This window comes from Heterocephalus glaber, unplaced genomic scaffold (genome assembly GCF_053883595.1).
Source record: "Heterocephalus glaber isolate CG9 unplaced genomic scaffold, H.glaber_assembly_v1.0 deba00001460, whole genome shotgun sequence".
NCBI classification, from domain to species: domain Eukaryota; kingdom Metazoa; phylum Chordata; class Mammalia; order Rodentia; family Bathyergidae; genus Heterocephalus; species Heterocephalus glaber.
In genome coordinates, this window is record NW_028258307.1 from 4,979,674 (window position 1) to 5,268,031 (window position 288,358).

General features: G+C 44.4%; 1 protein-coding gene and 1 pseudogene across 1 annotated transcript; both read left to right on the top strand.

Annotated features, from left to right (window-relative positions):
- The first annotated feature begins 4,955 nt into the window (after nt 1-4,955).
- Nucleotides 4,956-7,723, top strand: LOC101707942 (phosphoinositide 3-kinase regulatory subunit 5 pseudogene; annotated as a pseudogene).
- A 31,892-nt stretch (nt 7,724-39,615) lies between these two features.
- Nucleotides 39,616-228,780, top strand: Ebf2 (EBF transcription factor 2). Its single transcript, XM_004848366.3, has 16 exons — nt 39,616-40,294; nt 42,470-42,626; nt 43,715-43,778; nt 43,957-44,012; nt 44,415-44,488; nt 50,689-50,757; nt 173,004-173,085; nt 187,410-187,527; nt 189,052-189,182; nt 189,858-189,984; nt 209,264-209,352; nt 210,738-210,803; nt 210,886-211,063; nt 213,236-213,421; nt 220,838-221,005; nt 226,335-228,780. The coding sequence occupies exons 1-16, from the start codon at nt 40,164-40,166 to the stop codon at nt 226,364-226,366; spliced, it is 1,728 nt and encodes a 575-aa protein (XP_004848423.1). The 5' UTR covers nt 39,616-40,163; the 3' UTR covers nt 226,367-228,780.
- The last annotated feature ends 59,578 nt before the right edge of the window (nt 228,781-288,358 follow it).

The following is a 288,358-nucleotide window of genomic DNA, read 5'->3' on the forward strand; positions in this document are numbered from 1 at the left end:
GATAGGTATTCTGTGTCTATTAAGACTCCCCACTCTCCCAAGCCTCTTTCTGTCTGGATTTCCTCCGCTGGTTATTTCATGTAAATGGACTCATTTGTCGTATAGGACCTGTGGTGTCTATTGTCTTTCACATAAAATAACGTCTCCAAGTTCCGTCCACGTAGCAGCCTGTGTGAGGGCATCATTCTTCTGGATGGTTGAATCATACTCCATTGTATGGGAACCCATGTTTTGTTGATTCATGCATCAGCTGGTGGACATTTGGGCTATTTCTGCTTTTCTGGCTATTATCAAGAAGGCTGATGTGAACAATGGTGTCAAATTATCGTTTGAATGCCTGGTTTCCATTCTTCTGGGAATGTACTCAGGAGAGGTATTACTGGGTTGTATGGGAACTCCACATTTTTGAGCCTCTTCTAAGTGCTTTTCTGCAGTGGCCTCATCATTTTACAGTCTCACAAGCAATGCTCCAGTTTCTCCATCCTTGTCAAGAGTTGTTGTTTTCCTATTATTATTATTTTAAATCATGGCATCCTAGTGGGTGTGAATTGGTATCTTATAGCTTTGTTGAGCATCGTTTCACCTGCTTGTTGATCAGCTGTGTATCTTCTTTGCAAAAATGTCTACTCAAGTCCTTTGTCCATTTTGTAATTGGGTGGTTTGTCTTGTGAGAGTTCTTCATATATTCTGGGTAGCAAACTTTATCAGATATATTATTTGCAAATATTTTCTCCCATTCTATAGATTGTCTTTTCACTTTCTTCATAATATCTTTTTTTGGGCCGGGGATTTAGCTCAGTGGTTCCGACATCTGCCTCACAAGCACAAGGTCCTGAGTTTGATCTCTGGTGCCAAAAAAACCCAAAACAAACAACACACATAATATCTTTTTTTTTGGTACCGGGAATTGAACTCGGGTCCTTATGCTTGTGAGGCAGGCGGCAGAACCACTGAGGTAAATCCCTGTACCCATAATATCTTTTGATGCACAAAAGTTCTTAATTCAATTTATATTTTTTCTTTTGTCAACAGTGCTTTTGTCCCTTATCTAAGAATCCTTTGCCAAGCCCAAGGTCATGATTATTTATCCATATATATATATATATATATATATATATATATATTTTGGTACTGGGGATTGAACTCGGGGCCTCGCGCTTGCGAGGCAGGCAGCAGAACCACTGAGCTAAATCCCCGCCCTATCCCTATATTTTTCAAAGACTTGTGTGTCTGTGTGTGTGTGTGTGTGTGTGTGTGTGTGTGTGTGTGTTACTAAGGATTGAGCCCAGGGCCTTCACTCTGAGCTACATCCCCAGCCATTTTTGTTTTTTATTTTCAGACAGGGTCTCACTAAGTCGCAAAGTTGCCCAGGCTGTCTCTGACTTTGATCTTCTTGCCTCAGTCTCCCAGAGTGCTGGCATTACAGGGATCTGCCATCATACCTGGCTTTTTCTAAGACTTACCATCTTGCTCTTACTTGTAGGTCTCTGATCCACTGTCCACTGTGAGCTAATTTCTGTATATGGCAAAAGTTAGGCATTGGGACTGTGAAACTTCTGCAGTGATTCTGGTGGCAGCAAGGGTTGGGAGTCTCTGCTTTAAACAGCTGAGGGAGAAGAGCCACAGGACACGTAGATGCAAGTTTGGAGAAGGTGTGATGAAAACGGGTACGGCTGAGGGCTGGCTGGCACTCTCTGAACTGGCCGGTTTGCTCTGGAGAGAATCAAGCTGGCTCATCGAGGTCTGAGAGAGATGCTCTATGAGGTCAGAGCATGTGCTGCTCTGCAGCTAGGCTCAGGGGACTCCTATGGTGAGGGTGACCAGAGTCCGGCTGGGAGGACACAGGAAGGACGTGGTGAATGAATTCAGCGGCTCCTGCTGTGGACGGAGAGACTTGAACCCACATGCTCTGACCTCCTGTCTCCCAATTGGCAGGTAGATATCAGGCCAGCAGCAAGACTCCCTGGGCCTGCTCCCCGGTGCACCAGCAGCCCTGGGGCTCTGTCTCTCTCACACAGGTTTACCCTCACCCAGCGTGGGAGGCATTGAGTTTTGTTGGCAAGCACGCTGACTGCAGAGATCTATGACAGGTGACTTGGGGCAACAGGCTCTCTAAGCATGAGCACACACTCGAATGCAAGTCCTTTCCTTCTTCTCTCATGATTTGGAAGGAACAGTGACATCTTACGATGCCCTGAACCATCTCTCCAAATCTATAAAGAAACCACATGCATTAAAATCACACAGTGGGATGAAAAATGTGTGCACTGACTTGTGCCCTAATCAGCTATGGCTTCAGAGGGAGGGTTTTTAGCATCTAAGGGAACTCTTCGGTCTCTTTTGATGTTTATTCTCCATTTCTCTCTCTCTCCCCCTTTCTGCTCTTCTCTTCTTTTCTCCCATTTGTGCCTTCCCTTCTTCACCATGTCATTATTGTTGCTGTCTTCCTCCTTTGCTTTCTTCTTCCTCTTCTTCCTGTCCTCTCTCCTCATCCTTCTTCTCCCCTCTCCACTCCTCTGTCATCCTCCCCTTAAAATTACTAGGCTCAGGTCAGGGATTTAGCTCAGTGGTTCCACCACCTGCCTTGGAAGCGCAAGGTCATGAGTTCAATCCCTGGTACCAAAAAATTACTAGGCTCATTGCAGTCAGGTTCCTTTTTTGGCACTTGCGGTCCACTCATTACTCACTCCTTCAGGACAGTGGATACTACAGGGATGTTGTCCTCTGATGGACATGTCCAGTTTCATTTCATGATGGTGTCTCCTTTTTTTTTTTTTTGGTACCAGGGATTGAACTCAGGACCTTGTGCTTGCGAGGTAGGCAGCAGATCCACTGAGCTACATCCCCGACCTGTGTCTCCTTCTAAAATTGCATTTTCTTGAACTTGGGGCCTATTCTTGACCCATCATTTACATATTTACCCACAAGGTAAAAATACCTCTATGTCATTTTCCTAGCACTTTGTTACGAGAGGGGTAGAGGGTTTCCACTCTTAGACTTGGACCCAACTCAGGAATTATTTCTACCTCTGTTCCTTCAGCATCCCGTCCATTCTGTGAAGAAGAAGCCGCTCTATTTCACGATCTCCTTTTTGTCCCAGTATCGACGTGATCCATGCTACTGGGATCCTGTCTTGGCTCATTTTCCAGAGTTTTCCTAACATCTCTGCCTGCTGCCTCAGACCACTGAAGAATCTAGGTTCTTCTATGAAGCAGACTTCCCTGGGACTTGTCCTGATTCCCTGTTTTGTTCTTTAGGTCCTGGCCCCAGGTAGGAAGACTAAGAAGAAGCTGGGTCGTCAGCCCTTCCTAGGGTCCTTACCCTGGGTCACCTGGTGCTTTTGAGCAGAGCCCACTGACGGTGGCCACTGCTCTTCTGGCATCTCCGATGCTCCCCCGGGAGCTCTTGTTGCATGTCCCACTCTCTGAAAATGCAAGCTTTTCTTAACCACATCTGAGCTCACCATGCTTTGGACCCTCCTGTCACACTGTTCAGTCCTTCTTTTCTGCAGTTGCTATTCTAGTTCATAAGCATCTTCTGCTCTCAGTCCATGCAAGGAGCCCTCTCTGTCCGTTCACCTTCCTGTGTTGCCTGAGTTGACAGTGGTCCCGCTGGGGTGAAGATTAGCCAGGGGCAGCTCTGGGTCTCGGGGAGAGGACAGGTCCAGCTTCAGCACGGCTACCTGCTCAGCAAGTCCTTCCCACGTGGCGGCCCTGGGTCCAGCCCACTGCCCAAAGCTCCTGCCCTTCACTAAGCCCCCTGGACACGGCTAGGGACGCGCTGGGAACCGCATGCAGTCGTCCGATGCCCTGCTCACCCACCCAGCTCTTGGCTGTCAGGGCCTCTGCTCCCCGGCCTGGATGGGAGATGCCCCACGCTGTCAAGCTCCACCCCTGCATCTGGCCAGAAGTGTTTCCCCAGGCAGACAGCCAGGGCAATTCCAGGGTTCGCCTTGCGTGGTTCCTTTTCTCCATGATTTTCTTCTCCTCTGTCCTTTGTCCAACACTGGGGAATAGTTGTTTCATCCAGTTTCTCCAGTTTTACAGCTGTTAATTTAGGAAGCCAATGCCAGCCACTCCATTTCTGTCTCTCTCTGGGTCAAGATTCCTGCTTTCAACCTCCTCATCCTTCCCCTTGCTGCTTTTTTGGGCTATTTATTTCTTTTTAAAAATTTTTCAACATGCTGAATACATCCATCATGAGAGTTGGTACATGGGCACGCTGCTTATTTGTGGAAGCAACTATATTATTTGCCAGATTCTTTTTCTGGCCTAGATTGCATGGTGTTGGGTGTTATTCTGTCAAACAGCATACAGTATCTGCTTACCTCTTCCTTTGTGATATTAGATACGGTTGAGTTTAATATCTACATCCATCGATTCATTAAGCGTGCATCCTTATTTACTTTGGGAAGTTGATATCATAAAATGGGTACAAGTTTGATACTCTTATTATTATTATTATTATTATTATTATTATTGTTATTATTTTGGTACCAGGGATCGAACTGGGACCTTGCTCTTTCAAGGCAGGCAGCAGAACCATTGAGCTAAATCCCTGGCCCAATACCCTAATTATTAAAACTGGCAATATAGAATAAGACTTCTTACTAGGCATTTTGGGATCTAAATTGGACAGAACCATTTAAGCATACTTAAAAATTTTTTTTGAGTAGGAGGAAGGAGATTGTTGAGAGGGAAAAGGAAGGCAAGATGAAAGCAGCAGGATGTGGTATAAAGTGAGTTAAGCCTCCGGTAGAGAGGAGGGGTGAGTTTAGGCAAAAGGAGAGTTAAAAGTAGGCCAAATCTGGCTCAAAGGACTTTTCTGGATTGCCAGGCTCTTCCTCCTACCCGGGTGCTGCTCTGTCTTCCCATCCATGCTTTCCCTCTTCCTGCACTCAGGACATCTGTTAAGGCCTTGGTTCCCAAAGCCACACTCTGAGATGGGTACAACTACTGCTGCATTTTATAGACCAGGAAACTGAGGGTCAAGGCCACTCGACCAGAAGGTGCCAGAGCTGGGTTCACTCTGGCTTCTGCTCTTGACCAGAGGCAATGACTCAGGATGCAGCCAGGGGCCACGACATGCACAGAGGACTGCATCCAGCATCCTCCGGAGTGCTGCTTGCATGGACTCACCCTGGGCCACATCTTGGTCAGCCGGGCTGCGTCTGAACTGCTGGAGCCTACAGGAGCTCATCAGCAGGGACCCAGGCCACTTCCTCATCCTCCTGGAGCAGATCCTGCAGAAAACCTAGGAAGTCCAAGAGAAGGGCACCTATGACCTCCTCACCCCACTACCTCTGCTCTTCTATTCCACTGTCCTCCGTACACCTCATTTCCCACCAGACTCAGATCTCCTTCTGAAGGCAGCCAGGACCTATCACCAGTTCCTGACCTGGCCTGTTCCTTACTGTAGCATCTGCCAGGAACTGCTCACCTTCCTCGATGCAGAACTCAAGGTCCCAGGAATCTCCTACCAGAGGCTGGTGAGAGCTGAGCAGGGGCTGCCCCTCAGGAGTCACTGAAGCTCCACTGTCTGGCCCTCTGTGTTCTCAGCACGGTGCTGGTGCTGAACCCAGTGGAGGTGGAGGCTGAATTCCTTGCCGTGGCCAATAAGCTGAGTGCACCTGGGCACTCACCCATAGTGCCTACACTACCTTGCTCCTGCATGCCTTCCAGGCCACCTTTCGGGCCCACTGTGACTTCCCAGGTCTGCACTGCAAGCTACAGTTGAAGAGCCTGGCAGAGCCTGAGAACATCTTCTCAGAGACGGCAGAAGCGCAGGAGTTGGCATCCAGCATCGGGGACGCAGCGGAGGCCCAGCAGTGGCTCAGGACAAAGCTGCAGGCGGTAGGAGAAAAGGCTGGCTTCCCTGGGGTCTTAGATACTGCAAACCCCGGGAAGCTCCACACCATCCCCATCCCTGTCCACAGGTGCTATACCTACAGCTGGACCCAGGACAGCTTTGACATCCTGCAGGAAATCCTACTGAAGGAACAGGACCTGCTGCAGCCAGCGATCCTGGGAGAGGATGAAGAGGAAGAGGAAGATGAGGAGGAGGAGAAAGAGGAGGAAGACTTGGAAACCCACGGGCATTGTGCTGAGAGAGACTCACTGCTCTCCACCATTTCTTTTCCATCTCAGGACTCCACCCTGTCCTTTGCCTCCTGCCAAGCCTCGGGACCGGGGCTCTCCCGTCACCTGCTGACCTCCTTTGTCTCGGGCCTCTCAGATGGCATGGACAGTGGCTATGTGGAGGATGGCGAGGAGGGTTCCCCCGAGTGGCCCAAAAGGTCCGACAGGGAGGAGTGCTGGGGCCACCGCAGGCCCAGACGGAAATCCAACGGGGTCTGTAAACTCTTTAAGAGCACCAGCCAGCTGGTACTGCGGAGGGACTCCCGGGGCCTGGAGGGCGGCTTGGACACAGCCCTGCCTCTGCGGCGGGCAGGGAGCCTCTGCAGCCCCCTGGACATTCCGGTGCAGCTCCACTCCCGGGCCCAGCGCTCACACTCCCTGCCCCAGCCCCAGCTCAGTGCCCAGCTGCCTAGCTGGCTGCTGGCCCCCCCTTCATGCCACCAGCGCCGCCGCCCCTTTTTGAGGGGGGATGAGGACTCCAAGGCTTCCACACTATAGGTTGTGGTCTTTGGCTCTGATCGGATTTCAGGAAAGGTGGCCCAGGCATGTAGTAACCTCTGGAGGCTGGAGAACACTCGCCCACTCCTCACTCGGTTCTTCAAGCTTCACTTCTTCTATGTGCCTGTGAAGGGAAGCCATAGTACTGGCTCTAGTACCTTCCCAGCCCCTCCAAGCAAGACATCTCCACTCCCCACAGACTCTGCGAGGGATCCCAGTCCTACAGAGCTGAGCATGGGCCCATGGGAGGACAGTACCAATGACATCTCCCACTACCTCGGCATGCTTGACCCCTGGTATGAGCACAACGTGCTGGGCCTCATGCCCCTGCCCCCTGAAGTCCTGTGCCATGCCAGCAGTCCCTGAAGGCTGAATCCAGGTCCCTGGAGGGCTCCCCTGCTCAGCTGCCCATCCTGGCCAACAGGCTGCTCTACTACTGCTGCTTTGCTGCCCGCCTGGTGCTACTGCAGGTCTATCAGACAGAGTTGACCTTCATCACTGGGAAGAAGACAACAGAGATCTTCATCCACTCCCTGGAGCTGGGTCACTCTGCTGCCACTCGAGCCATCAAGGCTTCAGGTCCTGGCAGCGAGCAGTTGGGCATCGATGGCGACCGGGAGGCCGTCCCTCTAACACTACAGATTATTTACAGCAAGGGAGCCATCGGTGGACAGAGCCGCTGGAGCAATGTGGAGAAAGTCTGTGCCTCTGTCAACCTCGACAAGGCCTGCCAGAAGCAGGAGGAGCTAGACTCCAGCACGGAGGCCCCGACGCTAACCCTGACAGAAGTGGTGAAAAGGCAGAGCCCCACGTCCAAGAAGGGCTTTAACCAGATTAGCATGTCACAAATCAAAGTGGACAAAGTGCAAATCATTGGCTTCAGTGGCTGCCCCTTGGCTGTGTGTCTGGCCCAGGATGAGAGGAAGATCCCGCAGAGTGTGATCAGGTGTGAAGTGTCACCTTGCTACAAGCCAGAGAAGAGCAGCCCACCACCCCAAAGACCTCCCGACCCGCTGGCCCAGGCTGCACCTGACCTCAGCTCCCTCCTCTGCCTGCCCATCATGACTTTCAGCGGAGCTCTGCCCTAGTTGGCCCTGGCACCAGTTTCCTCCAGACCCCTCTCTGGGTCAGTCACTTTCTGTGGAGGACCAAGTGGCCCTGTGCTGGGCCATGGTCCCTCTATAAGCCTTCAACAGGCCACGAGCATGGTGGCAGATCATTTCTGGAGCCTCAGACATCTGGGAACGAAGGAGGAGTTGGGAGAGAGTGGCCGACCACATAGCCTCCCCAGTTCCTCTTAGAGGAAGAAGGGAGAGTTGGCCTCCACAGGGTGCTCCGCCTATGGTCAGGCCTCTTCTCCTAGCCCTTGGCTGGGTCCAGCCTTACTTTGTCAAAGACTTGGCGTCTCTCTTTCTGAAGTGCAGTCCTCTGCACTCTGGGACACAGGGGGGAGAAATCTAGATGAATCTTTTTTTTCCTGACCTTCCATACCATCTTTTCCCCTCCCATATCACCTCCCACACACGCGCGCACACACTGTTTCTCTGTCTTCAGTTCCCTGCATCCTCTGACAAAACAGCCCTAACGTTTGTAACATTTGACCTATCTGCTATCAGGACCTGGTGAAGATTCTTTCTTGAACCTCTTTCTGGATGTGAGATTCTGGGAACACAGATCAGGCTTACATTCTGGAGCAGCTCGATTGCTTTCTAACTAAAGAGCCAGAGGAAGTTAATGAAATTCTTTGAACCTTCATTTCCTCAGCACTAAAATGGGAGGGAAGTAAGACTTCCTCACCATCCTAAGTTTTTTTTGTTTTGTTTTTTTTTGTACCGGGGATCGGACTCGGGTCCTTGCGCTTGCGCACCAGGCGGCGAAATCACTAAGCTAAATCCCCGGCAGTAAGACTTCCTTATAGTGCTGAAACTATCCACAAAGCTCCTCGCCCAGTGCCTCCCTCCTGGCAAGTGCTCAGCAAAGATTGGCATATTGCCCTCTCACTGCTGAACCCTCTGTCTCTGGTCTCAGGGATACTCACTGCTTCTTGGATGCTCCTCACTCCTTCCCAACTCACAGTGAGGCAGAACTCAGACTGAAGAGAGTGAGGAGTGATCCTTTGTACCTTCCAAAGAAGGAACTGTGTTTGCCAGGGGGAAGGGAGGGCCACCCAGGTGTTCTATTTCCACCCCTTCTCTGTCAGACAAGTCCCATTGCTCCCTCTTCCATTTCATCCCAAAGACTGGTGCACAATTTCAGTCCACACAAGTTCACTGGCACTATTCTGGTACTCGGGGAAGATTTTGATGGATAGAGGTGGAGGGACTGACTTCATGAGCTTGCTTAGTGGCTGACTGGGGACACATGGGGCTTGCGCATGGGAAATGATCAGCACATGACAGAACAGAAGAGTCTGAAATTTGAAGCTACCAGGTTGGATTTGTTTGAGGAGTTGACACAACGTTGGCTTGGGTTCCAGGGAGGAGGGCATGACCAGGGTTTGGGCTGGTACATGTGGGGAAAGTGATCATGGAAACAACCTTGATTTCTATGCTGGCTCCCTCCTTCCTGACCTTTTCCTAATTCATCCTGTTTGAAAGGTCCCAGGCTTATAGGACCCCATGAAATCCTAGCCCAAAGAATTCATGACTTGAGAGAAGCACACAGAGCCACTGTGTCACCACTCTCCCTGACCCAGCCTTCTGAATTCTCAACCATCCAGAAGAGTTGTCAGCTACGTAACTTCAATCCTTTTTATTGTGCAAAACAAGTTGATCTATTACATGATCAATAAATATACAAGAATTGATGTATAAAATTTAATATTATTGTCAAATGAACTTAAATTTTCTTGTAAAAAAAAAATTTTTTTTTTGTACCAGGGATCGAACTCAGGACCTTGCTGTTGGTTGCAATGCAGGAGCCAGGGCTACCTGAGCTAAATCCCAGGCATTTAAACATTGTTTTGATTGCAATAAAACAGAAGCTATGAGGCAGTGTTTATTTGTCTTATCTGCCACACCAGAGGTCCTAAACTGCTCGTCCCTTGTCAGAGGAAACCTGCATCTATTCACTGTCTCTGAGGCCCAGAATGGACCCGGAGCAGTGACTCTGTGCTGGGCAGAGAAGGAAGACTTTACCTCAAACCCTATTCTCTGTAAGCATGACAGGGTGACTGCTCTCCGGTGAGCACACATCTTGAAATTTAAAAAAGAAAACTCATTTTGTGACAAAAATTAAGGGCCTTTATATTAACCTGACCATAATTTTTCATCTCATTGAAACAGATGGCATAAATTTTCCTGTAATCTTCCTTATGATACAGTGTATATAACTTCGTAAATAATATAACATATGCATCTCCTATAATATTCATTCCATCTGTCTGTCTGTCTGTCTATCCGTCATGTCCATCCATCCACCCATCCATCATGTCGATCCATCTATCCATTATCTATCATGGCTATCCATTCATCTACCACCTCTCTGTCCGTTTGTCTATCATGTGTCTATCCATCTCTACCTTCCTACCTACCTATCAACTATCTGTCTATCTTGACATCCATCCATCTCTGTATCTATAAAGTTTTTTTTTTCTAGAAAGAGCTGTAGGTCTTGGCGTGTCTGATTCAAGAGTAGGGGTAACAACTTTGATTACTGGTTGGTTTCCCTCCCTTCTTTCTCCTCCAAGGGTTTGGGTTGCCAGATCTCAGCCTGAAAGCTTCTGAGAGCACGAATCAGGCCTTCTTATTGCTTCTCTCATCACATCAAGGACATAAATAGACTTCCCCTGTCATTGTTAACAAGGTGAATTGTTTCTTTTCTTCTTTTTTGGTACCAGGGATCGAACTCAGGTCCTTGCGCTTGCGCAGCAGGCGGTGAAACCACTGAGCTAAATCCCCAGCCCAGGTGAATTGTTTCTTAAAAATAAATACTTCTTGGCCTGGGGATTTAGCTCAGTGGTTCTGGCGCCTGCCTTGCAAGTGCATGGTCCCGAGTTCGAGCCTTGGTACCAAAAAGACAAAACAAAACAAAAATAGGTGTGCTGTTAACCGTAGGGTTTTTTCTTGGTGATCTTTGCCAAGCTGAAGAAATTTCCTTCTATTCCTATTTTTCCCCTCCCTCCCTCTTTCCTTCCGTTTCCCTCTTTCTTCTCTTTAATCCTCCAGGATTGATTTTTGTTTATGCTATGAAAGATTTTATAGGAATTTTTTCTTTTGTTAACCAAACATCTCAGTGACTTTCATTGAATAATTGAAATTCTCAAAAGATAAAGAGCTTTCCCAGAGGGCAGATACTGGGTTTCCAGTCTATAGCTCTTCACAACTGACTGCCTCAGGTTAAACACAGTGTTAGGGATTAGCTTCAACATTCCAGAAGACCTGCTAGAAAACTGTCTATTAGAAAAAAATTAACCCATGATAGGGGCCGGGGATTTAGCTCAGTGGTTCCAGCGCCTGCCTTGCAAGCTCAAGATCTTGAGTTCGATCCCTGGCACCAAAAAAAAAAAAATTAACCCATGATAAAACCTAAACTAGCAACTATTTTTTAACTTTGGATTAGAATTGTATCAATTCAGTATTATTATTATTGTTATTATTATTATTATTATTATTATTATTTTGTACCAGGGATCGAACTTGGGTCCTTGCGCTTGCGCAGCAGGAGGCGAAACCACTGAGCTAAATCCCCGGCCTAGGATTATTTTTAAACATTAAAAGTCTTAGAAAATTTTATAACTATTTCCCTCCCTTATTAAAAATCATTGTTCCAGGGCCGGGGATTTAGCTCAGTGGTTCTGCCACCTGCCTCGAAAGTGCACCCCGGCGCCGCGGATGCGGGGAGTGTCCACCAGATGGCGCCCCAACCCAGGCAAATCGTTCCAGTCTTGGCCGAGGCCGGTTTGGCGTTGATGCCAAATTAACACAAAGCCCATTGACTCTCCCCCAGATAGTCCAGATGCTACTGGAACAAGTTCCTGCTCCCTGGCCCCCATCCTTAGCTACTTTCCCCCTCAGAGGGCGCCAGTAGAGGAACAGCCGGGTTCCCATTTATGCGACACGGAGCTGAGCTCCTGGCCTGTGAGCTCACCGTTTGCGCGCGCAGCGGCTTCTGAGTCCTGGCCTGACCTGCAGCGAACCGCGCTCCTCGCTCCCGGGCCGAGAACAGCCCCGGCCAGGCGGGAGCTGCCGGAGTCGCCCTGGGAGCGGTGCAGGGAGGCGCCCACAAGCTTTCTGCTACTTTAAAGAGCAAGTGTGTTCATGCAGAGTATTGCTGTCCTTTCGGGCCTGCTACCTCTTAATCACAATAACTAGCTTTCATCCTTCGGAGTCGGGTGACTAACGCTATTTCCCACACTCAGTTCCACGAACATTTAGTAGTTATTGCACCTGCTCTGCTGTTCACACTAGGAAAGGCACACAGGCCGGGCGTGCTAGCGCACGCCTATGATCCCAACCCTCACGAAGCTGAGGCAGGAGGATTGCTCAGAGTTTCAGGCCAGCCTGGGCCACATAGTGAGTTCAAGGCCAGCCTGAACTATACGGTAAGACCTTGTTGGAAAAGAAAAGAAAAGGAAAGGCAAGGCACACAGATTAGCTCCCCTTTTCTCTGGTGTGGAGCTACAAATGGAACCCAAGGTGCTCTATCACTGAGCTGTATCCCCAGCCCTAAGTTTCTCAAGCTGATGGCAAACTCGGGATCCTTCTGCCTCAGCCTCCTCAGTGCTGGAATTACAGGCATGGGGCACCGCGCCCGGGGAGTAGTCTTTGAAATGACCTGTTGTGACTGTATTGCCACACTGGTGTGGCTTGAGGGGCACGGAAGACAGTGGCCACCCCCTCGAAGACTGTGAGACTTGTGGCGGTGACGACACGGGTGGCTCATTTGCGAGCAGTCTGCACATTGCGCACGGCGAGTGCTCTGTCGCTGCCACTTCCCTTCCCACCAGCGCTCAGCACCAAGCCGGGTCCGTGTGGAGGCAAAGAACGGGAGACTCTGGCATCTGGGTGGGAAGGGAAAGCAAAGCCAGGACGCAGAGCAGCTCCGGGGCCTGGGGAGGCCGTGCCTGTGTCCGGTCTGCAGCCGAGTCCCCAGCCATGCCACCCTAGGATGCAGGCGACAGAGAGGTTGGTGAGCGGGGTACCGGGGCGCACGCCTGTGATCCCAGCACTCTGGGGAGGCTGAGGCCGGAAGAGCTCAGGTTTGAGCCCAGCCTGGGCCCCTTAGTGACAGCAAGAACCTGTCTTGGAATAAAAGATAAGAAAAGGGCTGGGATGGAGCTCAGCGTGAAGGCTGAGGGTTCAGCCCTTCGTAAGGAGGGAAATAGAAAATGAGAGGTGATGGCGTTAGCTCCAGGTCCTAGCACGGCCCCACCCAGTCTGACCCGAGTCACTGTAAGAGGAGGAAAGCGGCAGCCTGAGGACGCCAGGGTGGCTACGCAGGGCACACTTAGCCGACACCGCGGAGGAGCTGGGCCGCAGGAGAAGCCGGCCCCGCCCACGCCTCGGGCTGGGACTTCCTGCCCCCAGGCCGTGGGAGGCGCGCGGGACCGTGGGCCGTCGGAGAGCCGAGGCTCAGGGCTGCGGGCGCCCCCTGCCGTCCCCCAGCTCCGCGCCCATCCGCGTCCTCCAGGGCTGGGCAAGGCCTCGGTGACCGGGCGGGTCCGGGACGCTGAGGACGGACGAAGGCCCCGCGGAGAAGCCGGGACCCCGCATCTCGGCTCCGGGCCCCCAGGGCTGGTAAGGGCAGTAGGATTTGGCAAACGTGCACGCCCGAAATTCACGCACTCGGCGGGCCCCTTTCCCGGGACGCCCGCCTCACACGCTGCCGCCTCGCTGCCACTTCCCCCCGGTGAGCCTCTCCGAGCTGAGGTTTGTGGCCTTCGGTTCTGCATTTTCCCTGGGCGAAGTGCCCAGCCCGGCCTTCTCTCCTTTCCTGTCCGGTAGTGGGTCGCGCCCGTTGTGTCCACCGCTGGCGACAGTGGAGAGGACCCTGCGGTGGGCGGTGCGCTGTCCCTAGCCCGGGGTGCTGGGTGCAGTGGGCCAGCTTGGGGACCTGTGCATTCTGGCACCAGCCAGGAAAACCAGGACAGTTTCTTCCCTCTCTGCCTGGAGGCCCTGGCTGATGACACCGGAGAGTCCCATGGCTATTGGCCCAGCTTGGCCTTGGACTCTCAGGGATCCTCCTGCCTCAGCCTCCCTGGTGCTGGCCTATTAGGACTGCACCACCATGCCTGGCCGGAAGTTCTTGATAAGCCACAACCTAGCTACTTTTGAGCCCTTGGATTCGCCACACCCAGGAGCTCCACCCACGTCCCCTAGCTTTGCCCTGCGGTCCTCTGGGAGCAGAAGGAAGGAGTGGGCCTCCCCGGGGCCCTGCCCCCCCCCCATAGTCCCCCTGGACGGCTGGAGCTCTTATCTCCGCTGGCCCCGCTGGGCGGCGCCCTCTCTGGGGAAGGCTTAACAGCGCTGACGGCGCAGGGTGGTGGAACCCGGCGGAAAAGTCTCTGTCCGCCAGGCCCCGGGGACAGGGCCCTCAGCATGGCAGCGCCCATGGGCAGCAGAGTAGCGAGGGGACACAGGCTCACAGCCCAGGTCCTCTGAGCAGGCGTCCGCCAGCAGCTGCTTGCAGGTCCGTGGAGGAAGCTGGCTTTGCCTGCGGAGCGGCCGACCGCGGGCCCTGGGGAGGGCGGGGCTGTGCCGCGATCGTGCGTGGCTTTGTGTGTGCACAGCGCACACGTGTGCCAGGCGATGCTGGATTGCTGGTGAGCACAGCTTCAGGTGAGGTTCGAGGTCCCTGCTTTTACCCAAATCGGATGCCTGTGTGTGGCTGATGCCTCCTTTTCACTGTCATCTATGCTGCGACTGCTAGCAATGCATGCCATAGTCCACCGAAACACTGGCTGTGAAAAAAACTGATTGGATTCAAGATCCCAGCATTATTAACAAAATTCCACACATGCATACCCATGTGTATAGCAGCACAATTCACAATAGCTAAATCTTGGAAGTAGCCTATATGTCCATCAACAGATGAATGGATAAAGAAAATGTAGTATTTGTACTTGACGGAGTACTGCTCTGCCATAAAGAAGGATAAACTTGAGTCATTTGTAGAAAAATGAATGCAGCTTGAAACCATGTTAAATGAAATAAACCAGATACCCGAGCTTCAGTATCAGAGTAAAAATAAAGAGAAAATAAAAGATAGATAATAGGAAACAGGGTTTTTTTTGCAAATGGAAAAGGGATCGAGGAGGGGCGGTGGAGAAAGGAGCTTAGGAATGCAGGTGTGTTATGTACATGGAAGAGCCCCCCATGATGAACATATTCATTACGTACCGAAAACATGCACAATAAAAAAGAAACAAAATTCAACATTACATTTGCCAATGAAGGAACTCATGGATTCTTTAAATAGATTTCTCTATAATTTCAACTCTTGTACAGCTCTGAGTAGTTGTAGAAACATGAGTTAGAAGCTTTGGTCACCCCAGTAGGAGATGGCAGCTATGTTTATGGTAGGTCTGTAGTGGGATGGAACAAGAACGTAATGAATCACATTTAAAAACTTTTGATCCGGGAATTGTGTGCAGCCACCTCAAGCACAAAAGTTAATGCTTAAAAGACAAGGTCAAGGAAACATTCTCAAGTTTCTTGTGAAAGCTTTGGAGGTTTTCTACAAAATCAGCGTTTACGATCTACCCTGTACCTCTGCATTTTATTTCTGCCTTAGTTACAGGGCTGAGGCTACGCTCCGCGGTGCCCCAGGGTCTTACCTGTGGTTTCGTCTTCCTTGAATTCCAGCACGTGCCAACTGTTGGGAGTCACCAAGCAACAGATGCCAGGAGCTGCCTCACAGAGCATGCAGTCCATAATATTAATTATGCCATTACTGTATTATTGTCATCAGTATTATGCGGATGTCATGGATACAGCTCTGAGCTCGCTGTCAGAAATTGTGAATTGGAGTCATGAGTCTGCCATAAACTACCTAACGGCTCCAAATGAGTCACTTTATCTTTTTTATGTCCGCTTCAGTTGCAGATAATATCTCCTGTCCATCCTGCCAACACGTGATGTTATGAGACTCGAATGAGAGAGTACGTCAATGAGAAACAGGCACTGTTTTGCTGGCTCTGTTTTCTTTTTTTGGTACCAGGGATTGAACTCAGGACCTTGCACTTTGGAGGCACGAATGGTGCCACTGAGCTAAATCCCTGGCCCCTACTGCTGGTTCTGTTATTTCTCTTCTAACTTGATGCTGTCCCACCGCATGTGGGTATTTAAATTTAAACCAATTACAATGCGATGCGACTGAAAATCCGGTCTCTCAGTGGGACCAGTCATCTTCCAGCACTCAGAGCCGAGGGCTGCCATATTGAAGAGCACAGGCTGGGATTTCCTTGTCTCTTAATGTGTGGTGGTCACCTTCACTCTCAGCTTCTTGTCCCTTTGTGACTCCCATAGGGAAGATTTAAGCTCTTTTGATAGTCTTTTCCCATCCTATGTGTAAAGTGTTAACAGTCCTGATCTTGCTTGCTGTGTGGGAAAAAGTCATTGCTAGTAGGGCACCTTGATGGCTTTGCCTTGCCTGCAGCCTCTTGCCTGGACCCTTGGGTATGTTTAGCTGGCCAGAAGGGCTGGATTTTTAAAAGCAATATTAGAGGAAAAGAAAGCAACCATAAACAGCAAAGAGGAAATCCAGGCTTGTGGTTTCGCGAGCAGGGTGTTCTTACCATCTTGACTGCTGTCTTGATCGCTATCATTACTAAATGTAATCGTCCAACTTTTAATTTAAATGCCTGCCATGGGCTTCTGTTGAAATAAACACTACTGAATGGCTGCCTGAGATGATTACTCATCCCCATCCCCACACAACCGGGTACCTGTTGCCCAAAGCATCGGGGAGAATGACTTGGCGAATGCAGTGTGGTCAGCTCCCGTGCGCTAGGATTTTTGCTGGAATCATCGCTGCTGCTACAAGCTGCTGCGGAGAAGAAATTCAGGATGAGTGTTGCAATGGTGGCTAAAATATACCTGGGCCATTTTCCTCATTTCACCTGGGACCAGGATTGTGGGCCAGGTTGCTTGGTTGCCTTGAGGGAATCTTCTTCCTGGTCCATTCTGGAACAAAATACTGTTTCTGTGGGCTGTTGGTTATTCTGTCAAATCAGCTGGGCAGTTTGGGGAGATCCTGGTGTTCTTCATTACCTCTGGAAAAGGCTTGAAATCAGTTGTTCCTCTGTGACCTCCAAATGACCACATTTTCTTTCTTTTCTTTTTTTTGATACCAGGGATCGAACTCAGTTACCAGGGCAGCACTGAAACAGTGCATTTAACTACACAACTAAAAGCTCTTGTTATTGCCCTTTAAATATGTTTGTGGTTTTTTTTGGGTTTTTTTTTTTTGTCTTTTTTGAGACAAGGTCTCACTATGTAGTCCAGGCTGGCCTTGAACTCACCGGTGATCCTCCTGCCTCAGCCTCCTGAGTGCTAGGATTACAGGCATGCACCACCATTCTTGGCAGCCCTTTAAATGTGGTTTTATCAATATTTGTTTAGACAAACATTTGGCACATAAAGCTCTTAAAAGCATATTAATATTTAGACATAAAACTGACTTGGGCATATATTTTTAACATCAAATTTACCTTTAGTAATAATGTTTTTTTTAAAAAAAATCACCAATTCTCTCTTATCTTTCTATGTGACATCTACTAGGTTGATGAAAAACACAAACATTTTAACATAAATTTCAGAAAAATCACTAGTTCATAAAACAAAACTTCTGACCTATTGCTGGTCTATATAATTACTGATTTTTTTAAAAAAGGTCCAACTTTTAAAGTCTAGTTGTACAGGCTTTAAGCCTTAAAAAACCCTTTAACTTTTTTATGTCCTAGTTTTTCATTTACATCATGGAAATAACGGGCCCTAAAGACCGGGCTCAGTGGGACATTCACTGAGCATGCGCGAGGCCCTGGGTTCAGGTGTCAGCAGGGGGATAAATGGAATAACGCTTCTCTCTGGAGCTTTCGTTGGTGTGGTGAGGCTGAGTGTGGAACCACAGATGGGGGAGTCCTGAGAGACTGGAACTCGCGACCCCAGGGAAGTTCGGGGTGTTGCTAAGGCTGCACGCTTTGCAGCAACGCCCTCTGTTCGCCTAGTGGAACAAACAGATATCCGAGAAGCGGTTCCTGCAGCGCATGCGCGGCCCTCTGGGGCCCACCGGGGCTGGCGCGCGGGCTGGCGGGAGACGGCCGGCCGGAGACGGGACGGCCTGCGGGGCTCCGGGGCCGAGAAGCCGAAGCCGGAGTGGGGCGGCCGTGCTGGTCCAGCCGCTGGCCGGGCCCCCACCGCTGAGCGCCTGCTCTGGAACTGACTGTCTCCGTGAGGGCCGGAGGGAAACAGCACTGGGGGGCCGGAGCTGAGGCTGAGACCCAGGCCCGGCTCCCCCGGATCCCGTGGGGGAGAACCTGCTCCTCTGCCTCCCCAGGTCCTGGCAGAGGTCCCTGGTCCCCAGGCTTGACAGGTGTCGCTGCGGTCTCTCCCTTCGCCCTCACGTGGCACTCTGTGTGTGTGTGTGCCAAGGTGTCCAGTTTCTTCCCCTTGCCCCAAGGATCTCAGGCGTCTTGGGTCTTCTGGGTCCCTCCCGATGACCTCCCATTGCGGGGGTTCTTGTTTGTTTGCTTGTTTTGCAGCGCTGGAGTTTGAACCCGGGCTTTGCTCACGCTCGCCACGCTTTCTGGCACTGAGCTACATCTTCACTCCTTGCATCCTCGCCTTACCCAAGGGCAGATGAGGCCCCATCGGAGACCCCAGAGCCTGGGCCGCCAACGTAGGGTGAGACAGGATTCAAGCCAGGGCCGCTGACTTCCAGCGAATGCTGTGTGTCGGGAGAGAGTAAGGAGAGAGGGTGACGGGCGAGGAAGGGGCCGGGGGTATTTGGGAGAGAGGTGCGGTGCGATGTTTTTCCTTTTTCCTTTCGCTGGGTAGTGAAGGCTGGCCTCGAACTCACTATGTAGCCCAGGCTGACTCACACTGTCAGCCGTTCTCCTGTGCTGGGATCGCAGGCGTGAGCCACCATGCCCAGCCTGCCAAGTGGACATGGAAAGGGACTTTTGGGGACAGGGTTACCGACACCAGCTACCGACACCTGGACACACTAATGGACCCCACGGCAAATCCCAAGGGTCGGGAAGTTGGCCTCACCGTTTGTTTGCAAGAAAGCTTGGGACCAGGTAGGGTGGGGCAGGTTTAAGAAACACGTTTTTGTTCTCATAATTCTGGAGGTTGGAGGTCCACAATCAGTAGCAGCGTGGTTGGTTTCTGGTGAGAGCTCTCTGGTTTATGGGCTTACCTTCTCTGGCTGACCTTCCTGCTGTGTCCTCACATGCGGTAGCTATGGGTAGGGCTTCCTCCCCCTCCTCCTCCTCCTGCTCCTCCTCCCCCCTCCCCCTCCCCCCCTCCCCCCTCCTCTTCCTCCTTCTCCCCCCACCCCCTTCCTCTTCCAAATGGTCACAGGCTGGTCTTGAACTCAGTATGTAGCCCTTGAACTCATGATCCTCCTGAGATGATAAGTGTGCAGCCACCATGCCCGGTTCCCTGTTTTCTTTTCTCTTTTTTTGTACCAGGGATTGAACTCGGGACCTTGTGCTTTTGAGGCAGGCGGCAGAACCACTGAGCTAAATCCCTGGCCCTTCTGGTTTCTTTTTATAAAGACCCTGACCCCATCCTGAAGCATGAGGCCCCCACCCTTATGACCTCCTCTAAACCCAATTGCCTCCCCAAAGCTCCACGTCCAACTGCTATCCCATTGGGAGTTGGGGCTCTGATGTGTGAACTGGGGTAGGGGAACACGGGTATTCAGTCCATACCAACCAGGGTGGTGTTGATTATACCAACTGCTGAAGTGTGTCACTGTTACTGAGGGCAATGATACCTTGGAGAAGACCACCAAAGGCTGAGCGAGACCTCCAGGCTGTGTGTGACATCCACAGGCCTGAGTGGAGGTGACAACACACCCACACCCTACAGGTCACAGACAGAAAGGGCTGAGGGTCAGCCTGGGACTGACTTGTACGAGTACCTCAGCTCCAGATGCCTGGGCTGATGAGGAAGGAACAAGATCCTGAGGGATGGGACTGTGCCATCTGCCCTTGAACGCCCCAAGTTCTAGAAGTTTCCTGGACATTCCAGGCCTGAAGGACTTTGGCCCTCTCCTCCCTTGTAGGCTGGTACTTTCCATGTGCTTGAACACCATGCACAGCTCCTAAGCCTTCAAGACCACACATGAGCCTCTCAGGAAGGAAGCTCAGCATCTGCCCTGGCCTTCAGGCCCATAACTAAAATGAGGTCCTGACACCACGGAGAGAGGAAAAGGACCAACTCTGAGGCTGCAGGGCCTCGCCTATGATACTGCAGGCCAGGTGAAGCCATTGGGTGACAGCTTCCACAACACAGGAAAAACAGGTCCCTTGCCAGAGGAGGCACTTGGCCCTCAGAGGCTGGGACACACGCAGGCCACAGGATGACAGCAAACCAAGATGGCAGCACACCGGCCTTCTGAGAGAGCACTAGAGAGTGAATATACCACCGTGATGGTATGTCAGTTGGTTGAGGTGAGCCCTGTACAAGGTATGATAAGAAACCACTGTTAGTGTTTAAATTTAAAAAATTTAAAATGATTGCAGTGAAAGATACACTGCCTGAATCTCCTCAAAGAACTCCCCCTTGCTTCCAACACGCTCATCCCATTATTCTTGCAACTTTGCAAAGTGGTTCTGGGAAACCTCTTTCATGTCTTTTCATGGCTTCTTTGATGTTGTGAATTGATTCAATATGTTTACAGCAATTTCTGTCAAATAAAAACATTACTGTGTGTCTTCATCCACCTTATTCACTGGATCTGGCACCTGGAGACTTCTGGCTCTTCCCCAAAGTCAAAATGACCATGAAAGGGAAAGGTTTTGAATTGATTCAGGGCACAGAGGCAACCACAACAGTAAAACTAAAGACACTCTTGAAAGAGGACTTCCAGAACTGCTTCAGAAAGCGGCAAGACCAAGGGGGCATAAGTGTCTTCAAAGCAAGGAGGGATATTTTGAGGGAAATTAATGGCAATGTGTTTTTTATTGTAATAAATTTTTAAAAGATAATTTTTAATTCATCATATTTTTTTTTATCACACAGCATACGTATATTGGCCATCTGCTGTGTATATCTTCACAGCAGGCTCCCATAGCTCAAAAACCCACTGTAGGCAAACTAGAAAATTTAAAGTACACAAGAGCTATAAATGTATCTCAAACTAGTAGATTGTTATCAATTTACACTCTGTTCGCATTGCATAGACTGCAAACATCTGCATCCAACATCTGCTAGTAAGACAACGTGGAAAAGACCCCAAGCTACTGCCACTCTTCAGAGCTCTCTGAGCCAGAGGCTCCTGGCCTTGTTGAGGGATAGCACCAAATACAGGTACTTCTCTCCTCACCCCACCCGCCAGGAGTTCTCCTGCCTTCTTGCCAGAGGGGCCCTTCTGTTTGGCCCCTCTGGATTCCTGAAGGATTGGCGTGAAGGATGGAAGGTCCGGTCTTTCAGGGGGCAATGCTGTCAAAGTGCCGTCCAAATCAAACTCCTTGAGTGCTACTGCCGCCTAGTGGCCATATCTTTTTTCTTGCTTTGCCCTGAAATCCCTAACTTGCTGCGGCCTCCCTAAGGGCAAGACAGACCAGCAGCCTGCAAAGGTATTGCTCAGCCTCGAAAGAGGTGATTGAAGGCAGGGCGAAGCTTTCTGGAGCAAAGCCACGATCGCTGAACCTACTGAGTGAAGTTGAAGAGGGTTCTCAGCTGAGCAGACTGTACAGCACTGTGTGTAATCAATGCCAAAGTCCTTCTCTGAAAGGATGTATCTATGGCCATTCACTTGAGAAATTATACTCTGGGGAATGGGGACAATTCAGGCACTGGGAACATGGTTGGACATAGGTTCCTGGGCACCCGAAGTGTCACCTGGCAGAGAGAGAGAGAGAGAGAGAGAGAGAGAGAGAGAGAGAGAGAGAGAGAGAGCGTGCAGATGGCCTGGTGACATCCAGAGTTCCATCCCTGGCTTGGCTCACCTGTCCACAGTGCCTGTCACCCATCTGGTGAGTACCACACTGTGGTGGTCGGAGGGGACCCCTTCCTCCCACTGACTCCTTGGCTTTTGGGTCAGCGGTATGGCAGTGGAGAACACCAAATGGTAGCCTCTGAAATCCCTCCTTTGCCTTGGCTAAGAGAACAAAGCAAAAACAATATCACCTCCTGGGGTCTGGAGGAGAATGAATAACATCCTTAAAGACTTAAAAGATAAAAAGTCCTTATGATAGCACGTCTAAATACACCAGAATGCTCCTGCAAAACCCAGACAGGCCTTTCCCAAGACCATGGACAATCAAACTGAAACAAATGGTCCTCTGATTACAGCTCCTGCACTAGATACAGTGGCATTGTAGAGTAACTGAAGATGGTCTCAGGCATGGAATGCTGCCATTAATCCGGCAGATGCTTTCCTTTCCATTGCCCATTAGAAAGGAGGATTGGAAGCAATTCATGTCCATATTCCACAGGCAGCGTATGTATCTATAGTAGCGCCCCAGGGCTACATTTAAATTCACACCCTGTCATAACAGGCAGAAGGGACAGGGGCATCTTGACATCTCTCCAAACATCACGTTGGTCCACTAGATCAAGGGCATCCTGTTAGCCAGAACAGGTGCACAGCGGGTGGCAAGACAGTTGAAGGTAAGATTCCCGTGCTACAGAGAGTTGGGAGAAAACCCAGGGAAGATTCAGGGGCTACCACAACAATAACTTTGTAAGGGCGGGGGGGTCCGAAGTGTAATGGGAAATCCCCTCCAAAGTAGAGACACATTTTGCATCCTGCGCCTTCCACCACTAAGAAGGATCACAGTACCCCAGGAATTCTGCTCTTCTACTGGCTGCCAGCCTGGGTGGTGGCCAGGGCAGGAAAGAGCTCCGCAGCGGGTCTGCACTGAGGTTGTGAACCTGAGGACTCAACAGACTCCGTGGGATTTGAGGTGTCAGAGGGATGGAACGGCGCCATGCACAGTTCATGGGAGCCCCGATAGGAGAATCACAGGTAGACCCCGAGGAATCTGGAGCAAGGCCAGTGCACAGAATTTTTTGCCTAAGAAGCAATGCTTAGAATACTTCTGAACCCTAGGGAGGTGGAGCAGCTGATCCCGTATCATCCAGTGAGCAGACAGCGAGCTTGGCCTCTTATGAGCTGAGTGAGCTCTGTCAGAGCCCCCATGCCACGAGGCTGGAAGTTCTTGCAGCCACAGGTTGTGAGGCTGAAGTGGTGCATCTGGGATTGGGCGTGAACACTGCCAGAAGGCATCAGAAAGCTGCACGTGTCTGTGGCCCAAACTGCTGAATCTCCACAGACCCCCCCCACCCCGTTGTTCTGCCCTCTGCCTCTCCCTGAGCTTCCACCGCAGCTGCGTGGGGCTGGGTGGTTCTTATGACCAGGGGTGGAGGAGGACAAAGGCCACATGTGGTTCACAGATTGGTCCACGTGGAGTACGATGCGGGTCACAAGTGGGGTGACCGCAGCCGCACTGGCTCAGGGGCAGCTGTGACTGACTGTGGCTGGGGAATTCGCTCACTGGGAAAATGCCTGGGTAAGTGCCTGGCACCTGTTTTTTGGGGACACAAAGGGAGGTCCTTAAAACAAGAATGCAGGAGCCCAGGGATTTAGGTCAGTGGCGCTGCTCCTGCCTCCCAAGTGCAAAGTCCTGAGTTCAATCCCGGTACCAGGAAAAAAATAATAATAAAAATAAGAATGCACATGGACTAGGGGACAGAGGGAATGCCTGTTTGCTAGAAGCTTGGAGGGAGAACGACTGGGAATGAAGAGGTCAGGTGAGCCAGGCACAGTTGTGCACACCTGTAACCCCAGCCTCGGGGAGGCTGAGGTGGGAAGGCTGCAAGTCCCAGCCTGAGCAACTTAGCAAGAGAGACCCAAGGGCTGGAGATGTAGGTCAGTGATGCCTGGGTTCAGTTCCCCATGACTGCAAAGGAAAAAGTAAAGAGAAAAGCAGCCAGGTGAGGAGCACATGGCTGGGTCCTCGGGCTGGGCGGGAAGACCTCTGTCAGCAACACCAGGGGGCATCTGCCAGGAGGAAGGAGGCAGGCACTGAACAGCCAAGCAGGTGCAGAACTCAGCTGGCACCTCAGTGCTGACACCCAGGCGTCAGACAGCAGCCCTGCAGCACGCGGGCCCACTCAGGGTGTCCACCTAGCTTCTGTCCTGTCAGAGGCGGAGCCTCAGCCCAGCAGCAGCTGTGAGTGGACAGACCTGGCCCTTGGAAGGAAAAGCCTCTGCTTGCTTACCACCAGTGAACTTCATTGCCAGCAATTCATCTGCCAGCACGGGGCCCTACTGAGTGTCACATCAGACCAGGGCCCCAGTTTTCATGCCAGGAGCACAGAGCCCACTGATGCTGTCACGATCCCCTGTGTCCGCCTGAGCAGGAGCTGCAGGTCTGAGGAGGTGGCCGAGTTGCCAGCTTCGTGGTGCTCTCTCGTGAGGTGGAGTGTCGCACACTCAGACTCAATACACTCCCCACCAGTGACCATTACAAGGCGCTGTGTTCCCAACAGACGGGATATGCAGGGCTGGGAAATGCAGCGTAGAAGAAATGGCCCCGTTTTCTTCATCCTCAGTGACCTGCAAGAGGAACTTGGGCTTCTTTTCTCTGCAACTCTAGGTGAGCCTACAGGTCCTGGTTTCTGAGGGGGATCCCTCCACCAGGGGACGCAGCAGGAGCCCGGTTAAGCTTTAAGTTACAGCTGGCGCTAGACCATTTTGGGCGCATTATGCAATGAAACCAGCACCCAAATAAGGAACTCAGCCTCCTTCACATTGGGAGCAAGTGGGGTCCAGGACAGGGCCAGGAGCAGTCAGGCAGCCAGCTGAACTCTTGGTGCCCTCCTACCCCATTGTGATGGCAAACGGGAAAGTTTGGCAGCCACAGCTGGTGAACAGGGCCAGCAGGGCCTCAGGCTTCTCCCGGAAGAGGTCTGTGTCACCCACCAGGCAAGTCACCCTGAGCAGCGGTGGTTTGGGAGTGGGGGATCTGGAACGAGCTGGAGAGGAGGGGGATGATAAGAATGAGTTGTGTCCTCAAGACCAGGCGGAGAGGCAGGGCTTGAGTTCGTCCCACTGACCTCTTGTAAGCTTCCCTAGAAAGCACTGCCATGCGGAATGCCGAAGGAGCCTTCCTGATAGGGGCAAACCTTGGCTCTCAATAAGGTGGCTGAGTGGCACGCAGATAGCTGCAGTGGGCAGCCCCCATCGTCCTTCAGCACCCAAGCATCAGCCATGGAGAGCCCTGGTTGTTGAAGGTCCACAGCTGCATCCCCCTGGGGACCCAACCTCCTAGAGCCTCCTAGAGCCGGTGACCAGCTGGGGGAGGGTACAGCGAGGGCCCAGGCTCCTGTCTTGGTTTGGGGTATTGCTGAAGGGTTACTGAGGCGCAGAACCTGCTGTGGCCCATCGTAGTTAACGTCTCCCTCTGCCCTCCCTTACCAAGAGCACCCCCAGTAAGCTTCCCACACTGCAATCTCTCCCTTGGAGTTGGTTTCCCGGCGAATGCAGAGGTTATTTCCTCTGACATTCCTGCACCTGGCCAGCTCTGCTCTCTCTTCCCCATCTCCCTATGCACAGGGCCATCATTTAGCCCGCTTTTCTTGCTTAGCCCTATTTCCCCCATCAATCTGGCCAGTATCCCCTTTCATTCTCAAAAGGGTCTTGATTTAGACTGTAAATTATGTGATCATCCTACTAATTCATCATTTCTCCATCCCATACACATTCTTTGTTCTTACTGCAGTTTTACTAGGTGCTGGGAATACAGAATTGAATAAGAGATTCCAATCTTCTGAGCCCATGCTCCAAATTCCTATTGAAATTGCCAAAAGAATATTATAATAAAAAACCATTATTACTGGAAACCAGAGAAAGGTGCCATTCTCACACAATAAACTTCAAGGGACTTCTCTGAGCCATAGTACAGGTGCAACTGGATCACGGGAAGGGTCTGCCCAGGCAGGTGTTTCCTGGGCAGTCATTTCAGTTTCTGCAGACGAAAAGCTACCTTGGGAGCAGTGGAAGTCACTCACGAGCACATCTAATTCAGAGTGGGGAAGATCTCAGTTCTGCTGGTGCTTCTGAGCCTTGCACTGGGTGAATAGGGTTCTCAGGAGGAAGGGGCTGCTCCAGTACTTGTAAGATGCAGCTCTTTGGGGATACATGCAACAAAGTATGAGCACTGCAGAAATTGGCCCTAAGGAGAAGAGAGGACCCCAAAATAAAAAGTCAGTCCTCTGGTCCACATGGGGTTGTCATGAGAAACATGAAAATAAATTCTCAGACAAGAAGAGGAAGCTCCTCAGAGTGCTGCCTCTGGCTGTGGCTGCCTTGCTAATCTTTGTGGAGAACCGGAGCTTAAATGTAGAAAGGCAAAATATACAATAACTGAGGTCAGGAAGATCTGAACAAAAATCCATAGAAGATTCCATCTTAACCCCTATGGTTGAAAAAAAGTAAAACTTGCTGAAATGAACCCTTATGCCATTGTACAGATGAAGAAAGTAAATTGTGGAGATGTTAAAAAGCTCAACCCAAGTACTCAAGTCGACTCCCTGCTCTAGGAAAAGCAAACACTGGATATGTAAAGTGCTCAGGCACAGAAAGAGGAGTGAAAGTCTAAAAGAAAGAGATCAATCCGATGAACTAGTGCAGAACAACTGGAAAAATAGCACTTTTAAACAACTGTCGCCTCAGTGAGAGTAGGGAAAACACTGGGAGCTAATAGGTAAACATTCTGCAAAAGGATTCTAAACATTTCCTGGGGATTAGAAGCCCACACAATGGTAAGGGGTGTAGCGATGTTCTTGTAAACAGTGCCACTGTCCGAATATCACTTCCAAACAGTCACCAAAGAGGTACTTTAGTCACCTGAGAGATGGATCTAAATGAAGAATGGAGAGCTACAGGGGCTGTCGTGAAAGCAGCTGTCCTGGAAGAAATAGTTACACAGAAAAAGAAAGGCGTGAATTAGGCATTGCAAAGACTTTTCTCCTGGAAGAGAATTTTATGGAAAAGGTACAATGAAGGGGTACATTTAAGAACTCTGGGTTCCTCTCCAGAGAACACCTTCTGAGTAAATGCTCCTAATCTCAGTGGAGTCTAGGAGTCTATCAAAAGTCACTCGAGAATGCTATTTCCTTGGAGGAACTGTCAATTACTTTACACAACCCAATCATTTCAGTCAATGGAAAAGAAACCCGGAAATACGATCCATTATTTTAGACCACAACTTAAGTCAATCTCCTGTACATAATAAGGTCGAGCCTATGAATATGAAAGGTAAAACTATAATAAAAGTGGCAGGGAAATTTCTTTGTAGTCTCCAGTAAAAAAATGACTTCTTAAACAAAATGCTAAATCACAAAAATGGATGGAATTGCCTTATATATAAATGAAGTATTTTTAATCAACAGAGGACAATGCTGATAGGGTTATGGAAACATGATAGTTTAAAAGATGACATTTGTAGCATCTAACGCTGGCAATAGATTAACAATGAGCCATACAAAGTACTCCTGCAGACTAATATCGACAGCAGCAGCTGTAGACACATTGGGGAAATCAGCAACTATGAATAAGTGGCTAACTGTAGGGGCACCCAAATGGCTAAAAAGTATCTACAGAGATGCTCAACTAGCAATCAAAGAAATGCACACTGTAACATCAGTGAGAACTGAATACCCATCAGACTACTAAAATCAGAAGTCATGTCATACCAAGTTTCTGGCACACCGTGGACTGGGAGGCAAACTGAAACATCTTGAGGGAGAAGAACAAAACAACACAAAATGCAAATGATTGCAAGCGGAAACAAGAAAATAAATCATTTCAGATACAGAATATATAGAACTAGAGAAAACAATCCAAAAATTCATTTGAAACCAGAAGAGACCTAGAATAGCAAAAGAAATTTTAGGCAACAAGAATGTGGCTGGGGATATCACAATCCCCAACTTGAAACTATACTACAAAGCTACTGTGATAAAAACAGCATGGTGCTGGCAAAGAAATAGACCTGAGAATCAGTGGAATAGATTAGAAGATGCAGAAACAACTACAGACATGTTCAGCCACTTCATCTTTGACAAAGGAGCCAACCACCCTCATTGGAGGAAAGATAGCCTATTTAATAAATGGTGTTGGAAAAACTGGATTTCAACCTGTCAAAGATTAAAACTAGACCCATACCTATCACCATGCACTAAACTAAGATCAAAGTGGATTAAAGATTTAAATATTAAGACAGAAACACTAAATTTGCTGGAAGATAAGTTAGGTAGAACTCTTGAAGACATTGGTATAGGAAAAGACTTTATGAACAAAACCTCAGTGGCATGGGAACTTGTACAAAGAATCAACAACTGGAATCTTATCTTATTAAAAAGCTTCTGCACTACAAGAGAAACCACCAACATAGCTAAGAGACAACCTACAATGTGGGAAAAAATTTTCAGCAACTGTACCTTAGACAAAGATCTACTATCTAGAATACATAAAGAACTGAAAAAAATCAGAATCCCCAGATTCAAAGACCCAATTCAAAAATGGGCATCTGAAATGAACAGACATTTCTCAGACAAAGAAGTAAAAGCAGCAAATAAATATAAGAAAAAAATGTTTAACATCACTGGTTATTTGAGAGATGCAGATGAAAACTACACTGAGATTCCACCTCACGCCACAAAGAATGGCTGCTATCAAGAAATCAACCAATAACAAATGCTGGTGGGGCTGTGGAGAGAAAGGAACCCTTCTCCATTGTTGGTAGGAGTGCAGACTGGTGCAACCACTATGGAAATCAGTATGGAGATACCTCAAAGAACTAGGGTTGGAGGTCCCATTTGACCCAGCTATTCCCCTGCTGGGTATTTCCCAAAAGAATTAAAAGAATCATACCACAGCAATATATGCACACCCATGTTTATAGTGGCACAGTTTGTAATAGTGAAAGCTTGGAAACAGCCCAAGTGCCCATCAACTGGAGACTGGATAAAGAAGATGTGGTTTGTTTTTTTTATAAAATGGAGTACTACTCAGCCATAAAGAATGAGAAACTAGAGTTATTTATAGTAAATGGATGCACATTGAGGCGATACTCTTAAGTGAAATAAATAGGACACATGTGTAAATACAGAATAGTTTCTCTAGTGTGAGAAACTTAAAGTGTAATTAAGGATACACATGGATGAAATGCCCTAATAACATATTTCTTGGATTGTGTTTCCATTGTGTGTCATATGACTGTATTGAAATTTAAATTAGGGAGAAGCTTGGCTTATGTGGAGACTGCTAGCTAACTGGAGTTTTTTTCCAGACCACTATTTGTTCAATGTTGGTTTAGGGGACCTTTCTGAAATAAATCACATCCTCTAGTGTCTTGTTGGTGCTTGAGATTTTTTAAAAGTTATATGGAAAAATGTTTAAGTGCTTTTCAGTTTTGTTTTGGCTGAGTTCTATTGTATTTGAATATTTTTGTAGTTTTTTCCCCTTGCATTGTTCTTCTTTGAATGGTTTTAATTTTTGTATGTGTATGTGTTTGATCATAAAGTTATTTTAAAAATTAAAAAAAATAAAATTAAAGTATACAGCAGAAAACAGCTGTATGATCATATATTTTAAAATATTGATAAGAGGAGATAATTTCTGAGAATAAAAAGGTATCCAAACATGTTTAACAAGAATAGAAAACCTGCATAGTCAGGGCTGGGGATTTAGCTTACTGGCGCCATGCCTGCCTCGAAGGCACAAGGTTCAGAGTTCGATCCCCAGTACTGCAAAAAAACCCCACAACCCCCCCCCCCACACACACACAAAAGGAAACTGGCAGAGTCAATAGCTGTACTATAAATGAGTCGATTTAGCAATGAACCTACTTTATGGAAAGGTTCTATTAATTTAAAGGAAAATATAGATCTTATGTTATTTGAAATTAAACCTAAGCATAATAAGACAGAAATTACTTTTACAGAACTTGTATAACCCTGATGCCAACCAGTTCGGGTTTGGTGAAAGAAATAGCAACTGTTCCAGGCATCATGAACAGAAAGGCAAAATCATTCGAAGAACTGGAGAGGCAAATTCCAAGCAAGGCCTTTAAGAATCACCCATAGAACATTAAAAAAATCAACTTCCAAGACAAGAAGAAGCATAAGAGGGGATGGGAACAAATTACAGGTGAGAATTGATCAATGACATTGCATACATACAAAGATGGGATTAATAAGAGAAAACTGTAGCTCAATCACCATTTCTCTCACTGGAATATAAACTCCACAGAGCATGGTCTTAACATTTACCATGGTTTATTATGGCAAGATGAATGTTTGATAAATTTGCAATGAATAAAAAAATGACAAAGTGATTGACCATGTTGGGTTTATTATAGAAATGCAAGGCTATCTGGGTATGGTGGTGCATGCCTGTGATTCCCAGCTACTTGGTTGACTGAGGCAAGAGGATCGCTAATTTGAGGCCAGCCTGAGCCACTTAGTGAAAGCTTGTGTCAAAATAAAAAATAAAAAGGAATAGGAATGTATTTCAGTGGTACAGCTCTTATCTAGCACACACACGTTAGCCTCTGAGTTCAATTCCCAGAATCAGAAGAAAAAAAAGGTTAGGTCAATGTCTGTTAATGTATTAATATAATTAATCATAATTAAAGAAGGGAAGAAAAGCTCTACAATTGCCCTAACATGTGCTAAGAGATATTTGATACAAATCAGCATCTATCCATGATAAAAACTTCTTTGTAACTTAAGAGAAATCCTTACTTAATAATATTTGACACCAATAGTCAACTTAATAGTGGGACATTATGAAAATATCTGTAATATTTAGGCATAAGATGAGATTTATTGCCAATGCTTCTGCTGTTGCCATTGTATTAGAGATCTTAGCCAATGCAATGAAACAAGAAAAATAAATCAAGTATATTTATTGGAAAGAAAAGGACCAAATTATCACTTAGTAGGTAATGTAATTATCTATTTGAAAAGGCTAACTGAATCAATTTTTAACAAACTACAACTATAAGAAGTAAGTAGGGCCCAGGATGGTGGTACTTGCCTAGAAACCCAGCTACTCAGGAGACTGAGGCAGAAGGATCAAAAGTTCAAGAACAGCCTGGGGCACTTAGTAAGCCCTTGTCTCAAAATAAAAAAATCAAAAGGTTGGGGATGTAGTTCCATGGTGGAGTGCCCCTGGGTTCAATCCCCAGCCTAGAAGGGGGAGCTAAGTTGGATGACTGTGTGATACAGAAACAACTTCTCCATATTACAGCCATAAGCATGAACTACAACAAAAATGTATTCACAAAGTATAATTTAAACAAAAATTTTCTGTAGGTAGGACATAAAAGAAAATGCATAAACTATAAAGTGAGAAATATGTGGTTTTTCTAGTTTTTAAGTGAATCATAATTTTCAAATTCTAACTCAAAAATCTCAATATTAGGGCCAGGGATTTAGCTCAGTGGCACTGTGCCTGCCTCACAAGCACAAGGTCCTGAGTTTGATCCCCAGAACTGGGAAAAAACCCCCTCTATATTTAAAAATTAAGTATACACATATATTTAAGAAATATATAGAAGGAAACATTTCACATTTTGGGAAGGAACTGCAGATTATTTAACAAATGTCATTGGTACAACTAAAAATTTAGTGACAGAAGTCTGATTTCCACCTGTTAACATAAACCAAAATAAATTCCAGATGGCATATGTTGGTGTACAAACAAACAGCAAGTACATTTAGAACAAAAGCATGAATTAATTAAATATTTCTCTGTACCTGTAAATAAATCTCTAATTAGCTTTCTAAAATTTGTAGCTTATTAAATCCCCCCCCCCCCCCACGGTCTTGCTATGCAGTTCAGGCAGAACTTGAAGTCACTGTAGTCCAGGCTGGCCTTGAACTTGCAGTAATCCTCTTGCCTCAGCCTCCTAAGTGCAGGGATTAAACGCATATGCCACCATGCCTGGCAAACTTTGTTGCTTATTGTTGGAAGAGAAGTAAACATTACAAGGAAAAAATCCACTTATCCACAGCAAAAGTTGTAATGTAAAAAGAAAGTTCAGACCTGTTGCAGGAGGAGGTCAGCCTGGTCAACTTAGGGAGCTGTGGTCTCAAAATAAAATCAAAAGGGGTGGGGATGTAGCTTGATGTGTCCTGGATTTGAACTCCAGCACAGCAAAAATAAGTAAATGAATGAACAGAGGTGGAGGGGGTTCCAGTTGATTAAGAGCTCGTAAGAGAACATGTATCAATACTTCATTTATCTCAGAATGGGGCGGGATTACTTGAGAATGAGACAAAGAAGAATACTATAAAGGAAAACATGGATGGATTTAACTACTCGTGTAGAATTTAAAGGCTTTGTGTATGGATTGGCTGCCTACCCCAACTGCCTTTCTCAACCCCTTCTGTCAGGCCTGTGTGACAAAGGATCCATCGGTGGGGACTTGTTTTCTCAGCTACTCCTCTGACTGGGGGTGACCCTGTGACTCAGCTGTAACAAAGGGGACTGCACTGTTTCTGGAAAAGTTTTTGCTGAGCTCTACAGAGGGTGGGAGCTGCTGGTGCCTCTGCTCCTTTCGCTTCCTGCCTGGAACCTATGCTATGATTGGCTCATCCACCAGTGAGACAAGGAAGGAGAGCCTGAAACAACAGGCAGACACTGCTGGGGGTGCTGGTGGCTTTGGTGTGTGCTACAGGGAGCCTGCTGCTAGCTTCCCCCGGGGTTCGTGATATGTGAGATAATTACCTTTTTTATTGAGACCATTGTTCCATACTTACTTTGTTACTTGTGGATGAAAACATTCTAAATAAATTTACATACATCAAAAAGTGCCACAAGTCACTATAAAGTTAGAGGGAAAGAAGATTGGGAAAATATCTGTAAACAAATATAAATTAATATTCAAAGTGCCTGAAGCATAAGAACTTGCAACTCCCCAGGTTTGTACCTTTGGCCAAAGAAGGTATGAAGAACAATTTGCCCTTACTGGAAATTCATCAAATGTACATGAAATTAAAATGAAAACACCAAGGACATTTCTGATCTATCAAATTGGCAAAGAACTTTGAAGGGTGGTCAGATTGGGGGTGAGAACCCAGTGTAAGCCCAGGTTCTGCTGGTGGGAGAGTAAATGTGGTGTCTCAAGAGCACAATTTGTCAGTCTGTGTCTTGGCTTGAAAACATGTGCAGCCTTTGATTTTACAATTTTGCTTCCCAGAGTTTATCTTCAGGAAAGAATCATAATTGTATGAAAATGAAATTGTATGAGAAGCTACAGTCACTAAGATGTTCATCACAGTGTTGTTTATAATGGTGAAAAATTGGAACAAATGCCCAAAGTTAGCAGAGTAAACAAAGTATGGCATGGATGAGGAAATACTACATTGATATTAGATGTTTGTGTAGGAAAATATTTCATGGCATGGGGAAATATGCTATTTTCAGAGCCAAAAAGTTACAGAGCAGCCTAAAATCTAGGCTCCCTCTTACAGTATATAGAAATATGCACACAAGAAAGGTAGGGAGAAAAATCCACCCAAAAGTCAGCAAAAGTTGTTTGTTTCGTGCGCTTATTCATTTCTTTTGTTGTTGTTGTTTGTAAACATTTTCAGCGATAAGCACGCACTGGCTTTCCATAAAAAGTGCAAACTTTAGGAAACTTTAGTCCCATGGAACGAGAAAGTTTGGAGCGTCTCTTCCGGAGCCTCTCTGCTCTTTTCTGCTATCTCTAGGCTTTCTCTGAGTTCTCGGCGCCTCTCATTTCCCTTCCCCTAGCTTCGTTTCCCGCTGATTTTGGATTTGGGAAGCGCTGCTGGGGAGAGCCACGTCTCCTCCGGAGGAGGCGCAGGGCCGAGAGAGGCCCCTCGCTCCCTGTGAAACCCTAACTGGTGTTTGTCACCACCATCGGGTCGGTCACAGCCAAAGGACCCGGCCAGAGCTCCTGGAGATTTTCTTCAATTCCCCGGCGAGTTAGTTGCGGTCGCGCAAGACTCGCGCTCCGGCTCCGGCTGTGCCCAGCGCCCGAGAGGCTGGGAGAGTCGCGGTCCCTCCCAGGGAGAGGCCGCCGCCTGGTGCCTTGCGTCCCCTCTGCCACCGGCGGGCACTGGACAGGTTCCAAAGCACTTTCTTAAGTACCATTCCATGTTTTAAAAAAATTACCCAGCCCCTATTATCCCTGTGTCCGGCCAAGAACCGTCAAACAAAGTCGGGATGCCCGCTTCTAGAGGGCACAGGCCTGAGGACAAGGCGTCCTCCCGGGAGACAGGTGGGGTCACGAGGACCCAAGGGCCGCGCGCCTCCTCCACATTGAATCACTGCCACCTGCGGGATAGTCCACCCTCAACTCCCCATCCCCAAGGCAGGTGAGCCTCGGGGAATAAACACCTTCCTGTGTACAGCTCGGAGTAAGGTCTAACGCCAGGTTCCAGCCTGGGTCTGCGGACACCCAGCCCGCAAGGGCGGCTCCTTCAGCCGGAACTCCGCACCTGTGCGCTGCGGGTAGGACGCGAGCGTTGTGTGGCTTTGGCCCCGTGCCCCGGGTAGCGGGTAGCACAGTGGGCGATGCCCTCGAGGCTGGGCTGAACGCTTCCGACCCCTAGGACCGTCCCGGTCGCTGTGACCCCAGCTCTGTGACCTGCGTGGGTTCCGCTTCGGGAGCTCAGGGGAAGTGGAAGTCGTGTAGCTTCTGCTGAGGGTAGGACCTGGCTGGGCCAGCGATGTCTGATTTCTCCGCGGATTCTGAGGTTTCCGAGGGTGGCCTGTCGACTGTGCCCTCAGCTACCCCCGGGGAGATGTGTGCGTGTGCGCGCGCGCGCGTGTGCGGGTCCATGAACCAGGCGTGGCGTCACTAGGCCTTGGGCAGCGTTTGAGGAGACCCCATTCTTAGAAGTCCAGTGGATAGTGTTGGAGACGACTTGAAGCCGTGTGTGCTACTCCAACGCCTTCTGATTCTCTTGTCACCCGAGCGAGGTGTGTGTGGTGGGTGGAGGTGGTGGTAATGTGTGCGTGTGTGCGTGTGTGTGCGTGAGTTAAGAGGCGAGCGCTCAGTGCCACATGGAATGCGATTCTAGCTGATGCCATATTTGTAGCGCCCCCCACTCCCGCGCCCCCCCTACCCTGGAGGGGGGCTTTGGGAAGACAAGTGCTTTGTGGGGAAGAGAGTTGATCTGGAAGCCAAGGGTGTGTTTCGGGTGCCGGTGGAGAAGCTGAGGGGAGCCTTTTGTCCCTCCTACCCGCCGAGGCCAGGGTCCCCCCGGAGGCGCTCTCGAGCGCGTGTGCATGTGTGCACGTGCGCGTATGTGTGAAATGTGGCGGCGCCGGCCGCGGCGGAGTGTGCGCTCGGCACAAATATGAATAATCAACACATCGCTCACACCTCCGCCGCGAGCGAGCCGGAGAGCGCTGGAAGTCCCGCGGGCCTTCCCTGCCGCCTGGCGCGGGGCGGGGGCCTCCCGGAAAAGAGGGGCGTCTCAGAGTAGCTCTGGGGTTATCTTTCCCCTCAACGCAGCCGGAGCCGAGAAACTGAAGAAGAGAGACACATTCAACTTTTTTTCTTTGAGGCCTCCTGCAAACCATCGTGGGTACTGGAAGCCTGCTAGGGGTTTCTGTCCCGTTTGTCAGCAGACATACCACTGGTCCTCTCCCACCCTCCTTTTGCTGATCTGCAAAATGGGGGCAAACAGGTCCCACTCGAGAAGGTGCTGTCAAGTTGAAGGGTGGAAAGCGTCGCCGGGGCTTTGTACCCGGAAGGTCTTGGGAAGCGTCGTTGTCGCCGTCCTCTCTCGGAGACCTGCTGCGAGTCTGTCTCCACATCTTTGTGCCTTAGGCACGCTGGTGAGGGAGATCCCACTGCCTCCAGCCCGAGTTCCTCAAGGAACAGAATTTGGTCTCTTGACCTTGCAGGTTTTCTGCCTCAGCTCGGCGCCCTCGTTTTCTGTGCCCCCAATGAGGGAATGGAAAGGGAGGATAATGGAGCAGGGGAGAGGGCAGAAAATGGAGAAGGAAGAGGAGGAGGAAGAGGAAGAGGAGGGGGAGAGACTTTCTAGAGTTGGCAAGTGTTAGGGTTAAGTTTGATCTGGGTTCTTCAACCCACTTTGGGTAAATTCAGTGCCTCATGTGTGTATAAAACTCTCCGCGCCTCTGTATTTCTGTAGCTGTTCCTGTTTAAATCTCTTTCACTGTATAAAAACAAAATAAGCATGGCCACTTCTCACTCAAAGTCCTAAAAGCGACTTTGAGTCGCTTTGGGTGTGGGTGGCGGATATTTGTCCTGCATTTATGAATAAAGTTCTTTCTCTCCACCCTTCTCACCGTCTCCGGGGAATTTGCATTTATGGAATGTACACATCTAGTTTCCGGTAGAAAAATGCCAAAGTTGCAATTTAGAGCGGAGGTTTCTGAATTTGAATACTTTCAAAACCATTTCACGGATTGTGGATTAAATCTTCAGGAGGACTCGGAAATAGCGAGCAAAGCCATTTGTTTCTAGTTGGACAAATAAAGAGCAACGATACTAGTTTTTTTTTTTTTTTTTTAAGTCCAAACTGAAAATTTTTCGTCCAGGGAGAGGCTACAAGGACCATCACTTATTTCATTTACACAAACCAGACTGGCAGTCCCGGTGGGTGGAACTCCTCCGCACCAGCCCAGCTCTGGGCTTGGCCTGAGGAGAGCAAGGCGTCACCAGACTGCGTCCGGCAGCGGCAGCGGGGGTGCCGGTCTGGACAGGGGCTCCTACACCTCGAAATTCACTGGGGGGGGGCAAGAACGCTTCCCAGAGAGTGATTTTAAAGAAACATTTCCAAGCCTCTGACTGGGAGCCGGGAGGAAGCGCCCAGGAAAACTGGGCCGAACCACAGTGCACAAATGGGCCTTGGTACCAATTAAGAGGCCGCGGAGCGCATCTCAGGGGCAGACGTAAAAAAGGCACTGGAAAACCTCGGAGTGCGTATTCGGGAAGGGTGAACAAAGGAAAGCGCCGGGTAAAGGACGGAATGCCAACGCTACCACCCTAGTTTTGTGTAAATAGATCCTCGTGAGGGATTCTAAGTGCTCATGTTGGATTCTGCCAGACCTGGCCAGGGGTGGAACGAAGCTCGCCAGCCGGAGGCCGAGGGAAGCACGCGGGCTCTGCACCCCCGCCGCGCCGGGCTTCCCGGGACGCAGCTGAGCCCTCCCGGCCCCGCACCGCTCCGGGAGGCGTCGGGGATGCAGGTCCCTAGCTGAGGGCGGTGGTTCCGGGGTAGCCGGAGGCAACAGAGCCGGGCGCAGTCTTCCAGGCGCAACCGCCGAGGCGCGCTCCAGCCGTAGCCCACGGTCCTTCGGCGCGCGTGGGCAACTCTGCAGCCACCTGGCCTCAAAACCTATGCACATATAATTAAGCCCAACTCGCTTGGCAGAAAAGCTCCCAGCTCGCGGAAGCTCTGTCCGCCGGGCCAAGCCGCCCTTCCTTCTCCGCACGCGCCCGGAACTGCATTCTGGCCAGAGGGAACCTCTGTGCTCCGGACGAGACGAGCCACCCAGGGGCGGCCCCGAGCTGCGCAGGGAGGGCTCCCCGAGCGCAGCGGGCCCCGGGCGGGGCGCCGCCCACCCCGTCCAAGATCCCCCGCCACAGCCGATCTCCCAGCCGGGCACTGCAGCCCCTGAACTTGTCGAGGGGGTGGGGGCGGGATGGGGGATCCCAGCGCGACGGTCTGGCTTGGGGGAGGACAACAGGAGCTGGGAGAAAGGAGCAATTCCTTCTTTTTCTGAGGGGCATAATTTGGGTGCCAGCTGGTGGGGAAAGCCGACGTCCCCGACCCTGGCTCTGCCCTTTAACCCGAGCCAACCCGAGCCGGGGGCAGGCGGCCCAACCCGGCCAGGCCCACTGCTGACCCGCAGCCCCTTAGGGTGCCCCGCGCACCTTTCAGGCATAGCCTGGAGGTGCAGTCGGTCAAAAGCTCTTTGCGGGGAAAATTACTGGGCCCATCGGTACATCTTGGAGGGCTCGTACACACCGGGGCCAGCCCTCTTCAGACAGGAGCGGGAGTGGGGTGAGTGGCCGTTTGGAGAGATACAAAAAGAGCAGGCCGGGTTAGGCGACCTGGCCAGTTGGCTTTTGCAAAAGCCGACATTATCCATAAAGCCTGCAGAGAACTGCCGAGCTGAAAAACAGGGCAGTCAATTTCCAACCTCCAACGCCCCCCCCCCGCCCCCGCCCCCGGAAACTCCTGGTCTGGTGTTTTACAACCCACTGGTTCTAACACCCACTTGGACTGCATGTCTCCCCTCACCCTTTCTGGTCCAACTAAAGCCAGAGCCCTGGGCTGGGGCACCACCGTGAGCACTCGCGTAGGAGGGGCCCCTGCACCCGGGTCTGGGCGGAGAGGGCTCACCCCACCCCCACCCATCCTCTCTCCAGTGGATCTTCAGTGAGACCAGCGCTTTCCGAGCGCCGTCGCAGTCTGGGGTGGCGCTTTGCCCCTTGGGGTGAGGCGCAGGCAGCGCACGGGTCCCGTCCTAGGAGAGCAGCAGTCTAGAAGCTTCTGGTCCGCTCAGGCGAGGGAGCTGCGGGGCGCTGTGTCCTCTAGCGGCAAACTCTCGAAGTTCATTTCTGAGCGCTCGCCTACACCTAAGGGATCTGGTCGGGCATCACTTGACGCGCAAATCTGAGTCCTAAGTAGGGGAAAGTCTCCTGCGTGTCATCCAGGCTCTCGACAATGCCCTGTGCGCAAGGAGAGTCGGGTGCAGGCGCTCGAACTGCCGAACAGCTGATCGTGTGCCCCGCGGCAGATGGTGTTTGAGCACAGATTTGCACGCATTGTCTTCAAATCTGTTTTCGCGCTGGTGTTCTAGATTTCAGCAGCAGATCTATGCACAGAGCAGAATACAAAAGGACAAGCAAGAAAATAACACCCAGCCAGGAGGATTTTTAATAGGCACCGCGAGCTGCCCGGCATAGTTACAAAGCGGTCTAGGGTTTCAGCTGTTTGGCGAAGCAGCCAGGCCTCCCGGTCACCAGCCCTCGGCCAGCATCGCTGCCACCGCGCGCGGGCGCGGGGGACGAAGTTCTCATGACCCCCCCCCCCCCGCTGTCCCCCGGGGCTCTGGGACCAGGGAGGGGGCTCCCCAGTCTGCGCCCCGCCCCCTTCGCACTCCGCTCGACACGATCTGTCAGCAACCTCTCCTCTGCGTCCCGCGCGAATCCCGATCGCGCCCGCCCGGGTGTTTTCCTTCCTGAGGGCCTCGATCGTTTCCCCGACATTATTTATTTGAACAGCACTTGGAGCCTCGCTCGTCCACACCCCGCTCCCGCCTTGTTTCATATATCCTCTTCTCTCAACAGCCTGCAAACAGCACAAAACATCTGAGGGTCACCAGGGAACTCCAGGCCTGAGAGGGCGGCCCGGGGAGGTGGGCGCCCCGGGGGACGTTTGCACGAGACCCAAGTGCGTGAGGACACTCCGCACTCCGCGAACACGCACACACCTCCAAACTCCGGGAGCGCACACGCCTCCCGGCAGGCTACCCAAACCGGCCTCTAGGGGCAAATCCACGGAGGCTTCCCGCTCCCGAGCCAGCGCGTCGCCAGCCCTACGTCGCGGCAGGGCAGGGTTTAGGGGCTCCTAGCCCCGCAAGCCACGCGCACGGGGTTCGGGCAGGACGCGGCGCCCGCAGCTTTCTGTCCCCTTTCACCTCCCGGACTCCCGGCAACGCACAGCGCGGTGCGCGCCGGAGGACGTCGGCCCAGCCTGTCGGGCGCAGGCCAATCCTGAGCGTGCATGCAAATGAGGCTCCTTATCGGGCCGCGGCTCCGCCTCCCGCGGCCAGGGCCGTAGTAACCCATTCATGGGGCCCACGCGCGGCTGTAGCCCGGCTCTGCGGCGCTCGCAGCCACCGCCTCCTCTCGGCTCCGGGTCTTCCCCTTCCTTTTACAACTGATCCTGCTGGGGATTTTTTTTTCTTCTAAATTGGATCAGAAGGGAGGACACGGAGGGGGGCACCAGGAGGAACGGGAGAGATTAGGCAGCCATCAGTCTCCGGTTTCTCCCAGAACAGGTGATGTTCTGAATCGTGGCCACTTTCCGGGAGCTGCTCCGCAGCTGGAAGGATGCGCGAGCCCTAGGGCGCAGGGCCTGAGCGGCGGACTGAGCGCGGGGGGCGCACCCCAACTTCCTCGCGCGCAGAGGACAGGACGGGCTATTATTAGTATTATATTATTTTGGCTTCCGAGAGGGACCCAAACTTCGGCGCTGGATCCCTCGTCTTGGATTGCTTGGGAGGCGACGGCCCGCTGGCAGCGTTGGGAACCGTCCGGACTGCGTTGTTGTTAACTCGGTTTTTTTTAAAGCGACAGCAGAGGATCAGACTTTTTAAATGTTTGGGATCCAAGATACTTTGGGAAGAGGACCAGCTCTGAAAGAGAAGTCTCTGGGCGCCGAGATGGATTCGGTCAGGTCCTGGGTCCGGAACGTCGGCGTGGTGGACGCCAATGTGGCAGCGCAGAGGTAACGAGCGGGCCGCGCTCTCGGCTCCGTCTGCCCCCCCCCCCCCAGTCCCCGCTCTCCCGGCCCCATCTGTCGCCCTCCTCGGCCAGGCCCCAGGCCGCCGCATCCCGCGGAACACTCACCGGGCAGCCAGGCTGGAGTTTCGGAACGGCCTGGGTCGTTTGTTCCCCCCGCTCCTCCCCCGCTTTTCACTCTTAGGGACAAAATACAAAGTAGCCTCCGACGCCTCGCAGCTCAGCCCCGGCTCCCGGGAGCGCGAGGACCCACGCTGGTGGCCCGGCCGGGGACGGGTGGTGGCTCCCGGGCCACTCCCTGGCTTCCCCTCCGCCCGCGAGAGCCTCCCGCGCGCATCTCGCCGGTGCTTCCCGCAGACCCGAGCCTGATGCCAGATGGCGGCGGCGGCGAGAGGAGCCCGGGGCTGGAGCGGTGGCCGGGAAAGGCGAAGCAGCCGGGAGCTGGGGAGGGGGGACAGGCAGAGGGTCCTGGCCGAGAGAGAGAGAGAGAGAGAGAGAGAGAGAGAGAGAGAGAGAGAGAGAGAGAGAGACAGACAGACAGACAGACCCAGACGCACGGAGGCTGCAGAGAAGACGTGAAAGGCCAGGAGAAACGGAGAGGGCAGAGACGGAAGGAGCCCTCCGCCGCCGGACGGGCCTGGAGCGCAGCCTCGAGGGTCCCGCGGGTCTCCCGGCCCCGAAGTGGACTTTGTTTCCGAGGGCCCGTGTGCTGGGATGGTTAAACCTTGTCCCAGGTGCCGCTCCACGAAGCCGTTCCAGTCCCTCCGACTCCCCCTGTGAGCTGGAATTTTGGCCTCCGCGTCCGGGTCCGAGAGAGCAGCCCTGAGCTCACGAGCTCCTTGCTGGACCCTCGCCTGTCCATTGGCCCCGGAGGCCTCAGAGAGGAGCCCTTCCCGGACGGACGCCGCGGCGCCAGGGGTCCCGGGTAGAGCGAACCGGCGTCGCCGAGGAGGAGAGGAAGCAGCGGTCGCAGCGCCTCGGCACCGGACCTCGGCACCCCGCCTCCCCAGCGGGTCGCGCCAGGGTCTCCGCGGCGGACCGCACGGCCGGGATTCGGCGCGGCTGCAGGCGGAGGGAGAAGGAGCAGCCGGCTCTGCGGCGCACTGGCTCTCCGGGGCTCCTTGGAGTCGCCAGCTTCTCCGTCCTCCCTGCCCACGACCAAATAGTTTGTTGAAGTTAAATGAAATGAGGCGGCCTGAGCGGGGGTTCTAGCCACAATGTCGCACCCTTGGAAAGAGAGAAAGCGCTCTGGAGAGAGGGCGGCGACCCCTCCCGCCGTCTGTGGGCCCCAGGCCTTCAGTTGAAGGTGACCCGTGGCCACGATGGCACTGGCCGCCGCAGGTAGGCGGGGAGGGGAGCAGACACTCAGGGGCTCCGGGGCGCCTCTTGGTCCCCGACTCGGTGTCGGGTCAGCCGCCTTGCCTGGCGCCGCAGGAAGCGCAGCTTGAGGGGCTGGGCGTCGCCTGGGTCTCTGGCGAGGACGCTGTCTGCCTCTGAACACACTGGCTTCTCCAAGCAGCCCTGCGGGCGAAGGTCCCCAAGATCGCATCCTCCGCAGTGGCCTGCGGGCTCCAGGGCTGGTCCTGGGGATCCCGCCGTCCCGCTGACCAGGGTGCAGCTTTTCGGAAGAGCGAGGGAAGGAGAGGGGCGAGGCCCGGGTTGCCCGGAGGGGGTGCTCTGAGCTTCGCTCCCCGCTCCAGGCCCTCGCCCGCGGCCTGCGGCGGGCAGCGTCCCCCAGACAGGTTGCCCGACAGAGACGCAGCCAATGCAGACGAGGCCCTCACACGAGCCCCGCTCCAGTTGCATCTTCTGACGCAGCTGCCCGGGCCGCCAGGAGAGCGCTGGGGCTGCCGCCGGGAAAGGGGGAGGAACCACTCTGGACCTCAGCTGGCCACGGGCTCCTGGGTTCCCCTAATGGCGCGTAGTGGGACCCTCGAAGGCGGGGAACTGGCCTCAGACTTTGGCCCTGCCGTTCGACCCCACAGCGCCTCCTCTGCGCACTCTGTGCTTCTTTATTGGAAGTGATAAAAGGCCCAGAAGGTCCAGACCCGGACCCGGTACTGACCCTTGCCCTTCTGCGGTGTGTTTGGGCACGTTAGTAACACCGTGTCTTTTCTCTCTTTCCCCGCACCGGGCGCCCCTCCTGTGTTTTGCTCCGCAGCGGGGTCGCCCTGTCCCGGGCCCACTTTGAGAAGCAGCCTCCTTCTAACTTGAGGAAATCCAACTTCTTTCATTTCGTCCTGGCGCTCTACGACAGGCAGGGGCAGCCGGTGGAGATCGAGCGCACGGCCTTCGTGGACTTCGTGGAGAACGACAAAGTGAGTAGCCCTGCCTCCCCACCCCCGCCCCCCCGTCACCCCTCCTTGCAAAGCGAGGAAGATTCCATCTGTCACTCGCGGCGACACTTCCCCTCTCTCATCATCAGGGATGATACATCGAGGCTCCTCACCCCAGCCTCTAAATCAGTCGATTTCCCCGCACCTCCTCCCGCGGCCCCAGGCCCGAACCCAGCGCTGCAGGAGCGCTTGGGGCTGTGCGCCCCAGCCTTGGGCTCCTCCGCAGCGCGGAGACAGTGAAGGCGGCCCGAAGGCTCTTCCGACCAGAGTTTAAAAGTTCACCCAAGGCTGCTGCTGCTCTTCTCTGGGTTGTTTTTATTATTTTTGCCAGCCAGCCGGGTCCGAGTGGGCTTTGACTCAGCCCTAGGGAGAATTTCTGCCCAGCCATGGCCCGCCTGCCCGCGGCGCCTTCTCTCTGGGGCTCATCTCCCTAAGGCTGCGCTTCCTTTGAACTCAAGCCCTGATTTGGGGTCTAGATTTGACCTCGCATGAAGGACAGCTATCCGAAACTATATGTGACCAGAGGAAAGTCTCGGCCCTCCCGTGGCCTCAGTGTCCCGGGCTACACTGTGAGTTTCACAGTGGCCACTTCCAAGCTCCCTCTTGAATCTGGGACTCGATTCCAGAGCTCTGGGCTTAGGCGCTCCAGCTGGTGGCTTGTTAGGGTCCAATGCTGCCTTTCCAAATGACAGGTCCCTTCACCCTTCTGTCAGGAGTCGTCTGGGGGCCTCCTGAAGATGGCAGAGCCAGATGGGTTGGGTAGGGCCTGCTCTAAGTCCGCGTTGGTGAGGTGTCTGGTTATCACACTGGGGGCTGTGCGCTTCTGGTGAGGTTTTTAAGGGACAGAGACAGAGGCTTGGAGGGGGTCAACTGGCTGTGAGTCACGGCGAATTCCCGAGGTGGCCAGAGGCGGATGGCCAGATGCTTCTGTCCTCCTGCCCATGGGCACAGGGGGTTGTTCCAGGCAATGGGAGGTGGCGTGGGAGACCAGCGCTGTTTCCAGTTTTCCTCATTTTTTGGCGGGGGTGGGGGGCTGAAAAGCAAGGGAACCCAATGCCTTCTCTTTCCAGGAACAAGGCAATGAGAAGACCAACAATGGCACCCACTACAAATTACAGCTTCTCTACAGCAATGGTGAGCCTGGAGGGGCACAGGCGTGCACTGCCCCGGAGCCCGGCTGTGGAAGTTGGGCTGGGGCTGGGGACCAGGAGGGTCTCTGCCACCTGGCAGCTCCACCTGGGCACCCCCACTGCCGGGCAAGGGCATGGGAGAGCCCCGAGTCCCTGACTCCTGCCTGTCCCTTCTCCCGCAGGCGTGCGCACGGAGCAGGACCTCTACGTCAGGCTGATTGACTCGGTCACCAAGCAGGTGAGCCTGGCTCTTCCGCGGTTCCCTCCCCCGCTCGCTTCCTAGGTCTGAACCGCACACCTCCCCCCGTCACCCCACTCTGTCCACTCTGGAGGGGAAATGCCCCTACTCCCCCAGTCTCCTGTCAGTGTGGCTCGGGGAGCCGCTGGGGGCAGAAGCACGCAGGCGAGGGATGAAGAGAAGATTCAGGCCCTCTCCCCCAAGCATTCCTGTTTTGCTCAGAACTCCAGGACAAATTCCCTATTACTGCTTCAGCCGAGTTAACCCGGCAGCCGCTCAGATTCAGTGCACGGGGACCCCAGCGAGGTAGAAGGTAGAAGGGGATGAAGACTTCTGCCCCTCTAAAGTCCTCTCTTTGTGTCCCACCCGTTTCGTATCTCCACCCCCCCACCCGATTCGCAGCCCATAGCTTACGAGGGACAGAATAAGAATCCAGAAATGTGCCGAGTTCTCCTGACGCACGAGGTGATGTGCAGGTAAGAGCCACCTTGTCCCCGGACCGGCCAGAAAGCCAGGCAGGTAGGTGCGTCTGCCCCGCTGGCTGGCTCGCTCGAGGTCCGGGATGGACTTGCAGGAGCTGAGGCGCCTGGGTGGATTCGCCCGGCAGATCCTCTAGAACCCTTCTTCTCCCTTCTAAGGACGGTTCCTTAGACCTAGTGGTTCAACCCAGAAGATCAAGGCCCGTGCCCCACCCCAAGCCCTCCCGGAGTGGCAGGAATTCTCAGGGCCAATGGGAGAGTGCCCACTGCCCACCAGCAGCTCGGGCAGCCCAAGGCTTTGGCCTCCACTTGGAGACCCGGGACTTGCCCTGAATGCATCTGCAGCAATGCTGGGTTTCCGCCCTAGGGTTCTGGCCACTTGTGGAGTTAGTTACTGAGTCCAAGCTTTGGAAACAGTGCAGTCCTGGGAGGGACCCCAACTGAACGGCCTATTTCCTGGGCAGCCCCTCCTCCTAGGCACCTGTCACGGACCCGGGGCATTTCTTTCCTTCTGCGGAAGCCACTTCTAAAATTTCAAGTCAGGGTGCCTCTTAGGTCAGAAGGAAGCCCCCTGTGGGAAGATCACCCCTGGTGCTGCCAGTGGATGGGTGGGTGAGGGATGCCCGCTTCCCCTGGTCCGGGTCTAAGGCAGCAGCTGGATTCCAGGGCTGCCCCTCTCCTGTCTGCCTTCAGACAGGGATCCATTCTGAGTCCCTGTGTTTCGCCCTTTTTCTTCTGCGTGAGTGGAAGAAAATAAATTAGGAGAAATTCATCCACACACGTATTCTTTGAACAAATTTTTTTTGAGTGTCTAGTATGTGAAGTATGTTGGGTGTTGAGGTCCTACCAAAAATGAGAAGAGATACAAAACAAACTCTGGACAGAGCATGGCTAATTCACTATAAAAATTTAAATGCCTATTCTATGAATGTATTTCTTTCACACACACACACACACACACACACACACACACACACACACACACCCGATTGCAAGGAAAACCTCAATTCTTTCTTACTCTGCTTTTGCTTCCATGTTTCCCAACCCCCAGAAGTTGCTAATTTTGGGCAGTTGCAGGCCATGACTTAGAAGGGACTATTTTATTTATGGTCAGATCCCTGAAGCCCTATCTCCCTCATCAGCCCAGTGAAGAAGAAATCACAACACCCAGACACGTTGGTTTTGGTTTTGGTTTTGACCAAGTATTAGCAAAGCAAACTTGCCAAATGCAAAGTAAAACTCTGCCAGTGGCTTTTGCTGGGGGAGGCTGTCTTTCTTGCCTAGAAGCTTGATGAGAGGTAGGGAGGTAAAGTAAGAAGATCTGGAGGTGGGGAGTAGACCTATTATTCCTGAACCCTTGATAGATTTGTTTAGGAAGGAAATACAATTCAAATACACACCTGTGTATAGTACCTAGACTAAACAGAATGCTTTTATTTGGTTCGGTCATCAAAGGGAGCTTTTTAATTCCTGTCTTCATTTTGAAGTCTTTGTTTGGAGAGATAGCTAAGTTAAGAAACTGAGAAGGAACTGAACCCCTAACTTTGCTCATTGTCTAATGATTACACCCATCACTTCAAATAATCCTCGAACGCCATCCAGCTATCGTAAGGCTGACATTTTTATTTTTAAGCCCAATCAAATCCTTCTCATTTATGCTGTTTAAGTAGCAGCATCAATTTTTAAAGCCTCTAGTTTAGTCTGCATTAGCAACACAATATAAAAATTTAATGTACTGTAACTTCTCTGCATTGGAGATCTAGGAAGATGCTCTGTTACTTTCTCCCAAACTAGAATTGAAAACAAATATTAAGTAGAGGTAAATAAATGATCCATTGGATGGGTAGTGTCTGCAGTGTGTGTGTGTGTGTGTGTGCGCGCGCGCGTGCGCTCGTGCACGAGACAGAAAGAGAGAGAGAGAGAGAGGAGAGAGAGAGAGAGAGAGAGAGAGAGAGAGATATGAGGCGGGTAGAGGTAGATATTGGCTGCATCTGAAAGGGAAGTTCTCATTCAATCTGTCAGAGCACATTGGTTCTCCAGGAAGGAAAAGTTCCTTCTCCCACAGTTGGAGAGCTGGTTACAGCAGTGGTGATGGGTGAGGCAGAGGTCCTGTCTCTCAAAGAGCCCTGCCCTCCCTCACTGTCCTTTGCGGTGTTATCCGGCTCACCTGGGCACTTCCTGGATTGGTTTTTTTGTCCTATCATCTTTGATCAAAGGCTCACAAATTGATGTTTAGCTTTGGGGGGGGCAAAGCAAAAGGACAAAATCAATCTCTTTAGGAATAACTTTCCTTTCTCTCTCAGTCGTCTCTGCCCTTCTCGTCCCGCTTTAGTTCATTTTGCCAATTATTAGCAAGGAGAAATCTAGTTGTTATGTTGCTGCCAGCCACCCCTGTGCCCTTAATGCTCAGAGGGTTAAAAGATATTATAATTTGAACAGAAGTCGTCTCAAGGCCTACAGCTGGCTAATAACAGAGTTGTATTGAGCTCGAGCAAACCCCACAGCTGTGACTTTCGCCACAAGGCGCAGGCTAGACAGGGCCCTAATCAGATGGGCCAGCCGGGCAGTGGGGCCAGCGTCTTTATCGGCCAGATGGTGTGAATTTAGACACTTTTGTTATGCAATCGCAGGGAGGAGTTGGGGAGAAGAAAACAAAACAAAAGCCACCATGCTGTGCGCTTATTTGAGTTTGAAATTAGAGACAGATTTTTGAAAGTTGAGGGCTGAATTTTAAAAACGATTTTGGAGGGGGAAAGGGACACATTAGCTTATCTTGAGCCAGAGTTCAGCTGACTGGACACCCTGTGTCTAAGGCTGGGACTTTTATTATTATTCGTTTCTTATTCCTCAGCCATTTTTTATCTCTCTCTTTTTGCTGTTCCTGAAAAATGCAGGTAGGGTGCAGGACTGTGATAACATCTCTCCTATTCCCCGACACCTGGCACCCCAACTTGTCTTATTCTTTCTCTTTCTCTTTTCAAAGACACCGTGTGGAGATAGGGAGGCTAAGAGGCCTGTGAGCAAACTGAGAGTGTTTCAAGTAGAAGGTTCTCCAAATAAGTCCTGGAGTAAAAGAAGCCAACCAAGCCAGCCAGAGACACACATTTTCATTCATTAGCAAAGAGGAGCACCGGACCCTCCAGGGTAGTTAGAACAGTCTCCCCCTATCTCCAAATTCAGTTTCCTTTTCTCTATTTATTTGTGTATTTATTTTTTCTTTTTCCCACTTTGCAGTGATTGCCAGCTTTAAAAAGAAACTTTGCTGGAACTTCAAACTTTGAGATTTGCCTGTTGGGAAAGAACTCTTTTAAGAGCCTTTGAACTAAAGTAGCTGAACTTGATGTTGGTCATACAGGCTTTGTGTTTAGAGCAAAGGGAAGGTGACATTGGGTTTGTCATCTGAGCAATTCAAGGCCCGGTCCCTTAGGGTCAACTGTCGACATTTTCTTGGGTCCTCTCCACTTTCCTCTGGTTGTGTTGTATACCTACAATGTACCAATAAAAGAAATTAATAAAAAAATAATAATGCTGCCATGAGGACCAAGCCTCATTTCAGATACAAAATAAAGAACAACCAGAACATATTAATGAGAATTTTTTTTAAAAAGCAAAGAAAGAATTTGCTTTGGCTAACTTAGAGATTCTGAAAACATTTAAGGACTCAACTAGGACAAATATAACTAAGTCCTATTATTTTTATACTTCTGCTTGTATAGTTCAATAGCCAAGTAAGTGTCTGTCTATCTTTTCTCTAATGGATATTAATATTAGAGATTATATTTGAATTTGTTACTGTTGGAAAAAAGAAGCTTGGGCCCTAAAGTTTCTCTGGATTTTCCTTTGCATATTGTTTCTTTCCCTGAGTTGATTCTCCACATTGTATTCCACTGGCAACAAGTATACATTTTTATCTGTTTTTCTTTTCCTCCAGAGGAAATCCCCATGGAAAGCAGCTGAATTCAGCTGAGCAATTTTGCAAACTTATTCGGCCTCCTCTGAAGCGCTGCTCCCTAAACCAAACAGACTGGCACATTCTGACAGTGTGTGCTCTCGTCAGGAAATGGTACCTGGCATTGCACACAGAGTTGGGTTTAGGTTGACCAGTTGGTGATGTCAAAGGAGAGTCTGGCTTCAAGGTCTTTAGGTCACTGGCATGTATGGCCCTTTTGAAATTGTGCTGCTAAGAAAAGTGGTTTGCCTGTACTGCTGAGGCATTGTGTTGACATAAAGCAATCCTCCAGAAATAGGAGAGGTGGGAACCGGAAATGGATGGGGGTAGGGAGTCAGGAGAGATGAGGGCTTTGGGAGGCCGGTGTGCAGCTGGCCAGCATTTTTATTGGTGTTAATCTTGGGATAGGTTGAAATTTTAAAAGTTAAGACCTAACATAATTTCAAAGGCCAAATATTATTTCAGAAAGTCCCAGTGGCAAACTCTGGTATTTAGGAAAGTCGAGACAATTTTTCTTTACTTTCTACTCTTTTGATTAAATTTCTTAGAACCTCATCGTGCCCATCTGATGAAAATGTTTTGGCATCCCTCAAGTGCATTTCACTTCCTGAGGATGGTAGAACTGTTCGCTGACTAATCCATAATCCCTGCCTGAGAGAGGTGGGATTTAAAAGTTTTACAATATTAATTTGTTCATATATTTTTAATTCCATGGACGATCAGAGAGGACCACAGAGAGCCACAGAGCAAATCTATAGCTGGGCCAGGGAAAGCTTTTGGGTTCCTGCTGCCCTATGGCTTCTCCCTTTTCCATCATTTTCAGTAGGTGCTTAAGGACTCCCATAGCCTCTTAAACTTAAACCAAGAAGGGTCTCTAGAGAACACTGATCCAGCACTTTCATTTTATGTATCAGCCAGGCAAAGCTCAGAGGGGTTAAAGAGATTTGACTAAACTCACGCAGCTGGTCAGTGACGAGTTGGATGCCAGAACCTCGACTCTCAGTTCAGCATTTTTTCCCTAAGGCATGGCCCCAATTCTGGCTGTAGAGAAACCATCCCAGGAAAGAGCTCTCAAGTACAGTTTGGTTACTGTGAATACCTACTAGACATCTTCACCTGGCAGCGATGAGCATGTTTTTCTCATAAGCTGTGTCAAGGACACATCCCGAATGAAAAGGTGATGGTGAACAATGTGTTTGAAGCAAGCAGGGAGGGATTCTGAAGTCTGTGGCCTGACAAGCAGCGTTTGGGTGACATGTTGTTGTTTGCGTGGGGAGATAATCCCCAAACTCTCTTTGCTTTTCTCACGTTTGTCCTCGTATTTTAAACAGACACCTTTGCTTTGGGGTGTTTTGCTCTCTCTCAGATCCTTTTGAGTGATTCTTTCTGTTGCATTTTGTCTGAAGGCTCCTCTGACCACTTCTCTCTGCCAGCCCCTCCAGTGCTGGCACCCAGCTGTCTGTCTGTCTGTCTGTCTATCAGGTAGCCAGCACTTTGGAGGCAGGGAGTCTTGGGAAGCAAAAATCTTTAGGATTGGGACTTTGGTGTAGTCAAGTCTCATTTCTGTTCTAAACTTGGTGAAAGTCATTGGCAGTGTCACTCACCAGCTCCCTGCCTCATTTTCTTCCTGTTTTAAAGTTCTGGTCTTCTTCCTTCATCTTTGGGAAATGATGGAAATGAGTGAGTGAATAAATGTTTATAAAGGACACCAAGTTCTCCAGAGAAAGATGTTAAGTAAATAAGGTTTATAACAATGCAGACAGCTACTTGTGGTCTACTTTATATACCTTCCTTCCTCTTCTCTTTTCAAATATTTACTGGGATGTGAAGACCTAAAATATACAATCATAAAATTGTTAAGCCCTGGCTTGGAAGTGACCTTGTAGATATTAAAGAGTATACAATCATAAAGTCATTGAACACCAGTCTGGAAGTGATCTTATAGCTCTTAAAATCCAATCACCCATGTTTTGGTTATGAGTATGGCTCTTGGGAAAGTTGTGATTTGTGGAAGATTAACCAGGTTGTAAGTTATAGAGTGAGAATTTGAATAAATGTATTTTGGCTTCAGGATCCTTTCTTAAAAATGAAATATGGTCACAAATTTTGCCCTCAAGAAGCTTATAGCTGGGAGGCTATCTTAGACTTATTTTTTTATTTTTGGTGAATATTCTTACACTGTATGCTCATTGTTTTATGTAACTTTTTAAAAAACTCTTTCCTCTTTCGATTCTCTCCCAATCTACAGTCGATGTTGTGAAAAGAAAAGCTGTGGAAACCGAAATGAGACGCCTTCGGACCCTGTTATCATTGACAGGTAGGGGAAGATGTGATTTTTAGATTAGTTTTGGTTTCTTTCCTTTGTGAGACTCACTGATGAGTCCTGGCCCTTGCGCTGCTTGGAAAGGTTGGTTTCATGCTTTCTCAAGGGGGTAAGGGTTCCAGCAGGGGCTTCCTTGTGCAGTTGGACACTCTTGGAAGAAGTCAGAATCTGCCTGTCAGAACCCGCCTCTGTGGGAAGGACAGGTTCTTTTCTAGGTGCACACTAACTTCAGCCTGATGAGGAGTGCGTGCAATAGAGCAGGGTGAAGACTGCTTGCTTTGTCTCCTGAATGCCAGGTACGGCTTCAGTCACCTCAAGAAGAGCAGTGACCCCAAGTTCGGTGTTCTTTCTACCATGCTCACTGATTGCAGTTGAGTTTGGAGCCCGTCAGTTTGGATTCCAGCACAGGGGCTTATAACAAGATCTCTCTTGCATTGAGGGAGATTTCTATCTACCACATATGTCTACCACATAACACATTCTGGGTTCCATGGTGCATTCAGAGTGGGAAAGATTCTTGGGGACAAGATGCTAATTCACTGAAATGTGATTTAGGCATCCTCAGCTATCTGTTTTTGTGATTGGAAACAGAACTTACAAACCAACCAAGAAATACCAAATTAACTTCCAGCAATCATGTAATTTTTAAGAAACCCCATAATCCCACCCCTAATTTTTTCTCTTTCGTTAAAAAACGGAATAATTCCCCATTGCTTCTTTCTTAGGGTTTTCATGTTTCTAGCCAGGTCCTGAAATGGATTGGAGAGACCACAGTCTCCAAAGTTGTTATTACAATATTCCAATGAATTCTCAGTTGGGAGAATGGAACCTCTGGCATTCTTCCCAGAAAGCCAGCTTGGTTTCCTCGTGGAAAGTATAGCATAGCTGTAGAAATCAAGGAGGCTGGAATTCTGATCCTGTCCCAGCTTCTGACCTTGGACAAAATGCTCAGCATCTCTGTTCTCCGGTGGTGTAGCCATGCATGGAGGAGGCCACCTTCTACTGGGACTTGGGCTACGGTAGTGGCCATAGCTGAATGTTCTCTGAGATGCCTGAGGAGGACAACAGGCAAGTGGAAAACACTTGCCAGCTGGGTATGATGCCTTTGCCATTTTATGGAGCTGTTTGGGATTTCTCTGGAATTTCTGAAAGTGCAGACCAGTACAGAGTTGTAAGGACTCTTTGGGGTCATTCATCTTCCTCATTTTATGGATGGCAGCACTGAACCCAGAGTGCTGACATGACTTTCAAGCTAGTAGGGCAGAGCTGGCACCAGAACACAGTTGCCTTTACTGCTAGGTGCACGCTCCTTTCTCGGCCACAGCGTCCTCCTTCTAGCATGCTCTCTGTCCTGTGAGCTGGGTCAGCTGACTGCATCACTTCCCTACATCCCAGGATGCCCTAGGAATCCACTAGGGAGCAGGAAAACAACACAGATGCAGGTCCAGTCCTTTCCAGGGCACAGGCTGAGCTCGCTGATGTTTATCTGGTCTTTTCCACTCACTTTTGCTCCTCTTTCGGGAAGGTTCCCTAACCTCATGACTGTTCCATCTTTTCTTGTAATAAATACCCCATAAATCAGCTTTAGAAGTGTTTGCAAACCTCTAAGTGCTAACCTATACACTACATGTTACAAGCAAAGTCCTGAGCAACAGTTTGTACTTTCTTTCTTTCTTTATTTTTGTACCGGGGATCGAACTCGGGTCCTTGCACTTGCTCAGCAGGCGGCGAAACCACTGAGCTAAATCCCTGGTCAGCAGTTCTTACTTTAAAGGACTACATGCAGTCTACATCCTCTGCTAAAGGCAAACATGCTTGTGTTCTCTCCTTGGCAACACACGTTACAGGCACCAATGAAAGTAGTCTCTTTGCATATATGGGGAGAAAAGATTTTCATATTCAGTGCCTTTATAGTTTGTGCTAGAATGCCTTAAATTCTTCTTAGAAGGTAGAAATTGTATCTTAACTACCTATAATGGGGTTTTATGTAAGCGTAGCATTTATTTTTACTGTCTTATGCTCACGAAAACAGCTCTGAGATATTTCTACATCACATGAAATATGTGTAACTTCTGAGACGGTACATGTGGAATGGAAACATACATGCCAAAGGGGACCTCGAATTGACGGGTGTCAGGTTTTAAAAGAATCTGTTTTACTATGTTCATTTTACGTGTTGTGGGGCTTATGGTTGAAGATACAGTTTTTTCACCCAAAACATGTTGTTTTGCTCCTGAATATCCCTTGGGCATACCTGAGCCTTCTTGCCTTCATTTTCAAAAGCAGGAGGGTGTGGAGTGTGGCTGCCATGTGTTGGAGGTGGGAGGCTGCCGTGTACCATTCCAGGGTGTGGTTGAGCTATGGGTCCACATCTGCCAGTTTGGAAATGCTGCGTTCCCTCACGGAGCACCGAATGGGCACAAAGTAGTCGATTTCAGATTTCCTCAGAGTACATACAGAACTCTTCTTTGTCCTTGTTCCTGTAGTGCTGAATAATTATCTCCTCCCCTTCTTCCCCAGCCTCACCAGGTGCAGTTAATTTACACCGTGTCTTGTTGACTGTCCTCACATAGCAGCCACGGTCCCCTCTGGCTCGAGGGAGCCTGCTTGTTCCCTTGGAATTGTGCACATTTGTGGAGGGGAGGGGAAGCTCAGGGTACCCTTTTCATTCTGGCCTGGTGAACTCAGGTCTTCCAAGACAGTGTGCCCTCCAAACTGCTCTGAATAAGTATTAATGCAGCACCAATTCTTTTTATGAATCAAAGATATATAACAACGGGAAGGGAAAGTTTTTATTTTTATCTCCTATGTGCCATCAACACCATGAATGGCCAACCAGAGCTTGTGATCAATGAGAGACAGCCAGTCTCGCCACTTACACATGAGACTTTCCACCCGAACAACTCGGCTTTTCGATGCGCCTGTGTGACCAGGTCTTGGCACCTGCTTGGTTTTCAATAGGTAGCTTGAAATATGAAAAGTAGCTTTTCCTACCTTGTGGCTAAAAGTCCCATGAGGGACTTTAGTTTTCAGTTTTCCAAAACAGCCCCCAACTGGGAGGTGTTCCCCTCTGACAAATTACTACCTGTCTTGATCTCTTTAGAAACTGGGATTTATTTTTTAATTTTTAGTAGTCTTTTCAGCACTATTTTGTGGATGCTTGGGCCTCTCCAAAAACTCAGGCCAACACACAATCTGGCAGGACTTGCTGCTGTATCTGAGGTCGCCAGGTCGCCAGCAGCAGAGCCTTCCCCTGTGTGTGAAAATCCAGTCTCCCCTTGGAAAAAATAACAAAGCATAACATAACAAAACAAAACAATGAAACATAATCCTTACTGTGGTCTGCACAGACTTATCTATGAAAATCTGAATGGTAAATAAAAATAAAAGGCACAAAGCGATTTGCAGTTATGGTTCAGAGGGAAGCTGTAGCTGAGCCTTACTTGTCCTAGACTGAAGTCTCTTCCGTGCTCTTCTTTGTCTGGTGGCTTCTTCTGTCATTGATTCTCTGGGGCTCAGGATAACCTGGTGGCCCCACAAAAGGGGACTTTAGGGACAGTCTCACTGGTGGGAGAAGGAAGAAGGGTCTGTATTGTTCCTGTCTTTGCAAAATCTCCATAAAAGTCAGCTGGATGCAGAGGGCAAGGTTTCCTTTTGAGTCATTGTGGGATGCCCTGGACAGGTGCATCCTGGGAAGGGAAGGTATTTATTATTATTATTATTATTATTATTATTAAAAGGGAAGGTCCAGTCTATTTCTCCTGTGCTAATCCAGTCTTTTGTCTTGGGACATTGGTCTCACATATTCCTTTTTTTTTTTTTTTTTTTTGTACCGGGGATCGAACTAGGGACCTTGCGCTTTCAAGGCAGGCACCGGAACCACTGAGCTAAACGCCAGGCCCGGTTGCACATATTTCTGAGCTCTTTTCCCAGGAGGACCATTTTAAGTGTTGATTTGTTTTTATTTTCCTTTTCAAGAAGTTTGATGATCAACAGAATGACCTTTATTCAAAAGACTCACTCAAACATATCGGTGGTTTAATTGCCCAGGAGGCATTTTGCTGACATTATCTCCTTTTTGAAACAAATTGTTTTTGAAATTGTGGTAAAATATGCATAACAGAGAGTTTACCCTCTTAACCACTGTAAAGTTTACAGTTCCATTGTGTTAAATACATTTGCGTTATTGTGTCGCCAACACTACCGCCCATTATAGAACTCTAGTGCAAAACTGAAAATTCTGTTCCCATCATTCAGCTCCCATTCCGTCCTCTCCCACTCCCAGTACCCACCCTTCTGTTTTCTGTCTCTGAGAACTGCCTGTATGTGGAGTTATGCACACTTGGTTCCCTGTGACTGGTTCATTTCACTTAGTGTAATATCCTTAAGCTGTCTGCATGGCATAATATTTGTCAGAATTTCCTTCCTTTTCTATTGAGTAACTTCATGCTACGCATAGAGCACATTTTGTTTATCCCTTCGTCTGGAAATGGACATTTTGCTTACTTTGACCTTTTGTCTATTGGAAATGATGCTGCTATGAACATGGGTGTAAAAATAACTGTTCAAGTCCCTACCTTCAATTATTTTTTTGGAGGGGTCTACCCAGAAGTAGAATTGTTGGACCATATGATAATTTGATTTTCAAGTTTTCAAGGAACCATCAGGCTACTTTCCATAGCATTTTACATTTCCATCAGCAGTGCACAAACAAGAGTTCCAGTTTTTCTACATCTTTGCCAACACTTGTAATTTTCTGTCATTAATTTATTTTTTGATAGTAGCCACCCTAATGAGTGTGATTCTTTTTTGTTTTTTTTTTTTCCCATGAAGCTGTCTCCAGCTGCCATCTTGGTGGGCCTCCTTCCTTATTCCTGTCAGCTGTGGTCTAGGATTCTCTTAGGCCCTTTCATACCTGCTTCTCTTCACCTCATGACTACCTTGTTCCTTCCAAGCACATATTTGGATCCTCTTTCCTCTGGCTCATTCTTGTTTTTCCTCTCTCTTGAGTGTACAGAATTACTTAACTCTAGTCAGATGCTGTTTGTGGCCTGAGAACTTTTAGAGAATAAATGTGAATGAGTAAAGCTTTTGCATTCCTGTCATGTGTGCTTGAGAATAGCACATCAACCCTGGACATTGGGAAATGTTTTGTTGTTGTATTGTTTTTGGTACTGGGAGTTTGAACTCAGAGTCTCACACACACTAGGCAAGTCCTCTACCGCTGAGCCACATTGACAGCCTAATACTTGGAGTTTTTCTTTCTGTTCATTTACATAATGAATTTCCTTCCCTTCCTTCCTTTTTTTTTTGGTACCAGGGATGGAACTTGGGACCTTGCGCTTGCAAGGCAGCCAGTGGAACCACTGAGCTAAATCCCTGGCCTTCTTCCTTCCTTTCTTTCTTTCCTTTCTCCTTTTCCTCTCTTCCTCCCTCCCCCCTCCTGCCTTTCTTTCCTCCTTTCTTTGCGGTGCTAGAGGTTATAGGGCTGAGCCACACCCCTGTCTTATTCACTTTTTCTTTTATTCATATATATTTTTTTGGTACCGGGGATCCAACTCGGGTCCTTGCACTTGTGCTTGCGCAGCAGGCAGCGAAACCACTGAGCTAAATCCCTGGTCCTTTTATTCATGTTTTGTGACAGGGTCTTGCTAGGTCGCTCAGTTGGCCCTGAGCTTATGATTCTCCTGCCTCAACCTCCTGAGTAGCTCAACCTCCTAAACAGCAGGCATGTGCCACCGTGCCTGGCATTATTAGGCTTTATTTGTGGTGTAGAGTCTGCTTTTAACCCACTGTCCCTTTTGTCACAGAAATGGTATTTGGGAGTAGCTGGAACTGAGCTCTAGGTGAGACTTCTGTCCCTGCAGTCTGGGCCTCTGAGGCTGGTTTCAAGCTGCAGCCTCATGTTCGCTTTTCCCAGACATGGTCAAGCCAGATAGATCAGTAGTGATGCCCCTCCAATAATGCGCACTTATCTAACATTTAATTGGTACTTATTGTGTGCTAGGCATTGTGCTAAGCCATTTGTGCTAATCACACAACCTTTTTAATCTTCAATAGTTGACAAAATCTCAGTTTTCTGGAAGGGAAACACATCAGTCTTTAGGAGTTAGGTAACTCTGCCAAGATCACATAGCCAGTTTCGTGCTGAAACTGGAACGTGGTCGATGGGTAGAAGATACAGAAAGGTTTTGGTATAGTAGAAGGAAAAGCTTTCTTTCCAGAATACAGAACATAAAGGTGGAAAGGCACAGTGAGCAGGAACTGTACGGAGCCCTGCTCCAGCCAGCAGAGAGGGATCTGTTCTCAGAAGTAGTGAGATGCTTTTAACTCCAAGATTCTATCAGTCAGGTGGTACTGAGTGACAGGCTTGGCAGAACCTCCGTCTGCAGTGTGACCGAGGGGTGGGTAGCAGAGTATAGAAAGACCCCTGACCACTCACTAACAAGCTGTCTGATGTTGTGGAAATCATGAGCCACCTTTCTGAGCCTCAGTTTCCCTATCTGTAAAATGAAGTGCCCTGGATTAATGGGGAACTTTACCTTCCAGCTCTAATGTCTCTGATCCTAGCTGCAGGCCAAGATTTGGGTGTCAGGCATGCTAATTCATCACACTGGCTCATCAATAATTTATACCTATTAATATCTGTGCTTTTTCTCTGCAGACCTCCCATCTCCAGGGTGTGGGAACCCAGTTTTGTGATGAGGCTAAAAAAGCCTGGCCCTGGGCTGGGTGTGTGTGTGTGTGTGTGTGTGTGTGTGTGTGACAATTCTATTCCCTCAGGGAGGGTTTAGATTTTCTTGCTAAAAACACATATTATTTATCCAATGCGAATGCTTTATTCTTTTGTGTCCTCCTTCTTTTGTTCAGTAGCAAAACCTTTGCTAATTTCTTGGCTATTTCAGAGAAATACAGGTGGCAGAAAGGACTGGTTCTCCCAGTCTAGAAAAAGATGTCCCTGTGTGTTGTAGAGTTTCACTGGATGGCAGCCTGGGCCAAAAGTTAAAACAAACAGGGCTGGGGATTTAGCTCAGTGGCTCTGCTGCCTGCCTCGAAAGGGCAAGGACCCAAGTTCAATCCCTGGTACCCCCCTCCCCCAAAAGAAAAAAGTTAAAACAAACAAACAAACAAAATTCCCTTCAACAAAATGACTTTCCTGTGCCCGATTTACTAGGTGGCATTGCAGTTATGATACTTACTTCTGTGGCCGGATTATTTTGGTTTTTGTCAATGCAGGGGTTCAAAGCCAGAGCCTCATACCTGCAAGTGCTCTACTACTGAACTACAACCTGGCCCTGGGTTAATTTTTAAGAATTATACTTTTTCCACTTGGTGACCAGTCTCGCTAGACTCGTGGAACCTTCGGGTTTAACATCAACTAGCTTAGTCGTCTATGAGTGGATTCATTCATTGAGTCGTTTATTCACTTTGTCATTCCTGTGTGTTCAGGTATTAAGCAAATGTTTGTGAATTCCTGGCAGTGAGAGGATCAGTAGGGAATACCACAGGCATGGTCTCTGCTGTCGTGGAGTATACAGCTTAAGTAATCACACAAGTAAACATACGCTTACTCTCTGAAAAGCACTTGGAAGGTAAGCGGGCGATAGGTCCCTAACTCTCTAGACCCATCACTTCTTTCTCCATGAATCCCCTGGTCCATCTTGAGTATTTCTTCTTTTTTCCCTTTATCTACATAATTTCTAGTGGAACATCCAACTCAAGCTCTCTGCCAATATAAATCTTATCCCTTGGGCTGGAGATGTAGCTCAGGGTTAGAGCATGTGCCTAGCAGGTTCGAGGCCCTTTGGTTTGATCCCCAGCACTGCAAACAGCAACAAAAACAAAATAACAAAAAAACTTACCCCTTTTTCTAGACATACTTCAGATTCTGCCTCTTCAAAGATATCAATTTGGAGCCACAGTCTTCTCACTTGATGTGAATCACATACGGCTGTGCTTGTTTGGATAGATGAATATCACTATCTTTTGTTCCTATTTGAATTTGCCTTACATACCAAGCTATAATTTTTAGATATCAGACACTGTACATCATCTAAGTCTAGACTGTAATAATTGAGCTACACGGTGGTGTTAATAAACTGCCTCTCCCCTTGAGTTATTATACTAAATATATTAATGTATGGAAGGTGTCCACATAGTTCACAGTAGAATAAATGTTTTTAAAACAGCTGTAGTAACTATTATTCTGTATCTCCTGCTATGTCCACGTAGTGGCTGGGATATTATAGACACTCAGTAAATTAGCTGTTAGATTAATCCCTGGCTGTGAAGCATTGATGAGTTTGGGCAACTAAGCCCTTTGCCAGTTCATATAGAAACCCGCCTGTAATGCATTTGACACCTGCTTAGCAGTCTCACCCTCGGTGACAGGCACAGAACGGAATGGCAAAAACAAATACCTAGGGTTGTAAAGGGAATGAGCTATGTATCGAGGGCCTATTAGGTCATGGATTTTCAAGGTGCTGTTAGGGATGATAAGACTGACCAGGTATAAAAGGTTCCTGTTAGGAGATTATACTTAAGGTGGAGAAACAGAGGATGTTCAGACATAGCATGATACATTACAGAATGTAGTGCACTCTGTAGTGCTCCAAAAGAGGCCAAGGTGACATTTCTAGATCTGAGGATGGAGTGGTGTCTACCTGAGCATGGGTGGGTAGGGTGAAGGTCATCACTTGGACATGCACAGTTGGGGCTGAAAGGCATGGTAGGAGGAAGGGGTACAGGAAAAGGCATTGACAAAAGAAAGAATCTGCTTGCATTTTAGAGGTACATGGATGCATGTGAAGGGAAACAGGAGGAGAGGAGAGAAGGATTATTTGGGACCAGATTTTGGGAGCCCACAAACGTAGCTTGGCATTATTTTCTTGATGACGGAAGACAGAAAGAATGTTGACTGATGCAATTTCATGCTCAGATGAACATTTTGAAGGGATAACCTTGAGGGTGGATTGGAAAGTGGGGAAAAGGGAGTAGGGGGAACTATTAGAGAGTCAGTTTTTCAGCTAGGTATGGTGGTACAAGCCTGTAATCCCACCTACCCAGCAGGCTGAGGCAGGAGGATCACAAGTTCAGGTCCAGCTTGGGCAACTCAGTGAGACCCTGTTTAAAAAAAAAATTAGAAAAGGCTGAGGGTATAGTTCAGCACTCCCCAGACTCAATCCCCAGCACTGGAAACAAAATGAGTTTCTCTGCCCAGGACTTCAGTATCAGCCACTGGAGGTGAAAACTCCATTCTCTTGCCTCTCCGTATCTCACCTCCCTTCCCCCAACACACCTACACCACTCCAAGGCCTTTGCTGATGTTGCCACTCGTCCCCATGAGTATGTGTCCCCTTTGTTCACTCAGAAGCTCAGATTCTCTGCAACGAGCTGCTGTTATACCATCTGGCAATCTGTGAATATTTTAGTAGCCTGGATGTTTTTTAGAAAGCAGAAACTCTCAGGCTAGCCTCCCAACAATTTGTAAGCAATTCTTTAGAAAAGAGGGAAAAGCCCAAAATGGATTCTCCCCCATGTGCTTGCCTAAGTTTCCCTGGGTTAATTTCCAGTGAAAATCAGAAGGCCCACTGGTTGTGTGGGGTCATTTAGAACAGAAAACGGCAGCTCTGATATTCAGCTCTTTCCTTATAAAATTATGTGATATGATCAAATAGCAGATTTGCCAAGATGTGGGTGAGGGTGAGTCGACATGAGTAGAAGGACAGTGCTCTTGGTGTATGCTGGGCTGCAGAGAAGAAAAGGTATTTGTTTCTAGGAAAGTGTCTCTTCCCGTGGTTGTCTAGCTGGCACTGGGGAAACAAAAGTCCTAGAGCCTGGGATAGATTAGGAAAAGACTATCTACTTACACAGAGATGGCCTCCTAGCACTCCTAGCTACTTTCATTTTGGGTAAACAGGGCTACTCGGGTTCTAGGCTAAGAAACTACCTGGCCAAATGGTTGGGAAATGAAACTCATATCCGAAGGAAATGAGAAGGAAGTTACCTACCCATGATTTGCAGATTTAGGGTTCTACCCACTGGGACGTGAAAGATTATTTGTTTGTTGATTAAAATCTTGCATAAGTCACCTTGTTTATATTAACCCACAATTGCAATAGAAGGACATGTAATCAGAGAGGAAAGTACTTAGGGTGAGAGATTTGAGGTCTGTGGACCAGCCTAAACTCAAATCTACCAGGACACACAATTTCACCAATCTGGATTGGGTAACTGAATGATTATTCTCCAGAAAGATTTTGTTCTAAACTCAAAATTCCTAATAAACACAAACTTTCCCTAACCCCTCAGGACAACTGGGCAGCCAGAACTGGTGGGAAATACTGTAGCGCTCCCATAGAACAAGAACTTTGAGAAGGAAACGAGGAAGACATTTCCAGTTCTACTGGTCTGTTGGTAGGAATGAAGCCATTAGATTTGGGGCAGCAATCAGGGGCTCATACCTCTGTTTTTTTAAGGCCTATGAGACACCAGGGCTTTCTTTGTTTAGTGTGTAATGTTTATACTCCTTGTGTGGAATTGGTACGTGTACATGACAAATCTTCATTCCTTTTTTCATTCATTTTCTCTCCCCTCCTTCCATCTCCTGAGCCCATTCCCATTCAAGAAACATCTATCTCCCTACTTTCTACTATCTGTCTTTTATTTTGCTCCTTCTTTATAATTGGGTTTCTCATATAAGTGAAACCATGTGATGTTTAAGTTTGTGTGTCGGATTTATTTCACTGAACATTATGGTCTCAAGGTGCATCTCTTTTTTTTTCCCTGCAGCCTCTCCAGCATTTTTTATTATTTGATTTCTTGACGTTGCTATTCTTTCTGGAGCAAGGTGGAATCCCAGTGTTGTTTTAATTTTCATTTCTCTAATGGCCAGCGATGTTGAGAATTTCTTCATTACTTATTGGCTATTTGTACTTCGTGAAGTGCCTATTCATTTCCTTTGTCCAATTTTTTGATTGAGTCTCTTATTTTGGGGGGATCTAATTTTTTGAGTTCTTTACATATTCTAGATATTAGTTCTCTGTTGGAGGAGTAGCTGGCAAAATTTTTTCTCATTGTGAACTTTGTCTTTTTATTCTGTTGGTTGTTTCTTTTGCTGTGCAGGAGCTTTTTAATTTGATATGATCCCATTTGCTGATTCCTGGTACTATTTCCTGTGCCTATGCCGAAGACTTCAAGAATTTTACCTATTTTATCCTCCGACAGGTTAAGTGTTTCTGTTTTAGTTTGGTGCAGTGGTGGCAAACCTATGGCGCGCATATTATTGTGTTTTTCTTTTAAGACAAAAGATGTTAATGTAGAGTTGTTTTTTCTAAACTAAAACCTCAGGATTCAGGTTTAACTGCAGTGTTGACACTTTGCGATAAATAAGTGGGTTTTGGGTTGCAGTTTGGGCTCTCGGTCTATAAAAGATTCACCATCACTGGGTTAGTGCACGGTGAAAGATATGGGTCTAGATTTCATCTAGGACTTTTTAGAAGGAGGACTTAGAAGATGGTGATGAGAGCATGTGTGCGGCCACGGAACTTCTGAATGGTGCTACTCATACCTAGTTCCCCAAAACAGACCCAACGTGGGTCTGTACAGGGACAAGTGGTGAGCTTTTTGTGCACACATGCACAGGACAGTTTTCTGCTTAATTTAAAGCTGTGCACATAACTCATTTTAGCTACGTAGTGGAATCCTCTCACATTTCAGAGGAGAAAAGCAGATTGGAGATCAACTATTTCATGAAGTATGTAGCAGGTCAAAGACTCCACTAGGGTTAGAGACAAGGTCTCTAGCTCTCAGGACAAAAGCTGAGGTGGTCAATGCAAGGAGAGGGACAGGGGAAACACTGAGGTTGTGGATGTGTCACTACTGCGTTACACAGCTTTCAGGCTCTGGAGGCCACATCACCTTTTGGTCACATGCCATGGACCAGGCTGATCACATTTTATGTCACTATAACTAGAAATTTTGCATGCTGTCAGTTTCTTCCCTGGAAAAGGCATTTTCTTACTTCCTAAGAAGTAAGAATACATAGGACACAGATTTATGACAGGCAGGCTGAGGACTTGAGGTGACTATTATTCTTCTAGTGTGATAAGGACCCAAATGAAACCTGGCATCAGATTGGATTTGGCTCCTCCTCTTCCATCCATCTATTCATTCACTTCCTCCCTCTCATTTAATCTGGAGTTGTCGGTCAGCAAGTAAAAATACAGCATATCCAGTTAAATTTAAATACCAGATAAACATGAATTATTTCTAGGATAGTGTATCCCAGTTAAATTGGAATTTCAGATGAACAATGAATAGTTTTTCCAGCAGATGCCTGTCCCAGGCAATATTTGGACAGATTTCCGCTGGAAAATGACTCATTATTTATTTGTAATTCAAAAGTAATTGGGAATCCCATCTTTTATCTGGTAACCTGAGTCCATTTCTTCTCTGCAGAACAGGACTGTAGTCTCTGGCTCCCCATTCCTCAGGGGGAGGGAGGTGACACACGACCCTCACTGACCCAGAGCCAACCAGCGCTTGCTCCTGCTCCTGTCTGTTAGGGGCTTCTCTACAGTTCTGTGCAGCTTGCCACTTTTCCTTTCTGGTGTCTGCAGGAGTTGGCTCATGCAGAGGAGTCCATTTCAAAGACAGATGAGCAGAAGGCAAGACCGGAAGTCTCAGGATCTCTCCCCTTCCCACCACCGACACACATTCTCTTTCTTCCCTCCTCTTTTGTCACCTCTCTATGCCCTAGTCTCATGCCCTGTCTAGACTCTGCTTTATGGACTTGTCACCTCCTCTGGATTGCTTTTGCTTAGTGGCCCCAGCCTATCCCTAACTCACTTGCATTTTGACTTCCCTGAAAGCCTTTGTTCAGCATTCCCGAGGACTCTTTCTCTAGGGCTTCCAACATGTGGGATTGTTTAGACTCAAGTGATAAATTGCACGGAGCTAAAGGTAAAGGAGAAGCTCCACTCTCCCTGCTTCATTGTGGCTGATGTTTGAACAAGAGCCAGACATGACTCCCATTTAAGGCCAGCCGTCACTTGAGGCTTGTGCAAGGGTGCATGCGTTTCATCATCCAGATGTTGAGTCAAACATACATCCAGATAATATGCCAACCTTTAAGGAAAAGCTTTGGCTGTTTGATTTGAAGATTCAACTCAGGTAGAAAAAGGGATGGGTGGGAGATTTGGAAATCCTCTCTGCTTCCTGGCTACCACCACCCTTGTCTCAAGCCCCCTCTTCTTTGTTCCCCTTTGCTCTTGCTTTTGCCATCTGTTTTTTGGGTCCCCTTGCTTTCTCCCCATTGCCCTGCCCTTGTGGTGAGGTGTCTAACTTTTAATTCCCATTCAGGTGGTCAGAAACATTTCCATTAGCAACTTGTGCTATAATCCTTTCTCCTAAGTTCTCCCTTTCTCCTTTCCATTCCCCAGTGAGGAATGAAATGCGAGCTTTGCTGGAGGTGCTGGGTTTGTAATTCCAGGTTGGTGGTTTTTCACTTCCAATGGCATCCATAGAGGTTGTAAATCGTGTTCGATCAGTAAGCCCATAATGAGACCTCCAAACCCAAACAGTAGAAGTCTGCTGGGACTTTATTGTTCATAAAGGTTCTTCCCTGGGGAGGGATAGAGCCATTAGGTGTGCATTGTGTTTAATATTTGGTCATGGCAGGAAGCAATAATTTTCTATTTTTATGGTGGCTTTGGAGTTTTTAAAGCAATTGTCTAATTCCCATCACTGAGACTGGAAGTAAATGAATAGACAGTGAGGAAAGCCTGCGTAGGGTTCTGTTTGAGGCCATCTTGCGTCACGTGTTTCTGCACCAAGGGCCTGAACCTCGCTCCCCCAGTGGTGGTCACCAGTCTGCACATGGATGCACCTGATCTCTGAGCCCTGAACTCTTCCTGTCAGGTCCTCTGTACAGAGGAAAGGAGCTGTTGCAAGTAAGGATCTGCTTGAGAAGCTGTGTCCTTGTCTTTAGAACATTCCCTTCCTTCAGTGAGAATGATGCTCAAATTTTTCGCAATTGGCACCTCCTTCAAAGCAGCTGCCTACACATTTCTTAACCCCTGTTAAAGCAGGTTTTGAGTGTGAGTCTTTTTTTTTTTTGGTACCGGGGATTGAACTCGGGTCCTTGAGCTTGCACAGCAGGCGGCGAAACCACTGAGCTAAATCCCTGGCCCCCTGAGTGTGAGTCTTATCTGAAGATTTCCAATTTACTCCAGCATAAAACAATAAGCCCAAGTCAAATATATGGTTTCTTTGGCTCATGGGGATGGAGACAGCTTTGGCCTAGACACTTTTGAAACAGGGCTGGGTGCTGTGTAAGCCCACATACCTGGAGAGCACGGGAGAAGCTGTGGGTGAGTCTGCATGGTCATTTCTGTTGCAGGAGACTGAATTTCTGAGAGTGAGCTCAGCTGCTCCCCACTGTATCTGCATAGGCTATAGGTCACATGGCCAATGGCCCATGACTGCTGGATGCCAGCGAGACTCATAGCAGGACGTGTAGTTCTGTGGAACCAAGATTCTCTGATGTAATTTGGAGGACAACCAGGGATAAGCTGTTTTGGTTGAGACTCATTCTGTCTGTGGAATATATTGGTCTCTTCAGAATTTTTTTTTTTTTTTTGCTTCAGAGGAAACTAAAAAAGAGGCTTTAGAGACACACTTCTTTGGGATGTCACACTCTACTGGTTTTTTGTTTGTTTGTTTTCAGTTTTATAGGCTCAGGGAGAACCAGCTGAGCAGAATTATCACGCTGGGTCTGTCCTGCAAAGCTGTGGAACTCTCAGCTGTTAATCAAGGCAATAACCTAGAGGATTTCCTGAAAGATGCCTGGTATTTAGTGCCTAAACTCGTTGCACATTGGAGAGCCCCTGGGAAAGCTGGCCTAGAGGTAGAACCCTGAACTCAGGGCGTCCTCGGAGGGATCTCCTTCCAGATTGAAAGCCATGCCTTTGCATCCTTGGAAGAGGGTGTGCCCTGTGAAGTGGGAGGGGGCTGCATACCTGCCCAGGGCTTTGGAGTCTTTCGCTTTGTTTTACCACCGAAGCATTGATGGATCAGTGGATCCATAACACTGTGGTGATTTGCTTACAGTTAGAATGAAAGGAAATACTACGCTGTCATAGGAGTCAGGGAAAATAAGACGTAATGTTGACTCATTCAAGTTCGAGGCCCTCTTCACCCTCCAAACGCACAGGAAGTGCTGCTAGTGACACATCCAGCCCTCTTCCTCCTCCTCCATCGCGCCACTACCTTTTCTTACCTTCCTGGCCTCTTCCTTTCTCTCTGCTCTCTTCTATTTTCCTATCTCCTCTTCTTCTTTGCCTCTCATTGTATATGGCTCGTTTTTTTGTCCGTCCTCCCTCCTGCTGCCCGTCTTCCCCTGCTAAGCTATAGAGAACTTGACCATGTGCTTGTGGGTAACTTAGACTTCACCATTCTGTTCCTCTCCATGCCTGTGTTGCTCCTGTGAAGGAAAAAAAAAAAACCAAAAAAACAAAAAAACTTTCCAACCTACGAGTTTCGTTGCCTCCCTAGGGATTCCTGTTTGAATCTTTGCTGTAAGAGTTTTTTTTTCCCCTGTGAAGTACCAAAGAAATAATTGCCTTATCGTTAACAAACAGAACCTGGCTCTTATCACCCAGCACCCCCGGGCCTTGGTGCAAAAGTTGGGCCGTGCCAACTGCATGCATTAACCTGATACGCGAAACCCCTTTTCAGAGCCGGTCCTTGGAGGACGCTCATTGAGGGTGTTTTTGTCACAGGGAAACCACTTCTTACAGCACTTGGTGCCAAAAGAGATTGGCTGGCGTTTACACCCCTGTTACAACAAAAAGGAGTGTATTTGTCTGGGAGGAACATTTTCAGATTGTTCGAATTGTCACTGGCAGCAAGCGATCCTTGGAACTTGAGTCTTCCTGTAGCCTCACTGGAGGTTTCAAGCATCCCCTGGCACGGGAGGGCTTTTCTGGTTCTGTGGGTGAGCTGTAGCCTGTGAAAGCAAATGGATCATAGAAAGGATGGAGCCTGGCTGTCCACTTGGCCCCTGAAAGGGTGTGACATGGCCTGGTACCCGGGCCAGCCGTCGCTGTGGATTTAGAATTTGTTTTCGGAGCCACAGAGCTCCTCCCATGAGAGCTAGTTTGCATCGGGTAACAGCCCCTGGGCTCCGGCCTGCTCATGTTCTGCTTTATAAAGAGTGGCAGTCCTCCCCCGGGACCCGTAGAGACCGCAGTGTCTTCTCCTCGCTTGCATCGATGGTGTCATTGTCAGGAAAGCAGAGTTCGAGGAGAGGTTCTTTCTGTTCCCATCCAGTATCGGAGCAGTGGAAATTCTGTGCTTTTTGGATCTTTAGACAAGGCGGATGCGAAGGGACCTAGGGGAAATGTGTACTTTGGGGTCAGCTTGAATTGCCTTCTTTTTGAAAAAGTTTTCCCTGTTGTGTCTTCTTTGTTAATATAAAATAAATAAATAAATAAGGAAGGAAGGAACTCCACAGCAAAACACAAAAAAGATATGCAGTGTCGCATCGCCATGAGATACTGACAGTCTCAGAAGACCCTTGGGGAAGCTTTTGTCTTTCTCTTAAGCATTTCCCAGCATTCCTTCCAGACATCTGGTTCTCTCATTTTCTCTCTGACTTCTGTGTCTTTTTTTTTTTTTAAATAACTCCACGACTGTCATTATTTTTTATTATTTTTAACCATTTAGCTAAATGTGCTGAATGGTGATACCACATGACAGCTTGTCTAAAACTCGTTTGACCTTCAGAAGTGATGACCTTAACCAATTTTTACTAGCACGTGTCTTGACTTTATTACTCAGGAGTCAGTTTATTTTTGTTCCTTAAAGAGAGAGTGGGAAAGAGAGAGTGAGCTTTTCTTCAGATCAAAGAAAAGGAAGGAGCAAGGAGGGTCTACCCACCCATTTCTATGCTGGAGTGGAAATGTTCTCCTTGCCATCTTGTTCTATTATTATTCTCAGCATCCTTATAAAAGCACAAATAAACAAGGTGAAATCTCAGCTACCCCTCCTGTAGCCACACTTCCCTTTAAAGTGTTTGAGCACTTCTCCATTTGCACCTTGAAATTGGATTGCTGAGTTGGAGCATTGTCTAATGTAGCCCTTATATTATTTTCTTCTTCTCAGTATATGTGGACACTAAAGTGGTTGGGGGGGGGAGAGAAAGAAAGAAAGGCAAGCAGACAGGCAAACTAGGCTGATTGGCTCTGTGCTCTAACTTTAGTAGACACTGGCTTGAGTTAGAAGAATTAACTTTGCTCTATCTGTCCCAGATCACCCTAGTACCACTGAAGCCAAATAAGTAGGCTCAGTGGTGTACAGTTGTAGATACCAGGAAAAAAAACTCCCAAGTGGAATGAGCAGAGTAAATGAATTGTTGATCTGCTCTGGTACAGGGTGGAGGGAGAAAATCTCCAGAATAGTGCAAGGCTGGGCTGCTTCCCTCTCCTTGCACTAAAGATCTGGTTTAGGTTTCTGGCATTGTAAATGTCAAATCCTGCAAACCACTGGGTGAAAAGAAAGAGCATGGAAGTGCAGCATCCTACCGGAAGTAGAATAATTCCTTTCCTTGCTAGGTTATTTGAGGTGATGTGTTGGGAAAACAATTAGAGCATCAACATAGAGCACTGCTTCCAGGGTGGCAGTCAGCAGGGCTGGAGAACTTGGGTGCCTTATGTGGCAGAAGTCGAGGCGGGGGGTTGTGGTGAGGGGAAGGAGTTATGAGGTCAGACTGGGGAGCTGCTGTTTGCCATGGCCCAGGGTCCTCCTACAGCTGCTGCCCTCTCTTGAGAATGTTGGATCCATGTCTGGAAATTTAATGACAGTGGCCATAGGCTTGACTAAGTCACCAGGAGTTTGTAAAGAAGCATTCTTCCCTGGCCCACCAGGCTATGGAGAAGATCTCCTTTCTATTTGTAATTGAAATGTGACACTGCTAAAGCACCCCTAGGTACCACTTGCAATAGGAATGCCTGGCTTGTAGCAGTGAAGCCTTCACAGCCCGATGCCATTGCTGCAGTATTATGCCAAGTTATTGAAAGCAACTAATGTTGTTGTTTTTAGTGAATCAACTACTTGATTAACTCACAAATGTGTGGTGGGCACTTGGCAACACTCAGCACTATGATGGTCTATGGGGCAGGGGTCATGGAACCTTCTAGTCAAGGCTTTCTAGCTGGAAGAGGTGATCACTTATGTACTCTTGATTCTATCCAGGCATATCCATATTTTAAACAACTTTTCAGATTCATCCCATGTCTCTGAGGCTCAAATTTAGAGATCAGTTGTGGGGGTTGCGTTGATACTGTTGCTAGATTGTTTTATCTTCTGTGGTCACTATTATTTTCTTGGCCCACCCATCACCAAACAGAGGTGACAGCGCCATGACCTTTGCCTGGTGGAATGAGCGGCTGAAGGCGTCACATGGCCAAGTTTGTATCGGGGTCCACATTTGTTTCCTCCTCTCTTTTAATCAGAATGCTCATTTAATTCTATTCCAGCACCTGTTCAGCAATTAACACCCTACGATTTGCATCTTACCCTGACATTTGCTATCTTTCCAATTAGTTTTTATATCAGTATAATTAGGTAGGGTTATTACAGTGCATCAAGCAGGGTCATGGTTATTCCCAAGCCTTTAAGCGCTTTCCCAGATTTGTTTAGGGAAGCCACTAAGGGCAAATGGTTGATTAGGATCACTGTTTTTCTTCTTCATTCAGATCAGGGGGAAACTGTTTCCCCATGTGGCTCGTGAAAGATCAGGGAAATATGTCAACCTAAAAGAATTAGTATTATGTAGTTCATGACTTCTGGGTGAATTTACAGAGGATTATAAATAAGGTGCAGAAGGTGGATGTACTGCAAGCATTTTCCACGCCGGGGCTGAGGCAAGGTCCTCACTTCACTCACTTCGGGTTATCTCACTTCGTGGCAAGGACAGAGGGAAAATGTTAAGGGGAATTGAAACCTTTGAAATCAACTCTTCTGTGTATATGTCTGTGTGAGAGAGGGGAGAAGGGAGGGGGTAGGCGCTTTCATCCTAATCATGTGATATATTTAAGCTTAAGTTTGATTTTGTAATTTGGAGGATTATTGAAGAAATTCAAACCAAAAATCTGTACCCGAAAAGAAAGTTCAGTCAGAGGGCAGGGACTTTGCTGGACCCATAGGTGTGTCTGTTTATCATACCCCGGGCACTTGGAACATGCCTGGTGCTTGTTCTATATGTGACCTGTACCGGGGGTTGGAGGGAACTGCTGCCTGTCATTAAGTGGAGTGTCCAGAGTGGGAGCAAATTTTTGATAAGTTATATGCCATTTAATAATATATTATCCTATTATGTATTGTAATGTATATATAGTTTCCTCATACTGTTTTATTTTGAGTTTATAATATCCAGATCATACGTAAATGAATAGGTCAAATTGCATTTTATTCAATATTCAAATCCTGAAAGTTTGAAAGTTGATTATTATTGGAAACAATTGAAGCTTTGAAGTCTTTCAGAAGGGTTTCGATTTTGGTGAGGTTGCTAAAATTTGTAATGTCTCTGACTTCTCTGATTTTAAGGAAAGGGCCTGCTAAATTAGTAGGATGACAGAGCAATATCCGAATGCTGCATCTGATACAGTTGTTGGAGAAACAATGCCATGATTGATGGGGGATGTAATAATGCCAGATTCCTCGGGGAGAGAATTTTACACTGTCTGATTTCATATCGACAAGGTTTTCTTTTACCTGTGATACAAGATTGCATGGAGTCATCCTGTTGGGAGCTTGCCTTGACTTTTTAAATAGTGAGTGGAAAGGTGATTTTAGAAGGTATGGATCAAAAAACCAGGGGACCAGGATTGTCCCAACTGGAGTGCATCTGCTCATGGTCTGTGTATGGATTTATGGGCATCTGAAGCGAAGGACCTGAGTACTGACAGGGAGGCTCTGCAGGTTTCTGCCCTGGGGAGGGGAGAGTGAGGAGCTGGTTGGAAGGAGAAGAAACACCAATAGAGCCACATCGAGTATTGGGTCTGCCTCCTCACCAGCTCATGTTTCTTCTTCCATGTGCTCGACACAGGGTAGACACGCAGCAAATATTACTTGAAGGAAGGTTGGAACGTGTGCGATTCACCAGTGTAAAATGAGTGCAAGAACCAGGGTATGACCAAGTGTGCTCTGGTCTTGAAGAAAAACTGGGGGAATATAGCTGTTTTATGATTGGCTATGGTCGGAGTGATAAAACCAACTGGAGGCCATTCTCACCAGTTAGTTCACATTTACTTTGTAACTGGGACATTGGTGGCCAAATGTTCTTTGGGTCTTTGCTTAAGTGCCACCTCAGTGACTCATCCTCCCCCAATCCAGCATTTCCTAACCCCCTTCCTAAATTAGTTCTCCTCTTAACAGTTTTCACCAATGAGGATGCTATATATTTCAATCATGTATCTGTTGATTATCTATGGTCCCCTCCCTGACTCCCCCTACTAAGTTACAGGAGGGCAGAGCTTTTTGTCTTTCTGTTCACTGGTTTATCCTCCACATCTAGAATAATGCCTAATACACAGTGTAGGCAGCAATGGGTATTTGTATAGTGAATGAATAACAGAAGGCCACACTATGGAAGACTTTGTTTAATGCTTTCCAGGAAAGGTCAGAGGCATGGGGGATGCTTGGAGTACACACAGCATACCCTGTGAGCAAGGAGATGGGATAACGTTTTCTTTCATCTGTGTGGCTCGCTAGTACCACCAGTTTGAAATCTGGCAAACACCCCCAATATGGGAAATGTCTCAAAGATCATACACATGTTATGTCCAGAATAAAAATGGTGACTGTGCCCATCAGTGGAAACATTAACAGCCTTATCTTCCCAGCTTGGCTCATGTTCTCCACGAACATGATGTAGATTTCACCTGGGAATGCAAACACATTTAGCCTGAATGAACAGACCTGCTCCATGTAGGAGACACCCATGCTAGGATGGGACCGTGAGGGAGAGCAACAAGCTTTGTGAGCACCAGGTATCATGGAGGTGATTTTTAATTTACAGTTAAGGCAGAGTTCTCCATCTATTTCAAGTTAGTTATCTTTGATCGCCTTTTGCTTTGTATAGTATTCCTATAAACCTTTATTTTTATATACATTAAAATGCATGTATCCTAATATTTCCTATACTGATGGACATGCTATGCATTTTGGTATGCATATTTATATCCACCAAGCGGAGCCAGCCTTCTGTGCTCACTCTCTGGTACAGCCTACCTGTGGCTTCCGCTCTCCCCACCCCGACTCCTGCACACCTTTTAACTTCAAGGACAAAAATAAAATCTCATTTCTTTAAGCAGAATATGGGACTCAAGACCTCTTGGAAAATAATACAAGGGCAGGGATATGGATGCTATGGAACAATAAACTCGACCCGAGTTTTTTTCTCCTGTCTTGGAATAGGAGGACACAGATTTGGCTTGCTAAGGTGGTGAAGTTTCTGTCCACACCTCCATTTTCCTCAGCTCGTCACACTCCCTTTGTGAAGTTCCACAGGGAGGTGGCACAGGGATCACCCCTGCAGAAGGACAGCTCTGAGAAGAGTGCTCGTCCAGGTGCCTGTTTATTATTGATGTCATGATGTTTCTGGCCATGCACATGGCCCAGAAATACAGTAACGCATTGCTTTATAAAAAGTTCAAATAAATGTGATTTTCCTTTAAGACTGCCAGCAGGCTGGGAATCCCACTGGGGAGGGCAGCCCAGAGCAGTGACAATAGATATGGCCTGGCTCTGGCCAGGGTCCTTGTAAAGGATGGTACCTCTATGTGTACTTGTGTGTTCATGTATCATAGGTCTACGGGGGAGGCAGCATCATTTTAGCAGAGTGTCTGCCTTTAATATTGCTGCCTGGTGGTGGTTAAGGCTGAGGATGATCTGGTGGTTAGTATTTGCTATTGGCAAGCTGTAAGAGTTGAGGTCAGGAGAAATGATCCGAAGAAATGTATTTATTGGTAACACAATAGGTGAGGACAGCAAATAAGGCCATTTGAAGTGGAATTTAAAACAAGGGGGTGAAGCCTGTTCACAGAAGGAAAAAATACGAAAGGAAACTGGTTCTCCTCCTCTTCCTCCTCCCGCTCTTCCTTCACAACAGCGAGTTGGTGGTTTCATACACAAACTGCATAGCAAGTGTGAGTGAAATTAACAACACAATCAATATCAACAATATTCTGAGCTGTGTGCAGTTTCCGTGGGAACAACCCCAAGTTACCAGACTGTAATTTCAATTGCTCTGATAAGGGTACTTCGCCTTTCTCCACAGAGAGCGGAGCTGATCAACTGTTGCATGCTCGCCTGGAGTCCAGGGCAGCAGAGGGAATGATTAACTTTTGCTTCAAACGGGAAGGTGACGCTGCTTTGGAGACATACCTGTACACGTGTATACATGTGTGTACGTACATATAGACATATGTAACACAGGCGAGGAGGGCAGAGCTTATGCGCTAATGAGATGTTCAGGGATTTTCTTTGAGTGGGCAGGTGAAGGGTTACACATCAGTGCCACTTTGGTTCCTGCTGGGTGTTGAAGGACAGAAAGAGCCACGATCTGTGTCTGATGTCCCCGCTGCAGGCAACGGGGCTTTTCTATGTGGGGCTGTGCCCTCCGATCCAGGAAAGGCATTCCAAGATGTCATAAATAAACAAATAACATTTGCCGTTGTTTATAAATCAATTCATTTGTAAGTTGAAAGGTCATGCAAAATATTTAGAGCTTTCGGAGGAGGCAGCTTGAGCTGCAGCTCGGCGGCCCGGCAGCTGTCAGAATCATCCTGCTCCCTCTCAGGCGGGCGCTCAGCTGCACGTCGCTGGGTATTTTCTGCCGGGAACGGGTGACCGCTTGATTAGTCGCTACTGGGTTTTGTTCAAGGGAGAGCTCTGCATGGTTGCATTTTAACACCTTCTCCACGAAGCAGGAGGCCGGCACAGGGTGCTAAATTCCTGTCTGTGGCTGTCTGTGAAATAAATCTGTGTGTTGCGCCGTTCCAAGCTGTCAGCAGCGGTTCGCCCTGATGGGCCCCTGAAAGGAGTTTCCTTTCGGTCTGTGGAACAGTGAGCAGCCACTAGGGAGCTGTCTTTAGCTCAGATTTCAGAGTTAGCTCATTAGACCAATAACAGCAGGTACTCTCTTCAACATATTCACAAAGTTATATGGGGAGAAGGGGAAAAAAACGCACGCCAGACAATGGTAATATTTGGTTTCCCCTCCCCTTCTGCACCAGCCTCTGTGGGAGACAGGAGGGTCCCAGGCCTCAGGCTCCTTTTCCTTGTGGGTTCCCCTACTTTTCTTTCTGATGTGTGGCCTATCTCGGAGACAAGTTTATTTATAAAAGGAAAGCTCCTTTTAATCGGAGTCGCAGCCAGAGGTATCTGGAATGCGATGAGTATTCCATGTTCTGGCTTCTCTCTTTGTCCTTTAAATGCATGTTTTTCCTCTTGGCCTAGGATGTCGGCAAGCTCCTCAGATATTTCTGTGAGATTTGTGAAATGAAGCCAGTAACTGAATTTCTGAGTGGGGTGTTCCCTGCAGAACAGTTTTGTCCTCAACTCTCTACTTAACTTGTCCACTTCCTCTACTTTTAAACATTCCAGCATTTCCACATCTCTGCCTTGCTCTTATTGGCGCACAATTGCTAGGCTACTCGAGATACCACATGGATGCCATTTGTGGAGAATCTAGGAAATCTTTAATTTGGGGGCAGAATTTCTTAGAGAATCACAATTATAGTGAGCCAAACCTAGCTAATACCCAAGTAGCCAGTACTTGGCAGTGTGTGTAGGTCATTCAGTGATGCCTACCTTTTTAGAGGCTTCTTTCTGTGTTCAGTGCTTTCAAATAATGTAAAAGATCTATATATTTTGGCTGATGGATACTAAGCATGTGCTTGCTTTGGTGTACTTGCAGTTATTTATCATTATGATGTGTGATCTGATTTGCGTTTGGTAATGCTAGTTTTACGGTTATGAATACATGGACCTTAAGAATTCCCTGGTGTTCCCTTGTATAGAGCATGCTGAATAAGTTTGTGCTTGGTGTCAAGACAAAGGTGTTTCTCATCTCTCTGGAAAAAAACCCAACAAAACCTGGGCAAAGTATGTTCAGCCATTGGGGAGTAACTCAAGGAAAAGGCAAGAAAGAGCAAAATAACTTTTCTTCTTTTATGATGAACTCAAACTCAGAGAGAGAGAGAGAGAGAGAGAGAGAGAGAGAGAGAGAGAGATTTCTCCTTCCCTTTCACTCATGGATAACTTTAAAATGTCTCAACTTGAAGTTTTCCATGTGTCCAGTAAAGCTCCTGGGATTTCCAAGGATATGTAGGCAGGAAACATTTCAGAATATATAAGCAATGAAAATTTTGTTTTCAGTTTGTGAGTATGCTGCATAAGAGATCACACACTTTTTGCTTAACTATCTTGGCCTACAATTTTATCCACAAATTATTTTTGTTATTGTTTTAAAAATTTTTTTGTGTTTCTTTTTTGAGAGTTTGATAAATCACGCCAAGAGCAGTTTGCTTATCCCTGGGATAGACAGTAAACTATTTCTTTCTATATAGAGTAACGTCCCCCTTCCCTTCTGTTTAGTTTCTAAGGCAACAAATGCCTGGGGTATGAAAAACAAAGATGATAAAATGCTATTAATTTAATAATGATGTTAATATTTCAGGCAGAAAGAAAAAATAAAATGGGAAGCTTTGATTCTAATCTTAAATTGCGCTTATTTTTTTCAATAGGGTTTTTTCCCCTAATAATTTGTCATCTCAGTGAATAGTATTTTGGTGCTTGACCAAGTAGGCCAATGGGCTGAATGCCCGGCTGGGTCTTCAGAAGTCTCTGGTATGTCTCTCCGTGGCACCAGCCTACTGGCTTCTTGCTGGTGAACAGTAGCTTAAGCAATCATTTAACGGCATGGAGCATGATCTCTGCAGATCCCTCTCAGCTGGGGCTTTTCACCGCAATCGAGGCAGAACACGCAGAATGATTGCTCAAACGCAGAGAGAGTGTGAAGGAGAAAAATGTGTAGATGCAGACATTATGCATGTCGTGATTTCCCACAGACTTCTCCAGGACCAGCCTGGTGCTGATAGCCAAGGAGAGGCAGGTGTGCTGTAAACAGTGCTTGGGAAAAATGGGCCCACACCTGGGTGTCACTTCAGTCCATCTTGTACATTATTGGTGAAGATGCATATTGACCTCAAAGATCTCCCAGGCCCTGCTGGTCATAATGATTGCTTTGGAATTGGGGACAGAGTCTCCCAAGGGGGTTCAAATATCAGCCTCTGTGAATAGCCCAAAAGTAGGACATTTAAAACGATTTCACTTGGAAAGTATGCAGTGATGTCTTCTTATTCAGGGAAAGCTGTTGAAATATCTAGTAAACTTATTTTTTAGGAAAATCTGTAATACTGCGCTTTTGAAATTACAGCAGGCTGGGCTTAGTTGTGTAATTGGGAGCTCCTTTCTCCAATCGTGTGTGGTTGTGTGTATGTGTGTGTGTTATGTGGTAGATGTTCTAAAAAGTTGCGAGTGTGTAGGAAAGTGATGATTCTTCAGAGGTTCAGATCTGAGGCTGACTCGGAACCCAGAACCACCCCAGGATTGCAGCAGGTGCCCACACCGTGCCCTTTGGGCTGCGTGTGACTCTGTGTGGAAGTCTTCCTGCCTTTTACACCCACTACTCCATCACCTCAGGGTGACCCTCCCCAGGCAGCCTGGACTTGTGCTTCTTTCTCTTTTGTTTTAGCTGCTGCTCATTTTTTACACACTTGCTTTTGGTTTCTTTTCTTTTCTTTTTTTTTTTACAAATGGACCCTGGATGAGATGATTTTCAGAAAACAACTCAGATGAACTAGAGAACAAACAGCACAGGACAGTAACCAACACAGGGTGAACCTACTTGCATCTTCAGATCTCCAAAGGGAACTGATACCCAGGTGGTTCACTTTTTCTGAATGGAGACTGCCAGAGGCCACAGGGAGCACTCTGGACCTCCTCGGTCAAGGTGGTGGATGAGTCAATGCAGGAGGAAGGACTCAAAGCCTGGCATCCTATCAGCTCACCAAGGGCCAGGCTCTCTCCCTGTGGACCCATCATTTAGAACATCTCGGGTAGGAAATGATGAGATCACACAGAAGGCCTTTGGAGACACAGGCTCCAAAGAGCTGAGGGGCCCCCGATTTCTGTTACTGTAATTATATTTATTTAGATTTATTTTTTCTGATGAGGGAGCCTGTGCTGTCCTCCCACATCTAGTTGAATACAAAGAGACCAGGCCTGTGCTCTGTGGTGCTGGTGACATCAGATTGTGCACAGAAGAGTGTGTGCCACGTGGATCCTGCTGTGTTCTTTCTGAGGACCTCTAAAGAGAAAGGAAATTGTGCTGATTCTGCAGAGACACAACACAGGAGTTAAAATCCTACCTCTAATCGCTTAGAAAAGGGAAAGGGAGATGAGGCCTTGGTAGTGTGATATCCCCTGATCCACTCCAGCCAACACGAACCTCACTAGTGGGCTTCCAATTTTTGCTTGAAAGAATTCCTGCCAGGCACTGTAAAGCAGATGGTATCTCAGGAAAATGCTTAACTGGAATGCAGTGTTCCCACCAGCAAGTCAATAGGAAGTTGTTTAAATATAGGATCACAGGAAGCAATGAAACAGGAAACAAAAACCCAAAAAGCTACACCCATGAAGATGTTCATTCCATTATTAATTAACTAGAATAGTGAAGACCTGAGCAGCCTATTTCACAAGAGGAGAATGACTAAGCAAATGTCAGCGCTGCCCCTGAACGCACTGTCATGTAGCCACTGAAAAGAATTGTGGACGCTATCTAGTACTGTGGGAAAATACTTGGTGAAAAAAGAGGATATGAGATGTGATTGAAAAATATGGTGTGTGCACAAATAAAAAAAAACTACTACAGTAAAAAATATGTCTCCATGAATCCCCCTCATAATACTTTCCCTTGATTGGAACACATTTACCCCAATGTTCTTGCCATTCTCTGAAGCAGATCTGGAGTCTTCTTTTTTGTGAATGCCTTTAGTTGTGTTGTCATGGCTGTCTTAATGTCCTAAATCCATTCCAAATGTTTACCTTTCAAAGTCATTTCAACTTTGGGGAAGAGGCAGAAGTCATTCAGTTCCAGATCTGGTGAAAAAGGCAGATGAGGACACGCTGAATTTCTATGAGCTGCCTTTCTGTTTGCTGACACTCAGCAGCGACATTCACTGTATTTTGATCACAAAAAGACACTCACAAGAGAGGACTTCTAGAATGGCTTCAGAAAGGGGAAAGAATGAAGGAATAAGTGTGTTCAAGAGGAAGTACTTAAGGAAGATTAATGGCAGGGTGTCTTTTGCTGTAACATGTTTTTAAAGTTTTTTAGATCATCCTTTGTATATATATTGTCAATTACTACAGCCTCAATGCCCTTTGTTATCAAAATGCTTGGGACCAGAAATGTTTCAGATTTCAGAGTTCTTGTGATCTTGGAATATTTGTATAGACATTACTTAGTGGTATGTTCCTAATCTGAAAATTCAAAAATCTGACATATTCCAAAATCTGAAACTTTGAGTGATGTCAAGTCAGTGCTCAAAAATTTTCCATTTTGGAGCATTTCAAATTTTGGATTTTGGGATTAGGGATGTGCAACCTGTGTATTTTGTTAAAAAAAAAAAAAAAAAATATATATATATATATATGCAAGAAGGCTGGGGATTTAGCTCAGTGGTTCCACCACCAGCCTTGCAAGTGCAAGGACCCGAGTTCGATCCCCCATACCAAAAAAAAAGAAAGAAAAAGAAATGCATTAAAAAATATATATATGCAAGAAGTGAAAAGAATAAAATAGTGTGTGTTTAGGGTGCTGTGATTCTGGCTTTCGGTCCGTGTGTGTTTTCTACTTTATTTTCTGCCTCTGCTGTAATTGCAACCAATGTTTCAAAGAAGAATCACCTGGCGCAGCTACTTGATGACCTGCTTTACAGTATGTTTTAACTTTTTATTCACACTCTGGATTTGTCTATATCCAAAGAATGCTTAGCTCTTTGTGAAAATGAGTCTTTATTTGACAGAAAGGAAATTTTTTCTTGCACGAGGGAAACATCAGAATGTTGATGGGTGACATGCTAGCCATGCAGAGAGCCTGGCCGCTTTAAACGGGTAAATTCAATCGTGGCTTCTTTGGGAAAGAATTATGCTTGGGAACAGGGACTTGAAAGCATAGGCCTTCCTGGTATCATTTAAAACTCTTTCTATTAAAAAACCCCACAAAAAACAACACAACCAACCTGCTGCCTCTCCTAATAGAGTTGTTGCTGTGGACATCAATATAGAAAACACCACTAATAAAAAAAATGGCCCAGCTGTTGTCTGACATCCAGGGAACCTCATCCCAGCATTCTGTGGGCTTTCCCATAATGTGGTTGGAAACACAGAAAAAGGAAAGAAGATCATGCATTTTAATTTTATTTTTGCCACTGAACTTGTGTTTCTGGGCAGGGTTCTGCTTTCTGTACCTCAATTATATTCATGTCTCTTGCCTGCCTCTGAGGAATACTGACAGCCTCATGGGGCTGGTGTATACGGCTCCCATTATTCTAGATAAACGAAGAACTCGCAGATAATTGTGTTTTATTGTTTTGAATAGTCTGTATATTACAGGATGAAGTGGGACTCATTTGAACCGGGACACCCATCTTTCAGTCCTAGTTATGACTTCTAGGCATTGAGACCATAGTAACAACAAAGTACATGTGGGTTTTACTGTTTAGTTATTGTATTTATACAACAAAGTACATGTGGGTTTGAGTAGTTTTACTCCTTTAAAAAATACGTCAATATTGTTCAAAGGCCTTTGGATGTGGGAAAAACACTAATTCAGCAAGTAAATGACACCTAGAAGTGAAAGTTCTTGGCATAGGGGGAAGAAAGCACCTCCCCTAATGTGATGCAAAACACAGATGAGGGAGTTTCAGGGACAAAGAGCTTTGGTACCAACTGCTGCTGCTCCCTGGAGTCCCAGCTCTTGCCGGCAAGAGAGAGAGAGCACTCCGGTTACTCCCTGGTGGCTCTCTTGGTGCTTCTCAGAGAGATGGGATTTCAGGAGAAGGTGCAGTGCATCAGATCAGAGGGTGTGAGCCTCAGTGACAGAGAAGTCAGTGACATTTGCCCTGCCAGGATGGCGCTGGGGTGGCCCTGAGCCTCTCGCCCTGGCTCTCACACCTGGATGGAGGCAGCTGAAGTCACAGTGACAGTCTTAGGCACTGGGACCTGCTTCATGGGGACCTTGGAGGCTCAGCTCCATTCTTCTGAAGCTGGTCTCACCTCAAAGTTCCAGTGCAGGAGACTCATTTACCGGCTGCCCAATCATGGAGAAGTCACTGTAAACAACCTTTACCCTCTTCCTCTGGGGAGAGGGAGGGAGGGACAAGCGAAGATGAAACAGGCAGGATGTTCTGCAGATTCTTGCTCTCAGAAAATGATTTAGGAGCAGTGATGGTATAGGGGAGGGGAAGGAAAAGTGGACTGGCATGTCCAGTTCCTTTCTGAGAGGGCCTAGAAGCTTCTGGTCACTTGGGGCAGGTTTGCCTGCAGGCTCAGTGCCCGAGGGTAAACCACACCACTGTGTATCTCCTGCCTGCTCACTCAAGGCCGCCCAGCTCCAACTGACCCGCAGTTCCCAGAGCCTTGGGTTTATGGGGGCATCGAAGGCGCTCTGAATCAGCTCTTGCAGTACAGGCTGGGACCCTGCCCCTTTGCCCAGGGCCAGCCAGGGGCACTGTGTGTTCCCTGCAGATTGAGGCAGGACGTGCTCTTCTGTGGTAAGAACTGTCTGGGCACCGTCCGGGCCACCTGCTGCCTGACCGAGGCTGGTTACCCCGTTGGCTGGAGATCGAATCAGTCACCACCAGCAGCCACACTCCGACGGCGGGAGATGCTTCTCACCCAAGGGGAGAGACGCAGCCGGGACGAATCGGGCCCATTATTACCCTCATTATTTATTTCTCACCCAGCACTGCAAAGCCTGCAAGGGAAAGAAGTCTAATTCCCTCTGCATTTCAGGCCTGCAATATTTACTCTGAGCCAGAGCCTCTGACTGTTAATGTTCTCTCCGAGGAGCTTGGCTGGCTTTGAGGCGAGGGCCGTGGGGAGGCAGAACACAAAGAGCCAAGGAGGCAGAGCAGCGCTCAGACCCGGGCCTTCCGGGATCGGGATCAGGGCTGTCACGGTGCGCACACCTCACCTAATGCGCAGCACATGTCTGGGTTACAAAAGGCGCTGGGTGGATCAGTGCTGTCTGCTTCGCACTGGGCCTGCTGTGCGCGTGTCAGCGACGCTCTTAACGATGACAAAGTAGTTCATCAATAATTTCCCCTCCACCCTTCCCCAAGAATGGAGCAACAAACCCCCAGCTCCCATGCAGCCCACCCCTCTGCACCTCGCTGCCCACCCGCAGGCTTCTTCACGTGGCCTTGGGCACAGAGGGCACAGGCTGAGCCCAGATCCGGGCTCTGGGCGTGGCCGGCCTCCCCCTGCGTTTCTAGGGAGGAGGTGCAGGGTCCCTCTTTCCGATCCCTTCATTCTTCCCTGCCAGAGGCGGGTGGGACTGAGGTCGCTCCTGCTATTGTGCTTTCGAAGTGGAAGTCGCCACTTTTTGGTACTGATCTCAGGGAACTCAGTGCCCTCCAGCTCCCTTTGTTCATCCCTTCCCATTCCTGGTGCCCCTAGGTGAAAAGCATCTTCAGGGTCCAGAGGTTGCCTGGGGAGAGGACAGGTACAAAGGAAATCAGTAGAGCAATTCTTTTTCTTAAAAAAAAAGTAAATAATCGGGGCACAGTGATGCATACCTAAAATCTCAGCACTCTGGGAGGCTGAGGCAGAAAGACTGCAAGTTCAAGCCCAGTTGGACAACTTAGCGAAACTCTGTCTCAAAATAAAATATAAAAAGGGCCAGAGATGTAGCTTGGTGTCAAGGCTCTGAGTTCAATCCCTAGTACAGAATAAAAGGTAAACTTTCTTTCACACATGTTCCATGTTTGGTGGAGAAAGAGTATTCCACATCATAGCTATTATAAGAGAAAAGCTCACTCACTAGTGCTGGCCACTAATAATATTTGTAAACATGTAGAGATCCCTTTAGTTAAATCCTAATAGATGAATCTTCCCATCGGCTTCTTTTCCTTGCCCCTCCTCCCCTTCCTCCCTCCTCCGCTTTCCTTTCCTTTCCTCTCAATCTGTGTACTCCTTTTGGAAAGGGTGGGGCCAGCCTTGCAGACACAGACCCATGCTTCCTTCTTCCAGTCTTGCATGAACAGCACAATTTGGCCCTTTGGAGGCCAGTGAGCCATTGCTAAGCTCAGGGGCTGCAGGGCACATGTGCTTGGTAAGCCTTAGTTAGGTGTCACATGCCTTTTTAGGTTCCCCATTTGCCGTATGCTTGCTTCTCATGCCAGAAGTCGCATGCTACAGACAGTGTTATCTGAAGTTGCTGTTAGCAGCTATGGCCCCTTAATGAGACGGCTCTGATTTTTACTCCAGCCTCTTCCTCTGTTTGAATTCGCCCCTTACCTTGGCAGCCTTGCCATTGGCCTAGCCACATCACCTAGATTTTTCTTTAGTTATTGGATTAGCCCCTAGGCTGGCATTTTTACAGTTGTGTCTTGCCTGTTGATTGTTGTTGGCTGAAGAACAAACGCCTGGCTAATGTCCGTAGGGAAGAACAATTTGCGGATTTATTTTATCCTGTTGTTGATATTTCAGTTCCAAAGGCTCAGGTTAGTTTGCTTAACTAATGCTTCATCCCTCGATCCCCGGGTGTCTGCATGTGGTGGTGTCATCTGGGCTTGGCTCTCTGTGTGACATCAGGACCGCTAAGTGTGCACATGTTTAGGAGACACAGTTCCATTTACTGGGGCGTATAGAACCAAGGTACAGCCAGATGATGAAAGGGAGAAATGAATAGTTTGGTTATTTATGTGCCAACAGAGGCTACCTATTGGATTTGTCTTATTTTATTCATGCCGTATGGCCTCACACAGGTGAAGACGGCGGCTGTGATGGCTTCCTGGCTGTAGGGGCTGAGGTGAGAGGCCGTGTTGCTCTGTCCTGCCGAGACTTAACTGCCACACTGAAATATGTTTGTGCTTCCTCAGTGCCTCTTGAAAACAGGGCAGATGACGGTGCTGCTGGTGTTTACATCACTTTGTCAACTGGGCCAACAAGAATGATGCCACCTAGTGGCAAGCCATATGTACCAGCCCATTCTCCCCTCGATGACAGAAAGCCGCACAGAAGGCTGGGCCTGTTCCAAGTCCCCACCGTAGTGCAATTTCCAGTCCCAAAATGCCACACTCTGATTTGACTCTAATTTAGAAGGTTCTAGGACCTGTTGCTCTGGGACAACGACCTTATGATTTCTCCAGTTGTGCGGGCCCACACATGTGAATTTGTGGCTGCTCTGAGTTTACTACCATGGTGGATGGAGCCATTAGTTTTAACTTGCTAGAGGTGCCACAGTTAGTTCTGAGTCACGTGAACTGAGAGAGCTTCTGGGTCAAAGATTTTGTTTAGATGGCTTGGTCCAGGTGGAGAAGGGTCTTGAGTCATGCAACGGTGACTGAAGGAGGTTATTGGGAAGTGGACAGCCAAGAAAAAGGTGAGGAGATAGAGAATTGCTGAAAAATGGATGATGAGCTGACTGAAAAGAAATGGGCGGGAGACTGATTGACAACAGGAAGAGGAGCGTGAGGATGTGGTGGAAGGCTTGGGAAGATAGGAGGCAAAGAAAGAAAGACAAAGGAAAGACGAGGCCAAGAATGAGAAGAGAAAATAAGGCAGATGTGTGGGTAAGTGAACAAGGAGATTAAAAATCTGGGTGTAAGACTGAAGAGAGAAGAACAGGAAAGTTATGGAAAACAAATCTAGGGAAAGAAAACAAAGAAAATTCTCTTTGTGGGAGATAAATAGGGCCTTAGTTAGATGAGGATTTCATAAGATATGGTACATTTGTTAGCTGACTCCAGAAAGAGAGGCTGGAAAATGCAAACATCTTTATCTGATGAGTTTTAACCAATATTTTAAAATATTTTTATTGGCACCCAAATCCATGAAATGCAGACCAAATCATCAAGAAAAGGTGTCTTGAGGAGAAGAAAATAGACAAAAATGGCTGTTGCAATAGATTGGTTTTCATTTTCCATTTCAGAGACAATTTAATAACAATTTGGCTTTGATGCCTGTATTTTGCTTCCTCTTTTCCCGGGCCTGTTGGATGGGGGTCTGTTTGCCTGCCCGTTAACATCATCTGTTTACAGCTAAGTGGGAACCCAATCTTTTCCTTGAGCAATGTCAACCTAATTTTCTCTTGGATACTGAGTTCTTCTCTCTCTTCTCCAGCTCTTCCATGGGAAACTGGCTGCATGTCAATCTTCCCTTTTCTTGAAAAGTTTTTCTGCCCCTACGAGTTAGCCAGTGGCTCTGACATCGAGCTGCGCGCTATTTGTTTATTCAGAGAGCGAGATGGCAGTGATGAGTGTATTTCCTGTATTGTGAAATCTGAACTCATCTGCACTCTTGTAAGGAGATATCAATCTTTTGTGTAATGCCAGGTACGTTGCTTAATTGCCCTCTTGTAATGTGTTATCCCTGAGACGATAATTTGAGTTATTTCTTTGTTAACCTTTACACAGCCAATAACAAATTAAACATCATTATCTGAGTTTAAAATAGGCTGTAAATCTCTAAGCCCTGGTAATACTCAGACACTTACAACCAGGGAGTCATAAAATGACATTAAATGACACTCTGAAACGCAACCTAGAAAGTGCTACAAATACATGGGAAGAGGGCAGAACATCTACACCAGGAGCTGACATGGAACAATCCTGAATTATGACCCCAAGATCATTCAGTTACGGTGGTTTTGCTCTGATATTGCCCTGGAAAGTGCACTTTCAGAATCTTTTTCCCGCCGCCCGTGCCGTCTTCCAGACTGAGCATGCTCCCCTTTCCACGTATGGCTGGAAATAGCACCGCAAGCTCCAGCTCTGCTTCTGCTGTGGACTCTGTCTTGTTTTCTTCCTCACCCACTGCCTGAGCCCCTTGTTTGTCCCTCCCTTCTCTCCTTTTTCTCCCTCTGCCTGACCCTGTAACTCGTCCCTGCCCAATGGCGTTGTGGACCTTTGCCGGGTGGAATTGTGTCTCCTGCTTATTGCACATCGTGGGTGTCCCCTGTGCTACGGTGACAATGGGGATGGTGGTGAGGAGGGGGAGCGGGTAGGAGGTGTAAATCTGTATGCAGAGGACTTTGCTTTTGTTACCAGTGTTGCTATTCATTTTTTTTTTTTTTTTGGTACCGGGGATCAAACTCGGGTCCTTGCGCTTGCTCAGCAGGCAGCGAAACCACTGAGCTAAATCCCCGGGCCTTTGCTATTCATTTTTAATGGCCTCACAGTATATTTAATCCCAGCCTTACATGTACGTTGAGGGGCCGGAAAGGAAAACTGTCTTCCCCCAGAGAGTATTAAAACCATATTTAGTGGTAGAACAGGACTAGAACTCAGGCTTCCAGACGCCGGTGTTCCTGCTGCTACACCTGATGTCCGACGGAGGTGGTTGGAATTGATTTGTTTGATTAGATTTGTTCGATTACATCGACAATGGTGACAATCTAAGCATACAGCTGTGAACCTACCATCTTTAGCACCGGGAGCCCCAGCCCAGGCCGGGGCGGGGGGCGAGGTGTCTATTCCTCACATCCTCTAAGTTCCACCCCACCTGTGCATTTTCAGGCCTTCGTGGGACCCATCTCCTGGGCTAACCTGCTCACAACATTCAATCTTTGCGCATGGAATGCCACACGAAGCAGTTTCAGTTTTATGGTTATCGGTCTGTTTACAGTTTCTGCTTCTCGAAAAAGTTTTATTGTAATATTTAGCATTTTCTAAGAAATGATGGACTCAGTCAACATTTGGGCACAGATTAGCAGGGAGTGTTCTTCCACGGTTTTAAAACTCTGTGGCTGTGGCCGGAGGCCTCGCACTCCTCAGCTCTGGGAGGCTGGAGCATTTGTCTTTTCCCTCTCCTATGCTTTTGCCTTTGCCTCCTCTTGTCTCTGGCAGAAGCGTTTCTAGTTTATATTTAAGTTATTTGTTTGAATCTGTTCGTCAGTTCTACTTAATTATGGTCTGGACAACGATTGCCTTTCATCTTTGTTAATCCCATCTCTCCTGCTTCCTGTGGATTTATTTTACTTTCATATTTCCTTCATTGAATTCTTAGTTTATTTTCTTGTGAGTCTTTTTTAAGTCAAAGAAATCACCTTGGGCTATAGATTTTCCTCTGCATGCAGTTTTGGCCCAGACGTCTCATGACTTTTAATATATTTTCCTTTCTGTCATTAACTTGTAAGACTCATACCGCAGTTTCAATTTCTGAGTGATGGATTTGTTAATTTAATTGTTAAAATGAAAGAGAAAAGTCATTGCATTTGATTAGAAAATGTGCTTTGGACAATTTCTGCTTTGGGGGACCCTAAAAAAGAATCTCTATATCTGTATCTATACATATATATGGAAAAAAAATACATGGAAAAAAATATGGAAAAAAAAAATGGCCTTTAAAAAAAAGCAAGCTCAGCACTTTTGGCCTTTTCATTTTTTTGTTTTGTTTTGTTTTTGTTTTTGTTTTTTGGTACTGGGGATCGAACTCGGGTCCTTGCGCTTTAGGTGGCAAAACCACTGAGCTAAATCCCCAGCCCCAAGCCTTTTCATTTTATATCTGCCATTAGTTTTGTGACTTTCACTTAATTTTGGTTTACATTTGTCTCCTCATCATATGCATATCTCTTTATTTCTTTTTTTGTGGTACCAGGGATCGAACTTGGGTCCTTCTGCTTTCGGGGCAGGCTGTGGAACCACTGAGCTAAATCCCCAGCCCTCTTTATTTCTAATCTTTGGTTTGACTATTCTTTTTTTTTTTTTTTTGGTACCGGGGATTAAACTCAGGTCCTTGTGCTTGCGAGGCAGGCAGTGGCACCACTGAGCTAAATCCCCAGCTGGCTTGACTATTCTTGTTTAAATAAGTGTTTTGAGTTATAGTTTACGAACCATAAAATCCATCCCTTTCCAGGGTGTTTTTTTTTTGGTATCAGAGATTGAACCTTGGGTCCTTGCTCTTGCAAGGCAGGTGGCGGCACCACTGAGCTAAATCCCTGTCCCCTTCGGGGTGTTTTTAATAAACTCAGAGGGTTGTAGAATATCTGAGTACTCTTCTTTTAAATAGCACACAGTTGGATATGTTTTTGATCCAATGTGAATTATTCACTCAGTACCTTTAATAGGCGAGTTTAACATATTTCCACTTTGTTTTAGCTGATAGTTTTGGTTGTGTGTCTGATATGTTGTTCCATTTTCATTGGTTTATATATCCTTTTCCTGCTCCTTTCTTGTTATATAGACATTATTTATTTTTGCTTTTGATCTCAAATTTTGCAATATTATGTATGTTCTTTTAATTTTACTACTGGCCAACTTTAAACAGCTATTTCTTAGTTTATATGTCTATTATTGGTGGTTATGAATGAAGTGACATCTCTCTGTCTACTTGAATCAAATATTTGTATACAATTTTGCCTTCTCATCATCCTTTTTCTTTCTTTTGATGCCATTTCTTAATTGTTTTAAATAATACATTTGGCTTTTCTGTCTGGATTAATATGATGTATCCGTTTTTCATCATATGTCTGCAACTTCAGTCATTATTTTAAATATTCAAGTTTTATAGTCACATTTCCATTGACTTCTATTTCAGTTGGTTTCAGTATCCCTTCAAGTTATGATATCTGCACTTTTGAGCCTTTCATTTCATTTCATTTTCCCCGAGTTGGATTTCTTCCTCAATAATCTTATCTATAAAAGGGTCCAGAGGTGATGTATATTCTGAAACTTTGAAAATCGAACAGTCTTTTTCTAAATTCTCCACTTATAAAGTATTGAGCATAAAACTCTTGAGTCCTACCCTTTTCTACTTAAAACTATTTAGAGATCACCCAATACAGTATACTCCAGCATTTAATCCTGGGATGGGAAAGTCTTGTAATACTTTGATTTTCATTGATTATTCCTGGAACATGATGAGCTTTTAACATCTGCATATGTTTCATCAACTCAGAAAAATATTTCCTTTGACATTTCTCATGCGTCTTTCCTTGCATCTCTTGGCCCTTCCCCTCTGGGTTGGAGGGTCCTGGAGTGTCTGCAGCTTTCTCTCGGCTGCTGTGTAGATGACACCTGGAAGGGAGCTTGGGACAGGGCGTAGCAGAAACACAACTGTGAGATCAGTGAAGGCAATTTGTACAGAGATGGAAAAAATAAATCAGCAGCACTCTGACCAGGCAGTGGGAGTATAGTTAGAAAGAAGTGAATAAAATGGAGGTGCATTTTAGGAGTCATTTTCAGTGGGGTGGTGAGCTTCCGTCTTTGCAGTTGTCTCTCTGGGTCTTGTAGTAAGAAGGTGGGAGAAGTGGCTCGGGGCTGCTAACTAGAGGTCATTTTGAACCAGAAGTCTGCTAACAGATGTGGCAAATTTGTGGGAAAGAGGAGTCCTCATAGCTGGGCATTTGCAAGGCGCTTAAAAATGTATGCAGTAATGGCTCGTTTGGGCCTTGTATGCCAGGGTGCTTGGCAGAGTAGAGAGAGCTAAGAGAAGCAATGACTTGGTGAAAGTCACCAGTTAGTGGCAGACTTCTGACCGCCTCTTCTGTGTTCCAGTGTAGTGGACTTTCCCCTTTGCCTGCATGCTCAGAGCCTCAGGTGTCTGTAGGGATGCTGGAGACGACTCAGCACCCAGGGCTGGACCCCCGCGTCCGCTACACTGGTTGCCATGGCTTCCTTTTTGCCTATGGTGGGTTTTTAATTTTTTGGTCATTTATAAATATACAATTTCTGTGTAAGGAATTCTGTTGCTCAACAATAAAGCTTGACCACCATTTCAGGATAGCAAGTGGCCTCTGGGGTTCATGCTTGATGGGTTGGTGACTTTAATGCAAAAGGCACTGGATTCGTCTTCATTCTTCATCTTCATCTGAATTCTGACTGAGCGCACCACCAAATGGAAGTGGCCTGACAGCCAAGACATGGCTGTGTGCTTTGTGGTTCAGCTCCACTGAGCTGGGGGTTTGGAAAAGACTCTGAGGTTGCGTCTCCCTCCACCCTGCCTCTCTCTTCTGCTGTCTTTCGCCTCTCACCTGCCCTTGGCTCGGTCCTTTCCTATTGCACATATTGTCCTCTTTCCTTCTTTGCTTTCTTTATATTTTACTCCCATGATTTCTGTTCATATTTTCTGGCATCTTCCAATTCAATTTTCTTCCACTTCTAATTTCCTAGACTTCTGTTCATGACTTTTCTTTTCTATCCTTCTGCTTTCTTATTCTTTCCTTTCCTTTATTTTCCTTTCTATTCTTTCTTCCCTCATCCTTCTGCTGGTCTCCAACATTTTATTATGCAAATATTGAAATACACAATGTTGCAAGGGTTTCACAGTGACACTTATGTACTTCACACCTGGATTCCATTATTAATGTTTTACTAAACTCATTTTATCACATATCTATTTATCTCTCTAAACACACATCATTTTTTAATGCTCTCAAAGTAAGTTTTAGATATCTGTCATCAGGACAGTCCCCTAGCTACTTTAGCATGCATGCCACTAACTTGAACTCAATACTTGTTGAGTCTCTATTTTTCTTTTAAAATAAAATTTACAAAGAACTGCATAAAATCTTAAGGATCTGACAAGTTTTGAAAAATTCATTAATTTTGAAAAATGGCTACTCCTGTAGTAAGAGGGGGAGTGTCCTAGGCACCTGAGAAAGCTTCCTGTGTCTTCTCAACTAAACCTGGCTTCTGCTCACCCTTCTAGAAATAACCACTTCTGTGTGTTATTACGATGGACTAGTTGACCTGTTATTTTACCTTTTCTGTGGAATCAAGCTGAATTGTACTCTTTTCTAGAAGGGTTCTCTCACTCAGCAAATGGTTTTAAAATTTATCCAAATTGATACTTGCATCCATACTGGTTCTTTTTTCTTCGCCAAGTACTAGTCCATTGAAAAACTCTGCCAGGATTGGTTTGATGATTCTCCTATCAAAGGTCTGTGGTAGTCATTAGGAACTAAACTGCTATAAATTCTCTCTTTTACTTTTTCTGTCCTCTATTTTCTGTCCGTATTTCTTTGTAGTACAGGGGCCTTTGCATCGAGCTACATCCTCAACCCTTTTTAATTTTAATTTTGAGACAGTCTTGCTAAGTTGTCTAAGGCTGGCCTTGAACTTGTGACCCTGTTGCCTTAGCCTTTAACATAGCTAGGATTACAGGCATGCACCACCACACCCAGCCTCTCCCCTTTTTGTCTCCAGGGCACAGTCAGGGCACATGAATAAAATCCAGAGTGCAGTTCCTACCTCAGGGGCTTGTGGTAGGGAGACACTGAGGTAGTTATAACAGGATCCTGGTGCAGCCCCTGGCATGCAGTAGGCACTCAATTAGTGGTAGTTAGGCAGAAAGGCTTTTGGGTGCAGGATCTTTCCTGATTGGATTTCTGCATTGTTTTCTAGCTCTGTGGTTTTTGCCAAGTTATGTCACATTTTTATGCGTCCATTTAATCCTCTAAAATCTTTCCCACTCCTCCTGAGTTATATAAGGATAAAAACATAAACTTTCCCCATGTTATTGGAAGGGAATTAAGAAGAAAAGTGATGGCAAAAAAGTTTGCAAAAAGAATAGCATCTACTTTTATTTTTTTCACATGACTCGAGTTTTGCAAGAAATTGCTTCGAGTCCCTTGGATGAGAAAACCGTACTCAAACGCCAAGAGCTACACTTTATGGGATAGCCTTTCCCAGCCCCATTAGCCGCCATTCAGCGAGGATTTAGCAGTTTTCACTGGGGCATAAAGAAGTTTATTTTACCATTTTAATTTGGTGCTGCTTTATTTACCCTGTTTGTGCTAACCCAAATTTGGCACCCACTCTGTACTCCAAGTGCTAATTTAAGTGACATATTTCCGTTCTGCCTGGGAAGAATACACAGAAGAGCTGAAAGACGTGTGTTTATAATTATAAGGTACTGAATTGGCTCAAGCACCATCTCGAAGCATATGGGAACTATGTGGGCTAGTTAGCAAAAGTTTATGCTGAAGCCTGATGCTGTTTGGCTGAGTTTTGTAAACTCAGAGTTGTTAAGCTGTGTCTAATAAAACACGGGCTGAGTCAATTTAATATTTCCAGGCCAGCCTGTTGTGGTGGGGAGGGGAGCCCTGCTCTCTCGTCTTGGCCTGGGTACGCAGAGGATTTGGGTTCCATTCTGGAGGTGGTGGGTTTTGCTGGGATCAGAGGACGAGCTGTTTTCTTACAGCATAGTTTTAAAGGATCTGGATGTAAGGCTCAACACACTCTGGCTATTTATTTTTCATTCTATATTGACATCAAGGAGGGTTCTCAGTATCTATCCGACATTGTGCATTTCAAGCTTTCTGTTTAAAACAATATTACAAATGATCTGATAAATGTCCTCCCTATAGATCTTTTCTATTATTCAATGTAACAGTGCATGTATAAGCAAAGTATTTTAAACTCAAAAGAAAGATGTGCTCTTGAAGAAATGGGTCTTTTAATTGTGTAGGTGTGCCTGGGTACTGTTTTATGAATATGCCTTTCTCTCAGGACACTTATTTATGCCAGATCATTGATTGTGTAAAACTGTGGTTTCAGTAAGATGTTTTTGTTCACTTACTGTGTGCAGGTGAATAGAGGTCTGGCTTCCTTTCTGTCTGCAACCTTGGGGAGAGGAGGTGGCAGGAGAGAGTCACCAGGCCCCGTGTTCCCATATTAACTCTAACGGGGCTTTGAGGTAGCAGTTGACATGTAGGCAGCCATGAGCCTTCTGTGAGGTGTCCTGGTGATCTGCCCTGCTGCGTAGCACAGCTATTTGCTGGTGAGCCCAGGCAAGGGCACCTGCTGGCCCTTTATCCAGAAAGCCAAGCTTGGACAGGGAGCCACTTCATCCTGGTATTTACACGGAACATGCACTGTTTCTCTGCTGCAGCCATGCTGGACACACAGACGGGGCCTGACATTTAAACTACTAGGAAATGTGGGAACAGTTCTCTCTGAGCCATCCCAGTGTCACATGTCTGAATCAGTTGGATTCCCAAGTGCATCGTGCATAGGAGGCCAAACAGTGTCATGTTAGTCATCTCTGCATCTCCTAACATAGGGGGGAGTCTGTTTGAAGACTTGGGTTGCATATGCCAAGGAATATGCTTTGCAAATCCTGTCTTTTTTTTTCCATTTTAGAGAGCATTACTTGAGGTCTTGGCTTTTCCATAAGTTTTCTATGACATGGATCTCCATTGCCTACAACTGAATGTAACGAAAGCCAAAACCTTGCCCTGGTTGTCACATGGGGACAGTGGACCAGCTCTAACGTGACACTGTCCTGTGCTGTGATCTTCCATCTGACCCACACCCAACAAGTCACATTCAATTGGTTCAGTTATCCATTTTTTGTCTGCAGAGCACATGGTTTCCTTTATGCCTCCCGATGACCTCCTTGCAGAGCTGCCATTACCCCGATTTTACAAAAAACTGAGGCTGAAGAGGCTAAAGCATTTGTGTGCAGTCGGCTCTTTCAGCTATTTCAGCTGTGAGGCTCAGAGCCTGGGCCCTTGCTTGGAGGCCAGCGTGCTGTCCTTGTTTCACAGTGCACCTTCATTGTTGGATGCCACACAACTGCTTCAAGACATTGGACGATGTGATGCCACAAATTTAGTTTTCTCGTATTCGTCTTGAGTTGCACAACCGATGCAATCTCTTGGATTTAGAGTCTGTAAAACCAGGTTGGGGTTCTTGCTCTCCCACTGGTCATGTGGCTTTGGACAAATCAGTTCCGAGCCTCAGTTCCCTTAGCTGCAGGACAGTTGTAGCAGGAGCTGTCTTGTGAATGCTGGGCTTGGTGTTTGAGAAAGCAACTGTGAAACAGAAAATATGATGCAAATATAAAAGGTTACTATTAGAATTCTTTTTCCTATTAGACTGTATATCCTTTCTTTTCTTTTTCCTTCTTTTCTTTTGCCCCCCATTACTGAGGATTGAGCCCAGTGCCTTTGCACTGAGCTACATCCATCCCCAGCCCTATTTGTTTGTTTATTTTTGTACCAGGGATTGGACTCAGGAGTTTGCGCTTGTGAGGCAGGTGGTGGCACCACTGAGCTAAATCCCCGGCTCAGCCCTTTTATTTTGAAACAAGTCACCAAATTGCCCAGGCTGGGCTTGAATTTGCAATCTCCCTGCCTCAGCCTCCTAGAGTGAATGTCACTTTACTTTTCTGTTTCTATAACTTAGCACAATGCCAGCTTCATAAAAGCCACTCAGTAAAATGAGCTGGTGATCTATTGGTTGATTAAAAGGTAAGGTTGTGTCTCCCTCCCATTTTCCTCGTTTCATTTTTTTCCAACTCAAAATGTCTCCATGCATGCGATGACACCCAGAAATAAATTTTGACAGGTTTGAAAGTACTCCTCCACGTGGACATCACATTCACATGTGTGGACATGGACTTATAAAACTGATTTAATGTGCCCTTGTGTGATCATGTAGGGTCCTGGACATCACCAAGCTGGCCTTGGAATGTACCTGTGTCACAAAGTAATTAAAAGAATTAGAAATTTCCTATAAATGAAAAAAACCCCAACGAAAACCCTAGAAAATTGTAGATGTCAAGAGATTATTATTCTCACACAGCTACTCTCTGGAGCATAGGACAATGCTTGGAGACTTCTGGGGGATACAGCAGAAGCTTTCTGAGGGGCTTTAGAATGAGGGTGGGATTCTTGAGAAGTTTGTCTTGGAGCGGAGTAGTGTGATATGGAAGCCTTGAACTCAGGAATCATGGATCTGGCTTTTGGTTTGACTGTGTTATTTTGGGTTAGCGTTTCATCTCTGTGTGCCCCTGTTTCCCCAGCTGAACAACTGAGGCAGTAATCCCACATGTGATTGTTGAAAGGCTTAGATGTGATACCATGCATAAGAGTTCTTGGAGAGCTCTACAGCACTGAGCAAATAAGAGGTAATATGATGGTTGTTTTTTGCGGTGCTGGGGTCAGTCCCAGGCCTCGCATATGCATCTGGCAGCAAGTGTGTGTCTGGCTTGCTTATTTGGGCCAAGTTGACTCTGGAGACCCCTCTCACCCCCAGACCACTTATTCTCCCTTGCTGTCTGGGGACCTCCTACCCGGGGTTACTGATGGAGCTTGCCAAAACTTTGTGCATGCATTACAGGGGGAGAAATTGGCTCTGCACTGTGTATTTTATATGCAGCCACTAGGTGTTTCAGCGGAGGAAGCAGTGACTACATTCCAAGGTGATTCGAAGAATATTTCTTCCCTAGTATGGCCGGAGGAGTGAGGGGTGGCCTGGCTCCTTGGAGCCCTGGGGGACTTCTGGCACTTGCAGATGTGGACGCCCAAGGCAGCTGTGAACTTCCAGCATGGCAGCCCCTGATGGCTGCAGCCCCACTTGCTTCCTTCTGTTTTGTCACTTTTCAATTCTAAATAATCCTTTACCTTCTCTCAGAGCACAGTTTACTATCCTTGGGATCTTCTGGAGGCAGAAGAAAGATACCCCGATTCTTCTAGAACTATGATTTTTTTTTTTTGGCAGAAGCTGAGGGTGTTTTTTTTGGGAAAGTTTCTCAATTTCAAGGAGTGGGTGGATAAAAATATTTGAGAACACCCAGGAAGGGTAGCTGCACATCTGAGCTCATTCTGCAAATCTCATTCTGCAAAACTCCGAAGGCATCTATTGGAAGACCCCCGAACTGTTCCCAGAATACAGACAACAGGAACATCGGGCAAATTTCAGTGCCTGGAAACTGGGGCTTTGTGAGGCATCAGGATAGTGAGTCTCGTTGGTTTTTCCCAGCCTTGAAGTCTTGTTTGCTGTAAGTGTGGGCACACTTGGATTTTGGGGTGTGTTTACATACACTCAGGCAGTTATGTGGTTAATGTAACTGCGTTGATCTGAGTGTCAGCCAGGACTATCCCAGAGGGCAGCCCTTTGCTCTGCACTGTGAAAGGCTCAGGTTCTCATGATCCTCTTGGATTTCATATTCCAGAAATGATTTATTTGGATTCCGGTTTACACCCACATACCCATGTAAACACTCAGAGGTGCAGCCTTCTTGTGCTCTTGGAGGCCAAGGCAAGAATGCATGCTTCACTGAGGAAATGTTAGAAATATTTGATTGATTGATTGATTGATTGCACACTGCGCTATATCCTCAGCCCTATTTTATTTTCCACTTTTATTTTGGGACAGGGTCTCACTAAATCTCTAAGTTGCCTGGTCTGGGTTTGAACTTGTAGTCCTCCTGCCTCAGTCTCCCAGAGTCCTGTGATTTCCATGCACCACCATGCCCATCTGGATTTAATTTTTGGAAGCAATCACTGAACAGTTATCTTGGGGTGTCTGGTTCATTGCGCCCTCTGATGGGGAAGAACAAAGTTTGGGGTTTGAATGGATGTGGATACTGGGGGATACCTTTGCTCTGGGCCCAGTGCTGGTTCTAGCTGATGTGGAAGCAGCACCATGCATATCCCATGAGTTCTTGGAAGTCATAAGCCTGGAGGCCGCTGGTGAGCCCAGCATCATGCCTGGGAAGCTGGGGCTGGCTGGGGCAATGCTGGAGACTGGGATAAGGGAGTCCTGGCTTTATCTGGAATTCCAGCTTCCTGGGCAGTCTCGGGCCCCAGAACACTGCTGCAGAGGGGGACAGACAGGAAAAGCATCTTCTCATTGGAGGAGACAGTGAGCTTGGAGGGAGCGGACTTGTGTTTAAAGTTTTCTTCTAAAAACTATATGAGAAAATGGCAATACAAAAGTCTAGGAAAAGGAAGGAAAAATCCCCATGGCTCTCAGTCTGGTCACCACAGCTATGTTTGCTTTCTCGTGTCCTCGTTCAGTCTTACGTGGGTTAGAGCACACATCATTTTGTTTCCTGTTGTTTTTAACTTTTCTACTGAACTGCACACATCTTCCATCCTCTCGTGTCTTCTTTACCCTTTTAAAAAAATGAGAAAATACCATTGAATGAGGGGGTGTGATGTAATTTACTTAACCATCTCAACATGATTTTTGATATAAAGAAGTCCTCTTCTTTCTTTTAACCTTTAAACATGCTATGTGAAGATGCTCTCATGCACTCGGAGGACTGCCTGGTACATACTAGCAGAATCTGATAGGGTGGTTTGCAAAAAGCCATCGAACTGCTTTTAGTCTCATTCTTTTCTACCGTAGAATAAAAAATATACTTATCTTCCTGAGAAATATAAGCCTTATAAATGGAAATATCTAAATATAACAATAATGTATAAAGATAATATATTATGTCTACTGTGCTAGAGTATAAACACAAAACGTTTTTCAGCTACGTCACCCTGTGTGCTGCTAGTCAACTGAATAACAAACTTTGTAACTTGAAAACTAAAATAATTTAAATCAAACTTAACTTTGGAAACAGAGTAGAAGTCTCCCTGCTCCCGAGGTATAGGGGAGGAAGGTTCTGCAAAATCGTCCATCACAAGGGTGTCACCACTCCCCAAATGTTAAAGGCCATCCAGGGCCTTCCTGATCTTGGCCGGCGGTGTAAACACAGATCAATGGACTCCGAACACAACCCCAGCCCCCTTCCAGACAGTAGCGTCAGTGTCCTCCCCAACGGAGCCTTGGCTTCAAACTGTCCCCTGAGGATGGTCTGAGTCTCACCTTTCACTTCCCAGCCCCACTTTTCGGGGAGGTCAGAGGCAGTGAGCAAGAGGCCAGGAGCCAGGAGGGAAGGAAGCGAGCGCAGCCACCCCCAGTGACTTGTGGGAGCCCTCGGCCCGCTAAGCCGGCCCCACCCAGTGGGCCCTGGGAACAGGGAGAGCAGCTCCGTGTGGGTGTTCCAGGCGATTTTCTCACCACTTGCCATTTAGCACATGTCTGAGGGAATAGCTCACAGAATTGGCAGGAGTGTTCACAAAGCTGGAGTATGGGAAAGGAGAATTTCAGCTGTGCTTGAAGCATAAATGAGAACATAAGCCCAGGTGTCTAGGAGCGGGGAGCTAAAAATGCCCATTGACATCCAAACTCTAATTGGGTCAACTTTATATATAATGTGAGGGGCTGGAGCTGTGGAGACCTCCCTTGAGGACAAAGGCAGCCAAGTGCTTTTTAAAAATCTTGGTCCATGAGCTGTATCTGATTCTCTCTAAAAGTGTTTAGTCCATAGAAAATTGCATTCTGTTTTATTTTGTATTTATTTTTTTCTGGTACCAGGGAATTGAACTTAGGACCTTGCACTTGTGAGGCAGGCGGCGGAACCACTGGGCTAAATCCCTGGCCCATATATTCTATTTTATTAACCAAATGTGAGACCCTTCCTTTGAATTTAGCTGTGAAAGTATTTTGATGTAAGGAAAGGAGTACTGGGTAGCTATTCTGCCCCCTGTTTGCTGAATGAATGACAGAGCACATTTGCAATGAGGAAACTGCAGATATATACTGTCTGGCTGCATTTGTTCATGTTTCCCCCATTTTCACTGCCATGCGTGTTTTATGTTGGAAGCCACCTTCTTTATCTTGTGCTGCAGAGATCAGTGTGGGTCACAGAACTGCCACTTGGGACCTATGGGTAGCACTGGGGAGAGGTGGGGGGGTGGTCAGGGAGTGGGACAGGGTGCAGCCATCCCTGCGGGTGAGAGGGTGGAAGGAGGAGGAAGACAAATAATGCACAAGCCAAGAAGGCGCTGAGGCTGCTCCGTGGGGCCGAGCAAAGGCAGAGGTGGCCGGAAGCCAGGGTCACCAGTGAGGGCGAGGAAGAAGGCTTTGGGGCAGAGCAGGGGGAGGGGAGGGCTCTGCATGGGCAGGACTTTGGGGAGGAACAGACAGACGTGTTCTTCGAGCTTGAGGCAGAAGACAAGCCATTTCTGGATCTGCGAACCAGAAATCTGCTGTGGTCGAAGCTGTGTACTGATGACTTCTGGCCACTGAGTTGCTCAGAGCTTCCCGAGGACCAGTGGCAGCTGTGCGGGGCACAGGCCCCCTGCCGAAGTGCTGCTCTTGTGGTTTGCCTGTGGCCCCCAACTATGCTCCTCCCCCACTTCTCTCCTCCAAGGCATTTGGCATCTTTTTTTTTTTTCCTGGTGGCCTCCCAGGGTCATTAAGCGAGTCAAAGGTCATGGATCTAGAAATTGACACACTTGACCCATTTCCTTTCTGGGCTGGACCTTGAGTCTGGAGCTGGCTCCCCCAGGGACCGGGAGAGGGCTGGAAGCTGAGGGGCTCAGGGCTTTCTTCCCAGGAGGTGTATAATGCGATATTTATTGCCTCTCTCCCCAACAAGGTCTATGGTGCCACTGGGATCCATTCGGTAAAGAATGCTGATCCCCTTTATGAATTTTTGATAGTGGAGGAGGAGCGTCTGAGGCCACTGGGGGACCTTGCAAAATGGAAATGGTTTTTCTTTTTGTCCTTCCTTCCTTCCTTCCTTCCTTCCTTCCTTCCTTCCTTCCCTCCTTCCTTTCTTCTTCTTTCTCACACACTTGGTGCAATGCGTGGGCTTCGCTGAGTGCAAGTGTATCTATCATATCTTTGCAAGAGAGCAGGTTTGCATCCTTTTCAAACAGCACCACCCCCTGACATACGTTATCACAACATTGGAAACTTCACTCAGGAAAAGGGATGTTAGGGGCAAAAAACAAAATTAAAACCAAAACAAGCCACAAACAAGATGCACTCTGGCAAAGGCCTGGGTAAGTGCTGGCCCTGCGCTGCCCGCCATTCCCTCTTGGTGGTCAGAGGTCCGGGACGCCAGGGACCCAGGCAGTCGGGGTCTGTATTTCATGGCTAAGTATTTGACAGCTACAGTGCAAAGCAATACAGTCCTGCTTTTTATTAGCCTGTGTGAGTCCAGCACAGAACTGAGTTTTTTTTTCCTTTTTGTCTTTTCATTTTTCAGAGGTAGAAGTTTTTGCCAAACTATGAGATGATTTAACCACAATTTCCTTCCTGGATGTTTTTCCCCCAAAGTGGGGAGGGAAGGGCTGGGTGGGTGTTACTGTGTAATAACATTTAAACCGAGTCCCTATTTTGTGGCCGGCAGAGCTTTTCATGCTTTTATCTGTACTGGGATTTCAGCTGGGTTTTTATTTTAGTGACATATGGCCCATCGTATAATAAAAAGGGACGAACCATTCAGATTTAATTTGAGCAGCTAAGGACGTCAGAAGGGCTGCAAGGGGACACTGTACCTGAGCTTTCATTTGTTTAAAAAAAAAAATGTGCGGAGAAGTTGAGAAGGTGACTTTCGGAATTAGTTTGGTTTGGAGGCCTTAAGTCCCAGATCAAGGGAGAAGGTCAGTTCGAAAGTGTGGGATAGATGCCAGCTCTGCTCGCTCTTTTATTGGAGAATTGCCTGTGGGGCCTTTCAGAGTGCGTGCCCTTCAGGGGTCCTGCTTTGCACCTGCTTCTCCCATGAGCAGGGAAGTGGGCTTTTAAAAATATTACGCAGCACGCCACAGCCGTGCCCCGATCCCAGCGCCATGCGGCATGACACAATGTGACTCGGGCCGGGGGCAGCGCTCGGGTCTGCAGCTGGCACCCGAGCCTGTCCAGTGCGGGGTCAGCCTCTTCGCCCCAGCGCGTGCTTCCCTCCGAGGACACAGCCCACCTGGCCTCTCACACGCCTGGCAGCGTTCCCAAACCATTTACTCTCTTCTCGCCCCAGGAGGAAGGGCTTTCTGCATCTGTGGGTCCGACAGCAACTTGCCAGTCCAGTCATGGTTTTGTGGGCTCTGGGTTTGACAGCGACAGAGATCTGTGCAGCCACACAGGGAGCTCACCTCCGCTTTCTGTGTGGCTCTGTGTTCATACACGCGCGGGCAGGTACCCGGCTGTGGAGACCGCTCCAAAGTCTGAGCAGCCTGTTTTCCAGCCGGAAGCCAGTGTCGAGTGAAACCTCCCCTGTCAGACCTGTTGTTCCCCCTCAGCGTCTCACGTGCATCTTCAGAGTTGTCTTTTCCAGGGCTGCGTTATGGCATGAACTGTGGCTACCGTGCATGGAATCACCCCATTGTGTTGCTTCTAATTAGCTGTAATGACAGCATGTGTATCACTCAGTGTGCTGCCAGAAGGTGCTTTAGCTATGTTTCCCTGGGCAAGGCCTGTGCTATGGGTGGGGAGTTCCATCCTGTGGTCCTCTGCTTCTGAACCTCCAGCAGGAGGGCTAAGGGCACCTTTCCTCTTTCACCGTTTGGGTGCTGGGGGACCCACTGTCTTGTTTTCTTGATAAAGCTTGGCTGGACCATTGTCGTGGTGCCCCTCACTGCCATCATGGAATGACCGGAAGACTGTCCAGGCCACTCCAAGACAGCTGTCAATAGCATTCTTGATTTATTTCTGGTAACTTAGAGATCCGCTGCTAACATCCATCTTGATGGGAAACTGCACTGTAATTGCTTGGGGAGAAAAGCAGGCATTTAGCAGTCGTAAAAGAAAATCTGCCCACCACCAAACCGAAGGCTGCTGCTCTCCTTCCATGTGGCTGGCTGTGCACCCCCACTCCAGCCCCCTCAGGTGGGTCTGGGGCTCCCCTTCCTTCTGAATCCTCTCTATTTCAAATCTGGGGTTTGAGTGATTCTCTTCCGTTCCCTTGGGGGAGATGGAACACATGGGGAGGGCCTGAAGTGCTCAGTGTGTGATTCTGGGCCTGCAGTATGACCAGCTTGGTGACAGGAGCTTCTGACGGACTCTGGGGCTGCCCAGCAGCCTGTGACCACTGTTGATCAGCTGAGGGTTCACAGTGTCATCTCCCTCGTCAAAGTGACAACGGGGTAAGGAAAAAGAATTACAGGAAAGTCCAAAGCAAACCAAGAAGCTTGGCTGGAGGGGAAAATAATAAACCGATAATGATCCTGACTCTGTCCCTCTGTGGGCATCACAAAGATAGCATTGTCCTGTATGTGCTCCATTGTTCTTGGCCCCCAACTCATTCCACACTTTGTAGGTAGAGAATGTGTCTTTGACACGTGTCATGGAAGAAACTGTCAGCCAATAGCATCTGCACTTCTGCGCTCAGGGTAAGGAAGTCAAACCTGACTTGGGGTGAACGCAGCTCACGGCAGAGGCCTGAAAGGACTGTCCTTGCTTTTGCATGGGAATAGAGGCAAAAGATTTGTGGCTGAACAGAATGCTTTTGCCATGCCACTCTGCTCCTTCCAGGTTCTTTCTCTTCTCCCCATGGCCCTTCTTCTGGCCTCTTCCGTGGTGTTGGAAGATAACTTCTGGCGAGAGAGGGAATTAAGGGCTTGTGGACCTGGGCAATCATTCATTACTCATCACTCATACTCATTTCTGTAGCACCCCTCTACATGGGGTGCTATGTAGACAATGCACAGAGTCACAAGCCCTGTCCCTTAAGCTGGGGGAGAAGCTTGTATTAGGACTCTGGAGTTGGGTAGGCTGAGCCGTTCAGGGCTCCATCCAGGATTAAGTGAGATAGCCCATGTGCTAGTGCTTGGCACAGTCCCCGACCCTTGCTCAGGGTGAGACGTGTACGAAAAGGGAGCTCTGAGTCCCTGCCTTCCCCTTGCCTGGACCTCCTGGCTGCTGCTCTGTTGCACAGAGGGGCCTGATCGTCAGGGGTCTGGTCCTGGAACGAGGGCAGGCTCTGGGTTGGAAAATGCCTGTTTGCTGTATTCCCTAATCAGATCTCAGTCAGATAACAGCTCAGACCTGGGAACATGAGATTTTAATGTGAAATGAATAAGTACCCTGAGACTGAAGCTTGTCACTGCGGCGCATCTGGAATCACTTACAGCTGGGTAAATTCACTGGGAGCCACAACTCCAGTGAACACGGGCTTTAAAAGGAGGCGCACAGCGCGATCCTTTTAATGTCTAAACAATCTGATGTTGACAAGCCTTTCACATTAACCCCAGAGTGGCAAAGTTTAAACCCTTTATTTTCCGATTTGGTTTGGCAAATCATTTAGAGGCTTAAGAATCCATATTCACAGGGAAAAGGCCAATCTCTCTCTTTCTTCCTTTCCTCCAACACAAGTGCTACTAATTAATGTATGCACATTTATATTTACTTAGAAGGCTTAAAAGACCTTCAGTGTTGAGACTCAGGCTAGTGAAAGTAAGTTGATTTTATTTTACTTTTCAAGAAACACTTAATCTCTTTAGAATATAAAAGGCATGGTTTCCAAGCTCTGGGAGTGATACCAGATTAACAAATAACTACAGAAGAAATACAGGAAATGGTTTCCAAGTATTATTAGTCTTCATTGGAAATATATTGTCTCTTGGCACCTAACCCCAGCTCTGTGCTATTTTCCTAAGGTTTTGCCCAGAACATTATGCATAATTCTGAAGGTGGTGAAAGGTAGTTTGGGTCCTATAGGGGACTACAAAATATTATGGAAGTTAGAAAGCTTAACAGTCAAGCCACGCTCAATAACCATCTCTTGGGGCTAGGGATTTAGCTCAGTGGTTCTGGCGCCTGCCTTGCAAGCACAGGGTCTCGAGTTTGATCTCTGGTACCAAAACCCCCCCAAAATCCCCCAAAAAACCCCATCTCTTGGACCTGTTGCCAAATTTGCAAAATTTTAAGTATCTCCATTATGGCATGTGGAGGAATATGGAAAAAGGCTGCAAGTGTTTTTTGAGACCTAGATTCAATAATAATTTAAGAATTGTTATCACGTCCTTTAAAAGCAATGGAGACGTTTTAATTCATCTTCATAAAAAGCAAGATCCAAAAGCTAAATTTTAATTTTCATTAGAGGAGAGTTTCAATGTAATTGAATTTATAGTTATTTTTATATTCAAGAAGACCAAAAGCTAAGAACATGGTAACTCTTATACATTCTGTAGAAGGGATTTCTTTGGACATTTTTGGCATTAGTTTGAATCCTATGGAAGAAACTCATAAAGATGGACAAAGTAACATAATTTTGACTACAGCTGTTCGTCCCTTCGGTGTGATTTTTAACTTTCCTTTGGCAGGTGTGCACATTCAGAGCTGAGATCACCACTCCAGCTTTGCTTATAGAGAATTTCAGACTCTGTCTTGCTTTCTGCTTATTGATCATCCCCAGGAATTGTGCGCACAGTTCCAGTTTTTATATCTCAGGATACTGTTGAGTCTCTATAGAAATACAAAAAAAAATTTTTGATTTAAAAAATTTAAAAATTTAAAAACTACTCACTTAACATAATCTTTCAGTTTGATGTTAGACCAAAAAAAAAAAAAGATGAAACCATCTTAGAATTTTATTTATACAAGAAATATTTTCTATAGCACAATTTTTAAAGCTGGAAGTAAAACTAAGACTGCACATTTCACCTATTTCATTTAATAAAGTCAGTGTGTAGGGTCCGCACCTTATCACCTGGGAAGCATATTACTCAACGTAGAAGTGCTTGGGTATCTTTTTAACCCTGTCGCATTATTTAATTAGGAAACATTTGCATCTGAATTCTGTCATAAAGAAGTGGTGGGGAAAGTGTCTGATGTTCCCCGCATTACACTATGTGCCTGTTTTCCTGCAACCGCTGATTTCTGCAACCGCTGATTTCTGTACCCACTAAACTTCCTCCAGAATGAAACCTCCAAGGCCCTTTCAGTTTTGCATGATGTAAACTGCTGTAAAATTTGAAACATGTATCATTTCTTTCATTTTTCCCTGTAGTCCCTGCTCGCAGCCTTGAGCAGAGGATGTGATTTTCAGTGCAGCAATTCCTGTGTTAATAGAAGCTTCTGAGACCAGAATGTAAAGTTTCATTTTATTTTATTTTATTTTTAAACTGAGGTATAGAGTGTTTAAAGAGTGGGATTTAGAGCTGAATCTGGGACTGCTTAACTTTGTGGTCTCTCTGATGTGTGTTTTTGCTTTGTATTTCTGGTGGAAAACAACAGCAAAGGTGACTGCTTATTTGAGAAATTGATGTCAGCTTAATAACAAGAGGGGTGGAGCGGCTGGTAGCTCGATTGTTCTGGATGAACTATCAGGGATCTTCAGGGAATACTGCCGAGCCTTGATCCCGATGGCCCTCGAAGTGCTGAGTGTGGAAAATGGGAAGTCTCCCCGGACCTCACAACACACAAATGTCAGAAAAGCAGCACAGTTCTTGAAAAACTATATTTTTGGCAAGAGTGTGTGTGGACGAGGTTTGGGGAGGTTGGCCAGAAAGGAGAGCAGGGGTTCATATTATTTTACCATCCAAGTCTTTGTTTCTCTGTTGTTATTATAGTTCTATGTTGTCAGAAATATTTTTTAAAAATATATTAATTAAAATGTGCATTTAAAGTCACATAGCTGAGTAGCAAAATTCTAATTCAGTTGTGTCTTTGGTCCCTGCCAACCATATAACTTCAAACTAAGAATTTACCCAGTTTCTGATTCTGGCCACTTGTCTGATATTCAGATCGGATTTTCCCAAGTGAGTGTGTGGGTGGAGGTCCTTCTCTCTGCTAACAGGATGCATCTCCAGTGAGTCTCCGCCTCCATGGGCACAGAGGGGCCCTGGACTTGCATCAGTCTCTCTCTGGATCTGACTGCTGGTGCCAATCAGGCCTGCTGGCTGCTGCAGACACCAGTGGGGTGACAGAAGGTCAGTGCCAGGCGCTGGCAGGAGCCCTGGGGGCAGAGCCCGGGCCTCCTGGCCTGGCTTTTGCCCTCTGTCTGTGACCTGTGCCACTGCACCTCGGTGGGCAGTGCCTCATCAGGTAAAATCAGAGTTTGACTACATGATGTCTCCTGCTTCTTCCCACTCAAAAATTCTTCTTTCGATGTAAGAATTTAAAAATCTCTGGGATAGTTTCAATCTAGAACTCCCAGGGCTAGAGATCTGGGGCTCAGATCTTACTTTCTTTGCAAAGGAGCAGAAAGCCCTCCCGTAGATTTCCTCAGAAGAGGGAAAAATGGAGACCCCTCCCCGGGGTAAAACAACCTCCCAGAGCTGACAGATAGGGGATGGGAATGTGACTGAGAGTTGCTCTTTGTCTGTGTTTTTTGGTACCGGGGATCGAACTTGGGTCCTTGCGCTTGCACAGCAGGTGGCGAAACCACTGAGCTAAATCCCTGTCCCTGTCTGGTTTTTTGAAAAAACAATTTTCATTGGAAGGTGGCTCATGTTTCTGAAAAAGTTGAACTAGTTTTATCAATGATTTTACAAACCTCTGGAAATACAACCTTCTCCTAAGGTGGTTTTCAAAAGAAGTCAAAATATTGCTTAAGCATGCACTCAAGCCTGCCCAGGAATGGGAAGAAAAGTTCTGCCCTGCAGATGCTGCCTGCGTTAGTTGAAGGTGCTGAAATGGTGTGAATAATACTTCGGTTAGGGCGCTAAGGCCTGGCAGGGGAGAGAAAGGCACTTAGCTAAAAGGATGGAATCTCCATTTAGAAATCCCTAAATACATGTCTTACTGTTTACCTTTTATTTATTTTTCTAAAAATCTGCCCAAGTTCATATTTACCTAAGAGACCAATTGACACCAAAGGCCAGTCTGGGTCTCTCAGGTAAACAGCAAACGCTTTGCAGATGCCTAATTGTGCTCCAGACCTGGAAACGGTGGGCCTCGAGGGGAAACTCGGCGCTTTGGAAACTGCAGAAGGAGCAGGCCTGTGAGTTCTGGGTGGGGGCAGGGCAGAGACAGTGAGGAGAGGAGGAGGAGCAGCCCCCACCCTCAGAAGGGACAGGGTGGCGGGGGGCTGGGGCGAGGACCTCCTCTGGAGATATAAGGCAGGTTCACATGAGTTGGAAAAGAGGTGACTGAGAAACCACCGTCTACCCTGCTTGGACCTGCTTGGTTTTATGTGAAATATCATCCCCTTCACTGAGGTTCACAAGCCCACTTGTGCTGCCTGTGATTTTGCACATCTTTGGCACACTTCGGCACACTCACCCAGAGGGTCCATTGGCTGCGGGCTGCACAGCTGGCTGGGGGGAACAGGCCCTGTGAACCTGGAATAGGGTCCCCCGGAGGGGTCTCTGACCCTCCCAAACCACGGCCCTGGGAACGTAGCGTTGCTTGGAGGGAGGCAGAGGTGGCCCTGCCCATCCATCAGACCCAGGGAAGGGGCTGCGCCTGCCTCCCTCCCTCCCTGATCCGGGCTGCACCCGGCTAGGCTCAGTGCAGGTGCGATGTGGTCCTCGACTGCTGTCACTCAGGGAGACCCTTCTGCTGTGTAGCCCGGATCCCGTCTCAGGGTCAGAGCGCTGGTCTGTTTGCTTCTGCAGCCAGGGCCTTGCCTTCTTCTCCTTGCGGCCCGGCGCTGCAGGCACACACTCGCCGCTGGGCTTCCTCAGCCCTTGTCAGCTGGAGCCAGGCCCCACCCCCTTGCAGAGCCCTAACCTTTTGATTTAACTTTATTTGCCACAGCAGGACCATCACCAGAGAGGGAACAATACACCCTTGCCATCTGGCCCCACAGCCCGAGGCACCCGGCCCAGCCATGTGCACAGCCCAGGGTCCTCCGAGGGGCGGCTGGGAGCTGCAGGGCTGGCCAGTCCCACCAGCCTCCCTAGACCGGTGCCTTGTTTTTGTTTTTTTGCAAATCAACCTTTTAAAATCCAGATGCAGGCTATAGTTGGTGACTCAGAAAACCATAAATAATACAGCAGGCTTTGCTTGAGGAAAAATAGAAAACACAGAAAGGTATATCTATCACTATACTTAGTGGGTAACAAGCCAGAGACACCCCCCCCCCCACTGCAACGTGACCCTTAAGTAAGTGTGACAGGCATTAACCCATCAATATTAGTGAGTGATTTAAAATACCAACCAACATTTGCCTGCAATAATTTCTGTTGTAAACGGCTCCTTTTGGGCCCTCCTACCAATAATTCAGTGCTCATAAATCAGAACCCAGAGCGTGTTGCTTTGCTCTTGCCCTGGGCTATTCTTGAGATCCTTTTTTTTTCTGGGAAAGGAGGTCTGGAATCCATTCACATTGTCACATTTCCCGTTTGCTCCTGCTGCCACCCTCTCCGGGGCATTAAAAGAGGACACATGTCTGCCAAAGGAGCCAGGGCTCTGCCACCTCCCGTGCCTCTCCCTGCAGCTGTGTGCTGGTGACAGGGGACATCAGCTTCCTTTTTCATCAGTCCTTTTGCCAAGGAGTTAGGTTGGATTTTGGTGGAGGGAGTTCTGTCTGGATCCTTCCACATTACCCACAGCACTGGAAGGTCCAAGAAGAGAATTTTGCCTTGAGATGAGATGATAGGAAGCAGAAGTTGCAAGCCCAAGGACAGCAGGGCAGAGCATCGTGGGGTTGGTGCCCTGGGACAAGGCATTAGGCCCTCGGGAGCAACGGGCGGTGCAAAGTTCTGCACAGGAAGGAGTACAAGTACCAGCCTGGCCAGAACCGAGTGGGGGCCTCATTTTTGTTACCTGCATCCTTTTGTGCCATGTTACAGGCCACAGAGGCCGCTCGGGTGCAGTCATACAACCAAATAATATCCCACCTCGAGAAAGGTAATTTCTTTAGGGTTCAAAGATTTATTAGGGGAGCCTGCAGAGTGGGGAGGGGGTCCTGGGGAGGGACTGAGACCCATCTGGTTTGTTGTGGGTCTTTTTTTATTAGAAGAGAAAAAAAATCGCCTTGTGGGTTCATATGTCTAAGGAGGGCTCAATTAAAGTTATTTGCTGGAGCTTAAAATATGCCCGCACCTGCTTCCGCGCCAAGCTCAGAGACCAACAGGCTCTCCCAGAAGGCAGAGCAGATGAAGGCTCGTGTCTAGGCGAATGCAAGAGCAGGGGACAGACGTTTGTGTCCGCCTTGTTACCGTCCCAGGGTGGGAAACTCAGCAGCCCGCCCAGAGGCGGCTTCCTGGTTTACCCAGAAACCAGAGCCTGCAGGCAGCCTCGCCTAGCAAGCTGTACTCTCTACTAGGGCCTCGGTGGCCAGAAGGTCTCCTCCTCCTTCAAGGACCAGAAAGATTAGAGCCCTCTAGTGCAAGGATATGGACCCAGCTGTGTCGTAGTCACCAAGTCACTCACCTCTTTGTGTGGCCACTTCTTTCTTGGTACTAGGAGGGACATCAAATCTGTCCCAAGGTCTGCTGTCAGGACGACAAATGCCAACATTTGCTGTGTATTAAGCACTGAAATAAGCCCGCTTTACACATCATCCCACTGACGCGAACCACAACCCTAAGAAATAGGAAATGTTGTCGTCCACATTTTAAAGATGAGAAAATTGGTGCCAGAAGAGATTTATTCTTTGCTGTGGTTCTCAGCAAGCCAGATCCATCTGACCCCCTGAACTGAGCTTTCAACTACCCTGCCTCAGAAGAGACCCAGGGGCGAGAGAACTTTCCAGAGAGTAGCAGAGCAGCAGTAGTTTGCTAGGCCCTGAGACACGCCCTGGCTAAGCAGGCACATTCTTGCTGAGCATGTTCTTTGCCCGGCTGCAGGCCAAGTTCAGAAAATGCTCCTCCAGAATGGGTGCTCGCTCTGTACTGGTCCTGCACTCACTGCCATCTGTGAGAGTCCAGGCTTGGTGGAGCTCAGAGCCCAAGGAGACCGGTGGAGACAAGAGTCTCCATTGTCTCTGTTTTCTCAAGGAGGTGATTGATTTCGGAGCCTCCCTTCTAGCTCCCAGAGCCTGATGAACTCCTTTATCCCACTGCCCAGGCTGTGTACCACAAACAGAGCCAGTTGTACACACCTGGGAGGAAATTCACACACAGGATGGAGAGGAATTAGCCAACCTTCCACGATGGATGTTGTTGTGAGCCACACTCAAGTCTAAATCCTTCTTAGACAATCCTTTATTCTCCAGGGTTTGACTTTGGGATGTTTTGAGGGAAGAAGTCTTTCATCGAGGGTGACTGGGACCATCAATCTCCACTTGAAGGGGAGCTTTTTGATTGTGTGATCTGCTGAGGTTTATTTAATTTTTAATTTTACTTCTTGACATTTTAAGTTTTTTTAAAAAAATTTAATCATAGTGAAATGCACATACCATAGACTCTACCATCTTCACCATCTTGTAATGATGTGTACAGTTCAGTAATGAGTATATTCACATTGTTGTACATCGGTCACCACTGTGTATCTCCAGAACTTTTCTATCTTATAAAAGTGAAACTCTGTATCCATCAAACAATAACTTTCATTTTCCCTTCTCGGTAGTCTCTATGGTGACCATTCTTTCTGTCTCTAGGAATTTGACTTCTCTAGGTACTTCATGTAAGTGGAATCATCCAATAAATTTCCTTTGAAGTCGGCATTTGCTCTTAGCATAATGTCCTCGAGGTTCACCCATGTTGGAACATGTCAGATCTCCTTTCTTTGTAAGGCTCAATACTATTCCCCTGTCTGGTTATACATTTCCTTTGCCTTTTCATCCATCAGTGGGCACTTGAGTTGCTTCCATTGCTCGGCTGTTGTGAATAATGCTGCTATGAGCATGAGTATGCTAATAGCCAGCTTCAGTTCATTTGGGGAGACCCTCAGAGGTAAAATGGCTGGACCACAATCCACTATGTTCTTAAGTAGCCACTAAGTGTCCGAGCTGTCACTTAGTAGCCCACCAGCATAGAGAAAAAGCACCAACTGCAGCCTATGTTTTGGTGCCTTTTGAAAGTTTTTCTCCCATTTCTTTCAGTGAGGCTTCCCACTGTAAGTACACACTGTGTGTTTGTAGAACTGAGTACCCGCTGTTTGCTGCCTGCCATGGGTATTGGGCACTGCATTAAGTGCTTTCCCTGGCTGCTGGCTGCCCCATTTAATCTTTGCAAGGACATGCCTGTGTGGCGGGTTCTAGTCTTGCTGTTATTTTATGTATGAAAAATACTGAGGGTGAGAGGGATTAAGAAATGTGCCCGTGTTAACAAGTGGAAGGATGGGGACTCGAACCCAGGCATTCTGACTTCAAAGCTGCAGTCTAAATCGTCACTCTTTGCTGTGTCTCATAGAGACTGCTTAAGGGATTTAGTCATTAAATAAATACACCCTTCTCTTCCCCAGCATGCATGTGCCTGCACACGTACACACACACACACACACACACACACACACACACACACCCCAGTTCTCTACCCAAAAATTAACTCTTTTTTGGTGTGTCTTCTAAAGAATAGCTGCAGATTTCCAAATTCTATCCTCTATTGTTGGCGGTGATATAATAACCATATATTATCTTTCCCTTTTCAGTCTCCACCCAATGTCAGCTCGCCCTTAGCAACGTGCTGTGTGCACCATTAATTGGAGATTTGATTTCCCAAATACACAGTCCCAACTGCATTTTCTTGCATCACTATGGAAGACGAATTTATTTATTAACCTCTTTCTCCTCATCTATTGTAGCTACATGCACGGCAATTTATCCAAGTTTGCGTCTCTCCTCCCTTATTGATATTAGTGCTAGGAATTCAGGGACGGTGTCTGGGGGAAGGCCACCTAGTGACTGTCCACAGAGAAAGTTCACAGGCCCACCGGGCGGCAGGAAGGTGCCAAGGCTTGCTGAAGAGCAGCTTCACTGTCTCAGTCTGGATAATTCCTCCACTCTGGGAAGCTAACTGCATTTGGAGAGGAAGGTGAAAGGAGTCTTGCTGCCTGGCTGCATTATTGTCCAAATGGTGAGAAGGCTGAAGCAACCAAAGGGAGCAGAAGAGAGTCAGTTTTTTCTCAGAACTCAAAGAAGATGGCCAAGGCAGCGTCTCGTTAGGACTGGGAGAAAGAACTCAGGTTTGTCCATAATGACAGTTCAGAAACCTCTGTCTCCTAGTGCCTATCGTGAACCAAGGCACTTGGCGTTAACACCCACCTATCAGGTTCAATTTACCTTCTTGCAACCCTTGCCCACGATGGTGGTGTTTTTTGGTTTTTGTTTGGTTCTGGGGCTCAAACTCAAGAGCTTGCACTTGTGAGGCAGGCATGGTCCCACAGAGCTAAATCCCCGGCCCACAGTGGTGGTGTTTTTGTGAAGGAGCAGATCAGGGCAGTGTCCAGCAAGCACTCTCTTGCGGGTCTCAGGGGCTCCAAGGAACAGGCTCAGCATGGCATGTCGGCAGCTTCCCTTTCCTTTCTCCCCCTCCTGGAGGCCAGGAGAAGCTATGAGCAGCTCACATCACGTATCTGTGTTCTTAGAAGCCCATGGAGCCCCCCTGGCTTGGAAAAGCATTGCGGTCCCTGAGGCTCAGGCCTTGGGAAAAAGCCACCTTTCCCTGTGAGACGGAGCCTGGCCGGCCTGGAGAGAAGGGAGGTGTGCACCTAAGGCTGGGTGGCTGGAAGCTGCCTGTCCTTATTTCTCCTCCGCCTCTCCACCTCACGCTCCCCACTGATCAGGCAGGGGGTGGCACCCCTTCTGCGCATCTGCTCATTCCAAGTGAGATACTCGAGTCCCCAGAGCACATGAGCCTCTGTGACCAGACCGAAGGAAGGAAACACCCTGCTAATGCTCTGTCACGGACAGTCATGGCCTTGCTGTCCTTGGTCAGGGACAGAGCCCTGGGTTTCTCTCCACTTCACTTGACCTGGCAGTGTCTTTCCTGCCTTCATCGTGGGGGCACTGAGATGGCCGGCTTAGGGGCAACTCAGTCCCCCAGTGGGCGTGTAGGTGAAGAAGGTCTCCTTCAGCAGGGACTCTGGCGTCCTCTGGGGGCTCTTAGCACAGGTGCCTGTTCTGGCTTTTCAGTTGGAGGGCAGGGGTCAAACTACCAACTGTCATTTTGGGCTGCTGTCATCTCTCATGTCTGTTGTCTCCGGACAAAAATTGGCAAAGTACGATTTCTTTGTGGGTGCCTGCTTCAGTTTGTTGCTTTCACTTTGCTCTCTGTATATTATTTTTGGCAACTGAGGAAATAAATAGAACCCTCAGTCTCCAAACTTATCAGCATTTCCATGCACACTGGAGCTAGGCTCCGCGTTGCCCTTGTTAGTGAGCTAGAGATCAAAAGTACCCGGAATCTGCATATAAGCAAAGCAGTGTATGACAAGTTCTGTCAGCGAGCACTTTCCATGTTACTTCACAAAATATGTTACACTGAATCTTTATAGACTGCATAAGGACTGGAAGTTCCAACAAAGTAAACCAAAGTAAACATCGCTCTTAGGGGAAATAAAATTCCATGTGGTTACGAGCAGGGCTGTGATTAATTCAGTGGCAATGAAAAGACCATGAAAATATAGTAAATATAGTAAGGTTATTGACTGTCTGAGAAACAATTTAATATCTGCCATGTATATATTACATATACATATATATAAAATGTAAAATGATTGGCGGTGGGAAAGGGACTGATGTTTCTCATCTTTAATTATAAATTAATGTGCTGATCAATTATTCATAGGGACCTCACTATATAGAAATCAGTAAGGAAAGCAGAGTGAGAAGCGGCAGTATTGTAGTATTGCAGGGAGGAAGAGGGAATTTCTATGACAGTCCCTGTGTGTGTGTGTGTGTGTGTGTGTGTGTGTGTGTGTGTACACTCATATAGACAACTCAGTTTACCTTTACAACTGTTATCTATCAGACTGGAGGTTTTTCAGAGCTCCCTGAACTACAGCCTTGTCCAAAGTGCATGCTTTCCTAATATGCATTTTAACGTTAAATGATTTTTAATATTCTACATATGGTTTCATGGTTTTAAGTCTCCTCTCTGGAAGTGAACAGGGCTGTGGTATTGTGATGAATAGTGGATTGTGTCCAGGACACCCACTTACTTCCCTACATATCAAACATGTGGCACTCCCATTAAACAGGGAATGGTCTCTAGAGATTGCAGTTGTCCTATCTAATCCAGTCCTGTTTTGGTCCCTCGGCCTGAATTGAGAAGGATACATTGTTCTCATACATTCTTCTTTTAATTAAATGCAGTTGATATGTCACATCCGTGAAATATTCCAGGTCTGTTTGCACATCTGTGGTCATTTGCTCCTCGACTTCCATTTGGTTTCTTGGAAAGAAAACCAACCTTAAATGTATACTTGGATTAATTGATTAGTTGTGTGCAATTTGCCTGGACAGTTTAGATATGATCTTTATTCTTTGTTTCTAATTGTAACAAAATGTTCTCGTCACTGCTCACTGTAGACATTCACCAAAGCCCTGGTCATCCATTTCCAGTGAATGGTTTGAGTACAACACCCTTATTCAAGTTGGCTCATATAAGTTCACCTGTGCTTCCACTCCGGCTGAGGGTTCCAGAGAACTTTCAGGTGTGGGGACATGCCTGTGTGCTTTAAGCTTTAATTGCTGGGATGATTTGCTAATTGATCCTTTCTCTACAAAGTACTGTCAGGAGCCTTCTCTGTAGACAGCACTTTATCAGAAGCAAGGAAACCCGATATCTCGTAAAATTCTCCATTCAATTATAATTTAAAAATACTGGAGTAAACTCCTAGCAATTCACAAGAGGCTAAACTAGAGCCCCATTAGAAGGGTACTACAAGTAAACATTATTAATTATAAAAAATTGCCTAAATTAGATTTTTTTCACACCTGCTTCTTGCTTAATTAGCTAGCAATCCTCATATTCCATTCAGTTGAACTCTTACTATTTATTCAAGCATACTTGACATTAACATACTGTTTGATGTTTGATATCCTCAGTTTTAATTTAACCACATGACAACAAATGGTGTTTATGAAATACCAGTGAGCTGGAAAAATATCATGTGTTAGAGTCGCACATGGGAGTGAATAGAGAATTTTTCTTTAGGAAGAGCTTAAAGGCAATAAAAAAATGAGAACTTCATTTTAAAAAAATTCTCCTATGAAGATCTTACAAAGACAACACTGAGGCTATGATGCAAAATATCCTGGATGGAAAAGGCACTTTCCCCACGTTGACTCTTGGGAAGGATTTTGCAGAACTGTAGACCTATTAGAGGTACCATGTCTGTTCTTTAGGAAATAAAGAAGGCAAGTACATGAGGAGCTTTCAGATAGATGGGTCATCTAGTATTAGAGGAGAAAAATGATGACACAGAGTCCAAAGCCAACACGTGTTGGCCTTCATCAGTGAGACATTTTCCCTACTTTTGACCCTTGAGGTAGACCTGGAACTGAGGATCTCGATGGTGTGTTACTTTTACACTTGCAAATCCAAAGCCATGTTCTTAAAAGAGGTATAAACAGCAGGAACAGGCAATACAAGTTCAAAACAAACCTGCCCACAGAGCCTTGGACTTGTTATTCTGAGCCTCCCATGTCTAATTGGATTTGTTCCTTAAACTTTCCCTCCTGCCCCTCTGACAGAGCCACGAGAGGGAGTCGAGGTTGTGATTCCTGTCGGCTACTTTGAAATGTGAGTAACTTGCAATCTAGTGATGAAACTCAACGCAGAAAATTTCCTGGGCCAAGAGACAAAGGAGTAAATTGCCTCCATAATGTACCGATTCCTACTAATGACATAACTTGTTGTAGGGAATTCGGATTGATAGCCGTTGGCTTGTCTCCAGTAAGACACCAAGTTACATCTGACTCTGATCAAACTGTCTGTAAATCATTTTTCACTTGGGTCCTGCAGATTTTGTGTTCACACCACGGAACTGTGGCTGGGGTTTGACATCATTATTCTTCTTTGGGCTGTCTTTGTTTAAGAGGCACTTAAAATATTTGGCTGCTGGTGAATAGAGAAGCTTGTTAGCTGAAGAAAACATGTTGATGTCACACACTTGCAAGATTTTGTGTTGTTGTTGTTTAAATTTTGGTCAGGCTGTGTGGATCCAAGAAAGTATGTGGTATTGTATGTAATGGATGATTTTAGGTTCAGAGTCTAGATCCAGATAGGTCTGGAGAATAGTTGGAAGTTGATCCAAAGGGGTTGCCGCCTCTAGGGACTCAGCATATTTACGTTGGGGCTGATGCTTCTTGCTTCTGGAGGCCTTAGTATTGTGGGACTAACTTGTTATCCCAGACAGCCCTGTGGCAACTGGGTCCACAGAAAACCAGGTGCATCAGAGAATCACCATCACCAATGCCCTGTGCTCCTATTGCTTCCAGTGCTTGAGGAAATGGGTCTTGGGTGGGATTTGGAATCAAGATTTGGAACCTTCCTTGTTTGTTTTACCTTTCATGCATAGGAACACATTAGCCCACAGTACACGTTTGAGTGAGAAGTAACAAGTGGGATTTGCATTTGGCTTTCAGAGAGCACATACATACTCCCGTTCTTATTTGCACTTACATTTGGCTACTCCAGTGAGTTGGTTTTCCTTCTGCGCAAATCAGTTGGGTAGTGGGTGGGAGAATATACTAGAATTGCAGAAAACATGATTTGCCAGGCACATTTTCTAAGAACAGTTTGGAAAAGCTGTAATCTCCAGAAAGATAATTTTTTAAAAATAAGGCTTTAACTTGATAAGATTAATGGCAAATGCATTTTACATCTGAGGGAAAGAATACATCAACTTTCGGTTCATCTTTTACCCATTTCCAACTGTGTGCATGGCCCTTTTCCAAAAGGTCTCATTATGCTTTCTGTTGAAAAGTTTTTTGGAGCAGTTTAGGAAAATGAGTACAAAGAAGTGTCATTTTGGGGCCAGGGATTTAGCTCAGTGGTTTCGCTGCCTGCTGCGCAAGCACAAGGACCCAAGTTCGATCCCGGGTATGGAAAAAAAAAAAAAAGAAGTGTCATTTCCATGTTGTTGATTATTTGAAATGGCCCATAGACCATAAATTGTGAAATTAGTTTTAATTATGATGAGAAAATTGAATTCCTATCTTTTAAGTTTGGATTTTAAACTTTCTGTTATGGAAAATGTCAAAAACACATAAAAATCAAGCAAATAATACAATGAATTCATCTTCATTGTACTACTCAAACTTGTTCTGCACATACTAGGACTGTTGTTTGAATTTTAATTATAATTTTCTGCTGTTTTTCTTTTTCATATGTACTATGCAATATAGTACGCCTCTAGAGCCATGTTTCACTTCACTAGGGGGAAACTGAGGAATGTGTAGTTAGGCAGTTTTGCCATTGTGTGAACATCACAAAATGCATTTACACAAACTGAGAGGGCTATGATGTTGGGAGGCAATATACTCTTAAGGGACCACCATCGTATATCAATCAGATCTGTCACCAGCCAGAGCATTGGTATGTGATACACAATGTACACTTCTCTTTGCCACATGTGCTGTATATATGAGGAAATCAGAGTTTTGGGATGAGTTTTCCTGTGGATCAATAGAGGTATTTATGAATTTACATATGAATTTATATATTTAGCACTTCTGTATATATATATTCATATATATATGTATATATATTTATAGATTTAGTTATTTATATGTCTAACAGTAGCATTGTCCTCACACATAGTTTTAAGAGTCTTCAAGGGGAAGGGGAAGTGGGAGGGCTAGAGGAAAGGAAAGAATGGAATGGAATTAATATGAGAAAATGAAAAAATGGAAACAAAGTCTTTGTAAATAGGGAGGGATGGAGGGGTTGAAGGGAGGGCAGGGGAAGGGGGAAAAATCAGAACCAAGAGAGACTGTGTAAAGGTGCAAATTTCCAATGATGAATGTCATTATATTGTATACCTAAATTGTACCAATAGAATTAATTTTTTAAAAAAGAGTCTAAAACAGGACATTGAAAGAGATGGAGAAGGTACCTGTGAGTGAACGGGACCAGTTTCATACTATGCTTTGGCTTTCTGAGCTATTGACCCGTGATCCTTCTGGAAAGAATCAAAACCCCCTAACAACTTCACCTGCCAGGGACCTTCCAGTGACGCTTAGAGAACAGGAGGGTCAGTGAGTAAAGGGTCTTGACATGCAGAACGTTTCCAGGGGACCTTTCTTCTTTTATTAAAGAGAAATGTCCCCAGGTTTCTTACAGCAGAGCAGAAAATTCACAGTAAAGCGAGTCTTTCCGGGGATGTGAAAATGCTGCTACCACGATTTTAACCTCTCCGTCGTCGACTTTACTGGGGGAGCTGACACAGCCCACCCTGGCCGTCCAGTTGAGCATTTGCACATGAAGCTTGTTTTCCAAAGAGGTGGCTTTGGTTGCCTCGCCTTCCAGTTGTGGCAGAGCGGGCAGCCTGCTGTTTGCTAAGCTGGCTGCAGGGCTCCTTGCTAGGGCTGTGACAACAGCCACAGCTGGCCCAGGAGGCAGGAGCGGTTCTTCCAGCTGGAACCCTACTTCTTTACAGACCACTGGCCTGCCTGATGGTGGACTCCCCTTCCCTCAGGAACTCGAATGAGGCTGAGTGTGCCTGCCTGGCCCTGGAGGAAAGGCGAAGGTGGGTGCTAGAGTCTGTGTGTCTTGTGAAGTTTCTCCTCCTCTCCTCTGACCCTTGGCGATCATTGCTTCCTAGAGTAGATGAGTTCAGGGGTAGCCCTAGCACAGACCAAGAGAGACAAGTGTGCTGGGATCTGGTTATTTGGGCCATTTGAGATACTTAGTGCATAATGTCCCTTGTGCTCTGTGTCCCTGGACTGTTACTTGTGGAGGAGAGCAATGCCGCTTAACTCTGACTGCTATTCTTGAGGTGAATGGACACACACACACACACACACACACACACACACACACAGACACGCACTCACTCGGATATTATAAAACTCTGACTCTGAGACACGCTTTCAGGTCTTCGGCATTGCACGGGAGTGAATTACACTCCTGGGGATATGGTTGGTCTACCTTGAGTTAAGAGGATAACTGAACCCTGCTCTATTGCAAGAATGACTTTGCTTTTAAAATCTGAATAAAGTAAGCAAATGAAAAGTCACATTTTTGACTTGACTCAAAGGAGGAAATGACTTTCCTTTGCTTGCCTGTGATGTCATGGGGCTGAGCAAGCTGGGAAGGGAGATGCGTTGAGCACATGTCTTGCTTGTGGAATGGTTCTTTCCTTGTAGATGTGGTGATTTTCTTTTCTTGCCCCTTAATGCTGTTTGCTGTGGAGGCATCCTCACTCCTGGCTCTCAGCCCTTCCCTTCCAGATGGGACTACAGTACCGCCATGCAGTGGTAGGTGGTGAAATCCAGAGGGACAGAAGGAGGGACAGGACTGGGGGTCACAGGTGTCACTGACATTAACAAGGGTGTGATGTCAAAGACGGAGCTGGCAGCTGAGCAATGGATTTAGGATAAAACACAGTAAAAACCCAGACCTTCCAAAACAACAGACTAGAGCCAGTCCTGCTATGGGAAGAAAAATGGTGGCTACCTTTTGATACCCCAGTTCATTTGCTCATAACAGGCTGTTCTGCACATATCCTGGGTTCCCTTAATTATCTTGGTCCACCATGCCCCTCTTGCAGCCAGAAAAGCAACCCCAGCTTGCTCTTGATTTTGCAGAACCATCTGACACATGGAAGATGTCCTTGAGTCCAAGAAATATTGAGTGTCTCCTCCTCTTCCTCTACTCAAAATCCATCATCAGCTTGTCCTCCCCCAGGGCCTTTCCACAATCCTTTGCTGGGCCTCGGTGGGTGAGGCTCCCAAGGACCAGGTAGGTCCTGACGGCAGATTATCATGGGCCAAGGCTGATTGTGCCATGGGGAGTAGGGCAAACCCGGCCTCCAGATTCGATTTTATTTTTGATCTTGAAACAGAAATGGAAAGAGGCTACTTCAGAGTGTACTGCAGTAATAATAAAACTAGACCCAGTGGGTCACCATATGTGGGCACAAGTCCTCTTGGGCCTTAGTGTACACACTCAGGGAGGGAAACAAAGGGAGGGAAGAAGCAGGCCCATTGGCAACTGTGGCTCGGCAGCATAAACAATGGCCGTCACTGGCATGGAGCAGGGGCTCAGGTTCCAACAGCTCTCAATGGGGAGCCTTCCTTAAAAAATTACAAGGAGCTGAGCTGGAGCTGGTCCATGCTGGGAATGGCAGAAGAAGCAAAAACAAGAGTAAATGAATGGAAATTAAGCAGCAGGAAATGGGGATTTGGCACAACGTTGGAATTTGAAACTGCAGAGAGGTGTCAGTGATAAGGTTGTATAGGGTTTCTGGCCAAAAAAAGAGAGAGAAGGAATGCAGATGTGTTCATTGAATAAAGTGCAGATGCAGAAGGGGGCAGGAAGAAAAAAATGCCGGGAAATCATAATGAGTGGAGGTGCGTTTGTGTTTAAGCAAGACTTGAAATATTATTCTCCTGTGTGTCTGGATGAAATTACAGGTTGGTTCAGATTGTTCCAATCTACTGGAGAGATTAAGGCAGCGTTTATTTACTTTTACCTTTTCCTGCTCTGGGCAGACTGGGCTGTGTGTGACAGGAGGCTCTGAACAGTGCTGGGCATCTGGATTCAGGTGTGAGCTTAGGTTTGGAGTCTGCTCAGGAACTACGTGCCCCAGCTCCTCTTTAGCTAGAGACACCTAGGGCATCTCTAGAGAGTCGGAATCATTGTGTGGGCTTCCTAACTTCCGGGGGCTCATGAGAAGACAGGAAGCGAAGGAGCCTGATTCTGTACAAACCTACCGCTCCCATTGGTTGTGAAGGAAGCCTGCTGTGTGGAGTCCGCTGGTCTCACCCCTGAGTGGCAATGATGGGCCTGACCTCTCTTTGGCAGAAGACAGCTCCACACCTCAAAGGATGACCTTCTGGTTTAAGGGCTGTCTTGTTTGGCTTAACTACCAGGCAGGCTGGGGTGGGCCTCAGCTGTTGTAGGGATCCCCAGGGTCCTGCCTGTTTCTTGTCCTGCTTGGGTGTAGTTAAATGAGGCGAGGGGCCCAGTCAGGTCCAGGGTAGTAGGTGACAGGGAGGGCATGGAGGGCTCTCCAGCTGGAAGCAGGAGCGCCACCCCGTGCACTGTCACTTTATGGTCCTTTGATGCCAGTTTCTCACTTCCCAGATGGACTAACTGGATGTGTGTGAGAGCCTTTGTTGTTTTTTGGTGAGACTCTGGCAAGGAAGTGTGTGTGAAAACACTCTGCACATACCCTATACCATCTTTGCAAATTGCCATCATCTCTCTCATCTAGGGGCAGGTGGATTTGCTCTTGGAGAGGAAATTGCAGTTGGATCAAAGGGGCGAGGTGTCGAGGGGCAGGAAAGCAGGTGGACACCAAAGTCTCACCACTTTTGTGTGTGTGTGGTACTGAAGACTGAACCCAGGACCCACTCAGTGAGCTACACCCTTTTTTTCCCCCTTAAATTCTTTTATTGGTGTATTTTAGGTATACAATACATTTACATTTATCACTGGATGCTCGTACCTGTACATGATGCATCTTGGTTTTCATTTTTTTTCCCCATTACCTGTGCGCCCCTCACCCCTTCCACCTTTCCCTATTTACATACTTCGTTTACATTTTTTTCTTTTCTCATAATTTTTCCTTTTCCTTCTTTCCTTTCCCCATCCCCTCCCACCACCCCTACCCCTTTGGACCTTTTCCTATTTCAAAGTATCAATTATTCATTATTAATCCTTTTAATCCTTATTTACACTTTCAGTTTCTCACACTAGAGAAACTGTTCGGTATTTACATGTGTGTCCTATTTCTTTCACTTAAGAGTATGGCCTCAATGTGCATCCATTTAGCTATAAATGTCTCTAGTTTCTCATTCTTTATGGCTGAGTAGTACTCCATTTTATAAAAAAACCACATCTTCTTTATCCAGTTTCTAGTTGATGGGCACTTGGGCTTTTTCCAAGCTTTAGCTATTACAAACTGTGCTGCTATAAACATGGATGCACATATATCGTTGTGGTATGATTCTTTTAATTCTTTGGGGAAGATACCCAGCAGGGGAATAGCTGGGTCAAATGAGACCTCTAGTACTAGTTCTTTCAGGTATCTCCATACTGATTTCCACAGTGGTTGCGCCAGTCTGCACTCCCACCAACAATGGAGAAGGGTTCCTTTCTCTCCACACCCCTGCCAGCATTTGTTATTGGTTGATTTCTTGATAGCAGCCACTCTTTCTGGGGTCATTGAGCTACATCCTAAGACCTCTTTCTTATTTTTAACTTTGAGACAGTGTCTTGCTGAGTCACTAAATTGCCCAGGCTTGGCTCAAACTTGCCATTTCCTGCCTCAGCCTCTCAGAGAAGGCTAACAGCATGCACACACACCCCCCCCCCCCAGCTGCTGCCACTTTTCCTACAGAGTCACAGTGAATGCTTTTGATGTGTCCTTCTGACCACTCTGTCCTGCATTTTGAAAGCAGCATAAGCACAGTAGTAAGTGTGGCCCAGCGAAGTATTTCCAGTCGAGCAGTACGACGTCAAGGAGGCGCGCAGCGGTGGTAACATGTCAGCCCAGCTTCCCCCTCTTGATAAGCAGCATTTCCTCGAGGACATACACGGATGTCACGTTTCTACTTCACTGCTGTTGACATCATCGTCTGGATCACATTCCAGTTTGATGTGTGTCATTTGGGAGAGGATATTATTAAGTGTTAGCGTGGAAGATGGAAATTCAGTGACAATTGGAAAGTGTGTGACTGTTATAATGTCCCTGTCACAAATTTCCACTTGCCCTGTAGAGCTCTATCCTTTCCTGCTTTCTGTGAGACCCCAGATTAGAAATAACGACTCTCTCTGTGCGTGGGCACACTGATTTGCACAACCCGAGGATTCGGGGCTATGCTTGCTTGGAGTGAGGGAGAAAAGGTACATTAATACCTTGATTCATTACCTGCAACCACCAAACACAGAAAGTAACATTTAAATGAAGTTAGGGGAGCTCTTAAAGGATGCCATGCCGAGTGTGTTGACGCATGTTTATCATCCCAGCTCTGCTGGAGGCTGAGGCAGGAGGATGGCAAATTTAAGACCAGCTTGGGCAACTGAGTGACTTAGCAAGACCCTGTCTCAAAAATAAAAAAAGGAAGGGGGGAGGCTGGGGATCAGCTCAGTGGGAAGACCCACTGAGGTTCAATCCTCAGTACCACAAAATAAAATAAAATAAAATAAAATAAAATAAGCAACATATAATAAAATAAGAACAAAAATCTCCAACTTAGACACAACCATGCATGGAAACACCCTTGAATTTGTAGCTCAAGTTATTGCAAGTCTAAGCACTCGACTCTCCCTTCTCCCTTCCTTCATATATTTTACTTCTGTTAAAAACATCAACAGACTATTTAAAAATATAGAAATATATAAAACTTTTAAAGCTTTTCATTGTTTTCATTTTATATGTTCCTGGACAGGTGAGCATATATATTGGTATTTATTAAATCTCTCTTAGGTTCTTAGTTTCTTAGGCCCCTGAACCAAATGTTTAAGTGCCTCAGAATGCACAGTGCTACCCCCAGAGTGTCTCGAGGACGTTTTCCTCCCCTCTCAATCCAAGGCTCTCATTCCCGTGCAGGCCCCTCTCTCCCTGGGAGGAACATGTGGCCTCCCAGCCGGTCTGGTGCCCACAGTTAACTTCCAGGAGCACGAACCAGACCCTCTGCCTGCAGCCCCGGCAGCCGCTCCATGCCCAGCACGGGCAGGGCCCTGGTCTCTGTCCAGCCAGGCGTGTGTACAGCTCCGAGAGCTCTGCTGGTGACCGTCCTGGGTGCCAGTGTCCCTCAGCCCATGCTGCCCACCCTGACCCTCCCCACACCGCTCAGCTCTGGGGCACCACATTTGCTGCTGCCTCCCTGGTTGGCAAGAGTCTGAGTCCTCATGGCAGAGACTCCATGCTTAGCCGGCTGCAGCCACCGCGGAGGGCAGTGACGCCCAACTCCTGCCCTCTCGGAGGCAGCAGGCTGTTTGGGAGAACAGTTGTCTGCGTGCGATTGAAAGAGCAGGGAACAATGTTGAGTTCCTAAAATGAGGGGAGAAGTGTTCCTTTTTTTTTCTGCTTTAAATGTTTGATATAATTTATCAGTTAAAATGTATACGAGCATGTTGTTGTCATATAGGTAGGTTTTCAAGCTAGGAATATACTTTCTTTTTTTTTTTTTTTTTTGGTACCGGGGATCGAACTCTGGTCCTTGCACTTGTGCAGCAGGTGGTGAAACTACTGAGCTAAATCCCCGGCCCTATACTTTCTTTACTAGGTGCTATTCAAATTTTATATTTCTTCCAGAGTTAGTTTCATTAATTTGTCTTCCAAGGCCCTTCTTAGAAGTTGTCAAATTTATTTCAAAACAGATTTTTGTAATATGCTTTCTATATCCTTTTAAATTCTGTAAAATCTGTGGTAATGTCTCCTAGGTCTTGATATTTTAAATTTAAAAATGTGTAATTGATATTGTGTAACAGGAGGTAAAGGTCTAGGGGGGTGGGGGAGGTGGGGGGAGGGGAAAGAGGGGAAAAAATATGAGAAAGGGCAAAAAATGGAAACGGGATCTTTGCAAGTGGGGAAGGGTGGAGGGGGTGAAGGGAGGGGAGGGAAGGGGGAAAAATAAGAACCAAGAGACTCATGTAATGGTACAAGATCCCAATGACGAATGTCACTGTACTGTATACCTAAAATGGACCAATAAACTTAATGGGAAAAAAGGAAAGAAAGTGCAGGGAAGCTGGGTGTGGTGGTGCGCACCCGTATTCCCAGTCCTCTGGGAGGCTACGGCAGGAGGACAGCAAGTTGCAATGCAGCCTTGGCAGCTGAACAACTTAGACTCTGTCTCAAAACAAACAAGCAAACAAATAAACACTTACAAAGGGCTGGGATGTAGCTTAGTGGGAGGGCTCTAGGTTTAATTCCCAGTACTGCAAAGGGGACCTTCCTTCGCAGAGGGAAAGGTGTGGACGGGAGGCCTGGGAGGTCCCAGGGGAGGAGCTGGGCAGCCCTGGAGATTCGTGACAGGGTGCTGTCCCTGAGAAGGGCCTTGAGTGGTGAGGACAGTGTCGATGAGAGAGGGAAATGGCAGAGGGAAGCAGCCTTTCCTTCCATGGGGACTTCTTCCCCGGAGACCTTGAGCCCCGTGGATCTATTTCTCCTTCAGTGACCCACAGCCCGAGCCTTTTGTGAGAGCCAGGACCCGTTGCCCAAGGCTGCAGGGAGGGGTCTTTCTCCCCCTGCAAGGTCCCCGAAATTCTCTGCCCTGGGCTCAGCAGGAGTGTCCTGTCTTCCCTCCTGTCCTCTGGCCTGGCATGCCCAGGAGCAAGCTGCCCAGGGTTCTCCAGGCCCAACAGTGCTCTGAGAGGCTGCGGGCTCCAGAGTGGGGTTCTCAAGCCCAGCTGGAGTTCAGGAGCACAGTGTGGGTTCCCATGTAGGCCTCTATCATTTTCCATCCACCACAGCTATCTCGAGACAGTGCTGCCATGCTCTCTCCCACACATACCCTTAATGTAACTGGAATATAGCTGGTTGGAGCTAACATATGTTCTTATAATTAGGTTGCTAGCATGATAGATTATTTATTCTACTCACATTTTTTTAAGTTCCAGCTTTGCACCAAGACCAAGGAGCTTGTTTAAATGAAGAGATACTAGCACACCTTGACAGCAGCCTGTAAAAAAACAGAATGCAAAAGGGAAGTTCTCAGCCTCCAAAAGGTCTCAAATCCGCATGCCATCTGTCTGATATGCACCCTGTATGCATGCAGGAGCCTCACTTCCTCAGCAGCTGGAGGGAGCGCAGGGGCTCTGTCTGCTAACTGACCGTCCCTGACTGGGGCCAGCAGGGCCCTGGAGTGGCCAGCTCCTGTAGTGTCACTCTGCCCATGGACTCTCACTCGTGTTTGGGTGGTGCCCAGTGAGAGGGTAGCGAGCAACAGAGCCCTTGCAGTCTTCTGCTCTAATTCCTCGTGGAGGAATGAAGCCCTGAGCAGTCTTGCCTTTGGTGGCACAGAAACTGTAAAGAGTCAGATCTCAAATCACGTGCCCTGATTTTGAGCCCAGTGCCCTGGTGCGACATACAGGGCAAGGTCACTGGAAATGACTTCCACCAGGCAGTCTGGGAGGCAAAGCAAACCTGGGAGTCAGCTGCCCCTGTGTGCTTACTATGACTAGTCTAGAGGTGAGCACATTCCTTTTCTTTCTCTCTAAACCTTAAAAATATAGTAAGTACCCATGTTATTATTTTAAGGAAAACCATGTTATTGTGCATTCCTGCAATTATTCATTTAACTAACATTTACGGAGCATCTTTGTTGTGATGGCCATTGGGGATGGGATGATCAACCCAACCGAGTTCCTGTACTCCAGGACTTTTCAATATAGCGGTGAATCCCCAAGTAAACGAGTTGTTATGGTCCAGTCATTGTGCTTGTTGCACGGTGAGGGATATGAGTCTCCTGGAGCCATGGGGCAGGGGACAGGGTTATGGGGCTTGTGGAAGCATCTTTTCTTTTTTAGATCAGATTTAGGTAGTCTCTGGGAAGTCTGTTTTCCTCCTCTTACATACCGAATAAGTGTAGGGTTGACCTAGAGTGGATGCAAGAGAAACAGACAGATCTCAGCTTTCCAAGGATCTGAAAGTACAACTGAGAAAAGAACCTCGTGCTTACAGAGTGAGTAGGAGGAATTCCAAAGCATTCTGCAGGTCAGATCTGCATCGTATGTGACACATACAATAAAAGCAACCTCAGAAGGAGAGAGAGGAGAATGAGTCAGAGTGGGCATGGGGAGCTGTGTGGCATTCCTTTGGGTTTTAAATAAAGCACAGAACTCGCACAAAGGAAGGGAAGGTGGGGAGGATAATCTGGGCACAGAGGGTGGAGTGGGTCAGCAAAGGCTGCAGAAAGGAGTGGCCATGGTGGGCCGGGAGAGCCAAAGGCGGGCATGGTCTGTAGTAGTCCTCAACCTAAGGGCTGCTCAGTCCCTTGGCAGATCCACCCTTCCCCCAGCAGGGTGGCTGCTCATCCGATTTGCCCTGGGTTTACACACCTGCTGTCCTGCTGTAACTGGTGACACAGTCCCCTCATCCACCCCCCGGGTGTTCCTGTTAACTATTAAAGGAAGATTTCATTTCCCATGATCCCTGAACGTTGACATTGACCCTGACATTGTCATTTAGGGTGTACAGTTGAAGCCACCACTTGCCCGCTATAAAATGGGCAAATAGAACTTCCGTTTCTTCCTAGGAACCATCTGGAGCTACAAGGGATCTTCAGTCTCACTCTTCCCTTGCTGGAACATAACCGGATATTCTTAGAAGCTGAGGAGAAGTAAAAACTCCCTTGTCTTTTCTCTAGTACAGTGTGTGTGTCCTCTCCCTTCTGAAGTGAATTGCCAGGTTATCAGAGACCCATCTTTGTCTAAATGGTCTGGAGACTTGAGTTGGATGACTTGGAAAGCATTTAAGAATTTTTTGGACAGCGGCATCATAGAAATACCAGGTGGCCACTGGGAAGTGAGGGGGTGGATTCCAACTCGTGGTGGCGCCATTTATCATGTTCCACAGGGTGGGCCAACCAGAGCTCTGCAGCAGAGAATAAAGGAGTAGGTGGAGAGGCTTGATTTTGCTATTCCAGCTGGACAAACCTGGGCTCCAGCAACCCTTTCTCAGGCTCTCACTCGGCCAGCAGGGAAGATGCTAGTCGCTGGTACTGTCAATCCAACACCTTTTTAGGGGTACTAAACTTGCAAAAATAATAAATGAAAATGAGGTTGTGTGTCATTTCAGCATGTGTTCTATATTAATGAAATAAGATGGTGATATCAAATTACTGACTAATTTAATTGCCTGGAAAAATTAATTTCTAAAAATGCCAAATAATTTCCAAATCAGAAGGAATGGGGGGGGGAAGCATCTATTTTTGATTTTCATTTGGGGAGAAAGCTATACAGAGATTTTGTTTTATTTTTTTTCTTTTAAATCCATAAATACCACTTTGTCTTGGGCTGGGGAATCAGTGCAGGTTAAAGAAAAAAAAAAGATGAAGCAGAAAATAACTCTTTTATGTTCACAGTCTTTCTCTGAGTTTTTCTTACTTTGGGTTAAAATTGTGAAAGATAGGCCTTTTTGTTAGCAGCACTACTGGGCACCAGTGCAGGAGGTTGATCAAAACCCTAATATTGGGGGCCTATCCCTGAGGCTGGTGATGAACAGTCAGGCCACATTTTTGACTCTGGCTCAAGGGTTTAACAGATTTTAACCCATTCCTTTTTGTTGAGACGCAAAGTGTTTAGTTTTCTTTTAGCCGCAAATCTCTCTCCTGTGCACAATACTCAGATGCAGTCATAGATAAGGTACTATTGATGATTACTTTTCTCCCCCTTTGATCTAACAGCATGACATGTCCCAGGCAGTGGCCAATGGTGGCGTGGCTTCCTGTCACAGCAGCTTGGAACTTTCTGGAGCACTGGGAGCAGTTAGTTTCTGAGGCCCTGTGGGTTGCAGACATATCTTTTAGGCAGCCTCTTCTAGTGCTTTCTGGCTTCTTATTGCAGATTTCTGTTATTCTTTTAAATAAAAATGTGCAAATCTGATATGCGTGGGCATCGTTGATGGCAGCCATCTTGTTTAAGCAAAGTATGGAATTGGAGAGGTCATTGCATGAGCTTAAAGAGAGGCCTCTGCCACGTAATGAAACCTAGTAAATGTTCCATTATTTATCAGTTGGTGGTAATATAGGAGAAAACCACCAGCTCCATGGGGTGGCTCATTTCAGAAGCTCTGATTAAGGGGCTCCCCTTTATCAAAGTTGGTCTTCTGATTCTGTTCATTAATATGCTTCTAGACTGACAAGTTATGTTGTGTTGTCTTCTTGAAGTAAAACCCCAGATCTGCTTGGCCTCCTGCTTATTGGTACAGTTTTTATTTCAAAAGGTGATGAGGTTAATATTTCTAGAAATAATGATTTTGCTCTCAGCTGATTTTAAGCTGATTTCACCAAAAATGCTATCCTGTATGGTACTGATGAATGCCCCCAGGCCAGCTCTAGGCAAAACTGTGAAGTAGGCCAACTTTATTTCCACATTTCCTGACTATCTCTCAATGTGGTCATATCCTTTTTGGGGCCACCTGCCTCTTCTTTTCTCTTGATCCCTTTACGCCTTTCCTCTATTTCTAATAATATCCTTCTTTGTTTGCTTGTTTTTATTTTTATTTTATTTTTTGGTACCGGGGATTGAACTCAGGACCTTGTGGTTACGAGGCAGGCGGTGGTGCCATTGAGCTAAATCCCTGGCCCCGTGTTTGCTTGTTTTTAAGACAATGAAGGAATGATATGGAAGCCTCACTGTGCCAAAAAAACTAGTGACCTCCTCTATTCCCCATTTTGGGGGTACTTGCATTCTAAAAAGGCCTCATGAAGAGGGCCACCATGAAATCTACTGTTTCACTCTAATGGTCAACTTCCAGGCATGTCTTGTGCAGCCTTTTTTTCCCCCCCATTAACTTTATTGGTACATTTTAGGTATAAAATACAGTTACATTCATCATTGGGATCTTGTACCATTACATGAGTATCTTGGTTCTTATTTTTTTCCCCTCCCCTTGCCCTCCCTTCACCCCCTCCACCCTTCCCTATTTGCAAAGACCTTGTTTCCATTTTTTTTCCTCTTCTCATATTTTTTCCTTTCCCTTTTTCCCCTTCCCTTACCCCTCCTAATTCCCCTGCTCTTTTAGACTTTTTCTTCCTGTTACACATTATCAGTTATACATTTTTTAAATTACAATATTAAGATCTAGGAGACATTACCACAGATTTTACAGAATTTAAAAGGATACAGAAAGCATATTACAAAAATCTTTTTTGAAATAAATTTGACAACTTCTAAGAAGTAACTTGGAAGACAAATTAATGAAACTAACTCTGCAGGAAATATCAAATTTGTATAGCACCTATTAAAGTATATTCCTAGCTTGAAAACCTACCTATATGACAACAGCAGGCTCATAAACATTTTAACTGATAAATTATATCAAACAATTAAAGCAGAAAAAAGAAGGAACACTTCTCCCCTCATTTTAGGAACTCAGCATTGTGCTAATCCTAAAACTGGATAAAGATAATAGAAGAAAAAAGTATGAACATAGATAGAAATTTGTTTAACAAAACAAACTATTGGAAGTCAGATCTGGCAGTATGTAGAAAGTGGTTTTGTTATAGGGATGCCAGTGTTGGTTCAACATTGGAAGATCCACCCCCAAAAGTCATCATTTAAACAGAGGAAAGGCAAAAGCCATATGATCCTGTCAGTAGTTGGAGAAAAAGTATTGGACTAAATTCTACAGCTGTTCATGGTAAAAGCTATCAGGAGACTAGAAGTAGAACAGAAACTTCTCAACAGATTAAAGACATGTACTCCATACTTCCAGCGAGAATGCCTTATATAAATGGAGAAGATACAATGCTTTCTCCTTAAGGTGGGGAACAAGGGCAGATATGCTTACTCTTTATCTGTCCATTAAACTTTGAAACCTAGGCCCCACCAAAATAGTATGGCAATAAAATGACACAACTAGGATAGGATTGGCCTGGCAGAAGCAAAATCTTTATATGTAGATGAAATGATCATCTACAGAGAAACTGCTAAGAAATCTCTAGGAACCCATATAACTTGTACTTGAGTTTAGCAGGATTAGAAAACACAAGGTATATATAAAAATTCAGGTCTGTGTATACTTGCTATAAATGAAGAATTGGATATTGAAATTTAAAAGTTATGTAGGAGTACAAAGGACCTAGAAAAGTTAAAAAAAAAACAAAAACAGAAACAGTGTTGGAAGACGTTTAGTACCTAATTTTAAGACTTCTTCTAAAGCTACAGTTATCAAGGCAGTGTTGGTGTAAGGAAAGACAGTTAGATTATTTGAATAAAACAGAGAATCTAGAAATAGAACCACATATATATGGCCGACTGAGTTTTGAAAGACTATTTAACATTAGCATTTTATAGAATATAAACTCAATTCAAGAGCCGAGGAAGAGATAGTGTTTTCAGCAAATGGCACTAGAACACCTGGTATCTGTATATAAAAAATTAACCTCAACCCTTTTTTTCCATACATGAAAATAACTTGAAGGGATCTATGAACCTAAATAAGAAAGCCTAAAAGTATAAAACTTTAAGAAGAAATTATAAGGGAAAATATTTATGAATTCAGGATAGGCAAGAACTACCTAGGATACAAAAACCATGATGTATAAAAGAAAAAAATTGATAAATGAGATTCCATCAAAATTTAGAACTTTAAATGACATCAATTAAAATGAAAAGTAGTCCTTAAACAGACCATATTTACAATGCATATAACCTATGAGCAGAATATATAAAGAATTCTTAGAGCTCATTAATAGACAACCCAATTAAAATGTAGACATAAGAAATGATAAATAGCCAGTATAGCACAAGGAAAGGTGTGCAACTCTAGAATCAGAAAAATATTAATCAGTACAATAACAAGATTGAATTATACACTCATTAGGGAGATGAAGTTAAAAGTTTTAAAAGCCTTGTCATGACTTTTTCTTTTTGTTGGATTCTCCCCCTTTGCATTTAATTTGTCACTCCCAATGGATTCATTCTGCTGGGTTTCCTGGGGTTGTGATCCTCATTGTCTTTTCCTAGGGTAGTGTCTAAAATTTTTTGGAGTGCCGATTTGATATTCATGAAGTTCCTGAGGTGCTCTTTATCATCAAAGTATCTTATTTCTCCATCAATCTTGAAAGATAGTTTTGCAGGGTACATCAATCTGGGTTGGAGGCTGTTTTCCTTTAGGGCTTGAAATACATCACTCCAAGCTCTTCTTGCCTTGAGGGTTTGCATTGAGAAGTCTCCTGTGATTCTGATGGGCTTTCCTTTGTGTGTGATTTGTTTCTTTTCTCTCACTGCTTATAGAATTTTGTGCTTCTGTTGGATTTCTGGAATCCTAACTATTTTATGCCTATGTGTAGATTTTTTTTTTATTAAGGCTAGCTGGAGTCCTATATGCCTCACTTATCTGTATGTCAAGTTCTTTTCCCCTCCTTGGGAAGTTTTCTGTCATCACTTCTGTGAACAGATTTTTTATGTCATCTGCACTCTCTCCTCTTTCTTCATTGACTCCAATCAGTCTTATGTTATTCTTCTTTGCATCATCTAGCAGCTGCTGGATTGATTTCTCGTGTTCCCTTACAATTTTAAAGCAATTTTTCTTTTCTTGGTCACTAATTGCAATCTTATCTTCTATATGTGAAATTCTACCCTCACACTGGTTCATTCTGCTGTGCAGACTTTCGATGGAGTTTTTAATCTCTTGGAAATCTGTTTGTATCTGTTTTATGGATTCCATTTGTTTCCTATGTTGGGATTCCATCATGTTCCTCAGATCCTCTATTTTTTTATCTGTGTCCTCTCTAGATTTATTAATCATGTCTTGCACCCTGAGCAAAACCTTTGCTGTTATCTGAGAAATTATTTCTGATTTCATTTTTCCCAGATCCTCTTTTGTTGCCAGTTCAGAGAGTCCAGGTGGTTGAGTATCAGATTGTTCCATCTCGTTTCCCTTTGGGGTTGCTGTAGGTGATCTGGAACTCTGTTTTTGAGGCTTGTTTATGTGTTTTCTCATTTCCACGGGGCGGGGGGTGCTTCTGGCGCCCACGCAGATCACCTTCTCTGCCCTAGGAGCTTGGGATGGTGGTGGGGGAGCTTCCTTCTGAGTGCTGGGACCGGCTCACCTTCTCTTGTGCAGCCTTTTTTATTTGGCCCTATTAGTGGTTACTCTCTAAATGACTTTGGTTTTTCCCAAATCAAAAGAGGATCTCCTTTAAAGATTTTATATATAAAATTAGATTATGAGGATTCTTTTAATAACTGTTAGTTGAGAAGTAGAAGGAGGCAGCCTGGTGTGATGTAGTGATTACAACACTCACTTTCGATTCCTACATGATTTGCAGTAAAGCCAGAGTACCCATCTTGAACTGCAGCTACACTTTTTTTCTGACTGTGTGAGCCTGGGCAGCCTTCTTGAGCCCTCTGTGACTCAGTTTTCTCATTCATAAAACAGGAACAGTAGTGGTAATGCTTCTCGTCTAGGGGAGGCAGGGAGAAATTAGCTAATGTGCAGATAGTATTTGGAACACATGTGGCAGGTGGTAAGCATTCAGTAAATGGTGTCAGTGATGCTGATGACGGTGTCTGCAAACACCTGCGAAATGCAAGTGTCTATCTACACAAGACCTGTTCTTATTCTGTCAGCGCACGCTTCTGGGTGTGTATTTGGATTCCTGGATGACTTGCAGCAAACCCTAGCCACACAGGGGTCTGCAACCACAGGGGACTTTAGGCTCAGGCCACACCCTCGTCAGCTTCATTTTGCAGACACAAGGCTGAGATATCATTGGTGCCAATGTCGGATTAGACTTCAGAACTCCCAGAGTTCCAAAACCTGGGGATTCTGAGAGATACATTCATCTTTCAGTTAAGGCTCCGTTTATTTCCCTTGTGTTCAAGGGCTAAGGAGGGAACCACTTTTTCCTTTCCTTTATGAGTCATAGTCCTGTTCTGTCATTTTGGGAAGGGCCTCAGGCCCTCAGCAGTGTTATTCCTGTCCAATTATCTTGAGTGAAGGCACACAGCACCGAGCACTTCCTCTTCAACGTAGTTATAAGTGTCTCGTCAGTGGGAGATTTAGGAATGCGAGCAGGAATTCCATTTCCTAGTCAAACAGGGTATAATTAGAGTGGGACTCTGGGCCCATCCTTCCCAAGGCGTCAAAACTGGGGAAGATGAAGCCAGGCACTGGTTTTCTTCCTCCAGATTGGAGGGTGTTTGGGAAAGGACAGTCATCTTTGAAGATGCTCTATATGTTTGGTTGTGCAAAGCCATTGAACTAGTTTGCATCCCCAGAGTGACAATATCTGCTCTCTTGAGAAATAACAAGTTGGGGTTTTCATTCATCCACAGAGCCCTTGTGGGGGCTGGCAAACATAGCAGGAGAGACATGGCACACTGTTATTTATGGTTTCTTCCAGTCAGGTCAAGGGGAAACCAAGCCATGTAGAAAACTCCTTCCCTTAGGATCAGCTTTGATGAGAGACTCTATGTCCAACATAGAGGAGGCTTGTAGAACGATTCTACAAACAAGGGAATGTTTGGCCAGCTAAGCCCTTTGGAAGAACTTTCCAGCATTATTTATGCCCTGAAGAAGTGTTTACTACACACCTGTCATTTTACGGACTCTCGTATCCCAGTCCCTTCCTCTGTAATGGAGGATGCACATGAGGAAACCAACAGTGGCTGAAGACAGGAAATGTTTTACCAGAGGCCTGTGCCAAAGCAACGGGCAGGGTATCTCACGCTGCCTGGGGAAATACTCAAATCACCGATCATTTCCCAGTGTAGGGGATACCCAGTCTGGGTGAGGAATGAAGAGGGGTCACCTGGCAGCTAAGGAGGGGACAGGACCTCAGGTGGCAGGGACAGCAGCATCTGCAAAAGAGAAGGGAGCTATACCACACTGCCAGTCTCCCAGTGGGGCTCACACAGGTGTGGAGGGCACCAAGGTGGGAGGGAGGAGGGGACCAGGTTGTCAGGGGACTCAGAGGCCAAGTGAAGGAGTTGCCTGTGCTCTGGTGGAAGCACAGTGGTGTCAGACATGGATAGGTGGGAAGGGAAACTTTCTGGTGAGCATGTGAGCTGACTGAATTTGCCTTCCACTAGGGCTGGAGTGTGGAGCATGGGTTGGGTGTGGAGGAGAGAATCTGCAAGCAGAGGAGGTAGTGACTAGGGACCACTGGCAATAATCCAGGCCAGGAGGGAAGTGCTCCAATGAAGGCAGCAGCTGTAGGCTGAGGAGAGGATGAGCCTGAAGGATGCTCCGAGTAGAATTGCCAGAGTTTCATGGAATGTGAAAGTGAGGCAGAGGATAAACTCTGGGCTGTGTTCTGGGTCCTCTCTTGGAGGACATGGTGGAGGCAGAGTTGGATGAGTCTCTTTTTCAGTACTATAACAGAATACCTATGGCTGTGTGACCTTATAAGGAAAAGAGATTTATGTTGGCTCATGCTCTAGTTCAAGGGCATGGGCTGGCAGAGGGCTGAGGTGGCACAGGGCATCACATGTGGGAGAAACAGGGGCTCTCTCTCTCACTTCTTATAAAGCCACCCATCTTCAACCATGGGGATCCTATCCTGATGAGCTTATTATTTAATCCTAATCACCTCCCAAGGGCCCCACCTCTAGACACCATAGTTGGATAAAGTTTTTAACCTCTGAACACCTCACAATTGGGATTAAATTTCAACACCTGAACCCCATGAGGACATACTCAGACCATGTCCAAACCAGAGCAGGGTGGTATCATTTCGTGGAGCTGTTCAGGAGCAGGAGCTGGTGTGGGTGGTGGAGATGGGGTGGCTGGGAGGGGAGAGGAAGCTGGAAATGATGCTATCATGATAGAGTCCAGGAGACTAAATCTTTTCTCGTAATAGCAGTTGTCCTTCACCTACCATCCCAGATGACTCTTGGGGAAATTGAAGTGTCTTGGTACTTTCCACTTTCCTGCAGTCACTTCTCCCTCAGCAGGTGCATTGGGATAAGGTGTAAGAGACCGTGCTAAGCTTCGTGCTCATGATAAGGTACAGTCTTGTCCTCCAGGTGTTTACAAACTGGGCTCTTTCATACGCATATTCCTTGGGTGACCCTGTCTTTGCTCACATCCCTGTGTCCCACTTGCAAAGGGGTTTCCTCCTTAGTTATTGCATCCTTTCAAACACAGGAGTTTTGGCTGTTCTAAGCAGGTGCAGTTAACTGGAGAATCTGGGAGTTGAAGAACTCTTTCTATCAGCAATGATGAAGATCTGATGTGGCATTTCCCCATCATACCAGACAATGAGAGAGATGGTTTGGGTTGCATGAGGACTTGCTTGTGCTTTGATAGGCAGACCACTGCTGCTCTGCCACCCTGGGCAGTCCTACTAGTTGTAGCCCCTTCCTTATTCTGATACCAGTCTCCAGCATTCTTTATTAGTGGGGAAAAAGCTCTGCCACCTTTGGGATGAACCAAGGACCATTTTAGTAGGTTTTGGGGTCCTAAATCCTTATCTAGCTCAAGGAAGATGGATTCCTCCCCAACCCCAATCAAATTGGCTGCCCTCCAGCTGGACTGAACCGTTAACAGAGCTGTGATCCAAACACCCTCCCCTCCAGTTTTACTCTTTTTCCTTCACAATTCCAGTATCAGAAACAAATGTTGCAAACTCTCACTGTACCCTGAAACCAAACACAGCTCCAGCTGGAAGGCCAGGAAGAAGAAGAGACTCTTTCTGTTTTTCTAATCAGATGTGATGCAAGAAGCTTCACTCCGCCCAAAAGGCAAAGAAGAAGATGTAGGAAAACCACAGAAGAGGGGGACATCTCTGCTAGATTCCATTAGCCCAGCTGCCCTGGAAGTCAGCAACCTGGAGACCTGTAGAGGAAAAGGCAGGTTAGAAGTTCCATGGTCTGCACAGCCACATAGATTCAGAATAGGGAGGGAAACCATAAGAGAAGCTCACGAGAAGCAAGCTGTAGGTATTGGGCTCAGCTTTGGGGCCACGCACGGGGCCTGTGTCAAAAGAGAGCAATTAAAATTATGCAGGAAACCAGGTGACAGGAACCACAGTTCAGGTCACAGGACCTGGAGGACCTTGGAGCAGAGGAGTCTGGGGAGGGAGGGGGCAGCATAACAGCCTCCACATCCTTGAAAAATGATCACATAGCTAATTGAGGACTGGTGTCACATTCATTGGCCTTAAAATCCAGTCCATTGCTTCATTTTACTTTTGAAAAACTGAATTCCAAAGGATTCAATAGCTTTCCAAGAAGTAGGCCCGAGTGCTGTGTCCCGTGGTACCAGACAGAGGCTGCAGTAAACCCCTATCACTCCTCGGCTGGACTCGCCCTTGCACTGGGCAACTGAGTCACAGGATGCTTCTTTGAAGGCCAACTGTGTACAAAGCCCTGTGCTAGATGGCAAGGGGGACTCAAGCTGTACACTTTGAGCTCTTCTGTAAAACCCTCTGGTCTTAAGGGAAAGGAAACCAAGACTCATGAGCAGTGATCTATGAAGTGTGATCAAAAAATATGGTGTGTGTTTAAATAAAACAAATTACTATAGTAAAAGACACATTACCCTTAATCCCAGATACTCTCTCTAACTCTCCAAACACACTTATCCCACATTCTCACCACTCTCTGAAGCAGCTCCGGAAGTCCTCTTTTGTGTGTCTGATTGCACTGCTATGACTGCTTCAATGGCCTGAATCAATTCAAAACATTTACCTTTCCTAGTCATTTTGAGTTTGGGGAAGATCCAGAAGCTGATCAGTGGCAGATCCGGTGAGTAAGATGGGTGAAGATACACCAGGGTGTTTTTATGAGCCTGCATTTTTGTTAGATGATATTTAGCAGCAGCATTCACTGTATTTTTGATCACACTTCATAAAGGCACTCATGAAAGAGGACTTCCAGAACTGCTTCAGAAAGTGTGAAGAACAATAGGGTAAGTGTGGTTGAAGTGAGGGAGATTAAGACAATGTATCTTTTACTATAATAATACATTTTTAAAATTTAAACCTTTGTTGTAAAAAAACTACATCTTCTTTATCCAGTCTCCAGCTGAGCTAAGTGGATGCACATTGAGGCCATACTCTTAAGTGAAGTAAATAGGACACACTTGTGTAAATATCGAATAGTTTCTCTGGTGTGAAAAACTAAAAGTGTAAAATAAGGATCAAAATGTATAATTGATATTGTGAAATAGGAAGAAAAGGTCTAAAGGAGTAGGGGAAGTGGGAGGGGTAGGAGAAAGGAAAGAAGGGAAAGGAAAAAATATGAGAAAAGGAAAAAAAATGGAAACAAAGTCTTTGCAAATAGGGAAGGGTGGAGGGGGTGAAGGGAGGGCAGGGGAATGGGGAAAAACTAACCAAGATATGTGGCTGGGGATTTAGCTGAGTGGTTCTGACACCTGCCTCACAAGCACAAGGTCCAGAATTCGATCCCCTGTACCTACCCCCCCCAAAAAAAATTTCTGTGAAAACATTACACCTAGAAAAAAAAAAAAGAATGAAGATACATCATGTAAAGGTACAAGATCCCAATAATGAATGTAGCTGTATTGTATACCTAAGATGTACCAATAAACTTAATGAAAAAAAAAACATTTGTTGTATTATTTTTCAGCCACCCTTTGTAGCTGCAACAGGTGGTCAAATGGAGGCCTAAACAGAGTTGTATGTAGTGGAAGCTCTTAGGAGTCTAGAGATGAGAAAGATCACTTGCTGAATGCTAGGCCGTAAAGCTGCTCATTAGCTCTATACATTTATTTCTAACTCTCTGTTATTTACCTGTTGTCCTTATGTTAGCTTACAGCTCCACCACAAGCTGGGACCCAGTTTTGTGCTTCTCTTTGTCTCAGTGGCGTAGTAATGAGCCAAACACTTAACAAAGGCATTGCATAACTCAAGTGGAAAAGTATAAAGAGATAGATTTTTTTAATGGAGAGAGAGTTCCTCTTTTCTAAGCTCATCTATTCAGACATTCTTTTTTCTAAGGGCGACAAGAGCTGCTTTCAGGATCTGGTGGGCGGTCATGAGTCAGGAGCACATTGGGACCCCATTTTCTTCCCAGGTTTTTATCATCTGGCTGAAAGCTGATATGGTCATTTGTGAGCCCTAAGATATCGGGGTGGCTATGAGAACCTTCTGGTATCTTATTCTGCTCTATTTAATCCTGACAAGAAACAGGAAAGAGGAGAAGAATATTATAGATCAAAATAAGACCCCTTCGTTGTGTGCTGTTTCAGTTGGCCATAATACTGGGATGAATTGCATTTTTGTGGAGTTGTGCGGTTCCCCAGCTAAACCCTGCACGTCTTGTTTTAAAGGATGAGGCATTGCCATCTGGGGAGAGGCTCTGAACCTAACCTGGTCACTAGAGAATTTTTGAAGTACAGGTAGATGGTCCTGTGCCGGCACCATAGAAGAGAAACACAGAACTGAGGGTAGGAAAACCTCCATTGTATAGGAAATGTTTCAACAGATGGCCTCGGAAGTCTTTTCTAGTGTAACAGTTTTATTCCACAGAAGACACAAATCTTTGGCCATTTGTTCCATTCAGACCTAACTGAGCTGAGTCAGGGTGCTCAGGCCCAGAGAGCCAAGGCCTGTGCATTTGCTCATGGTGGCGCACTCTGGTTTCCACATAGGTTTCCCAGAGAAAGTTCCTTGGCTCAAGGAAGTCACCACTTCACCGAGGCAGCTCACACACCACAGCACATCCCCACCAGCTCCGTGTCCTCCAACCCTTTGCACGTGACAGTCAGTGATGCTTCCTGAGAACAGCAGGAAAGTAGTCATTATGCTCCACGACACTGGAGCAGAAGTAGGCCAGGCCGGGAGGGGTTGGAGTGGGCAGGGCCAAGGGCTGTCCCAGCTTCCACAGTTGTCCCCAAAGCCCCACTTAATTACCCAGGGAAGGCGATACATGTCAAATCTCCAATTTAGGCTTTGGCTGAGGCAGAAAAGCCTCCCCGCCTCCATTTCCAAAGCGACTTTGCCATATATGTAGCTCTGGGGCCGACTGAGGAGGAGGCCAGGGATGGACCAGGCCCTGTGGAGCTGAGACAGCAGTTAATCTCCATGGAGCCTCTCTAAAAGGGGGATGGGCCCCATGGGGACCTTGTGTCCATTTGCTAATGACTGTAAAAGGCTGCACAAAACCCCGAGTTCTGGAGGAATGCTGCTCCCAGCAAAGGGGAGAGGAGGGGAAGCTGTAGGGTTTCAGGACATGCAGAATGGGGACTGAGGAGCCGCAATTTGCCGCTTTCCTTCATCACAAACCACACGGCGTGGGCTGGGGTTCAGACCATTTTAGCACCCACAAACCTCCAGGTAACAGGGCTCAGCCCTGAAAGAGGAAGAAGAGCTCAGGCTGGGACTTGGGGAGGCTTTGAGAATACAAGGAAGAAGGCAAGGGGAGGATATAGATTTAAAATCCTCTCACCGTGTCTGAGCTGCTGTCCAAATCCAAGGCCCTGAGAAAGGAAAAAGAATTGGCACAATTCATTAATATACTGGTAAATTTATTAAACCTACAAACATTTGTGCAATGTAATATATATTCTGTATATCCTGTACCATACATTATATATGATATAGACATTATGTGTGTGTGTGTGTGTGTGTGTATATATATATATATATATATATATATATGTGTGTGTGTGTGTGTGGTACTAGGCCACAGTAAATGCTTAGAAGAACCCTTCAGCATTCCCAGGACCAACACACGTGCAAATTGACAGGCAGGAAAGGTAAGCTGTAGTGTCACAATTGCTTGCTGTCTGTGTGGCCAAGTGCCCCAGATGACAGCCGATAGTGAGCAGAAAGATCTACATTGTTCTGCCCCCCTGGGACCACCTCCTGGGAACCTGTACAATCCATTTTAGTGACCAGTTTTCCAAATTGAAAAAGATTTTTCTGTTACCAGTTTTGAAAATAGCAAGCTGTGAATGTGTTCAAGCATATGTTGTGAACCAACCATACACAAATACCTGAAAACGCCTGCAGATCCATTGTTGAACATGGCAGTGTGGTTTCTGCCCAGTTCTGTGTTTCTCTGGAAAACTTCCCTTCTCCTAAGCTTCCTTGTTCCACAAACGAGGGGCTATGTGGTCAAGCCATGTACTGAAGGTTCATCAAAAAAAGGCTCCCGGCAGCTTACCCTCTAACTAGCCTCTTAGACACACATCAGATTCAACTAGGAGAAGGCTGCTGTGGACTAGAGCTCATGGAGGGAACCTGGCCCTGGGCTTTGCTGCCTCTTTCCTGTCCACCCAGGCTCGCCTCTGTCTTGGTTCTGAGTCCATCACCTCACAGTCTTCTCTCCAGGGTTCATGTTCTCCACGTCCAGTGACTTCTGTGAGGACAGCATTGTATCTTTCTATTTCCAGCCTCTGGCACAGTGCTTGGCAAATATTCAGTACCCAGGAAATGAGTGTTGAAGAACCTAGTGGTTCACAGTTTAGCCACAGAGTGGACTGAAATGGACTAGTGCCTTGGGCCATCTTCAGAATGGAAAGGGCTCACTTTGGACACCCACACTGTATTTTAACAGGTGCTTCATGGTGCCATTATTGTCCTATTTACCCAAAAACATCAAGTGGGAAAGGTGAGCAGAACGGAGAGGGAGCAGCAGAGCTTTGGGGACACCCATGGCTACCCAGCTTGGTAGCAGTGGCAGTGTGGGAGAGGGGAAGCTCTTCTCCTTGGCCTCCTGCCATCCCTGCCCTCCACTCTTCACATGCAAGAGGTTTGGTGTCAGACCCCTTCAACTAACCCATGAAATAGTGCATGGAAAATGTCCTAGACACAGAGTGCCGTATCAATATAAAGTATCCTTATAATGGGTATTAAACCTTGTCGGAGTGAAATATTTCCTTTAGGATGAAGTTGTTTGGCACATGGGAAGAATAACCCCTGCTGTCTGCCTTGCAAATAGCTAGCAAACCTTTACTAGTCTGCCGTGTGTTGGAGGAAGGGGGTGCCAGTGGCTGGAGTCTCCCTCGCTCTATGCGTATTCCACATGCCTTCCCTCTCGAGGCACATGGAAAATGCAATGAATGAAACCACTCCTGCACCCACCTGGTTTAAATCACCCCTTGCCTGGTTGTGTGGGCGCATTGCCTATTTTAAGGTCTTTGAGGAGTCAAGCAGCAATCAAGGCTTTCATTTGGAATGGCCGGCTAAAAGTACGACTTCTCCCAGCCTCGGTTTCCTTTTTTGTAAATGGTTGCAGAGGTTCCTTTCTTCCTCTGGGGATGAATGAACCTTTAGGTTCATTTAGGGCCTCCAAGACTATGTGCCCCTGGGAAGGCGCAGGGAGTCATGTGACGAAGGGAGAGCTGTTCAGAGACCCTCGGAAAGAAGGAGGCAGAGGGGCAAGTCAGCGGCTCTGGGGGGAGCCTGCCCTCCCTTCCCCACTGGCCTTGCTGCCCTCCACTTCCACACTAGCAAAACGTGCTGCGGAAAAGTCGCTGTGAATCTCAAAGGAGGGATATGAAAAAGTGTCTTGTGAGATACCTGCAAACATAAGTCATTGCTAACCCTGGCTCTGCCACCAGCTTCGGGGAAATGTAGGGACTGCCCAGATTTTTTACTCTGCAATCTCTTCCAATCCTAATAGTCTGTTCTTCCATGTTGGTATTTCCAAGTATTGGTGAAATGCCCTGTTGGTGAGCTACATGTCTTATAGTCACGATATACATCATATGATAATAGCTGTCACTATAGACATGTTTCTGTATGTTCATGTATGTGTCTACATATAAATGTATATTTATGCATGACATATCTATCATGTACATTAATTGTATGTGATGTATTTTTAGTATACTTGATTATTACATATATTTAATGTATTTTATTCTTACCTTATTAGGACATCATATTATTGTCATCTAGTTTGACCTTCTCAGTCATGTAGAAGTCCTCTAGTTGTCATGGTGAGGGATCATGCCCAGTGAGGCAGCTGACTCTAGCTTTAAGCGCCATAGGACTTCTGCTGGTTTTCTTCATGGTGAATACTCCCCACCGAGGGTTGTTTCTCACCTTCTGAACCCCAACTATTTTTCCATCATCTATCTACCTCAAACTCCTTTCTCTGCTACGTTTGTAACCTTCCCCCCTGCTTCACAGATAAGGAGAAAGAACAAAAGCTAAGGGCCTGGGCCCTGGGCCCTGTGCCCAGTCATGGGACCAATGAAGTGTTGAAGCCACAGGATGATGTCACATAGCAGTGTTGCTCACTGGACAGAGGGAAACCCCTGCTTCATTTTGCCAACAAACCGCAACCCACAGCTTTGCTTTGTAGCCCTTTGTTTAGTGAAATGCTTTCATTACATTAATTTAAAAAGGTTTTTCGGGCTGACCCAGACTAACACCTTACCACGTTAGTGGGTCCACACATACATGTGCACAACTCCCACACAAGGGCCCAACGTGTAACGAAAGGGATGCATCAGGAAACTCTGGGGAAAGCTGCATGTGTTAATATTTTTACATTAAAATTGAAGCACTTTCAAGAAAATAGGCAGGACACAGAGAAGAAATGTCTCTGAGTTTTAAACTAATGTTCTCAGTCTGAATGAATCCAGTGTTGTCGAAGAAAGGAGCTAGGAAAAAAAAAGATCATAGAACAGAAAAGATAGCAAATTTGAGCTTTGCTGTTTAGAATATAGAATAACGTGCTTGGTCGCTGATTTTTTTTTTTAAAAACTTTTTTTTTGGTACCGGGGATCAAACTCGGGACCTTGTGCTTTCAAGGCAGGTAGCAGAACCACTGAATCCCTGGCCCTGATTTTTAAAATTTTTATATTTCTGTTTTAAGAGTGAGGTCACTGCACCCAAAAATGCACAGCAGTTGCACTGGTGTGGAGCAGTACAGAACAGGGGAGACTGAACGTGGGGACGCTGCCCCTCTTCCTGGGAATGTGTGGGCTCCCAAGTCCCGAGACCCTCCAAAGTAAGGGAAAGAGCAGCAGCCACTGGTGCGAGCGGTGAGCGGTGAGTCACTGCGAAGTTTCTGTAGCATCCTAACAGCAGTGGAGGTGAGGAGCTCCGAGCATTCCCATCCTCTTCCTTCTTTCCAGCCCTGATCGTATTTTACAGGTAAGGAAATCAGGCTCAGAGATCTGTGGTGACTTTCATACCACTTCCAGGCTAGCCACACAGAGCCAGGGCTAGAGCTCTGTCCCATGGATCCCTGACCAGGGTAGATGACTTAATCACACTGTCAGAAAGACAGCCACCCTCCCATCCTTCTGAGGTGTTTCACCACTCATTCAGCCACAAAGGAAATCTCAGCACCCCCACTGGTGACCATAGCTCAAAGTCACAATTGTCCCTGCTGTATTTCTCATATTTAGATAGCGTACGAGATGGAGTATTTGTCTTCTGTATTTGCTGTAAATGAAGGAAGAATTTTAACAGCTGTGCAAGTAGAGCAAAAAAAAAAAAAAAAAAAAAGAAAGAAAGAAAAAAAACCTAGCTTTTATTTTTTCAAAGTAAGAAAGGAAAAATAACATGAACACAAAGGAACACTAACTATGAGTAGGTGGAGAAAAGCATCGGAAAAATAATACCTCAAGATGCATTGAAACATTTTAGGGAATTAGGGAATTCTGATCTCTTGAAAAAAAAGAAAATTAATATTAAAGACAAGCTGTGAGTTTCCATCTGGCCTTGCCGCTTTCGACTAACGCTTCCATGACGGAATTCATCTGTCCATCAACTGTCAAAAATTCTCCTGTCAGTAAATCCCACGATACCCCAGCGAGCCCATCCTGCTCAAGATATTCCATGCCGCAAACTATTCCGAATTCTGAATTCTTTTTTTTTTTTTCAGATCTCTGTACTGTACGACATAAAAGTTGTAGCTTTTCTCCTCCTCTGCCTTTTCTTTTTCTTCTCCCACAATCTCTCATGCGGGGATATAAGGGAACTTGCATGGGAAATCTGGGGGTCCCTCAGTCATTTTGAGATTACATTCCCATCAAGATCCTTCGAAGCTTTTTCACTGGTGTCTGACAACAGACAGCCCACATCTGTTTTAAAACACTGAGTGGTTGTGAAGTGTGAACTCCCACTGTTTAATGTAACTACATGACTATTTAATGTACACAGTGGTAGAGCCGTTCAGAATGCCAAACTGTTGTGACATGCCTGAAGGACATATATAAACACAATATACCATGGTTTATTGTGACAAAGAACATCTATGCCACAAATGGAAAGATCTGTTTGCTCACCGAAGGAGTTAAATGAGGAAGGAAAAATGTTTGTGGTACTTTCTCCCCCGACCTGTCACCCATTTCAGTAGTGAAATTGACATGGGAGGGATGAATCGATATTTGCAGAGTGGGTATTTTTAAATGCTCTACTTTAATAATTTCAAATCCAGAATTTGGAAATGTGTTATTCCTTCAATTAATCTGAATATATAATGCAGAGGGAATAAGAAGGCGACAGAAAGAAAGGAACAGGTCCACTGGAGGCTTTCGTCTCTTGTAGAGACTTTTGTGTGAGGGGAAATTTTCAATGGCAGAAACTTGAGTCATATTCTGGTGCTGCAATTGGTAGATTGAAGGGGGATGTTGTTTTTTTGGTACATCTTTATCAATAGAAAAGCATTTGGAGTTTCAGCCTGTGTTAATAAACTATGTAAGAGGGAAAACTCCATGGCTTTGCAAACCATTTCATTTTTAATACATTTCTCCCAAAGGTGAATTCTTATACCTTCTGACATCTCATTAATCAATTGACCAGAATCTGTTATTTTACATCTCATCGCTACAATTCTAATTAACCTTTGCTAGTTAAATACTTACCCCAAAATCGGCTCCAACTATAGCCCCTTTTCTCTAATCTAAGAATTTCAATAAAAGCTTTTCTTTTTTATCAGTCTTTAATTAGGTATTAAGTGGAAAAGAACCATAATGTGTAGTACCTATGCTCTTTAAGGGCTTTTTAAATCCTAGGATGAAATCTTTAGGGACAAAATATAAATGAAGATTATACTTTTAGCAAGCCTCCGGAGTGTAGACCAGGCTATTCCTATACATACATTTAGGAAAGTGTGCTGATTTCAAATTCAAAGTTGTTCTTTCTCAGAAAATAACTATTTCCATGGAAAGCAAGACAAAATATCTTGAAACAACAACAGAAATCCTCCTTTAAATGATACTAAGCAAGAGAAGGGGAAAATAAACTTTAAACTGCTATTGGTGGTGGTGTGTAAGTTACACCATTTCAGTACAGACCAGGCTCCAACTTCATCCATTACTTCTGGATTGGAAATACTGGTGGGAAGGCTCCGTCCGTCATAGGAGAAACGTATTCCTGGTCCATGTCACGCTTTTTGGGGTTCCCATAATTTGTACACTACTGTGTCCTGTGGTTTGCAGAATTTTTCCTAATAACTTAGCAGTCACCAGGGGAACAAATCAGAAGGGCTTTGAAAAAAGTGGCCAGTGCTGCCCTTTCTACTTTAGAAGTGTCGCCTCTCTTATCCAAGGCTCTCAGGACTTTTCTTGTGTGTATTTTAAAACAGCAGGTTGAGGAGCTAAAGACAAGAAATGTAGCAACACAGCGAGGAGGAGGAGCAGGAAAAAAAACCACTCCATTTGCAGATTTGGAGAAATAGAGAGAGTTTGGGCATGAAGTTTCTTAGAAGTGGATTGCCACTTACAAAAATGCAGAGAATTAGCTGTTTTTGCTTTGTGTGATTTCATATCATTTTCTTCGGCCCTCATCTGCTGCATTTCATCACAGCGGGGGTTCTTGTTACCCCAATGTGCAGAAGTTTCTGTTTTCCTCCACTGCTGGGGCTGTCTAACGTTACTGCCCTTCCCCAGATGAACGGACTTGAACAGGGCTTTTATTTTAATTTCCTTTCTCCCGCTGGTTGCGAGTTTGGAAGGGAATACCAGCGTCGGCGCACAAACAGGGTTAGTGCCTCTTTAAGGAATATTTAAATTGCATTTCCTACTGTCAGTTAAGTCTCATCAATCATGTTTTTAATTAAAAAGAAGGACATCTACATCCCACTTTCGACTCAAAGTGCATAATGAAATTGTAGATTGGGGCAGGGCTGGAGAATTTCAGCTCTGCTCCATGCATTCAGCAGAGATGTGGGTGAGGTCACAAACATGGGTGCAAATGCAAGTGGCAAACAAATAACACTCCTGATAGGGCCGGGTGACATGTGTCAACCCTTGTCATCGAGAAACAAGAAAGGCAATGTTCCCAGACAAAGGGTAGGGTGGAATCTCTACACACTGGCAGAACCTGACCCACGCGCAAGGGCTTTGTGTAGCAGATGCCGTCTCTCATTGTTGTGTGCCTCCCTCCCCAGTACCCCTGACAACAGCCACTGCCGCTGGCATTCCACCCTGACATCTGTTCAGCTTTATTGATGCGGCCCTGGAGGAATTCCCAGTGTAAACAGGGAATTCTCTAAGGGAACCCCATGTTGTAAAGGGATGAGCTGCATAATGCAAAGATTTAACCACTATTTAAAGGTGTGACACTTGATTGAAAGTGACTTGATTTCCCCCCTTTCCAATCCCACCTCCCTCTCCACCCTTAACTGTATTTGGCACAAATGGCTGCAGCAATACCCCACCTCCCTCCTCCTTGGTGCTTTGTTTTCCTGCTGCAAAACTCTTAGAAGGCATGGAAAAGGACTGAGGACCTGGGCACCACAGTCCAAAAAAGAAAAGCCACTTAAAAAAAAATTCTGGGTTACAGTCAATTGAGTCTAGTTGTTGCACTGGGACCCTGCCCGTTGCCCACCCACACTCCTGGCAAGAAACAGCTTGAAAGTCACTTAGTCCTGTGGCTGAGGCTCGTGGGGTGGGCTTTGTCTTCCGTGTGAGGAGCAACTGTGCCAGTTTGCAGTCCCCGCACACAGCTTGGTCGCTCTCCTTCTGGCCGTGCTAGTACTCTGGGGAGTTGCCTTTGGAATTTTATGTTTTGGGCAATAGAACCATAGGATATTAATAAGGATTAAAAAAAAAAAAAGCAGACCTGGTGGGACACGCAGTGTATCCATCGTTGCTGTGGCAAACACATGTGCACGGTAAAGCCAGCTCTGACATGTTGCAGCCTCTCTCCACTTCTTGGCTCCTACGCAAGTCCAGGAGCATCCCGGGGGCTCCGGCCACTAACGTTGCTCTGGTTAAATATGCAGCGCTCTGCACACAGGGCCCTGCACAGCCTGACCGAATCCAGTTAGCAGGAGACTCGGTGAGAGCAGTCTATGATGGGAGGCCATGGGCTGGGTTTGGATTCTTATGCTTCCAGCCTCTGCTGCCCTCGGGTTGACGGGTGGGTAGACAGCACTTGACGAAGCCCCTCTGCAGGGGTGCAGGATGAATGAGGCTCTGTGGCATCAGGATAAAGGCAAAAGAGGGTGGCAAGTTTATCCGAGCAAGGAGTCCAGAGTCTTAAAAGGAAATCTGTCTAGCCAAGGGCTTGAAGCGTTGCTGACCTATGGTTTCAGAGGACAGTTATCAAAAAGAAGGTCGTGTGTGTGTGTGTGTGTGTGTGTGTGTGTGTAAATTAATCCTAATCTGCAAGCTGGATTTTTACCTGGAGTTGAAGATTTGCTCTCACCGAGTCATTTTCCTCCCCTTTGATGGAGGCTGAACCTGCATCTTAGCCGGCAGCAGAGCCTGAGGTCCAAGAAGCCAACCCGCCATTTAGGAATCCTGCTGTTTCTATTGCCACAGCCTGGTTTTAAAAAATTTTTGCTTAAAACAACAAAAAATCATCTATAGATTATTTTACTTCTTTTTTTTTTTTTTTTTGGTACTGGGGATCGAACTTGGGTCCTTGCGCTTGCACAGCAGGCGGAGAAACCACTGAGCTAAATCCCCAGCCCTAGATTGTTTTACTTCTAAAAATAATTTACACATATATTTTTCTGATTAAAGCAATGAGTGGTGATTTTGGAAAATTTAGGAAATGTGAGAAAACAAAATTAATAAAAATGAAAATGACTCTTTCACCCATTGCTCAGAAATAACTATTGATCCATCCCTGTAGTACCTCTCATTTAGTCTTCTCTCCGTATTTAAAAAAGGAGTGGCTACCCTACATTTACTGTTTTGTATTCTGGGTTTTTAAAAAGCACACGAAATTATATTTCAATATCATTAGATATTATCCACAACATGATTTAAATAATTATATGGTATGCCTTTGTATATCCAAAATTACCCATTTCAGGACAAGTAAAATTTCCACTACTTTATTTATTATAAACAATGCTGCAAGGAACATCTTTTGTAGGTGAAGCTTTAGGCATATCTATGGCTTTTTCTTTGGCTCAAACCTTTGAAACAGAATTGTGGAGTCAATGGCCAGGAGCATTTTTAAGACTTTTGATCTCCATTGCCACACAGCTAGAAGACTGTCCCAGTTTCTGTTCCTCCCCACAATGGATCAGTGTCCTGAGTTAGAAGTCTTCCGGATGCATTCAGGGATGTCCCCATGAGGTGGCAGTGCGTGGGAGGGTACGACCTTCTCTACAGACGCATGGCAGCATTTCTAATTAATGCGTTCCATCCCATCTGTATTTCTTTGCCTGCAGGGGTGGAGGAGTGGTCAGTATGAGTGGCTCAGTTCTGATAAAAGGCTCAGGTTCCTCCTGTCTACCTCAAAATAAAATACAAGTTAACTTTGACATTTTTGCCATTTCATCATGGTTCTAGAACAAGTTAGAAATAGAAGCCCGGCCCAGTCCTAAAAAGAACACACTGACTCCAGCATGCCGACCAGGATTGTTGGAAGGTGGAGACAACACAGCCCCACCCTTTCAAGCCTGAGCACTTCCAAGAGTTTGACTATTATTGACAGCTACCCCTTTAAACTCAGTTTGCCTTCCTGTGTTGGAATATACCTTTTGGGATTCAAAATAATTTTGCAACAGTGGATACAGACCTTCTTTATGTGTTATTGGTCTGGGAACAGCAACAGATTAAAAAAAATATTACCAGGTCAAATAACAGCTGTTATTATTAAGTTCAGCTTTTATTATCAATTTGCCAGTAGATTCCGGCAGTAAAAAAAAAAGTCTGCATCTGAGCTTTTTCCTAATCAGTACTCTCATTTTGCTAATATTCTAACGACTGTCAATTTACTTCAGTGCTGCCATTTGCAGAATTTTCCAATTAGCAGCAAACCTGTTCCACCTTCTCCTGTAATTACGGGGGACTCAGTTCAGATCAGCTGTGGCCAGACAGCACATGATGTACTTGCCAAAATCAGTGCGATGTTGTTTTTAACCTTTGCGTGCGCTGGCACCGTTTTAACATCTCTGTTTGTAGGCAGGAGGCTCCCACAGAAGTGGCATGTGTCAAAATATCAAAATTCTTTTTAATAAACACACAACCAGGATGAAAACACAAATACGGGTGTATTTGGTTTTTGGATCAGTTTGGCGTCAGCTCCAGATTCAGTAGCATTCTCCTGCTCTATTCCCTCCCCCCTCCCCTTACAAAACAGTCAAGTCTTGAGAAGGAACAATTGCGACTCGCTGGATTGCATCTGTTTCTGTTTCCTTTGCAAGTAAAATGAAAATTATTAAAGAATCCTAAAATTTGGAATGGAAATGTCCTCCATGGTCACATGGGATAACGCTTTTATTTTTACAAATGAGGACACAAAGGCCCAGGATGGAGGAGGGACTTACCTCAGGTCACACAGCTAGCTCTGTGCAGAGCTGGTCTAGAACCTGGGTCTTCTGCCTCCAGTCCGAGGTTTGTTCCACTACAGCACACATTCCCCCCCCTCTCGTGGTGGCTTCTAAACATGGCAGAAGGCAGACAGAGGAGCCTCACTCAGAGCCCTCGTGTCATAGAATGCCTCGCTGCAAGATCAAAGCCAATCAAACTCTCTGAAAGCCGCCTAAACAGCTGACACTGCAGTAATAACAATAGCGCAGCAATAACTATTATTGCTACATGAAAAAAATATATTTAATAATAAGCTCATTGATTTTTAACAGCATCTCTGTGTTGCCTAATTGATGGGAAGTTGTATGTTTGTGTAGCCGATGGGGGTTATGAATTAAATATGGCCGTCTTACCTTGAGGGATGCATGTCAATGCAAGAAAGACGGGAGATCTACATTTCCCCCAAGCAAAATAGTCCCCTTGTAACAGAAGCAAGGAAGACTGAAATGCACACAAAAATAAAAACCATCCATCACTGTTTATTAAGTGCTGCTACTTGAAGGTAAAAGGGATATTGAACTGTTTTTAAATTGGAAAGAATGTAGCTGGACAAAATATTGATGGTAATATTAGCTGGGTGACAAATTTTATTCTTTTGTCCACATTCATCAAAGGAGCAATTTAGAGTGAATTATTCTCTCTATGCCCATAAACCAATTTTTCTTCCCTTTTTATTTTTTAACCACACATGTTTATTAAGGATGGTGGGACAGAAGGGATGATACCTTCAGGTTCAAGTTGTCCAAATCTCTCTGTCTGAGTCAAAGGCTCCACAGTTGCTTTAGACCTGGCCATGGATTGGTCTCTGAGATGCCTATATAAAATTTAATATGGGCTTAAAAATTGAGGCAGATTGAGTCTGTTCCCACAATTTAAAAGAAAAGGGGTGGGTCAGATTTGATTTCATTTTTAGCTGTGGTTTTCAAGTGGAAGTTCTGAAGCATTTATTTATTTTTCCAAATTTATAGTGTGCCACTTCAGGCCACTGGCTGCTGTTCAATGAAAACATCCAAGTTTCTATGGCAAAATGGGCCGAGGCAGGGAAATGAAAATTGAAAACGTCGGCTGACAATGGGGAGAATTTCAATAAAAATTTAGTTTGAAGTTTTGTTCGCTTCAACTCTATTTGACTTCAAGTCATTTTTGTTCTTACGAGGCCACGTAAGCTGTGGAATGCTTTCTGAAAACCTTACCTGGCAGCCTAGGGCACTGGGCAGTAGAGGGGGACTGGTGGGTTTCGGACTCAGCCCAGTGCCCATGTCTTTAGAAATCCCCACGCTGGAGTGCCAGCATCCCAGACTGCTTCACTTCAACTTTTGGAATTCAGGATCTTCCGTCTACAGACACACACTTAGCCAACATGACACTATCATTTCTTTGGACAGATCCCATGATCCCAACCAATGTCAAATGGGTTGAGCAACAGAAAGAGTTTTGGTTTTTTTTGGTACCAGGGATTGAACTCAGGACCTTTCGCTGAGCTAAATCCCCAGCTCCAGAAAGTTTGGAAGCAAATTACAATTTTAAAAATCCCTCAGACTAGGCTGTTAGAATGCTGGGTAGATTTTCTTGGATGCCACTTGACTTACCTTGCTATCCCTTTTTTAACCAAATGAGTGAAATTTACAGAAGCTGGCTAGAGTGAATCAGTCAATCAACAGAGTTTTAATGAGTCCCTGCCAGGTATTAAGCAGTGGTAACCTTTGTGCAGTACTTCATGGTCCCTGACACACTTCCATGTGTTGTCTTAAGTGCTTCTCACAGGCAGATCGTATTAGTGAGGCTCAGAAAGGTTCAGTACTTTCCTAAAGTCACACAGCCACTAAGCAATGGGCTACAGTTCCGCTTTCACCGAACTATTGATTCTATACTACTCGAGTCAATGCAGGTCTCTGTAGGATTAAGTTCCAAGTCAGGAAGGATGCACAGTCGTGGGTGACCCTTGGAGAGGTAATCTGAATAAGCGCACAGTCCACATGTCCCCACCTCACACCCAAACATTTCAGTGGTCAAAAGTAATTCTAGTGTTTTTAAATGCAACTTTCAAAGAACATTAATCTGTCTCTCCCAGCTCAGCCACCATGAAGTTTATACACCCTGTATGAGTCCATTTTTTTTTCTATTGCTGTAACAAAATACCTGAGGCTGGGACTTTATTTAAAAAGAGCTTTATCAAGAGCATGCTGATGATGTTTGCTTGGCTCTGGGTAGGTCCCTCTGGCTGCATCACATTACAGCAGACACCATCGTGCAGGAGTACATGTGAGGAGAGATCACGTGGTGTGACAGGAAGCCAGAGAATGTTGGGGCAGGGGCCAGGCCTGCTCTTTTATGACAAACCTCTCTCAAGAGAACTAACCAGGGACCCAGCGAACAGCCTCAATCCCCGCCAAGGCTACGCCCCCTACAGACCTAAGCACCACCCACAAAGCCCCACCTCTTAAAGATCCCACCACTCCTTAACATCACACTAGACCAAGCTCACCACAACGGGACATTTGGGGGATATACTTAAACCATAGCACCCCTATTTTCATTCTCAATTGTTCTTTCTCTTTGTCCTCTTCTTCATCTTCCTTTTTCCCTTTCCTTTCTCATGAGGCTTTCTGCCAGGATCCCGTCATTGTCCCGCTGGTTGTTTAGATGTGAAGGAGGCCTGGGAGCCCAGCGGTGGGGCAGGGTGTGTGTGGAGAGTGCACGTGAAGTTTCACCCAAGGTCAGCGTCGTCCTCCTTGCAAGTGTGTGTGGGTGCCCTAGGAAGGAAGCCACTGGGGACCAAAGGATCAAATCTTACAAAGCACATGGTGTTGTGTGTACTCTGCAAGATGGCTAGAACTTACAAGACTTCCAAAGCAGAAAGGAAAAGAGTACCCAAAGGGAGGAATTCAAGGCACAAAGTGAATAAATGTAAAAAAAGACAAACCACATCTTATAAGCAGTAGGTCCTCAATAAAAAGTTATTTTGAATATCTGCTCTCAGGAAGTACTGAACAGAGCACTCTGTATCACCATAGACCCTGGCAAAATGCTCTGGGAAGAAAAAATTGCACTTATTCCTTCTCCCTCCGACAGGAGTTGGATGAATGTAGTAGTGAATCAAGCAAACTGGAGCAGAATTCCTTGTGCGTATCCCATCTCCGGCTGTGTGATGGTGTACACTGTCCTTAACTTCTTTATCTTTGTTTTCCCCTCAACATAGAATTGAAATATGAATGCTGGTTGTCTAATAATTTGTTGTGAGCATTTAAAAGAATTTATGCAACCAGATTTCTGGGCAGCTCTCAGTAAGCGTTAGTGGTATGACTTTCAGTTGGGACTCTGTGTGGGCTCTTTTTTTTAACTGATCATAATAATATAATACCAACAGCTGCCATGTATTAAATGTTGAAGGAGCAGCACCTCACTAAATTGGTGCTTAGTACAAGAGATTTTATTTAATCCACACAAACAACCTGCACTGTAAGGGGCCTCCTATGTAGCAGGTGCATCTTAAAAAGGAGCGGATATTTCTGGTCCATTTGCCCCTGACTGGGGCTGGTTGCCTTCCTGGTGGAGAGGAATGTCCTGTGCTTCCTTCTCCTGTGTCTCCCTGGCAGATGGGAGCCAGTGAAAGGGCCACAGCGGGTTATCTCGCCCCCTTTTCCACTAACTCAGATAAGACTTAAGGTAGGAAGACCAGGCCTCTGAGGATCTTCTCTTTTAGTATCATCCGGAAGTCCAGTATGGACAGCTTAGAGGCCCAAGAGGCAAAGAAAGCAAGGTGAATGTTTCAGGAATCTGGGGTAACTGTGCTTCACCTACCAGATTCTAGCCAATTTCTTTTTTGTTCATTGGGGGAATCCCATTTCTGACAAATTGTATAAGTTTGGCCACAGGTGTGTGCATGAAAGGAGGGGAGCTGAGCCTTGTTCCTTGTAAGGCAGGCACAGGCCCCCATGTGTCTATTTTCTTTCTTTTTTTTTTTTTTGGTACCGGGGATCGAACTTGGGTCCTTGCTTTTGCACAGCAGGCAATGAAACCACTGAGCTAAATCCCCAGCCCCCATGTGTCTCTTTTCATCCAGTGGGTAAATGCCTTCTGGGATTCTCCGCTGGCAATGGAGCCCAGGTTCTATTGCTCATTCGTTGTTTCTTTTTTGGTACCGGGGATTGAACTCAGGACTTTGTGCTTGCGAGGCAGGCAGCGGAACCACTGAACTAAATCCCTGGCCCAGCCCAGGTTCTATTCCTGACAAGATTTTCCTGTTAGAGTTATATATCCCTTCTAGAAAAACAAAGGATTTCTCAGAGGAGAAGAAGGAGGAGGAGAAATAGGAGGAAGGAAAGAAGGAGGAAGGAAGAGGAAGAGGAAGAGGAGGAGGAACATGAGGAGCAGAAATGACTTGACAGGCTAGCTGGGATAAAAGAACGACAACGTTATGCAGACTCACTCTGTTTAGGACGTAAATCTCAGAAGTGTGCATTTCAGTCTGATATGGAAGAATAAATGTCCTAAGGCCACCGTGGCATAAAGCACAGGGACACTCCCCCATCCTTCTCCCTGACCTGGCCCACCAGTGGAAGGAAAGTCCTGTAAGAATCTTCTGTGGAAGTTGTCCATCTTGGCAGAAAGGCACCAACTCTTTGGTACCTTTAGGTCCTTTTTGTCTTCAAGTTTCTACCGAGATGGAAGAGTAGCAACTTTTTCAATTGGTCCTTGTATTAGCCAAGGGGCTCCATAAAAGCAGAACCAATGGGAAATTGTATATACTTACATGATAAGGAGTTGCTTCACCGTGCTGACTGGCAAGTCTGTTATCTGTCAGACAGGTCAGCATCTGGAGACTCAGCCAGGAGCTATGACAGTCTCGAGACAGAATTTCTTCTTCTCCGGGAAACTTCAGTTTTTGCTCATAAGGCCTTCAACTGACCAGATGAGGCCCATCCATATTATCAAGGACAATTTCTGGCCTTAAAGACAACTGACTGGTGATGTTCACTACATCTGCAAGACCTTTAGAGCCACATCTAGATCAGTGTTGGACTAAGAGCAGCTGGGTCCTATGGCCTGGCCAGGTTGATACATCAGATTGATCATCACAGTCTTAAAACTCTCTTTCCAGGTCCTGGATCCCAGAACTTCTAAATCCTCTCACTTCCCCCAAAGATCACTAGACCACCTTCTCAGGGAGAGACTCTGATCTTTGGAGATCCCCACTCAGATCTTCCAGATGTTCAGTGAATTCTGATTGCTTCAAAAGTGAAGAAGGACTTTCTAATATGCTTCTCAAATCCTGCTGAAAAGGAATTAACAATGTTGGGGCTGAAGAGTGGTAAAATCTCTTAGAAAATGGTCTGGAAATGTGGAGAGAACACATGTTGTTCTGATTTGGATGTTGGTTTTTATGCCAGAAGGTGGGCAAAGTGGAACATGTGGAGGACTGAGAGACAGCCATGGAGAGAGGACTGGTGCAGGCCTGCAGGCTAAAAGCAAACCACCAGACCACGCATTGTGGGGTGGAGGAAGCCATGCATGGAGACAGGGACGTGTCCACCTGTCCGCATTGAGGGGGAAACACTGACGCCCAGCTCAGAGACATGGTGTCTGTCTTTCAGCCCTGTATCCTTACAGCCTTTATCACCAGCCAATTCAAGCAACAGTTTATGTCTCAGCAGACTTGGGAAGAATATAAAGCAAGGGCCAGTGTGGGTGGAGATGTGGGGCAAGATGTGAAGTTTCCTAAATAGCTTCCTTTTGCAAAAGCATCTACTGTGGGTAAAGCAGCCTGTCTTCTGTTCAGGCCCAGAGAATACCCAGGAGCCTGGACTTGTCACCCAGGACACCCCATGGGGAGGGTGAAGAAGTCTTTTCCACACAGTGCTTTATGGCCCCTGGTAGCTGGGGACAGGGACCCTCATGTGGTGGTCCTGCCACACAGTAGAAGGACTGACAGCTCTCTTTGTGCTGACCACATGTTCAAAGAAACTCCTTAGAGCACTTGGTTCGTGGTGTTGAAGTTTGCAGTTACCTAAGTTGAGAAAGTAGAAGAGCCATTACAACAAGCCTCTGTCTCTGTCTCTCTGTCTCTCTTTCTGACACACACACACACACACACACACACACACACACACAGCAAAGGTGAGTAGATCCTGCAAAGAAATAGATAAGGGATTGGCTGATACCTGCCTATATCAGTGTTTGAATTTCCAAACCCAACAGACATGACCTTTAAAAGGCTTACTACCCATGGGGTGCAAAAGCTTTGCCCAAAATCTTCTTTTCTGTTATGGAAATGAGAAGCAGAGAACTTTTGCTTTCCTCCAGATTAAGTTATGAGGGGACTTGGGGGCACCAAATCAATCGTGGCCCAGAAGCAGCTGCTTTGACTCAAGGCTCTCCCAGACCCCCAAAGACACTGTCCCCAGGCTCGGCCGCCAGGCCTTAGCCTGGGAGGAGCTGTTCTTTGTTTCTAGCGGTTGCTGCACACACATGCACACACACGCACGTGCACACACGCGCGCGCGCACACGTAAAAGGCAGCTGATGAAGTGTGCTCACCAGAGCTGGATGAGGTGAGGTAATGGCGTGCTGGGGTCAGGAGTGGACTTGGGAAGCAGAGACTCCCAGGCTGACAAATGAGAATGTCTCGGGGACCCTTGCAAGGTTCCAAGAGCTCTGTCAAGGCTTTGTTGCATCTGCCCCACCAGCTGTGAAATGGCTCAGGTTCCTGGTAGACCCCGGGACCCCGACAGCCCCCCAGCTTGCGCCCCAGAAGTCACTCTCATGACCTCCCTCAGCTCATTTTGTGCAGCCTCGGTTTTCTGAAAAATCCACTCTTTCTTAGTTATGAGAGCTGGAGAGAAATTCTGAAATTCACAGGGCTCTCTGGGAATAAAATTCCTCCTAAGGGTAACTTTAAAGTGGCAAAAGTTGGAAGGAGAGGAGAGATATCAGAATTTCCTAAAAGAGGGGACTGTTCTTAGGAGCAGAGGGGAAAATACCACCAACCCCTAAGTTGCAGTGCCCTCTTCGGTCTTGTAACAGGGAGAGTGACAAGGACGCAGAGCTGCAGCGGAGCTGGAAGAACAGGCCCAGGGCTGGAAACCACTGTTCTGATTGTCCCCCGAGGGCCCAACAGGTGTTTCCAAAGCATCCTAAGAACAGGTCTGGGAAATCTTCACCCCTGCAAGCAGAGTGGGCCCCTTATTTTCCGTGAGTCTGGTGTATTTGGGAGCCTCAGCGGCGCCGTTGTAGTGAATACAAACTCTTTAAGTGGCAGTGAGCTGTTCTGGTAGCCTGCACGTTAAAGGCAGGGAATTGCTGGACTTACAATGTTTTGTGCCAAATCATATCGCAAGAGTCAAAATTCAGGCTTAGACATCTGAGTACAGAGCCGTAGAACTTTGGGATTAGTCGTGCTAATGAAGCCATTTGGCCCTATTTTCTTTACGGACAAAGCTATCTGCATTGGCGCATTTAATCTAGCATAGATCTGGATATTAAATTGATATTAAATTGATTCTGTGTTTTGAGTGATGATTCAGACACCAAACACAAAACTCTCGGTTTATTTTCCAGCGGACTGTGGAAAGTGGATTCCTTCTTGATGTAATCAGCTGTGCATTTAACCCTGAAAGTGTAAGCATTGATCCCCCTGAACTCGGCGACTTAATTACCATCCACCTCGCTTTCCTTCTGTGTAATTTATTTTCTAGAAATAAACAGAACCCTTCGGGTGGAAGGTCACTAGCCTCAGCTCAAGAGAGAGGATCACTTTTACTGTATAAAAAGAAGGATTTGCTAAGTGTGTCCTGGTTATTTACCAGCAGGCTAATTCTACGGTAAGAACATTAACAATAGCTGCTCTTTCTCAGAAAGTTCTTAAAGTTGTTTCCCAAACCACCTGAGTAATTCTCCTTGCATCTCTCAACGGTATTACCCAATGTTACAGGGAAGGTATGTGTGGGGACCCATAGGAGGGGTGAAAATAGGCAAGGTAGAGGGAGGTGAAAATACTGTCGGGAATGTAGACAGCAGTTAAACATAATCTCCTTCCTCTTAGTTTTATCCTGTAGGTCACACTGCCTCCTACATCACGTTATCAGTATTAACATAAGCATGGGAGATTAATTTTATAGATCACATGAAAACTGGATGACATTTATCTTCCTTTTTCAATGAGTCATCTCATTAGGAGCAGCATAAACATTACGCCCAGGTGAAAGCAACAAAGTTAAGAATAAAATTAATCTACTCACTGGTTTAGCATTTAAAAAAAATTTATAATATAATTAAAGTCAATATGGCTAGCTTTGTTTACAAAAAAAAGACTTTGTTTTGATAGTCTTGGCCAGCCTGAAGTTAGGATGTACTCCTAGCAGAAGGGTAAACTTAAAGATAAGGACAAATAGCCAAAGATCATGACCTGGACCCCACTGGGCTTTTCAGTTGAATTACATCAAACTGGAAAAGCGACTCCCCCCACCCTATCCAAGATGGTGACTAACAAAGTAAACAGAAAGGAAACACCTTTGGTGAATTTAGAACAGTGGTGGTGGACCTATGGCATGGGTGTTATTTGTTTTGCTTTTAAGACAAAAGATGATAATGTAGAGTCGTTTTTTCTGAACTGTAGTAAAATGAGTGTAAAACCACAGTACAGTATTCAGGTTGAATTGGAGTGTTGGTACTTTGGGATAAATAAGTGGGTTTTGGGGTTGCAGTTTGGGCACTCATCTCTAAAAGGTTTGCCATCCCTGGTTTGGAACATGCATTTAAAAAAACTGATGTCAGTATACCACTGAGAGTAGGAAGATCTTCCTCCCTCCCTCCCTCCCTCCCTCCCTGGCCTTTCCCTTCCTTTCTCTTCTCTTCCCTTCCCTTCCCCTCCTTCTTTCCTTTTTTCTTTTGACTTGGAATAGCTGCCCAGCTGTTTGTTCAGCGTAGGTTCCTTGTGATCATCTTGGCAAGTTGAGGGCTGAGGGATCGTTTAAAAAAAGGGGAAAAAGCCCCTGGGCTTCAGGCTGTCTCATCAAGGTGGGATTCTTCAGGAGGAATTGGAGTTTGCATTCAGGTCTTTTGGGCAGCCAATAAACTCTGACTCCGGCGTGAGACAAAATGACTTCTGGGATGAGTTGTCCTGGCCATTTCGGGGAGGGGTTTGCAGGGACAGCTTGATGTCAGGTCCCTGGTGTCCAAGTCAGCGAGGCAGAGCCAACTCTTTGCACGTCTTCCCGAGGGAGCTGAGGCCTGGCTTTCCCAGGCTTTCTAGACTGGTCCAGCCACTCCCTGAGAAACCAGAGCAGGCTCTGTGGCCTCCGAGTGAAGGGCCGCGATGTTTTACTTCCAGGTCAGCTGCTGACTCCCCAAGGGAAGTAAGTTTTTTCTTCAGTGGTCAGAGTCCATCATCTACTGCATGGAGACAAATCACTAACCCTACTGGAAACTCCAGAGCCAGGCTAAAATTACATATCTGGGTTTTACAGATTATTGGATATTGGGTGTGTTGATTATTCAGTCCCCCAAGCTTCACCCAACACAGTGATGTTAATTAAAACTTTAGTCATTTATTTATGTCTCTGCCTTATACCAAAAAAATTGGATGGTTCCTTTGGTTCCTCCAAAGCAGTCTGAGGGTAAGAACACCAAATGGGATTAGAAGTCTCAATTGCATTTTGGGGACTAGATGCAACTTTATATATTTTTGTTGCTGTTTTTTATGATATATGTTTGTGTATGTGTACGTTGACTCAATAACAACATCCATTTTGGCAAAGGAATTGGGGAGCGGAACTGTTTTAAAGTTTAGAGTCTGTGGAGCTGTCTAATGCCCCACCATCTGCCTCTCATCCAGGTTGTTTTTTCCAGAGTTGTCATGATATTATGGTCTCAAGTGAGCATTCTATACAGAGACTTTCAATTGTACCCAGGCTTTAAGAATAGAGCTCATTTTAAGAAGGGTAGGAATAAGTACTTAAAACTAACTTTAATCTTTAGAAGTGGTCTGAACTTATAAAATATTGCATAACAAAAAACCAGGTTTAAAAAAAGACACACGCACACACATACACACACACACACACACACATCCTGAAACACCCCTGGTCTGTTGGGAATGCACCTGGAAAGCTGGAGCTTGAGCTAGGCTCATCTGAGGAACTTGGAAACCGTAGCATAAACCCAGCTTCTTGTTTTAAGCAAATAGAGGCTGATTTATGGGCATCTCATGATTTTGCCCCATTCATATTTCGCTTTCTTTCGAACCTGGGGTGAGAAGTCTCAGTAACTCAGGTGGGATGGGAGGTTTTATGGCTGGCCTCAGTTTTGAAATAAGATAGCTCAGTGTCCCCTTGTTCTGGTGATTCTGCATGTGTCTCAGCAACAAGATAATGTAGTACGGGAGGAAAGATTAGAAACAGGGTGACCCGAAGAAGCACTGGAGACTGATCTGCTCCCGGGCTCATGCTCAGGTCTGCCCTGGGCTCTGGTTCTCTCATGGGACTTTTAAAAAAAAATCTGAGCCTCAGTTTATTAAAGAGAAAATGAGAGAAGTGATTGTGGAATCCACTTACAGGAGATGTGAAATTTGAGTTATTGCTGCCTCTTCAAGATGACCAGTGTTAGTAAAAAGCTCAATGATATTATAGGTGATGAAGCCACGTAGCACAGATAAAATCCTACTGTGGCATTTCAAAGACAGTTTTCATTTTTGGTACTAAGATTTGGAAATCTCCAAGAAGGAGGCTATTCCTATGGAGTTAATAGAGGCTTTAGAATCAATAAAGTTTGAACCAAAACAACAACAACTACAACAAAAACAACAAAAAAGGAAATAAATGACTGATTCCTGAGTCCTCATGTAATCCTAGAAGCTGAGTTGAGATTAAACTAATGTGATCATCATCTACTAAACTGCCAACACTCTAGAATATTATTAGCCTTATCTAAATGCCTTTTGTATCAAATTCTTGACCTGATTTTTGTCCCAGTTTCTCTTTTATATCATCTAGGTTTAGTTCTTCTTTAAGGAAAAAAAAAAACGTTAAAAAAATTCTAATGAAAGCCAGCTAACTCTATTATGAGTTATAGAAGGAAATCTGCTTTGCAAAGGGAGCGACAGAATATTGAAATACCCGGTTTTATATTTTTATGTGGGTTTGGCAAATGCAGTCTGAAGGTGGCTAATATGATACCTGACCTGGTGTTAATAGCCAATGATAACGCCATATGTACCACCTGCTACCTGTCAGGGCGCACATTCTTTCCTTTTTTTTCTTTTTGGCACCGAGGTTACGTTAACTGTGGATATGGGACTTTATGACAAAGGTGGGGGCGAGCCGTCATGTATTTGTCAGATGAAATCGAGGTCACCTGTAATTATCACCTTGGTTTCTCTTCTTTGGTTCCCTGCTTTTCCCAACTCACCTCCCCCGCCAACTTTTAGGTAGCACTTAAAAAGCCTAACACACCATCCTGAATTTGGGAACCTGGGAGAGACAGAGGGAAAGAGAGAAAGGAGAGAGAATGAATCACAGGAATGATCTAAAATGTGGTGTTTGTGGAGGAAAATAATCCTGCGCGCCCCGCCCCCGCCCAAGAAATCAGGGAAATTTCCCAGAGTGTGTACATCGGGGGAAAAATTCATTAGCCAAAGTGGCTTTGTTTGCTAGCTACTTTACACCTGAGCATTTAAATGTCACACGGTTTCTCTTTCTCCCTATTAACTTATCAGGAGTGACTCGAAAACTAACTCCACACAGTCACACTTGCTTCTTCTTGAGTCTTTGCTACAAGGATGAAACGTGAACCTGGCTGGGCAAAGATGAAACAAAACAAAGCAAAACAAAACTGCTTCTCTGCCGATAGATGGGACTTGGTCAGCACACCTGTCTGGCTCCTTTCAACCCAAAGCGCTGGCTCACCAAGGCCCGGAAGTGGGGACCCTTGAGCGCATCCTGTGAGTTCCAGCATGAAGCACCTTTTGCTTTATGAAAACAGACCAGCTCATGGCCCTGACTACAGAGAAATTAGATTTCTCACTATAACCATACAAAATGAGATATGAGAAATCCGAAAGACAGCACAACCCTGTCAAATGATCTTTCCTGGAAAGTGAAGATGTTGTTAACAATGTCCATGGCTATCCTCATGTTTTTTTCAAGGAAAATAATTTTTGCTTTTTGTCGGTATTGTTACCCCAGCTACTATCCTCACTTGTGGGAAGTCACTAAGGCACGGAGAGCCGTTTTATTTTTTATAGAACTGGGGATTGAACCCAGGGCCTTCACACTGCACTGTATCTCCAGCCCGATTTTTAATTTTTAATTTTGATAGGGTCTCCTTAATTTGCTAAGTTACCCAGGTTAGGCTTGAACTTTTGATCCTCCTTCACAGTCTCCCAGAATGCTGGGATTATAGGTGTGGGCCACCACACCTGGCTGAGAGCACCGTTCTTTTAGACTATAAAAAAATCCCTTCACATCGAATCCTTTCAGATGAGCACTGTCCAAGTATCTTCTGTTTCCAAATTATCCAAGTAATAATGTGGCTTAGTCCAGAAAAGCCATTACAGCCTTCTCCAAGTGCTTCCAGAATACCTTTTGCACTCCAGTGAGCATTGCAGGGGCCCTAGCAGGTAGCCGTCCTGGATCCTCCAGATAAAGAGAAAAGGGCTCTAAGCAAATAGCTCCTTAGCAAGACAGAAACCTTTCCTCCCATTGCTCCCTGGCATCATCTCTCAGTCCTGGCCAAGGACCTGGGCCAGGGTGTGTACTTCTTAACTTTTTGTCAGGTCCCAGGCTAGTTTATAGTTTATGACAACCACAACCACTGCAACAGTGGAAAAGCTGTCAGCTGCCTGGTTGTAAGAAAATGTACTTGGTATAGGAACCTAGGAAAATTATTTCTTATCTTTTAGAAGAAATTTTCACTTATAGCCTCACTATAAAATAATTCAATTTTTTTGGTAGTAGAAAACCAGGTAGAGGTGCCATAAATTTGGCTTAAGAATCTTTCGGTCACTGCTCTTCGTGGAAGGGTCAGAGAGTTCTGTGTTTTCTCTGTGAAGTTATATTTCTCCTTCCCCTGAAGGTTTATTAACTTCTTTCCAGCACTTGCATTTCCAACATGGCCTCTCTAGGGTGTTTCTCAGCTTGCCTGACTCCTGGACGAGCTCATGCTGCCCTTCCACATTCCCTGTGCTGCATCGAATTTTCTACGAAGTCATCCACCTGTACTTTGAGCTCTCCTGATCTCAGTTTATTTTTCAGGTCACAATTAAGCTTCCTGCTTGGTTGTAAAACTCAACAGTTTCGCATTTTCAAGTGCACAGATGTGTTTTTTTTCTTTGAGACTCTACTCTCCAGCATTAAAGAGGGACCCTTCATGGTAATCATTACAGAATGGATACAATACTAATGGAACATAATTGTTTCCACTAGATGGATCTCGGGTGTTTTTGGCAGCCAAAATGAGAATGATTCCAAATACCATCAAAGGGGCTTATAAGCACCCAGCATGCACAGAGTGTTTTGATATACAGTGGAGTGTTAATATCATTATCTCTCCTAATACAACATACGGTTACTTTAATCCTTTCCCGCCTCTGTGATCTTGGAAGATCCAACGGATTGAAGGCAAAGAATAAAACACTATATACAAGGAGACAAAGGGAGAATTAGTCCCCATCCTCTGGATGTGATTTTTTGATTGTTTGAATGTTGGCTTCAAATATGTACCTTTATCAATACTGACTTCTGTATCTTCCACGCTAGTTTGAGTTTGTATGCGACATCAAACATACCTTTTCACACATGTTCTTTCCAGATTTTTTTTAACACTTACTTAGCAGTTTATAGAAGGAAGTGAATGATCTCCTCAAGCTGCTTACAAATTAAAAAAAAATCTGTGCTTATTAATTATGCAGGATTAGTCTAATTATAATTCAGCAAATTAATTAGCGACAGAAGGTGTTCTGAAACATTGGAGTACATTTGCATGTTAAATGGAGAGGCTAGTCTGTAATATATGTAAATTTATGCATGGCTTCATAGTTTAATTTAAAAATTTGCAGCTGCATATGGTATGGGAGCAGGTGAAAAGTCAGTTTTAGTTTAATGATGCTAACAAACATTGGATGGTGTCCTGTCTTAGGAAGAGAATGCACCCATATCTGCTAATCTCTGAATCTGTCATAAGAATATAATGTTACATAGATGCCGAAGCTCAAGGTCATTAGGGACTGAACTCATAGGTGCAATAGGTATGAACTGCAAAATGCAGACAGAAAGCAGTACTAGGGGAAGCCAAACTCTGAACTCCATCCCTCACTTTCTCCAATATTGCACATTTAGTTATCTGGTCTTGGTTCTGGGAAAGTAACATTCCAGTGTGTGGGAACAAGAGGTTCGTTCTTTCTCTTCTTTCTTTCTTTCTTTCTTTCTTTCTTTCTTTCTTTCTTTCTTTCTTTCTTTCTTTCTTCCTTTCCTTCCTTCCTTCCTTCCTTCCTCCCCCCCCTCTTTCTTTCTCTCTTTCTCTTTTGTCTCACTGGTATCTAGTCTCGCAGGTGTAAAATACTTGTCCAACCTTGATTCCCTTTCCAAATATTCACATTTGCACTTCATTTCAATTTCCTGGAGTCGTGGGAAAGTTATTGCCGAGTTATGAATTAATGGTAGGGTAGAGAGTTTTACACATTGGCCTCAACCATCTGGCAAAACAGTAAAACCAGCGGACCAGGCAGCAGCAAAGGGCTCTTGGTGTAATTGGTGTTCACTGCTCAGCCTAGCATAGATGAGCTTCGCTGGGAGGGAGGGCGGGGGACGGGCAGGGCACTCAGGAAACAGGGTGGTGAGGACCCATTAAGCTGATGGCTGATGAATAACTTCATTTCTCTCCTTCACCCAAGGAGTCATTGCAGTAGGAAGGGAAATAGATTTGCATTTTCATTCTGAAGTCTCAGTGAAAGATTTTTTTTTTCCTGAAAGAAGTCTATAATGTGATTCAGTTTTGCTCAGTTCTTTTTCCTTTTCTGGATGAGAAAGGAGAGGAAGGGATAGGGCAAAGAAGAGGACAAAAAGGCGGGGGGGGGGGGGAAGGATTGTGTTCTATTCTGATTCAAGCCCGGAAAGTTCAATTATTATTTTCATTAATAGCGTCAGGTTCGCATCTGAATGCAAAAACAAGGACTTTTCCTAAGAGACTTTTTTCTCCTATGAGCCTCATGGTGCCAAGTAATGAAATTCAGAAGACTGAAGATGTGTCTGAATATAGAAAGGAAAAAAATCCCCACATAGACGCCCAGGTCCTCAGAAACTGGTGTGTGTTATGGGTGAGAATGAAGCGGAGAATCCAAGAGGCCTCCAGCCTTCTCGGCTCAGCGGTTGTTTGCGTCACTCGCTTGCCACGGGAGCTATGGGAGACGCTCACTTCCAAAGAAATCAGGAAATGGCTTTGAAGTGAAGTCTATCGATACAGAGTCAGATTTACCCCATAGGGAAGTCGCTTCCTCCTGGTGCCTAAATGAATACAGCAGATCCTGCTCAGGAGGCAGCGTGCGTAGGGATGAAGGATCTATTGCCAGACTGGAATGCCACTTCCAGGAGCTTGTCATCAGCGTGAACATCGGATAGAGAGTGATTCAGCCGGCTCTCTTGCCAGTTAGGAGCTGGAATGTTGTGCGTGTGTGGCTCTGAATTCTTTTGCTGGCCAGAGTTTACCACAAATGGTGCCAAAAACTTCAACCCACCATCTTTTTATTGTTTCCCCCTGCAATACTGGAGTGGATTAATTACACGTGTGGGGTTTTGTTTTCTCTCTTTTAACACTGCTCCCTAACAATTGAGGGAAGTTCTTTGAGTGGAGTGCATATTGATACTGGAGAGATGACCAATGCAGAGAAGACCACCTTTGCATTTGTGGCAACTCCCTCCCCAAGAGTTTTGTTTGGAAAGTGGGTTATTTTAAAATGTAGTAGAAGAGAAAGGTGTGATACAGAGGAAGCAGCATACGTGTGTCTGGCAAAGGGTAAAGATGCTACACAGGACCAGGCACTTACCCAAACACTTTGCATACATACTAGTCCTCACTACTGGTCTTGAGCGATCCCTGATTTTTAAATGGTAAATATTAAAGTCATCATGTTGAATGAAAGAAGCTGAGTGAAAGGGTCAGAAAAACATGTATCAGATGTTCTTCTTGATATGTGGATTCTAAAAAAAGAGGACAAGAAAGTAGGAGGAAGACTATTATTAGTCAAGAGGAAGGAAAGAAGGGGAGGAAGAAGGGGGAATAAGAGTGGGCAGTAGTGGGCATAAATATGATCAAAATACATTATACACATTGAGACGCCCCCAAACATGTGAAACTCGGTGTTGGGGTGGGGTAAGGGAGGTGAGGAGGGATGATTAAAATGCAGTGGACCCTTGACTTATGAACTCAATTTGTTCATGAGGGCTGGTTGTAAGTCCAGTTGATCAACTGAAGCTTCAGGCTCCTCTACGCAGCCTTCAAAGTCTTTCTCCTGCACACAGGCGGATCTCAATGTCCTTAGAGAGACACTGGCCCAGGACTTCTCAATGAACCCCACACAGGAAAGGATGTGGTAATGTTCCTTCCAGAATTCTTTAAAGGTTAAATCTGTACCTGAGACCATCTGGAAGCACAAGTGGCTGGCATTCAAGTCGTAACTCAAGACTTGGGTTGTAAGTTAAAACTAAAATTCTGGTTGTAACCCAAATTGTTCATATGTCAGGCAGAGGGTTCACTGTATGTCAGATGCATGTGCAAACCTACTAAAATGAAACCTATTAATCTGTATAAACAATATGCACTAACACAAATATGAAAAATTATAATAATAATTGCAGGAGCCTTCAATTCATATGGAAATGGCTGGGTAGGGACACCCTGTTTCATTGGCATGTGTAAGACTGAAATTCTTTGCATCTAAAGGAATTAGCTTTCTGATGTATTTAAAAATTTCCACCACAGGAGATTCTCCTCTCTCCCTTGAGTAATGCTTTCAGAATTCAGCTTTGGTGACTTCATTCTCAAAAAATATTTTCCAGGATTTAATTCAACTTCTTAGGTTACGCGATTGATTTCTGGCTATTTTCTCCTTTTGGTGTTGATGGACGAATGGCCCTGAACCCTCCTCCTCCTCAGCGGCTTTGTGCACTGTGCTGACTTTGGCCCATGGGATCTTGAGAAATCTTGCCCTCTGAACATCTGGTAGACCTACTGGTTTTCATCTGCATGCTCCAAAGTAGCCACCAAATTTCTAGTTTGCCATGATAGTCCCTTATAGGTTTGTTTGCTTGCTTGCTTGTTTTGCAACATGAAAGAGTATGCACACACATTTCCAGAGGAATAGGAAGAAAGTGACTTGATCTGTATGGAGATGTATGAGGCATTTGTCCCCTGAAACAGATTCTTGACAGTGTGTTCCACCTTTTTGTTCAAAAGAAGCCTGGCCAAGCTCCTGCCAGTGAGATTTTGCTAGGTATCAGACAAACCTGAGCTCTCCTAGGGCCTCCACTTACTTGCAATGGGCAAGTAATCCAACCTCAGAGTGTTGCTTGTCTCCTCTATGAAATGGGGATGTTAAGGCACCTACCCCCAGATCTGGGAGGTTTTCATGAAATCATGCATGCATGTAATATGAGACCAAGGAACACGGGCTATTATTATAATTGTCATCATAGTTTGTTTTTAGCCTTGAGATGTTAGGAAGGTCGAATGTAGTCAGAACATTTGGTGCTTAACATTTTTTTTTTTTGTAAACTTGGGCTTTCACTGAAATAATCTAGTTTCAGTGGTTGAGTGAAACTTTCTTAGGAATGTCTGAGATTCAAGTTTCTATACCTCTCTGTTCATGCATTTATATTTACAGTTAAGGGATTGTTTAAATAAATGGAGTAGCTAGAATACTGGCTTACAATAATGAGTACAGTTATCCTTCAGTATGCTTGGGGGATTAGTTCCAGGACCCCCATAGGTACCCAGATTGCCACATCCTCAAGTCCTTTTGTATTCGATTTAAGCTTGAAGGAACCAGGAGTCAAAACTTTTCAATCATCCCCTCTACCCACGGAGCTTGAGCTTTTATACCATTCACTGCCATCTTGCCAAGCAGATCTGAGATACCAATATCTCAGCCACTTCTTTCCCACATTCATTGCCAAGTTGCAAAATAGCAAGAGCCCACTGGGCACCTGCCCTCCCAGAGTCTCTTCTTTCTGGTTGATTCTAGCTCGAGTCTTCACCAGGTCCTTAATCTTTCAGGGTCCCTTCTAGTCTCAGTGATCAGTAGATACTCTGAGGTGCTTCTTCTTCCATCCAAGCTTGGGGCCACCACTGTTCTTCCCTGGACTTGATACTGCCCGGGTTTGGGTTCTGGGGAAAGATCTTGACATGAGAAAGAATGTCCTTTCTTTTGATGGAAGGTTTGAAGAGGACACTACAGTGAAGACCTAGAATGAAGCTAGAACTCTGTGGTTGTGTTTTCACTGGTCACGAGTGGGAGCCAATCATGGGGTTCTCTTGCCAGAGAAAGCGAGGTGAGCTGCCCCAGGCCCGTTGTCAGAGGCAGACAATGGGCCAGGGCTATGTGGCCAGGAAAGCTCATCGCTTGGGTGTCAGAGCTGGAATGAGCTAATTCACCACAAAATGGGGATTTACCGAGAGATCCTGGGAGAAGAGGGGCAAATATCTGGGACTTTCAAATATCGTTCTGTGATCCAGGCTGTCCCTACCTTTGGTAGCTGAAATGGACAAAAGTGTTTTAAGGGAAAGAACTATCTTCTTTTTAGAAGCATGCACAAACAGTGAACACCAATTGTATTTTAATCTATTGGACTCTTAAAAAGAAGGTTTAGCAGCTAATCCACATAAAAGGTGTTTTCCTCAAAAATCAATGGGCAAAGACCTTTAAGTACCTATGCAGTCTGTGAGGCGACATCAACTGGATATCGGGCTAAGCCTTTAGAGATTTGCTTCTGTGACCACCATGGCAGATGAAGAGGGCCAGAGTCGGCAGCCTTGCTCTTGGCTCTCGGAGAGTGTGATGTTCTTGTCCCTGTGATGTATAAAATGTGGCCATGTCATAGCAGAAGTTGTTTTCAGGGCAGGAAAAAATATATTTAAAAAAAAAAAGAAAATAAGGAACTAAGTTTCAAAGTGAAAGGTATTTTACACATTATTTTACATAGAGTAAAGCTGCGTGCTATGGTGACTATTTTCAGTGCCAAGTCCACATTTCTTTGCTATGCATACCTGTCTAATCTTTCTCTCGAAAGGAACATTGGTACCTTCCACAGTGCTTACCTGGAGATTGTTTTTCTATATTAAAAGTTTTAAGAAGGGATTAGATCTTGGATTTCAAACCTGAGGCAAATCAAATGGTTTCTTCCATAAATCCTGAGAAATATCGTGCTAGGTTTTAGGAGAGAGAGACCATTGGTTATAATTCCAGAGTCTGACAAGAATGTTAAGTAGTTGCCCTTCCTGTGATTTTGGAGGTCCTCCTACCTCCACTACTGGACCCTTAATTTTCACCAAATTGTACCATTAATTTGAGCTTAGTTTTTATTTGAGATGGGCACAGGGCATGTCTAAGTCACCTAAGAGTTTCCATGTGTTCCTCAACAGTGCAGACCATTCTCGTATTCCAGAGACTGGGAAAAGGGAGGGAGAGAATTCTTTGGTCTTAGGCAGTCTGTTGGGACCTTACTCGGACCCATAGCCAAGGGTCTCTAGACTCATCTCAGACTCTGTAGAAACAGAGTTTGCTTGTGGCTTTGTTTGCAGCTGTGTCTGAACCTTTGTGGCATCCAGGACAGACTTAATATGTATTGATCAAATGAGTGAATAAATGAACTTAGCAGAGGTTTTCAATATCAAGCAAGTGTTCCTTTATGATATCTTTATGTCTTCCTTTTGAGGCCTCTTGCTCTCCAAGAAGTCAGAGCCATTCAGTTTCCTTTTTCTTCCTGATTTATTTTTTTATTTTCTTCCCCCTCCTCCCCCTTTTAGGCTATTTTTTTGGAAAAAAATTAGCAGTTTCCTTGAGATATAATTTACATATCATAAAGCTCACCCATTGAGAGAGTACATTTCAATGGATTTAGGAGTTGTGCAGCCATTATCCCAGTGTCATTGGCATTGGTTGGAAACACAGAATAGCAAAACGAGCTGGCTGCCAGGAGGACCCAGGTTCCAGTATTGTGCCCGCCACTTGCCAGCTACCTGATTGCTGGGCAAACTTCTTGAATTCTTGAGGCCTTGTTTTTTCTCAGCTGTGAAATGATGTAAGAATTAAAGAGGCCTTGCCTACTAAGCACAGGGGACAATGACCCCCCTCAACCATTGCTTCACTTTCTGAGGACTCAGTTACCTGTAGTCAACTACAGTTTGAAAATATTAAATGGAAAATTCCAGAAAACAATTCATGTTTTGAATCATTATGATTATAGCATATTGTTATCATTGTTCAATGTTATTAGCCGTTATTGTTGCTCATCCCTTACTCTACCTAATTTATGCATTAAACTTTATCACAGGTATGTATGCAGAGGAGAAAACAGTCTGCCTAGGGTTAGATACTGTCTGTGGTTTCAGGCATCTGCCCAGGTACTTGGGATCTATCCCCTGTGCATGCCGGTGGGGCGGGTGTTTTTGCTCTAGATACTGGGGCCATGTGTGGGATGGAGCAGGGATGGGGCTGGCTGTGACCCTTGTTCTTCCACAGGTACCTTCCACTGCCTCACAAGTGTAGAAAAGCATCCTGGTGCAGTAGTGCAGCTCACCCGTTCACCTGCCCACCCACTCAGACATTACCGACTCTGGCTGAGGCATCACCAAAACGCCCCGTTTCCCATCAGGCAGCCCTCCCCCCTATTTTTCTCACATCCTCATCTCCGTGAGTTTGACCTGTGTCTCAGAAATTGCCTCTGCCTCACACCCACCCACCTGGAGTTCAGCCAGCTGTGGTCGTCTTGTTGTCAGTGGGTTCTTTCCCCAAAGTACCTTCGCTGCCTATTTTTGTTTGCAATCATGGCATGCTGAGGTTGGAAGGAAGCCTAGAGGTAATCTGGTTAAACCCTTCTTTTCATGGTTGAAGACACTGAGGCCTAGAGAAGTGAGGTGACTTGGTTTCATCATTAGTTGGTAGCAAGTCAGGCCCAGCACAATCTCATACATATTTGTGCGATGTGGTGAAGGAATCCCTTTTGGTACATGACACTGCCCCAGTGACCTAGGAAGAAGGACAAACCTGCCACTGTTAGGGCTCACTCTGCAGGACTGCAGTCAGAAACAGCTTGCAAACTGTAGCGTGCTGAGTGGTTGTAGTATTTATGTTGTCACTGTTGTTTGGAGAAAGTGGAAAGAACTCCCATCCTAGTGAGAATCTGCACATTTGGTCTGAATCTTGTGATTCATTTTGGTTTCCCATTTCTGAGTGGAGAACACTGACATTTTCCAGGCAGCTCCGGCTTTGGAGCAATCTAGACCCAAGGGATTCAGAGAGAATTTGGTCTTTGCCAGTTTCCCTGTGTCTGATAGACGGTAGGGACAGGAAGGAGTTTTGTACTGAGACCCTGAGCACCATGCTTGGTGAGGTTGAGGGAGAGCATGAAAGGCATCGGCAAAAGGCCGAGAGAAAATCAGAGATATCAGTAAGCAAAGCTTCTGAATTTCTTTCTGTTAATTTTTAGCTCCACATATTAAAAAATCCAGTGGATAACTTTTGGTGCTAACCATGTAGAAGTAGCAGTTCCATGTTATTATAGAACCTAGGAGGTCTCAAGCCCCCACACCTCCCCTTTGTGAAACAATGCTAAATCCTTAGAGTTCAGGGGTCTGTGTAGGTTGCAAACTCAGCCCACAGACAAGTGAATGAGTCAAAGGTGGGGGATTTCCATCCGAAAAACTGTTAAGGGTCCTAATTTAAAATAAATCAAGCCTTTCACCGAGCTCCATGTTTCCCTAAATCAGTTTGATTTTATGTAAACATTTATCTCTTTTGCACTTTTCCACCTACCACGCCATTCACACAATAATGCCTTCGTGAACACTAATGTTTTCCCCAGATATGTTTGGGAGAAGAGGTGGGGAGGTAAGGGGAAGTAGGCACACACAGCATGCATTATAAGGAGTCCAGTTGTCGCAAAACTTTCCCCAAATCAAGGAATAAATGAGAACAAGCGCGCGATTTGGTTCCGTAGGGAAAAAATGTAAATTGTTGCTGGGGTTATTGGAGGGCAAATATTGTTTGAGGTGGGGGCTATTGTTTGAAAAGAGACTCTTGCCAGAAGAGGTCAGTTTTCAGGCTATCCTTAGAGCGCCTGAGAGCAGTATAAGTGGCTGTCGCTGACTCCGGTATGAGTGTGCAGACACAGGAGCGTTTCCCCTCCCAGAGCGAAAATGTTGAATTCTGCTCAGTCTTTACTTAAATCAAAGCAGTTCCCCCTTCTAACCACCCTATGCACTGCAGGCAGACATTTCGCTGCACTTTCAGAGGATGTGGCAGGTTGCGCATTTACATACTGCAAAAAGCAACACTAACCATTTCCTCCACCTTGTCCTTCTGGGGGTATCTCTAGTAGAGACCCCAACACCTTCATGGCACAGGAACCCATACCTGACCTCCCACCCACCCCATAACAGGTCGCAAGAGGGAAGTGGAAAGGAGATGTTGTAATATAATGGAAAAATATTTAGCTGTTACTTCCAAATTCACACCCAACCTCATTCATACATCGCATCGGGTCAGGAACATGTTGCTGAACATTTTCTGAAAATTGAGAGTAAAGAGTCTCAGGTACAGAATAGAGTCTGAAGAGTCAACTCCCCTTCTCTGTCCTTTCTCATTTACTGTTTATCTTCTTGTCTATTTTTTTTTCAGTGACACAGGCATTTAATTGGAGCTCTCTTTAATTCTTTTGTGTGGTTGTTAGAAAATAAAAATAAACAGAAGTTCACGATGAGAGCATTTCACCAACCGATGCTTCAAAATAGAATTTTCAGAAGCATTGTTGAGTTGTACTTATTTTGTTGGTAAATCCTGGGGAAAATGTATATCTTTTCCTTTAAAGTTCTAATTCAAGGCATGGATGTGAGAGTTCTGAAGGGACTTAGGGACTGCGGTAAAATTTCGTTGTCATAGTAACAGAAAGGGAAATAGGCCTAGCTCACCTGGGACTTTAACACTGCAAAAGCTGGATTTTTTTTTTTTTTTCTTTTTAAGGGAAAGGACTCTGCAAGGAAAATAAATGAAAAACTTATTGTATTTTGAAACAAAATTTCAAACTGGAGCTAGGTGAATTGCTGCAAAGGCCACTTTTGCCATTTTTTTCTTGGTTGATGTTGTGTGATTCAAGATACCCTGTTTTAAAATTAAACGGACCATTTAAGAGAATATGGACTTCAAGATAAATACATGCCTTACAAATGATAAGCTCCAACTGCAGTTCGGGCCTCTATTTTTCTGGACAACCTGTAGATGGTCTGGAAAGAAACTCCCACTTGTTATTAATCATTAGCCCCGGTGTGTACCTGCCCAGCTGGCTTGGTCTTGGATGGTAACATACACCATTTTCAGATGAAGCTGCCAGGTGACCTTCAGGTCTGAGCCCAGGGGTGTGTGTGGCCAGTGGAGAGCCACATACTCCAGGAACCCAGGGATGCTGGACCATGCCCTGCCGCTTTTCCCCCAGAGCAAGACTTTCTGTACAGCAGGGGTCACTGGTGTGTTTGAAGCCTGTTTCTGCAGACTGCGTGCTGTACAAAGTCCAGGCCAGTGTACAAACCAGAGCCCAGCTTGTGAACCGCTTAACAATCCCCCACAGTGATGGAGCAGGGGGCGCTGGGCTTTCAACTGAAAACACTCAAATTTGCAAATTGCGGAGGGTCAGCTATGTTCCTTCTCAGGCAGGGCTGGTTGAAATTCCCCAGACCTGAAATATGATCGCTTTTCAAATCAAATCTAATAGAACGCAGATATGGTCTCCCTTAAAAAATGTTTACTGAAAAATGTAACACATTGCTTTCTCTTTACAGATTCTTTTTAAAATTCTTCCTCAAGTGCAATCAGAATTGTTTGAAAACAGCAGGAAACCCAAGAGACATGAGACGGTTTCAGGTAAGGAACCCTGCAGATCTTGCCTGTTAAGTAAGTCATCTTGTTTTCTCTCCTCCGTTCACTCTTCCTTTTCACCCCTTAAAACCACTGCTCACGGATACAGCTAGCAATGCAAAAGATAACTGCGCGTGGTCACCCTCCTCTTCCAGGATTGAGGGGTTCTTCGTTTTGTAGTGTTTAGGTTTTCTGCCTCCGTTGCCAAGGCCCCACGGGGCAAGGCAACAATCCGTGCTGAGGATTTGATTTTAAGCCCTCTGGCTACCCCTTGCACACACAGCTGCCCACAGCAGGAACTGTGTTCTTGATATTCGGCCACCTTGGGAGTTTTCAAAGCTGCTTCTCTGTGTTTTCTGCAAGCAACAGCCACTGTCTTCCTTTTCCACGATTAACTATTCAGTGGTCTCTCCCCGAGCCTGTTGGAGAGCAGCAGCCCAAGCAGCGTGGTCACTTTAAGACCACAGCATGGCAACAAGACCCTCGGGATGCTGACCCAGCTGCCTGGCAGTTAAATCTGCCACCGGTTTCATCACCCTTGCCACTGATGTACAGAGGAGACGAGCTAATAAAAACAGACCAAGCAGAGGGTGTCGGGGTGGAGCTGGAGCAAGTGCAGCCCCACTCAGCCCCCTTCCCGATGTCCTGAAGGACCCACATGTAAGTCACCAAATGCCTCTCCCTCCATGCATCCCACACTGAGCACATGGCACCTCCTTCATAGAAAAATGGGAAACTGCTAAACAATGGCATCGAGCTTGAGACTCAGAAAAAAATTCTTGCAGCAAGGCAAGAGATGGGGATGCTTAGCCTCATGCTTCAGGGTGGGGAGTGAGGTTCTGGAAGGTTCGATATCTTGTTCTCCATCCCAGAAAGAAAGTGGTGTTGCTGGGAGATTTGTCATCAAATTCTCTCCCCAGAACATGGGTGTGCGACACGTTGTAGCTGCTGGGTTTATGCTTTGCTCTTGACTTCTTGAAATTCTTAATTTTTCAACAAGGAGTTTTTGCACTGGACACCACAAATAATATGTCTGGTCTCACCTGCTCCTTAGCGAACTTCTGCATTGTGGCCACAGGCAGAGAGGCATTTAGAAACCCCGCCATTAACAAGCTCGGTGGTTCAGCACTTGCAAGGCTCTGGGTTCTGTCCCCAGCACTGCAAAAAGAAACAGAGTTAACAGGGGAGATGGGCATCCATGAAGCCAGTGAGAGTTGTTCTGAAAAAAAGTCTTTTATTTATTTATTTTTTTACCACATCATGATTATCCAACAATCTTGCTGTGTGCAGGATATTTTTTGTTATAGTTATATTATATTTCACTCTATTAACAGGATACCTTAAAAAAAAGTCGAGTCCCTTCCTCCTCTTTACCAGGCAGATTCTTTATCTCACCCTGTTGTGTGATGTAAAGACAAATAAAAACACAAACAGTCTTCCCAAGAGTCAGGCAGGAACATTGTATGCAATGGAAATTCACTGTGCTCAGAATCTCAGAAACAAAATTAAACAATTTTAGTCCAAAGAAGAGTGAAACTTTAAGGACTCCCAAAGTGCCATAAGAAGTAAAACTTTGCTTCATTTCTGGAAGCAGCGTAGACAGTGAAAAGAAGTACGCAGTGTGGATTCCTTATTTCACCCTCATACTACCACTTGCAGGCTTTTAAAGTTGAAATACTCTTTTTTTTTTTTTTGGTACAGGGGATCAAACTCAGGACCTTGCACTTGCAAGGCAGGTGGTGGAACCACTGAGCTAAATCCGCGGCCCTTAAAGGTGAAATACTCTTACACATGTGCAGGGCCTTTAATACAATGCCTTATTATTTTATTTCTCCCAAATTTTAGAAATATGTTCCCCAAACTTGTGCATACTAACATTGCCTCTACTACTTCTGTTCTTTACTGGGTTTTTCCTTGTGTCTGAGTTTTTAACTGGCTTAGAATAAATATTGTAGATATCAAAATGATGAAGAATTTTCATCTTATGTGAACATATTTGACTTGTGCAAAGACAAGGGGAAATGATAAAAAGGTTTGTGGATTCTGTGATTGTGTTATCTCTGGGATAAGGCTAAATCAATTGGAAATTTTGTTCTGCATTTTTTATTGCGGTTGAGGTAAAAGTCATGCAACATTACAATTCACCACTTTAACCCTGTGGCGGCATACAAGTGAGTGGCTCTTAGAACATTTGCAGTGTTGTAGAACCATCACCACTATCTGACTCCAGGACATTTTCATCACTCCAAAAAGGCACCTCATGCCTTCTAATTCTTAATTTCAGCTGCCAGCAACCATTAGTCTACTTTCTCTCTTTATGAGTTTGTCTACTCTGAAGATTCCATGTAAATAGAATCCTACAATATGTACCTTTTGTTGTTTGACTTCTTTCACTTAGCACAGTGCTTTCAAGATTCATCAGTGTTGTAGCATGTATCAATACTGCATTACTTTTTATGACCGAGTAATATTCCCATGTATATATTGCATTTTATGTATCCATTATTTAGTTAACAGACACTTTGGCTGTTTCCAGTTTTTGGCAGTTATAAATAATACTTTTCTGCATATTTACACACAAGTTGTTTTTGTGAACGCATATTTTTAATTCTTTTGGGAATATAACTACAAGTAGAATTTCTGGATCATATGGTAACTCTATCTTTAACTTTTTGAGGAACTGCCAAACTGTTTTTCACAGTGGCTGCAGCATTTTATGTTCTCACCAGTCGTGTGTGAAGGTATCAACTTTTCTAATTCCTTGCGAACACTTGTGATTTTCTCTTTCAAAAAACGAAAATCTAATCATTTAATGGGGGTAAAGCAGTATCTAATTGTGGTATTGATTTGCTTATTCTTAATGACTAATGATGCTAAACATATTTTCATGTACTTATTGCTTATTTATATATTCTTTGGAGAAATATCCTTTTGAATCCTTTGCTTTTTTTTTGAGACAGGCCCTCACTACATAGTTCAGGCTGGCCTTGAACTCTCTATGTAATGCAGGCAGGCCTTGAACTCACAGTGATCCTCCTGGCTCTGCCTCCCAAGGGCTGGGACTAGAGGCATGCTTATTTTTAAGTTGTGTTATTTATCTTTTTTTTGTTCAGTTGCAGAAATTCTTTGTATATTCAAGATACTGGGCCTTTAGTAGATATGTGACTTGCAAATATTTTCTTCCATTCCACAGGTTATCTTTCATTTCTTGATGGTGCTTTTTGATGTATGAAAGAAATTGGCAATTTTCATATCGTGCTCCAATTCCATTAAAAAGCTCTTTCTCATGGAGAAAGCTATGATGTAAAAGGATTGACTATTTGCTATAATGATAGATTAAGAAACTTAGATCCAATTTCAGTATGAACCAAACAGTAGGTCCTCATGGTGGTGAAGAGAGGGATCTAAGGGATAGTAGCTTTTAGGAATTCCTGGAATATATATCTCATTCAGAACCACAAGCACAGCAGTCCCTGTTAGCCATGTAGACCATTACTTCACTTCACTACTTTTATTATGTGACCAGATATATATTGAATATGAAGAATTATTTTGTGAGGATTTGATTTGAGTAGAATGGAAATAGAAATGTTTCTCACAAAATCATGAACCCAGCCACATGAATCCTCTTCTATCACCCCTTATTTTTTCCCCATTCCATAAACACTGGGGAAACCTGAACTCTTTTTCCTAAAATGATCAAATAAGACCAAAGTAATTATATAAATCTTATTTTGAAGCCTGAACAGATCCTTAATTCAATTGAAATTCTAAGTATCATAGGAGATTACATATATGTGTGTGTCATGAGTCGTAACTTTTTATTTATTTATTTACTTATTTATTGGGCCAAATTCCTTTGAGAATCTGCTAAAAGCTGTAGTCTCTGTTCCAACAAGAAACCATACTTAAAGTTTTGCTTAACATTTAAGAGGTTCCCCAGACCTTTGAGAACATCTTTTAGGACTCCATGGGCCCCAGTCTAAAGAAATGAAATGCATACAACACCAAATGGACACCCTCAACATAAGTTACCCCTTCGTGATGGGAATCTGCACACTCCCCACTTTGCCAGATCTCTCACCAGCTCTCTCGGCTTCCAATGCCATCTGTTCCCAGGTGATTCCCGGATCCATATCCTCAGACTTCTAGAAATGCAAACATACAGCTCTGCCTCCCTCGGGCATCTGTCTTTGGATGACTAATGAGCATGTATTCAAAACGGAACTCAATATTTACTCCCTGATTCATTTCCTCTTCTTTCATTGTTAAAGTGTCTCTTCTTCCTCCTAAGTATCTGTTAAATCTATCTCTCCCTGCTGAAAAATTACGATGGGCCCTTCTGCTCCTTCCATGTCTAATCCATTCTCAGCTAATGCCACATTATCTTTTAAAAGATGTCACGAATGTACCTACGGGCTTGGGACACAGAGCTCAGATTTAAAAGACACAGTTGAGAAGACCTTTCAGTATCTTCATACCAGGCAGTTCTCCCGCCGGGCCATCCCTCGAAGCTCCCATAGGTCTCTACTGATTTCTGCTCCACCGTGGGGCCTTCCTCATGTTCACCCCTCTGCTTGAGGGCCCTTCATCCTCTTTAACTTCCGATTCCTTGGGCTTCAAAACCACACCTGCCTGTCCCCTCCCTGGGGAGGCATTTTCTGACTCTCCTTTGTTTGTGCCTGCATGTCACTCTCCAGGGTCTCTGCCCACCACTTGTCACATTGCCTGGTAGTCGTTGTTTGTCTCTTCAAGAAACCATGTGCTGCCTGAGGATAATGGGCATTTTATTTATTTTTGTATTATCTCCAATGCCTAACCATGACAGGCACTCTACAGGGCACAATGAATTGTTATTAATGAATATTTAAGAAAGAAAAAGAAAAAAGGAAGGAAAAGTTAAGATTCCCAGGATCTCCAAACTATCTAAATCCATGATCACCCATGTAGAAAAATCACTTTTCCTTTTCTTGAAATGGAACATCGGGAGGAAACACTTAGATTAACTGCTCCATGAAGGAAAGGAAAAGACATTTACGTACAAGGTAAGCTGAGCAGCCTGTTAAGTCAGCATGAACCCCATTCTTTATTGCTCTGCAGTAGGGGAAGAGAGTAGACAGTTATAAAATCTGGATGAAAATTAAGCCAGGAAAAGGAAGTCAGGCACATTCAAATGCTAAGGAACAGTAAGAGTTGACAGTAGTTGAGGGCTCATGGTTGCTCACTCAGTGCCATGGGTAAGGGGCTGGGTCTGCTCCAGTCTTGAGGAAAACAGCGGTGCTATCACTCCGCCGTCCATGCACCCAACAGTGCTCCTGAGGCTGTTCCTTGGGTGGAAGAAGTGGAGGCAAAGGAAACAATAAGTGAGTGACTTGCATAGCATAGGCCTGCTTCTCTGCAGTCTCCATAGACCCGCATGGGGAGGGCAGGACCCCATGTAGGGCCCTTGAGGTCCCTGTTGGAACCCAGTGGTGCGATCAAGTGTGGATGGTGTGCAGTGAAGTGATGATACACCTGTTACAGCAATAGTGGCTGTGGCTACTCTTCCAAGTAGTCTTCAGTGGCTTCCCGAACGTCCTGTACAATGTCAGCAGATCTCTCACTTCAGCTTGGGGTGCAGGGTCCTCAGTACCAGCGTTTTACCTGCTGCCTGAAGGGGACTGATTGAAGAAGACATGATCACTGCAGAGCGCTGGGGTGTTTCTGTCCCATGGGCAGCTCCAGCTCATATGTTAGGTCACCTGTCATTGGCAACCTTTAACACATGCCTAGTCCCCCTCATCACCATGGTGGACCCCTTCATTCCATTGTGGAGCTTGTTTGAAATTAGGATAAAAATTCTTACCCCATTTACTGAGCTTTTCTGAGACTCTGGGGGTCTCAAATTCACCCTTTAAATGACTTCCTATTTCACTTGGGTCTACCAAAATCATAATTTTTAATTTGCGCAGAAAGGGGGCGGGGAGGGAGGTGCTGTCATCCTCAGCCTCAAGAGAGAAGACGGCAGTAGGAGTGCAAGGACCTAGAGGTTTGAGTGTGTGGGGAGTCATTTCTGGGCCAGGTGGAGAGTGACATTGGTACCTGGTCAGTTACAGGCTGCACACACCCCCAGGATGGGCCCCTGGGGGCATCTTGAGGGACGCAAGGCAGCCGAGAGGAAGCGATGGTGCTTGGTGAGAGCAGGCCTGCAGGCCTGTCAGAGCTCTGAGGAAGGGAGAGGACTCGAAGGGTGGCACATAAGGGAACCAAGGACACAGATCTGCCCGGGTGGGGACAGACTGACTGACATCCAGGGGCAGCTGGACCACATGACAGGCCCAGTGCCCGTTACTGCAGTGTGCCGTGCCACAGCTGCACAAGAGCGATGGGGAAATGGATGTCTATGACAAAGATACCTCATCCCCACAGCTGGGCGTTCGCCACGAGCCTGTTTTACTAAGCGATGCAGGAGCAAAGGGCAAGGCTACTCATGCCTTGGAACGGGGCCAAGATCCATCCAGCAACCCCTTATGATTTTTTTAAACCCCCAGCTCTTATAAAAAACTTTTTAATGGCACCACCGTCTATTTTCCTTAAATAAAAAATGTTGAATGTTTCTCTCACACCCATTGAAGAGGGAAACGAGAGTTTAAATTAACTCCAAATGGTAAAAATTTAATACAGCACCAGCTGCCTGCAGGTTTCTTCAGTTCAGATCTCTTGGTTTGAGAGCCGCCCCAGCTGCTGTGTGATCTCACCCACCACTGGAAAGTTGCTCTGCTACCGAGCAGCACACTTAAAGAACATAATGAAAATTACTTGACTTACAGCCTCTCTGATCAACAGGTGAGCCCATTATCTGGTGGTGAAACAAACCGGATAGTCCAAGTTAAGAAACAATAATTATCTTCTTGGAGTCAGAAAAAACCCTCTGAGGGTATGAGGTCCAAGGGTTGGCTGTGGGTTTCTTCAAGCTTTTCTCTGACGATTCAACCTTCTGCTTTTCCAGCCCGGACTTCTGAGGTCTCAAATAGGGACAAGAGTCAGAGTGATACAAATTATGACTGACTCACATGGAAAATGTGCTTTGAGTTCTTTGTGAGAGCAAAAGGAGAGACAGGAAAACAGGTAGTTGCCTAAATAACTTCTAGGGGAGGATTTACAAACTTCAGTTAGGCAGAAGCAAAGCGTCAAGGCTCAAATATTTGTAGGGGCCTTAAATTTGTCACTAGACTTCTACTCTTGAAGCCCCTGGAGTGCAGTCAGATGCAGAACTTTCTGGAATGCAGAACTCCCTTCATTCTGCAAAAAGAATGCTGCTCATTCATCTATTTGCTTCTGATTTCTGACAGGGGACAGGTGATTCCTAAGGTCCCTGTGTCAGAGTTCGGTGGAAGAACATGCAGGAGCCAGGGAATGGCATCCAGTGTTTTGCTGGTGAAATACTACCCTTGCCTGTAGCATCCCTTTTGGCATACAGCGTAGGTGGGAAAAGCAGTGGACCCAGTGGAAGGAAGTGAGGTAGGGAGGGAGAGGCCAGTGTCTCTGGCCTCTGAAATGAAGGGAGATTCAGAGTTGTGAAGCAGATGAATGAACTTCAGGTTCCCCCAGTGACATGAAAAGCTGGTTTAAAAAACATCACCGTATACTCAGCTGGATTTTCAAAAGCAAGTTCTAAAAGGTTCAGCCTAAAGCCAAATTTGCCAAAATATGCTGGCAGAAAGTTCTTAGGCATATGATTCAAGGTTATGTGGATTGTAATTTCTTTTAAAATGTGGCAGAATAACCTTCTCTGTCACTTCAAGTTACATAACTCAAAGCTTTCCATTCTTCAAGGCCTATGTCAACTCTGGCTTTCTTGATGAAAATGACTATTGCTGGTTTCGGTTCTGGTTGACTCTCCTCATCTTTGGGCCCCTGGAGTATTCAGTGGTCACACAGCTTAGTCCTCAATGTTCTAGTACTGAACAGAAATATTTTCTGATTATGCCTGGTATTTTGTTCTGCTTCATCAGGTGCATGGCAAGCTGCCCCAGGCAGTAACGGTGTTTTCTGTAAGCCTCCAGTGAGTATAGCACTGTGCCCGGGAGACTCCATAAATATCCAGTGATGAGGGAGAGAGGTGGCACATGGCTCTAATTCCAGCACCCCGGGAAGCTGAGGCAGGAGGATCACAAGTTCTAGCCCAGCCTGAACAACATAGTGACTAGCAAGACTCTGTTTGAAACAAAACAAGATTTCTGAAAGGGGCAGGGGACGTAGCTCAGTGCCAAGGGCCCATGTTCAATCCCCAATACAACAGCGGGGAAGAATATTCAGTGACTCATTAAAACATAACCTTATGTAGTTACTTAAGAAAGTATCTTCTCAGAAGTTGTACAATTCATGCCACGCCCCCTCCCTTAGTGTGACCAATCCCAGAAAGCCCTGCATCTGTCTCTATGACGACCAACTTTGTGTTCTCCTGTTTGGCACTTGACACTTCACTGAACAGAAAGTTTAGCCTCACAGAATGTAAAACAACCACTATTGCTAAGAATTCTGGGGATTCCTCTTTTTTTTTCTTTAAGTGACAAAATCCATGCTTGTGGGGTAGGTGTTTAAAGGTATTTTGAAGACTCTGAAGTCCAGTAACAAAAAAGAATCTGGGCTTTAAATCTGGTTTGAAACTCTGATGCATGCCAAGAATAAAGTGGCAGGGAGAAACAAATGGCAGTAGCCAATTTGTTTGTTGTTAACCTGTGTTGAATTAATGAAGATTTAGCCATCATTGTTTCATTAGATTCCCCTCAGTTATGAGAATTATCCAGTGCACACGAAAACCAACTTGTATGTCTTCTCACTAGGTTGCCCACCATGGCCAGAAGTCTGTCTTGATTTTTCTCTGTCATTTTAATGGTCTCAATGTCTCTTTCCTCCTTTCACAGGTGGAAAATAAAATCCCACATAACAGTTATGCTTTGAGAAAGCTGAAATAACATATATAGCAACTGAATAGTTATAAGGGAAAAGCACATCATGAATTTAATTCCATTTCCAGATGTAAAATGTCATAAAGACTTTTTTCCATACTTGGCAAAATAACAGGAATTTTGGAGACCATTTTATTTAGCTGAGTGTGTGCATGTTCATAAGTATGGTATCAGAGAGGGTCTTCAACATTGAGTGTGCTATAAATGCTGTGTGTGTAGCTTTACTGAGGCCCCACGTAGAGCTTGGAGGTGTATGACCCTCACTGGAATGGCAGGAATCGGAGCTTGACTAATGGGAGAATTTGGTGTGATTTCAGAGCAAGAACTCTGATCTGTACAGCGAGGTTTCTAACCAACGTGATTATTCTCTGCTGGCCCCAGACAATGGGACTGTCGTCTGTTTCAAGGAGAAGATCATTTAGCATTGAGTCAGGCCCCACATTTTTCATGCTGACTTCTGTCACCTTGCATGTGTGAGACTTGGGGTCTTTGTAGGGACACCTGGGTAGGAGCTGATGAAGGCTAACAGGAAGTAGGATACGAGCTGACTATTCCTCTGGCTGTGTAACTCAACTAAATCATACAGTTAGAACTCTGAGAAGGATAAATAAAACCAACCACACAAGTGTGGTGCTTCAAAAAGCCAAAGATGTCTCAGCATTAGATGTAAACCTTACCCAGGGGTGGGTGTAAGTCAGTTTAGCAGGAGTCCCCTACCACATTCCCTCATTGTGTTACCAAAGAAACCACCCCACTATTGGAAAGCTAAGTGTACGAGCAGATTAACGCATGTGTCCACCTTAGAGTCCCTCCCACAGTGGCCTTTTATGAGCAGGAAAGAGCTCTTTACAACTCAGCTCCTGCTTTGTATAAATTATTAGGCTGAGAGATGTGGGAGAACTTTTGGGTAATGAAGAACAGAATTTGAGAAAGCCAATCCACTTTTCCTGAATACCTTTAGCAGACCACTAACATACTTAGAGATTGTGTTTTCCAAAACTTTCTTGTACTTTTCAAGTAGAGATACAGATGTTTTATATGGGTTTTTCTTTCTGCAAACACTGCCTTATAGTGAAAGGCAAAACAAAACCTATCCCGGTCGCTCCCCAGTCAGTCTGTATTTATTGAGCTGGCTTCATAAAAACTGAGAGACCACAATCAAAACAAAGTAAGAACTGGCAAAAACCACTTTCACTTTTAAAAACGCAGGCAACTTCGATTGATCTCAGCGCCCCTTTCTTGGAAACTTGGCTTAAAGGTATGTCATTGGGAATGAATTGCTCATCACTTTTGTGTGGAATCAAAACGTATCTGTTGAGGCGAGCTGTCGCCTACAATGACTTAGTACTGAGATCTGCAGGGTTTGTTGTTGGGGCTTTGAGCTGCAATACAGATATATCAACTATGAGAAATAAATGGAAGTTGTCACTAGTGGCAGCAGTGAAACCCAGGGTCCATCCCTCCCAAATTATGGACATCTGTATTCCTAATTGGCATTCTTTCGGGCTGCCAGCAGAATGGCAGTGCCAAGAGTGTCTGACAGCTTTAGAAAAGACGAGGTATCAGGTTTAGGTGACAGGAGACATTGATGAGGCATAGAAGTTCTTTTGTAGGGAATCCTCTCCATATGTTTGTTACACCACTAGAGACTTTTAGTTGCAGGTACCTCCAAATAGCACCTTTAATCCATACTAAATTTGCTACTTTTCAAGCAGGTCAGTTTATGATCTTAGGAGAACAAGTGGTATTGATGGCTACACGACCAGAGGACTGTTGGTAAAGATACATACAAATAGTTAACAAGGTAATGGTAAGAAATGTTGACCTTGATTTGTTTAGCTAAGATGTAAAGATTTTTGAAGGTCAAAGGTCTCCTTGTGTAGTGTTTTGGAGTCTAACTGTGCCTGACCCTCTAACATTAAGCTGCTGTGGCCTGCAGTTTTGAAGAGTGAAGCAAACCAGGGGGAAAGCGAGAAGGGGGAGAGAACAGGAAATGGAGTGAGGTGTTTCAGGAAGTTGTCAGGGGTTGACTGATTGATTCCAGATGGAAAGGGTCAGCCTTCATGACCCAGGAAATACTCACTAGGGGAAAGAAGTTGGCTTGTGGAAGGGGAAGGCCTGGGAGTGAGATGATGTTGGAATGCACATTCCACTTCCTTTAGTCTTGAAACATTCAGTGATTTTAATTTCTCTGAATAGAATAATATCAGCATTGTCATCATTCATCAGAAAACAGTAAAGGAAGTTAAATTCGAAGCTTTGACTGAACTAAATGTATCTTCACCTCCATAGTGTAGTTGAGTCTTCCAGAAGTGGAGGGAATGAATCTAAAAGTCTAAGCAAGCATTGCCATGTACCGGAACAACAGCCCAACAGTCTGATTTCATGTGGTGGAGTTTGTGAATTAAATCCATTACATTTTGCAAATTCAGTTTAGTTGGCAGGCTCTTGTAGGTACCTCGCAGCCTCAGATATTTGGAATATGAAAAACTAGAACCTGAACTAAAACTTATACATGTGTGTATAGACACACATGTGCTGCACATACATTTGGACATAATTTAAAATCTTGTAATAAATTTTGCAGACACTGAAATAATTCAGGTTAATTCCCTTGCTGTCATGAGAGGCCAGCCCTAGCCAGCAAGAGATTAAAATTTATTTCCATTGTTAATAGAAAATAATGAAGTGCATCTGAGCCACCAGGGTATGTCATTCGGGAAATGTTCACTTTGGAACTAAGTCTCACTCCACCCAAATGGACAATGATGAAATCCGCTGGCTCGCGAAAGCCCCATATTTTGTGGCAGGAAGGCATGGGGAGCATTAGCAGACAGCATGACAAGCAGCTTGTAGAACACATTAGAGTGGTCTCAGAGAGAGTGTGCCTCACGTTCATGTAACCCCCAGACAGAACTGGGTTTCTCTCCCTGCCGTGTGCCTAGGACAGCGTGTTAACCACTAACGCCTGACGCAGCCTTTCAGTGTTCTTTGGGATTTTTGTTTTGTTTTGTTTTCCAGAGATGACAGCCAGGTCTTTGAAGATCCATTCACACACACGATTGTGATTCCTCTTCTTTCTTCCCTTTGTCCTGTTATTATCAGAGGTTATGCAGGCACACAGGTGATGGTTTTTAACACCGGTGATGGTTTTTCACTTTAGCCCCATGACTAAGTGGTCCAGTCTTTCCCTTTGCTGGTGACACGATCTTGTACTTTGCTACAGTCACTCTGAGAGGAACTCGTGCTGTGTTGTGTTTGCTGGAGTGATGGATGTCTTGGTTTTATGGTTGCCACTGCCTGATAGGAACTATCTCGGACTTTGCTCGGATGCTAACATGTTAACATGGACACAATTGAAAACAGACTCCGGGCTAGACAGGCTGCGTCCCTTGAACTGTGAGCAATTATATGGGTGATAATTTTCTGAATGACAACTGAGGTTCCTTTACGTTTGTTCTTTGAATCCCCAGGTCCTGTCGTAATGCCTGATGTGTAGTAGGAGCTCAGTAAATATCTACTGAGTTGAATGATCGAAACCTACTTATGTCCATGTAAAATTTCATATACACTGTATCATGCCCATGGAGTGATTTGTGGACTCATGGGTCTTAGGGATTCTCTCCAACCGATGACATTACAAATATTTTTAAAATGTTAAAAGATGCCACATGGAACTGTCCTTGGGTGGGTGTGGGGACAGTTCCTTGGGTGGGGAAGAGTGTTGCTTTGCAGGAAGGAACACAAAATAACTTTCTGAGGGATATGATACCCTACATCATGAGAGTGGTGTAAATTGTGCAAGTAAATTTTGCATCGAAAAACCTCCCAAACCTATGATCATCATCATCTTTATGTAAAGGAGGTGAGGAATGGACAACAATATAGATGAAATGAAATCAATAATAGTTTGACAGTTCTTGAGGCCAGATGATGGATGCTAGGGACTCATTAAGGCGGGATTGGGTCTCTTCTCCTCCTACTTTAGTTAGATTTGGAGCGGCAGAACAATGGCAGATAGAACATCAGCACATTTCATATAGGCAGGGAGAGCTCTTTCCCAACATGGTTCCTCCTTCCATACCTAGTCAGTGTCCTTCCTCAAAAGGTCTGTACCTGTGCACACCTATGCATTTATTTATTTTTTCTTAAAGAGACAATATCACTATGAATAAGTGATCTGAGCCGACTGGGCTGGCTGCTGTTCTGGGGTCCAGTCCATCCATGGGAGGTGGGCTCAGGCTGCCTCCCTTTGCTGACCTCTTCCTCCTGGAGCTTCTTCCACACAGTCTTCCGCCCTGCTCAGAGCACATATGGCAGAACTCAATTTTGATAGTTCTGATTTTTGCTGATTTCTTCAAATGTTAGCCACAGTTCTTCCACAAACAAGTAAGTGCTCTGAGGGTAGGGGCCATGCCCTGTAACTGCCGCTACCTGGTCCCTGTCTTCCTTTCTAGAGCCTTCTCCGGGGTTAGGACTGTGGGAGAATCCCCTCTGTCTTACTGACTGGTCCGACAAGGAGGCGGGGAGGCAAGCAGGACAGAATGCATCCTACCCCGGCAGGTACCGGGCTTGACAAGTAGCATCTCAGTTTGCACTCATTTTATCTCATTCAGCCCTGTGTGCTGGGGAGCATTGTTCATATTTTTAGATAAGAAAACCTGAGATTTGAAACAGCCCGATAATTTTTCCACAGTTTTATGTTCGTAAGCAGCAGCCTGGGACTTGGACTCGGTTCTGACTACAATTCTTTGCTTGTCCAGGACTCCACAACCACCTCCTCCCTGTCCTCCAGTTAGACCCTAAATGCCCCATGTTTGCAACCCTGGACTCCAGGAACCTTAGCTTGTACTCATTAGTCTGATCATGTTTGCCACCCTTCCCTAGTGAGCAGGGACACCCCAGCAACCCGGAGGCCCAGTGTGAGGTCAGGACACATCCAAAACAAGAATCCGTTCCTGAGCTTGGAGTGCGACCTTCCAGCCACCTTGGTCACATCTTAGTTCCCAGATGACGCATGGCCAGTCAGCATCCCAAGGGCCTGTGAGGAATGACAGTCCTGTCCTTTGATGGAGAGCGTGGTTTCCGGAACCAGCAGGCGGGGGGGCCAGTTTCCCCCACTTGGTGATGGGCAGAGTTTGAGCGCAAATATATGACAACACGTGGACTAAGGGCCGGCTGCCTCTTCTCTGTTAAGTTCTCTATAATTAGGAGAGGGGGAAAGTCTGCTGAATTGTTAACCTAAACATGTGACCCATTCCCAAGTCCTGCCCTGTCTCCCATTTGTCACGTGCAAGAGTGGCAGAGAGAATTCTGGTGTGTTTACCACTTTCTGTGACACTAACCCCAGAGGCCACCCCCTTTCATTTAAATACGCAGGTCGTGTTGTCAACAACAGTGAATGTGGACGGACACGTGCTGGCTGTTTCTGACAACATGTTTGTGCATAACAACTCCAAGCACGGACGGAGGGCAAGAAGGCTCGACCCGTCAGAAGGTAGGGCTGTGTAGGCTGAGCACAGCAAATGAATGAAGTTCTGGTCACATTTTCTGCTGAAATTTCAAATGTATGTCTCGACGTCCAAGTGCAGAAAGTACACAAAACCACGTGGGTTTGTACGTGCTGTTGTAAACGCTGGCTACGGCCTGCCGCAGTGTCAGCTGCACTCCAGTTCCCAGCCAGGGCTCCACGCCCTGTACCTCTCAGTCTTTTCCATTCTGCTCTGTGTTTTTCTTTTTGCTGGATGGGCATTTCAGGCAGATGTAGGTCCATGACATCTTAGTTAAACAGGACCCTTACAGTGCCAGACGTGTATGAGTAAGTGTCAGCTCTGCCCTTAAACAGATTGTGGGCAAAACAAAACAGTGTGCAGAATGGAACTGACACTAATTGATTTTTGTTTGCTTGGACAAGAAGAAATCATGGCCAGCTCTGGGTAGTTTTCCAAGTGCATTAAAGTAATTAGAAATACTGGTAACTGTTAAACTTCAAGTTGTCTGAAAAATTAAAGTCTATCGATGAACATAACTGACAAACTTGACTGGATTCCATCTTACTTGTTCGCTTTCCTTCTGCTCCTCTGACTCTCAGGTGCAGGAAGACCTTACACTAACGGAAGGCCAAATTATTAGGCTGGTATTTGAGTGTGATGTTGTGCCATATACTGGCCACCAGGCCCCACCTCAACTTGGCCCTTAAAATATATCTCATATCATTTTAAATAGGAATTAATGAACCGAAAGAAAATGATTGAATCAGTAAGGAATTTGGAGTGGTGTTAATTCTCCCACAGTGGGCACTGAAAGGGGAGAAGAAAATCCCAGAGTTCAGAGCTAGGAGCCCCTCGAGTTTCTTCTGACTGATTGGATGTGATTGACTGGCTGTTCAAAGGGGGCTCATGTTTTTGGAGTCCTGCCAAAGTTCTCCTCCACCTTTGACCCTGTCAGCTTTGGAAATGGAGTGATGGATTGACTTTAGTTATGGCCTGAAAACCATATTGGGTTCCTGTTGGGATGTAAAGCCCAGAGGCCTCCTGCCTGTGGAAGAAGGGAAGAAAATCCTTCCTACAAAGTTAGGACAGTGATTAGAAATTGTCCCTTAGTAGAGCTACAAAAAACCAAAAAACAGCTACTTTCACTATGACAGATTTTTCTTTGTCCTCTCCCTACCTAGCACATTAGCAGGCCTTGTAAATGTTAACATCTTGGAGCAGAGGTGGGGAGAGAAAAGGGATTTACACTTTTCTAGTGTGATCAACTTATAAAAATATGGGCAAAACCAACAGAGTTTTGAAAATACCCTTTGCATGATTAGCTAAGTGTTTTACTTCTTCATACCTAATGGTCAACCCATTCAGCTTTAATGACTGGTGAAAATCAACAACCAATTAGGGAAGGATGGCAAGTCAACAGAACTCAACTTGAACTTACTAGAATGACCAACAGCGTTCCAGAGGGCCTGTTCCCCACACTCCAAATTTCTACCAGTAAAGAACTGACTGTTCCTTTCCTATCTTTGAAGCCACCCCCTGCATCAAAGCCATTAGCCCCAGTGAAGGGTGGACCACAGGAGGTGCCATGGTCATCATCATTGGTGACAACTTCTTCGATGGTCTCCAAGTGGTGTTTGGCACCATGCTGGTATGGAGCGAGGTAAGCCAAGGCAACTTGCCTACCTGATCGCCTTCGGCCCAAAGATCATTTTGTTCTGAGGAAACCTGTACCTGATTCCTGAAGGGTGAGCAGCATGAACTCACTGCACTAAGTACCTACTATGGGGCAGGCAACAAGGATAAGAAGACATGGTAGATACGGTCGCTGCAGGGACAGGTTCTGTCCTCAAAAAGACAAATATTGATGGCAGTTTTACAGAAAGTTGTGGAAAACTGGAAAAAGTCTAGACATTGGGTTATTAAAGAATGGCAAGAAAAGGGAGTAAAAATAAGGTTTTGAAAAAGATGTAATGATGCTGGAAAAGGGCTACATTTGCTCCATGATAGAAAAAAAATAGAACAACAGTATCTATGCATAGTCAGGATCTAATTCTGTGGCACGTGGATAGAAATGTGCTGGCAATGCCCTAGACATGAACATGGGCTATCTCTGGGTTATGTGATTTTTTTTCTTTCCATATTTCTACACAATTTTATGAATTGGATATATGGTACTTTTGTAAGCAGAGAAACAACAAAGCACGTTACTAAAAGATAAGTCAAGGTTCTGAGTTGGGCTTGGAAATTGCCAAATCAGTATACAAGGCTATGTGCGATGTCCTCAGTGATGTCTTATCTAATAGGCGTTTCATTTCCCTGCCTGTTCGTCCCTCAGCTAATAACCCCTCACGCCATCAGAGTGCAGACTCCTCCTCGGCACATCCCTGGTGTAGTGGAAGTGACACTATCATATAAATCCAAACAGTTCTGCAAAGGAGCCCCAGGAAGGTTCATTTACACAGGTAGGTGTGAAAAATCTTCTAGCTCTCAGTCTCTTTGCTTTATACTCATTCCAAGTTTTGAGGTCTTCCAGTAGTGTGAGAAGAATTGGACTGAAGGATAGACACTGGATGGGGACATGTAGACTCCATTCTACGTTTGTATCTTACTTAAGCGATTTCTTCCTGGTCTGGAAGATGGGCCGGGCAGCTCATTTCAGTGATAAATAGCTCTGCTGGAAACATGCAGGGACAGTCTCTTATCTAAGCAATCAGACAAAAACAGTCAGAGTTATTGGCTGTAAATAAATTTTCTTGAAAATGACCCAAGAGAGTGGCCCAATCATGTTCCAAAGTGGGTGCAAAGCATTTTATAACTTTGTGAAAGTTAAAGCCCATCTATTAGTCCAATATTTATTGAGTTTCTACTTTGCAGCTACTGCTTTTTCTAGGGGGGAGATGCTGGTGATGAACAAAACATGGTCCTTTCACTGTTGGAAGTTTAGAAACTTTGGGAAGAGGCAGCGGTGTATTTATTGCACAGGGCAACTGGAGAATTTGAAAATTTAAAATGCACGGTGTTTCCAGCGGACGGATTGTGAATTTCAGGAAGAGACAGTTTAGTGTGGATGGAGTAGGGGATGAGGTATCAAGGAAGAAGTGGAAATTGACTACATTTATGGGTGGGGAGAATGTAGATGGACTAACAAGTGGGCAAGGGATGTCCCAACTCTGGGGATCCCATGTGTACAGGCAGCAGGTGGGGTGGGCATTACTGGAGGCTGGGAGGTTGGATCAGTAGCTGGCCATGCACTTGGCAGAACCTGGTCCATATCAGTGCAGACAAGGTAGGGAGGAAAAGAGGGAAGGAAACCACTCAATAGCTCAGAAGCCTTGTCTGATACCTGGAAGAGTCAAATCCACAGGGGAAGAAAGGTGAATGGTGGATATGGGGTGGTGGGGGAACAGCTACCTATTCTTTATCGGATATACTTCTAGTTTTAATTGTGTGACAATGTGAATATACTCAACACTGCTGCATTAGACACTCAAGATGGTCAAGATGGTAATTTTTTACGTTAATGTGTACTTTAATCCCCACTTACTCATTTATTTATTTATTTATTTATTTTTGGTACCGGGGATCAAACTCGGGACCTGGTGCTCCCCACTTTTTAAAAATTGAAGCCAACAGAAACCTTGTAAGGGCAGTTGGACTTTCTTTGCAGGAAATAAGGAAGGCACCAAGAATTCCTGTGCATGGAAGAGTAATATGAAGGTATCAGCCTACAAAAGCAAGTCCTGTTGATAGAAAGACAGAATGGATTACAGAAACAATGGATGGATGGAGATCCAGTAGGATATTGTCCTTGGATAGGGAAAATAAGGGATGTAGAGGAAGAAATAGGTAACCAAGAAAATATATCAGGCATAGTCACATTTTTAGTACAATTTTGTTGTACATAGTGTATTCTTATTTGAATTCAGCCCCCTTCTCGTGTTAAAGCGTACATATCTGGGTAGAGAGTGGCTAGAAATAGGTGGGAGGGACAATGTTTAGGTACATTTATCTAAAAGTTTTCCTTTGCATTTGCTTTCCTGAGACAGGTGCATTTCAGGTATTATTATTATTTTTCATGTGTGCGTGTGTGTGTGCGTGTGTGTGTGTGTATGGAAGAGTCTATTGCAGTCACAGTAAAAAAAGCCACTGCTCGAGCTCCCACAGGGACCCCCTCATTGACCCATTCCAGGTAGTGTTTATGACACAGCCACGTGGCGTAGCACAACTCCAGTCTCTGGGATACAGAAGTGAGTGAAGTCAAGTCCCCCCTCTTAATGAAGCCTTCATTCTAGAGGGAGAGGCAGATGGCAGAGTGAATGATGCACTTTCGGGGAGTGAGAAGGGAGGGGAGGAGGGTGGGGGTGTCTTGGCAGAATGGTCAGGGAGGTCTCTCTGAGGAAGCCACAGGGAGCAGAGAGGGAGAGGCAGGCAGGGGCCGGCCGCGGGATTCTACCCCCTTCCCTGTCTGTCTCTCCAACCTCCTCTCCAGTTCCTCCACCTGCCTCTGCTCCATCCTGGGGACTCCTTGGGGCTGTGTTCTCTGACTGCTCACTGGTGTTTGCCACAGCAGCACCTGGGGAGTCCATGATTTGGTTGTGTATGTGAGGGCAGCATCCTCAGCAGAGGGCACAGCAAGGTCTCAGAGCAAGCAGCGGGAAGGAGCCTGGTGCCAGTGAGGCAGGACTCCGAGGTGACCAGCAGAGTCAGTGGGCAGGAGAGCAACGGGAGGTGATCAGGGAAGGTGGGTGGGAGGCCTTCACAGACGGGGCTTCTGGCCACTCTAGGGCTTCAAAGGCACCTCCTGGACATGGGTGACAGGTCTGGCCTGTGAGGGGCTGGGGACTACAATAACTGGCATGTTGCAACTGACCCTCAGCACTCTATGAAATAAAGAATGATTTCGACTCTCAGTGGGACTGTAGGCCTGTGGAGCCAGTGCGTGTGTGCGTGTGTGCGTGTGTTTGTGTAAGTTTCCTTTGAAGCAGAGGTTCCACTCTTGGCTGTACTTTAAGATAGCCACACTGGCTGGACCTCTGACCTGTTAGATCCAAATCTCTGAATTCATATTGAACAAGCATGCGCTCAAAATTATGCTCAAAGAACAAAACTAGTATCAGCATACCTCTAGCAGCTTACATTTCTAGGAGAAGAGAGAGCTACCTCCAGTTTAGGAGAATTAGGTTGAGTCTCATAAGAGACGTAAATGTGAAAAGGGTTGTCAGAACACTGACTTGGGGAAGTCGAGGAAGGCTTCATAGAAGAGTTACAAATGCAGTGACATCGGAAAGCAAAGCAAGGGCTTTCCAGACAAAACAGAGGTTGGGATGTGACTGTGCTATATGCTGAGACTCTTGCATGGAGAATGTATGTACTGCACATGCCCACTGTGCTCAGCATCATGCTAGGTACCAGGCGCGCTGGGGCCATGTCAGACAGGTAGCATGCCATCTTCCTAGATGTTGTGATGTAGCGATGGAAGGAAAAGTGGATACTCATAGTCTCAGAGTGCCTGAACTCACAGCTTGGCTCACTTCCCCAGTGGTTCTCTCCCCCTTCTTATAAGATGGGCTGCCTATTCCACAGGGCTACAGAGGGGACTAACTGACACACAGTGCATGGAAACAGGGGTGGGCAGGTAACGGTTCAACAACCAGCTCTCCAGGGAAAAGGGGGTTATAAAGAAAAGTGTGTTTGTAGCATTTAGTGATTTCCTTGATGCAGATACTCTTGCCATGGTGATTTCAAAAGACTGTGTCACATTTACCTGCTCACAACATTGCTGAAAGCTTAACTACCTCGTCCCACAAGCTGGTACACCTCTGCATGGAAAGCATTTGAGATGGAGAGTGGGTGGGTTGTGAGTCATATGTTACATCCAAAAAGTGCCCATCATCAGAATTACTTTTATTACATCCTTAATGCATCATCATGGTGGCTGATTTGGATAAGGAATTGAAAATGGGATGGGCACTAAAATGGAGCCATGTAGGATCCTGGGAATATAGGCTGGGGGATTGAATCTTCTTACACTGAGATAATGGGGAGAACTAAGAGCAATCCAGACAGAAGAAACAGCACATGCAAAGGCTTTGGGGTGGAAAAGAGCATGCAATGCATTTGATGGTCATCACCCAGACAAAAGTGGTGAATTAATGAGAAGTTGTGTACAAGCTGGAAGGGAGGCAGGTGCATGCTCCACCCAGACCTGTTTTCTCAGCTCTTACCCAAGTGCCTTGGGGAACTAGGGGAGTATTGCCATGGTCAGATTTGCCTTTTAAAACACCATCTTGGCTACAGTGCCAAGAATAGCTTAGAAGCCAGTGTGGAGGCAGAGGGGTAGGTTGGAGGCCAGTGTGGTGGCCTAGGCCAGAAACGATGGCAGCTGGGAGTAGGGTGCTAGTGGTGGGGACAGGCAGAAATGGGTGACATTTAGGAGGTAGCATTGATGGGACTTGATGATTGATGCGTTGGGGTGAAGTTGGGGAGGGGAGGGAAGGGAACGATGCTCAGGTTTCATGGCTGAAAAATTGGGTGGGTATAGTTTAGAAAGTGATTTTTTTTGAAGGTATAAAGTGCTAAGGGAGTTCAGCAGAAGGACAAAATACTTCCAGCTGGCTATGCAGTGGGAAGACAATATTGTAAAGATGCTGATTAATGAATAAATTTAACGCAATGCCAATCAAAATACTAACAAAATGTTTAGGGAAGCTTTACAAAGTTCGCCTGGGAAGGGGCTAAAATAGAATCCTTGATTTTGAAAAATGAGAGGCCCTTGCCCTATTGCACATTAAAGCCTATTTTATATTTCAATAATTGAAAGAATGTGAGGCTTTGCAGGAACCTACAGAAATGTGATGCAGCAAAAAACTTAAACATCACCTGTGTTTGCACACATTGAGTGTGTAAATACTCACGTACCAGTATGGCGAGGCATTCTCTCTGGTCGATGTGGAAAAGAGAGCACGTTTAAACCCTTGTGTTGGGCCAACTAATTAAGTAGTCAGATGAAAAAGTTAGGTTTCTAATTTCAAATCATAAACTAAAATATATTTAAATTAAATATTTCTAATAAAATACAGACATTTTGAAAGAATCTAGATCTAACACATAATTATCATGTTGAGCCTTGCCTACCTGACACTTAAGACAGAGACCATCAAGCAGAAGATGTAATTACAGAAAAAGAAAAATTTTGCATGTCAAACTGCCAGGTACAAAACCAAGAGGAAAAGAACAAGCTGGAAACATATTTGCTCAGTGGGGTGTGTTATCTTACCTCTGAAGAGATTCATTTTTTTCAGCAAAAATTTATTTTATGCCTACTATTGTTATCCATTGTGGATAAAGAAGAGAATGTCAGATATCTTACCAATTAAGGAGAAAAAGACAAATATCCTAAAAGGAAGCTAGCAAGTAACATCAGGCATTAATTCAGGAAGGAATACAATTAAGTGATAAGCATAAAAAAATTTCCAACCACATGAATAATCAAATAAATGCAAATTAAAGCAACAAGATTACTACAAATGTTTCTTTATCAAATTGACAAAGAGGTTTTTTTTGTTTTGTTTTAAACAAAGGAAAATATTCAGGTTTGCAAAATTAGCAAGTGAGGACTTCCTAACACACAAGTGTAGAATAGTAAATGGCTGGAGAAGGCCAAGTACCTTGCCGGTACTGGCCTCAGAGATACACGTTTCTGACCCAGTGATTCTACTTTCAGGAATGTACACGAAGGAAATAATTGAATTTGCCCAAGGCTATTTGGTGACACACTATTTATAGAAGTGAAAAATTAAAAACATCCTTAGTGTCCATTAGGGGAGTCATTAAATCATGAAACATCTTTACAGTTATTAAACATTAAACAAATGCCATGGATGGATATTTATTTACATGAAAGACACTCATGATGTAAGCTTTTAAAAAGCTTAAAAACAGCATGCATAGTATGAGCCAATTTTTATATTGATGAAAAATGAATAGTTTTTTAAAAATGTAAGTAAAGTATAAAAAAAAAATGTAAGTAAAGTGTAGAAGCCTTTGTACCATGGTGCTAGCAATGGTGGTTTCTTGATGTTGGCATTTGTATTTTTTCATGATACTTATATGCTTCTATTATTTCCTCATAAAATTACATAATTGTAATTAAAACTTAAAGGAATGAAATATGATTCAAAAATCATCATCAAACACATTGAAATACTGAAACAGTACACATTAGTGAGTTTGATCTTTCAGGCACAAAGAGGGTCTTTACAGCTGGGTGGTCAGGGAAGCTCCTTCCAGCGGGCCGCCTTCCAGAAGTCCTTGGAAGGCGGTAGGGTGGAAGGAGCAGGGACTGGGGACTTAGTTCTTTCACAACTGGTGAGAAATCAGAAATGCCAGCACTGTCTAGCATGGTCAAGAGTCTGGTCACTCTCAACAAAAAACTACTCTGGGTCACTGGGTCAAATGCAACTCAGGATGCCATGTGGAGAGAGAGCTAATGTCATCCAGAGCAGGTTCCAGGCTCCACAGGAAACGGGTTAGCAGCCTTATGTCTTCCCTACTGAATGGGCAGCATCGATGTGAAAGTTAATATAATTTCAGTCAGATGGCTGGACTGGCCATCATCTGGCTTCCACAGGTGACTGAAGGTGACCCTGCTCTATCCAGATCCGTGTCCTAACTCCAGCTGGCTCCCAAACTATGACCTTTTCTCCTACAAGGAGATACACTAAGGTCTCTCGGATATCTAGCTGGCTTGGCCTCCCTAGTGCTGAGGTTGGAACACAGTTGGAGTACCTGGGGAATCAACGGCTCCAACTCCACATCCAGCTTCTCCTTGGGGGTGGTGCTCTGAGCCACTATGGGCCTGGAAGAAATACTGGGCTGCAATGGTGAGGTGGGAAAAATCATCCTGATTCCAGAAGGAAAGAAGACCTTGAAACTTAGAAAGCTTTGGTGGGGACAGCATGAGCTGTCTGGGCAGGAGAGGTCTAAGAAGATTGGCAGAGAGGTAGTCAGAGAGCTGCTTTCCGAGGCTGGCTGTATCATTGTTCTTTGCTTGTCCTTTCTTCAGGTCCCCGGGCCTCTCTGAGTTTCGTTTTCTTCTGTAAAGGCCAGGAACATGTTGTACTATTGCCTATAGGTGTTTCTCCAGTTTGGCAGATCATGAGAACCCAGTCCTTCACTTTTGGGGAACAAAGGTCTGAGGATCTGAATTTTAAATAAACCTGGGAGACCTGAGTCCTGCTCAGAGGCTGTTGCAGAGATGATGGCTTCAGAGAATCCACACACAGGCAGATTCTCCAAGAACACAGAATTATAGGGTTACTTTCAGGTGGAATTTCCTAGAAGGAGATTCTGAGTTCGGGATGCAGGAAGGGAGGCTCCAGCAAACCTCTCCTTCCTCAGCCACTACCTGAGCGCATACACCTGGGGCCACAGTCCAGCTGTTGATGGCTCTGCTCTGCTCCGGCATGCAAGGCCGTGTCTTTGTAATGGGCTGGGTCTATGGGCTGTTCCTGGCATAATTAGCCAAAATGCAATAATCAGCTCCCCATGCTGCCAAGTACAAACAACATCAGGGCTTTGAAAAACAACACGTTTTCTTCACACACGTGACTTCGCAGGCCTGTTGTCCTCCAATGGAGGTTTGCTACCGTGCAGCTTGCTGGTTTGGCATTGAGAGTCATGTGAAGCTCACCAGGAAGAGCCCAATGGCTTCGGCCTGGTTTGAGCCCAAAGGTTTTGTGCCAGCTGAGGTTTGGTGGAAGGACACCCCACTTCCTGCTCTCCTTGCTGACTTCTCCACCAAGAATGGGTAGGAAGGGAAAAGTAACCCTAAGTATGAAAGGGACTGCAGCAGTCGGTGTACAAGTCCTTCTTGGCTGTCTTGACTTCAGGTGGACCAAGTGTTCAGGGAGCACTTGGAGGCAGAATTGCTGTAATGTAAAATTGTGAAATCATCACCACGTACAGGATCCAGCACGAAGCCTAGTGCATGAGCTAATGGCAGGTCGTTGAGGACCGGGTCGGGGGTGGATGCACACAGCTTTTTACTGTAACTTTATTACTGTAGCTCTTTCCAGAATCCAGGCCACACATCTGATTGTGGATTAAGACAATTCCTTTAAGTGCTGTCATAATACAGAACTAGGAAAGAAAAATGGTGTTAGCTGTTCATCTATGTATTGAGCATGTAGGGGGAAGGCTACTTATGAGTTCTAATAATCACCATCCTTTTCCATGGCCTTTTTATTGGTATCTCAACTTTATAATCCTATTGTGTTCAGACAAATGAAGCCATCTGCCTGTGATCACCAAGCTAGGTTCAATCCAAATCGTCTCATTCCAAAGCTTTGCCCTTAAACGCTAACCTGTACCTCCTGATGCTGTACAGCTTATTAGGAAACGTGACACAAGGGCATCTCTGATAGTTGGGTCTGGCAAATGTGCTTGGCCTTGTTCCTCTGGCTGTTAGTTTGAGGAAGAGCACAGCTAATAGGCAGTAGCCAGTGAGCATGAAGAAGCTCTCGGCAGATGCCTTGCCTGTGTCCAAGTTTTCTAGATGGCAAACAGGGATGCTTCTTACTCTCTCAGAGTGATGTGTTAGACTTAGAACCTAGTAAGTGCCCTGAATTCCTTCTACAGGATAGAAATTCTCCTATTTATGCATAATTAATGTTGCAAAGGCGAGGGAGCTTCCTGTTGTTGATAAACTCGTGTGCCGTTGGCTCTGGCGTGAAGGTTGCCTGGAGGGCTGCAGTTGGGCAGTGGGAGACAGTGACTGAGTTAAGAGGCCAAGGTTTCATTCCAGCTTTGGGAGATTCACATAAGTACTCTTCGTACCATTTTCTAACCTAAAAAATAGAGACATACTTATGAATTGTGATAAAAATATGGTTGAATGTTTAAATTTGTTACGGTAAAAGACATTGCCAAGAATCCGCCTCAAAATACTGCCCTGGCTTGGAACACACTCATCCCATCATTCTTGTGACTTTCTGAAGCAGTTCTAGAAGTCCTTTTTCATGCGTGTCTTCAGTTGCACTGCTGCAGCTGCCTCAAGGGCCTGAATTGATTAAAAACATCGACCTTTCCTGGTCATTTTGACATTGAGCAAGAGCCAGAAGTAAGCACACAGCATAATGTTTTTATAAGCCTGCCTTTCCATTTAGTGGTCCCCGGCAGCAGGGTTCACGATGTTTTTCAATCACACCTCTTAAAGACACAAAAGATGACTTCCAGAACTGCTTCAGAAAGTCACAAGAATGATAGGGTAAGTATGTTTGAAACTGGGAGGAGTATCTTGGCAATGTGTTTTTCTGTAATACATTTTTAAACATTTGGTATACATTTTTTTTTTTTTTGGTACCGGGGATCCAACTCAGGACCTTGCACTTTTGAGGCAGGCGCCAGAACCACTGAGCTAACTCCCCGGCCCCCAGTATACATTTTGATCAACCTTGGTATGTTACTGGGAAGATGAAGGTACATACATATGTAAAGGTAATTATGTGTATAGGCACAAAACCAAGCAGAATTCACTATGGCAAGCATTTGGAAAGAGGAGACATAGTAGGTATGATGGGTGTAGCTGGCTTCCTCCCCGGTGGCTGCCTGGTGGCCTTTTCGTGTGTCTTCTCTTCCATGAAATGTGCATTCCTCAGACTGACCACATTGTACCTTGAGACCTCAGCTGAGGTTAGAAATCCGGGTTTTGCAGGCAACAGAGGGACCCAAGGCAGTCTCCACACATGGATTTGCAGGTAAGGGCCAAGGCCAGGCAGGTGAGGGTCAAAGGAAAACAAGGGGAGCACAAGAGACCAAAAGGCTGTAGCAGGCCCTGGAGTATGCAGAGGTATCACAAGGCAGGCAGCTGAATTTAGAAGGAGACCAAGCCAGCCTGGCTAAAACTCTCTGGGAGGCTAAAGAGTTCACATTGACCCCTCCTATACTTTTTTTTTTTTAGCAAAAAAACAAACTTACTGTTTAAATACCTCTGTTCATTATTTGAGAGGAATTCATTAGAGGAAGAGGCAGTAGTTGGGAGAACTGGGAGGCCCAGATTTTCCCACAGACCCCCAAATCATACCCACAAAGGCCCTTCGTGAGAGCCCCCCTCCATAAGGAGGCCCTGCACAGATGTACAGTCTGGATTTCAAATGCTAATCACACATTCATTTTGCACACCCCCATAGTATTATCTTGCTGAAGAAAAATCCCATCACAGAAATGAAACTGATTTTTCATTAAAAATACCCAATTCAGACATCAAAACCTGGCCCGAGTACATCTGTTCCCTGTCGAAAGTCCAAACAGGTTGGAGAAGCAGCTCTCCTGGTACTATGTACTTTTGCAAAGTTGTGCGTACCCGCCTCTTGTGAAACACAGCCTCCTTTTGGAGCTGAGTCTGAGGAATGATGTCTCTGCCGTCAGCCCCATGGTAAGAAGTGTGGCTTCTCTAGAGAGCCCCGCTCCTTAATGGACTGGCGCTCCTGACTATAATAGTCTAAAAGCACATTATGGCTAACAGGCGGTTATTCATAACTGCTCCGTTGTGGCATTTAGATTTACCCCTGAAATTTATCTTTAATTTTTACAGTTGTCTCCTTAACCATGTATATTATTCCCTTCTTCAAACAATCTGTCTTGCAGCTGCAGTTTTTCTTGAAACCAAAGCGTAATTAAATATTAAATTAATATTTCATTTAAAATTAAATATCAAAGGCTTCCATCTAATCTTTCACTTGTGCACTCTTGGTTCTGTCCTCATATTCTTGTTCTTGTGTCTACAAAGGCAGGTACCACTGCTGAATAATGTGTTCCCGTGTGATCTTTATTTGTTTCATTTTTTAAAAATTGGCTACATCCATGGAAACAAATGGTTGTGAAGAGAGATTTCAGTGTCACCAAGACTGAACAGCCTAATGACTTCAACCTTACCCACTTCTACTTCTCTGAGAAGGCCACTGCTGTAGAGAAATACATAATGCCTCAGTTCACGAACACTTCTTTACCTGAACAATTTGGCTTCCAAACAGAAACATTTGGCAAAGTTTTGCTTCTGTTCACAAACTCAGCATCAGGTAACAAACACGACCTTGGCCATCTTCCCCAGAATCGCGGAACAAAGTAAGTTAGTGAACCAAGGTACAGGAAAATATTAATATCCTTGAATCATAAAATGCAACATCTTCCAAAGGGTCTTATAGGCCATTTAGTCCAGCCATTTGTCTTTGCAAAGAAAGCTCCCAAAGCTCCACCTGGCCAAGGGGCTGAACAAATGTGGCATTGTCAAAGTCAGAATCTAAGGTTGATCCCAAGAGAGGGCGAGCTGAATCCCTGCTGCATCATCAGATGCTCTGAACACATTTTAACTCAGGAGCACTCACCCTTTAATTCAATGCAGGTTGGGCATCTCTAACCCAAAAACCTGAAGTCTGAAATGCTCCAAAAATCCACATCTTTTTGAGCACTGACATGATGCTATAATTGGAAAATTCTATACCTGCCCTCAAACTCAGGGGCACTAAAAGGATTGCTCGTGTTACCTTCAGGTTACGTGTTAGGTGTATATGAGACACAAATAAATTTCAAGTCTCATCCCTAAGATATGTTATTATGAATATGCAAATTTTCAAAATCTAAAGAGAAATCAAAATTTAAAACATTTGTGGTCCTAAGCATTTCAGTTAAGGGATATTCAACCTGTATACCCTGCAATTGTTGGGCACAGTAGGAATAAGGAAGACAGTAGATGAGTGGATGAACAGATTGGGAGCAGGAGGAGGGAGAGGAAAGCCAAAAGCATAGTCCAAAGGAAGGCTGACTTTGTGGGACTCACCACGTATGATCAAAGAGTTATGAAGACATGGACACTGGGGAGAATGGAGAAGTCCTAAAAGGGGCACAGGCGAGGAGTTTGTCCTCCCCAGGCTGGGTTCTTCTGTGCCTTTCTGCGCTGTCCACAGAGAGTAGCTCTCTGACCAAGACCACTTCCAGGTGTTGCTGATCTATGTGTTCTCTTCTGATCCGGTGTTAATCTGGAAGTCACATTACATAGATTCTACAACCTTTGGCTTTGTTTTTTGGAACAAAATACCTGTACAAGATTGCATTTGATTAATCCCCACATTCTTGAAGGAAGCTGGGCTCTAGAGCTTGGATGGTATGCTCCTCCTCCTCCATAGGCTGTTTCCTTCAGTGGACTGCATGCTCTGTGAACCTCTGATTCAAATGAAGACCCTTTCTACAGATAAATGCACGTTTAGGCAAACACACACTAAGTTCAGAAGTTTATGTTGGCCTCTTGATGACCATCTATAGACTCCACAGTGGAGCTAGGATAAAGCTGAAACCCAAGCCGGTAGTGTGATTCAGTGACACGCCTGGAGTGCTAGCCCAACTGAGCACTCACATCTCCCTTCACCCCATCATCTTATTCCTCCTCTCCTCTCAAATCCCTGCAAAGAAAACCCACCAGGGATTGATGCTGCTGTATTTATGACTTGCATCCCTGGTGATCAAGGGCAAAAGTGGTTCCTGCAGTGTTGGTGTTCTGTTGTGAAGGGTTGGTCAGCACTCCAACACAGGGCCTGTGGTCTTATATGTTTAGTAAACAAAAATAGATGGGTAAGCAGAGATCCCTGAACTGCCTTTTAAGGAAAGAAAATAAAAATGATATGGAATTTATATGTCTCATCAATCCTTTGGGAAAATTAGTATTGAGCACCAGCCAGCTTTTTGTTTTTTAAATGAGAGGTTCCCAGCAGATATTTTTAGTAAAATACTACTTACTTAGAGCAAAAACCCTTCACACGTTGCTTAGAGTTTATATCCATTTGTGGGGTCCAAGATATGTAAGTAACCTCATATATTATACTCACAATCAAAATGAGAAATGACACATAAGATCTAGGCTCTCAGGAGAAATGTTATAAAATCTCAAGGTATTGATGAAAGTTTTTCAAGGCTGATCCAAATGGGATTTAGATTCTGTGGCAGTTGAAATGTGTATTATTAAACTCCTTAAGCAAACCCGAATGACTCCCAGTGGAGGATTAAGACATTCTATGTATAGCAAAGATGAAATTCTCATGTCTGAGTTTTCTCTATTGAATACCCCCTTGATTAGCTTCTGTAATATTTAACTTCATGCCATGCCATAATTATTTAATAAAAGGTAAATATAAATTATATTTCAGTGGGGATATGACCTTTTACCTTAATGTTATATTACTAAATAAAGACATAGATAAATAGAGCCTATATAGATTGACGCGTATTTTTAATTTATTCTGCTTTTGCCTTGCCAGTGTTTCTCTGTGTCCCTGTCAGCCAAAGGGTTGGCAGAACTTCACAGTACCTCGCACTCCATGTGGTAGGCAGGGTTGTAAATTTACATGTATGATGGGAGTTAATGACCTGGTTGGCCCTTGGAGACAGTCTTGGTGCTGGTCTCGGGCACCTCATTAGCTGAGGTTTGCTCAGCTTACACCAGGCCTGAAAAGCCTGAGGACACCACCCAGGGAGGCTGGGGGCTGAGATCCAAGGTCAAAATGAAGTTGAATGTATAGGACTCAAAAACAAAGGTTCAGTTGGGAAGCTAGTTTGGAACTGGAAGATGACTTGTCTAACCTGACCTTGATGTTTTGGAGGCATTTCCTTTCATGGGGTTGAGTCAGTGGATCCTGAGTAATTTTGACTTCATGATTTCTACTTCAAATAAATGTACTACACTGACAACATAAGACTGTGTGTGTGTGTGTGTGTGTGTGTGTGTGTGTGAGATTATTCCTTGTCCGTATAGTTAACAACATTGTATTTCACCATACTCTTCCTCATTTGGATACACACCCCACGATTTATGCCTATGAAGTCTGGTGGCAGGAACCTGCTGAAAATAGTCACCATAAAAAAAGATAGTGGTGTCTAACCTACTTCTTCTATCTGAAACATGGATTGTTCACCCACTGTGGCTGAGTGACTCGGCACTTTCTAAGGTGAGGGTGGGGAGCTGGGAGGGGAAGGCAGGAAAGATAAACAGACTCGACCTTTGTGTCCTGGTGATTCTCAGTCTGATAGGGGAGAACAATGACAGTGAATGTCTAATAAGTCCTCCTAAAGAGAAACTGTCATCTGCCTTGCAGCCGTGTGGACGATCAGAGCCTTGCTTCTGAGAATTCCTGTGGGCAGCAGAAAGACCAAGGAGGAGGTTATTGGCAGGGGTGTGGGTGGGCACCACAGTGCTGTAATGCAAGGCAGTGGGCACCTGCCGGGTTGAGGGACTCTGGATGAAAGGCAGGGGCAGGACAGGAATGGAGAGTGAGCAGCTATACTTGCCCACTGGGATACTCCTTTCATCTGTGCGCAGCAGACTGGGAGTGTGTCCCGATTTTCTTCACCTAAGAAAATCTGCACTTTGGATAGGAAAACAGTGCATCATTCTCAAAGGAGAAAGCAACGACTGATTTGGAGAATTTCCTCTCTAAGTCTATTTGCTCTACAACACCAGGCAGCTGGTCCTTGTTGCTGGTTGATACCAAATGGGGCTTTTCTCACTCTCCGGGAGTGAGAAGTGGGGCCGCCCTGGTGACTTCGCACTCTGCGCCTGCAGCCCTTTTTGGAAGCTGGGGAGGAGGCAGGGAGAGTGATGAGTGCAACATCTCTGGTTCTACAGCAGAAAAAAGAAGAGCAGACTTGGAGGTTAGAGGAGCCGGGGTTCAGATCCCTTCTTTACCACATAGAACTGCAGTTAACCTAGGAATGAAGCCATGGCCTTGTATTGCAAGGAGGAGTAAAAGAGCTGGCATGTATAAAGGCTCAGCAGGCTGCCCATGACATAGTAAGCCTTCAGTATAGTCTAAGCACGGTCATGACCATTTTCATTACTGCATATTACAGACACTAAAAACCCTGTTATTGAAGAAAAAGGCTTCTGGAATTGCTGACATTTTAATGCTAAGTAGAAAAAAGTTTACAGAATGATTCCAATTATGCACACAGCTATTCTGACATGTGTTTCTGGGTAAGATGGTAATGCGAGTGCAGGTGTTTCGGCTGCCTCCCTAACCCAGAATGTATTTTCAGGGAAACATAAAAATAAGAGAAATCTGGTATTAATGCTCAATATCAGGCTGGTGCCATTCATGTGCTGGAAATGTTGTGCCCTGTGGTTGTGGGTACACAGGGTGGTGTGGGCAGGCGGGGCGAAGCTGCACTCACGCTTCTTCTACTAGGGAAGAGCAGTATTAAAAACGTAGGAGACTGTGAAAAGACAAATTGATAGTAGTAAAAATGCCAAAATATGTTAAATAATGTGATATTAAAATTATTAAAGAAAACACTCAAGCATTACCTATAGAACACAGGCAAAACTAGTATGTATTAATTCACAAATAACTCAAATTCCCAAAAGCAGTTCTTGTACAGGGTACCTCTTAAAAATCCAGGGCAGTTAGCTAGGATAAACAGTCGACAATTAATTGCTCAACTACCCAGAGGCTTTAGAGTTTTCTTTTCAGAACAAAAGGATATCAAGATTAGAAATATGACTATTTAGGAAATTACAACAAAGAAGGGAGGTAGAATGAGAGATAAAGGTTAGAAATTGTAAACAAATCCTTATTTCATCTGTGATAAAACACGTAAAATCTTGAGGAAATGATTGCTTTTTCTAGAAAAATACAAGTGATACTGGGAAAAAGGAATGCACCCAAGGGTTCTGCCTGCCGATCAGCTGGGCAATGTTGCTTTTCTCTGGGAATCACATGAGGTGGGAGCCCGGAGTGGGAGGAACCCATGGCATCTCCAAGTGGAAATGTCCAGCCAGCAGCTGGGACTGTGAGGGTGACACCCTGGCCAGCTGCCTGGCTAGAGACATTGATGGTCAGCGTGCAGCTGGTGTGGGAATCGAGGAGCTGGGATGAAGCTGCTCAGGAGAAAGTCCAGGCTGGAAGAGGATCTTGGCAACAGTATGGAGCAGTGTGAACATTCATACAGGCAGAGAAAGAACAGTCCTCAAAGTAGGCTGAGACACCGTGGCCAGAGGGAGGTGGACAGCCGAGCAGCGAGAGTTCAGAGAGCCTGGGTGGGAAATGTTCCAGAGGGAGACAGTGAGGGCACCAAATGCTAACGGGATATTGAGATAAGAATGGGAAAGTTCTTGGTTTACTTAAAATGTTACTCGTGACCTTGATCATAGCAACTTTACTTTCCAACTCTTATTCAAGAGAAACTATTATCCATGTGGTACAAGTTTGTTAGAGCACAGGCTAAAATACAGACAGCTTCTCACTTATTTTCAAAGCTGGTATAAAGTAAGAGCCAGCGATAAGTTGACCAGAACAGTGTGTACAATGCCAGTTATTCACATGGATGTGCCATCCCCTAACAACATTAATGACAACCAACCTTTCAGTGATCTCTATGCACTGGACACTGTTCTTAGTAACATGACTGATTTAATTCTCATGCCAATAATCCTTAAAAAATCAACACACTGAATGTAGAACTTTACTAAGTAAATTATATCAAGAAAATTATACAAATTAGATCAGTGAATTAATGTTTAATTGTGAAATATTGTATTATAAAACGTACAATATAAAATCTAAGTGGGTCAAAGGAGAACATTTCTATGATTGTAATTTGCTAGAATTCCACCACATCCTGATGAAAGTTCAATTGAAGTATGATAAATAATATCTATCTCAAATAACTAACGCCATCTTGGGAGGTGAAATGTTGGTGTCATTCCCGTTTAGAGGAAAACAAGTGAGAATTATCCATCATCTTCATTTTGGAGTATTGTTTGAGAAGTTTTAGCCAACACAAGAATGGAAATACAAGAACTAAATGGGATTAATATATCTATAAAAAGGACAGAAGTGATCATTATATGTAGATGTTATGAATGTAAAAGCCTAAGAGAAGGAATAGAAAAATACAGTGCCGTGTGTCTGGGATTGGTTTCAAAATAATGGTAGCTGTCTTTGGTTAAGATTTTTATATGTCAAGCACTGTGAGGGGACATTATATAAGTTGTTTTCATTAATTTTGACCACAAACCATGAGAGAGATTTTTAAATGACAGAAGGTAGTGGTGGGGCTGGAATTCAGCCCCAAATCCTACTTGACTAAAACTGATTCTCTTAATGACTCTACCATATATGGCCACAAACCATTCCCACATATGTAGTACCTGCACAGATATATTTTAAAACACCCAAAAGTATTTCTAGACATTAGGAGAACTCTTAGAAAGTATAATGCAGTGACATCATATTCACAATAAAAAGTAAAAAGCATGTCAAAATGAAAAACTTTACATCAGTAAACACAATACACAATGAACACAATACTCTTTTCTGGTACCCTAAAGAAGATGAGATGTTGATATTGTAAGATCAACTATTTTCTCTCTAGTTATAGGTTTAATGAAACTGAAATATACTTTTGAAATTTCCTTAAGGTCCATATGGAAGAATAAATGGATAAGATGGGTTGAGAAAAGTGTAATTTTGAAAGCATGTATATTTGCAGAAGGGCACTTATATCACCACATATTGCATGTCACACCCACAAGAATGTGATTCTCACCCAGAATACAGACATGGGTCAATGTAACAGAATTGAATGTCTGGAAACCACTCCATAACACGTGATGTAAAGTTGTAACAAGCATATATGCTTAACATTCCATGATAAAATGAAATCTGGAGAAGTTAAATAATTTAAGAATTCATGGATATGTGTATATGTTGTGTTGTATGCATAAACTCACGCAATGCCTAACAATGGGACCAGATTCTGGGAAATGTGTCTTAGGTGTTTTTTTGTTGTATCAAACATCATAGAGTGTATTCACACAAGACTAGGTGGTACGGCTCACTGCACTCCTAGGTTCTGGGGTATACACTATGACTTGTTATGTATGTGGCTTGTTTGAATTGTTATGTGGCTCATAACTGTATATCTTTGTGTGTGTGTGCATGACTGCAAATGTGTGTACTTAACAGATCTTGAAGTTAGGAGGGCCTTTCTATATATAATACCTATGGTCAAATTGGGATATGATAATGTTACATAATGACCAAGTGTTAAAAATCTTAATCAAGTATTTTTACAAGTAAAAAGAAAAGACTAATCCCCAGTAGAAAAGAGTGCAGGCAGTATTAAGTAGTTCATAAAGAGAGAAATGAAAATGATCAGCAAACATAAGAAAAAGATTGTCAACATCACTGTTGATTACAGCATGTAAGTTGAAATGACTATATGCATTGCTGGAGAGAGAATAAATTCATATATACTTCTGAGGAATGATTTGACATTATGTGTGAAAGCCTTGAAATATAAATCATAATTTTTGGTCCAGTAATTCTAGGCATTTTCCAACTGAAATAATTAAAATTATATGCAAAGATGATTATTGCTCTGATTTTTATAATAGTGAGAAATTAGGATCACATTAAGTGCCCAACAGTAGGAGGCTATTTAAACAAATTATAAACCATGTCATGGAAAAACATGCAGGAATTTTTAAAAATCTTATAAAAATATTTAATAACCTGGAGAAGAGTTTATGATATACAGTACTGTTAAGTGGTTAAAAGTAGGTTATGTCACAGTGTGAATAGTATGTGTGTTGTCTGTGTTTAAATCTAGAGAGATATAAGCAAAAATATTAATCCTGGTCATCTCTTAATTGGTGGATTTATAAGTGCTTTTATTTTTACTACATATTTAAAATTGTTTATGATTTTTAAAATAAAAGGTGTTGTTTTGACAGAATAATATCAACAGATGTTCATATAATACATATTCAAAAAGGAAGATGAAAAAATACACCTTCCAGTGTTTATTGCTGCCTAACAGGAGTGCAGGCAATTATTATTTAGTTCTTTGTATCTTTTACTTAACTTTGGGCATGCATTAATTTAATAAAACATAAACATTAAACAGACTTTAAAAAATGAAGAGAGGAAGAAGAAGAATAAAGTAATAAACTCTCAAAACTCTTTAGAGTAGTAGAAATGTTGAAGAATATCATGTGTTCATTCACTCGTTTTAAAATTACTAAGTGCCTACTGTGTGCAAAGCTGTGTCCTAAACAATGTGAACACAGTGGGAAAACAAAATGAGTTCCACTCCCACAGACCTTGCAGTATCATGAGGGAGACTTAGATTTTTTAAAATGTACAGGTTGCTAAATACAATGGCAAACTGTGAACATTATTTAGCATAAGAAAAAGGGTTTTGTGAGAACTAGCTTGTACGTTTATGTATGCATGGATATAAATGTTTGAGCATGATTAAGCAAAAGCAATAGAAGAATAAATGGATGAAAAGTTATGCTTGGGGAAAGAGAGGCAGAAGAAAAGAGGAAATACTATGAAAGTAGTTTATTATCTTTATAAGAAATTGGGCTATGATTGTATAATATTTGGACTGTTTGAAAATGAGCGGAGAATTGTAGGGGTGTATTCTGAAGGAAGAAATAATAAGATAATTTTAATAATCCTGGAATTTTAAAATGTTATTCTAATGGGAAATCATAAAATTATTATAAATCCCAAATTTGTGTGTGAATTAACCAGTGTCAGTACCAAAACTCTCCAGCTGATTGCATCCCTCGGGTATCAGCTCTTAAGACAGAGCACCAGCAACTTCCTGTTAACCTGTAAAGACTTCAGTACAAGCTTTGCTTTATGGCCTGAATGTAGACTCAAAGAGAGGATTTTTGTCTTTCAGCATTAAATGAACCCACCATAGACTATGGCTTCCAGAGACTGCAGAAAGTTATCCCAAGGCACCCTGGAGATCCGGAGAGATTAGCAAAGGTAATATGCTTTGGATGTAGACAGGAAAATCTTTCTATAAAAATTCAGCAAAATTAGACCAATGCAGCTGCTTAACACTCATTAACATCAATCAGGCCTTGAATTGGCTATGCTTTAAATACAAGAAGAATATAAAATTTCTACTAATTATGAAATATGTTTAACCTCTGAGCAAATATGAAATCTGAAAATTTGGCTTAAAAATAGATTTACTACAAGAATATTCAACTTATAAAACATTGTCCATTTCATGAAAATAAGTATTTGGATAGTTGCTTAAAAGGGTAAACTTTTACTCTTTTGTATTTAAATATAATTTTTTACCCATAATTGCAGGGGGCCATCAGCTCATAACCAGGTGTACAACAGAATGTAATAAAGATAAAAATACATCCATTTACACATCTATGAACTGTGTCACTTTTTTTTTTCTTGATACCGGGGATCGAACTCAGGACCTTGTGCTTGCGAGGCAAGTCTTGGCACCCCTGAGCTAAACCCCAGCCCCTGTGTCACTTTTAAATGAACTTGCTTATGAAAACTACATTGTAAATCTGACCCATAATGTTAGCTGTCTTTATTTTAAGAATGCATCAGTTCAACGAATTAGAAACTGTTACATGTTTACATTTGTATCTTTAAACATACAAATTATAAAATATCTCGCTCTCTGTTCTGTACTGTGAGTAAAATTCAAGCACTAGTTGCTTCTACATCACACCTTTATTATCCTCCTGGAAAAATCCCCAGCCCCACCATTAAATTAGATGATATCTGGAAAGTAGGTTAATAACAATTTAAAAGGCTGTAAAAAACAGGAGGTGGAAAAGACAAAATGAGCAGAGAGGGATTAGTGATTACTAATTCTCACCGGTTAAAGTGAACAGGGGGAAATATTATTGAAAAAATTCATCTTTATTGGAATAAAATTTTGCAGAAAGCATTGCCAAGATAATTTCAGTACTCTGGACAATTCCTTGGCAAGCAGCTAAGCTCAGGCCCTTCAATCATTTGAAGAGTATTTGGTTAATTAGTGTGCCAGAGTTTTCAATATAGTGCTCTGAAAGCAGCTTATATTAGAATTTCCAAGACACTAACTTTAACCAACTCCACCCTCAATTTGGTTGACTTCTTTTTTTTTGGTGGGGTAGTGCAACCTTCTACAGAGCCACTTTATGGCAGTGAATTTCATGTAGATATATATTTGTAGAGAGATTTACGTGCATGATTATATTCTACCTGTCAAATCAAATGTTGACCCTATTGGATAATTATTTACATTTGGAGGGGATGTGTGGGGCTTTTGATTTTTATCTGTAGTTTTCTCTTGTCATTTTGACTTTTACTGTTGACCGTATCCCTCCCGCTTTCTCATTTCTTTTCAGGAAATGCTGTTAAAAAGAGCTGCAGATCTAGTGGAGGCCCTTTATGGCACGCCACACAATAACCAGGTTAGACCCTGATATCTCGTGCTCTGCTGAGTTGATCTCTCCACGGTGAGCGCAGTGCTCACCCTCATCTGCCCTTTTGTAGGACATCATTTTGAAGCGAGCTGCAGACATTGCTGAGGCCCTCTACAGTGTGCCCAGGAACCCCAGCCAGATCCCAGCTCTGTCCAGCTCCCCAGTTCACAGCGGCATGATGGGGATCAATTCATATGGCAGCCAGCTCGGGGTCAGCATCTCAGAGTCAACACAAGGAAATAACCAAGGTACTGCCTTTCTCAGTCAGAACTCAGGCATGTCTTCTGCATTTGAGAGGTTGGTTCTGCTGGAATAGGAGCTAGAGTGTGAGTCAAACCATCCAGTGGAGATAAGCAACACCGCCATGGATTCCATTATTTCAACATCATAGGTGGTGCGTTGTCAGATTCTAGCTTTCTGGGTACCAGGTAGGTCCCATTGACTGGAAATATTCAAAGATAAGATTGACTGTTATAAATCTAAAAGGGTTTAGGCATATGAAAACTAGGTTTACATGTATTAATTGAATAAAATTTACACTTCTGCTATAGTGATAATCAGGTTGAGTAATAAAGAGGCTGACTATCACCATTGTTGTATATTATACCCAGCTCTCTCTTCTTGATAACAAAGAGTGAACAAATTGGCTTCATTTGGCATTATCTTATATACAAATATATAGAGTAACTGTGTTCTCTCTTGCATGTGGCTCACCCTCATGCCATAGGGTGTACTTCTTTTCCTAGTTTTACTTGGTCCAAATCACTCTGCAGAGCCTGTTTCTTTTCCCACCTTTAATTAAAATTCGCTACAATTTAAAAAACACAAATATATAGCAATGAACTTCTACAGCCAACTAGACTTTTACAAGTAAAATATATTGTGTATTTTTTGCCGAGGTTGACTTTATTATTAAAGGGCTAGTATAAATCTATCAAAAATCATTTGTTTAATTAATTACATTTATTGGTACATTTTAGATATATATAATGATCACATTCATCATAGGGAATTTGTAGCTATACATGATGTATCTTTATTGTTCTTTTTTCCCACCCCCTCTCCTCCCTTTAAGCCCTGTCTCCCTTCATATTTACAAAAGCTTTGTTACCATTTTTCATAAATCATTTTAAAAAGGAGTAACTGTATCTAATGCACAGTTGGGACTGTTTTAACAGAACTGTCTTTCACTGTGGTATAGTTTATCTCTAGTTTTTGTTCATCTATTGGAAGAGAATTCCTTATTCTTTTTGCCTACTGTAAGTTTGTCCTACAAAAGATTAGGTGGGTCCTATTATTATATATATATATATTTAGATATGGGGTCCATGGACATATGTCAGAATTTTCTCATTTGATGATCAATTTGGATTGCTTCCTAAATAGTTTAAGAAACAGTTATCCAAAGGGGTTCATTTCCTGATAGACTAAGTGGCCTCTTTGTGTCGGGTTTGGAAGCGTGGGGAAGACTCGCCACCCCTTCTACCATCCCCCTTACAGACAGGATGCCCTGCATTCATCTCTGGGTCAGAGCCTTTGGTCAAAGCATAGCACATTGACATGAATCCATTAGTACTTTCTGAGTGAAAATGATCCCCACCCTACATATGGCATGGCTGCAACTTTGAACTAACATTGCCAAAACGGTTCTACAGAACACAAATGCCCCCAGAAGTGTTATTAGGGTACATCCTTCAACCTCATCCAAAAGATGCTACAGTGTGTCGAATCTGGGAAAGCTTAGATGAGCTAAGTTAAACCAGTTTGCTTAGGCCTTTCATATGTGAATCTTCAAGAAATGGCCACAGGGCATAACATCTGCCCACCCTGCTTCACCTGACCAGCAGAGGCTTTTCTCAGTGACACTAATTAATGTCTCCGAGGACTCCAGCGTCACATGAAATACAAGCAGAGATGGCCCTCCCACAGCTGGGGGTGCTGAGGGCAGGCGTGAAAGAGGGGAGACGGGCATTGTGTAGGATGGGCAGTGACAGCGGATAGCAAAAGCAGAAGACTTGCTTACTAGATACGAAAATACAGCTAGAGATATGGAATAAGTTCTAGCGCAGAGCATATTGGGTGACCACAGTTAATAATTTACTGTCTATTTCCAAACAGCTCGAAGAGAGCATTTTAAATATTTCCAGTACTAAGCAGTGATAGATGTTTCAAGTGACAGACACGTCAGTTCCCCTGATTTGATCATCGTATACATGTGTCACAATATCACACAGTATTTACTTCATGGATTTCTACAACTGTTATTTGTCAATTTAAAAAAATAAGCCTGAAACCAAACTACCATTTCCCATGGCTGCCCAGGAGCAGCTCGGTGGAGTTACGGTCTGGGCCAATGTGGGCCTGTGCTAGCCACGTGTGGGCACTGCTTGATTGACCTGGGCTTTTCCTTCCTTGTCCAGGATATATCCGCAACACAAGCAGCATCTCTCCTAGGGGATACTCCTCCAGCTCCACACCGCAGCAGTCTAATTACAGTACCTCCAGCAACAGTATGAACGGCTACAGCAATGTCCCCATGGCCAACCTGGGCGTTCCTGGATCGCCAGGATTTCTGAACGGCTCACCCACTGGCTCCCCATATGGAAGTAAGTGCGTTCACCACCCACGCGGCTCTCCAGACCTCTCTGTCCCTGGCTTTTGTGGTTTAGCCTTTGGAGGGTTGGAAGGTGGAGAAGCTACATTCCTAAATCTTACTAACTTATGGGAGATAAGCCCATTTTCTGATGAAATGTCCTTCCTGCCTTTAGTTGTTTTCCCTCAGCTGGACTTTGATTCATCAGGCTACACAAGACCCTAAGGAAAGAAAGAGAATATGTGCATTTTTCTTTAGGCACTTTTAGATGTATTATTTTATTTAATCTTCATAAGAACTTTCTGAGGTTAATATTTCTGTGTTGCGGGCAAAGCAGTTTGGGTGCACAGCAGTTAGCTAATTTACCCACAATCACTGGGCTAGAATGTAGCAAGACAATAATTTTGGCACAGATTTGACAGCTTCACATAATTTGGTCACGTCACACTAATTTATATTTTCTTTATGGCATGGCTTCCCTCTCCCTGAAGTACCTCCAGAGAGGTACAAGTTGACTGCATGTCACATTGCGATAAATTGAGATAGAACCTCCTCATCTATGGTCTCACAGCAAAGTTAATGCCTTGGGAAGTTGTGAAAACCCATTTGAGGCTCTTTGGGAGCGAGGTCAGGAACTTGCACAATAGTCCCAGCAGCCCAGGAGTGTGTCCTTTTCAAACCTACGCAGGGAATACTTCAGGCCAGGGGACACGGTGGCAAGGAGAGCCCAAGAGATTTAAAAGAGTGCTCTTGAAATGCTGGGTGCTGTCGCAAGGCCCTGCAACTTGCCCTCTTTTCACCCACAGCGGGTCTCTTGTGCCAGGAACAAGGGCATGTCAAGGACAGCACACAGCCATGTCTACCATGGCCCAGGAAACGACATGGCCAGGAGGCTGCATCTCATAGCCTTTGGCCTTTGGTTCCCCTGGAACACACATGAGTTACTTCCCGGTCATCTGTTCAGGTCATCCAGTCAGCACTACACCATGCGGTGAGGACATAGCACCGAGTAGCAGGGGGCCGTGGGGGTTGTTTCTCTCAGTGTAACTGAAATTCTGTTACTACAGAGACATGAGTTCTGTCTTGTAGCTTGTCCTATGACCCAGGTTAATTAAAGTGGTCTAAGGAAATGAGTTATTAATTGATTTCCTTGCTTGTTTTTACCTTATGTTGTTCCAAAACTATTTTGAGGAATCGTGGTAGTCAAATAGGCAGTGTGAACATATAAAATAGAAACTAATAAGAAACCGGGAGAAGAAAAGAAGAAAATATGTTTAGGAAAATTATAAATCCAAGAGCAAGCATAGATAACATTCAGTGTATTCAAGGGAGCCAGGGAGCTGTTAATTGGGTTCTGAGTTTACAGAATGCCGAAGCAAAGAGAGGAACACTGTTGTTAGACTTCATGTCTGCCTCGTACTCTTCTAAGGAGCCGAGGAGGAAAGTAGACATCCCCGAGACCGGGGGAGGCCTTTCCCACACGTCCTCGTGGACAAGATGCCCAGTGTGGAAAGGGGCCACCTCTTTAGCAATCCCACAAGTGGCATGTTGGCAAGAGAGCCATTGTGCAAATCCTGTCACATCATCATGATGACAGCAGCAAGAGTGATTAACCATTGCATTCCACTTTCTAGCTTACAGAGCATGTTCACATCTCAAGTCCAGTTAGACCCTCGCAGTAACCTCATGACACGGTATAATAATTATGATCACGATCATTTCCCTTTTAAGAGATGAGGAGCTGTTAAGGGACAGACTCCAGGATTCTTAGCCAACAAATAGTACAGGTGGATTAAAGTGCCTGTCACCAGACTCAGAACCATGCTTTTAATTATTCAATAATATAAAAATATTTAATATGTTTATAATGTATTTTCAGACTGAACCAATTAAAATTCCCTCCATTTGACAATTTTTGTAGATTTAAAAATTGGTCAGTCTAATAATACAGTGTATGATGTGGTCAGAGAGAGAGGAGAGAGGGGAGAGAGAGAGAGAGAGAGAGAGAGTTAGTTGAGTGTCACCCAGTGTTTCTTACTAGATAATTCATCTGATCAGGAGGAATTCTTCCAATTACAGCAGGTGACTTCCTGGTCACTCAACCCCACTGCCACAAGAAAAGTCTTTAAATTACCTGCTCAAACCAGACCATATACACAGAAGAGGAAGAGTGGAGGGCTTACTGCCCAATCAGGAGTGGGAGAGACAGAGGACCCCTCCTCACTCCTGTCATGCTGGGTGTGATCATTTGCACCTTCATCTTCAGAGGAAGGATCTGAAGGAGCTGCAGACTGGCCTGGGATTCCAAACTGCATTCATTACAATCAAATTCCCCCACTGCAGAAATACCAAATACCCAATGGAGTTCATTACAATAGCACCTGCCCTGTATTTCTAACCCATGAAGTCTTCACTTCTCTGGGAAATATTTGTGCACGGGCGCGCGCGCGCACACACACACACACACACAGCCCAGGGGAAAACATTTTGTCAATTCAGTTGCTTGTGTCTGCAAACAATCCTATGATTTTGTGTTTCATTGTTTAAACAAGTCTGCTGTGGCTAGACCATACCACGGAGCAAGCACTTGCCAGAGACATTAAAACAGAAGTAGGGCCAAACCTCTCGGTCAAGTCTGACTTGCATTACAGCCAATGCAGACCATCAAAAACCTGCATCTTTCCTGCTTTTGCTCCCACACTACTTCAAAAAATGGCCAAACAGACGTTTTTCCAATTTTACACACAAACTTCACTTCCTGGTGGTAGCTGTGTGTGCCAAGTTCCAGCTCAGTGCAAGTTTTTATGGCTGGATTCTAAGCCCCTGACAATTGGGGGTTATAATGAAATGCTGACAGACCCCTGAGCGCCAGCAAATGCAATGGCTCGGTGCAAAGGAGGATGTGTACCCCGTGAGTTCCAGCTGGGGCTGTGCAAGCCAGTCAATCCTCGGAAGAAGAAAAGTGGTTTTTCCTGAACTCCCCACGTCCACATAGATTTCTGGGCCAGACATGCTTGCCTTTCCTTTGGCCTCTATCCATAGAGAGATAGATGTCCAGAGAAATTCTCACTTAGAAGTATGTGTGATCAGCTTTCCTAAAATGATGTGCTCTGCTCTCCCCAAAGATGGTTCACTCAACAAGCCTGCAACACCCATGGGGACCACTTCTTCTAAAGCAGAATAACCATGAAGCCAACCCACAGGGTAGGGTGGGATCCACACAGGCAGAAAGCCAACCTGTCCTCTGAGATTCCTCCTTCACTTACAGAATCTTCGACCAGGCCCTGGGCTTCAATATTTTTATATTTTCAGAAATAAATATTAAAATATTTTCTATTGTAAAATATTAAATGATCATTATAGAAAATGTAGAACATATGGAAATAGTTTTTAAAAGAAAGTATACTCCCACAGTGAGAAAAAAAAACATTTTACAACATTTTGATGCATTCTCCTACACCGCCCCCCCCCAAAATTACATGATAGTAACGTTCTCTTTACAGACATCTTGAAAATCACGTATAGGTGAAAGGAGAAAAAGAAAATGACACAGTATTTCTATGCAGAGATAACCATAGTTAACTTTTAAAGTACATCTTTGTAGTCATGGATATAGTTTGAAAATGGCAGGGTTAGTTTGGATGCACAACTAATGAGATTCTGCCGTCGAATCAATGAAAAGAGGGAAGGACAGAAGGTGGCTGAATTGCCAGCGTCACAGATATGAAATCAGGTTCCATAAAACCCTCCAGTGGTGCAGACCTGGGTCCCAAGAATGGAGAACAGATATTGAAAATTATGCTTGCTTTCAGAAATTAATCACAGGCCTCATGCTTTCCATAGAAATTTGAGAATATTAGGCTCTGCTTTTTTGTATCACTGGGGTTAATAGACAAACTTTGCTTACAGACAGTAAAGCCTTAAATCAAAGAAAAATTAATATCATTCAGGGAAGCCATTATGCTTTCCGTTAAGGACTTCATTGTTTCTTAGCAGAGAGATATTTTTCTGTTTTTAAGTTTTTATAGTTTTTACCCAGTTCTTCTACATCAAAAGTAATAGATGTCCATTGTAAAAAAAGAAAGAAACTTTGAAAATATGGCCAAATAAAAAAGATAAAATTTAAGAATACTCATAATTTCATTAGCCAGAGACACCATGGCTAAAACTTTGTATATACATCCTATCCTTCTAGATTTTGTTGTATGTATTTTTTCTTTAAACAAAAGTTGATTTGTGTATTTGTTATTATGTAATTGACCTTTTCCATCTGAGGAGGAATATATTCCCATATTAAATTCTTTTCCAACATTAGTTTTAATGTTTGCATAATATTCTATTGTATTGTTAAACATAGTTTACCCCAATGAGGGGTCACTTAAATTATTTCTCAATTTTTCATTTTTATCAAAACACCCTTGGATCTATTTTTTTTTCTATTTTGGCATATTCATGATTATCTCCTTGGGATTAATTTCTAGAGATTAAATTAGTGAGTCAAAGGATCTGCACATTTGAAAATACTTTACCAACTATTGTCAAAGTCCCTTCTGGAATTTTGATTCTCTCCTCAGAAGAGAGGGAATATATGTTTCCCTGTCCTGTGAATTTTTTCTTAATCTTTAGTCATTTAGTAAGTGGAAAGTAACATCTTGTAACCATTTTAATTAGCACTTTGTTACTAATCAGTTTGAGTGCTTCTCTACGGGTCTTTTAGTCATCTCATTTCTCCTCTTGTGATTTCCTTTTTGTGTCTTTTTCCCATTTTCCTATTGAGGTGATTTTCTTTTCTAATTAACTTACAAAATCATGCTAGCTATCGAGGACGTGAACATATCTAAATAAGTATTACAGATTTTTAAACTTGTCATTTGCGTGTGTGTGCGTGCACATGTGTGTGTATGCCTATGTGTCTGTTGCAGAAGTTTTTCAGTATGTGTCAAATCCATCTTGTGAATTTCAGTTTCAGGCTTTGGGGCTGAAAGAATTATGCAAATTGTATAACCTCCCTAATTTCTCTGCTAGCACTTTTATGATTTTGTTTTTACAGATACTGCTTAATCTGTTTAGATTTACTTTGGTGTTGAACACGAGGATATATGATAAATTCTAGTCTCCAAATTGCTTCTGTATTGTTTCTATGAATTTTTCCCCACTAATGTAATATGAAATGTCACCCTTATTAGCTATCAATTGTCATATATACCCAGATCTGTTTTTGGACTCTGTTTTGCTCCAAGGGTTTGTTTACCTATTTCTTTTTTTTTTTTTTTTTTTTGGTACCAGGGATCGAACTCGGGTCCTTGCACTTGCGAGGCAGGTGGTGGAGCCACTGAGCTAAATCCCCGGCCCTGTTTACCTATTTCTGTGTTAGCATACAACTAATATTGTTGTAGATTTATCATAACTTTCAATATCTCAGATAAGTCCCCCTTCCCATTTAAAAGAAAATTTTACCAAAACTCTCTGGCTCTTACACTTTTGTTACTGAAACATATAAACACAGAAATTGTGTTCGCTAAACTCCATGAATTAAAATTCCCTTTAGGGTTTGTGGCATAGCTATATTAATTTTTAAATTAATTTGGGTATCGTTTGGCATTTTTATCAAGGTTTTGTTAAATATTTTAAAGGGCCCGTGTTTATTCACCTCTGCAGCAATTCTTTCACGTCACTTTGTAAAGCCTGAGACAGCTCCTCTTCTAAGAAACAAATTTGAGCCTCACTTTATTGGGATCCATTATTAGGAAGAAAGTATTTGTAAAAGTGAGATCGATGGGGTACATAAGTGGGATGGAGCATGTGTGCGAACGCCCTGCTCGCGCTGAGAGGACCATCTCATCACAGTGGAGGAGAACAGGGCCTGCTGTTGGTGCCTTGGAATCGTGGAACAGAGCAGAGCTGGGTCGGCAGTCAGATCCAGGCCTCCTGAGACTCAGCTTCTTCTGCCTCTCATTCTGTTCCTTATAGAAAGGCGACAGTTGGTTTTTGTTTTTTGGTTTCCTTGAGGCTGAAACTAAGGCCAGAAGAGGAGAGTTTGTTCAGAATCATTAATAAGACCCACTCTTAATGCTTAATCCTGCATCCTTCCTTGGTAGAGTGAATTGGCCCAATTTCTTATGCATGCACTCCTTCAAGTATTACATACGGTTCTCCTGGACTCCTTGCTAACTTTTTTCCTTTTATTAATATCATTTGAAGAGAGAGATGTACTCAGTTATTTCTTTCTCTAGAGTTTTAAAGTCAGGACTACCTAAGGATAAGTAGTTTTTCGAGAGAGTTTCTTTTAATGTCTTTGGTTTGTAGTTCTGCTGCTCTCAGAGGCATTGTACTGGAGGTGACCTCTGTGAGTGCTTTATCTATGCAGTCGAGGGAACTAATTTTGTATATGTTTACCATAAGATATCAAAACATTTCGCCTTCAGTTCACCTTGTACTCATCATCCCTCCATCCCTATTTTTCACTTTTTATTTTAGACAGGGTCTCACCAAGTCACAAAGTTGCCCAGGCTGGGCTTGAATTTGCAGTCCTCCTGCCTCAGCCTCCCAGAGTGCTAGGATTACAGGCAGGCGCCACCATGCGCACCGTTTCTTTTCTTAATCCCTTGTGAAATTTACTCCTTTTCTGAGCAAGTGGAGCATAACGCAAAAAATCATCTTTTGCGTGATGCAACTTGGTGTGGCATCTGATGTTCCGAGGTCAGACACTTCCTTGTGTAAATTGCCTTTATTTTTCTTGGAAATTACAACCCTTAGCTTCTGGTTTCCCTTAAGTCATTTTAATGTTAATATTGTTAATATTGGTGTTTTTTTCTAAACATGATGTCAGGGGAGGCTGCCTTGCAGCTTTATTTCCCAGGAGCCCTGGAAGTCTGGGCCGGGGGGGTGGGGTGCGGGACGATCTGCTAAATGTTAATAAACTTTTACTTTTAATGAGGAATGGCCCAGGGAGATGCTCTCTCCAAGAAGATGTTAGCCCTAGGGCCTGGAAGTTGCTGGGGCTCCCAGACAGGCCCTCTTGGTGGAGTGCAGGAGAGGGTTCCAAGGCTGGGTGGATGTAGACAGGGTGATTTTTCAGGTGCATTGGGCTTTGTCTTTCCTCGCCATGCTTCTGCTTGTGCCTGCAGCCCTGACAGAGCTGCTCCTGCTGGTGCCTTCCCTGGCCTTCCCTGAAGAGCGCTCTGCCGACTTTGGCTCCTTGGCATTGCTTGTGTCCCCATGATGAGATCACTACCACATCCCTTCTTATGTGTGTCTGTTCCTCCCCCTGGACACAGGGAGATTGTTATCACATTCTACTTTTTAAAAGTCCCTGGAATCTGGAACAATGCTTTGAAATGAATAATTTCTCAATAAAAGCGTATTGAAGAAGGATCTGAATTTCTAGATGAGTCCTCCTTCTAAAGAGAGTTGTGCATTTACTTTCCAGTCATGTCATCGAGTCCCACCGTTGGATCTTCCAGCACGTCCTCCATCCTCCCATTCTCCTCTTCAGTTTTTCCTGCTGTCAAACAGAAGAGTGCCTTTGCCCCTGTCATCAGGCCCCAAGGCTCCCCGTCGCCCGCCTGCTCCAGTGGCAATGGAAATGGATTCAGAGGTAAGCGACAGTACCACTTTGGGGGTAGCATGGGACTGGTGCTTTGGGGCCTGCAGAGCACAGCATGACCCCATAGATGTAGCCACACACCCACAAAGAGATGCTTTGGCACTTCCTCCATGGGTCACGAATGGATGCGCAACTGGGGTCTTACTCTATCTAACAGCAAGGTGGGGAAAAGGAAGATGTCAGCAACCACAGATCCCAGCATTAAATGTGGCAGAGCCACACGTGCACTCAGCAGTGCCTCTCCAGTCTTTGCCACTATCCCTGGAATGTGCCTGGTCTCCCCATCTTATGCCACATGGTAATTACTTCTTATCTGGCTGCCTTGCTATCTGCAGGGCATACACCTGCCTGTGGCACACATGGAAGGAGCCACCAGGAACAACCAGCACGTTCTGAGAATTCTATCACATGCTAGCCAAATTGATAGCAGGTGCCTGATCAGGGGTGAGGTAGGAAAGGAAGAGGAAGAGACACACTGCTTCTAAGAACAAAAATTAGTATCACCCGTCAAACCCACTTTGGAGCAGCGTCCTAAAATATGATATGACGTAATGTAACACAAATGTGATGAGAACATGAGAATCTAATCATCCCATCGTCAATGGGAGGCAGCTGATGGCAAGAGAGCAAATTGGAACCTGCTGAGCACGATGGCTCACGAGTGACCCATGCTAGTGCAGGCTGTTCCTCGTATCTTGACGTGAGAACATTCATGACAGGCTGTGTTGGATAAAACCAAAAGGAGCGAGTGCAGCTAACTTCTTATGGGCCATAGCCTCTGAGGTCAGCAGAGCTCGCCTGGGGGTGGTGAGCCCTGGATGGGTCATACTGCCCTGGTGATTGACAACAGCCTCTGGGTTCCTTTAGGGACACCCGTGAGTGAGCCTTCTCCATCTGGGGGTGAGAACAGACCAGCGAGGTACATTAGGCTCCTGTCTCATCCTGCCACTAGAGAGGATGGCACCTTCTCCAAGTCAGGTGACTTGACTGAGAAATTGTCAAAACCCAGGTGAAAACCCAGCGTTCCAGAGAGCCATCAAAAGGGCTTTCAATTCTAAGTAGACAAAGCAGCTGGGACTCCATGCCACCCAACATGTGGGTAGTTGGAAACATCTGTATGATTGATGGGACTTTTGATTTTGGTTTTCATCCAGATGTCTAAGCCATAAAGAGTGCAGCCTGTAGCTAAGTGTCTCCACCTGCCAGCCTCTCATGGAGGACCTGTGGTTTCCATGCCATCGCTAGGGGGTGGGCAAGAGCTTACTCCCTGATGGCTGCAGCTCCAGAGGGAGAAATGAACCTGAGTGCTACATATTCACTGTATCTCCCCCTTACATACAATGCTTTTCTAAGCTCGCTGGCTTCATTCGTAGATGTTAGAGTGAGGGGAATGCAGAGCGAGAGGGTGAGCACAGCTCTCCTCACGTTGGCACAGGAGGAAGAGAAGGGTGCTACCCTTCTGATGCCTACCCTTTCTCACATGTGCCCTGAATTCGGGGCTTGGAGTTGCTTGTCTCAGATCTTCTCCTCGGGGTCTGTTCTGATCAGGGGGAGTCATTGGTGGAGGCTGCCAGCTCTCAAGGCCAGGACAGAGTTTTCATAGGCATCAGCAGCCTTCTGCCACCACCCTGCCTCTTGCTTCTATGCCTAAGCTCCCTGTGGTGCCACTGAAGGAGCCTTGCCTGGTCCCAGAGAGGTTCCTGCGGGGACAGCTGCAACAGAAACACCAGAGGACCCTCTCCCAGGTCCTCAGCCACACATATTTTCTGTTACCACCTGCCAGAGTGCTGGGGCTGGGACAGTGGCTGTGCGGCACATTCTTGGCTGTATCGGGAGGGGCAGTGGCTTAGCTACACACAGGCGCCGGCTGTAAGCTCTGGCTTCATTTCTATAGAATCTGCTAAGTGGCAAACCTCTTTTGGAACCTACGATTCCTCTAAACTTCCCTGATGACTTGAACCTTAAAAAGAAAAAGGAGAAGGGGAAGAGGGGAGGAGAAAGAAGTTTCTGTCAATTTAAGGTTGCAGCCTTAAAAACATTTCGAAGAACTATGAACACACAAAGCGATGTGCCTCGAAGTCAAGGCGAGATCTGAGGAGCACATTAGGGTGTTGAGGATGTGACAGGCACTGGACTCGCGGACACGTGCTGGAGTTAGCTCAGCTCTGCCTGGGCTGTGGGTGAATGTCATCTCACAGCCTCGGTTTCCTGGTTCCTTATAGGAAGCCTGACAGCTACTTCAGCGCTACTGTGAGCTGATTGTATGAGCAGAGCACAGCAAGGGGTTTTCCGTGCCACCCAGCGGGAGGAGGCTGGACTTGCCTCATCCTTGTCCCCGTGTTGGGGATCGGGTGACTAGAATCTCCATATCTAGAATGATGAGGTCTCTGCAGAGGCACAGAGGAGGAAAATCAAGCTGACACTGGCTGCACTATCTATAAGCACTGAGTGAACAAATTCTGGAATCACACTGATGGGCTGGGAGGTCGGTCTTTCCAGACACAGAGATGGAGAGAATGGCAGTGTGGGCTGAGGGCCCTGGTGGTCCCGGGATGATGAGGATGAGGGGCTCCTCTCTGGGCCATTGAGAGGTGACAGTCTTAGTGATAGACAAAGGTGTGTGCAGCCAGCCCTCGCTGAGAGCTACACTGCACGCATGCACAGAATGGGCTTCGGTCACAGCCATCAACATCATTCTTGGTTAAGCAGCTTGTCCAGGGCCACCCGGCAAGTGACTGGTCACTTAACTCCTAAGTTGGGACTCCAGAGCCTGTGCTCTGACAGCCCGGTGTCTCCAAACAGGGTAATAATGAAACGACTCTCTTCCCCATTCACCTTTCCCTCCTGTCTACCTGCCAACCAGACTAAAGGGAGATTACTGCTTTCCCCTGAATCAGACAATCAGAGTGTACCTCAGCATCCCCCCCCACCAGTGAAAATGCTTACTTTTTCTCCAATTTGTATTTGCTTTCTGTCTGTTGGCTCTGGTTTCTGCAAGTTTCCCCCAAAAGTTCAAGACATCATACTACAAGCGATGCCTGCATACTCCTGATTAAAGCAGCATGACTCATAATAGCTAAGTGTTGGAAGTGGGCTATGTGCCCATCAATGGATGATGACTGGATAGAAAAAAATGTCCTATATAGACACAGTGTAGTACTACTTAGCCATGAAGAAAGATCAATTTGAGTTGTCTGTAGGAAAATGGGTGAATTTTGAGACCATAACGCCAAGTAAAATTACCAAGTCACAGAAGGTTAAATCTGACATGGCTTCTCTTATAGGGAAAGCTAAAATAGAAATAATTGAAAGAGTAAAATAAAACAGAGATAACAGGAAACAGGAAGGTAGACTGTGAAAAGGGAAGGGGATTTGGCGTGGGAGGGGAGGGAGGAGGTAAATGGGAAGTATAAATGATTAAGATGCGGTAAGTGTATGTACCAATCCCCCAAGATGATTGTAATTATTATGTATCACAAACAGATACTAATAAAAAGTATTAGAGTCAAGGTCAACGTCTAGCACATTCGGTCCCACCCAGTGTGGGATGTGGGACTGGGATGGCAGGAAATATGCTGTTTTCCAGCATGCAGTGCATCTTGGTCTTTGAGCAGCTCTGCCTTCCCTGTGCTCCTGGGGTAATTCTCTGAGACTCAGGGAAAGGAAGAGCTGAGGAGTTTTAAATGTAACAGACAAGGGACAGTTGCAAATGTGAGTCAGAATTCTACTCCCAGGGAGCTTTGCATGCAGCATTTCTTGTCCCACCTTCTGCCTCATTTATCAGGCATTTGCAGTTGATGAGTATAGATTGTCAAGATAATATTATACACTGCGTGTCTGATTCATTTTCCAGCTCCCTCCAGGAAAAAAAAAACCCTCCTGCACTCTGGGATAATTACTAGAGTTGCTATATCTCCAAGTCATCAGGGAGTGTCCAGAATTGAACCGCCTTTATTGAAAAGTTACATCGATTCAATATATAGTAATACAGGCAAAAATAATTAAGGCTTTGCTAGCTGTGTAAGACCTTAATCCAGATCTCACAAACATTCAATAAAGGCTGTATGGGAAGGGAAACAGACGGCTGACAATTTTGCCCGAGAGAACTAGCCGTGATGGAAAAAAGAGGCAGAGGGAAGAGAGTGAGAGAGAGCGAGAGAGAGAGAGAGAGAGAGAGAGAGAGAGAGAGAGAGAGAGAGAGAGAGAGAGAGGGAGAGAGAGAGAGAGGGAGGGAGGGAGGGAGGGGAGGGAGGGAGGGAGGGAGGGAGAGGGAAACAGAGACAGAGAGGGGAAGAGAGAGAGAGATGGGTGGATTAGGGAAAGCGGAGAGAATTTTGGTCTTTTTCTTGTAGCTTAGTAAGCACAACTCAGCAAAAATGCTTTTATATTTGTACTCCCCCTAGATGTGCTGTAGGCAAGAGAGATCAAATAATCCAATTCCAGATATGGTTAGAAGTTTGGATGCAAAGAAGCTATTCTGCCATTTCCCAAGAATGTGAAGATTCTAGGAACTCCTCGTGTCAAAGCAAAGACCAGGAATGTGTTTTACTGTGTGGCTTTTTCCACATCTTGCTTCTCCAGTCTATTTCCTACATCAAGAGAAAACCTTGTACTTGGTTCTACCCCAGCAGGGATCATCCACATTTCTTGCCTAGATGGGGAAAGATAGAGCATGAGGAGGGAGGACTGGGGTGACTCCCACCGTGGGAAGTAAATTCAGTTTTCTGTCTCAGTGGATCCTCTTTCAGCACTGAATAGCCACATAGCATTGAGCACCAAAGGAAGACGAGCTATCTAGAGAAAAGTGCTAATGAGCTTTAGGCTAGAATAGATATAAGGACACCCAGGATGGATACAAAACCTGGTCTCTTATAAATGATGCCTAGTAAGTCAACAGGCTCAACATCTGGAATGTGCCTTTTGGGTTCAACTGAGTGATCTGGAATGGTATCATCTGGAAATTGTTTTGTCAAATAATGAAAAATATAGCACACATACATTGCAGTTTAGTGTACACGTTTTCATCTATCATCTCATTTATACAACTCATTAATGCAAAACAACAACAACAAAAATTACTCTGGGCTTCTCAAGCACAACTTGAACAAGTTTTTGGTTGTTTTCAGTGATTCCCTAAGGTTTCAAGGTTTCTGTCTGTTAGCCCAATCCTGGAGGAAATTTGTTTACTTAGCAGCTGAGGGCACCAGCTCCCTGGAGTGGATCAGTTTCTATCATTTCCATCCCCCTCCCCCTCTCTATACTACAATCTTTAACATAAAAAGTTTTCAAATCTCATTCTTGTGCTACTCTTTTCTTGCAGCCATGACCGGACTTGTTGTACCCCCAATGTAAAGAGGAGGAGGAACTGCTTTCTCATAGCACAAAACTACTTATTCTGATGGACCAATAATGAGGAAAAGCACTCTGAGCTCTTTGAGGGAAGAGTTGTACTCCAAATGGACATGATGGAATGTTTGGGAATGCAAGGAGTCACCATCTTGCTTGGTCTTACATTTCCCCTGTAGCTCTGATGGTAGCTACAGAAACTGACCCTCCTAGGGACAAGGACAAAAGTTGTCATTGATGGTCAGTGCTAAGAGCAGAAATGCGATTCTTTGTTACGAACATTATGAAAACCACCTTCCTATGTTTGTAAAATATTTAAGAAAAAAATTGGCAAACAATTCATGCTTAATATTTTGGATACTATTTGTTTTTCTTTGTAGGAAAAAAAAAGTTGAAAGTTTCTATTTTCTATGAAGCCTTTCAGATACCAATTTAGTTTATGCAGAAAAAAAAATTGAACAAAACAGGGTACCAGCATGGAAGACTTTCTTAAAATGAAACCTGAATTGAATGATGAAATGTTGTATGTGTGTTTGCTTATAGTTTAATCTCTTAAAAAACAAACAAACAAAAATGGGAAAAAATTTAAAAATGTTTTACAATTATTTAAATAAATAAACGTGTAACTTATTGTAAGTAGAAGTAGAAATTAAGACCTTTTTTTGGAAGAGAGAGGAATTTCTCTTCCTGATGTAAAATGAAAATGATGCAAACATGTAGTAACAAGTTTTAAAGGTGTGTGATTATTACTACAGTTACTTACTAGACTCTTACCCCCTGTCATGCATCCCCCTTTTCTATCATTTTATTGACCCATGAGCAAGAACATGTAACATATGTAGATTTCCTACAATACAATACACTGCATAAAAACAAGACACAAGTCCATGCACATACACAAGTCCTCACACCCATCATTTGCCTCCCAGCTCTGTCTTCTCAGGAGCCTCCATACCCCTTTTGATGAAAGGATAACTGTTAACACTCCTTGTGAATAGTTTTCTTTTTTTAAAAAAATCCACATTAGCTTCCAACATTGTCCCCTGAGCAAGGCAGAGAATTCTTGTGCTTTAGTATGTCCCAAGCTTTGAGCATCCCAAGGAAAGAAGTGGCTCACCTTTGGGAAGAGCGAAAGTCACATGGCTTTGCTAACCAAGAGCTCCTTTGGAATTCTTCCTTGCCAGAACCACACACTCCCTCCTCTTTTGGGTAACTGGCTCAGCACAGAGACCTAAAGCCTAGTGGAACTTCAGAAACAGAGTTTGGAAAATTTAACTCTGCTCCTTGGACTCTTAAGATCAATTTTAGAATATCCAAGTCCTTTACCTTCTCTGTAGTTTTCCCCTTTTATGTTCTTAAATTCACTTAAAAAAAACCAAAAAATACATATCCCACTTGATGTTTCTGAGCAAGAGTGGGATGGGATGTGGAGGAGCAAAATTAAAATCCCTAAGCCCCTCTCCTGATGTTCAGAGACATGGAAATTGAGATGCGAGGTGGAGACTCAGAGATTAGGGTGTCTATGTTCCAAGCAGCATAGGTACCCAACCCTCTGATGGGCTCCCCGCAGTTCTGTGACCAGCTCTTAGGAGGGATTTTGCAGTGGCTGCTAACCGTGGTTGACTCCTCAGAGCCTGTGGGATCCAGGAGATGTACCAAGACACACTTGGATTGCCAACAGGATGCCACTTCTTCCCAAGTCAGAGTTCTCGTTGGCTCACTGAAATAAGGTTGATGAGCAGACTTAGTTTTGGGCTTGGTTGGGTTCTAACATTAGAAATTGAAGCAGCTGTCATGGAAAAACATCTTTAGTGCATTGGAGCCAGTTTCAGATGACCTTCTCTGCATACATATCCACATCAACTCAACCCCAGCTGTCCTATTCACCTCCAGTTCATCCTGGAATTACCCAAACGATCAACATTTTTTGGTATGCATATGAGAATCCAAGGCTTTGGAAATCTGGCATGCTTTTAACTACTGTGGACAGTCCCTCATAGTCAGGGCTTAAAGCAGCAAAGTACACAGAAGCATGCAAGCAAAATTTCCCCAGTGAACAATTCCACGGACGGGGAAGAATGTGTGGAATACGAACATTACCATCCCAAAGTGAAGGCAGAACACAATTAAGCATGTCTAGACCTGGATTTGAGCCAGTCCAACATAAGGGAATGTTTTTTTTTTAAAGTAGCATTGCTTTTAGAATCTGTGAATTTTGCTCTTGCATGAAGATGAGTGCAGTACTGTCTTCAAAATGATTGTAGAATTTGTTGGTAGCTTTACACCGAAAAGTGTGCGTATCTAAATACCAGACATCTTTGACCATTCAGCTAGAACCTTGGCAGCAACAGATCTATTTAACTGTACAAATGTGTGTAAGGATTATTTTTTAGTGTACTAATAAATTAAAAGCAAAGCTACTCTGTCCTTGTTAGTCATTGCTGTTGAATCATCCCAGTCCCAGGTTATTTTTATGCCCCTTGGAATACGAGTATTTCTATAGGTAGCTACGAAATTCTATCCTATCTTTCTAAGAGGAGCTGTGTACGATTTTTCATTTAAAGGAACAATTTACTTCATTATTTATCTCATTTTTTTGTTATAGCATCAAAATTCTTCCCAGTTTTTCTTTGCACATTTCAATATGCATGGTTTAAAAACCATTATCTTCTCTACCTTTTGTACAGTAAGGTCGTCTCATTTTCAAACTGTACAGTTTCACTTTATTGTTTTGCTTTGTCAGTTATATACAGTATAAAGTTGCTATGCACAGAGCTTTTTGTAAAGACAGCTTTTTGTTTACTGTTTTTAATGGTCTTACTTACGAAAGAATATCTTGTTTGTAAAATGAATAATGTCTACTTCAGTTTTAAACTTTAAATTATCCTAACAAAAAATAAAATTTTTGTACTGTAAAAATGACTCTTTTATTTTTAAGTAGAAGAAACTTAGTTTGAGATTTAGTCTTAACTTTGGGGACTTACTTGTAACTTCCAGTGTATTATTTTTCCTCTGGTTGAGGAAAATTACTTCAGCTTTGGCCTACATGGAAAGCATACCTGGAGTAGCGAGGGCGCATGACTTCTGCTTAGTTTTCTGCATGTATTTATCTGTGTGCCCATTTGGCCAAATCCCTCCATAAAACCCCTAAAACTCAGGACACCCTGTTTGCTCTGTTGGGTGTTAGTCGCCTGAGATCTTGAGGTGCCTGGGAATCTGTCATGATTTGAAACTGTTTGCTGAACACTGATGAATTAGAGGCATGGGCACAAAGACTTGATTCCTATTCTCAAATCACAGAAACAGACCCAGCCACAAAGGAAACAGAGGGTAGCTCCCTCAGGAAGACAGAAGGGCTGGAGCCATCACAGAGACAGCAGCGGTCAGTGAAGTTTCCCTGGGAGGCTGGGCTGGACAAAGCCTCTAAAGAATTCTCAATATTTTGTAGCAGAGGCTGGAAGTGATTGCCACAGATGGGAAGGACAACATGAGCAAAGACGTATGAAGGAAAATTCACAAAACACATTTAGGAGAATTCGATCCTACATGCAATTTTCCACCAGAATACTCACAAGTATAATCAGAGTATCTCATTTCTCTTGATGAGGTTACAGATACAGTCTAACACATAAACCGCCCTCTTTATGCAAGTAGATGAGATGCTGTTTCTAAGCAGGAAACCGAGACAGCCGCTGGGCTCTTGCTTTTCTTGAGGAAAATTAGCTTTTCTTTCCCTGTATCTTTGTACGGCTGATGCCTTCTCATCCCTGAGGCCTGGGTTTAGGTGCTGTCTTCTCAGGGAGGCCTTTGCTGACAGGGATGGATGACACAGGCTCCCCTCTGTAACTGAACTCTTTAGTGTCCTGGTACTAATTCCCCTTCACCAGTTACTTCCCTGTTGGTGTCTGCTCTACTTCAAACACGAGGCTCCTGAGTGCAGGGACCGTACCAGTGTCAAATGTGCTCAGATGAGGAGTCCAGAGTCTAGGCCTGGGGTCTCTCGAGTGGTTAAAGGAGTGAATGTGTGGCTCTATTTTGACCCTTGAGGCCACTCTCCTTTGCTGTGTGGGAAGTTACTTCTTGAGAATTACTTTGAATTATCTATTAGAATTATCTTGTCAATTAATCAAAAAGATTGCAAAGTGCGCCCATAATGTAACATGACCAGCTGCTTATCAAACATAGGAAACCCGCGGTGGGAGTGGGTAGGAAGAAGAGGCCTCTGGCCAGCAGCCCGCTGTCCTTGGACCTTATCCCACATGGACTCTCACGCTCAGAACTCCGGAACCAGATCTGGACCTTTTGGGAAGGAATACAACCCATTCTTGGTCTCAGGAAGATATTTACCTTGTAAACACACACTTGAATCTCAGAGCGCTTGTGATGCAGACACCCAACTGCAAGAGGTTCAGACTGACTCTAAATGGGAGCTAGATGGGATTCAGAACTTCACGGCTTAAGTGCTGACTAGGTCCCAGAGCACCTTGTTCCCTTGTGAGGAGCGTGGATTCCCGGCATAGGACTATACTACAGGTGATGGGAAGGCAAAAGGAACTTAATTCATTGACTTGTTAGATGTAGGAATGGACGATGGGGCAACTAGCTTCTCTCAATTTGCTAGACAGTTGGATTCTGTGGTATTATGAACTGAAACAAGGAATAAAAAGCGGACCAAGGGGCCACAGATTTAACTCAGTGGTTTCGCTGCCTGCTGTGCAAGTGCAAGGACCCGAGATCGATCCCTAGTACCAAAAAAAAAAAAAAAAAAAAGCGAGGGGAGGGACCAAATTGGGGGGTATGAAAAGAGGTAATGATTTTAAACTGGGACACATCTGCTATGATTTCCTCTTTCTTTTCTTGGTTAGTTGAAGATTGTTTTCATGTTTATTCAAGAAGACTAAGGAGAATTATACTCATTGGTTTATTCCTATCTTTAAAAAAAGACTGCTCTATTTCTACTTGAGTGTCCATTTGGCTGAGCATAAAGTTTCTGGGGTTACACTTTATTTGAAAACTTCAGAGGAGTTTGGCTTCATTTTGTTTGTTTCACCATCTTCTAGTGTTCATGTTGCCACAGAAGTGTTTGAAGCCATACCTATCTTTCCCATTTCCTGCTTGTTTTCATCCCCCTCATATAAGAAAGGCAACTCCAACTTATTGTGTGAATCATACCAGCTTTGAGAGAAAGAGGGCATACAATAAACAACTGAGCTTGGAAGACAGATGTGGACTGGAACTATCCCATGATAACTCTCCTTGTCAGTGATTTGGTATTTTCGTCTGCCCACCCAAGGAGTCTTTCTTTATACTCACAGCCCAGTGATGTCACCAAGATATCTGTTAATGCTGATGCTCTGTGTCATTCCCACCCCACTCCACTCCACTCCAGGATACTGCCTTCCTTTTCAATGTGTAGGTTCAAGTCTTGTATTTCTGGACACTTCTCTTTCATTAACATTGAAGTATATTCTGTCTTTCTTCATTCTGGTCCTTCTTGCCAAAGACCCTAGTTCTATCTCTAGTCTCCATCGTTCATATCTATTACATTTTCCTCTGGTATTTATCACCTTTCATTTATTTTCCTTTTCTTTTTCCTCCCCACTCATAGTATATGTATATAAATCATATTTTGATATATTTTGGTAATATTCCTCTGATTAAAGTGAGTTTCTCCTGAACGAGCTATTTGTCAAGTCTGACTCTAGCAGTTGCTGACCCATCCCCAGCCCTTCCCACTTCCGGTTTGACTTTGCCTGCACCACCATCCCCTTCTCTGCAAGTTGGGTTTGAGTGACTCATATTCTGGGTCTCATCAAAAATGGAATTCCAAGCTCTCTTTCTCATTACTCCCCCCTTTTGGTGAGTGATTCTAGGAGGGAATTGGTGGAAAAGTTACTATAATAGTATTTTTGTCTGGTATCTTCCTGCCGTAATTGAAGAAAAGTGAGAGCTGTATAGTGTTATGAGTTCCTACAGTTCTGTCATCACATACCTTTTGGACTTACAGCTTGCCTTGGACCGGTACCCCTGTGGTCCAACTCAATGGCTAGATTCTTCATTTTCTCCACTGGATTTTGTCCAATATAAATAACAAGATACAAATAACTTCTAAAATAACAAATAAAAGTGATTGTCTGCTGAAATTTGTTATAATGAATAATACACAAACAGGGATCTTTGCCTGACTCCTAGAAATCTGTTCAATGGCATATGAGCCATAACACCATTGGCAGAATTTTGGTAACTCCCCTAAGGCCGATTCCACTTGGAACAACAAACCCTTGTTTCTTAAATAAATCTTATGAACAGAAGACGGTGTGATAAAATGGAAATAGCTAGGATTCAGAGATTTGGATTTAAATTCAAGACCTACCATCTTTAGCTATGTAATCTTGAATAAATTACTGCATTAAGTCTTAGTCTTCTCAAATGCCAAACAAGTATACACAAAATAACTACAGGTACACATGTAGTTATTAGGATTAAACAACAAAAATACATGTACCTTAGAAAACATAAATTCAATGAGGATTAAACATAACAGGGAATATAGCGCTGTGCTATATTCACTGCTACATTCCCAGCATATAGAATTGTACTTGGCACAAGCAGGCACTGAATAAAAACTGAATTGCGTGAACATGTAAAATTCTAACATGTGATAAAGGCTCAGCACATTCAACAATAATAGTTTCAACAGGTGCTTTTGGCATCCCAAGACTTGAGTTTGAATCCCAACGTCCCCGCTTGCCAGTACAAGGATACAGTGAGCAAAGGAACACGGAGCTTCTGGTCCATCCTCTCTAAAGAAGCACCTGCTCTTGCCCTGGAGTTGAGTAGCAGCTTCCTTTCAACGGCCACAGCTGCCTATCCAACAGGTGCTAAAAGCGAAGCAGTCAGGGCTCCGGATTTACTCCAGTTGGTTTGTGAACAGAAGAGTGAATAACAATGGGGTCATTGTTTGCCCTTGGGAATCCTTTGATCCTGTGGCGACTATGATGAAGTGATGGGTGCTGAGCCCAGGACTAGTTCTCTGCCCCTCTGTGTGCTTGGCAGGGAGTGGTACATGCAGGAGAAGCCACGGTCCCAGTTCTTTGTAAACGGTCATAAAAAGACTAGAGGATGTGTCCTAACAGCGGTCCATGTTTTCTTCCCTTAAAAGCTAATAAGAATGTTTTTATCATAGACTAGAATATCTGGTGCATCATGGCTATGACTTTTGAGGACAAAGCAAGCATTGTTTTCAATTTCAGATTTTTGCATGTCCAAGAATTTGAACCCATAAAAAATTGCTTTTAAAGCATTGTATCTTCTCCATTCATATTAGGCATTCTCGCTGGAAGTATGGAGTACATGTCTTTGATCTGTTGAGAAGGTTCTGTTCTACTTCTAGGCTCCTGATAGCTTTTACCATGAACAGCTGTAGAATTTAGTCCAATACTTTTTCTCCGACTAGTGACAGGATCATATGGCTTTTTCCTTTCCTCTGTTAAAATGATGACTTCTGGGGGTGGATCTTCCAATGCTGAACCAAAACTGCCATCCCTATAAAAAAAACTACTTTCTACATCCTGCCATATGTGACTTCTAAGAGTTTGTTTTGTTAAACAAATTTCTATCTATGTTCATACTTTTTTCTTCTATTATCTTTATCCAGTTTTAGGATTAGCACAATGTTGATTTCCTAAAATGAGGGGAGAAGTGTTCCTTCTTTTTTCTGCTTTAATTGTTTGATATAATTTATCAGTTAAAATGTTCATGAGCCTGCTGTTGTCATATAGGTAGGTTTTCAAGCTAGGAATATACTTTCTTTAATAGGTGCTATTCAAATTTTATATTTCCTCCAGAGTTAGTTTCATTAATTTGTCTTCCAAGGCACTTCTTAGAAGTTGTCAAATTTATTTCAAAAAAGATTTTTGTAATATGCTTTCTATATCCTTTTAAATTCTGTAAAATCTGTGGTAATGTCTCCTAGATCTTGATATTGTAATTTAAAAAATGTATAATTGATATTGTGTAATAGGAAGAAAAGGTCTAAAGGAGCAGGGGAAGTGGGTGGAATAGAGGAAAAGAAAGAAGGGGAAAAATATGAGAAAAGGAAAAAAATGGAAACAAAGTGTTTGCAAATAGGGTGAAGGGAGGGCAGGGGTAGGGGAAAAAAACAAGAACCAAGATACTCATGTAATGGTACAAGATCCCAATGATGAATGTAACTGTATTTTATACCTAAAATGGACCAATAAACTTAATGGGAAAATAAATTGCTTTTAAGACAGGGATGAGACAAAAATGACTTCTAGTATCAAATCCAAATAGTTACCATTTCTAAACTGAGCAAGAGCATAATAGTTGCATAGAACTATGCATAAGGAAGAAATATACATAAATATAAATACATAAATAAGAAATATTATGGTCATTAAATATTAATAATGCTTTCACCAACAATAATGACTGATATGGTGGAAATGGTAAACTTCAGTTCTTCGTACTGTGGAGTGGGTGTGAGCAATACAAGCCAGTAGACTTGAGTTCTAATCTACCTCCAACTCATATTATAACTGGATGAATATCAGAAAATTATCTTCACCAGCTTTAATCTCCCCATGTGTGAAAATGGAGACAAGGAGACCTCCATGCCAAGATTCTTTTCCTGCCAACATGGTGTGAGGTTTAAATAAAAATAATGAATGTCAAAGTGGCAGACACAGCCAGTATTTAGCTCTATATGTTTTTGTTTCTTCTCCTTTTTAGGCTGGGATAAAAATTAACATGTGTTTGTTTGGAAAGTCACCCATCACTCCTTCTTCCCAGGCAGTACTGAAAAGCGGTTTATTAATTAGTTAGTGTCTGTGCTGAATGTGGAACAGCACCATTTACATCGCAATTCACGAGCTGGCTGCTCCTTCAAGTGGATCCACTTGCAAGGTAAGGCTGTCCTAATAGATGCGTTCCTGTCATCTGCAGATCAGTGTGGAAGTCTCCCGTAATAGGTAAGCATTTCTACCATCCATGGCAATGAGAAAACAATGAAAGGAGGCTCGATGATGTTTATCTAACTGAAATCTGCAAATCACTTTAAATTCCCTTTAGCAACCGCTTTTAACCAACAAGAAGGGTATCTGATTCAGTTTGGCTTCACACTGTCTCCTCGCCCTGCTAAATCTTGGGATACAGAAATATAAGGAGGAAATCAAATGCATATGGATAAAAGCAGAGTTCCTCAAGATTTGTAAGGGGTTTGTAAGTCCCTGGGCCAGGAATATGCTGTACTACAGAGGAGCGGGAGACATGGCTCTATACCCCTGAGCTGCAATACTGGGGTCCCCTCTTCTTTTGATCACCCTGGGAAGCTGCACGTTCCCACATTGTTTGAGCAAGCCAACACGAAGCGCTGCTATAATTAACGTTGTTAATGTTGAATATATTGATTTTGTGGTGTTACTTTTACTTGGCAAATTACTTTCATCAAAAGAAGTATATAGGGGCTGGGGATTTAGCTCAGTGGTTTCGCAGCCTGCTGCGCAAGCGCAAGGACCTGAGTTCAATCCCCGGTACCAAAAAAAAAAAAAAAGTATATATGAAAATTTAATCTTAAATTTTAGTTTTGTGCAGTCTTTTATACAGCTTTAATAAACATTTTAAGAACATTGAGGCCTTTTAAGGATTTTTTTCTGTTTTTATTAATTTTACTGGTGCATTTTAGATATACAATATAATGACATTCATCATTGGAAATTTGCCCCTTTACATAATCTCGCTTGGTAAGGATTTTTTCTTCTCATTAAATTAATTCTAAATTCTCAATTTCCAAATATATTTTTCAAATTTGAGAAGCACTGGAATGTGGGAATGAGGAAAGGGAGGGAAAGACTTGGCGATCTACAGTTTGGGTCATCATTCCTTGAATAATGAACACTTGGCTGAATATTAATTTCTGTATTCTGTAATTCTGCTTCAATAAAAGAAATCTCCATGTATTATTCTGGTATTTCATTTTTGCCTCTGAATTATGTTCATATCCACAAATCCCAGCCAAAGGCCTTTGAATAATTGTCCCCACATGTAACATTTTCCTGGTGATGTTTTCCTTTCCTTGGTCTTATGAAATATAGAAATGTGTTTCTAATTATCAGCAGAACCACCTGGTAACTGCACTGTCTCAGTAATGTGACTCACGTGGTGTACTGTTTGGCACAACTCAGTCACGTTCAACACCATCCAAGAAAAATTAGTTACTACAATAACCTCACATAGTTCGGGCTCACCTGTAACCAAAGTGACCATATATTGGAAGCCAACAATCAGAATTCGTGACTTTACAAATATAAGTATGTCTGAAATTGGAGCTGTCCTGAAAAATTCAAGGCATTTAAATTTCTATGGCATAAGCCACAAAAGTCACCTTCTAAGAAATACTCTGGACCCTTCACTTCAGTATCTTTGAGAACTTAAAGCAACCAATTCTTATCTCCACTGTCCTTATATCTGTACTTGGGGGTAAAGGATTGGAACCCATCTCTTCTGTGAATGCACTGAATGTGCAAGAGATGAGCCTATACAGAAGTCCACTGGCTCTTCTGGGAAACTTTTCAGGAACCCCCCTCCCAAAATCTCCGTGTGTACCATAAGTATCTTAAAAAATTGGCCCTTTCTTCAGGCATAGCAAGGTTGGCATAGTGATAGTGGATGTGATTATCCAAATCCCACCAGGCTAACTTTCTCTTCTATGTTCTATTTTACTGGTCCCTATTTTGTAAGCTTGTGAGAATTTCCATGGATCATTCGCATACCATTTGGTACTTTCTTTCCTTCTTATTTGACTATTTTTGCTATTTTTTAAAAAGTAGAAATATATTTTCCTTTCCCTTCTTTCCTTTCTCCTATCCCTCTCACTTCCCCTGCCCCTTTAGACCTTTTCTTTCTATTTCACATTATCAATTAAACATTTTGCAAGTTCCCAATGATGAATATAACTGTATTGTATACCTAGAATGTACCAATAAACTTACTGAAAAAAAGTTTTAAAAAAGTAGAAATATCAGGAAATGGAAAAAGGTAAAATGAAGAGAGAACACAGGATATATATGGTCTTCAAACAAAGAACAGAGGGTTTCCTAGCAGGGCCATCCATGCTGGCATGGAACCTGGCACTGTGCTGAAGAAAAGTTCTGCTCAGGAAATTCTCAGAGGACAGAGGCACAGGAAGGAGAAATCAAAGAGAAAGAGGAAGCAGCACCAGGATTCCATCCTGTAGGACATTTTTAACGTGAGGAGTAAAGAGGGGGCTGTTCCTTTGTGGGAACTCAGGAGACATGATTGATGGCACCCACACCCAGGAAATGACAGCAGAACATGGCGCCTCACCTTGACATTCATCAGCGTGGCAGAGGGAGCAGCTGGAGGAGGCGTGGAAGGAGCAAAGGCGACGTGGAGCCTTAGGCAAAACGCTCCAGGTCCCTCCTCAAAGCACGGGGCTGCATTCTGCTGATTGGAAGGCTGTGTTGGCAAGAGAAAGACGAGAGGGAATAAGACTGGGAAGGAGGCTTTCCTTAACATGCTCTAACCGATTTTTCTAACCAAGGATTCCAACAATGGTAACAAAGAAAACCACACAAATCCTCATGCCTTTTTGTGCTGTGCTGCCTCGAGCACAGGTACAAATGCCAGGTGAACTTGCCTCTGATTCTCACACCCAGCCGAGCTCCCTGCACTCAGCCAAGCTAGCTTCACTGCAGCAAGGCTCCTTCATGTACATATGATCCTGTATCAAGCTCTTGAAAGGACAAAGTGATGTCTCAAGCAGGGGGCTGGGCAATGGAAAAACTTAGAACATGGATTAATCCGTTTTCTGTCGCTATCACCCAGTATCTGAGGCTGGGAACTTTATAGAGAAAAGAGGTTTATTTGGCTCATGGTTTTAGAGGCTAAAATTGCAAGATCAGGCAGTCCTACCTTGGCATGGCACTGCAATGGTGGGAGATGACATGGTGGGACAGGGAGCCAGAGATTCAGGAACCAGGCTTGCTCTTTTGCTCTTTTTACAACAACTAATTCTTGTGGAAACTAACCAGGGTCTTGCAAAAACTACATTAACTGCTTTCGGAGGTGACACTACCAATGCCTTAATTCCCTCACCCTAGACCCCACCTCTTAAGGTTTGATCTCCTCCTAACACTGCCACACTGGGAAACAAGCTTCCAGCACATCTGGGGGACATCCTCAAGCCACATCCAAACCGTAATAAATCATGTCTGCTTGCAAATCTTAGCTTGGCTGGCTGTGTCAACTCCTGGCCTCTGTGAGAGTGGGCCAATACCTCCTTATCCTGTAGGATTGGGGTAGAAATGAGACAAGATGACACCCATAAATGCAGCTTAACACACAGCAGGGCTCAACGTTTATCAGTGGAGCTCAGGTGTCCTCAAATGTGAACCAAGGAATTCGACCTTGGTAGAGAGTATTTGTTTTTCTATTCTAATAAATTGATAGGTAACAGATAATCACTGAATGACTCAGGAAAAGCTTTGCTAAAATCTGTTAAGGTTGGAAGAGCTGAAGAATTAGATTACAGTCAGCCTTGATGACTGCAGTGGCAGAAACGAGACTTAGAAAGATAAATCCTAGGGAGAAAGTGTTGAATGCCTTGGGGCAATGGGACTCTTCCGAAACGTGAGGGTGATGACAGCGGCACAGATTTAGTAAACAGACTAATGCTAGTGAGATGTGCATTGTGGTGGTTTTGTGTGCCAGCTTGGCCAGGCCATGCTGCAGTAACTTAGTCCAACACCAATCTGGGTGTTGCTCTGGAAGTATTTGTTAGACGTGCTGAATGTCACGATCAGGTGGCTTTGAGTGAGGGGACTGCACTCAGTGATGTGAGTGAACCTCATCCAATCAGTAGAAGGTTGTAAGAGCGCAAACTGAGGTTCCAGGAAAGAAGAAATTCTGTCTCATAACTGTTATCAACTCCTGTGTGAGTGTCCAGCCTGCCAGACCTCCTACATATTTCAGCCTTACCAGTCCTACAATTGTGTGAGCCAGTTCCTTAAACCAGTTTCTCTCTCTCTTTCTCTCTTCACACACACACACACACACACACACACACACACACACTGGTTCTCTCTCTCTCTGGAGAACCCTGATGACTACATATACTTAAAACAAGTGAATTTCATTGTACATAAATTATATCTGAATACATTAAAAAAATGAAACTATAGGCTGCATAATTCCATGTCTACAAAATTCCAGAAACTGCAAAGTAATCTGTGGTGACAGAAAGCAGGCCAGTATTGCCAGGGTTAGGGGTGGATTATAAATGGGTTTGGGGGGCTCTCCAGGGTGGACTCTGCTCAGTCTCTTGGATATTGCCTGGTTTCATGGATGTTTGCATTTGTCAAAATTCATCAAGCGTATGCTTTACACAAGTGCACTTTATTGTATGTCAATTATACCATAATAAAGTGATTTTAAATAAATAAAAAGAGACAAAAAGAGATACAGAAGGATAAATCCAAGAGGAAAATATCTGAGGCTCAAAGCAGCCAGGCCCTATGTGGCCCATTTGGTTCCTTTCATCATGCCCACACCCTGGTGTCCTGAGGCTTCCCAAAGAACAGGCGGGAAGGGGCCAGCCTGGAGGACCCTGGACATCCCATCTGTGGTGGCTGAGCTTAATCGTCAACTTGACTGAATGAAGAGAGTCTTGCAGAGGTGATTAGATGATGGGGCCCTACAGTCATCAGTAGAGCAACCTGCTGGTGTTCAGAGCTGAACATGCTGCTTGGAGGCAGAGCCCATTGGAGCAGGGGGCCACTGCAGGCCTTTGGAGAGGATAACTCCCCCTGGCGGCTTCCCCTGCACTCTGCTTCCCAGGTGCCATGAAGTGAGTAGCTCTGCTCCAACACACCATTCCACCATGATATTCCTTTCTTGGAGCTAGTCAACCATGGACTGAAACCTCTGAAATCATGAGCCAAAATAAAGCTCTCCTCCTATATGTTATGGGGGTTGGGTATTCTGTACCAGACAAGGGAAAGCTGAGCAATATACCAGTCCTCTTCTAGGTCAGGTGCAAGTGCCCTCAAGGACCTGCCCCTGGACACCAGTGAGCATGTTCATGGTTGGAGAGAAAGTAAGAAGAGACCAGAAGGCCAGTCTGCTGTGATCACAAAGCATGTTGACAGAGACCTTGCTTGTGTGAATCACAGAATAATTTTTATCTTGGAATTTAAAGAATGGAATACAAATCATTTCTCCTCTTGCTATAGCGCCAGTGTGGCTGGGTAGAGAACACAAGCTTCCAGAGTCAACCAAGAGGTAAAATTGTAGGATCAAGGAAACAGAATGTTTCCCTCTTACCAGGATAAGTAAGAGCTGTTTTACAACATATGGCTTCCACAACATTTTTCTGCCTGGGCCCCAGAGCTTTTGCTCAGAGAGAATCTTGAGCAAGAAAGAAGGTTAGCAGAAGGCCTGGGGATTTAGCTCAGTGGTTCTAGCACCTGCCTCACAAGCACAAGGTCCCGAGTTCGATCCCCAGTACCAAAAAAAAAAAAAAAGAAGAAGAAGAAGCTTGGGGAAAGCACCAGGTACATCCAAGAGAGATAAGGAGGATATCCCCAACACATGGGGAGGAACAGCAGGATCAAACTCAGGAAAAGAGCTCTGGGCAGGGTGAGATCAGTACAAAGAGCTCTCCACACGAGTCTCCAAAACACCTCCCAAGCCCATGATGGGCTGTCTCAGTCCTATGCTTTACAAGTGACTTAACTGAGGCTCAGACAACTTGGGGACATCGCCAAAGCCTAACAGCCAGGCTGTGACAGAGCCAGAGCCTAACCCTGCCTCTAATTCCCCTGATTTCCCACTTGCATTTTAAAATAATATAAGCAAGATGTTACATTTTTAATGTAAAAAATGTTTTAAAATAAGATTATTATTTTTCCTGTACTAGATTCAAGCTGGGCCTTGGAAGTGAAGAAAGAATTGAGAGAACTTGGAAATATCCGGGAGGGACACAGCCAAAATGAACAACTTGGGGCAGAAACAAGAAAAGCTCTCCTGACCAGGGGGAAGAAATGGAAGAACTTTTTTGCTAGGTGGTAACCTCCACAGAGGCTGAGAACTGCATCTTGTAACTTCGCTCAGTGGGCTCCTCTTCTCCCCTTTGCCTTCCCAGAGGAACACATTCTGCATTCTGGTGCCTCCGTGGTCATTTTAGTCTGAAAAAGAAAAGGCCAAGGGGGAAGAAATGAATCGCAGCTTCCAAGAATTTTGTGCGAAGGACCCAGAAGGGAGTAGTGATGAAAATAAAGTCATGTTGCATGATATTGGAACAAGAAGGGAACTTCTAGAATGCACTGGAAATATAAATTTGTCAGTGCACATGCATGTGTGTGTGAAATGGGTGTGAGACACTTGAACACACCACCAAGGATGCAAAGCCTTTCCTCAGAGAAACAAAAAAGAATGCACAGGTGCCAGGGTTTTCAGCGGGTAGTTCACCCTCCTACGATCTCGTGGACAGGGACTCTGGGTGACTCTCAGTCTGCAAAGCTAAGGATGCCCATGCCTTTGCCAGTCTCAGAAGGCCCGTTCCGACCCAACTTCACAGGTTAAAATGACTTTCCCACCATGGCACCCAGAGGATTCCAGTGACACAGCTAAGCCTCCCGGAAGATCAGGAAGAGCTTTTCCAATATCTTTCGAGGCTTTGTGGGAGTGTGACTGTAGAGCCCGTAATAGATGGTTTCTGATCCTCCTCACACTGCCTCTGGCTCTCCGAAGTATTGGTCCTATTACATTTTTAAAAATAGCTCTGAAGTAATTTGTGTGCTGAACTGGCTACAGGGTAAAAAAACCCACCTGAATACATTCTACTCCTTCCTATCAGCCAGAGACCAAGAACTGCGGCAGTGGTTTCCTCGGAGCTAATTTTCAGCATTAGGGTTTATCAGAACCTAAATTCCATCCTAATAAATGATGAAACAGCAGCCACTCTTTCAGCCACTTATTTGGGCAACCAGGGAATTGGCAGACGAGTTAAAAATTTTCATTGGTGACAACACACAGCTGTTGAGGTGCAAAGATCCAAGCCTCTAATCAGACCAGGTTATCTAAGTAGCACTGTCTCATTATCTCTGCTTGGGGGACAGGCTCACCGGGCAGCTGGGGCTATGCAGGGTGGCAACAGAATAGCTGATGGCAAGTTGACACCTGAAGATGTCAACTTGGAAGGGAGGAAGTGGGTAACCCCACGCCCCCTCCCAGCCCTGAAGAATAGAGAGGAGGGAGCAGCCCTTTGCCCACGGCTCCTCTTGCCCAAGGCAATAGCAATAACAAATGTTACCATTTTTCTGGATTTATAAAAAAAAATGGTTGGGTAATACTGACACCCAGGGACTCCTATCAGCATATACCATACTGTTCTCCCATGGGCTTCATGTTCTTCGCAACATTTGGAGACAAGCAGTGAGGGCCATAAAGCCACAAATGCTCAGAATAAGACATTTTCCTGCATGCCCAGCACAGCAGTAACTAAATGGTAGCCATCCCATGATCAGGCCACTTCAGTGGACCTCGGTCTTTGAAAAGGACCAGTAGGTGGTGATCATCCTAGCATGCTAATAAAAGTGACACTGGCGATAATGCCAGCACTCTGGATGCTGAGGCAGAATTAGGGGTTCAAGCCCTGCCCGGGCAACTTCATAGATTAGAGAGAACCTGTTTCAAAAAATGGGGACAAAGGGCTTGAGATATAGCTCAGTACAAAGGCCCTGGGTTCAGTCTTCACAACAATCAATCAATTAATCAATGTCATAATGGTAAGTGACCAAATTCTGGAATGACTGGCAATTTATAAAATATTTTCACACCCATTATACACTGGATTTCACCTTTACATGTAACACTGAATGGACAAGGACTGATTATTCCACCTTTAAAGATGAGGCTTATTGAGGCCTCTGAAAGCAAATGATGCCCCCTGTTCTTGCCCATGAGCAGGGCTTAGGGGAGAAGAGAACAAGAGCCAGGCAACTGAAGTGGTCAGTGCCAGCTTTGTCATGGGTTGGGTTCTTAGGCAGGTGACTGAGGGGGACAACCAGGCTGTTAATCCCCACCCCTAGCTCAGTCTCCATGCGCACATATAGGAAGGCTTCTATAGGCCCTGGGGAGCCCCCAAATACAAGTTTGGGACCATGCCTGAAGCACTGACAGAATCCAGGGCCAGAGGGAAGACAGGAAACCCTCAGGCTCACAGGCTTTTGATAAATGGGCTCTACCAGGCAGAGAAGCATCTACCAAAGGCCCTAAGTCCCTGTTTCTGATGGGGACAAATGGGTTACAGCCAGGAGAGCATTGCTCATGGAGACATGTGGAGAGGAGAGGTGATTTCTCCTAAAGCATCCCAGTTCTTCGTTCTCCTCAGCCACTGGGTTTCACCATCCAGAATGTGGTCATCCAAAGTCATGGCTTTTTTCCTGGAGAGAACTTTCTCTCATAACACTTCCACTCCCACCTTTATGAGTCCAGCCCCACAATAATAGCCATAGTTCCCTTGGAGAATCCTTCTGGGCTCAAAAGTGAACAGTTTAGAATTTATCTTCAGAAGAATGAATGGATCCAAAGTGGATATTAATTTAAGTCAGTGATATACAAATTCATATCCTATTCTATTTTTCCCTCACAAAATGTCAGGCCACGTTGCCTAATGTCCCTCAGAGTTTCTACAATGTAGTTAGATAACAATATTAACTCTCAATAACATAATTCCGGCAATGTCAAAGGGACCAAATTTGAATATAAACTCCCTCCTCTTTGGAAATTCCAGAGATACTGAAGTCCAAATGTAAATCCTTTTCTTAGGAAAATTCAAGGAAGTGTAAGTCCAAAAGAATTAAAGTCCAAAGTTAAATTTCCTTAACATGTAAAGTAAAAATCCAAAGAAATTAAAGTTCATTTCAAGTTCTTGTTTTTCCTGTGACTTTATATGCAAAGAAATTAGTGTCCAAAAAATTTCATTTTCCAATTTCCAGTTCTGCTCAATTTCAAGCAGAGGCTCCTGGTGTGGTGACTTCCCCAGCTGCAGCCTGGGCTGTCATCCATGGGATGGGTGTGGCCCTTTCACGGCCTCTGAGAAACCTTGTTTTTTAAAAAGAGTTCAAAGAGTTAATAGAACACATAAGATTATTATGGTATTAGCCTTGTATTCCACAAAATTTAGAACCACAAGAAATCCCCAGCCACCAGTGCAGTCATCCGAGCAAAATTGCTTTTTCAGCGTCCAGTATTTAGTGTAGCCAGAGGCCCAGGAATGTTTGGAGAAGGAGAAATATCTGTGGGCTGAGCCACAATTTGGATTCCAAAATCTAAAATCTTAGGGCTTATGTATTTAACAAATTTAGAGCCAAATTAGGGTGAACTCTTGGCTAACAAGCTGTGTGAATTCAACCACATTATTTTTCTTTTGCAATATTGGGCATTGAACTCAGAACCTTCACACTGAGCTATATCCTCAGCCTTTTCTTCATTGTTTAATTTTAAGACAGGGTCATGCTAAGTTGCTAAATTGCCCAGGCTGGGCTCAAACTTTCAATCCTCCTGCCTCAGACTCCCAGAGAGCTGGGATTATAAGCCTGTGCCACCAGCCCTGCCCAACCACATTTTTAATTTCTCCATGGTCCACTCTGCCCACCAGTGCCTAAGAAGTAGCCATACCACATTGAGCCCGGGCAGTTCCGGTGAAACACAGCAGCCACCATGAAAATGGACTTCCCTTGTACCCTAGCAGCCTGCTTGCTCAAGTCTAGCACCCAAAGATTGCTCAAGTCTACATTTTAAAAAATTGTATGAAAACAGTCATTTTCCCACTCAGAAAGCTTCCATGATTAGAGTGACCATGTTGACTGATTGTTTAAAGTAGGAAGCTTTCAAGCGTGAAAGGGGGAAAGATGAAAGAAAATTATGTAACAAGGAGCAGTTAACTGTCCCGGGCAAACTGTGGTTGAACCATCAGTTACTGTGTCCCACGAGGAAAGAAAGAGCCCAGTTTCCCCAGGGAAGCCCTTCCACATGGGAACATGAGGAATGGGGAACCCAAAGGAAACTGAAGATCAGAAAATCAAGTGCTCAGGCTGGAGTCAGCCAGTGACACGCGACACAACTAGAGATGGAATTCAGATCTTCTGGTTCCAAAGCCTTGGTTCTGTCAGTACACCCAGTGACCCATTCCTTCGGATTCTCTCCCCATCCCCTCACCAGCCCTCTTTGGTGTAATCTGGACACCTTTTCTTGCCTTATCTGTCTCTAACTTTTGAAAAACCATGTGTATTTTTCTACTACACAAGTGATAAATATTCAGTGTACCAACTTTAGAAATTATAGAGAAGCACAAAGAAATGAAATCAATTGTGATTTTGCCATTGAGAAATAAGCTCTGTTAATATTTTAATATATACAGATTTTTTTCTGTATATGTGAATAAAGAGTCCATCAAAAATGTATAGACACTTCAGGAAAAGAAAAATAGTATGATGTTTTTTCAATAGATGGTGTTACCCTCCTCTTATGGGGGACCCTAGGGGACGTCGTATATCACAGAAAACCCACTCCACTGCCAGCCCTTAGAGAAGAAATTAAAAATGCATGTGCAGCAATCTCAGTGACCAAGGTTACCCAAGCAGCAGCTCGTTGTACTAATAAATATCTGGACGCTAATGGCCACCACTTCGAGTATCTCTTGTAATTGTAGAGGCCAAAGGTAACTTGTATTAATCTTATGATGTTTCAATAAATTTAATATTAAAATATTTGTACAAGTTTTTCTTTTCTTGAAGTATGTACACATTTTTTGGCAGACTGTATATGTATGTGTGTATGTATTACTTACAAATAAATGATATTTTTGAGCTCTTTCCAGTTTTTCTTTTCCTTCTTCCCAATTTTCTTTCCTTTTTCTCCTCTCCTTCCCTCAAGCAACTACAAGGCAATGTGTTTATTACCTCAGGGAGCAAAGAAACAGAGCAAAAAACAAAATAAGAAGAGTTTGGTTTCCAAAATTCAAGCCTATTAAGGATATTATCCTCATCACTTCTGAGGCAAACAATGTTTCTCTGCTTTCCAATATTTGTACCTCATATTTCTTTTTGTTGATGGACTGTTGACTCAGCGTGCCAGGAAAATATTAAAACATTGAGATGATGGCAAGATCTCATGGCTAGATTTGACTTTAATATCTACGTTTCCCCATAAAATGCACCAGTGGCCAATTTGACATAATATCCTTTATCTGGTTAAGGAAGTCTTTTAGGCTTTGTTACTAAGAAGACTGTGTCTAAAGTTTTTATGAAAAATTAGAAATGATATTGAAAAGCATCAAATCTATTTTGGCATCTTGTATGATAATCATGTGACTCATTCTCTTTTGATTTGAACAGATGATGAATTATATCAATAGATTTTCTGTCATCAGGAAACCATTTTTACTTTCCTGATTTTGCTATATTCTGTGATTCAGTAAGCTGCTGGACTTGATTTGGTGGTCAGGCCAAAAGTAAGATTGATCTCTATTTTTTACTTTTTAGTAGTACTAAGCTTTTGTTCTTAACAGACATGAAATATTGTAAGATAAATTGGAATAATTTTATTAGTTTCTAGATTATGGAACAGGACAGAATTTTTTTAAATTTAAAAGTTGCTCATAAAAATTCTGGGCTTAGAGCCTTTCTGGAGATAATTTCCTGACAGCTATTTCTGTTTTGCCCATTATTATTGGTTAAGATTTTTATTTCATCTTGTGTCAACTTTATTACTTTAAACTTTTTGACACAAATGACCATTGCATTGAGAATTTCAAGATGATTAGCAAAGAATTACATACAGTTCTTGATTTTTTTCTCCTGTAATCTAATTTAACAAATCCTTTGTTGGACTTTTAGTAATTTGATACTGGGGGTGCTTTTCTTCAAAGAACCGATTCTTGGATTTCTGACTAATTTTCTTTTAATATGTCAGTGTTTGCTTTTAACATTTTTTCATACAACAGCTCTTTGGGGTGATAGTATAGTGATAATATCCTTTTGTACTTTATTTACTTTTTCTCTTATTGTAAGTGATATGAATTAATGTTAATTTCCTTCTGATTATAGATTAAACCTGAACCTATTGGCTTTAAATTGTGATTCTCTCATCTATAGAGCTGCTGCTTACCAAACTACTTCTATCCAGTTAAGCAGCATGAGTTCATGGGACACCATTAGCTTCCTCATCTAAAAGTCCTGGAATAACCCTGGCTCTGCTTTCTTGAGTTTCTTTGTTCATCTTTTCTTTCAATTCTTTGCATTACATCAGGATCCTTTCAATACATCTTTCTATTCTGTCAAATGTGTTCAGTTTTTGTGTTTAATCATGTAACTAATATAATATTCTTTATTTTGTTTTGATATTTTCTGACCGAAGTATTATTTAGTAGTGCTAATTCTAATTTCTAAGTAATGGGGATTTTTACTTTATAACATTGTCATTCATTTTCATTTTTCTTGTGTCATTGATTTATATCATTTCTGATTTAGGATGTGTCTTAGTTTGTTCCAGCTGCCAGAAAAAGTTACCAAAGACTTGGGAGATACCAAAGACTTGGGAGATAACAAAGATCGGAAGTTTATTTTTCCTAGTCATGATGGCCGGGAAGGCCAAAATCTAGGCTGCTCCAGATTCATTGCCTGGTGAAGGCCTGTTCCTGGGTTATGGATGATGCCTTCCCACTGTGTTTTCACATGGTGGAAGGGGTGAGGGTCTCCCTCAGGCCTCCCATACCAGAACACTAATCTCATTACAAGGCCTCACCCTCATGACCCGATAACCTCTCAAAGGCCCTTCCTCTTGATATAGCATCACCTTGTGGGGTAGGATTTCAACATATGGATTCATAGTTCAATATATTGAAAAATAAGGTGAAGTATTTTTAAGGTAGACGATATGTATTAATTCAATGTTATTACATTATTAAGGCACTCCGACCTTATGTATTTTTTGCTGCTTATGTTAAAGACTGAGAAGCCTCTGCTCCCATATTTTATCGAGCTGCTATTTTCAACATCAGAGAAGAGCTCTGTTGTTTTATCAGAATGGATCCATTTTACTGTCAGTGCTGGCTGTGACCTGGATGTGCCTGGCTATTTCTGGATTTCCTGGGATAACTGTCACTGAATATCACTGAAAAGCAGTGACAAAAGAGACTGATGGATGTATAACCTGTCTGCCCTTACATCCAGTCATGACTGCTACAAGTTAAGGGATATTTGTGGGGTCAAAATGTCCTGTACCTATTGCCTGGAAGCCATTCTTGGGCAGTAAGTTGCAAATTTATGTTCATGTTATCTTTCTTTAATTTGGTCTTATTCTGTAGGTATCTAGCATAAATTCTTCCAAGCTTAAGGAATTTGAATGGTTTCTTTAACATCTAGGAATGGTTCAGGTTCTCTTCTACTTTTATTTGATCAACATCCCTCTGGTCATTTCCATTAAAATGGAAAAAATCAAACATTTGTGTGTAAATTATTATTTTAGAAGTTCAAAATATTTTTCTCTTCTAAGGAAGATTAACCCACTCATGTCTCCTTTATAAATTATGTGCTTGGTTTCATGTTGGGTATACCACTTCTATCCAATGAGTTTACTGGTTTTTGCCTTGCTATTTTTTAATATGTATTTGACTCTATGTACCATGTTTTCTTTTTTCCCCAAGAATGAGACGTTATCCATATCTTATGAAAAATTATATAATGTGTAGGACAGTCTGTAGATATAGCTACCGATCTACCTACATTACCTACACATATTACTGTTCTCTAGGGGAACAGAATCAATAGAAAATACAGAGTCCACAAAAAAATGTATACACACTTCAAGAAAAGAAAAACTTGTATAAATATTTTAATACTAAATTTATTAAGACATTATGAGATTAACACAAGTTACCTTTGGCCTCTATAATTAGAAGAGGTGCTCAAAGTGGTGGCCATGAGCGTCCAGACATTTATGAGCATGGTGAACTGCTGCATGGGTCACCTTGGTCAAAGTGTCCATTGAGATGGTGCATGTACGTTTTCTATCTCTTCTGTAAGGGCTGACAGCACAGGTGGCTTTCTGTGATATATGACATACCCTAGGGTGTTCCACACAAGGGTAATGCCATCTGTTGAAAAAACATCATACTATGTTTCTTTTCCTGAAGTGTGTGTACATTTTTGGTGGACTCTGTATATACATAATTATGCAAAGGAACTGACTAGGTAGGCTTATAGGATCAGAGTAGGGGAGATCTGGAGAGTTGTAGGCTCCAATCCCTGCTCAGCCCAGGAAATAGAAGCCATTGAACAAGAGGGATCAAAGATGTAGCACCTGTTCCAGATAGAAGGCCTGGAAGCGCACAACAGTCACCAGTGTGATTCTGCACTGAAAGACTGAAGAAACTGGATACCTGGAAGCTGATGTCCAAAAGCAACAGGAGCAAAGGATGCACCTGCCCAAGACTGGAGATCTTCAAAGCAGAGATCACCTTCTTCTCTCCCTTTTCTATTTCATCCAGGCTATGAACCTTTTGGTTAGTGCCACCCACGTCCAGGGTAGGTCTTTCCCCCTCAGTCTGCTGAGCTACATGTCAGTTATCCACAGTCACACCCAGAATTGTTTGTCTAATCACATTTCTTATTCCAGTAAAGTTGACATATTGCAATGATTGACCACCCTGCTATAATATGCTAAATGGCTGCTTCTTTTCCATTTGTTCTCTTTTTCAAGACTGTACATGTCACGTGTTGAATTTCTGTAATCTTCAGTCCCTCACAGGGATGACCTGTGTAGCCTTCACCTCATTTCCTTGAGTGCTATCACCTTGAAAAACTATAGGATAATATCACACCCGGGGTGTTGACCTAGTTATAATCCACTGTCCTATTCAGATCTCCCATTTTACCCATCTCCTTTGCAACATGTGTGTATGCTTGGTTCAGTGGAACTTTATCACATCTATAGGTTGTGTGTCCACCTCCATAGGCAAGGGGAGGACGCAAGGATCCCTTGTGCTGCCCTCTTGCAGCCATACCTACCTGTCCTCCCATACACTGTTCCCCTACCCTGGAAACCACCAATGTACTCTCCTTCTCTTTAAGTTTGCCATTTTGAGGCTGTTGTATAAATGAAATCATAGCGTATAATCTTCTGAAGTTTTTCCCACTCAGTATAGTTCCCCTGAGATTCATTCAAGTCATTGCATATATCAATAGTCTGTTAATTTTTAATGCAGAGTAGTATTCTATACCAGTTTGTTTAAACATTCGCTCACTAGAAGACATGTGGTTTGTTTCCAGTTTGGGGTTATTACAAATAATGCTGCTATGAAAATCCATGCACGGGTTTTTTTTTAAACATAAGTTTTCACTTTTCTGGGATAAATGCTCAGGAATACAATTGTCAAGTTATATGGCAATCCTGTCTAGTATTATAAGAAACTGCCGAATAATTTTTCCAAAGCGGCCATACCTTTTACACTTCCACTAGTAATATATGAGAGAATCAGTTTTTCCATAGCCTTGCCAGCATTTGTCACTATTTTTCATCTTAGTCATTATGATATGTATATATTGATTTTCATCTTGGTTCTAATTTGGATTTCCCTACTTGCTAAAGACACTGAGTATCTTTTATGTACTTATTTTTTTACCTAAGCACCATCTTCTGTGAAATACCTTTCTGTCTTGTTCATTTGCCAACTGTATTTTTTTAACCATTGAGTTCTTAAAGGTCTTTATATATTCTAAGTAGTACGCATTTGTTGAACATATGCGGTTTGCAAATATTTTGATTTATAAAATCATTTTTCCTTCAAAAGACATGTTGTTTCTCTGACTCTTGGATTTTGTGTCCTTTATTTTTAAATTTGTAGAACATTTTAGTAGGTCCATACAGTAATTTTTTGTTTATTCATTGATGAGCAGTAAGGGATCCCTTCTCTCCTTGTTCTTGCTGGTTTGAAGCTCTCCACCTGGATCCCACTATTGCCCCTTTTCGTACACTAAACTGAAATGCTGTTGATTGTAATTTGCCACCACTCATTCACTTATCTAGTCTGGCAGTTTGAAAGAAGAGATTTTGTTTATCACACCTGAGAAGTAAAACTTTTTTCTGTATAATCTAACATACTTTTAGTTCTTGCTTTATATGAAATAGTGTATAAAATACTGCAATCCCCATAGTATATTTCTTCTACGGGTTATTAAACCTTAGTGTGAATCCAGGGCCTTTGCATTGAGCTACACTCCCTAGCTCTTTTTTCAATTTTTATTTGAGACAGAGTCTCACTAATTTGCCCAGGCTGGGCTCAAACATGTAGTCTTCCTACTTCTGTCTCCAAGAGTGCAGGGATTACAGGTGTGCACCCAGTTTGATTGATTTATAATTTAACTTAATGATATTTTTCTTAAGATACAATATTTTAAAATGATTCAAAACAAGATTAACTAGGGCCGGGGATTTAGCTCAGTGGTTCTCCCACCTGCCTTGCAAGCGTGAGGTCCTGGGTTTGATCCCTGGTACAAAAAACAAAAACAAAAACAAAACCCAAAAAACATAAGATAACTAAAAGGTTAAAAATGAAAAATTTGCCTCTGACATCTGTTCCATACCTTTCCAATTTTCTTCTTTGGAGACAGTCAATATTACCAATTTCTTGAGTATTTTTCAGAGGTAGTCTATGTGTGTGTGTGTGTGTGTGTGTGTGTGTGCATATATGTGTATATGTGAGTATTTAGAATCCTTCCTTCAAAATGTGACACATGGTACACACTGTTTCCTATGTTGCTTTTTTAAAAATTAATTTTATTGGAACATTTTAGTATACAGTATAATGACATTCATCTTTGGAAATTTGCACCTTTACATAATCTTTCTTGGTTCTTATTTTTTTCCCCCTTCCCCTGCCCTCCCTTCAACCCCTCCATCCCTCCCTATTTACAAAGACTTTGTTTCCATTTTTTCATTTTCTCATATTAATTCCATTCCCTTCTTTCCTTTGCCCTACCCCTCCCACTTCCACTTCCCCTTTGCCCCTTTTCTTCCTATTTCACATTATCTATTATACCTTTTAGTCCTTATTTACACTTTCAGTTTATCACATCAGAGAAACTATTCGGTATTTATACATGTGTGTCCTATTTATTTCCCTTAAGAGTATTGCCTCAATGTGCATCCACTTAGCTATAAATGTCTCTAATTTATCATTTTTTATGACTGAGTAGTAAAATTTTATTAAAAAACCACGTTTTCTTGATCCAGTCTCTAGTTGATGGGCATTTGGGCTGTTTCTAAGTTTTAGCTATTACAAATTGTGCTGCTATGAACATGGGTGCACATATATCACTGTGGTATGATTCTTTTAATTCTTTGGGGAAGATCTCCAGCAGTGGAATAGCTGGGTCAAATGGGACTTCCAGTCCTAGTTCTTTGAGGTATCTCCATACTGATTTCCACAGTGGTGGCACCAGGCTACACTCCCACCAGCAGTGGAGCAGGGTTCCTCTTTCCCCACAGCCCTGCCAGCATTTGTTATTGGTTGATTTCATGATAGCAGCCATTCTTTCTGGGGTGAGGTAGAATCTCAGCGTTGTTTTCATCTGCATCTTTTGAATGACCAGTGATGTTGAACATTTTTTCATATTTTTTTTTGCTATTTCTACCTCTTTGTCTAAGAAATGTCTGTTCTTTTCAGATGCCCACTTTTGGATTGGGTCTTTAAATTTGGGAGGTCTGATTTTTTAAAGTTCTTTATAGATGCTAGATAGTAGACCTTTGTCTGGGAAACACCAGGTGAAAATTTTTTCCCACATTGTGTGTTGTCTCTTCACACTGTTGGTGTTTTCTCTTGCTGTGCAGAAGCTTTTTAATAAGAAGAGATCCCACTTGTTGATTGTTTGTGCTAGTTCATGGGCAACTGATGTTTTGTTCATAAAATCTTTTTGTACAGCAATGTCTTCAAGAGTTCTACCTAACCTCTGTTCCAGCTGATTCAGCATTTCTGTTTTAATATTTAGATCTTTTTTTTGTTTTTGGTACCGGGGATCGAACTCAGGACCTTGTGCTTGCGAGGCAGGCGCCGGAACCACTGAGCTAAATCCCCGGCCCTTAATGTTTAGATCTTTAATCCATTTTAATTTTAGTTTAGTGCATGGTGAGAGATATAGGTCTAGTTTTAGTCTTTGGAAAACTGAAACCCTATTTTTCCAGCACCATTTATGAAAGAGGCCATCTTTCCTCTAGTGATGGTGTTTGGCTCCTTTGTCAAAGATGAGGTGGCTGAGTGTGTCTGGAGTTGTTTCTGTATCTTCTAATCTGTTTCAGTGGTTCTCTGGTCTGTTTCTTTGCCAGTACCATGCTGTTTTTATCACGGGAGGTTTGTAGTGTAGTTTCAAGTTGGGGGTTGTGAAACCCCCTACCATGTTTCTGTTGCCTAGAATTGCTTTTGCCATTCTAGGTCTCTCATTCCAAATGAATTTTTGGATTGTTTTCTCAAGGTCCATGAATTATGCTGCTGGAATTTCAATTGGGATTGCATTGAATCTACATAGCAGTTTTGGAAGTATGGCCATTTTCACTATGTTGATTCTTCCTACCCAGGAGCAAGGGATGTCTTTCCATTTTCTGATATCATCTTTTTTTTTTTTTGGTACCAGGGATTGAACTCTGGTTCTTGTGCTTGCACAGCAGGCAGTGAAACCACTGAGCTAAATCCCCGGCCCTCTGATATCATCTTTAATCTCTCTTTTCAGAGTGCTATAGTTTTCAGAGAAAAGATCTTTGATTTCTTCTGTTAGGTTGATTCCTAGTTATTTCAGTTTTTTGTATGCTATTGTTTTTGGGTTTTTTGGTCCCAGGGATTGAACTCAGGACCTTGTGCTTGCAAGGCAGGCACTGGAACCACTGAGCTAAATTCCTGGCTCTTGGATGCTATTGTGAAAGGAACTGTTTGCCCTATTTCTCTCTCAGTGAGTCTGTTGTTCATGTAGAGGAAAGCTATTGATTTTTGTGTGTTGACCTTGTATCCAACTACTTTACTGAATTTGGTTATTAAGTCTAGAAGACTTTTGGTGGAGTTTTTGGGGTCTTCTATATAGAGTATCATGTCATCTGCAAATAATGACAATTTGACTTCTTCATTTCCTATCTTTATTCCTTTCATTTCTTTCTCTGGTCTAATTGCCATGGCTAATGTTTCCAAGACTATATTGAACAGGGGCGGTGACAGTGGACATGCATATCTTATTCCTGATTTTAGTGTGAAGGATTTCAGTTTTTGACCATTTAGTATGATATTGGATGTTGGTTTTTCATAGATGCCTTATATCAGATTGAGGTAGAGACCGTCTATTCTGATTTTTTGTAGGGTTTTTATCATAAATGTGTGTTGGATTTTGTCAAATGCTTTTTCTGCATCTATTGAGATGATCATATGGTTTTTGTCCTTGGCTCTATTGATATAGTATATTACATTTATTGATTTGTGTATGTTAAACCATCCCTCCATCCCTGGGATAAATCCAACTTGGTCAGGGTGTATGATCTTCTTGATGACCCTCTATATTCTTTTTGCCAGTATCTTAGTAAGGATTTTTGCATCTATGTTCATTAGTGAGATTGGCCTATTGTTCTCTTTTTGCTGGGGTCTTTCTCTGTTTTAGGGATTAAGTTGACTCTTGCTTCCAGGAATGAATTTGGGAATATTGCTTCCCTTTCAATTTCATTGAAGAGTTTAAACAGTAGTGGGAGTAGTTCCTGTCTAAATGTCTTGTAGAATTCAGCAGCAAAGCCATCAGGACTCTGGGCTTTTCTTAGTTGGTAAGCTTTTTATTACATTTTCAATTTTATTGATTGATATTGGGTTGTTTAGAATTTTTAGATCTTCTTCATTCAACTTCAGTAATTCATACATAACTAGGAATATGTCCATTTCTTCTGTGTTTTCCATCTTATTGGCATATAGGCTCTTGTAGTAGGTATTGATGATCCTCTGGATTTCTGCTGGGTCTGTTGTAATTTCACCCTTTTCATTTCTAATTCCATGGATTTGGACCTCTTCTTTCCTTTTTCTGATAAGGTTGGCTAAGGGTTTGTCAATTTTGTTTATTCTTTCGAAGAACCAACTCTTGGCTTCACTAATTTTTTTGTATTGTTCTCTTTGTCTCCAATGCATTGGTTTCTGCTATGATCTTTATAATTTCCTCCCTATAAGCTTTGGGTTTGTCCTGCTCTTCTTTTTCTAGAAGCTTGAGGTTCAGCATAATGTTGTTTAATTGGGCTCACTCTATTTTCCCAATGTGAGTATTCATTGCTCTGAATTTCCCTTGTAAGACTGCTTTCACTGTGTCCCATAGATTCCAATATGTTGTATTGTCATTGTCATTTAATTGTAGAAACTGTCTGATTTCTTCTTTGATTTCCTCTGTGACCCATTGGTTATTCAGAAGTATGTTGTTCAATTTCCATGTGTTTATGAAATTCTTGCAGTTTCCTTTGCTATTGATCTCCAATTTAATAGCACTATGGTCTGATAATATACAGGGGATAACTTCAATTACTTTGCACTTACTTAAACATGTTCTATGAGTGAGTATATGGTCTGTTTTGGAGAAAGACCTGTGTGCAGCTGAAAAGAATGTGTATTCTGATTTTGTGGGGTGGAACACTCTGTAAACATCTGTTAAGTTCATCCTTTCAAGAGTTTGATTGAGTTCTAGTATTTCATTGCTTATTTTTAGTCTAGTTGATCAATCTGTTTGTGACAGTGGGCTGTTGAGGTCCCCCACTACTATTGTAGCAGTGCATATATGACTTTTCATTTCCGTTAGTATTTGTTTTATATAGTTGGTTGCACTAGTGTTTGGTGCATATATGTTTATGATTGTTATCTCCTCCTCTTGGATTGTTCTGTTTACAAGGATGTAGTGTTCTTCTTTCACTCCATTAATCAGTGTTTGTTTGGAATCCACTTGATCCACAAAGAGGATAACTACTTCTGCTTTTTTTTCAGGTTCCTGTCACAGGGAGTATTGTTTTCCACCTTTTAACTTTTGAGTTTCTTTTTGAATGAGTTTCTTGTATGCACCATATTGTTGGATCTTGCTTCTTGACCCATTCTGCCAATATATTTCTTTTGACTGGTGAATTGAGACCATTAACATTGATGGTCATAACTGATACATATTGACTTGTCATTGTCATGACTTTTTCTTTTTGTTGGATTCTCCCCCCTGTGCATTTAATTTCTTGTCATGCCCAATGGACTCATTCTGCTGGGCTTCCTGGGGTGTTGATCCTCATTGTCTTTTCCTAGGATATTGTCTAAAATTTTTTGGAGTGCTAATTTGGTATTCATGAAGTTCCTAAGGTGTTCTTTGTCATGAAAGTATCTTATTTCTCCATCAATTTTGAAAGATAGTTTTGCAGGGTACATCAATCTGGGTTGGAGGTTGTTTTCCTTTAGGGCTTGAAGTATGTCATTCCAAGCTCTTCTTGCCTTGAGGGTTTGCACTGAGAAGTCTGCTGTGATTCTGATGGGCTTTCCTTTGTATGTGATTTGTTTCTTTTCTCTAACTGCTTATAGAATTTTGTTCTTCTGTTGGGTTTCTGGAATCTTAACTATTATATGCCTATGTGTAAATTTTTTTCATCAAGGCTAGTTCGAGTCCTATATGCCTCACTTATCTGTATGTCAAGTTCTTTTTCCCTGCTTGGGAATTTTTCTGCCATCACTTCTGTGAAGAGATTTTTTATGTCATCTGCACTCTCTCCTCTTTCTTCATTGACTCCAGTCAGTCTTATGTTATTTTTCTTTGCATCATCTAGCAGCTGCTGGATTGATTTCCCATGGTCCCTTACAATTTAAAAGCAATTTTTCTTTTCCTGGTCACTAATTGCAATCTTATCTTCTATATCTGAAATTCTGTCCTCACAGTTGCTCATTCTGCTGCGTAAACTTTCAATGGAGTTTTGAATCTCCTGGAAATCTGTTTGCATCTGTTTTATGGTTTCCAATTGTTTCCTATGTTGGGATTCCATCATGTTACTCAGCTCCTCTATTTTATCTGTGTCCTCTCTAGATTTATTAATCATGTCTTGAACTATGGGCATGATCTCTGCTGTTATTTGAGAAATTATTTCTGATTTCATTTTTTCCAGATCCTCTTTTATTGCCAGTTCAGGGAGTCCAAGTGGTTGAGAATCAGATTCTTCTATCTCATTTCCCTTTGGAGTTGCTTTAGGTGATCTGGAAGTCTGGTTTTGAGATTTGTTTACATGTCTTCTCATTTCAATGGGGGTGGGCAGGGGTGTGCTGCTGGTGCCTGCACAGTCCTCCCTTGATGCTGGGGGTGGTGGTAAAGTGGCCTGGAACCTTCACCTCCTCTGTGCTGGGGGTAGCTCTGCTCCTACCTTGCTTTTTAAAAAAACTACATCTTGTATATTTTCTATATCATTACATGAAGAGAAGTCTAGTTTTTAATAGCTGTATTATATTCCAGTTTTTAAATTTAAATATTTGATAATTTCTCTATGTATTGGCATTTAAGTTGTTTTATTTTGCTACTATTATTAATTGCATAGTTAATATTTAACAAATTTTTCATTTTACACATAATGTGCATGTATTTGTAGTACATATATATATATAGTATATTTGTAGGATAAATTCTCAGAAGTGTGTGAATAAATATGTGCATTTGTAATTTTCAGATTTTGCCAGTTTTCTTCTATAGAATGTCAAATCACTCTAGTTTGCCAAGGACATTGTCTCAATGTAGTTATTTTTAATAATAATACCTTTTTCTCTTTAGAGTTTCATTTACATGATGGATTATATGGTAGCTCTACCTGTGGAGGTTGTGGCAATTTATGCTCCTGTTCTGGTCTTAATTTTCAGTACTCACTTATATACTGTTATCTTTCAAACATATATTTTTTCTTTTTTTTTTCTTTTTTCTTTTTGGTACCAGGGATCATACTTGGGTTCTTGCGCTTGCGCAGCAGGTGGCAAAACCACTGAACTAAATCCCTGGCCCATATATTTTTTCTTTTGAAGTTCAGGCAGATGTCTAATTGGATATTTTCATGGAAACATAACATATCACAACAACTTTTGAATTCTTTCCCCCAACCTGCCCTCAACTGGAGAATTTCACATTAGCAAATGGTAATGCCAGGTGCTCATGGATGGAGCCCAGGAAGGTGGGTTCATGCCTGATTCCTCCACAACCTTTGCCAGCTGAGTTACTCTCATGATTAAGTGCAGCATCAACTGGAATAGGTTAAGAATTGTCTAGTAGACAAGTGGAGCACAGTTCTGTGTGTGTGTGTGTGTGTGTATGATCGATTTGAAAACTGAAGAGGGAAGACCCCCCCTGGTTGTGGGTGGTACTAACCAATAAGCTTGTAGCCGGGATGGAATAAAAAGGGAAAGAAGCTCTCTTGTTCAGAGAGCTCTTGTCTTCTTTGGATGACACTTTGGACTGACACCTTTGGATGTCTGTTGCCAGTTCCTTTGGGCTTTCCCATGTGGATGCACATCAGACTCTGCAGTGAGTTCCAGGCCTTTGGCTTTTGACTCGGTCCTCTGGCTCTCTGGTGTGCAAGTGGCCCTTGTGCGTTCTTCCACCCCAGACTCTGCAGACAGCCACTGTAAGCCTACTGTGTAAATCCTTATATATTTTTATATTAAATCTGTTCTTTTATTGAACTCAAATTGATACAGTTATCAAGAGTAAACTGCTGTCCTCCCTAGCTTCAGATTCCTCACTAGCAATATTAGAACCATATTACTTGCCTCATGGTTGGGCTGTGGTGATTAAATGAAGTAACATGGGTACAAGCATCCCTTTTCTGGCATATGTTAGAGAATTTAAATTAGTTGTCTCTTCTACTCTTCAAACTCCTTCTCTAAGTATCATCTCCATGACCTTCCCTGTATTCTAAACAACATACTATCAATGCTATTTGGAGGTGGAAATTATTTACCAAATGTCTTTGATAAGGCCTTTTGTAGAAACCAGAGTTTATTTCTGTAAAGCCTACCCCAGAAAAGTTCCCAAGCCAACGTAAATACTGAAGAATACATGGCACTTCAAGTGAAATAATCTACAGCGCCCTCAAAATTCTGAACTGTGATATGTCTTGGTTGCCTCTTTTCAAATATTTTCCTGGTCAGGCAATGCTGTGTTTAATTCTGTTCAAAATGACTTATACTCCTCTCTAATTTTTAATTTTAGGAGACTTGGGATTTATTAGATGATGGGATTTTAAAGGTTTATTTTTTAAAAGCAGAACAGTTTTTGAAAGTGATTGCTGTATATATTGAGAAGAGCTCTGGTTTTCCAGGGTGGAAATCTTCATGTGGTCACTTCTGTCAAGTAAGGATTGCACCTATGAGACTTGGTGCCCTCACTCTGTTGGATGATTTTGTATATGTTATCTCATTCCATTCCTATTTGTTTGGAAAACGAGTTTCCATGAAAAAAGGAGGTTTGTGAACCTGTGAAGCACCTAGCAGGTATTTGTTCCAAGATTCATCAAAACTGTGATTTACCTGAGTATGAAACAACGCAACTATAAGCCATGATAGAAGAGATGAACAGAGGCTTAAACTGTGAAATCAGTGAAGACTACTGGGACAAAAGGTGACTGACCTGCATTTTAACTGTTCCAAGAAAGTGGAAGCAGTATCTCACCACACTCATTAAGAAAAATAAGGCTGAATGAATTCACTGACCAGCCGCAGCTCCCAGCATTTACTTGTAGCAGAACCAGGCCTGGATTTATTGGAAGTCGCAATGCAAATCTTGCCATACAATCGTCTAGAGAAATTCTCTTGTCTCCCATGGCCAAAGCAATCTTTCCACTGTGTCATCTGAAAGTTACAGCAAACAACCTTCCTGTTAGGATTTTAGGTAAGGGCCATCCAAAACTGAACGTGTGAGAAAGCAGGAGGGGAGAGGGTAGTGACAAGGATGTGGACATTTGTAATCCATGTCTCAGGGGCTGGTGGGCAATTCCGTCTGAGCAGACTAAGAAGTGAGCCCAGGGGAGGAGTCCCCTCGCCTCCTTCTCCTAAGGAGGAACAGAACTGCAGCCAGTGATCAGACTGGACAGAGCCTGGGTGTAAGGAGTTGTGGACCCTCCCTCTCTCACATCCTTCTGATTTCTAATTTCAGCTCATGACTTATTAATTCCTAAAAACCAATGGAAGTAGAGACACACACAATGTCTCACTGTGTGTACACGTGAGGAGCCGAAGAGCTGCTGCCACTGCTGTAGCATCTCCTGCAAGCCCCTTCCTCATTTATGACTCCATCTTCCTTCTGCTCCCTTTGCCCTTCCCTGCACCTCCAGCAGGTGATAAGGAATCCCCGAGCTGCAGCCTGAGAGGACTCAGACTGGGCATCTGCAGCCACCCTGCCTTGCAGCACTAGCCTCCTTCCTGGGCAGGGCTGGATGACAAAGGAGAGGATGACAGAGGAGGAAGAAGTGACAAAGGCCAAGGTCACTGTTTCCAGTCTCCATTTTTCTCCTCCTCTTCCACTGAAATCCAGCTAAATCCCATGGTATCTGTCCTCACAGTGCCACAGTACCACATTGAACCCTCTGGTTTTGTTCATTTGTCAAAGAAGAACCGATTGTCCTCTCCTCCTCCCTCAGGAAGGGCATCAGAAAGGAGAGAAGCTCTAAGTCCTTTCTGTCCCATGCAGGGGACAATAACAGACACCTCTCCAAACAGCAAGACACATGGTCTGACAAAAGTTTTCATTCTGACACATGAGTTTATTTTTGAGAAAAAATTTTACAGAGATTTAACGATTAAATTCCACTTAGTTGAGAATTCAACAAATCACTTTAGTTGCAAAGAACAAAGTCACATAAAATTCAGGCAATCCTAGGAAATGTAGATTATATGGTCACTGCACTTAGAGCTGCACAAGAAATCACTCTAGACATTTGCCAATTTGCCTTCTAATTTTAATCAAATACGTGGGTGATATTAAAGAAGAAATCCTCTTCCACGGAGTGGTAATGGCAACAACAAGCAAGACAATGCAGAGCCCTGTAAATATTTCAAAATGCTTTTGCATAAATTATCTCATTTGCTCCAATCCGTATGTGTAGCAGCAGTTGCATATACCAAGGCAGAAATGTCAGCACTGATAAAGCTCCAGGACTCTCACACTTGGGGCCCCAGCCTGGCCAAGCCATTTGCTCACACTTACGTCCTCAGCCCACAGAGAAAGAGGCCCAGTTCTGTGAAGGGGAGGCTGGTAGGACCTCCGTGGCTTCTGGGGGTTGTCTCAGGTTCCATCCCGACTAGATTCCCGGGGCCGGCACCTGCTGCTCCCAGTCTCCACTACTTCTACTCCAGAGGGCGAGGTTGGACACCATGGAAGAGCACGGGGGCCTTCTGCTCTTTCTTCAAGGCTTCTCTGACCCCAGGCTGCTCAGCAAGGGAAACAGAGTCACCTGCAGACTACACCTGGTGACTACCGTAGGCAGAGGGAGCTGGGCTGTGCCGGGGCACAACTGGCTTGGGTTTGGGGGCACAGTAAGGCTGCTTCCCACAGAAAATAGGGTGAAGGAGTGGAACAGTGAGGGGAAACAGTGTGGGCAAGGCTTTGGCCAGTCTGGGAGGGTGGAGCTGTTCTCACGGTGCCTAGTGAGTAAGGCAGGGAAGATTGGCATGCTTGTTGGCACGGGGCAAGAAGAACTCAATATCTTCCCAAGCTGTTAGAAATGTGGGCAGATGGTGGGATTTGGTGACTGTTCATGGGCTAATAGATGTGGGAGTTACCAGAGCCAGAAGGGCTTCAGAGACATTTTGCCACCTTTTTCCCATGGTTTCAAACACTCTGCATAACCCACGATATCTAAATTTATACCTCTCGTCAAGACTTGTTTCCTGAACATATACAGATCCATATACAGCCAATCCTCTTCAGCTGAGGTTTGCTTTCTACAGTGTCAGGGACCTGGAGTCCACCTGAAGGAGAAAGACTATAGTACAGTAAGATATTATGGGAGAAAGAAAGACAATATTGTGCTAAAGTCATTCTATTTTGTTGTCAGTTGGTATTTGTTATTGTTGGTATTGCTTACTGAGCCTAAGTTATAATTTACTGTTTAGCAAAGAGTGTATAATTGAGAAAACATAGTGTATTTAGAGGTTGGTACTGTCTGTGATTTCAGGCATCTATGGGGAATCTTGAAACAACTCCACTTTCTTGGTGAGTCATTGAGACAGAGCACGGCCACCACTCCAGAATACTCCTGCCTTATCTTCCTGCTTCTATTCTCTCCTCCTACCCATAGCCCACAGACTAGCTCGAGTAGCCTTTTAAAAGTATAATTTGGATCATATTGCCTTCCCTATCAAGACCTTCAGTAGCTTCCCATTGTACTTAGGATAAAATCCAAAACCTTTACAATTGCTAATGAAATGCTGAAAATCTACTGCTTTCCCTTTTCAACCTCATTTCATTTTCTCCTTCACTCCGCCAACTCTAGCTAGATAGGCTTTATGATTCTCAAACAATACAAGTTTTGTTTTTCTTTTTTAACCTCAGGGCCTTTGTACATGTGATTTCCTTTGCCTTAAACATAGTTTTCTCCACTCTTTGCCTGGTTAACTCCAACTTATGCTTCATTTCTCAGCAAAAATGTTACTTTCTCAGGGAAGGCTTTCCTAAACCTTACAATCATTTTTTTTGTATATGTGCTACCAAAGCAGGCACCTATCTAAATTATATTCCTGTCTCAGTTAGGGTTTGTTGGCTGCAAGCACAGAAACCTGCTGGTTAACCTGGGAAGAAAAGGAATTGAAACAATATGAGGTTATGCAGAGATTCAAAAAGAAAGCTGAAAAATGGTCTCAGAAAAGTCAGGGTTGGGATCCAAGGACGCAAATGACAAGAGCTTCAATGCCAGTGAGTCAATCTTTATTTGTCTTTGTGTCACCCAGACCATGTGATGGGATAGGGTGAGGTGGCAGGAGACCTTGAATGAGGACTATACACAATGAAGGAGAGTCATTTCCATGAGACAGCATGGACACTCATGGAGAAGAACAGGGAACTGGTATTGGGTCCTACATTGGTGATGGTCTCAAGCATACGTTGTTATTGTACCACCTACATTCCTCTTATAGCCCTAGTCACCATTTGTAATTAGAGTGGTCGAGACTCAGTAAATGCTTCTTCCTTCCTTTTTCTCTACACTTCTCGGTCTCGCGGTGAGATCAGTTTTGGCCAGTGGAACGTAAGAAAATAATGCCCTAATCCCTAAAATCTTCCAAAAGGCCCTTGCTTGGTTCTTCTGTCTGAACAGCTGGGAACTGACTCCAGAATGATGAGGCCACACCAGGGAAGAGCCCAAATCCTCGAGTCCCTGCTTGGGAATTGCTGTCCTGGGCATGAGCAAGAAATGCAATTATATTTTCTCTGGGGCTTCCAGGGCTGTGTCATGTAGCCAGCCATCACTACCTTGACTGGTACAACCATTTACTTGAGTTTTATTATTTAACACCTGTCTTCTCCAAAAGATTATAAGTTCAACCAAAAAAGACTCCTTCATCTCTAACAACTCCTGGATCTGTGCTCAAATTTGGATCTGCGAGAAAAATGCAAGATGACTGTTGGGCTGTAATTGCTAAAATGGACAGAAAAAAAAACTAAAGGAAGCAGAAAAGTTATTTGTTTAAGAAAATCAGTGTGATAATGGAACCTAATAACATCAAATTAATAGTTAATTTTTTTTATTTTCCAACGAGTCAAACTTTACTTGGAAATTGAGACTAAAAATTTGCATAGAAATTTTGTAATTTTTATATTATTATATTTTAGCCTGAGGGTGAAATAGCTGTATATTATCTGAAAACTTGTTATTATATTCAGATAAATATACAATTATATTTTGTTACTTTTTCCTGTATTAATATTATGCTTTCAGATTTTTAGTGTTGAACACTAGAAATGCATAATTGAGATTTATTATTTATACATTATTAAAATATTTTGAATGCAAAAAAATTATAAGTTCATGAAGTCCTGCAATAACTTTGTACCCCTAGCATCTTAGATAATGGTATTCAATAAATATTTGTTGAATAAACAAATTTTTCTTGTCCAGTCTCTCTCTCTCTCTCTCTCTTTTTTCTCTCTCTCTGTCTAACTTTTAATGGAGAAAGAAAATAAAGCTTACAGGATAAAGGGACTTTAGCCACATTATCTCGGCCTGTATGATGCACTTACTGCTGGGCAGTGGGTTCACAGGCAAGAAGTCTTAGGCCATTTCTCCAAGCCCATGTCACAAGCTCTGCCAGGACTTATTTCAGCACATCATGAAAACACTAGGAATGTGATTGAAGTCTAACAGCAGGTTACCTGAGACACTGCAATTGCTTCAGTCATTTCTTTGTCTTTAAAATGCCATATAATTGCTAATGTAATTAGTAATGTATACAGAGGGGGTTTGTGCAATTACTGAGTCCTAAGATCAAGTAATTAATGTTCTGTCAACAAAACAGCAACTGTTTCATTAACAACTGCCTGGATCTAGAAACAAGTGTAATCAGATGCAGACAGACCAACCAAAACATTATCAACTCAGCTGATTTTTTTAGTCACTAAAATGTCAGCCTCACAACAGTAAACATAATGGGACTTTCTACAGCTCAGACAAATACATAATCGCACAGATGGATAGATGGGTGGGTAGAAAAAAGTAGAAAGGTCATAGACAGACAGACAGACAGATAGAAAGGATAGCTGTATAAATACACAGAAATATAGATGTTTGATAATGAATATAGAAAATAAATGATTGATAGACAGAGAATAGAAAAGCAAAACTAAGTTGCCTTGGTTGGTTTTCAACCTCAAAAGCAATAAGATTCGTACTTAAATATCACAGGAAACTGAATTCCGATATTCAGGAAGGATACACAGCTTTTAACTTAGGTTGTGCCTCTGTGTTTTCCCAAGGCAATCTTACAAGAAGCATTTAATCTGACTGATATGCGATTGTCTCATCTGATAAATAGATTGGCAATGTGAACTTGTGAAAGTGAGGTCAGGATAGGAATAGCTAAGGAAAAGTCTATTTGACTGTGCTCCCGTTTGCTTCTGTAACGCTGGATAATAAGCACCTCCCTGGATCTCCGTGGTTTACAACCACAGACCTACACCTTCTCCCTCTGGTCTGCTGTAGTGCTGCAGGCTGGGCCTGAGCTGTCTCACAACTTTGCATTCAAGACCCAGGACAAAGCAGTGGTGGGCAGCTGGAGCACGTGGTGCTCATGGTGAAGGGAAGACCACTTGGACTTCGCCATAGCCCACACTGCTCAGGATGGAGCTTTGTGTCTGCTTACACTTCATCAGCCAGACAGTTCCCATAGCTTAGCCACCAACGGATGGTACATTACTTCCACAATGCAGGGGGGAGAGGTGTGAATATTGGTCCAGCCATCATTCCTGAAGAGAAATTGCTTTCAATTTCTCAGCTTCTATCGTAGGGCATGTTTTCAAGGGAGCGTGACCAAATGCACCAGAATCTTTTATTATTATTATTATTATTAGTAGTAGTAGTAGTAGTAGTAGTATTTCGCAATGAGTATCTGGACAGGATGATGTGATATTTGGAACAATGGAAAGGACACTAGACTGGAAGTTGGGAGACTTCTGTCTTACTTCCGTTTTACTATTAGCTAACCATGAGACCTTACGAATCACTCCACCACTCTGGGCCTAAGTGTCTTCACTATTATAGTAAGAGGATTTGACCAGGTGATATCCAAAGTGTATTTTAGCCCCCAAATTCTAATCTGGGATCAGTTACCTTTTAGGGTTGACAATGAACACAGGGGATGAGAGCCAAGTAATGCACCTTTATCAGAAAACAGCTTAGCACAAAGGAGGCAGGCATAAGAGGAGTCTGCTGTGCTGGAGGAACATGTGTGAATGCTGGCTGTCCCCACCTCAGCCCCAGCACCAGTGGGGAGAACCAGAGTCTCATTAGCTGCCATCTAAATAGAGCCCTGGCTAAGATGGAGTTGCTCATGTGGGAAGCAAATCCACCACAGATCGGTTCAGAGCACCTGCCTGGAGATTCCCATTCGGGGTCACATTTGAAGCTGTTTTTCCCCTTGCATGGGTCATAGCGTGGAGATTAGAAGTCACGGAGGTGGCTCAAGTGAATTCATCTTCAGATGCCCTGGAGAATGGCTGCCCTTCCTTTGAGCTGCCTCCTGATAGTCTCCCAAAGCAAATTTCACAAACTTTACATAGTCTTTATTTTAAATCAGATTGTTATATGTATACCCCAAAATTTAGCAAAATATTTCTCCAAGTGTATACATGTGCTATACATTTGTCCCTCAGTATCAGTGAGGGATTGGGTCTAGCACCTCTCCATGAACATCCGAATCCTAAGATGCTCAAGTCCCCTGTCTAACTTGCCTCAGCATCTGCATATAACCTACTCACTTCCTTCTATGTACAGCAAATCCTCATTAGATTACTTAAAATACCTAATACTATGCACATCTATCCAAATAGTTGGCATGCTGCATTGTTCAGGGTAGGTGCATCTTCTGTACAGATACAATTTTTTTTTGAGTATTTTTATTTTGTGGTTGAAGCCATGGACCTGTGGTTACAGAAGACTGACTGTACTTCCAGACAGAGTCTTTTTGGAATAAAGAACAGGGGTGACTGGCAGGGACATGTCACTGGATGGAAAGCATCCAACTGTTAGCCAGAGACCAAGTGTTTCTTGCAAAACTAAAAAAATCAACTGCTTACTTTGTTTCTTTGAAATAGACAAAGACATTATAGTCTCCTCGGATTAATGCCTGGAAACACTTTGAGATTCTTTGCCATTTCTTTAGATAGCAACAGCTCCATTGTAGCAAACCATGAGACCGCAAACCCTTGCATCCATCCCCGTGTTTCAACATTGGCTATCAAAGAATTCTGGTACCACTTGGAGGTGTCTGGAGTAGGGCCCAAAAGCCTCCCAGGTGTACAGTTCCTCTGCAGCTCTACTCTTAGTCCCTAAATATTTAAGTAAAATTTTGCATTTCTCTTTTTAAAAGAAAATAACCTACCACTGCCCAAGAAGACTGAACAAAGTTGAGGCAACTAAGTACCCTCCTTATCAAGTGCCCCTCTATTGTATCTTCCTACCGCACATGAAATTTGGAAACTCAGCCTTCGTGACCTCAAAAGGGACAAATCAGAATGAACCTATCAGAGCTTTCTTCTCAATCTGCACGCTGGGGATTAGTGCTTTGTCTATACAAGGATTTGGGGAGACACAAAATGAGACAACAGGCAGAAGCAACCAGTTGAGCAGCAAGGTGCTGACAGCCAAGCAGCGAGGTTCCCACCAGCCCCTGCTTTTGCCCTGCCACAGTGATGTGAGCATTGGCTTCCAGAGCTGCAGGCCAGTGGTGTGCTCTGCTGTGTGGGTCCCATGTCCATCCCTGGATTGATTCCTAGGAAGGTCTCTGGATTCTTTGAGACAAAGCAGAGACATTAGAGCCCCATCTGCTCAGAAGCAGCCACCAAGTGCTCCCACCCCTGTGCATCACTCCCCCAGACCCATTCTGGAAACACCCACTGGCTTCAGGGCACTTCTCCATGGAAGGAGCTGATCCTTCTCCTGCATGGGAAGAACAGCAGAGGGTACCTGCATGGTCTCTCTCTGCTCCCAGTCAAATGGAGAAGAAGGTACAGTGAAGGCTCTGAAGCCTTTGAGGCTGCTTGCTGAAGGCTCAAGGGCAAGGAGGGTGACACCAGCAACCCCTACCCTGGCCTTACACAGATCCAGGCTATGCGTGTCTGGAGCAGATGGGATCTATTCAGCAAGATCAGCAGAACCCTTCTTCCAGGACCCTGCATTTTATTCAAATTGATCACTTATTAGAACTTGTATTCTGTCAACTTCTGGCTAGAAAGGTATGGAAATGGGACAATTAGTAAAACCCAGTTCCTGGCTATGAGTGGAAGAAGTCAAAGAGGGTTGCACCTCACTAGGGCTGGCCTCAGCGGGCACCTCTTAGCCAGAATAAAGTCCCACTTTGCAACTCATGGGGACACAGTAGAGAAAGCACTTATTTCTGAACCATAGAAGTTATCCACCATGCCACATAGAATTGAGCATTGTCCATGCTGGAAGGAGCCTTATGTGTCTTTTCTAATCCCAGGCACTGAGTCTGTAGAGGAGGGGAAAATCAGTTCAAGGACACACAGCTATTTTTATCCACACAGCACCAAATTTGGCTTCCATGGACAGGTTCAAATGCAAAAATACATCACACAGCCATCATAAGAAATGAGACATTTCCTCACCCACATCTCCTACCATTTTTAATCAACACTTGGTGGTGCTTCAAGGTGTTTGTCCATTTGTCTATGTTGGTGATGGGGGTCTTTTGGGTCACCTGAAACTTTCTGGGGCAGGGGAGCCTTCAGTTTGTTGGTGTTCTCTAAGTTGCTCTCTGTAAGTCCTCCATTTGCTTTTCCTTGCCAAACACTGGGGAAGAAAATCTATTAAAGCAGGATCCATGACTGCAGAGTGCATTTCCCCTGAGATGTCACATTTGTGATTTTGCTTGCTCAATTCTTTTTGATGGTGGGCAGGACACAAAATACCCATAGTCTACTGGTTCTACTAATATCCAATGAGCAAACACCTCTAAAATTCTTAGCACCATCCACACCAAGAAGAAACACACATTCTAGCAAGAGATCAAATTATAAATACTATACCATAGTTGTATAAAGCATCCACTGCAATATCTGGAGGCATGCAGTGTGGGAGCGGAGAGGGAGGAGAAACTCGTAGGTCCCTGATTGGTCTTAGACAATAAGCTTTACGAGATCAGGGACCAATATCTGTCATGTCTGTCATCTATGCTTGGCTCTTGCACAATGGCTAAATTAAAAATTAGTTAAATGAATATATGAATGAATATATTTTAACAAAGAAGAAACAAAAGCCAAAAAGGGAGCTGACCGGTCTTGACCAACCTCCCAGAGCTAGTTAGAGACACCTGGACCCAGATGTCCAAACACCTAATCCACAGCACAGCGGGTCAATCACCAAAGCTTCGGAAAAATTTTCCAAGACTCTCAGTCTCACTGCATCGTAACTAGGCTGGATAAACTTATAACAACATCCATCCTGGCATGGGACATGGCTGACTGTATAATTAGCTTATTTCCTACCCATATGGAGCAACTCAGCTCCTGTGCCTCAGTGGGGAATTCCTCGTATGTTGCTAGGGTCGCCTTCTGGGATTACATCTTCAGAGGTGCACAGGAGGAGGAGTCGGCTGTGCTGATAAATGAATCAGAGACAGGAGGGGAGCTGGCAGGGACCCCGCAAACACAAGGGATGGACGGGGGCTGGATCGTGCTCTGGGGCTGCTGTCTTTCCTTGGTCTCTTCTACTGGCCTGAAGTGGATGCAGTGGGGAAATGGTGCCCGAGGACTCAGAGCTTCGCCTTAAATCTCCATGTGGGGCTGTGCATATGTGTGGGAGGTGAGGGTGGACAGGATGAGGGAGGGAGAGAAAACAAGCAAGAGGAATATGGGAGGAGGAAGGAAAAGGAAACAAAGATATCTGGTAAAAGTTGAGAGGCCTCTTTAACTCTGGTTTCATAAATCCAGAAATATTTTATCACCCTTGCGAGTCAAACCTCTGAAAATCAATAGGCTTGAGAGTTGCCCATATTGATCTGAGAGCCTGAGATGTATTGAAATATTCATGGCTGGATGTATGTGTTCAGAGGAGATGCTGGAGCTGGGGCCTGGTGCAGAGAGAGGGAGGTGGGTGGGTAGGTAGATTTCTAAGTAAAAGCCATTCGCATTTTCATTAAAAATAGATTAATTCTATTAGTTGGACTAAAACCTCACACTTAAAAGGAAATGAGCTTGTTTGTCAGGCAAATAAGCCACTAGCAAACCCAGAAAAAACCCACACATTTATTTATTGCTATTTAATAGCAGAAGAGCCAGAGAGAGCTGATAAAATTAGCACAGTATCCCCAGGGGGGAAGCAAGGGGCTGCTGTATTTGCAAAGCCAATTTGGACACTGTGGCTTTGATCTTCACTTTGAGCATTTGAACAGGCATGTTAGTATCACTCATTTCACAGGAGAATTGGGATTCAAGTTTCCCCAACAATCTAAAAAGCAGTACATTAGAAGGGGATTGTCTGCCCGTAGTCTCAGAGTCTGAATACCCTTGATACTAATTTGATGTGATACATTTCACCAGATGTGTCTACCTGAATGATATCCGATGCCCAGGAGACCATGGTCCTGCCTGACAGTATTAGACTTGGATTCTTCCCCCTTCGAAAATGATTGGATGAAGGCATCCATAATTTAAAATCTGCATATAGATATGACATATGTTACAAATATTTGAGAAAATTCATGCAAGGAATTGAACAACAACATATGGGAAATCGGTTCCAAATAACAAGGCAGAATTAAAAATAATCTGTTACCTGTAGCTACTCTCCTCTTATGCTCCAGAGCAACTGACAGAGATGGTGACAACTCCGTTTCTTGAAAAAACCCAGGCCCAGCAAGGCTTCACTCTGCAGAGCAAGCATTTGGGAGTCTGAAAGGGAGGTTGCATTGGTTTGCACCCCAATGGGCTTATCATTTCCCCCATGATCCAGGTATAAGGCTGACCCTAAAGAAAAAGCAGCACGCATTGCACTGGGAGGATGGGGATGCACATCCTCTGTAACCCGACTTAGGAAATCCAAGTCATTCTGACAAGCTTGTGCCAACTTATGGCAGAACAGCAAGTGCCATAGGCTGTCTTGGCTTCCACAAAATCCAGCTGGGCTGCAGGAATAACTCAGGGGCAATGAGCTTGCCTAGTATGTGCAAGGCCCTGAGTTCAATCCCCAGTACCACAAAAATAACTAAATCAAATTAAAACATTTCTAAAAACTACAATGTAGTCAGCGCTGGCTTCCACAGGCAGCTGTTGCTAGGAGGTGCTGCAGCTGGCTTAGCTCCCTAAGGTCCCTGCCTCCTTCCCCACTGTGATTTTCACAATAAGGCATCAAGAAAGGGATGCAGAGCTCTTCCGCTTCTCAGAGCTTATGGGAGGGCTCTTTCTGATGGGAGAAATCAAAACAGTGTGGGGAAGTTAAGGATGAACACAATTCTGCTGTTTCTTTTGGTGAATATGACCATCCATCACCACTGCATCGCCTTCGAACAGCATTTACAGAGCGCTTTATAATCCCTCCTCCATCCTCCTTCCACAGCAGGTTCGCATTTTTATTGTTACTTCCACTTAACAGGTGAAGGGAGAACAGCACAGACCTTTCCCAGGGTCTCACAGGAAGAGTCAGGATTACGTTCAGATCCCTAGATCCCTATTCCATTGCTAAACGAACGCACTCCTCTCTCCACACACACTCTCCAGCCTCCCAATAGGAAGGGGATCCAGGAGGCTCCATACCTGAACGCTTCCTCTTTCCAAGAGAGACATTGCTGCAGTTGATAATAGCAGACCACTGCTCCGGGATCACATCCTCAGATTTGAACTTCTGGGGTCTCAGTGTATTCTTCCTGTCCGCGGAGCTGGTGACACAGCTTGTAGGTCACGGCTTCTCTTCCCACCTTGTCCTTGCCTTCTCTGACAGCTGGACTTGGGCACCTTCCCCACAAAAGATGAGAGTGAAGCAGAAAATGCTCCATGTCCAACAAGTAGGTTGGGCATCTTGTCTGTCACCTGCAAACAGCTTTGGAGATGGAGGAGTATGAACCAAACCATTGCTTTGTCTAAACTCTTTCATCTTCCATGCTCTCTGGTTGGCTTCTTCCAATCCATCGCCCATGGTGCTGGTTCTAAGTCACATGCAGATTATGCAGTGGACGCAGGGCTGCTCACGTAAAATGTTTTATTGATCTCTCCTCCAGCTGGGTAGAAGTTTAAACTTGGGATCCACATGAAACAGGTGCCAGAATGTCCACAACCCTCCCTGAAGATGAATGTGAAGTATAATGTTGATACAGGTACATACATGTGTGTGTATTTTTTTCTAGAGGAAAAAGACTCCATGACTTCCATTCTACTCTGCATACAAGAAAAGGCAAAAGAATTATCAGACACACTATGAAGTTCAAGCACCTTGTCATGCCATTTGGATCCTTTTGCGACTCAGCCTTGCCGTGTTTTGTCTCACATCTAAGTCACACGCTTCTACTCTTCACTTCCCAGAGCAAACCCTGACCCTCCAAGCTGGGGCAAAGTTGCTCCCTCCACCTGAAATGCCTCCCTGTGCTTCTGTTCCTTCTTGGGGGAAGTGGCTTGCTGTGTCCTCTGCTGCATGCCCCATTCCTTGCTTCCCACTCTAGCAGCTTTTGTCACACTGTGTTGAAATGGCTTGCCTATCTGACCATGCTCCTGTGGAACCATTAGCTCCTAGAAGGTGGGAACTGTAGTTTTTGTTTATTTCTGAATTCCCACGCGAGAGCCATTATTGGCTAATGCCCACCACAACATGGTAAGTTATTAAAATGCAGCTGTGTGGTGTGCCATCTCTCAGGAGGCCAAGGTGAAGGGGACTCTGCTCTTGTTGCATGGAGCCTTCCGGGAACAGGTCTGACCTAAAGCCGAGTCCTGGCTGGTGTTAGGGCCCACCCTCTCTATGATCATTATTTACTCTGGATTAAATATTGATTGAGATGATTCTCAGTTTGCAGACTCTGAAGTTTCTAGGGCAATGGAAATGATTCCCAGGACTGCCTGGTTGGTTTGCATCTGTTTCCTTGCTCGATGAAGGTATTTTGGCTGGGAGAACATTAGGTCCCAGGTACCCACCCTCTATCCCTGGGATGGGGCTGTTTACTATTCCAGTACTGCTCTTTCTCCCTTCCATCCGAGCACTGCCCCAAGAATAAAAGAAATTTTACCTGCATTGGATACCATGGGCCAAACACAGGACACGAGCAAGTCACCCATTCCATGATAACCAGCTGTGCCTGCTATGGAAGAGATTTGCTTTGTTTGCAAAAAGTACAGTGGAGCAATTTAATTTAAGTCTCATTTTCTTCATTTTCTTAAGCCATATCTCCCTTGAGGAGAACATTTAGGGACAGGACAGCAGCCTCATGAGTCCCTGGTTCTGAGCATCCTCACATACCCCACTGGGATGTCGCTGGGATCCCGGCCCCATGCACACACATCCCAGTAACTCAACACCAGCCCAAAACCCAGTCTCATATTTCATGCATCATATTTCACTGCAAAAGCCTTGAAGCTCTGGTTTCTAAAATAAGGATGGTGCAGGCGTGGGGAAATTATTCACCTATTTTGTGTACTGCCCCAAGAACTTTATGTACATGGCTCACTTCATCCACACAAACATCCCTTGAGTTAAATATTATTTTTTACATTTTTTGAATGATAAAACAGAGGCTGAGAAACATTCAACAAGCTGTCCCATGTCAAGGGCCAGTGGTCAGGGTTTGCATGTAGTCCTGTCAGATGCAGAGCCCACATATCCTCCACTGTGGGTGGAATTTCCATGGCAGCACAGTGCTAAAGAGCCAGGGCTCTGGAGCCAGGTTGGATGAGACTGAAGACAGACTCCAATGCTTTCCAGCTGTGTGAACCCTGGCATCTTTCTTAACTGCTTGGCAACTCCTTTCTTGAGTAAAATGGGGAAAACATTAGTACCTACCTCAAAGTGTTAGAAAAAGCATTAAATGAGTTACTACATGTTACACCCTATCAAGTACACCATAAATGAGTTACTGCTTAGAAGAGCCTGTTTTAGAACATCACGTGGCTGTGCTCACTTCGGCAGTACATATACTAAAATTAGAACATCACGTGGTGATCATACTTTCTAAACAAAAATTGGCAGGAGCAAAAGTGAGCTCAGGGATTGTGCTCAGGGGCAGCCCAGGATATTTGACTCTATCCTGCCTCTGGACAGTGACAACCAGAGTGACAACCTCTTGCAGCTCAGAGGCCATGGCTCAGTATTTTCTTTCCTCTTGTGAAACATTTCATATATTCACTTTTTAAGTTACAGAGAAACATCAGGATAATAACTTGAATAATTTTTTCCCTACAATAACCTCTAAATCCCCTTCCTCATCAATATTCTGGTAGGCCCATCTATTTAATATGGATTCTTTCTCATTTTCCCTCCCAGTGCTTCTCCTCCATGCTCAGGATGATTATTCTGTGTTTTCATTAAGACCATTTTCCATTTGCCAGTCCAAAAAACAACTTCTTGAGGTGATGGCATCATTTCCTGCAGACAGAAGTCTTTCCATTTGCAACCAATCAGAAGGTCAGATTGAAATAAGAATTAACTTCCAACCCCTTTCTGTCAAATATAAACAGAAAGGCCAAAGCTGACCCTAGAGACAAGCTCCTGCCCACTTCTGCATGCAAATTCTAAAGATCTTTATAGGATCCTGCTGGCAAATTTTCCCTCTGTTTCTGTTTTATTCCTCTCATGCTCTAATTTGGTAAAAAAAAAATAATTCTACCAGCTTAATAAATGTTTCTTGGACATGTTGCAAAGACATTAGAGGCTGTGTCTGAGAAAGCATGGTTAGATAGTTTCACTGGGATGTATTATTTGGGGGTAGAAAGATCTAATTTATCCAAAAAGCTTTACTTTTGTGGACTAGTATAAAGGATGAATTAAGTTATGTCCACACCTTTGAGAAGCTCACATTGAGTCCATATTTTTGACATCCCATGGAAAGTGTCACAGGAGACATAAAAAAACGTAAGCCACAGGGGCCAATGAAGTGGCAGCTTACCCATCACAGAAGGAAGCGGGCTTTACAAAGAGGAGCCTTCTTGCAAGCAAGTCCTGAAAGATGAAAACTTTTGCTGTGGTGGATGTGCAAGACTGAAGGAAGGGAGGAGAGAAAGGCGCAAACACAGGACCAGAGAAAGCATAATGGTATCAAGCAGAATATAGGGTGACCTTTATTTAGGTGGACAAGATGGTTGAGTTTTCCCTGGAAAGACGATGGAGGTTCCAACACTGAGACATACCCACAAAATCCTAGAGGATGAGAGTGTGGTCTAAGGTTAAGTTATAGGCAGACTCTTTTTAATGGGAAAAAAGTCTTGGCAGAGCCAGTATATTGACTTAACACATTTTTATTATGTTTTGTACAAGTATAAAACTGGACATAACTTCTTACAAGTATCAAACAGCCATAAAGTCATATTCACTTAAGTGAATAGAAACAAAACTCAAAAAGCAATGAAACTCATTAATTTAAAATAACTAATAACATTTGGCCGAAACTGAATTGCTATTCCCAACATGAGTAGGGTGCTGAAGGCTACAATCCAGTTATTTTGGAGTTTGGTATGTCTACACTTCTGCGTGTTACGTGATGACTAAATTTTCCTATCACTTTTCTCTTTTAAAATTACTGGAAACTTGAATTCACACAGCACTTCTGACAGCATTTAATCTTAACTTTATGAAATGGATAATTTGTGTATTAAACCTGACTCTGTTCTTTTAGCCATCTGTTAGAGTACATCATTTTCATGTCATCAAATCAAAGTCTTCATTTATTAAAAAAAATTGAGAAATAAATATTGTACCCTATGACAGTGTCTTTCAATTGCAAATTCTCACTGGAAAATAATTTTTGTGCTTATGACTGCTAAAGAATTTTGTGGGAGTACAAAGAGAATCAAGGCTGATGGCTGCCAGTGTGATGTTGGAACTCCTCCTTCTTCTTACTGCCAGAAAAGTCCATGCACAAATTCCCAGGGGTGTTTCCTCAACCAACATAAACACAGGCCCAGGACCAGGTGGCTCCAGGTCCCCATTTAGATACCCCAAATATTCTGATAGTGTAATTGTATCACAGTCAAAATGAAAATACAAAAAAACTTAAAACTACATAAAGAGTTTGTAGCTGCTTAAGATTATATCCGAGGATCCCAGGGGTTGGTTGACTCCAGTTTGAAAAAAGCTGGACCGAATGACATTGAAGATCCTTTCCAACTTTGAAACTATCCCATGATTCTAGAGTCAAGAATGACTGGTCCGGGATGTAGTTCATGGGTTGGAGATGTAGCTCAGTGGCTCTGTGCCTGCCTGGCAAGCGCAAAGTCCTGGTTCAATCCCTGGTACTGGGGGGGGGGGGAATAAATAAAAAGTTAAGAATGATAAAAATCAAACTCAGACAACTGGAGTGAACCCTTATGAAGGCCAGCAGGTTTGCACATTTGTCTTCTATGCTCAACTCCTGTCCTTCATGCCCATCTCTTCCTCATTTTCTAGGCACCCAGAACTCTGTTCTCACAAATAAAAAGCTCTTGGGAAAGAACAAGGCAAGAATCCTTTGTCTCCAAGTGTGTATTTAATCAACACCACTTCTTCATAAGGCAGTGCCCTGCCAGCCCGCGTCTAATGTTTCTAAGTGTTTTGTTTTCATCCCTTTTATACTTAAACCCTCGTGCAGGTATTTCAGATATTTATAAACAAGTCCAGAGGGAGAGTGTTTGGTTAGGGAGGAAAGAGGGGCTCTGGGGCACACCAGAGAGGCGGTGAGTCCTGGGGCCATCTCAACCTTGGACGTCTGGAGCCTGAGTCACATGAGTGATGACAGTGCGAGTCACACAATTACAACTGGGCAGATTTGAAAATTGATCCTGAATCAAACAACCACTAATTTTCCCGGTCCCCTCTGGCAGTCGTCCTTTCAAAGTGTTCAGGGCTTTAAAGTATGAAAATAATGAACCCTGGGCAACCCCCACTGTCCCTTCTCCCACTCCACCAGTTTCCCACCCTGCACCTTGCAGATCCCCTTCTGGTTGACTCTCTATATTCAAATTACACTTCTCAAGCTGTTCCCTGAAGAAGTTCAAGAAGAGTTGATTTCTCTCCACTACTGCTGCTACACTATAATTACCTGCTGTATCTTTTGCCTCCTCTCTTAATAAATGGTGTTAGATTTGGCACTTGGGCTAATCCTCAGGAATCTGACCTGTCATTATACAAACTTCTAAAAATATCAGCTTTGCACTTCACAGTTTCCGTTTCAGTTTTGTGTAATTCCTCTTCAGTGTGTTTTATTTGAACCTGCTAACCTGATTTGAAAGAAGAAAAAAAAAATCGCTAGCTGGCGTTGGCTGTCATCTGCGCTGTTTACATCCTTCTTGAAAGGCCTCAAAGGACAGCGCTGTTCTCTGGGTAGTTGGATGAAAATGAGAAGGATGAAATAAAGGAAAGACTTATTGACACATGTCTGCCTTTGGTCTCCTGTAACTGCAGCAGAGAACTCATTTCTCCTCTATCTTCTCTCAACTAGGACACTACGGAGAGGGCCACGGCAACAGAACCTAGCATCCAGCACTGATTTAGGGTGCTTCATGCTGCTATAACAGAACACCCAAGGATGAGTCATTTATATACAACAAAGGTTTATGTCTCACAGTTCCACTGACTGGGAGATCCAAGGTAAAATGGTGAGAGAGAGAGAGAGGATCTGAACTTACCCTTTCATCTGGAACACACTTTTGCAATAAGTAATTTCTTCTCTTAACAAAGGCATTGATCCGTCCATGAAGGAAGATCTCTCATGACCTAATCATCTTTTAATGGTTCTACTTCTCCATAATGTTGCACTGGGGACTAACTTTCCAACGCAATAACTTTGGGGAACACATTGGAACCGCAGCAAACACCTATCTATTAAACATCTGCTAAGTACTAGACACTGTGTTAACTGTGGTTAATGTACTAGGCTAAGAGAGGTGAGTGACCAGCGCTGAATGTGCTGAGAATGGGGATCTGAGGTCACGCTGAACAAACAGAAGAAGAGCACTTTATGTGCACACAGTAATGTCTGCCTGGTCGGGCCATCCAGTGGTAGAGGGAACCATGTCCCTTCTGACTGTGTAGTTGCTTCTGTGACCCCGGGTCAAAGCTGGTTGGGGAAGGCTGCCATGTGACCAAAGCTGCTCATCCCTCCCCACGCACATGTACTGCCTCACTCTGCATGGCCTCTTCTTCATTGTCACTCTGAAAAGACAAGAAATGGGAACACCTGCAGTGCCCTGAAGGAGCTTGCTGAGGGACTTGTGGCCGGGCTTGGCTTCTTTAGGGGCACAATGAGGGACAGCCTTCCTCCCTGCCAGACCACTGCCCATGTGGATGAATCCACTGCATCTCTGTCCCCCACAGCTACCTAATCTGGGCTCTAGATGCGCTCTGGACCCCTAGCTCCCTTGTCAGGCTCCGGACTTAGATGACAAGTGGGCCCACTGTGCTGCCTGGTCTGCACCATGCCTGAAGACTCAGACATGTCTCACAGCGTGTCACACCCAGCATTGTGGTCAGATGCCAAACAACTGGATAACTAACTGGTTGAAATGGGCAAGTTTTTAAAACAGTCAGTCTACCAAGACTGAATCACGAAGAAGTAAAAAAATACGAATAGATCTACAATTTCAAATCTCCCAATAAGAAAAACCCAAGACAAGATGGCTTCACTGGTGAATTCTACCAAATACTTAAAGAAGAATTAACACCAGTTCTCCTCCAACTCTTCCAAAAGCTTGATGAGAGGGAACATTTCCAACTAACTCATTCCACAAGTCCAGCATTATGTTGACAACAGAGTCAAAGATAGTACACAAAAAAGGAAACTGCAGATTAAAATCCCTGATGAATTTAAAATCCTGAACAAAATACTTACAAAATAATTCAATAAAACATTAAAATATTATACACAATGCCCAAGGGGGGTTTGACCCTGGAATGTAAGGATGGTTTTGCACATAAAAATCAACCAGTGTAACACAGCACATTAACAGAATGAAGAAAAGTGTATGATCATCATAGCTGCTGAAAAAGCATTTGACACTCTTTCATGCTAAAAACGCTAAAATTAGGAATACTGCAGAAGGAAACTATCTTAACGTAATGAAGATCATATGTTTCGAAAAGCCCACAGGTAACATTACACTCATTGGTAAAAGCCTATGTTTTTCCTCTAAGATTGGGAACAAAGTAAAAATGTCCACTTTTACCTCTTCTGTTTAACACAGTGTTATAAAGTACTCTAAATCTTAGAGCAGTTTGGCAAGAAAAATAAATAAGAAGCATCTACAGTGGAATGGAAGAAACAAAATTATCTCTGCTCATAGGTAACTCAGTCTTATACGTAGAAAAACCTCTGAGGGGCCGGGGATTTAGTTCAGTGGTGTTGCTGCCTGCTGCACAAGCGCAAGAACCCGAGTTCGACCCCTGGTACCAAAAAAAAAGAAACCTCTGAGGACCCCTCACACACATACACACAGATTAAACAAATTCAGCAAAGTTGTAGGATACAAAATCAACATATAAAAATCAGTTGTGTTTCTATACACTAACAATGAACAACTGCAAAAAGGAAATAAGAAAACAATTCCATTCATAACAGCATCGATAAGAATAAAATTTTTAGAAATAATTCCAACCAAGGCAATAATACATTTATACCTGAAAACTATAAAACAGTGCTGAAAGAAATTGAAGAAGATACAAAATAAAGATATAGCCAATTTTCATGAATTAGACTTTATATTGTTAAGATATCAACACTACCAAAGAGATTTGACACCATCTCTATCAAAATCTAGAAGCAATTTTGGCAAAACTAGAAAAATTATTCTAAAATTCATATGAAATCTCAAGAGATCTCAAATAGCTAAAATTCTTTTTTGAAAAAAAAGAGCAAAGTTGAAAGACAACACTTCCTGAATTTAAAGCATATTACAAATCTACAGTGAGGTATTGGCATAAAGGTAGACTCAGACCAATGAAACAGGATAGACTCAGAGATAAACTCTCAAGTATATAGTCAAATAATTTTTGAAAAGTGTGCTCAGATCAGTCACTGGAGAAAAGGCGGTGTCTTTGGAAAGTAGTGTTAAGAAAATGGAATATCCACGTGCAAAAGAATAAAGTCAGATGCTTCCACAAAAGTTAACTCAAAAATGGGTAAGTGACCTAAGTGTAAGATCCCAAATCATAAAAATCCTGGATGAAAACATAGGGGTAAATTTTCATGACATTGGATTTGACAATGTTTTCTTGGATATGAACCCAAAGTACAGAACAAAAGCAAAAGTAGACAAGTGGGAGTACATCAAACAGGAAAGTTTTCATCAAGGGACACCATCAAATAGTTAAAACAGAGAATGGATGAAAACATTTGCAAACTGTATATCTGATAATGGATCAATATCAGAGTATGTGAAGGACTCCCACAGCTCAACAGCAAAATCAAATAGCTCACTTTACAAATGGTCAAATAATTTAAATATATATCCTGTAAAGATAAAATACAAATGGCCAATATACATGTGAAAAGATGCTCAACCTCATTAATCATTAAGGAAATACAAATCAAAAGCACAGTGAGATACTGCCTCACACTCATCAATATGGTTTCTATTTTATAAAAGCAGAAAATAAATCTTGGTGAGGATATGAAGAAACTGGAAATTTTTTCACTGCTGGTACGAAAGTAAAATGGCACAATCACTATAAAAATATACTACAATGATTCCTCAAAAACTTAAGCATACAGTTACCATATGATTCAGTAATTCCAACCCAGATTCTCAAAGACATATTTATAACTCAGGTCATAACAGCATTCACAATAGCATGATAGAAGCAACCCAGATGCCCATTCCCAAGTGAATGAACAAAGAAAATGTGGTTTATATGCACTATGGAATATTATTCGGCCTTAAAAAGGAAGAAAATTCTGATATATGTTCCATGGATGTATCTTGAGAATACACTAAGTAGAAAGTCAGTTCCAAGAAGACACATACTGTATGGTACCATTTATATGAGGTGTCGAGAGGAGTGACTTCAGTGAGTCAGGAGTGGTGCTTGCCAGGCGCTGGGAGGCAGAGGGGGTAGGGTGAAGTGAATGAAGGGTTGCTGTTCAATGGGCGCAAAGCTCCAGTTTGGGTAGATGGAAAGAATTCTGGAGATGGATGGTTCCAAAACAATAGGAATGTATTTAATGCCACTGAAGCTGTATGCTTGAAAATGGTGAAGAGGGTAAACTTAGGATTGTGTGTATTTCACAACAATTTAAAGAATTTGAAGCACCCAAGATATGATGAGAAAATCTACATCCTTGAGAAGCTTATGGGAGAGGAGAAAGATGAATGAGCAGATGATTCTGATACGAGACAGAAGATGGTTGTTAAGAGAGGACATTATTGTCCTGGAACTGGGGAGGAGCCCCATAGCCTAACATCAAAGGCACCAGGGCTCACAGGCCCCCAAGAGATGTCAGTGGGTGACAGCAGACACCACTCCATGGAGCCATCTCCTGGGCTGGCCTTTACCAAGAGATTTCAGAGCAGCTGGACAGAGAGGAGCAATGTCAACTCTGTGACCAATGTGGATTTGTGCAAACAAGCTGCTCCCAGTCCTTTGGGGCAGATGAATGTGGCTCTCACACATGCCACTGACACACCCTGAAGAGCACCAGTGTGTGCTGGGAACGTTGGCCTGGAAGAGAGCCCCGACCCTGGCATCCAGCTGAGTGCTTGCTGCCCAGAGAGACCCACAGGTCCTCTGGGACTCTCTGACGAGTGCACCACGAAAAGCTTCTCAGGAGAGTTCTATCTGGGACCCTAAAATTTAGGGCACATAGCAGTGTGCAGAGTGCTGCCTGCTTCTGGTCCCACACTTTTGCAGACAGGAGGTCCCCTCATGCCATTTGAACCATCAGGGCTAGCCAGCAAGGTGGTGTCCCATGCCCAGGAGGAACAGGGAGCATATTCCTCCTTGTCCCAGTTCTCGTGAACAGTGGAGAGTGAAGCAGCGAGCCTGGTGGCACCTGTGACTCAGCTTCAGAGGTGCAATGCTATTCCTAGCCCGGGGAAAGGTGGAGGGGACCAGAGTGGAGCCCTGCTGGTGCAGCGACTCTCATTCTCTCTGTACACTACACTCTGCAAAGGCGTAAGGGCGCCTGTGCCACCTCATTCCTCACGGCTCCTTACTCTTACCACCCTGCAAGCAGGATTGCCCCCTCTCAACTTCTCCCATTTCCTGCCATGTCCCCAAAACTTGGGTCACACAGCTGCAGGTATTGTACCCCTCCATGCCCTCTCTTTCAGCGAAAGTGGACTATCCTAGTTCTACTCATGAATATGAACAACTCCTAACTCTTAGACCAGCAGGAGCTTGTGCATTCTTTTAGACTCTTAGGTTAAGCATATACAGTAATATGAAGCATCATCCAGTGAGTGAGCAAATCACTTGGGGCTGCGAGGGACAGTGAGCGCTTATCTGAATGAACTCTTGAAGGATGTTAGTAGTTGTTGTCCTCATAGTAGTAATGACAATAGTTTTAATATTAATGGCTCATCTTTACTAAAAGCTTAAATTTGGCAGGTCTGGTGCTCAATGTTCTCACTCTATCAGCTCTTATTTCTCAGAACAATTAGCTCCCCAAGAGAGACCTGAATCTGAAGATGGCAGGGTACTTATTCATGATACTCACACACCTTCTGTCCTAGCCTAATGTTAACTATTTGTATTAATCTCTTTTTACTGATGGGGAAATTTAGATGTAGAGTGATTGAATAACCCTGCCAGAGATTATCCATATAAATTAAAGGACTTGTCCTTAAGCAGAAAGCATTAGCATGTCATAGTATTTTTGGCTGAAAACAGGAAATAATTAGTTCAAATACTTAAATGCCACCAGCTAACTCCAAATTAATTAAGGAAAACATTTTTACTTGTTCGCACAATCAAAAAATTCTACAAAATTTCTAAGTGATTCTCTGGGAAAGGAATTTGCAAGTGTTTGCTTCAGTTCTAAATGAACATAAAGGGCCAGGGATTTAGCTCAGTGGTGCAAGCACAAGGTCCCAAGTTTGATCCCCAGTACCAAAAAAAACACCAAAAACTAAATGAACACACATTAGAAATGTTTAAAATACTGTATTAGTCTTCTGCATTACCCTTATGATAGTTTTTAAATCATTACTAGATATTAAGGCTGGGGATTTAGCTCAGTGGTGCCACCGCCTGCCTCACAAGCTCAAGGTCCTGAGTTCTATCCTCGGTACCAAAAAACAAACAAACAAAAAACCTTTGATAAGTATTAAATCTCTCACTTCTTCAGACGTGATCTGATTAGGGAAAAGTAACTAAAAACAATGAGGGCTACAAATTCTAATTTAATCATGGTCTTCCAAAAGTGAGAGTATATTGTTCACAAGAATAACCGACAGGAAGAATAAATATTATTATAATCTAGCTGTGTACAGAAAGATTTCAATGCTGATACTTTATTCTTTGGCCATCTTCCTGTTACACAATCAAGTTCATTATGCCGATCAAATAACACTGAGATTCCAAATACTGGAACTACTTATGTTAGAGCGTGGCTACTAAGAATTAACATTCATGGAGTGATTACTATGTGTAAATCTTTAATTCATTTGATTCCCCAGAATACTCTAACAGATACCTAGTATTAGTATTCCCATTTAACAAATAATATAATTGGGTGTGTTAGTTAGCTTTCTGTTGCTATAACAACTACCTGAAGTAATCAAGCTATAAGCAGGAAAGGTTTACTTTGGCCCATGGTTTCAGAGGTTTCAGTCCATGGTCACTCAGCCCTGTTGTCTGTGATCCTATGGCTAGGCAGCACATCAGGGAGGGAAGCACATGGTGGAGGAAGGTGGGAACAAAAGGAGAAAAGAGGAGAGATGGGGAGTCTCAATATGTCCTTGGTGGACACATCCCTTAAAGCTCCAGCCTCCTTCCACTGGACCTATATATTTAAAGTTTCACTACCTCCCAGTACAGCATTGTTCAGGGTCCAAGCCTTTAACACATGGGCTTTCATGGGATATTTAAGATCCAAACTATAGCACTGAGGTTCTAAGAGATTACTCTAGAAGCTCAGCAAGCATAGAAGTGAGACTTGAACCAAGGCAGTCTGGCTTCTGAGCCCAGATCCTTGGCTACTGCACCACAAAGTATGGTACAGTGTGTGTGTGTGTGTGCATGTGTGTGTGTCTTTACAAAGTAAAGTTGTCATCCAGTCCACATACCAACAAAGATACAATCAAAATAGACAGTGAATGCTTAAGTTTTAAAAAATGAATTATAGTAAATGACACATTGCCATGAATCCCCCTCAAAATTCTCACCCCACTTCAAATACACTTACCCTATCATTCTTGGCACTTTCTGAAAAAGTTATGAAAGTCCTCTTTCATGAGTAACTTCACAAGATACAATCAAAAATATGGTGAATGTTGCTGCCAAGTGCCTTCCAATAGAAAGGCAGGCTTGTAAAACATATTGCGGTGTGTCTTCGTCAACCTTAGCTAGTAGATCTGGCACCATGTGACTCCTGACTCTTCCACAAAGTCAATATGACCACAGAAGGAAACATTTTGAATAGATTCTAGACATCAAGGCAACCTGATAGCACAACTAATGACACTCAGAAAAGAGGACTTTCAGAACTGCTTCATAAAGTGACAAGAATGATGAAATAAATGAGTTCAAAGTATTTTTAGAAGCATTAATGGCAATGCATCTTTTACTATAATAAAATTTTTAATGTAAATGTTCACCTTATGTTTCGATCACACCCTCTATCTTACATATGCATTTAAATCCTCTAACTCTGAAGGGGTTAAGAACTCTGTGACCAAATATTGCCTCACTGAAACTTGGTAACCACTAAATATGAGTGCCAGTGGCTTTCTGAAAAGTTAAAAGCATCGCACAAATGTTAATATTACTAATTTTATGGGCTTGAAATACCATTCTTTTTAAACAGTCCCTGAATAAATGATATTAATACTCCAAATTCAAAACTCTGCTTAGATGGTCCAAATAGCATTCAGCACAAAGTTCTTTTGGAATGCCTTATATTATTTCTCCTAATCCTTGCAAAACTGAAAATCTTACCCTATGATGTCAGTCAGAAAGATGATACTAGAGGGGGGAAAGGTTTTATAATTATTTTTACTAAAAACAATAATTCTCTATCAAATCACCTACCATTCTAAATTGAAGTCATTATGAATTTTGGCTGTTTCCTCAAATAAAATACATCCCCCAATAATACTCATCACTGATGATACACAAAGGAATGTGCCAACTCCCCAAGAGCATTTCCGAAGATGAATTCCAACAGCGAGCGTGCTCAGCATTGGCATCAAGATGTACAGCTTGCCTTCAAGGAGCTAAGTACACTGAGGTTGGCAGTATTCATTTGAAAATGCTATCTTCTGTTACGTTTTCTTAAAAAGAACACTAGTACTTAACATACATGTCTCATACATTCTCCCTGCCCAAGAAGCCCTGTTTTGTTTTGGTACTGGGCATCAAACTCAGGACCTTATGCTTGCGAAGCAGGCACAGTGCCACTGAGCTAAATCCCTGGCCCCAGCCCTATTTTGTTTTTAAAATCTGGAGTAATGCCACCTTCTTGTACAGAACTTTCTGGCAAACCATCAACATCGACCGATGGTATGCTATACTCAGAATCAGAGCTGCTGGCTGACCTGATGAACCCCACCCCACCCTCAACATTTAATATCCTGAGCTACGGGACAGCTAATGGTGCTTGTGTTAGAAACAGCCAGGACAAAGGTCACCTGGTGAGGAATGTCCCTAGGACCCTACTCAGCCAGCTCAGTGGGGCTGGTGCAGAGGGCGTGATGATGAGAAAGTAGGACCACAACTGTTGGAGCCCTGTTATCTGAGCCAATGTAAACACTGAACCACAAATACTTCCCCTTCCTCCTCCAGGATCCAAATGTCAATTACTTCCAGCTTCAGAGTTCTGAATCTCTACCACACCTCCCTTTGATTTGAGCTTGCTTGCAGAGAGAACAACATGCCTGATTCCATCTGTGTGGTAAAACAGAGTCTCCTTAGCTGAGTAATTAGGAGATGCTAGGCATGCCCCAAACGTGAATCCCTAAAATACAATTCACCTCCGAGAAAATATTGGCCATCTACCAACCGACCACACAAACAACAGGTCAGCTTCTCAAAAGGCCATCCTCTAGGTGGGTGGGACCCAGGACAGCTGAGACTCAGTTCTGGAGACCAACTAGGGAGGCCCCAAGGGTACAGAGGATGCCACAGTGCTAAAATGAGAAGCCTCTCACAAAAGAGGTTCTCCTGGGAACTGGGCTGAAGGACAAAAGAGCTTGTCAGCTGGTCCTTACTCTTATTCCCAAACCTTACATTCTTTTGGCCAACAACATTGATCAGATTATACCATCCATTTTTATTAGCAAGTTTATCCACTAACCTTTTAGCTTAAGAGCAGTTGACCCAGTGGTCCTTCAATAACCAGCTTGCCAAATATTCAATCCCTTTTAAGTGCTTTCTTGGCATCAGTATCCGTGTTCTAAGCAAACTTTGGGTGGTCTGTGTCAGTCTGTTTTCTGTTGCTATAATGAAATACCTGAGGCTGGGTAAGTTTTAAAGAAAAGAATTTTAGCTTATGGTTTTGGAAGATCAAAGTCCAAAAGCATGGTGCTGGCCCTGGTGAGAGCACACTTGGATGCGTCACATCCTGGTGGGTGGTGTTATGGTGGGATTTCAAGAGAGAAGGACCAATCCTGTGGAGAGACAGGAAGCCAGGGAGAGATTCAGGAGTCAGGCTGCTCTTCTATAGTAACCCTCTGGTGAGAACTAACCAGGGACCCAAGAGAACTTCATCAGTTCCTTCTGAGGGTGATGCTCCCAATGACCTAAGCAACTCCCTCTAGGCCCCACCCCTTAAAGGTCCCATCACCTCAACACCACCACACTGAGGACCAAGCATCCAACACATGGGCCATTGGGGGCTATAACCAAGTCAGAGAACCATCCTCTTGGCTATACTTGCTCTACTGCTTAGACTAAGTCCAACACTTGAGTTGTTTGCTGTCTAATGTATCTCTTTCCTACCCTACATCAGAAATTACTCCTCTATTCTCAGACCTGGGAGGACACCAACAAGGGTTTTGAGGTTCAGGCAGTACTTCTACCATGTACTTTAGCAGTTTGTTATATGGCAGCAATGGAAGAGGTAGCAGAACCCTTCTAAATTAAGTGTGGGTTGATGCTCGACTCTTCCTGCTGGTACCTTCTGAGTTGCTACTGAGTTCTTGACCCTGCCCATCTGCTCACCGCTCTGTGCAGCCTGTCTCCAACCTCACCCTTCCTCCCACTACTCTAATTCCTAATTCTCATTTCCAGGGCAGGATGATTTTTTTTCTGATTCCAGCTCCCAGGCCATATTTTCATGATACATAATTTCCCTTGGGTTCATAGGTTGGAATTTGACCTCTGGTCTCTCGGAGCCCTGATTTCTGGCAAGTAGGAGAATGCCTCTTGTGAGAGCAGCTTGGAGCTCATGGCTGCCATGGCTGACCCTTCCCAGCCACCGTGCTGATCTGCATCTTAGCTCCTCACAGTCTCGGTGTTGTTCATTTGCGGAAGTGAGAAACTGCCTATCCACATCTTGCACTTATAGGATTCTTGGGAAAATGCAAACTAGCATGAGAGGAAAGGATATAGGCTTTAGAGTCTGATGGGCTTTAGAGTCTGTTTTAGCCAAGAGTTGGCTCAGTGCCATTGGGAACAATTCTATCTCTTCATGTCTTGATTTCCTCATCTATGAAGAGCGAAGACAACCACCGCTTCAGGAGCTATTGTGAAGAAGTGTGATGACTCATATGAGGCCTTAGGCTTATTTATTTTTCTTCAGTGTAACGTGCTATTTCTGCCTGTGGGCCCTCTCACACGCTATGCCTGTGCCTAAAACATTCATCAGCTTGTTCCCAACTCAGAGCCCACCCTTGCGCTGGCTAACTC

Coding starts and splice junctions, on each gene's coding strand:
- Ebf2 (XM_004848366.3), top strand. CDS start 40,164: ATGTTTGGGATCCAAGATACTTTGGGAAGAGGACCAGCTCTGAAAGAG. Junction 43,779..43,956: donor ACAGCTTCTCTACAGCAATG/GTGAGCCTGGAG, acceptor CTTCTCCCGCAG/GCGTGCGCACGGAGCAGGAC. Junction 189,183..189,857: donor CCATGCTGGTATGGAGCGAG/GTAAGCCAAGGC, acceptor TTCGTCCCTCAG/CTAATAACCCCTCACGCCAT.